General features: G+C 40.5%; 2 protein-coding genes across 2 annotated transcripts; both read right to left on the reverse strand.

The window, feature by feature from the left end:
- Window positions 1–11735: 11735 nt before the first annotated feature.
- Window positions 11736–211296, reverse strand: TRIM44 (tripartite motif containing 44). Its single transcript, XM_037838925.1, has 5 exons — window positions 210263–211296; window positions 160927–161004; window positions 119271–119510; window positions 76948–76967; window positions 11736–16893 (listed from the first exon to the last, which is right to left on the reverse strand). Exons 1-5 carry the CDS (start codon window positions 210920–210922, stop codon window positions 16866–16868), a joined length of 1026 nt encoding a protein of 341 aa, XP_037694853.1. The 5' UTR covers window positions 210923–211296; the 3' UTR covers window positions 11736–16865.
- Window positions 211297–242121: 30825 nt separating this feature from the next.
- On the reverse strand, window positions 242122–244885 carry FJX1 (four-jointed box kinase 1). The gene has a single exon (XM_037838961.1). The coding sequence runs from the start codon at window positions 244662–244664 to the stop codon at window positions 243351–243353; it is 1314 nt and encodes a 437-aa protein (XP_037694889.1). The 5' UTR covers window positions 244665–244885; the 3' UTR covers window positions 242122–243350.
- Window positions 244886–288358: the final 43473 nt, after the last annotated feature.

Below are 288358 nucleotides of genomic sequence, written 5' to 3' on the forward strand. Positions count from 1 at the left end.
AGATCGAACAGCGATTGGTGAATTATTTCAAACAGAAATCTAGATGCTCCAAGCTTCTGGATTAAGGTAGCTCTTTTTATGAATGTATTTTCTGGATAAAGATGAAAACTGGATTATACTAAGCACCTTACTGTGGTTAAGGAAAATAGATTCACTGCAGGCTGGGCTGTTTATAGTCTTACTAGAAAAGTGGAGGCAGTATTTCTACCTAGGAGTTCTGCTATCTCAAGCCATCTCTCAGCTCCTCACTTCAACTTAGTCATCAAGATGGAAAGCCGGTCATTGTAGGTCAAAAGCAACTCATGTCAGACCCCTGCTGGCCCAGTCTGGCACTGCACAGGGGAACACAAGCTCCAATTCCTATCAAAGGGGAAATTTGGCTGCAGTGATGGGGGCCCTGAAAATTCAAAGATTCCCTCTTGCCCCACTTTTTTTCTAGGTGCCAATATTCATTAAAAGGTCTCCAGAATTGAGAGCTAGAAGAAAGGTTGTACTTGCCTTACAATGGAGAAAAACAGCTCCTGAAGGGGAACTAGGGGTCATGATTTCCCAATAGGGCAGTTTAGGGCTTGGATCTGCCTGTCCCATCACTCACTCTTCAGTGCTGACAGCATGTAATGTAGCACTGGATAGTTTTTCAGTATGCTTTTATATTCATTGTTGGTTATGTACTCTTACCTCTAGGGGGTGCAGAGGCTTTCTCCACAGCTTTTCCCTTCTTCTTCTCAAAGGCAAGGTGGCGGTATATGAAGAGTCAAGTCCAAAATGGAGTGCTTAAGAATCTATCATCTATCTGTCTATCATCTATCTATCTATCTATCTATCTATCTATCTATCTATCTATCTATCTATTATCTATCAATCATAATAGAGGATGGAGTTGGGGGTATAAGGAGTGTCCAGAATTACAATTCTTTTCCTTCTTGTCATCTGTACTCTCTTTTTGCTCTCCTCTTCTTTCATGAAACTGAAATAATGTGGGGCCTTCCCCCATAAGGCAGAATAGGGCCTATAAAAAAGAAAGCACAGAGCAAATAGGAATAGCAAGAACCACCAAAACAAAACAAGAAGAGAGCTCTTGTTTTTGAGGAGTGGATTGTGATTAGTCCTCCTAGTTGGCAGAAACTGGACACAGCAAGAATGAGGAATTCATTTTGGAGGACCAAAGATTAGTGAGTGGCAAAGTGACTGAGGGGCCCAGGCTTCACTCCTAGCCTAATGTTTCCGCTACAGTGAACAGGTAGGGCCAGAGAGCAGCCCAAGGCACTGGGGGTGAGGGAGCTGCCAGGGATGGGGAAAGCCATTCATTTTCCTTGCTTGAACATGGCCTAGCCTAGAGGTTTACCTTTCCTTCTTCCTCTCATGGTAGAAAACTCTACGGAAGATACCAATGGCCTAAAAGTCATGGCTTTAACTCATTTGGTCCACCTTATGGCCCCCATGACTTGAAAGTCACAGCAGGAGGATGGGTTCTACCAGGAATCAGGTTATCTTTCATCCAAGCCCCTTCATCACTTCCTCTTTAGGATCTGTGCCTCTTCAGGATTTGGTTTGCATGACGTAAACCCACTCTTCCCAGTAAAACAAAGTCATCATCTCATTAGCATCCCAGAGAATGTTCAGTGATTGCAGGAAGAAAAGCCATGATTGTCAGTCTAAACAATGAGGCCTCAGTGATTTGCAGAACCATTGTTGGTTGGGCAGTGAGAAACCCCTTACAGATTAACTGCAGTGTTTCTTTACATGGACAGACCTAAGGTACCTGGACAGTCCCCTGTTGATGGATATTTATGTATTATCATATTTTGCCATTAGAAACAGTGCTACAACGAACATTCTTATGCAAAAGTTTTGTAGGTGTTTATTTCAGTTAGAGATTTCTACAAGTGGGATTTGATACCACCAAATTTCCTTCCAAAAAACCTGTTTTCAAACATCATCAACCATAATTTATAATAATAATGCTAATACTGATAATTAATATTTTATTTATTGAGGGCTTTCTATGTGCCAGCCACTGTATGAAGCACTTTGAGGAATTATTTCATTTGATCCCCTCCTCAATCAAAAGTTGAAGGTTCTATTATTATCTCCATTTTAGAGATGAGGAAATGGATGCATGGAGAGCTTAAGTTACTTGCTTAAAGTCACGTGATAAACATAAGACCCAGGAAGTCCATCTCCAGAGTCCACGCTGCCATTATTTCACTCACAAGAGAACACACCTCTATTTCAGGGAGAGAGAACTTGGGTAAGAAGTAGCCACTGGATCTGGTGAGTTCGGCCACCTCTACTCAGGAAAGGGAGTCAGTTGGAAGCTTATTTTTGGAAGCATCACTATCTTGGATCTCATATTAACAAATCTTTGGTTTTGGTGTTAACACAAGGACCCAAGTTCAAGGTCAGAAGAGGATTTCATTCCAGCTGTGCCTATGAAAAACTTCAGTGCATAATTCAGTCAACCTAGGAGTTATTCTACTTAAGCTCTGCCATACAACTGGTTAAAGTTATCTTCTTCCAGTTAAATTAACTAGCTATCTTGGTGTCCTGTCATGTCAGGCTAAGAGTATTATGAAGCAGGATGATGGGTTGACTGAATTCAAGCCCATACTTAGTGCCTTGCATTCCTAAAAACAGGAATTGCTCTATAGGTGTGAAACATCATTGAGGACTGGGCACCACTCAAGCAATAGCCTTTTCCAGGAATGTTTTTTATCTGTTAAGGATTGAATTATATCCCCTCAAAAGATAAGTTGCAATCCTAATTCCTAGTACCTCAGAAGGTGACCTTATTTGGAAATAGGGGCATTATAGATGGAATTGGGAAAATCAAAATGAGGTCATACTGAGTAGAGTGGACCCCTAATCCAATACAACTGGTTTCCTTATAAAAAGAGGAAATTTGGACACAGGCTGAGAGATCAAGAGACAGAGGGGAGAATGCCATGTGACAACTGAGGCAAAGAACACCATGGATTGCTGGCAAGCCGCTGCCAGAAGCCAGGAGAGAGACCTAGAACAGAGCCTTTCCTACAGGTTTAAGAGGAACCCTGCCGACACGTTGATCTTAGACCTCCAGCTTCCAGAACTGTGAGACAATAAATTTCTGTTGTTTTAAGCCACCCAGTCTGTGGTACTTTGTTGTGCAGCCCTAGGAAACGGAGACACTGTCCATGAGCTCCTTGGATGATGCTCCTCTGTCCTTGGGAGATAAAGGGCAGGAGGAGTTGAGGAAAGGGGTGAGAAGGAAGAGACAGAGGAGAGACAGCTGTTGCAGCAAGTGGGATATTTATTCCTTACCATTACTAAACGCTCTTGTTACATTCCAGTGGATCTAGTAGTCTGCTAAGAAAATACCACACTTGTGACTCTTCTTGCTTGAAAGGGCATGAACTCCTCTGTGTACCAGACAGCCCATGACCACATAGTGGGTGGGGTGGGTGGGTGTTGTGAGCTGGATGTCAGCACAGTTTCTATATAAGGAACAAGGAACAGGGTTGTAGCTAAATCACCAGCCTAAACACACACACACACATATATACACACATGCACACACAACCTGTCTGGGGATGGGGTGCCAGCCTATAATGTAGGGCTGCTAAAACTTCACTGAAATTGTAATGAGGTGGAGAAAATTGAACTTTCAAGGACCCCTTTCAGGGATATAATTGTGTGAGGTTGAAAGGAATACTTTAAAAGCCATTTGGAGATGGGTGAGGCGAGACCCCCAAAAGGGTAAGCTGGAATAACAACAGATGGTCACTGAATAGTCTTCTAAAGAAGGGATCAGGTCAGTTAAGGTCATGGCTTTTGTTTCCAAGTGTGGTATGTAGGGAGGGGCGGAGCCTCCAACAGCCTGCCCCCACACCTGCCCCCACAACTCTCCTCTAAATAAATGATCTAACATTTAAAGAATATCAGTTTGGAGGGCTGCCAAGTTACTATTCTCCTTGATGTACTCACATTTCCTCTGGTGTTGTGCTTCTCTCTCTCTCTCTCTCTCTCTCTCTCGCTGGCACCCTTCTTCCCCCTGCACTGCTCCCTGCCACAGCACTTGAACGGTACACCTGAAGCTTCCCCTGGGGCCTCAAGGCTCAAGTGCCAGGGAAGGCATCTGAACATGGTCCACGGTCAACTCTGTTAAAGAGGCCAGACACAAACTCCCTTCTTTGATGACATGACACCTCAGTTTCTTGGTTTAGACAATGAATGGAACCATTAAGCAGCCAGGGTAAAGGGGTCTGCCAGTGCACAAGACTTACTGAGCACCTTCACCCTGGTGCTTGTTATTTCAGTGTGGCAGCGCTCTTAATCAAGGAGGTCAGTACCTCTGCTTGCCACAAATACAGCAATCCCTAAATGTAGCTCAGAAAAACTGAGAGAGAGAGAGATGAAGGGGCAGGGGGCAATGATAGCTTGTCAGAGCGAGCACCCCGCTGAGTGAGCCAGGACTGTCCCCCTTCTCTTTTGCTTCTCCTCTAGAGTGGCTACAGCCACGTGGGTACAATCCCCTGTTCCAGATGGTGTCACCACGACTGGGAAGCTTCTGGCAAAGGGCCCTCCTTGCACTTGTGCTGCCTGTGGGATGCTGCCATCTAGCATCAAAGGAGGAACCCTGGGGCATCTCCCAGAATGTTCAAATGTGGGCTCAAGTCACTAAACCTTCTCTTCTGGGAGGTGGTGGCCAAATCTGGATAAGAACTTGGGTTTCCTAAAAGCCTTGAGACTTTAGGCAAATTATTAAATCTCTTTGGGCCTCAGTTTTCTCACCAGTTAAATGAGGTTAATTGAACCCATCTCTAAATCAGTGTTTCCTAAAATTGCTACGCAGAACACCAGAAAACCATACCATATTCCCTTCTTGAAGCTCCAGAATGCATAGTAACATATTAAAATTTCTGAGAAGTTCTGCAGGGAAGAACTTCGAATTTTATTTAGACCACTGTTTTTCACATTCGGCAAATGTTTTTCACATTTGGGAAATGCTGCTATCCATGAAGTCTACATGGGTCCAACTCTCCTGGTATATTCTTAACATGCACAGCTACCTCACACATGCCCCCCACATACATGTTCATCCATGGACACGCACACACACACACACCTCACATGCACACAATCTTGCACGTGTGCACACACATGGAGAGGAAAGAGAATAGTTGTGATTCTTAGAGGAAGCATCTTTACGCTCCTGCCATAACTTCTTACTTTCTTAAGAGACTAAAATGTTAGGACTGGGAGAGAATGGAGAGATCCTTCCATCTAATCACCTCTCTCCCTTGCTTTAGGAGTATTTAGAGAGGGAAAGCGACCTGCCAATTGCTTCAAAGCTTCTAAGTGGCAGAGCAGGGAGGGGAGCTGGGTTTCCAGACATTCTTGCTGGTACACCTTTCCAGCACACGTCATTGCTTCCCTCTTCTGGGAAGAGCAAGGGCCTTTTTGTGGCACCATCTGCTTGGGTAGATGTAGCTAAAGGTGTCTTGTAGTTTTCTGCCTCAAGTTGTAACATCTGGAATGACTCTGGATGTGATGCTATGAAGACATCAGTCGGGAAGTTCACAAATGTTTTTTGAACAGCTATTCTGTCAGGCAATTTTGTAATGATTGGCAATACAGCAGCAAACAAACAATACAACCTTCAAAGAGTCACTGACATTAACCACATGAACAAATAAATACGGATAATTTGAAGTACTTGTAATTGACAAGAAAAAGTGGAATTGGGCAATTGGGCAATGTGGTAGAGAGCTATGAAGTAGCCTTGGGGAGGCACTAGAGGGTAAGCAGAGAAGCTTGATGTGGGATAACTTACCGGTAGGATCCATTTGCCATGTTCCTAACAGGACTGAGTTTTGATGGGTAGTTATTGCTGCAATAGTCATAATAAGCTACTATTTACTATACGCTTGTTGTGTGTCAGGCACTATACTAAGCTATGTAGATCCATTTGCTCATTTAATTCCTCAGTGTTAGTAAAAGACAGAAAGTACTAGAACCAAGTCTGTCTGCTTCTAAAACCCAGCATCAGGAATGAGCTCATTCCATGTTCCAAAGATAGAAGAACCCACATTGCTTTTTTTTTTTTTCCTGGAGATGCACACTGGGGTTAAGTGGTTCATAATATTAACAGTTTTCCTCTAACAATTTAGTTCTAAATTTTATTTTTCATTCATTTCATTACTTTTAGGGTTAGCCTCCAGAGACTTCCCCTTCCCCAACAACACACACGAAATCAATTACATTGTATTATCTGATGCCAGTTGTGTTTATACCTCAGAAGGGAAAAAGCCATGTTGTTATGAGTGGAGATTTTGTTTTTCTGTTCTGTTCCCTCCCAGGGGAAATCAGAGTAACTTTTCTGAAGTTAGACATTGTGTGTGGTTTTTGGAGCTGAGTTGGCAGGGACTATATACCACATCTTATTTATTTTCTCTTCTATGGAAGGGTCTTAGATGTCCCCCCGCCCCAAATTTAATTCTCTTATTCTTGAAGAATGACCCAAGCAAAGAAATTTCCCAAACATCTGAAATCTGATAATTTGCCTGGAATCCACGAGGCTGCAATGATTTCCAGATGGAGAGACCGGAAGAAGCAGCCAAGGAGGAGTGGAGGAAGGAGGTTGGGAGGATACAAGCCAAGGGGGGAAGCCTGAACTTTGGATCACTTCTGACTGCCTTGTGAACTAGGCCAGGGCTCTTAGTTGCTCTGCAACTCTGTCATTTGACAATGTGCCAGGTCTGAAGATATTCAGCAGTTGTGGGTGTCCTCATGAGACAGTTCCAGTGATTATTAGGAAGTAAGTCATTGTAAAGTTGTCTTTTCTGAGGGCAGTGATTGACCTCAGTAGCACAATATAAAAGAAAGCCCCTGGCTTTGCTATCAAAAGGGGCATAAACGCTCCAGATGGATTGTCTCACCATCCCAGAAATGGCAAAAGGCCAAACACTTCTAGAAATCTTGGCTTCTCTATACCACTAACCATATGCAACTGTGGACCCTCGGGTGACCTAATTCTTCCTCCACATGTCTTGTCCTTATGCCAGGAACGGGAAAGGGGTCTTAAGCAGGCATCCTTGCTTTGAATAAATAATAGGCAAGTTTAGCTTGGTCACATGTGGGCTAGTCATGGTCTCAGAAGGAATGCCCTTGTTGATCAGACAGGCCAGTATCTTCTAAGAAAAATATAAGTTTGGGAGATTGGTTAAAGTGCTGAGAAAACACCTGTTTTTATTATCAAGGTTTTCTTTATAGTCATCACCATCTATAATCACCCTACTGATCCCCCACCTTCCCTTGCTTTCTGCCCCACCTCCACCAAGCCAAAGGGCAATGTTGTTCCTCTTTCATGGTTCTTTCCACCTGGAATAGGTTGAATCTGATACTATGTTATATCCCTCCAACTGGATCCAAAAGGTCCTGTAAACTGGAGTATGTGGAGAAAAACCAATACAGAAATGTTACTTCCAATTAACACCTCTAATCTCCAGATTCCTAATAAAAATGCTGAGGCAGCAAATGGCCACCCTCAAGACAAAGAACCACAGTTGGACTCAATGTTTCCAAGAGTCAAACAAAACATTCAACCTCTTTTTAACCTCATTTCCTGGCCTGAGACAGGTCAATGTTTAACTATGCTCTGGCCTGGGAGAGAAACCAACAGACCACATATCTCAGTTAAGGTATGAAGGGGCACTGCTTGCCCCCTCAAGCTGAGCAGTGCCCATAATTTATGAACTTCTTCCAGAGTATGAGATGAAACCTGGGTCTGAGCCAGGCATTATCAGTGAGAAAATGTGGACAATTTCCCTCTCCTTCCGCTCTTTTTCCTATTGCTGATTGTACTGTTCGGAAGTGAATTATGATTTAATCCCTTCTGCTGCTGATCACAATGCAGTCGTAAAAATATTTAAGTTAAAGAAAGAAAGAGAAATGCTGTCGTAGCAAATGATGAAACTCATCATTACTACCAGCAAAACATGGGGAGGCATAGAAAAATCCTTGCCGTGGGAAGACTGTGCTCAATATACCAAATGGAATGCAGCTGATTAGCTTAGATCGTTTCTATATATAATCAATGTAGCATGTGCTTTTACAGTCATGCAGTGTTGAAAGCACTGCATCATGGGAGCACCATGGGAGAAAAGATAGCTCTAGTCACCCGCTTCTGGATTTTTATCTCAGGGTCAACAGATCAGGGCTGGGTTACCACAAAGTGCTCAGTGATCCACAGGAAATGAATCACATCTTCATTCGAGGGCTTAATATATGCATTACATCACTATTAGAAGCAAGTGATTCTTTGGTTGATAGCTCCAGTATGGATTAAGGTCAAATGTGGCCTGGGAGACCAAATTCCCTAGTGAGTGACTGCCACACAGCTCCATGTGTCCTTTGTCTCTGAATTCTTTCTTCTCTTAGCAACAACAACTAAATACCAGCTTTGCAGGGTGGTATTATGTCTACATAAGGTTTATTCTTCTAGCAGCAAAGAGCTGGAGAAATACAAGTGAGAATCTGTTATTAAAGGTTAAATTGTGTAACACGCTAACTTGTCATGAGGATCCGGTTTCTTTTTATTATACTCCAATTCTGATGTAATGACTATTGCCTGAAATAAATGGGCAATCGACAGGGGTTTAGAGATAACAAAGATGCTTAAGTGATTTTTATAGTAGCAATATTTGTTGTAACAGAACTTGACCTGTATTCTGGTTATTATTTTTATTCATTACATTGGAAACTTGGCAATTCCATTGTTCGTGCCATTTATGCAAAGCACTGTAGCATGAAAGTCACTTATAAAGCTGTGAAAAAAACTCTAAACACAAGAGTCTTCTGGAACAATAAAACCTCAGCTAGGGGGATGTATGGTTTTGTTTACCTAAATGTTCTGGAGAGTGAAAGATTTATGCCTTTTAGGCACTAAGAGTTTATATTTTTACCCTTTGTGATATAAATATTTCTAAAATATTTGATATACACATTATTGCCTTCTGATCATAATTTAGTTTGTGTATGATGCTCAGAGTCATCATTTTGAATATAATTATATTGTTCTATGATACAGTGGGGCTCTTTGCATTGATTGAGGTGTGTCTACACCTGTTCTGATCATTAAGCATCTCCCCAAAATAGTGTGGTTTTTTGGGCTTTTCACTCTACTTAAAATTTTTGTCTTCTTCCTTGCTGTAAGCTCTTTTTCCTTCTTGACCTGTTTCATCCAGATGTCTGTTTCTCTCCTTTAAAATTAATCTGCTGTAGGCTTGGAAGCCAGGCCACAAAACATTTAAAATTGTGTGTGAAGTAAGAATGAATAGGTTATGAGTGGTGTTTGCTGGGTGAATGTACAGCCTTTCTCTTATAGGTTTGCTTGGTAGAATTTATTTAAACTGGTCAGAAGTATTGTTTGCTGACTTCCTAGTTCCCAGTTATTTTTCAACGGGTTGAGCAGAGTTTCCAGATTTTTCTAGTTCTATCTCAATTACTCACTCTCAAACCACATGACAGGATTTCAGGTTCAAGAAATGCAGATAGGTGAAGCTGTCAGATGGCTGAGCCCTAGGTAAACGAGTTGCTACTGAATTTCTAAAATGATCTCATGGTTGTGGACCCTTTTTGTAAGGCAAATGGTATCCTGTGGCCGTGATGCCTAAGCTCAGTAAATGAACTTTAAAACAGACAAGATCCTTTTACAGTTAGTTTCCAAGAGTATGCAGCTGGCCTCAAGTCAAGCTGTTGGAGGTGCCTTCAAGATGTTTAAATTAAATTATAGACTCAGGGTGGATGTTGACTGACTTTTCAGATTCTATGACCATAGCCAAAGAAGCCATGGCTTTGCCTCTCTTGGCAATTTCATAATTTGTGGCCTTGTAATAAAGGAGAGGAAGACAATGTAACAGTCCCCTCCTCCTAAAAGTTCAGTTTCAGACCCAAAGAGGTTATCACTGCTACTCTTATCCCCCTTCCTTCACTGTACACTGTACTGTCCACACTATACAAAGGTAGGTCTTGCAAAGGACAAATTCTTTTGTCTCAGGGCCGTGCTGTTGGAGGTTAGGTTATTTAACAATGCAAGGTGGAAGCAGTATAGCTTGGAGAAGGGCGATTAAGAACAGGGGTTTGGAAGTCTACTGGTTGGGCTTAAATCCTGCTTCCCACTTATTCAGGCATGACCTTGGATATAATACTTAACATCTCTAAATCTGTTTCCTGAGCAATAAAATGGGGAATGTAAGAACTGAGAGAATTAAATAACATAATGCAAAAAGCAACTAGGATAGTGGCTGGCTCAGAGAAAGAGCTCACCAAATGGTAGCTATTATTAATAAAAATGAATGCTTTAAACCTGGAGATTGCAATTTTGAACAAATGCAGACACTCGGGGCAGCCAGCTATTGACTTCCAGCAGTAATTTGTTTTGTTCTTTCCTGAGACATCTTCTTTTATCAAGACTGGCAGCCTGCCTTTCTGTTGGGTGTATCTATCTAACTCTGGTGCCTTAGTAAGGCCAGGAGATATTCCAGACAAGCTGTCATTTCACCCTTTTATGAGTGTAAAGGAAATGGGACTTACCTACAAGTGGGACCAAGTGAAGATCAATGAAACAAAAGAAAGTGTTGTAGCCTTTCACAAGGAAAGATAATAAAATGAGAAAGGGCTGGGGCTATGGGATGTGGTGTGGATACAGGCACCAGGAAGTGGGGAGGAGAACCTCCAAAAACAGTGTGGTTTTTAAAACACGGAGACTCCCAAGTGCTAGAGTGCTTGGCAATGCCATTCAAATAGGCAGAAGTTTTGTCCTCAGAAACTGGGGAGGGTGGAAGTAGGATCTAATGATTGCTACAGGAGACAGAGAGTCTGCTGTCCTGGGCTTTATTGCAGCCTGGCTCAGTGGGTGTCCTTCAGTGACTTATCTCCCTATCTTGGGAAAGTTCCCAAAAATTAACACCGTCCAGAGCTAAGGAAAGGGGGGTCTGATGAAGAGAAATGTGTTAAAAGAAAATCTAGAATACAGTTCACAAATAGGCAGCCCCTCCAGATATACTTGTTGATGGGTTTGAGCCAGATTTTTTAAAATTGAATTTTAATGCCTTTAGGTTTTGCACTTTCTAATTCACACAGTCTCTACCATTTTGGGTCTGTACAACTGGCTCCTGAAGGTCTCTGAGTACATGACCCCTGGTTTCAATGCAATTTCTGCTCCTAACATTACAAACCAGATTGGAATTGTTTTCTTTACAGGTTAATTCTCTCTCTTCACCAATTATATACAAATGTGTACTTCTAAGGATCCTCAAAGATGGTTTTGCTGGTTTAATTGTATGTCCTTGAAAGTAATTGCTTTATAAAAACATTTTCTCTAGAAAATATGGTAAAAATTAAAATGTGACCTTCCCCCTGGTTAATCCAAATTAAAAAGCTTTAATGTTACTTGAAAATATTATTCAGGACCAAGGATTTTTAGGTTATACCCTGCTCAGAAAATTTAACCTAGTAATGGATCATTTTATTTGGAGGGGAAAACATACCTTTAAACAATAATAATTTTAATTCTGTCCTTTTGTCACTTTTCTGAATCTCTTAAGGCACTCCAGGGAAGTCAGAAGGAGCAAATTAGACTTCCATATCTCATAAGCAGAACACCATCATCTCCAGCATTACTACAGTTAAGCATGCAGATCATGATGAATATTTACACCTAGCAGGGCTCTTTGTGCACAACTTTGAGAGACAAATAGTATTTCCAGTAATAGTTTATTGATTTCCAAATGCACAGGGGCACCAAATCTGAACATCCTGGGATAGTGGTAAATCTCTCTTACAGAATAATTTACAGCATGAAAATAATATACTGAAACATTAACTCAAATGTGTAATTCCGCTGAATGATTGAGTGTTCCCTTGTTTAACCTAAAGGGTAGAAGGGGAAGCTAAGGAGGGAATGTGACTGTGCACAGGAAAACAGTCAGAGGACAATGGATCCGTAGGTTTTCCCCACCCATGCAGCAGTGTGGCCTGTCACTGTAGACAGATTGGTCAGGTTTAACTCCTATTAAGTGTAAATCTACTCTCCCCTCAAGGGCATATCAAAGCCAGCATGGGCTCAGTTGTTTTTGTACCAGCGTACCTACAAGTGTCTTCATTTATTTTCATTTTCCTGCTCTGGCCCTTGTTGTGGCTTTGGTTTATTTGCTGTGCTGTTTCTGGTGTGTTCTCAGTTCCAAATGATACTGTCTTATGGGTCAGGCCCCCAGAGAGCAGAACTGCCTGGTCTTATGGATCTTGGAATGGGCTGGGGTGAGAGGCTTTGGAAACATTGCTCGGTGAAGGCAATATTAACCCGGGAGCTGAAGTATCCTCAGTGGACCTTTCTTTTCTCTTACGGCTAGGCTGGAGTCGATTTATAATGAGATTTTTTTTAAAACAGAAAAATTAGGATGTGCTTGGCAGACAGTAAACATGCAACTGACTTTCTTATAGAAAAGCATGTACTGAACAGCCACTATGTGCTAAGCACTGGGATAAGTGGAGGGATGTGTCCTTTACCTAATGGGCAAAGCTGGCACCCAAAGCTCCATCCTTGCCCTCTTACACTCGCATAATTACCCATCAGCCCCTCTGTGTCTACATGCTCAAAAACTTGAAGGTGAATATCGATGTTGCAGAAGTAAGTTTGAAGAACCAAAGGACTTTAGAGGTCACCCAGTTTACTCTCCTTTCCACATTTCACCATTTAAGAAACTGAGGCCCAGAGAGGCCAGACTGTCAAAAGGGTCTGAGTCAGCACCAAGACACAGGGCTTCTGATACCCAGTCTTTCCACTGTACTACTTTCCCCTGCATTCTTCCCATCAGTGCCTAATGTGGTGCTTTCCCAGAGGTATTGGCATTTTGCAGGGGATCAAAGTTCTTGTCTGAGTTAAGCCAAAGACATAAAACTTTGTAATTTCAGAATATTTTCTAGGTGGGAGACAGGACTCTTCCTAGGCCCTGCCCCCACTATAGGTAGTGAATTCTGGAGCTGTGCCTTCAGGCAGGACTGAGTAGTCAGACTCTCAGTTTACCAAAATGACTGGGCTTCGAAATTTCCCATGTAATTAAACATATTGGGGTAGGGCTGGAGTGCAGCTTCTTTTAGTGCTGTCATCTAGACTTAATGCTCTAGGAACTGACAACCTTTGCTAGGGAACTACTTTTCTTGTAAGCATCTTGTAAGCAAGCGTCTAAGCTCCAATTATCTGGTGACACTTGTAATCAGGCTGGCAGAAACTTTGCAATGCTATGCAAGATAATGAGAAGGATGCTTTGAATTTCCGTCAGTTCTTAAGTGGTGTATGTGTGTTTGTTCACATGTATATACATACGTACACACATGCACATATATATCATATTTATCATATATATGTGTATGTGTTTGTATGTGTGTGTGTATACATATATATATAATCAATTATCTGAGTAGAGTCTGGATTCACTGGACTTTGAATCAGCATTTTCACAGTGCACTGAACTGGCCAGGTTTACTAAGATAATGAAGATTTCCTTTTTTGCAGCAGTGCAGCAGCAGACATTTTCAAATAAAGTGAGAGTGGAGAGCAGAACACCTTTCACTTTCACAGTTTCTGAAAAGTACTATACTCTAGAAACATTTTATTTATGGGGGATTGTTACCAAAAAGGAAATGCTCCCTCAATTCCTGAAGGTGGACTCAAGTTAGCAACATGTACTTAAAGCATCTGCAAAAGTGGAGGGATAAGGCTACCTCAATGCCATTTCTGAGCCCAAACTACAGCCATCAAATATCATTTTGAAAAAATATTCATAGAGTGAGATGGTCAGGCAACAGTGAGAAATCTAAAGCCTTTTTCTCCCTTGGTTTCAAGAAAACCAGGAAAAAGGGTGCAGGGTATGTTACAAAGGGCCTGCCCACAGAATTAAAGAGAGCTATGTTCAAAATCTGACTCTGATATTTCCTAGCTGTGTAACTCAAAGCAAGTGACTCTTGCACTCTGCATATGTTTTTATCTTTGGAGGAATGGGAGCATAGTACAGGGCCTGGCTCAAAGCAGGTTCTCAATGCAGGATATTTCCCTCTCTAGGCAGTCGGAGTGGAGACTCCAAGCACTTTAGGGATTACCACCTTGGATTTAATGACAACAATGCAAAGGAAAAAACCCCTCCCAGGCTCAAGACCCCCAACATACAGAAGGCAGCCAGGGACTGTTGTGGGTACCTGATTCATTCTGAAGACATTCATTACCTGCCTCCCTTGATGGCTTCTCCTTGGGGATTTCAGAAAACCCTGAGCCTGCAGCCATTCAAGACACCATTCAGAGCACTCTAACTTTTACAGACCTGGCAGGAGGAAGGCCTTGCCACACTGGGGCTTAAGGCAGAGCCCCATGCTCCAGCTCTGGGGGAAGCTGGTGCCACTGCAGGAAGCTTCCTATTTCTTACATTGATAAATGCTGCTGGCAGGGACCTAGGAGGCTGTGCAAAAACTGCTGTGCTGTGTTTAATGCTTCCCTGGTTAAAGTTTTATCAGGTGCTGAAGACAACAGGCGCTCATAAAGCAAACCTGAAATCCTTTCTAAGTAAAAGCAAAAGTGCTTTCCTAGAGGATTACACAGATATAATTTATTGAGACAGGTTGGCACATATTTTTCTATTTCTGTTCATATCCACTGCATAAATGCTCGGATTTCCCAAATACTGATTTAAAGTAATAGCATATGATCAGGTATGTTGGAGTCAATGATCTGTCCCTTGCTAAGATAAGAGTAAAAATAGTTACTGGGGAAAGACAACACAAGCTTTCAAATTCTGAAGTCTTCTTAATCTTCTGATATTTTTTTAACTCTTTCCAAGAGTGACCTTTGGTCCTTTTAGGGTAGTTATGTTGAATATGGTTGGTGGCTGTAATTAGTGGTATGCCAATTTTCCCAGTCTTTGTAGACAGATAGGTAAAACACCAAAATTGTTTTAGCCATTTTCTGGCCACAGTTTGAGAGAAAAAAAAAAATTTTTTTTTAACAGCCCCAATTCCTCTTAGCCCCAAAATTTTCAGCATATTCAGTGAGTTGGGATAATCCACCAAAATGAATCAATGCCTGGCAGCTTCTTGGCCTCAAAGGGATAAATTATTTCATAGTATGCACAGGATTAAACAATGATATAAATAGAACTCCTACTGTAAGCAAGTACTGGTTTTGCTCAAAAACATCCTGCATACACACAAATGAGCCAGCCCTAAAGGTATGTATGGATATATAGATCACTGATAGGCAGGCTAGAAGAGGAGGATAACCCCCTATGCAGGCTCTTTTGGTTCTACCTCAGAGGCACTGAAAGTCTAGGCACTGGGTCAACAGCAACCCCAACACCAAATATGGTTCCAATGGTCCTTCTCAGAAGTGAACATCAAAATACCACTAAAGGCAGAAGAGAGTGAACATATATCCTCATTTGCAAACAAATTACCTTTGAACTCTACCATTTTATCTTAGCAGTTCATGTGTATGCATATTCTATTTCACAATACAACTGTGTGTTTTATATAAAAATAATGTCATTCCCTCACTCCAAACCATTTGTTGAATAAAACCGATGCTTCAGGAAGAGCAAGTGCTTTAGCTTATGGTTTTGTACTCCCCTAGCACATCACTGCTTACTTGGGGTCGGAAGCTTGGTTGTAAGGAAATGTGATTTGGGAATGGGGAGAGGTGAGGAAGTTCAACCTCAGAACTGTCTCTGCTCATGTCACTTACAAAGAAGACAGCCAGAGTATAGGACATGATCCAAAAGTCTGTGGGTTAGGCAGTGCCAGGGGAATAAGGGTCCAGTTCAGAGGATAAAAAGGGTATATCTGCTGGTCATCTGCTGGGAGACGAAGCTCAATTCAGCACACCATGGGGTGGCAAGAATTTTCCCCATACTGTATTTAAGCCAAATTAGGCTAAGGAGGGAAGCCAAAAACCTACACTGAAAATTCCCATCTGGTAATATACATTCCAGCCTTTCATGTTGGGATAATATCCATAAAGCCTGCAGAATTCACCCAAATAACTCAGATGTTGTCAGATCCTTTAGTGACTATTCTGGAAACTGAGGCAATTTGAGTTGAGAAATACTGAACTCGAACTTTAATCAAATCTCTTTGGTCCTCCTTTTTTATTTTAAGGGCATTTCCTTTCTACCTCATCAATCATCTTTTTCATTTCCACAGCACTGAATTATGAATCTGAAGTCATGGGAAACCTCATGTACTAAAAATATTTCCACGTCTTCCTAATTCTTAACTCTTGCCCCACCCTGTTTTCAAGCCATCCATCCTAATTCATGGCACCACATTTTTACAAATTCAGAACTGGACTTTTCAAGACTATCTACATGAGTCAATTTGGCCCCACTTTGCCCTCATTTGTTTCATGCTTCAATATGAACAAAGTGGGGTTTTTATTAGCAGGTAGGAAAAAAACTTCTCACTGCCCCTCAAGATTATCCAGATCCTTCTTATTGAAGTGACACTGTTTGGTTATACACTATTACAGGGGCTGCCTTTCCTGAGTAAGTTCAAAGCAGCCACTGAAGGGTAACCTGAAGGACCCATCCTAATTGCTCCTGGTCGACCAATGGAGCGATTTTCCTTGACCTACCACCACAAGAGAAACAGAAACTGTACACAGTCAGTAAGCATAAGAACTGGTCGTCCGCTGGAGAAAGATGTGCCTTCTGTGGATCTGGGAACATATCTGGTGGAAGTATGTTTGTTGCTGGGCAGCTTTCACAAAAATCAGAAGCCGTACATACACGCTGTCACATACACACAAGGGAAAGGGATGATATTCCACTGGGAATGGCAAGTCTTCATGTGTCCTCTTCTTCACTGGCACCGCTACAAAGGAAAAGGAGAAGTAGGTGAGTTAAGACATTACAAGGAGGGAGGCAGCATGGTACACTGGTTGAAGGCCAAGCCTTTGTTGTCAGACATATCTGGATTCAAGCTTAACTTCACCACTTTTGAGAGTGTAGCCTTGGGCAAGCTACTTAGTCTCTCTAGGTTTTGATTTCTTTGTCTGACTACAATACAAGGATAATGATAACAATAAAGCCTATTTTCTTGGGTTACTGGTGTATTCAGTAAGATAATACATGTAAAGTGCACAGTGCCTGCTATGCAGTAAGTGGGTAGCTATTTAAAGGAGCAGGTGAGGTCAATAATTTTTTTAACTTACTTGACAAAATAAACTGCTAGTCAAAATCAGGAGGTTGAGTTCTGTTAAACCTTAAGTCATCTATTGTTAGGAGAGAAAAACAAGGAAAAACTACCATTCTGCACTCCCAATGACACCTCTCTCTTGGAATAAAGCTACGAATTCAACTCATGCCACAGGGACAGTCACTGGGTTTAAGTCACCTCTTCAGAGAAGCTACTCTAAGTAGGACTCTCTAATTACTCTCTATCTCTGCACCCTTTTTATTTCTTTCATAGTCTTTATCATCTCCTATAATTGTTTGTTTGCTATTTACTCTCCCCTCTACACTCAAATTAGAGCACAAAAGAGTAGTAATCCTGTCTATTTTATTAACTACTGTATATCTAAGACTAATACTAGGCTAGGCACATAGAAATGTTCAGGAAAGTTGTTTTTAAAATGGGGGAAAAAAAACAGAAAGGAAAACAGGAAGGAAGGAAGGAAAAGAGGGAGGGAAGGAAGCAGTTGGAAGGAATGGTCAGTCATTATTGCCTTGGATAGGGTATCCCAGTTGTCAGTGATGTTCCAGTGGCCAAAAATTAGTGTAGACACTTGGGGACATGGCTAGTGCTTCAGCTGCTCAGCGTTAGAGCCTTCCTGACTTGGTCTTGGGAGAGTACACTGTCGGTACAGGGATACAGGGTATCTGAGGCAAAGAGAAGGCAGGGACAGAGAAATAGAAGGGACTGGGGAAGCACACTTAGAAGGGCAAACTTGCCTAGTTTCTCTTCATCCACTTCCAGAAATCACTGTCCTTAAAATGATAACAAGAGCTAACTTGATTCAAGGCTCACTGTGTGTCAGGAGTGCTGAGCAAGCAATCCTTACCCATTCTTTCTACTAATCATCACAACTATCCTAGGACATAGGGACTATTACTATCTATTTTCTAACTGAAGGAAGTGAAGCTATGAGAGATGTAAAATCCTAAGGTCACAAAATAAGGTCTCTGTCCTTAAAGGTCATGTGGATTCATTTTGGTGGAATAGGGTCTTTAAAATAGTCAAGATGGGATGCTTGGAAGGGAGGTAAACACTCCTTCCTCTAGTGGAGACAGGAGCTAGGGAAAAGAAGGCCTGGGATGCATCAGCTCCCAGCTATAACCCAAAAACCTTTCATCTCACAAGGGATTATCTGTGTCTATATAAAATCTATCCTCTTTTGTACCCATTTGGAAAATACTTTAAGGGAAAATATTCTAGGCAGCAAACTTCTAGTTCTCTGTTAAGGGCAAAAACATTTCAAGACATGAGGCTTGTCAATTAAGACAAATGTTCTCAAGGATCCCAAAGAACCATCTCAGCAACCCTCACCATTCAAAACTCTGCCTTAGTTCCACTCTCTTCTCCTGACTGTGGTCTGATCACAAGATAAAGGGCCCCTGTGCATGCTGGGAAGGATCAGAGAGCAGACATCATTAAGTGGCAGTGTTTGGTGGCATCTGTCCCAAAGGGAACAAAGGGTCTTTTATGAAAGTTTATTGCCAGAATCAAGACTGAGTTGGAACTGGTGCCATATTCTCCCCATTGGCATTATATCTAAAGCAAGTCCTTATTGTTCTCTTGTCATTTTCAAATATGAGAGGTCTAGCATGGTGACTGCAGCCTTTTTCCAAGCTGTAGCTCCCTTTTTTAGCATTCTTAACTTGGGATCCATGGTTTACAGGGTTCATGAACCTACTGAAATTATATATAACATTCATCCATGTGTTCCTTTATCTGAGAATAGCCATAATTTTCATCACATTCTCAAAGATGCCAACAACCTCCAAAAGATTGAGAATAATTGAATTATGAATAAAAATTCTCCCCAATTTCCAGGTTCTTTACTATAAGATTTGTTGAGTTGACTTGGGGAAAAGGTCAGAAGTCCTGAATGATAAAATCTTTTCTCATTACCCAAAAGAGACTTTTTCTTCAGCCTGAAAAATATAGTTCATCTCACAGTCTAAAAGCATGAGACCCTGGGATTCTGGCATATCATCTATTGACTCCTTCATTTGCTAAATACTATTGATTGACTGTCTACTACATGTTAGGCACAATGTTAGGCACAATAATGAATAAGAGGGACTCAGCAGTTGCCATCATGGACTTTACAGTCTAGTAGGTGAGGAGGAGAGCACATTTCTTTTTCAGAATAGCATCTTCAAAAAAAGCATACTAATTTTCAAAATTAGTTGGTAGACTGCTTTTCATAATAATGAAGAAATAGGACATTAACTGAATATATAACACAAGAGCTTTACACTCCTTGCATATGGTCTCTCCTGGAAGGTTACACAACAATATAATTAGTGTGAGGTATTATATCCTGAATGCACCTTCTTCACCTTGGAAATAAACTACTCTGTGTTCACAAGATTTTTCTCTTTAAATAGACAGTCTATAAAAGTCTTTACTTTTTGCAAGTGAAGTAGCACAGCCTTTTACCTCAGCCACTTCTTTGAAACATCTGCAAATCAGGCTTACATTTATAATTGGAGTGGGACTCAGAGGTTGTTGAAACTTTTTTTTCTTTTTTTTTTGAGAATGAACTAAGGGTATTAGGCAAACAGCCCATCCTATAGCAGACCCTTACCAATGACAGACAGCATTATATCATGGCTTCAGAATCATGCAACAGAACTGGATTCAAATCCCTGCTTGGCATTACTGAGCTATGGGACCTTGGTTGAGTTACTAAACCTCTCTGGATGTCAGTTTTCTGGTGGTAATAACATCTAATTCACAAGATTATTGTGAAGGCTTAAGTATTTTATGCAACAGAAACGATTAAAAATGTTCGCCCTTTCTCAACTCACCTTCCTTCATATCCTGAGTTAAAACCTGCCTCCTTCTAACTTTCCCTCAATGTTCCTAGCTCTGGCATCTGAAACATTACATTATAAAACAAATGTATTCTGATCCCCAAATGCCCTTCAAATATCTCTGGAGAGCAACAGTGTCCTTTTTTGCTTGCTTGGAGAGTTTGGAGGGTTTCCTATGACAACTTCAGGCTAATGAAATACAAGTATTGAATAGAAAGGCTGAGTTCCATGGCTCTGACCTATCCTTCTAATTGGCAGGTCTCTAGAAAAGTCAGTCCCTGGCAAACTCTGGTAAGGACAAATACTGAGGGAAGCCAAGTTAACTGGCCTCAGCTCAATCACCAACTAATTTAGTTTGAGAGTGGTATTATATTCTAAAGTGGTGGTCTTAAAATTGGAGTATACATACCCTTGGTGTACACATACCCTCATGGATAATGACTTTCCAGGCAGAATTTGGGCATGGGGAAATTAAAGGAAATAAATTTCTAGATCCTTAACTCCAAATGTACTCTTTCCTAAAACTGACCTGCCCAAGAACATGTCTGTGGCCTATAGGTTCTCTCTTCAGACACCCCCACTTCCATTATCACCTTACTCCCACTTGAAAAAGAAATGCATACTTCTTACCCTCTTGAAACTTATCATGAGACATTTCTAGAAAACCTTGCTTCTAAGGGGGTCATATAAGAGCAGGACAAGAAACAGTAAAGGAGACAATCCCTTATTTCATCCAGGCAATAAACTCTTGGCAAGGTTGTATCCCTTATCCATCTATCCATTGATCTAAGAATTAAAATTTAAAAGTGAGATGGTTGTCATGCTTACTTGAATTGAAAAAAAAATGACACAAGACTTAATCTGACAGAAAGCAAGTCTGATTTGGATAGATAGTTTGACCATAAGAACCAGCTTTGTGCCTTATATTATATAGTGGATCTTGCTTGTAAATTTAAGAAGCTAAATCTGTACTGCCAAAGTTTTGACAAAAACATATATAAAGCTTGAGTAAACTACATAATATGTTAGAATTTACATCCTTTGCAACTATCTAAATTATAATTTCAGAGTCAAATTTAAAAATGGGCAAGGAGGAACTTAATTTTTTCTAAATTCTTTTAGGGAGTATAAAAACAAAAATATTAGCTAAAGGAACTGGGAGCTCTGCAATCCTGAATTCTGATGTGTGTGGGGTGTGTGTGTGTGTGTGTGTGTGTGTGTGTGTGTGAGATTTAACTCTCTCTGTTAGGGGTAGGGGATGGGATGACAGAATGGGGCTAAGGAGCCCACGCCAGCTGGATACTATTTCCCCTCTCTCTGATGGGCCTATTGTCTGATGAAGAATCCTTTTTGCCTTGCTGTGGTACCTACAAAATTGAAGGAGTTGTCAGAGGCATGCTACAAGTCCTAGTCACATTCAGCCCTCAAACACCTTCGGATAAAGTGACTATAATTGAGGGGTGTTTCAATGCCTGACAATTTTTTAGATAGCCCATAGAGATAGGCATCTCAGCTTTTCGGCTTCTGTCCCCAGAGATAGAGGCTTATAAGAGAAAGTTAATAAATGAGATGGCAGACACTCTGACCTCAGCATGTTTAACAGTTTCTTTTCCTAAGTATATAATACAACTTAATTTGATTTAGCATCACTCATATCTTCTGAGTCCTTGGCTATTTATTAATTAATTATTGCTGTAAAAGGATTATGCAGTTCAAGAGGATGGAGAAATTAAGAGTTATCGGCAAGGGAAGATGACTTGATTCAGCTGAGATTCAAAAGATAGACTTAGCATGGTCCAAAAACTAAGCCACACAGGTACTATACAAAGAACTAATTGAAGAAGTCTTGAGCTCTCAGCATCTGAGGCTGTGACTGCCTAGTATTAGTAAGTATGAGGTTAGCCCTACTGGCACGGATGAGCCAAATACTCAGATCCACAGACATTCTCCTACTAGACAGAACAGAGCTGTCACTTTTTGCCCCTGTTTGCCTCACTCACCCACCCCGACAGCCTGGGCTGAAAGTGAAGGGGTTGCTATGTTGTAAGGGATAAGAACTTACATATTTAGCTGCCACCTATGGAACTAAGCGAGGTACGAATATAAAATAAAATAGAGAGGCCTTGGTTTATCCTGGGTCAACTGAGAAAAACATGATGAGATGACTTAAGAGACAATTTAAGATGCTAAAATTTAAGAGTCCTGGCCCTGCTGTGTGCCGCTGGGATCCAGTTTCCTAAACTTGAAAATTGGGGTGCCTTGTATTATAAGTGAAATTTAGGAAAATTCCAATCAGATAAAAGCTAAGCTCCTGTCTGACTTACACATTTGTGAGCTAATAAATTTGCTCTCATCTATAGCGGTTTCTCTCTTGCTTCCTGTGCCCCTCCTCTGTCTATCCCCATTTCTCTCTACTTCAATCTGAAGGCTGGCCTAAATGTTCCATGTTCGTTCCCCTCTTTTTCTGGCTGGGCCCAAACACCAGGTGGATGAATGGCACTGTTTGATCAGTACCTAATACAGACCCAAGAAGAAGCTCTACAATGAGGAGAAGCTCTGTGATTCCTTGTTCTGTTGTGGTTCTTAAAAAGTCTTACGTGGCTCCAGTCTTATGACAAGGAGCAGGGCTCTTCTCTCTCTAGGTCACATTCTATCTTTTCTATGAACCTTATCTCCTTCAATAATAGCCACTAGTCACAGAGGGCTTATTCAAGGTCCCACACACTGTGCCAAGCACTTCATATACATAATCTCACTGAAACCTAACAATAGCTTATGGTACATATTACCATCTTTATTCTACAGATGAGAAAACTGAGGCCCAGAAAGGTTAAACAACTTGCCCAAGGTACAAAGCTTGAAAATGGTAGATTCAAGTTGAGCAATCAGACTCCAGAACCCTCTGAAATGAAACTGAACTTGGGTAAGAGGCATGAACTTCTATCTTCTGATTCCTGGTTACCCAGCCAATAAGTGGCAGCCGTTTAAACTCTCTGAGGATCAATTTCTTTACCTGAAAAATGGGATAATAATACTTACCTCTAAGAGTTGTAGTGAGATGCAAGCTACGTACATGCAAGTGCATTTTTTAAGGTGAAAAAGTGCCATATAAGGGATTCTACAGGACTATTATAGAAGGAGAAGGAAGTACAGACACTGGCTGTGTCTCTCTGCCCTCTTAGCCAACTCTGCCTCCTACAAACCTATGTATGGGCCTCTGAGAGAGATTTGGGTCTCCAGCTTGGCCTCGAGTCTGTCCACACTCTCATCACAGTGCCAAGTCTGATCTTCAATCACCTTGCAGCCATCTACAGTTTTTATAGGTGGCTATCATTCTTGTACTCCACAGGGGCTATGTGGGTGGGTGGCCTGCTTCTATTGTATGGCAAATGGAAAGAAGCCAGCAGGCCTGCTAAGGCAGTGCCTCGCTATAGGGCACTTGAACGGAATTTGAACAGATGTTTCAGGTGGGGTTGTCAGCCTGCCAATGACACTTCCGCTCTCAGATGTACCTTCTATAGGACTGAGCCCTTTGCTGCTCTGCTGCTGGATTCAGAATGAGATTACTTCTAGCTGTTTTTTTTTAAATTTTTTTTAATTCACAAAGTAACTTTTTCACTGGTCTGTACTTTCTGTAACAAACAGATATTGCTTCTATAAAAAGAAAAAATTCCGTAGTGTTATCCACCAGGGATAATCACCATTAACACACTGAAATACATCCAGCCATACCCCTTCTATGCCTATGTAAAAATACATATCTTTTATAAACTTGGCTCATACTTCACAGATTCTTTCATAGTTTGCTTTTTTCATTCAATTACCAATCATTAATATATTTTCTTACTAAGAAATATATTTCTATAAGATTATGATTCAAGATTGAATCGTATGGATTTACCATACCTAATATTGAATATTTAAGCTTTTTCTCTCTTTTGTCTGATGTTTTACTCATGATAAGACTGGAGTTATATGTAATTGGGAGGAAGACCACAGAGGCAGGGTGCCAGTTTCATTACATCATATCAAGGGTATATACTATTAAAATGACTTAGCACAATTGATGTTGACCTTGATCACCCAGCTGAGGTTCTCCACTGTAAAGTTACTCTTTTTCCCCCTCTTCCTATTGTACTCTTTGTCACTATGTGCAGCCCACACACTTAAGGAGTGGGGATTTAAGTTCCTCCTCGAGGGTGGAATATCTATGTAAATTATTTGGAGTTCTTCTGCATCAGAGATTTGTCTATTCTCCCTCATTTATTTATTTATTCAATTATTTATTTACGTCAGTATGGATTCAGTGATATTTCTTTTAGACACTGGGTTATAATCCAATACTACTTGTTGGGGACTGAATTGTGTTCCACACAAAAGGCACGTGCAGGTCCCAACCCTTGGTCCCGTGGAGGTGAACCCATTTGTAAATAGGACTCCTAAAGATGTTATTAAAGTATGCCCAAACTGAATGAGGGTGGGCCTTAATCCAATATAGATAAAGACCTTATAAGCAAAGGAAACTAGACATAAGAAGGTAAAAATTTTAGGAGAAGACTGAGGAGCAGCCAGAAGCTGAAAGTCAAAGGAACTCAGAAGAGAAAGGAAAAGATACTGCCATGAGCACTGCCATGTGATGGAAAAGCCTAGGACCAATCAGTCACAGAATGCCAAAGTCTTCAGGGAGAAAGCAATGCCTTGTTGATGCCTCGATTTTGGGCTTTGCAGCTTCAAAACTGTGAGCCAATAAATTCCTGATGTTTAAGCCAACCCACTGTATGGTATTTGTTTTAGCAGCTAGGACACTACTGCATAACTTTAATTATTTTGTTCCAGCTTTAGCCACTGGGGGCCGTTTTAATTGGCTCTTATGTCCCTTTGACAATCCCTACCAGTGTGGATTTTGTTTGTTTTGAGGACTTCCTTACTTTCTGGCTCTGCAAGATGCTACAGGCTTATTTTGTTTATTTCTCACCCAGTTGTTTCTCTAAGAAATTCTCTAAGAAATCAGCCATTTCTCTAAGGCTCAAAGGGCATGTATTTTTAAAGGTTTTTAATAAATTATTGTTAAACTGCTCTCCAGAAATCATCTTTTACTGATTTCAAATCATTACTTATATAGGTATGAGAATGCCCATTTTCCCGCACCATGGCCAATACTGAGCAGTTTCAAAGTCTGGGGAGCTGACCTGGCATTAGGGCATGTGTGTGTGTCTGTTTCTGTTCCTTCTTTCTGAAATAACTTCCATGTTATTATTCAGTCTCCTGTTGAACTTCAAAAGGACAATGCCATGGGGGCAGTAAGCATTCCCTTTTCTCAGCCTTTATGTTGCCTTTCCTTAACCTCTGCCCTCCCCCAGTGCTGTTGGATTTCACAAAACTGAAGATCTCCTGTAGTGAGGGCTGAAAGGAGCCTTTCCCATACCTTTTTTTTAGGGCTAGCCAATGCCAGGAGGTGGGGGTGGAGTGTTAGAAGCAGAACATGGCCCAAGGGTTTACCTTCTCTGCTTCTTGCACCTTCAGAAAATATCTTGACCCAATTTTCTCATCCTCATTTGGCATGTGAATAATGGAAACCAAATCCCTCTCAAGAAGTTTCCTTCAGAAATCTTAAACAGAAGATTTAATAAAATGCTGGACTTCAAATTTATGATAGTTGCATCAGCTGCTCTATCATATAAGTTTCCAAAGGGAGAGGAAGAAAGAGTTAATCAATAAATACATTCTCAACACTAATCTCTAATCTCTGTTTCAACAGGCTTATATTTAGTGTCACAGAATGGTTTTCAGTAGCTTTGCATTCCATGATGACCTTGACTGAGGTCCGGAAGTTGTAGAAAGTTAGAAGGTGGACGCATAGAAAACCTGGAGACCTAATGCTACTTCCTCATATTGCAGAGGGTTATAAGTATGAATTTAGAAGTTAGAAACACCTAGGTTTGAGTCATAACTCTGCCACTTACTAGCTATGAGTTCTATGTTCCTACCTGGAAATGGAGGACAGTTTTACTACCTATATGGAAGAGTTGTGGGGAGGATTAAATGAGATTAATGTACATAAAGTATGTACGTAAAGAACTTGGCATGGTACCTGTATATAATAAGTGCCCAATACATCTTGTAGTTATTTAGTGACATCAAACAAAGGCTAAGTAAGAGAGGCCAAAAGTCATATGGTGACTTGATGAGAGAGTAAGATTAACTGGAAGTCAGAGGTTTTGACTCCTGAATGTACCACCATACCTGCAACCCACCCACCCCCTTTGTCTCTAAGACTGTCACATTATTAACAAAAGAGAAGTGCCAACACTATTGTCACTCAGGCATTCTAGGTACCACGCTGTCTTGTGAATGGATTCCAGATTCCTTCTCAAGCCTGTTCTCTTGGTTTTTGCTAATAGGCTATTTATTAATAATGACAGAAGCTATCCATTATTGAGTGCTTTCTATGTGCCAAGTATTGTGGTCAGAGCCTTAGGAGCATCATCTTCCTATCCAAGAGTCCAACATCAAGTCTTGTCAACTCACCCTGTGCAACCTATTCCACATCTGTCTATTCCTCTTTTCCACTGCCACCACCATCTCTTGCTTGAACTACTGAAGTTGTCTCTTGTCTTCCTACTTCTACCCTTACCTCACTTTTGTCTATTTTTCAAACTTCATTAGAGTGATATTTTAAAAATTTGCAATAGATTATGTCATTCCCCACATAAAAATCCTTCAATGGCTTCCTATAACCCTTAGAATAAAACCCATGGCCCATACATCCATACATGGTCCCTCTCCAGCATGGTCCCATGCCACCTTCCAGTCACATTGGCTCTCTTTTTATTCCTCAAATAAGCTAAGCTTGGTCCTGCCTTAAAGCTTTTGCATGTGCCGTTCTGTCTGTCTCTCAAAAGCCCTTTTCCGCACATCTTAGAATGATGGGCTCTTTAACATTCAGGTCTCAGCTCCAATGTCACCTTCTCAGAGGCTTTCCCTGACCAAGCAATCTAGAGTAGCTCCACCCCTCAGCTCCTACACTATTTCAATATTCTATTGTATTGTGTTCATAGCACACTGATCACTATATGAAATTATTTCGAGGTGAGGAGGGTTCTTAACTCTTTTGTTCCCAGCTATATTACTAGCACCTGGTAATGTGCCTAGCACTAGAAAAACCTCAACAAATATTTTTTGAATGAATGAATAAGTGAATGATCAAAACAACCCTATAAAGTATTACTGTTCTAGAGGCGCCCAACTTCCCAGGAAAACTGTGGGCTCTTGCTGGTCTTAGAGAAACTGCCCAGGAATCTCATGGATAGCAGCTTACTTCTGCGGGTGAACCCAGGCTACATTTGTTTTTCAATTGTCACCGCAATGATCAGGCACATATAACCACTAGGGGTACAAGGTGTGGATTAAGATGTTGTCTAATATAAATGATTTCTCTTACAAACAACTAACATTTACTGGTAAAGAATGGATGTGGCCAGTGGACTGGAAACGCTGTAAGAAATGTCACTGAAGGCAAAGGAAAAAAAAGCTTATGTCTCGTACTCCCCAAGCAAGGAAACTTAAGGAATCAATTCGCCTCCACAAGTAAGTGTTCTCCTCCTGGCTTCCCTACAAAACAGCTGCAGTCTTGGCAACTTCCAGACCTCCATAATGCAGCCATAAGCAGTGCTCAAGGCAGGCTTGGTTTCCAAGAGTTTAATCATCCAATCTTCACCCTAATGGTCTGTAGAGGGAGAGAGGTAAGTATTGTATCAAGCCTTCCAGGCAAGGGTATGGATGAAGGAGTGCTAATTCATTGCTCCCTTCTTTCCATGAGATAAAATGTCAGCTGAGGCATGGATTCCAAAGTAGGGAGAGCTGGTTAATCATTGTGATGGGTGTGACAGGTAGTAGAAAGATCTAAACCCTGAAGTCACAGATGTGGTTTCAAGACCCTGTTCCAGCACATATAAGCAAAATGAACATAGACAAGATACCCCTTTAAACTAGCTTCTACATCTGTAAAATGAAAATAATGATATACTATTAGTACTCAATAAGTGAATGCTAGTGTTACTTGCTAGGCAATGTGCTAATCAATCACATCACTATTCGGTTTGCATAATTATGTGAAACAGTATTAACACACCCATTTCACAAACGAAGAACATGAGGAACAGAGAGATGAAGTCACTTCCCCATAATCCCACAGCTAGACAGAGCTGGAATTACAACTGAGGCCTGGCCTCTCTTTTCTACACTGAACAGGGAGATTCAATGATGACGGGAGGTAGCATATAAGGGAGCTTGTGAAATCAGCGTGGCTGCATTTATCTAGCCAGATCTTTCTCAGGCCTTGGCAGACTCAAACTCCAGTTTGGGAATCAATTATGAGAAAACTTCCCTGTTACAGAGGATCCTGATAGTTCCTTAAAAAAAAAAAAAAAAAGACGAAGCTACATTTTTCAGTTTTTACAATTGCAGCCAGTCTGTGACTTTCATGTTATAACACTGCACGGTGGCCATTTCCTTCAGATTTTCATCTTGGCTCTTGAGGATTCCACCAAGCACAGTCATACAAATCTAGGGCTTATCACAAGACACCCTCCCCTGACTTAGGACAGAGTCCCTTTGGATCAGGCATCAATTGAAATAAATTCCATTTGTCCTGAGGTGAGAGGTACCAATGCCTTACCTTTTTAATTAGGTTGTACAGTAAATACCTTTCAAGGCTTCAACTGATGTTTACCCACCCCACTAGAGGATGGAGTTTGAATTAAGTTGAGATGTATCCCCTTGTCCACCTTCAAGTAACCAGGATGAAGGTTGTTTGACAATCCCTGCTTTGTTCTTGCAGACTCCAAGCCTTCAGGGATTCTGTGTACCTTAGCGTAGCTGTATTATACTGTTATTGTCAATCTTTGCCCACTTGAGCTCCTTGCAGTTTGAATCTGTATCTCATTCATCATTTTATTCCCAGTGTTTAGCAACATGCCTGGCACTTAGAACACACTTAGTGGCCAGCACATAGTATCTCTCGCAAAATGCCTTGGCCCAGAAGGTGGCATTTAGCTGGTAAAGTGAAAGGTAGGGAAAGTTGACCTTCAAGGCCAAGGCTATACCCAATAGAAAAGTAGATCTTTCTCCTAAGAGCACCAAGATCTGTCTGATTGAAGAACTCCTATAGGAGGCAGTATAATATGTTATGGTCCTCCATTCTGAGTAAGAAAAACCTTCCCATGCAAACTCTTCAGCTTCTGAGCTGAGTGACTGGCAAAGCTCTTTAACCTCTCTAAGCCTCAGTTTCCTTATCTGTGAAATAGCAAGTCATTCACTCATTCACCCTTTCAGTGAACAAATATTTATTGACCACCCACAGTAAATTAGGTACTATAATTAGTTCTGGGGTTGTAGCAGTACACAAGACAGACAAGATCCCTTTTCGCATGGAGTTTCATTTCTAGTGAAGGAGACAAATAATAAACAAATAATTTCAGATAGTGGAAAGCACTATGAGGAAAATAAAGCAGGACACTGAGATAGAGAATGATGGGTGCATGTATATGTGTTGGAGGCAACTCAGGAAGGGAAAAATAGCAATACCTATCTCTTACAAGTTGTTATTAGTATTAAATGAGATAATGAATGTATAGTATTTAGTATACTGAGTAATCAGCAATGAGCACTCAACCAAAGACAACATTTTTGTATTATTCCCAACCTGAAGTTGGTCTTTTGCCTTTCATCTCACACCAAATGAGCCCATGTTACATGCCAGTGACTGGGCTGGGTGACAGGAATACAGAAATGAATCAGAGGCTCCCTACCCTTAAGGAGCTCAGGGTCTGGCAAAGAATGCAACCTAGGGGCTATGAGAGGAGGAACTGGTAAATTCCACCTTCAGAGTCAGAAAAGACTTCATCACTCAGTGTTGATAGATGGATTGGTATTTTCCAGGCAGACTAAGGGGCCAGGAGGAGGGCATGCCAGGTACGGAGAACAGCTTGAACAAAGTCCCGGAGAAGTGAAACAGCTCATCATGTTCAGGGAGCTGTGAAGAGTTCAGAAGGTCTAGAGATAAAGTGGAAAGGGTACATTGAGAGAAGAAGTATCTCACCAGCAGTTCCTAAAGCTTACCTTCATAGGTCATGCTTAAAGCGTTTTTTAAGAAGATGGGGGGAAATGGAGGGGAAAGAACAGGATATGAGAGGGGCACCAGGCTCCATCTGGTGTCTGCCACACTGCCAGCACTCCAAAATGTGAACAAAGGCTATGTTTAAAATATTCAGGCTGTGTTCTGTGCAACACTCCCCAAGGCAGCACACACAGATGTTTCAACGAGAATAGAAAAAAAACAAAACACAACACCCAATGATAACTCAATATAAAACCTACGTGGTGGGGGGGATGGGGGGCGCAGACAGGCATTAGGCTGCTCAAATGTGATTATACCCTCAGCACAGGTCTGAGACACAGCTTGGAAGGATAATGTAGGTGCCAAACTGATGATGTGGTGGTCTGCAGTGAATGGAAACGTGCTCCCAAGCAAAGCCCAGGGCTTTCTCTTTGCCAAAGTCAGACTCAATTATCCAAGAGTCCAAAGCCCATGTGACGGGCAGTGAGAGGACTCTGTAATGGGGAAGAAGGAAACTTTGAGGAGGTTTCTTCAGCCAGTCAGTAATCACTGTGGGGAAAAACTCAGACATCTTTGCCATCATATCTTCTCTCAGACGGGTGTAAGTGGGGAGTGGATGTTTGTAGAAGGGGACCATTCAGACATAGGTTCCCTTGTCTGTTTCCTTGCCTTTTTATTATTTAATCTTATCCCTGCCCTTGCAGTAAAAGCCCTGGTTATAGGTTTCTCCAGGAAATGGAGAAGGGAAGAAAGCTACACTCTCCATTCTCAATATTCTAACAATACTATAATATTCATGATACAGCTATCAGATCTGGACTGTAGGAATATGCCCCACTGGGAGGAAAGTTGCTTGATGCAGGCAGCATGGAGATGAAAATCACAACCAATTTACCTTCAGCCAATCTTACCAGAGGTTCTTCCTGGATTCTAGTTCAGTGCTGTCAGATGAGAGGGAGCACTAGTCTGGCCAGAAGAGAGGAAGATGTCCCAAACCCATGAAAACACCAAACAGGAAAGACAAAGCAAAGAGAGGAAAGAGGAACCATATACTGAAAGTTCCCATCCTTTGTATGTGATCACCCAATATCAAGATTTAATAAAGCCCATTGCTCTGAATTCAAAGGGTTGCCCTATGTATTGGACAAAGAGACAGACATCCAACATGACATCACCCGAGAAACAGCCAGGGCCTTTGCCACATTCAAAAGACTTTCTCCCCATAGGCCATTAAGCCTAAAGTTCATATAAAGGCTTTCCTTTGACTAAAGGTAATACACCCGGTCCCTTCTGGCCAAGCTGCTAGAGTTAAAAATCAGTATACATTACAAGACAAGAGTAGGCTGTGAGACCACCATAACCCACTTGAGAACAGATGAGTTTTTGGGTGAACCAGCTGTCATCTTAGAAGCTGCTGGGATGAGGTGGTGGATGGTTACATTTTGCAGGGGGAAGAGAAATGATAATTTTTTATCATTAAGATTATCATAAGAGCCAGGACTAGGGTATAGATACAGGGTGATCAAAGAAGCATATAATGATTCTTAAAGACACAGTCTGCCTTCTTTCTACTTTTTCCTGAAGCCATCTCTGCTATGACACCTAAATAGCATAATCCTACCACTTTAGAACTGTTTTCTCTCATTCATATGCAGAAGAATCTGTTTATGGCTCAGTCTCAATATAAATCAGGTGTTATAAGACGTATTTATGATAAAAGTAATTACTCTCCATTGACCCAATATACAGGGCTCAGCCAGGGGGACAGTCCAAACCCCAAAGGGCACCCCAAAGGGAAATGTCCTCTTAGAATCAGGTAAGGCCCAGGTACCCTTCAAAACTGCCTACTTAAGAGGCATCTGTCAGTAATCTAGATGGCAGGGCTCCCTACTGTCAGAACTCTCAACCTTGGCTTTCAGACTTAGAGAACAGAAAGAGCACAGGCTCTGCAATTTGAATCTAGTCCTTCCACTTATTAACTGGGTCCCCCTGGGTAAAATGTTTTGCTGGACCTTGGTTTTCCTCATCTGTAAAATAGGACTAAGGACTCCTAGGTTCTTTATGAATGCCATAGTGCCTGGCACATGTTAAAAGTTCATTAAGTGATCATTTCTTAGGAAATGATGTGTGAGATAGTGCCCTATACAGGGTAGGCTTTCACTGCAAAATGCTCTGTTCCCTTCTTTTCTTCTGGGATTACATGATCTCTAAGACTCTCACAGTCTATGAGTCCCAACCAGAATCAGATTTTATATAGGACAATAAATATATCCGATGGCTCTTCTATATTAGTATGAGAAATTAACAAAAAGTGTATAGATCTTTTGCTTTCTCCACCCACTCACCCACTCACTACTTAAAACATCCCTCTGCAGTCTTTACTCAGCCCAGCACAGAGGAATGGGGGAAAGGAATGACAATAAAACAAATATCTCAGCCAACCACTCAGGAAAAACACAAGAGAATTCTTTGGAGGCTGTTTTTAAATTAAAAATCATCTGCTGCAAAACAATAAAGCTACTCTTCTCTAAAAAAGTATTTTTAGGGCCCTTGTGTAAGAAAGAAAAAAGAAGTTAAAGAGAGAGAGAGAGGGAGAGATAATTCTGTGTATTGGATTTTAAGAAAAGCCAATAGAACTACTTATTTTTTATGTTTGCAAGTTTTACTTCTGACAATGCTAGGAGCCATAGTGAGGCTGAAGGACTATGGTGGCTAAATATGCTTCTAAAAATGTTTCTTCTTGCCCACTGAAGAAGATGGGAAGATCAGAATTTGGAAATGGGGTTAGATTATCTTATAGGGGTCCAGAACCCAAGGCTGGAAACCACTGATCTATGTGAAAGATAAGATAATTACCCACTTAACTCTTACTCATTTAAATTGACCTGAATGGCACAGGACAAACCCCAGACTCTCAAATTAGGCCTGGCATAGGGAATGTAAAAGTTGTTTGGAGAAGGAGAGCAGAATGAATCCATGAATCTGACATAATTCCATGTTAGAGTCTTTATTTTCTTCCTATCACCTGCCCCCCTCTTAGAACAGAACAGTAATGGCATTGAAATCCACAGATAATCCTTAAATCTCTGTGGCAGCTCCAGTTCCAAACTCCTCCTTTACAGTGATGGCTTTAACAGGTGTTAACAAGTCGTAACAAGAACCTCCATTGCTCCAACCTGGAATATCCATACCCTCTCTCTTTCCCTACTCAAATCATAACCAGCCTTTAAAACCTACATCTTCCATGAAGACTGTTGACCACTCCAGCCTAGAGACCACTCATCACTCACTTCTCAGACTCACAAAGACCAGGTCCTGCTTGTAGGGCCAAGGGAAATCCAGCATGCCTACAGTTCATGAAAGAGCAGTAGAAATGTAGGATTCTGAGGGCTGGTCAGACTGGACGAGCTGGAAGCAATGCAGTTGAGGGATGTGCATGAACGGATGCCATAGAGACAAGGCTGGAGTTAGAGCTGGCAAAGCAGGGCAGACCGGCAGCCCTAAGCTGTGAGGTGTATCCCAAAACAGGAGAATTGATTACAAGCTCCAAACCCTGGAAGGTCTGGGAAGGCTAGGAAGTAGGGTTCAAGGTGAGCAGGACTGAAGAGTTCAGGAGGGAGGCTGTGAACAGTGGTGGACACTGGAGACCTCTTTTACGAAGTAGTGGCTGTGTGGTTTGGAGCTAAGCCCATAACGTTCAAGAGGGTCACACAAGATCAGGCATGTAGTTTGTAATGCATTTTCCTAGCATTGATCATCAACTACTTGGGGGTGGTATTATCAGACACTGAGACTTGGCTTTTCCTTTTCTAGACTGACAGCTGCTGCTTGAGGGCAAGTACCATGATTCATCACTTAACGGTCCTGATTAGTAGCTGTGTGTCTAAGATTTGTGGAACAAACATACAGGGTTTTGCATTTTTCCTCAATTTCCTGTACCTCGATTAGCTTCCCTTTTTTGATGACAGTCACAATTAGAAGGCAAAGAACAGTGAAGGGTGGGCCAGGTCCCCAGGTGGCATGCCCTGGCATAATGGATGGTTGATTCCACCCATATACAGGGTGCTCCTCGGGGCATTCCATTCTTTTTCAGGGGATAATGCAGAGACACTGTTGAGCCCTGTGCTCATCATCGTCAGGGTTTTTGTTGTTGTTGATGGCGGTGTTTAAGAATGTGGAATTTTACCCTTACTGTAATCCTCTACCAATTACACTTCCAGACATGCCTGACAGATGTGGCAGAAGGTCTGAACACAGTCTTTGGAGCCACTCCTCCACTTGCCTGACAGCCACTCAGGGACACATCACCTTGCTTTGCTGGAGCAGAGGCCTGCTTCTGCTTCCTCCCCTCAGTCCTTTCCCAGAGGTCACCCACAAGTTCACATCAAGCAAGGAGCAGTGATTACAAATTGGGTGCCTGCTGGGAATATCTTTCTAGTGTCAAGCAACCACTTAAGGAAATCACAAAGGGGAGGTGAGACAAAACTTTGGGGAGAGCTACACGATGGGGAGGGCAGAAAGGAAAGCATCAGCCCTTCTCCTACCTAGGGGTGGGGGAAAACAGAACATAAAAAGCAAAATTGTTTCTAAAGAATTGGCCTGCATTTGGGAAACAGAAGAGCATTTTGTCTTCCAACCACTATCCTCCTGCTGGGGGCCAAAATGTTCCAGGGTGCCTGGGAAACCTTTTGCTAACACGAACAGAGTAAACTGACATTTTAAGCAACTATGTATCATAAAAAAATTATTCAGTGAGCACCTGAGTGCCATGCATCATGATAGGTACTTATATGCAACATCTCATCCAATTTTGATTGCATCTCTGTGAAAGATGTAAAAAAAAAGGTTCAGGTTCAGAAGAGTCAATGACCTGACCACATTTGGAGCCCAAATTTGTTTACTGCAAAGCTCAAGTTCTTCCCACCATGTTGGGCTGGACTGTGAATGTCTTCCATGTCTGCATCACTTTGACTTAAGTGCCAGCAGCTGTTACTCCTGGGACAAAAATGTACTAGTGTGGGTGGGCTGCAGAGCACAGTGGCTTTTCCTGTGGCAGCCTAATTAAGGGAGGAGTCAACTGTCTTAAAAGGCTGAGGGAGTTTCTTTGTTCAACCTTCTGGTTGTCAATAACCATGTAAAACGGGATACTGGGAATTGAGATAAATAGACAATGTAACCTTAGGAAATTCACTTAATTCTCTGAGTTTTAGTGTTCCCATCTGTAAAATGGGTCCAATAAAACCTATATAAGAAAGTTATTGTGAACACCAAATAAGAACACCTTAAAGTCCTTAATATTGTTTCTGGCACAAGCTAAATACTTTAGAAATGATTGCTATTACTGTAATTTTTGTTTTATTTCCGATGAACAGTTTTGGAAAATATGTAAGTTTGACACCAACTTGTTCTCATTCAGTAGGTGCTTTTTATTGTTAAAAATGTTTTAAACATCTTGAGTTTGTTTAAACAAAAGAATGTGAGTAGAAGCACAGACAACTGTAGTTCAGCAAATAGTGCTCCATATTCTCTCTGGGACTAAACAATTTAGAGACTTGAAGCCTATTTTATATATACGTACGGTGGAACCTTGAGCATTTTAGGAGGCAGAAGACATGTGTACGATGAATTAATGCAAATGGCTTTGCTCCTAGGTATATATAGACCCCTGAAGGCACATTTGCTAGAGGAACTCCCTTAAGATGGGTAGCTCTTTGGGAGGGCAGCTCAGGCTGGTTCCCAGGTTTGCCTGCCAGCTTAATTCAGCCTACAGCAATGAAACTGGTAGAGAATCAGTCTCCTTCCTCCTCACTATGGAGGCTAACCTCTGACCCCAACAGGGCTGCCAAAATCAGAGGTTCTTTTTGGGTTTTAGTCTCCTGCAATTCTGACCCAAAGCTGCTCTGGGTAAACTGCATCCATATTCTGCTGGAAACCTGAAGCCAACACCTCATTTCTGCACAGCTTTCAAGAATGGCTAACCCTGCCCCCGGGCAAAAATAAAACGTGCTTAGAATCACTGCCCCTGAGGAAAAGATGAACTGCCCAGACATGCGGAGCTTTGCATGTTTCTGCCTCTTGCTCTTCTAGCACTTACTTTTGGATACTAAATACAGCAGGCATTTTGTTAGAATTTGCCAGACTGGAGAATATGGGATTCAGAGATGCAACTTAGGGCCAGGTTCATTTGAGTTTTAATGAATTTCCCCAAACAGTGCACTTAGTTCTACAGATTTCCTGTAAACTAGTGGACTTTACAGTATAGGGCAAGTGTTGATACCTTTTTGGAAGGAAGGTGGCAAAGAATAATAACTCCTTTATGGTTACAACACTGGTCTTATCTGTGCTTATATTTCTATACAGATTTGGGAAAACTAGTTCTCATAAGTATTTCAGATATTGACCTAAGGGTCAGGTGATGCACTGTGTAAAAGTTAAAACTCAAAAGACTCCAAAAAGGGAGTACATTGTTTACAAAACAGAAGTGAGAGAGATCGAAATTCTACAGCCAAGGTTTTTGATGGTATATTTCCAGTAATAAAAAGCTGGTAAGATCAAAAATCCCTTAGAGATATAGAAATTTTGCTTTCGCTCAAGCCAAGTTTTAGGAAAGGTCTTGCCTTTTATTTTTTGTGTTGGTTGTTAAAGGCAAAAAGAACATGTCCACACAAATACACACAGACACACAACAGTCTGACTTCAGTCTCCAACATCTAGTCCTTCTTCACTTTGTCATGCAATTACTGAGTCAGTAATCCTAAACTTGGGTAGCCAATTTTTATTGAGGGGCAACTTCTGCATAGTTAGAAGATTTAGCTGGAATCAGTATGTGTAAAAATGCAGTCTTTTAGGGAAACAGGATATTCTTATATTCTGTAAACCAAAGCCCTCCCACCCTTTTAATTACCAGAACTCCTAAATAAAGATTCATAATATTGGGTCTTATACGTAATCTTACAGGTACCCTTTAACTGCTAAGATCCCAAGCCTTGGAAAGAATAGGTTTAGCATAGGGTATATCTAAAAAAAAATATCAAGAATTCCTGTATAGACAGACTGACTGTCTGTAGCATTAAGATCTACATATTATTTCAAAAATAGGGGAGGCCATTTCCTAGATAGCTGACTACCCCATTCTCTCTCCCCAAAGGAGCCACCTCTTAACCATAACCTGGCATTTCTGAACCCTTGACTATTATCATCTTTTCTATCTTATGGAGCAAATCTTATCATAAAGACCAACTCACATAACTGATCCTAAGCCAGGCACATTCGGTTCCCCAGTGGGCCTCTGTTTCACTATTCACCCTCAACATCAAGAAGGCTGTGCCAGGATGTGACTGCCTGATGGGGTGATTCCTGGCACCAAGATCATCGTCAATCTTTACTGGCTATGCACATGAAGGCAAGAAGATCATGGGGTACACCAAAACCTGGAGTCCTTAATCAGCAGAGCTGTCCCTCTTTCCCTCCCAATGAAATCTGACTACAATTTGTGCATGTTAAGTAGGCCCACACATCCATTCATAAAGGAACCTGCTTCTGGTATGAATAGCAAATTACCTCCAAAGTGCCCTTCCAGGAAAGGGCCAGACTCTCATTTTAGGCACACAACTCATTATGACCCAAACATTATATCTGTTGCACGAATGCAAAAACATATGCACACACACAGGGCATCCCTCATTTCCTCTGGAGTAATGGGAGCCTGGGCAATACTTTATGTACTCATTTCCCAGCATAAATTAGAATGGAACATTGAAAACACTAGTGACATCTGCACGGATACAAAATATATTCATTATGGTTGCTGCTATTACAATGAAAGGGAATGCATTCATAATGGTAGGACATTTGAAATAATGTGTTGCTGGATTCCGTGTCCATAAAGGCAATAAAGGAGAAACAGGAGTGGGTCACATAAATTAAAGTGACAAGGGCATAGGGTGACTTTAAGGACTTTGGGTAAAGTCAGTGAGATGGCACAGTCACTGGAGCCACAGGAAGAAAGCTTTGATCTTTTAAACGTAGAAGAGGGGAGCAGAACATCAGGCTGTCATTCTGGAGAACTGAGATTTGAATCGTGAATCAGCTACATGCTAGTGTTGTGATCCTGGGAAAGTTAAGTCACTACTGCCTTATACCTCAGATTGTTCATATCTAAAACAAGGTGAACTTACCTCACAGGACTGCATGAGGACGAAATGAGAGAACATATGTAAAGTAATGATTGTAGAATCTGGTGCATCACAAGCATACAACCAACATTAGCATTTATTTTGTTTTTCTTGTTATCACTAAATCAATATTCAACTCTTGGACTATAGGCATTACCTCACCTTCCAAGTCTGTTTCCTCTTCAGTAAGGTGGAGCTAAATAACACCTGCTCTTCCTACCTCACAATTGGTTTTTTATGAGGATCAAAAGAAAATTATAGATGTTTGGCAGATATTATTTATTGGCTGAACTTGGAGTCATTCTCAACTCGCTCTCCTTGTTGCCGTCTATTTTGGCATGTGGAAGGGTGAAGTATTTGTTTCCCAGCCTGCTCTGCAGTGAGGGGTGGCCATATTGCCCAGTTTAGGCCCATGGTACAAAAGGTAAGTTCTGGTTTGGAGGAGTGCATGCTCTTGGTAAAGTGTTTACTTTCTGGTTAATAAAGATACGCCCTTTCTTCTGATCCCCACGTTCATGCTTGAATGTGGACGTGATACTCAAAGCTGCAACTCTGTCAATCATAAGGCATGAAAAAGAAAAGCCTAAGGAATTTGAGACACGGGGCAGCCCTGACATCATCAGCCACTGAACCAAAGCCAGCAGTTCAGTTACCTCCCTCCAAACTTATTACGGAAAACAAATAAACCTTTATTTCTTTTAAGCTACTGATACCAAATTTTTCTGTTACTCAAAGCGGAACACAAGTCTGATAAAATGCATAAGTGCTCTGGAGAATTAAAGCCCTATACTTATAGTATATGATCTTCCTCTGCCCAAAATTTCCTTTCCTTGGAACCATCTGGCTAATTTATATATGCCCTTTAAAACTTAGATTTAATAGTATCTCCTCTAGGAAGATTTCCAAGACTCCATTCCCCAGTAGGATTAGTATACTTCCCCCCTTGGACTTCTCAAACCTCTCCGTAAACACCTCTATCATAGTACATGTAATACTGTTCTGTAATAATCCATTTACTTGTCTTCTACACCCAATTAAATGGTTAAGATGTCTCAACAATAAGGAACTTCAGTTTGGTCATCTAAAAAATTCCCTAGCACTTGTCATAGCACCTGGTACACAATGGCTAACTCAGTAAATATTTGTTGAAATACGAGGAATCCAACAAAAGAATGATCTGAAATGGCATGAATTAAAAGACAGCCTGTGTAGCCTTATTATCCATCCATATTTTTGAAACACTGCAAATAGCTCTCTAATTCCTTTTTCTGCATTCATGGACTCTAGGGTGGGAAAGCCAAGGTCTAGGCAGTGGTTTTCTCCTTTTAAGTTATTCTCCTTGATTCTTTTTTGAATTCATGACATTCTCCAAATAGTCCCTAACTTATTTTATGCCATATAATTTAGTCTCTACTTACCTATGCAAAAATAATTTTATTTCCTTCTTTGTCATTTTAGAATTTACCCTTTGTGATAACCAAAGATATCCTTGGAATAATTCCATCTGGCATCAAAAATTCACATTGCCAGTGGTTCCCTTCCTGGGTTCTGAGTTCTGTCTGTGTGCCAGAGGATTCTAGAGGCCTCCTGCTGACTCTAGCTATCTTAGAGTCCTTATCATCCCTGAATACAGTGTGCAGCTCCTCTGACTGAGCCTAAATGATGTGGCTCTGCCAGGAAACATAATCCTCATGTTCTCCCTCCTTCTATAAAGCCAGGTTGTCCCCATGACTTGTATAGACCACAGCCTTCTTGAAGCAAGATCATTAGCCCCACTACCAAATGCCCAGAAAAAGAAAAATGTCAAATAATGTAATACAAACATTCAGATTATAAATCAGAAATATGCTCTCCTGTTGAGCTACACACACACACACACACACACACACACACACAACCACAACCACATGTCTAAAAGGTGAAGTGGTCTTCCTATGACAGTCATTAGTGGCCAGACTTAGGTCTGAACCCCCTGTTCCCGTTGCCTAGAATGCTTCCCATGCCCATTTTTGCTTGGCTGGCTCATTCTTTCAGTCCAGTTTCAGCTCAAAGGTGATCTCCTTAGCTGTACTTTGAATATCTTATCTATAGCGGCAGCTTCTCTCCGGTCCCTCTCTATCAAATCACCCTGTTTCATTTCCTTCCTAACACTACTATTTGAAATTATTTGTTCATTAGTGGTTTACTAGTTTTTTTTTTTAATCTATTTCCCCCAGCTAGAATTAAATTCCTCCAGAGAAGGGAACTCATCTGTCTTATTCATCCTGTATCCTCAGCAGCCAGAGCTGTTTCTGGCATAATGTGGGTACTTAATAAATACCTGTTGAAAATGAGTAAGAGGGAAGAGGAAGTATGTATTAACTCAGTAAATTCATTTTGCTGGCCTTTGCTGAAGTTTGCTTTTGTGAGACAGGATGGGGATGGAGTTGACAGGCTCTATGTATGCTTGGGGGTGGTGAAGTTGGCACTGGAAAGCAATGGGGAGTTGTGGAAACAACCAGAATCCTGGTCTGCCACTTACAAGAATTGAAACATGTCTCTTAACCTCTCTGATCTTCAGTTTCGTCACCTATTTAGTGAATTGTCTCACAGGCTCAGTATAACAATTAAATGAGATAGTAATATAAGTAAAGGGCATACAAAATATAATGATGGTACATAGTAAATAACTTAGTTCCCCTTTGCCTGTCCTTAAGGCTGTAAAAAGAAAAAACAGTCCAGAAGCCCTGGGAAAGTGATCTAATGCTTTTTCCCACTCTAGCAGTCACCTTAACAACTGCTATGATTCTTCAGAGCGATAATCTCAACTTGCTATATCAAGGAGTCTGGCCCATATGCCACTTTTGAAATCTTGAGTACATTCTCAAAACAGTGAGCACAAATCTACCTTGCAAGATTATTAGAGATTTGTTCCTTTCTTTGCAACCTTAGATCAATTTATATTAAACTGGAGCTAATGTTATCCCACAGAGAGAAACATAATTTGTTCAAAGAATTTTAGGCACTGATTCTGCCACAACATGTACTTTCTCTAGCTGCATCAAAACCAGGGCACTCAAAGGCACAAAAAGTCTGTAGTCCCCAGGCCTTCTGAGGCATTTCTGGTGATATCATCCTTGACAGCTATTTGCCCTTTAGGACACACTGACTTCCTTTGCATTCAATTTGTTCCACTTATTCCACATCTGTTCATTCAGTAAGCATCAGTTGAGGGCCAATTGCATGTCTAGCTCTACTAATAACAGTCACCATAGGGAATTATGGGAAGATGCCATGCTCATGCAGGCAGCAGTATGGTCCAGCCCCTGGCATAGCTTGCTGGTGCCACAAGCAAGCTACTTCCCCAAGAACTGGTGGGGCGGCAATGCAGTCCAATTGTTGACCACTACTTCTGATTAGCTACTTAGGTATCTGAGGGCAGTCGTTGTTCTAACCCGCCATTGACAAAGGTGGTGGAAGAGACTTAAAAACAGTACACTTTCTCAGAGCTGTGGTGGAAAGCTGAAGGCTGCACTTCCTGGCCAGGAGCCAGGTCAAGAGAGCACAGCTTTGGGGACCTGTGGAAGAAGCTCCTGGCGCCCTGCCTGGCCCTTCCCTCATCCCCTCCCCAGAGTAGTTTGGAGCTAGCTGGTGTTCCTTTTGTGGGTCTCTGGTCTTGTTTGGGCTGGGAAAGTTTGTCTTGGAATAGTCCTCTTTGGTGCTTCCCCCATCTCCTCCAAGAATTTGCCCTGTAGGCAAAAACAGTTTGTACCAATGAAAGCAGTGTAAGAAACAATTAAGGCAGTGGCATGAGGCAAAGGCTCACCTGTTTTAAGTCCTACAGTGGGAATACCCCAGAAAGGAAGAGGGTCTATTTCTTGAGAAGTAGAGAGGATATTCAAACTGCTATAAACAGGAGGACTCCTAAGACTACCAGCAAGTACAAGCCGAGGACAAGATACAGGCCCATAAAAGATAGGAAGGACGCTGCACTTTGCTTTTGCCTTGGGCTGTTATTCCTGATAGGAGGGCTGAACTCCAAAGGAGAGCATGAGCCAAAGCAAAGACAATTTTGCAAAGATGGTAAAAGAGTTTTTGGTTTGGGATTGCTTGGTTCTGTTAGCTCCTGAAACTCAAGAAAGTCCCTGTCATGTCACTATCTGGATACAAACTCAAGAAACAGACATCTTAGAATAAATCCAATGGTTAACATTTTAAAGTATTAAAATATACAGTGTGCATTTAGAGTATTAAAATGTACAGTGTGCAAAAAAGATTACAAGACAAAAAGAAAAGGAACAGGAAATGATGGCCCCTCCAAAGGAAGAAGATAAAAATCCAGAAAACATCAATAAAGAAGATGAGACTGTGGCCATACCAGGCAAAGACTTTAAGAAAATGATCTTCAATATGCTCAAGTAGATGAAGAAAAACACAGAGAAAGAACTAAAGGATTTCAGAAAAACAATCATTATGCACAAGGAAATAAAGAAAAATACAGAGATAAACTAAAAGGTATCAGGAAAACAATGAATGAACAATAAATATGAGAATTGTAATAAAGAGATAAAAATTTTAAAAAGAAACAAAACAGAGTTACTCCTCCAGGAAAGTAGGTAAAAAGCCAGGAACTGCGTGGACTGGACACCACAGAGCAATCTGTCTTTGGGCATACTTCATACAACACTCATGAAAACGTGGAACTGCTGAGATCAGCGAAATCTGTAAGTTTTTGCGGCCAGAGGACTCGCGCCCCTCCCTGCCAGGCTCAGTCCCGGTGCAGGAGGGGCTGTCAGCTCCGGGAAGGAGAAGGGAGAACTGCAGTGGCTGCTCTTATAGAAAACTCATTCTACTGATTCAAACTCCAACCATAGATAGACTGAGACCAGACACCAGAGACTCTGAGAGCAGCCAGCCCAGCAGAGAGGAGACAGGCATAGAAAAAAAACAACACGAAAACTCCAAAATAAAAGCAGAGGATTTTTGGAGTTCTGGTGAACACAGAAAGGGGAAGGGCGGAGCTCAGGCTTTGAGGCGCATATGCAAATCCCGAAGCAAAGCTGATCTCTCTGCCCTGTGGACCTTTCCTTAATGGCCCTGGTTGCTTTGTCTATTAGCATTTCAATAACCCATTAGATCTCTGAGGAGGGCCGTGTTTTTTTTTTTTTTTTTTTTTAAAACATTTTTGGTTTTTTCTAAAACAATTACTCTAAGAAGCTCAATACAGAAAGCTTCAAAGAACTGCAATTTGGGCACGTCAAGTCAAGAGCAGAACTAAGAGAGCTCTGAGACAAAAGGCAATAATCCAGTGGCTGAGAAAATTCACTAAACAACACAACTTCCCAAGAAAAGGGGGGTGTCCGCTCACAGCCACCATCCTGGTGGACAGGAAACACTCCTGCCCATCGCCAGCCCCATAGCCCAGAGCTGCCCCAGACAACCCAGTGTGACGGAAGTGCTTCAAATAACAGGCACACACCACAAAACTGGGCGTGGACATTAGCCTTCCCTGCAACCTCAGCTGAATCTCCCAGAGCTGGGAAGGTGGAGCAGTGTGAATTAACAAAGCCCCATTCAGCCATCATTTGAGCAGACTGGGAGCCTCCCTACACAGCCCAGCAGCCCAGAACTGCCCTGGGGGGACGGCACTCACCTGTGACATAGCACAGTCATCCCTCAACAGAGGACCCGGGGTGCACAGCCTGGAAGAGGGGCCCACTTGCAAGTCTCAGGAGCCATACGCCAATACCAAAGACTTGTGGGTCAGTGGCAGAGACAAACTGTGGCAGGACTGAACTGAAGGATTAGACTATTGCAACAGCTTTAAAACTCCAGGATCATCAGGGAGATTTGATTGTTAGGGCCACCCCCCCCTCCCCGACTGCCCAGAAACACGCCCCACATACAGGGCAGGCAACACCAACTACACACGCAAGCTTGGTACACCAATTGGGCCCCACAAGACTCACTCCCCCACTCACCAAAAAGGCTAAGCAGGTGAGAACTGGCTTGTGGAGAACAGGTGGCTCGTGGACGCCACCTGCTGGTTAGTTAGAGAAAGTGTACTCCACGAAGCTGTAGATCTGATAAAGTAGAGATAAGGACTTCAATAGGTCTACAAACCCTAAAAGAACCCTATCAAGTTCAACAAATGCCACGAGGCCAAAAACAACAGAAAATTATAAAGCATATGAAAAAACCAGACGATATGGATAACCCAAGCCCAAGCACCCAAATCAAAAGACCAGAAGAAACACAGCACCTAGAGCAGCAACTCAAAGAACTAAAGATGAACAATGAGACCCTAGTACGGGATATGAAGGAAATCAAGAAGACCCTAGAAGAGCATAAAGAAGACATTGCAAGACTAAATAAAAAAATGGATGATCTTATGGAAATTAAAGAAACTGTTGACCAAATTAAAAAGATTCTGGACACTCATAGTACAAGACTAGAGGAAGTTGAACAACGAATCAGTGACCTGGAAGATGACAGAATGGAAAATGAAAGCATAAAAGAAAGAATGGGGAAAAAAAACTGAAAAACTCGAAATGGACCTCAGGGATATGATAGATAATATGAAACGTCCGAATATAAGACTCATTGGTGTCCCAGAAGGGGAAGAAAAGGGTAAAGGTCTAGGAAGAGTATTCAAAGAAATTGTTGGGGAAAACTTCCCAAATCTTCTAAACAACATAAATACACAAATCATAAATGCTCAGCGAACTCCAAATAGAATAAATCCAAAAAAACCCACTCCAAGACATATACTGATCACACTGTCAAACATAGAAGAGAAGGAGCAAGTTCTGAAAGCAGCAAGAGAAAAGCAATTCACCACATACAAAGGAAACAGCATAAGACTAAGTAGTGACTACTCAGCAGCCACCATGGAGGTGAGAAGGCAGTGGCACGATATATTTAAAATTCTGAGTGAGAGGAATTTCCAGCCAAGAATACTTTATCCAGCAAAGCTCTCCTTCAAATTTGAGGGAGAGCTTAAATTTTTCACAGACAAAGAAATGCTGAGAGAATTTGCTAACAAGAGACCTGCCCTACTGGAGATACTAAAGGGAGCCCTACAGACAGACAAACAAAGACAGGACAGAGAGACTTGGAGAAAGGTTCAGTACTAAAGAGATTCGGTATGGGTACAATAAAGGATATTAATAGAGAGAGGGAAAAATATGGTAAACATAATCCAAAGGATAAGATGGCCGATTCAAGAAATGCCTTCACGGTTTTAATGTTGAATGTAAATGGATTAAACTCCCCAATTAAAAGATATAGATTCGCAGAATGGATCAAAAAAAATGAACCATCAATATGTTGCATACAAGAGACTCATCTTAGACACAGGGACACAAAGAAACTGAAAGTGAAAGGATGGAAAAAAATATTTCATGCAAGCTACAGCCAAAAAAAAGCAGGTGTAGCAATATTAATCTCAGATAAAATAGACTTCAAATGCAGGGATGTTTTGAGAGACAAAGAAGGCCACTACATACTAATAAAAGGGGCAATTCAGCAAGAAGAAATAACAATCGTAAATGTCTATGCACCCAATCAAGGTGCCACAAAATACATGAGAGAAACACTGGCAAAACTAAAGGAAGCAATTGATGTTTCCACAATAATTGTGGGAGACTTCAACACATCACTCTCTCCTATAGATAGATCAACCAGACAGAAGACCAATAAGGAAATTGAAAACCTAAACAATCTGATAAATGAATTAGATTTAACAGACATCTACAGGACATTACATCCCAAATCACCAGGATACACATACTTTTCTAATGCTCACGGAACTTTCTCCAGAATAGATCATATGCTGGGACATAAAACAAGCCTCAATAAATTTAAAAAGATTGAAATTATTCAAAGCACATTCTCTGATCACAATGGAATACAATTAGAAGTCAATAACCATCAAAGATTTAGAACATTCACAAATAACTGGAGGGTACACAAACACACTCCTAAACAATCAGTGGGTTGAAGAAGAAATAGAAAGAGAAATTTCTAAATTCTAGAGAATGAAAATGAGAGCACAACATATCAAAATTTAGGGGATGCATCCTTACTTCTTTCTCCCAGAATGTTTCTCTCTAAATGTCTGACCACAATGGAATACAATTAGAAGTCAATAACCATCAGAGACTTAGAAAATTCACAAATACCTGGAGGTTAAACAACACACTCCTAAACAATCAGTGGGTTAAAGAAGAAATAGCAAGAGAAATTGCTAAATATATAGAGACGAATGAAAATGAGAACACAACATACCAAAACCTATGGGATGCAGCAAAAGCAGTGCTAAGGGGGAAATTTATAGCACTAAACGCATATATTAAAAAGGAAGAAAGAGACAAAATCAAAGATCTAATGGATCAACTGAAGAAGCTAGAAAATGAACAGCAAACCAATCCTAAACCAAGTACAAGAAAAGAAATAACAAGGATTAAAGCAGAAATAAATGACATAGAGAACAAAAAAACAATAGAGAGGAAAAATATCACCAAAAGTTGGTTCTTTGAGAAGATCAACAAGATTGACAAGCCCCTAGCTAGACTGACAAAATCAAAAAGAGAGAAGACCCATATAAACAAAATAATGAATGAAAAAGGTGACATAACTGCAGATCCTGAAGAAATTAAAGAAATTATAAGAGGATATTATGAACAACTGTATGGCAACAAACTGGATAATGTAGAAGAAATGGACAATTTCCTGGAAACATATGAACAACCTAGACTGACCCGAGAAGAAATAGAAGACCTCAACCAACCCATCACAAGCAAAGAGATCCAATCAGTCATCAAAAATCTTCCCACAAATAAATGCCCAGGGCCAGATGGCTTCACAGGGGAATTCTACCAAACTTTCCAGAAAGAACTGACACCAATCTTACTCAAACTCTTTCAAAACATTGAAAAAAATGGAACACTACCTAACTCATTTTATGAAGCTAACATCAATCTAATACCAAAACCAGGCAAAGATGCTACAAAAAAGGAAAACTACCGGCCAATCTCCCTAATGAATATAGATGCAAAAATCCTCAACAAAATACTTGCAAATCGAATCCAAAGACACATTAAAAAAATCATACACCATGACCAAGTGGGGTTCATTCCAGGCATGCAAGGATGGTTCAACATAAGAAAAACAATCAATGTATTACAACACATTAAAAACTCGAAAGGGAAAAATCAATTGATCATCTCAATAGATGCTGAAAAAGCATTTGACAAAATCCAACATCACTTTTTGATAAAAACACTTCAAAAGGTAGGAATTGAAGGAAACTTCCTCAACATGATAAAGAGCATATATGAAAAACCCACAGCCAGCATAGTACTCAATGGTGAGAGACTGAAAGCCTTCCCTCTAAGATCAGGAACAAGACAAGGATGCCCGCTGTCACCACTGTTATTCAACATTGTGCTGGAAGTGCTAGCCAGGGCAATCCGGCAAGACAAAGAAATAAAAGGCATCCAAATTGGAAAAGAAGAAGTAAAACTGTCATTGTTTGCAGATGATATGATCTTATATCTAGAAAACCCTGAGAAATCAACGATACACCTACTAGAGCTAATAAACAAATTTAGCAAAGTAGCGGGATACAAGATTAATGCACATAAGTCAGTAATGTTTCTATATGCTAGAAATGAACAAACTGAAGAGACACTCAAGAAAAAGATACCATTTTCAATAGCAACTAAAAAAATCAAGTACCTAGGAATCAACTTAACCAAAGATGTAAAAGACCTATACAAAGAAAACTACATAACTCTACTAAAAGAAATAGAAGGGGACCTTAAAAGATGGAAAAATATTCCATGTTCATGGATAGGAAGGCTAAATGTCATTAAGATGTCAATTCTACCCAAACTCATCTACAGATTCAATGCAATCCCAATCAAAATTCCAACAACCTACTTTGCAGACTTGGAAAAGCTAGTTATCAAATTTATTTGGAAAGGGAAGATGCCTCGAATTGCCAAAGACACTCTAAAAAAAAAAACGAAGTGGGAGGACTTACACTCCCTGACTTTGAAGCTTATTATAAAGCCACAGTTGCCAAAACAGCATGGTACTGGCACAAAGATAGACATATAGATCAATGGAATCGAATTGAGAATTCAGAGATAGACCCTCAGATCTATGGCCAACTGATCTTTGATAAGGCCCCCAAAGTCACCGAACTGAGCCATAATGGTCTTTTCAACAAATGGGGCTGGGAGAGTTGGATATCCATATCCAAAAGAATGAAAGAGGACCCCTACCTCACCCCCTACACAAAAATTAACTCAAAATGGACCAAAGATCTCAATATAAAAGAAAGTACCATAAAACTCCTAGAAGATAATGTAGGAAAACATCTTCAAGACCTTGTATTAGGAGGCCACTTCCTAGACTTTACACCCAAAGCACAAGCAACAAAAGAGAAAATAGATAAATGGGAACTCCTGAAGCTTAGAAGTTTCTGCACCTCAAAGGAATTTCTCAAAAAGGTAAAGAGGCAGCCAACTCAATGGGAAAAAATTTTTGGAAACCATGTATCTGACAAAAGACTGATATCGTGCATATACAAAGAAATCCTACAACTCAATGACAATAGTACAGACAGCCCAATTATAAAATGGGCAAAAGATATGAAAAGACAGTTCTCTGAAGAGGAAATACAAATGGCCAAGAAACACATGAAAAAATGTTCAGCTTCACTAGCTATTAGAGAGATGCAAATTAAGACCACAATGAGATACCATCTAACACCGGTTAGAATGGCTGCCATTAAACAAACAGGAAACTACAAATGCTGGAGGGGATGTGGAGAAATTGGAACTCTTATTCATTGTTGGTGGGACTGTATAATGGTTCAGCCACTCTGGAAGTCAGTCTGGCAGTTCCTTAGAAAACTAGATATAGAGCTACCATTCGATCCAGCGATTGCACTTCTCGGTATATACCCGGAAGATCGGAAAGCAGTGACACGAACAGATATCTGCACGCCAATGTTCATAGCAGCATTATTCACAATTGCCAAGAGATGGAAACAACCCAAATGTCCTTCAACAGATGAGTGGATAAATAAAATGTGGTATATACACACGATGGAATACTACGCGGCAGTAAGAAGGAACGATCTGGTAAAACATGACAACATGGATGAACCTTGAAGCCATAATGCTGAGCGAAATAAGCCAGGCACAAAAAGAGAAATATTATATGCTACCACTAATGTGACTTTGAAAAATGTAAAACAAATGGTTTATAATGTAGAATGTAGGGGAACTAACAGTAGAGAGCAATTAAGGAAGGGGGAACAATAATCCAAGAAGAACAGATAAACTATTTAACGTTCTGGGGATGCCCAGAAATGACTATGGTCTGTTAATTTCTGATGGATGTAGTAGGAACAAGTTCACTGAAATGTTGCTATATTATGTAACTTTCTTGGGGTAAAGTAGGAACATGTTGGAAGTTAAGCAGTTATCTTAGGTTAGTTGTCTTTTTCTTACTCCCTTGTTATGGTCTCTTTGAAATGTTCTTTTATTGTATGTTTGTTTTCTTCTTAACTTTTTTTTCATACAGTTGATTTAAAAAAGAAGGGAAAGTTAAAAAAAAAAAAAAAAAAAGAAAAAAGACAAGGAAAAAAAAAAAAAAAAAGATGTAGTGCCCCCTTGAGGAGCCTGTGGAGAATGCAGGGGTATTCGCCTACCCCACCTCCATGGTTGCTAACATGACCACAGACACAGGGGACTGGTGGTTTGATGGGTTGAGCCCTCTACCATAAGTTTTACCCTTGGGAAGACGGTTGCTGCAAAGGAGAGGCTAGGCCTCCCTGTATTTGTGCCTAAGAGTCTCCTCCTGAATGCCTCTTTGTTGCTCAGATGTGGCCCTCTCTCTCTGGCTAAGCCAACTTGAAAGGTGAAATCACTGCCCTCCCCCCTACGTGGGATCAGACACCCAGGGAAGTGAATCTCCCTGGCAACGTGGAATATGACTCCCGGGGAGGAATGTAGACCCGGCATCGTGGGATGGAGAACATCTTCTTGACCAAAAGGGGGATGTGAAAGGAAATGAAATAAGCTTCAGTGGCAGAGAGATTCCAAAAGGAGCTGAGAGGTCACTCTGGTGGGCACTCCTACGCACACTTTAGACAACCTTTTTTAGGTTCTAAAGAATTGGGGTAGCTGGTGGTGGATACCTGAAACTATTAAACTACAACCCAGAACCCATGAATCTCGAAGACAGTTGTATAAAAATGTAGCTTATGAGGGGTGACAGTGGGATTGGGAAAGCCATAAGGACCAAACTCCACTTTGTCTAGTTTATGGATGGATGTGTAGAAAAGTAGGGGAAGGAAACAAACAGACAAAGGTACCCAGTGTTCTTTTTTACTTCAATTGCTCTTTTTCACTCTAATTATTATTCTTGTTATTTTTGTGTGTGTGCTAATGAAGGTGTCAGGGATTGATTTAGGTGATGAATGTACAACTATGTAATGGTACTGTAAACAATCGAAAGTACAATTTGTTTTGTATGACTGCGTGGTATGTGAATATATCTCAATAAAATGATGAAAAAAAAAAACAAAACAAAAAAACGTCATTCTCATGACTCCCGGGGAGGAATGCAGACCTGGCATCGTGGGACGGAGAACATCTTCTTGACCAAAAGGGGGATGTGAAAGGAAATGAAATAAGCTTCAGTGGCAGAGAGATTCCAAAAGGAGCCGAGAGGTCACTCTGGTGGGCACTCTTATGCACACTTTAGACAACCCTTTTTAGGTTCTAAAGAATTGGGGTAGCTGGTGGTGGATACCTGAAACTATCAAACTACAACCCAGAACCCATGAATCTCGAAGACAGTTGTATAAAAATGTAGCTTATGAGGGGTGACAATGGGATTGGGAAAGCCATAAGGACCACACTCCACTTTGTCTAGTTTAGGGATGGATGAGTAGAAAAATAGGGGAAGGAAACAAACAGACAAAGGTACCCAGTGTTCTTTTTTACTTCAATTGCTCTTTTTCTCTCTAATTATTATTCTTGTTATTTTTGTGTGTGTGCTAATGAAGGTGTCAGGGATTGATTTAGGTGATGAATGTACCACTATGTAATGGTACTGTAAACAATCGAAAGTACGATTTGTTTTGTATGACTGCGTGGTATGTGAATATATCTCAATAAAATGAAGATTTAAAAAAAAAAAAAAAACAAAACAAAACAAACAAACAAAAAAAGAAACAAAACAGAACTACTGCAGTTGAAGACCACAATAACTTAAATGAAAAATTCCCAGTAGGGTTTCAACAGCAGATTGGAGCTGGCAGAGGAAAGAATCAGTGAACTTGAAGACAAGACAATTGAAATGAGTCAGACTAAGGGGCAGAAAGAAAAAAGAATTATAATAAGTGAAAATACCACAAGACATCTCTGGGACACCATTAAGCATATCAATATATGCATTATGGGAGTCACAGAAGAAGAAGAAAGAGAGAAAGGGGCAGAAGGAAGAGTCAAAGAAATAATGACAGAAAACTTCCCAAACTTAACAAAAGACATGAATATGCACATCCAAGAAGCCCAGAGAACACGAAACAGCATAAACTTGAAGAGAAATATGCCCCATCACATACTGATCAAAACTGTTGAATGTCAAGGACAAGGAGAGAGTTCTGAAAGCTGCAGGAGAAAAGCAATGTGTTACGTACAAGGAGTCTCAATTAGATTAAGTACAAATTTTTCATCAGAAACCATGGAGGCAAGAAGCAGAGGGTTGAAATAGTTAAAGTGTTGAGGTAAAACAATTGCCAACCAAGAGTCTTACCGCTGGTGAAACTTCCCTTCAAAAATGAGAGAGAGATTATGACATCCTAGATAAACAAAAGATGAGGGAATTCATCACTGCTTCAACTGCCCTACAAACAATGCTAAAAGCAGCTCTTCAGACTGAAAGGAAAGGATGCTAGAAAGTGGTTCAAAGTGGTATAAAGATAAGACCTCCAGTAGAGGTAACCACATGTGTAATTATAAATGCCAATACTACTGTAGTGTATTTTTTGATATATAACTCCACTTCTTACTTTCTACAGTTGCTAAAATGCAAATGCATAAGAAGTAACAATAAAACTATGGTTTTGGGCATACAGTGTACAAAGACATAAGTGGTAACAAGTACAAAAAAAGGTGGGGGGATGGAGGAGTATAGGAGCAGTGTAGGTGTATGCTATTGAAGTCAAGTTGGTATCAAATCAAATATTTTTATATATATATTTAGGATGTTAAATTTTAACCCCATGTGTTCTGGTTTACTAATGCTGCCATTATGCAAAATACCAGAAATGGATTGGCTTTTACAAAGGGGATTTATTAAGTTACAAATTTACAGTCCTAAGGCCATAAAAGCGTTCAAAATACAGCATCAACAAGAGGCTATTCTCTGAAGAATGGCTGATGGCATCTGGAGCACCTCTTTCAGCTGGGAAGGCATGTGGCTGGCGTTTGCTGGTCCTTTGCTCCCAAATTCTGGGTTTCATCTTTTAGCTTAGCATCTCCAGATGTCCTTCTGACACTTTTATAAGGACTCCAGTAAATTAATCAAGACCCACCCTGAATGGGTACGTTCATACCTCCATGGAAATAATCTAATCATAAGCATCACCTACAGTTGGGGAGTCACATCTCCATGGAAACAACCTAATCCAAATATCCCATAAGATTGGATTAAAACATGTCTTTTAGGGGGACATAATATATCCAAACTGGCAACCATGGTAACCACAAGGAAAATATATGAAAAATATTTCCAGAAAGAAATAAGAAGGGACTCAGTATGGTACAATACAAAATATCAAATAAATATGAAAGTAGGCATTAATGGAAGAACTGATGGACAAAAATGGTATAAGACTTACGAAGACTAACTAGGAAAATGGCAGAACAAAGTCCTGCATTATCAGTAGTCACTTTAAACTTAAATGGATTAAACTCTCCAGTCAAAAGGCAGAGATTGGCAGAACAGATAAAAATGTATGACCCAACCATATGTTGTTTACAGGAAATTCACCTTAAATTCAAAGACAAAAGTAGATTGAAAGTGAAAGGATGGGGAAAAATTTTACAATGCTTGTAGCAACCAAAAGAGAGAGCCGTGGTAGCTATACTATGAGCAGATAAAACAGACTTGTTAGTTTTGGTGGACTAAAAAGAAACAAGACTAGTCTATGACCTTCCTCAGGGTAAGAGCACAATTCCAATAACGTTTTTTAAATTAATGAGAATGTGGCTCCTGTTCTCAAAGATATATTACAGCCAAATAGACAAGATTTATGTGAGGGATCTTAAAATGATAATGTACAAGGAAGTCCAAGGCACAAAACTGTCCAAGGTTCAAAAGGTGTAAGTGATCACAGCCAGAAAGTAGGTTTAACTCTATAACCATACAACAAAATGAGGAGTATGGACCAGGCCAGGTCACAAACACAAATGCTCAGAGGGGCATGGTAGGTTACGTAAACAAATAAACTGGACCAAGTAGAGACTGGTAATAAACTGGGAAGTGTATGCCCCACTTAAGGGGCCAACTGTTACCCATCTGCAACCAGTCACCATCATGTGAAAATTTGGATCCAATAAGGCCAGAACTTTTGATTTCTCAAGAGAAGTTGAAAATCTGCTTTTTGATGTGAGATCTTCTAATTTGTAAATGCTGGCCAGTGTTCTAGTTTGCTAATGCTGCCAGAATGTAAAATACCAGAAATGGATTGACTTTTATAAAGGGGGTTTATTTAGTTACACAGTTACAGTCTTAAGGCCATAAAGTGTCCATCAACAAAGGGTACCCTCACTGGAGAAAGGTCATGGGCATCCGGAAAACCTCAGTTAGCTGGGAAGGCAGGTGGCTGGCTTTTGCTTGCTCCCAGGTTGTGTTTCAAAATGGCGTTCTCCAAAATGTCTGTATCAGCTTCCAACGGCTGTCTTCAAAATGTCTGTCTCAGCTCCAGATAGCTATGAGCTCTTTCTGTCTGAGCTTATATAGTGCTCCAGTAAACTAAACAAGGCCCACACTGAATGGGCGGGGCCACGCCTCCATGGAAATTATCCAATCAGAGTTATCACCTACAGTTGGGTGGGTCACATCTCCATGGACACTGAACCAATAGGTTCCAACCCAATCCACACTAATATGTCTGCCCAAACAAGAATGCATTAAAGAATATGGCTTTTTCTGGGGGACATAAATATACAAACTGGCACAGCCAGTAATTCATAAATTGAAAAAACTTTAAGTCAAACAAAACACATCTTTAGGTCAGATTTGGCTGATGACTCGTCAGTTTGTAGTCTTTGTTTAGACTATATTCACAATCCTTTTACAACCAAGGGCCCCATTTACCCTCCATGGACCTCAGAATTTGAAACTCTTTGTCTAACAAACAGTATTTTTGAATATTTAATTTGTTTTCTTATATAAATTAAATACATCAATAATGGGCACATTTGGTTATCATGAGGGAAAACCAATTAACCTAACTCTATCCTAAGGAAAGAAACTTGGGCATTTTTGTTACCCAATCATAAACTTGTTGCAGATAAATGTAAGATTTGCCATCATAATTTTTGAAACACTGAAAATAGCATATAGACCTCTATTTCTATCTTCATGGATCTCCCTGGGATCTGAGGACTCCAATTAGAAATTACTGGACTAAGAAAGTAGGCTGTAAAGTCTGGTGGCAGTGTGGCATGGTGGAAAAAATGTAGACTTGGGAGTCAGACAGAACTGGGTTGAATCTTAACTCTCTAACTTATTAGCTGGGTGACAATTTAGTAAATTATGTAGCCTTTTTTATTCATTTGCAAAATGAGAATATTCTCACTCACCTTACAGGGTTGCCATGAGGATTAAATTAAGTATGCAAGCTTCTTTGCAATGTAGGGATATAAATAATAAGACCTCCTCAAGATCTGGTCTATAGTCTAAAATTTGGATCTATGTTAAACACTTTCTTTGGGCCACCCACAGTCAAATCATTGAGTTTTCTTTCAATTTTTCACGCCCATTTCTCACCTACATTTCCTCCCTACTTCTTATCTGCTAAGCTCTGCACAGTGTTCTCTCTCTTCAAAGCTCACTGAATATGATTTAGTGAATGTAAAACTGCAGCAGAAGGCTGTGAGCTGGCCCCAGGGGTCATGGTTCTAGAGAGAAGCCTTCCTACATTCTGAATTAAAATTTCCACTGCACCTCCCATTTAATGATCATCCTCCACCTGGAGGAACAACCTCTCAGGGCTGGGGACCACGGAAGCTTGCATAATTATATCTACAGCCACCACTTAGTGAGCATCTATGTGCTAGGACCTGTCCTGGGAGATTACATACCTGCATTACAATCTGCATTGTACAGATGGGAAATCTGAGGCTCACAGAGGTTAAGTAATTTCCCAAGGTCACATCCATTAGAAAACAGTTGATGTGAGATTTGATTTTTTAATTCAGCCCTAACTTCAAAGTCCATGGTCTTTCCACTATACCACATTGACTCTCTTCAAATAATACATCTGAGGTAGTAAACTTTTATATATTTGGATGATCTTCTTTCCCACAGAGAAAGAACATTATGAGAACAATGTTTTCTCTTCATTCCCAACAAAACTCAGATATACTATAGCACAGAAACGGCAAAGGAAAGAGCTGGCAGTATCACCTACCTCTGCACCTTAATTTCCCATCCTAGAATAGAGCAGTGGTGAGAATTACCTATTTCACACCCAAGTTGTGATTGACATAGAGGAAGAAGAATTAAAAGGGGGACCTTGTATGTTAAGTAATTTGGTCTTTTCTTTGTTCTTATCCACATCCATGAAAAGATGGCCTTCAGTTACATCACATTGGTGATACATGTTTGTCTCTCATCATCACCATCTAACTAAAAGAAGTACCCAGATAGGAAGATCCTTTTGCATCATTATAACAATTAAAGTAGATCCAAATAAAAAATAAATAAAAGAAAAGGTTCTCTATCATACAGGATGCCATGATGACATGCATGCTGAAATAGAACATGCCTGTGTTAGCTTCCATAGCACATTTCATTCAAGGAACTCCAAGTGCTGAGTTTTAGAGCTGGAGAATTGAAACTCTGCATGGCTGAGTTTTGCCTAAAGTCATGCAGCAACTTAGATGAGCAATGCCAGAGGGTTCTTTTCCTAGGAGTTCATGCTAAATGCTAAACAAAAAAAAAATCCTCTTTGTTTCCACCATTACTTGAATTCATCTGTTTTTTTTAAAAATTACTTTATTATCAAATAAAAAAAAATTTCCAAACAAAATAAAGCAAATCAATGGGAAAAACAAACATCCTGAAATAACTTCATTCCTTCCAATATACTCCTACCACACCAAAATAAAATTAATGAACCACAGTCATACCTGTGCATCTGTATAGTGCTTTACTATTCAGAAAAACATCCACCATACATTTATCATGTGCTTCTCATAGCATCCTAGGAGGCTGGTGAGGTACAAATCAACCTCATTTTTTGGATCATAGAACAGAAGTTCTAATAAGATGGAACTTCCTCATGATCCCTGTATTAATAAGAGATGGAACCAAGTCCAGTGACCCCAAGTTTATGGTTTTTCTTATATACCCTGGCTTGCAAGAGGCCACAGCAAATCAGAAACAGGGGAGTCATAGGTAGGTTGCATAATTGTTACTCTGTATCTGTGAAATGCTAGGTGTACAAGGAATGGAACTTTTATTGGGATGGACACTAGATGTGGGCACTTAGAGGCACTTGATTGTCTATTTATAAAAACTGTAAGTAGAAAGACTAAATTGTAATTTTTTTACTATGCACTGGCTTGCCTCCATGGTAGCATAGCAGAATATTATTTGTTTTGCCTGCTTTTCCCAATTTGCCCTTCTGCCCTGTCCCCACCATGGGAAGGAGAAGCCCTATAAAAAAAACCACAGGTCTCTGCCACCCTGTCCACACAGCTGAGCTGGACTAGAAATGACCATTTAACTAAAGGTAGCTAATTAACCGTCAAAAGAAGTAGGATGGGTTTTCTCTTAAGACTGCAGTAAGGCAATCGTAAACCCTAGAGCAGAAAACTCCTGTTGGTCTGTGGCCAGAGTTGATGCCAAGGCCAGCTGAAATGACAGGGGGAGAGGAGAGAAGACAAGTAAACAAAGGAGGCTACTCTGCAGGGAGGAGAGTGAAGCAGGAAGGAGAAAGAGACAAAGAGAAGGAGACTGAGAGAGCAACTCTGCTCCTAATCCCAGTTCCCACTCCAATTTCATCCAGGCACAAAGATATTTCCTTCCACTGGTGCCTGTGAAATGCACTCATATCCTTTCCATACCTGCCTGTGTTACCTGAACCAGTTGGAGTGGATTTCTATTTCTTATAATCGTCTCTGACTAATACAGTAAGAAACAGGAGACATAGTTACAACAAAGAAAAACTGAAAGGTAGGAGATTGTTACAAGGAAACTAAATCTCTTTCTTTCAGACTGCACAGAAAGAGGAGAGAATGAATGAATGAATGAATGAATGAATGAGAATAAATTCAAAATTGAAAAGGTCCCAAATTATGGCTGCCTCAAAATATGCCAAGTTTACTTCCATGATATTTATGCTTTTTTTTTAGAACCAATGGATAAATGTTTGGGAAACGCTCTTCTTACAAAATAAGGCAAAATGCTGAAAAAAGACTTAATGGTGATTTAGTACACACTTCCCACCTTGTGAGCCATGGTTCTAAATCCCCTTGTAATTATGAAGCTTACAATTATGATGTCCGTTTTCCACCTTGTAACAAATCATCTTACTGTTGTAAATTGTAAGCAACTTGAGGGCAAAGATTCCATCCTATCACGAGCATAAGCAACTCACTGAGGTTCAATGAAGACTTATTCATAGATTGATTGTGGTTGGTATAGACCAAGAATTCACCCTTCTTACTTTCAGTCCTCTGTGAGTCAGAAGTCTCACCTTGACTTGGAGCTCCAGAGGTAAAGAGTGAATTCTAAACAACTTTCAGGTCTGAAGGAGTAGAGTATTTCCTTCTTCCTAGATGTCAGCCCTATCATTCAAAGTGAGGGTGGGGGCGGACACAGGGAGAAAAAATGCCTAGAAAGATTGTTTTAAAAGAAAGTGGAAAAGGAAGACTCTAGTTGGTAAAGCAAGATTTAGCACAAAGAGTCTGTTTATTTTGAGGAATGTATCAGGAAAATACATTTGAGCCCACACCCTGCTTTTCCAGACAGCTGCATTCTAAGGCGTTCTCCAATCTCATCATGTACACAGCACACAAGTCTGAAGTTGAAAAGGCGGCCGCTGTCATGAAAGCACTTCTACAGCCTGTCACTTGCCTAGCCAAATCTCTCCAGGGGTTCTTCTGTCACAGTCCTGATAGCACAGTTTACCGTCTCCAAAGCTCTCCCTATTGCTTTCCTTCCCTTCTCAGAAGGCTCAAACAGATCACACGGTGCCAGTGAGTTTGCTTTAAATCAAAGAGATTGGTCTTGAATAGTTAGATTAAAACCCATCTTTTGAACAGACAAGCATGGAAGAATTTTATTTCAGTGCAAGCCTACCAGGGTGATTGAAGAAGGCAGCAGAGGGAGGTGGCTGAAAACACAAGCTCTGCAGCCAGAAACTTGGGTTCAAATCCTGGCTCTACCATTTACTAGCAGTGTGACCTTTGGAAAATTATTTAATGATTCTATGTTTAATTTCCCTTGTCTGATAAATGCGGTGGTAATAGTATCTACCCCTATGAAGTTATTATGAGGATTAAATGGAATTACAGCATGTAACACTCTTCTAACAGGGTCTGGTACATAGTAAGCCCTCAATTATTATTAGTTATTATGGCCATGATTCTTATTATTTAAGGAAGTGAAGGGTTCTTGTCAGCCATTTTCTATGTTCTAAGTTCTTGAGTTCTAGTCAGTCGTTTTCTAAGATTGGAACATGAAAAATATTGCTCATGTATGTACTCAACAAATATATGTTAGAGAGACAAAGAAAAATCAAGCACAGATGCTGCCAACTCAGAAGCTCACAGGCTATTGGTGTGATACAGCATGTACTTAATTATAAAACAGAGAAGAAAGTGTTAAGTCCAAAAATGAACTTTAAGGTCCAGAGGATCAAAGAAGGATTCATGGAAGAAGAGGCAATTAAGTCGGACCTTGAAAAAAAAACAGGAGGTGTACAGGTAAAAAGGAGGTAGATAGTTGAGTTTCCGTAACAGCGGAGCATTAGAGTAGATAGCAACAGAAACTGCTGCTGCAGGGGCAGCACAGACATTGACCATCAACGTTGCAGTGGATCCTGAATGATGTTTCTGAGAGGCCTAGAAGGAGTCTGAGATGTTTCCTGTCCTTTCTTATGCAACTATAAGATTACTACTAACACAAAGCCTGAAGTCCCAGGCCAGCACCCACCTGTAAACCTTAGTATTCAGTAAGTATTCAGTAGGGATTTCTATCATAATTTGGGGCACTTATTATGTGCCCAACACCTAGTAAGTATTTGATAAGTGGATTCTAGTATACTTTTATTAATTATTATTACTATCACAGGAAACCTGTTCTTTTATTTTTCTATTCACTATCGTGATATAGAATCAGCATTTGTCATCTGACATTCTGACAGAACCGAAGAACCAAAATGGAGGCAGGAAAGCATGATTGCCAACTACTGTTGGTACTGTAATCTTGCAAATCTCCAGAAGCAGGTAACAGTCCCTCCCCTGATGCACTGCCAACCTCTCCCCTCTCCTCCCAGCCTGGAGTAGAAGCAGCAGCACGAAGAAACCATCTCCCTGTCCTCCTTCAGTGTGAACATAGTACATTCACAGTTAGATTTTACTTATTTGGTAAGGAACTTCATTGCTGCAGTCTCTGTACTATAAGTGTCAACACAACTAGAACTTTTACTGCATTATCCGTCAGCTTCTACTAAGTGTTTCAGAATGACAGGTGGCTACATTGGTCAGAGGGTAGGCAAGATGACTCCTTAGATGAGGTATAGGGAGAAGGGGGTTGGGATTACTAAGACCACACAGAGCCTAAGTGGTCAGGGACAGAAGATAGCAAGGAGTATGAATCTCTGACAAGAGCCCTGTCCATATATTAGGCTTAAGACAGGAAGGCCAGTTCCCTTAAATCAGTTTGTTTGGCAATTTCAAGGCATTAGGCTTTCTCATTCCAAACACCATTAGGGTAGATCAGGTTTGAGTAATGACAAAGAGTGATATTTATTTAAACAAAAGTTGGTATGTTCTGGGGGTGGGGGTGGGGGGTAGGCAGAACAAGACTGAGAATAATCAAGAGAAGACTTCCGTATCATTGAAATAGCCCTGCTTAAGTGAACTGCCCCTAGAACTAACTAGAGATTTAATATTACTTGGTTCTTAGCAAAAATTATGATGCTTAATCACTATTTCACATTGCTATCTGGGAGCCATACAGCTCGGTCAAGTTGTACTTTGGGCCTGGATTTGAGGATGAATGAGAGGGCCTAGGCATAGGATTCTAATATTTCCAGAGTAGTCTCTCTGCCAAGGCTTTAGGGTACAGAGCTACAGAGAAACACTGAAGAAATGGATTTGTATGAAATCCCTACCAGCACTGTCCTTGAGGGGAAACAGGCTCTGAAAATCATATACAGACTTTCTCTTCCATGTGCATAACACCACAATGTTTTTAAAGGACTCATATACATTTGCTCATTTAATCCCTCCAAAATGCCATCACCTGTTATCCTCATTTTGCGGAGTACAACAGCAGACTCACAAATAACTGCCAAAGGCAACTGACGTGCAAAGTGACAGATTGAGAATGTGATCAGCTGAACCTAAGGTTTTCCTATTCCAAACCAGGGTTCTCTCCACTATATAGAAAATGGGGTTTGCATAGTTATTTATTCATTCAAAAAAGTAATTGAGTGCCTACTATGTCCTGGGCACTGAGAAAACAGTGGTGTGAAAGAGACAAAGTTTTTACCCTTGTGACACATTCTCAGCAGAAGGAAACACAAGCACAGAGTCCCTGAGGTAGTAAGGAACTTCATGCATGTTTGAAGGAGAGTGAGAAAGTAGTGTGGCTGAAGTGAGCAATGGAGTGAGTGGCAGGCAAGAGGATGGAAGGGTAGGTGGCAGCTGCATGTTACATAACTGTACAGACTCTCCTACCTACTGATGTAGATTCCAGAATCATAAAACTGATACTGGAATGTTTTGAATGGAAGAATTACATGATCCCTTTTTTCTTTCTTTTTTCTTTGTTTTTGTATCTGAGAAGATCACTCCGGCTTCTAAGTAAAAAATGGAATGGAGTGGAGGTAAAATGAGGAAGAGTAGCAGCAGCAGGGAGAAAGTAGTAGGTCTCTTGGAGAGAAATTATGTGGCTTACCCCAGGATGATGGGATGAGGTGGTGAGAAGTTCTTCGATCTGATGTATACTTGAGGGTAAATCTGACAGGATTTGCTGATTAACTGGATATGGGATGTGAAGAAAGATGTTGAGGAAGACTCCTAGGTTACTGGCCTCAGATGAGATGCCATATACTGGGAAGTCAGGGGTAGAAGCATGTTGTAGAGAGAGCAGAAAACAAGACTTATGCTTTGAACAAAAGTAGCTGTAGTATAGGCATGGTAAGAGTCTCCCTCAGAGAACCTCTTTGTTGCTCAGGTGTGGCCTCTCTCTCTAAGCCCACTGGGTAGGTGAACTCACTGCCCTCCCCTCCTGTGTGGGACATGACTCCCAGGGGTGTAAATCTCCCTGGCAATGCAGGACATGACTCCCAGGGATGAGCCTGGACCCGGCATTGTGGGATTGAGAAAATCTTCTTGACCAAAAGAGGGAAGCAAAATGAAACAAAATAGTTTCAGTGGCTGAGAGACCTCAAATGAAGTTGAGAGGTCAATCTGGAGGGCATTCTTATGTGCTGCAGATATCCCTTTTTAGGTTTTAATGTATTGGAATAGTTAGAAGGAAATACTTGAAACTGTCGAACTCCAACCCAGTAGCCTGGATTCTTGAAGACAAATGTATAACTATGCAGCTTACATGGTGTGACAGTGTAATTTCTGTGAAAACCTTGTGGCTCACATTCCCTTTATCCAGGGTATGGACGGATGATTAGAAAAATGGGGATAAAAACAAAATGAAAAATAGGGTGGGATGGGCGAGACGGAGTGATTTGGGTGTTCTTTTTTAGTTTTATTTTTAATTCTTATTTCCACTCTTTTTGGAGTAACGAAAATGTTCAAAAATAGTGGTGATGAATGCACAACTATGAGATGGTGCTGTCAACAGTTAATCGTACACCATGGATGATTGTATGGTATGTGACTATATCTAAATAAAACTGAATTTTAAACCAAAAGAGCATAGGCATGGGATGTAGAACAAAAAGGCCTTACTTAACGTACTGACTCTTGCCACTTACAGTTCTAGCTGGGTGACCTTGGACAAGTCTCTTGCGTTCATTCAATTTTCTCATCTACAATATGGGGATAACAAAAACTACCTTTCAGAATTGTTAGATTAATGAAGTGAGATGTCTGTGTAAATTGTAAAGTTGCCTTAATTTTCTTATTTTCTTTGCTATTTCTGGTAAACATTTAAATGACTCATATTTGAACCTTGGGTTGTAAATATAATGATGTCTTCAACAAACACCATTATGTCTTATAAAACACAAATACAATTATAAAATACCATTATGTCTTAACTTTATACATTCAATCCTATTTCACTTGTTTAGTGCTTTATACTTTTAAAGAGTATAGTACATCATTCACATTTCTTATTTGCATTTCTTACATACTAACATGAGCTTATATTATCTCACTTGATCCTTAATACTGACAGAGCAGATGCTACTGCCTCTAGATGACTGATGAGAAAATTGAGGAAGAGGGGGTCTTTTGAGGCCTGACGTCTTGGTCTAGTTGCATGCCTCTCTTGGTCTTTAAGTCAGAATACTGTAATACTGGTGCATAATCCATTTGGCATTAGGGCCTAGTCATATTGGGCAAATTTCTGACACATAGAATGCTGAGCCCTAACATGATCATTAGTGAAAAAATAATACAACTATTCTTTAGATGCAGTACTTAGTTTACTATATACTTATATATATACACACACATATATGTAATTTCCTTAGCTCCTCCCCACATGTGATAAGCATGTGATAACAACTAGTGTGCAGAGACACTGTAATAGACAAAAGGATAAAGCCACTATAACACTGACTTACACCTTAAAAAGTGCCATTGTTCTGCACTGCTTTGCATTCAGTATTGTGCCTAGTCATTGACTCATTCATTCATTTGAGCGATATTGGAGGGTCTAGTCTGTGCTAGGCAATGTAGTGGGTGCTGGGTCACAGTAAGCGATGTTATTGTTAAGAAATGAAAGAAAATACATTACAAAGATGAAAAGAACACAAAATCTATTTGTGATGGAGATCTTATTTTTTTAATGGAATTATGGATATCCAACTTTGATTTTTCTCATGTCAATTTAAAAAAATCTCCCAGAGGCCCCCCTTTTTTTCCTAGTTTGAATCCTGTGTTTGTGTTTTTGAATTTTTTATTAGAGAAGTTGTGGGTTTCCAGAACAATCATGCAAAAAATACAGGATTCCCATATACCTCCCCACCACCAATACTTGCATTGGTGTGGAAAATTTGTTACAATTGATAGTAACACTTTTTTGGGTAATTTTTTTAACAGTAGTTACATTTGTTACAATTGATGAAAGACTATTAAAGTAGTACTATTACTATTGTCCATAGTTTACATAGGGGTATTTCCTCCCCCATATTCCCAACCTATAATTATTATTATTTTCATGCATGTCTTTATTTTATTACTCCTCCACCCATACACTGGATAAAGGGAGTGTCAGTCACAAGGTTTTTACAATCACATGGCCACATGATAAAAGCTATACAATTATAAAATCATCATCAAAGATCAAAACTACTGGATTTCAGGTATTTCCTTCTAGCTATTCTGATACACTAGAAACTGAAGACAAATATCTCTATAATGAGTCAGTAGTCATAATCATTTGTCAAATCCTAATTTCTCAGTTACACCTCTTCCCTTGCATTTGATCATTTTCTCAATCTTCAGAGACATCTGAGCAATGACCATTTTAGGTTCTTTGTGTTGTAAAGGAGTGTCACCCTTATGGGACAGAGGAATGGAACTGGTTGATGTTCTTGGAGAGACTGGTACCTCTGGGTTTCAGGGCTTTATATGGCCTAGGAACAATCTGGAGGCTTTAAGCTTCTGAAAAAATAAAATTACCAAGTAATACATTTCAGAGTCTTAGATAGAACCCAGGGTATTCTTTAGGGTTTTCAGGAAGCTGTTGGTTGGGGCATGGCACACCGTGGCAGTCTGCAATATCTGGTTGAAGCTTCCATAAGATTAACCTCCAGAATGACTTCTCAACTCCATTTGAAATCTCTTAGCCATAGAAACTTTATTTTGTTTCATTTCTTTTCCCTCTTTTAGTAAGAGGGCATTATCAATACCACAATGCCAAGGCCAGGCACATCCTTGGGAGTCATGCCCCATGTTGCCAGGGAGACTTACACCCCTGGAAGTCATGTCTCACATAAGGAAGAGAGTAGTGAGTTTATTTGCAAAGTTGACTTAGAGAGAGACCACATCTGAGCAACAAAAGAGGTTCTCGGGGTGGGGGAGGGGGCGCTGTTAGGCATAGTTATAAGTAGGCTTAGCTTTGCCATTGCAGAAATAAGTTTCATAAGGGCAAGCCTCAAGATTGAGAGCTTGGCTTATGAAATTGAGAGTCCCTAGTGCTTGACAGAATATCAGAAATTCCCCAGGTGGGGAAGTTTAATAGTTCCATGCTTTTTTCTCCAGTCCCTCAAAGGGAGTTTGCAAATACTTTTTTATGTCTGTCCAAAATACTCAGGAATAATCTGTATAGAGTAATAAGATCTCATTTCAGAGGCCCTTTCTAAGCCTCCTTTTCCAAGTAATGTTTATCAGGTTCATTATCTGCACTCTTGATAACTACACTTCAAATTGCATTGGAAATAAATTATATAAATATAGTAGAGAAGTTGTTCGGAAGTTCCAGTTATTTTAAGCAAATTAAAATAAAGAGGAGATTTCAAACTAGGGAGATGTGGCTCTTACTTAGTTCGTTACATTTCTTATACCCTCTGTTTGAACAGCAAATCATCAGCAACAGGTCCTAACATCTAGTGGAAAATGTGCAGTATTCCACAATGTATATTTTGAGGAAGTCTGTTTCTAAAGGATAAGCATACGTTATGGGTTAAAAATGTCTTATGGTCAATAACTTCATGAATTCTGGGTTAAACAGGTTTCATCATCACAGAGCTGTTCAGAACCTTTATTATACTATGGTACTTGTGGAACTCCTAAAAGTTAGTGAAATTTGCAACATTTGCCAAACTTATTAGACCATAAAACCCTGGTTTAGAAAAGCAAGTCAACAACTAAAGTAACTAGTGTTCAGCCTAATATACCTGGGAAATCCCACATTGGGAGATTCTTGTTTATAACTGCACATGACATGCATCTGTTTAGTTGGCTGCCAATTCTTTAAATTTACAGAAAGCAGGGCAGACAGCATAGATGTATGCCCCTGAAATAAGCAGAGACTATTCACTGTAACGTAAGCACCATAAATGCAAGGACTTCGTCTGGTTTTGCTTCCTACTGTAGCTTCAATATCTAGCACTGCCTGGCACATAGTAGACATTAAATAACATTTGCTAAATAAATGGATAAGTAAGTGAATCTTGCAGAAATGACAGGAGGCTCATGGAGATTTCAGAATAAGTGGCCACACTGCTTTTCTGACTTCAATAATTTCAATTTCCATATTTAGACTTCTAGTCAGTGCTTAATTTATTTTCTTAGAACAAAAGACTGAGAATTATTCCAACAGTCTTTTGCATCATGACCCTGCACTAATTTAATGAGAGAGAGGTCACACTGCTCTTTGTTGATTAACAGCACATTAATGAGATCTCCTTGAAATAGTCCCATCTCTATTATGCAGGCAAAATTACATTATCCCATGTAATTATTGTGTCAGTAGCGCTCCCAAATTTTGATATTAATTGTTTCACTTGTAAAGGCAATATCAACTTATTAGTTTGTCAAACCTCTGAAAAATCGAGAAGAAGCTCATAGATTTAAGTAGTGATTGTCAACCTAGACAGCTCTCCTATTCTTTCTTCTGAATATCTTCCCCTCAGCTGAAGGACTGGGCAAGTTTTATTTTCTTTAATAGGTATTAAGGGAAGGACCAATGGATCACTTTAAAATGTTTCAAAATTACATATTCACCTACATTCTCCCACCTCTATTTGAGATTCTAGAATGTAAGCTCTTTGAGGGTAGAGGCCTTGAATGCTTTGTTCACCTCTATATCCCTCACACCAAGACAATGCCTGGAAGAAAGTAGGTACTCTGTAATTACTGCTGAATGAATACTATGTCTCCCATCCCACTGAGAAAAACTATTTTAAAGTAAAATCAACCTCTCTCTCTTGCACATATACCTCTGTAATATAGGGAATTTTTGCTATATAACATTTTTACTGTGAAAAAGATCTACATCATGGAAGTTCAGTCAAAATAGATCATTAGAGAAGAAAGTACTCTCTGTGTTATGTTATGTCACCAAGTCATTTCTTCTTCCAAACTTTAATCCACCTGGAGCCACAGAAACAAGTTTTGAAGGAACCATAACTCACACTTATTCACTTGATCTGATATTGGGATTTAGGCTAATCTTGAGTTATAGTCTGAGAGATATCAAAAGCACAATAGGACATTCCCCAATATTGTTCATTCAGTCATTTTTATCTTATAATTTTCATATTTTACTAGGAAAAAATTATCGTTTTCCTTTTTATTGTAAACTGTTTATAAATAATTAAGACTAATTTTATTCTAGATTAGGAACATGCCACCCCTATAGAATAGTATAGATTCTATTATATAAATATTAATCAATAGAATAATAGTATTCAATTTTGAATACTATTTTGATTTTCTACTCCAGTGACCTTAGGCAAGGTACTGAACATCTCTGAATCTGTTATGAGACTAAAAGTAGCACCTTGCTCCTAGGTTGTTGTGAGGATTAAATAATATAAATAAACTCTATGGAGTGCTTAGCTACTTTCATTATAATCTCTGAGGGGCTGATAGATTGACAGCCATGATGCTCAAATACCTAAACAACAGTTCATCACCTTTAATTTTCTTTCTGATAAGTTAATTTCCACATTGCATCCACAGAAGTAGAAACTTCACAACAGATTTGCTTTGTGAGTCTTGTTTTATTCCCAAGCATGAATTCTTCCAGCCGAGTTTAGAATGCTTCCGGCCGGCTGGTGTCATTTAAGGGGAGTCATTCATCTGGCCCCCTGCATTTCTTTTCACAGCCTATGCAACATTGCTCTTTCCTCATGTGGTTCCTTAAAGAGGCTTGGTTGGCTGGGGACTTGACTCTTCATTTTAGTTTATCAAAAATTCCTAACCAGAGGGGATGAGTGCCGAATGCTAGGGGCATGCTGGGCTGAAGCATCTGAGCCTGGCCTTTTCATCTATGCAGCTTGTCGGTAATTGCTAAGTTTTCCCTCCTGCAGCAATTATCCCCCCATTTCTCCCACCCCACCCCCATTCCACCACCCAGTTAATTATCAGTTCTGGAATTAAACTGCTTGCCTCTCCTGCCGTTGCCATGACAACGATTGGCCTGCACCTGCCACTGGGTGAACAGTGACACTTTCAGAAGAGGTAATGGCAGTTGCTGGCTTCACAAAAGCCAGGGAGTAAACTAATGTTTACCTGTCTGGGGAGAGAAGTTCCTGTTCATTCCACTGCAGGCACTTTCCTGGCAATCCCCACCTCAACTTCCTTCTCAAACTGCTTGGTTGGCATTGAGCAAAGAAAATGAAAAAAAATTTCTTATAAAATGCCAAATCCCTGTTGGCTTGTCACAATCCCATCCATCAGCTTCATTTATTTCCACCCAAGACACTGGAATGTATGAATCTTCCATCTCCTGATAAAGGCACTAGAGCATAATGGTTGAAATCACAGAATTTTAAGCCTGATAGATCAGGGTTCTAACTCTGGTTGAGTCCCTTTTTAACTGTGTACAACTGAGGCTTAGTCACCCGACCTCTTACATCATTAATTTGTTCTTCTGTAAAAAGAATATTAGAATAATTATCCCTCAGAGTGGTTTTAAAGCTTTGAGACAATATATGTAGATCTAGCTCATAAATAATGTTCAGTACACAGGTATCACTGTTACTGCTGTTTAGCTGTTAATCCTGGACAGCCTTGAAAGTCATGGCAAAGTTGGCAGCTCAGGTAATTTTAACCGGTCCTCATCTGAGTGACAATACCTGTGTAAGTGGGACAAAAATGCGCACTGCCCAACAGCATCTAGACCAAGAACAGCAGCCAGAGGCAGCTGAGAAATGTTTCTCTTCTGCCTTTGCTGCAATTCTGTCAGCTCCTCCGTCTCTGTACTGTTTTTCTCATGCTCAATCTCACTTTCCTTTAAATAGAATCGACAGAACCAGAGGGTAAGGAGACATGTACTCACCAAGGAAACAAAATGCTTTTCCATTTTACAACCACACTGCAACCTACCAGAAACTATTTGGTAGTAGAACTAAGGAGCAGGGAGTGGGGGGTGGGGTAGGGGTAGGGAATAAGGCATTTATATAAGAAAATGTTTGTCTTCCCTGAAACTACTTCTTGTTTCTTTTATGATGCTACAACCACTCAATATAGTTTGGGTACAAACAACTATGGGCACATAAACATTGGTCCTTGATCCTCACCATTTAGAGTACCCCAATTTTATCTCAGTCTTTGTCTACCTTTCTAAAATTTCTGAAGCCACCTTCTTGCCATTCTAATTTTAAGGAAAACTGCACTCTTTGACTTTAAACTTCATACCATCTTGTGAAAGAAACAAGGAAAAAACAAAACACACCAACTTGTGCTTCCAGCTTCTGTTACAGATGCTTGTTATGGGTCTCCGGATAAAGAGATGAATGCAGTTCAGCCAAGAGTGTAAAAGAAAAGGAAGAACCTTTGGAAGCTGTTGGGGGAAACAGAACTGTTGACCTCTTGCCTGCCTCTCACTGGGAAGAAGCAAGGTGATGCCTGAGATCACCAAGTTTCTCCTATAATGAAAAAGACAGCACTAATAACAATTTTGCTGTAACTGCCCACAGGTGAGCTGGGGGAGGGGAGCATAAATAAGGACATCAAATTTAGTTATTCTTAAAACACAGACTCGAGTTTTGTCATTTCCTAAAATCCATTATGCTTAATGCCAGTCCAAAATGGCAACGAAGACAAACAAGGAAGAAGAGAACTAGGCTCCAGCTAAACTCTTTAGGACTGGATTTAACTCAAGGACAAATCTTGCATTCTTTCACATTGACTTAATTCTTTGGCTAGCTTTTAAGCAAAACATCTATATCCTTAAATCTATTGGGAAATGTTGGTGCTTTAGTATTTCTTTTTTCCATTAATTTAGAAGGAACTAGATAGCTACTTTCTAAACTTGATTTTAAGTTAGAGGAAGGCAGGAGCTGTCAAAATTTCCAACTACTTTATCTCAGTTCCTGATTTTCCATGTACAAGAGGAAACCCAAAAAGAAGAATACTTTCAATATTTCATAGCATATTTGTCCTTTAAGTGTAATAGGATGTGCTATTTTGATGTGTAAACTGAGGCATAAAAAAAAGCAAACAATTTACCCACAACAAATCATGAGATGTGCCTAGAGGAAGAAACCATTAAGATTCAGAAGTCTGTCCATTTCTTCTATAGATAAGGCAATGCTGTAGTTGAGGGGTAAAGTCCAACAGAATACAGTATAAACCTTTTAATTCTCAACATGGCATACAAGACCCACTACAAGGTGGATTCAACCCATCTTTTCACCTCATCTCCTGCCACAGTCCAGACATGCAGTTACTCACTATTTCCCAGACAACACATGTGTTTTCACTCCTCTAAACTTCTGTACATCCTGATCTCTTTGTTTGGATTGCCTTCCCATCCTATTCATCTGGAAAAACCTACCCTTAACCACCCTTCAAGGTTTTAACCATTGCATTATACTGACATTCTATAATAAATATGTTGAATATAGGCAACTAACCCAGAATAGAGAATCAGAAAAACATTTGTGCTGGACTTTGAAAGAAGGGAAGTTGCATGAAGGTTACATATACACAAGGCCACACAGCTAAAAACCGCTAGAGCTGGTGAAATAGTCTCACTCTGAATGACTCTGTTTTCTCATCTCAGATGAGTCCCTTATTAGAACTGTTGTGAGAAATGAGATAATACTTGTAAATGTTGGAAGTACATTGTTGCACTGACACACAGTTGGCATTCAATAAATGCTTGTTTATAACAATATAAAATGATAATTATTATATTGCACTTAAGTATGAAATTAACATTATTTATTTAGTTATCTCTTTAGATCTAGACTTTAAGTTCTTTAAAACAGGAACAAAGTATTAATTATCTTTATATCCCTGAGAGCTAGCATAGGGCCTGGAAGACGGTAGTCACTCTAAAATGTTTGTTGTAAAAAATGAATGGAAGAAGTCCTCTGCAATGTTTGAGAGATTAACGAACAGAGCTACTAGTGGTAAATGTTATCCTGATAAGCTCTGATGTCAAAGATGTAAATAAGGTTAGTCTGTCAAGCCTCATAACTACTATATTGGATATATTGGATGGCAAAGACAAAAGTTGATTAGAATAGCAGGCAAAGTGACATCCAGGCTCCTTCCTACTGGGCCTTCTTCTAGTACTCTGAAGCAAGAAGAGACAGGCAGATATATGTTAGAATAGAAGCTGCTTCCAGCCAGCCATTTTTAGTGTTAGGCAGATAAGCCAGAAGAACCTTAGTTGAATTTTCCAACTACAAATGGATTCTCTGATTATACAACAACACGTACAAAATAAAATAAAGTTGTGACTCACACAGGCAAATATATGAAAATCAACTACTTGAGCATGGAGGCTTGTGTTAGCTATGGACAGGCAGCACAGTGAATAACATGGCTTACATCCTTCATCTGGCAGAAATAAGGGATAAACAATCCACACTGGCATGGAGAAACAAAGTACAGCTCAGGCTCCATAACAGGGAAATGTGAGTTAAGAGACTTCCTATGCTGAAGTCCAACTTAGACGTTAGAACCCCCCGCTGCACAGTAAATAGTCATGATGGTTCCATTCTATGTCACAAGTATCAGAGCCCTTTGCTTTGGCTTCCAGCTAGGCCTCCTGAAATGAAGCTAATACAACAGCCAAACCATGAATTTGCAATCAGAGGACAAAGGAACCCAATTGTATCACTGATTTAGTCTTCTCATCACTACAAACAAGATAGAAAGAGAAATGTCTTACCTAAGAATATACAGTTGTTATTTTAGAGGGAAAAAAATAGTACCTACCATAAAGCTTCAAGAAAATTTTTAAAGAAACAAAATTGAGAAGATTAAAAAAAAAATCTATCAAATTACAGAATCTATAAGCAGATTATTTCCACTCCATATTTCATATAAGACTTGTATTCCCCCTCACAACATATCCCCAAAACTAGGTTAGGGAGGGTGAGGCTAGTATTTACAGGGAAATAAAAAACAGAATACAAAGAGGTTAAATGACTTGCCCAAGGTCACAAAGTCAGTTACAGGCAGAACCGAGAACAGAAGCTAGGTCTGCTGACTCTCCTTCAGCTCCTACTCCTTCAGAACATGCTTCCTGTTTGTTCACAGTATCAGCATGGGTTAGATTCACACTGATCTCAGCAGGGTTTTTTTTTTTTTTTTTTTTTTTTTTTTTTGCTTTGTTTTGTTTTTTGTCTCAAAAGGAGCCAGCTTTTAAAATGAAAAATTTTACATAAGTCCCAAGTATGGCTGTCACTATTAAAAAGCCATTTTTCTCTCAGTTAAAAAAAACATGAAAACCTCAACAGCAAATCGAAATTTAATATTGATCTTGCTGTTTCTCCTTTGAGGAAAAGAGTTTAAGGGTCTTTCTCTCTCTGACTTCCTCCCACTACCCAATAGTTTTCAAGGCAGCAGATCTTACTGCCACCCCCTCTCCTCAAATATGTATTACTTCTCAGCAGGCTCCAGCAGAGTAGAGAAGGAGCCAATCTGTGAGGGAGCAAACACAAGATCTCCCACAATAGCACAGAAAATTGCTGCCAAAAGTGTAAATTGCTTTTTTTCCCTTGGAAAAAAAAATCATTCTGGACTTCAGAGACACCTTCTTAAAAGATGATTCCACAGTGGTTAATAGCCACCTTATACATATTTAGAAGTTTTGTTCCTCCAAGAATCCTTGCTGTCTACATGACTGTGTATCATGGATATGAGGAATAATCTGTCAGATGGAGAGGCAACAGGCAACCATGTGGGGTCAAAGGAAGGCTTGGCTGGTTGCTCCTCAGGAAGTCTAAAAGCACCTCTTTTCCTGCTGACCCTCAAGGGCACAGTGTGAGGATGAGGGATGATGAAGGCTAACGAGAGGAGAAGTACCTGGAGAAAACAAGAAGCCACAGCAATTCAAGGTCAAAGCAAGTAAGAACTCCCAGTTAGAGGAATGAGACCAAAGTGACCCTCTGAAGGCACAAATTCTCCTGGCTTTCATCCAGTTACAGAGCAGAGTGTGCTGGCCTCCTGGAGGTTGTCTGAATGGTGGTTGAGGGTGTGGGCTTTGAAGCTGAAATAGATTCAAGATCTAGCTCTGCCACTTGCTAGTTTTGTGATACAGGGCAAGTTAACGCTACTCCTAGCTCTAACATTCAGTGGGTCCAAATAGGTCACTAATTGGTTTACTCCTGGTTTTGTGGTATGCCCTTGAGTCATTATTCCTCTATTCAGTTCCTTCAATACACCTTTACTAAGCACCTACGAACTACTCTGTGTCAGGCAGTTCTCTTACAGTATTGTTCATGTAGGTGTCCCAACAATAAATAAAAACACTGAGCCACATAGCAACTGCCTGACAAGAAAAGGAAAAATCAGTAAAATAAACTCATATAGTCACTAATTAAAGCTAGCCTTTGCGGACCAATTTCATTTGACCAGCCACAGGAGGAGACAGAGGCAAGCTTTGACAAATGGGCTAATAAGGTTTGTATGAGGATAAAATGACCATATACATAAAGCACTTTGTACATAGTAAACTTTCAATAAATGGTAGTTAGTGCACAATTCAAGGCAAGGAAGAGACATGACTAAAAGCACAATATTTGGCTATCTAATGTCAAAGAGCTTGGGAAGTTATAAAGAGAGAGGAAAGAAGGTAGAGAGATTCCAGCTGATAGGAAGGGAGGAAAACAAAAGTCTATCACAGATATTTTTCCAGAGGATAGGAATTTTCCTAAGTTCCTATCACTATGGAGACTGGTTAGTATCTAATTCTCTTATGGAGTTCTGGGCTCACAGTGGGATAGTGGCTGGTAAAGGGGACAAAAATCCAAATAATCCAGGTGGAACTGGAACTCAGGGTCTCCAGATCCATTTCTCTTCCACCTTCTGTGCAGGGAGACTCATACTTTTGTTTCCCGTCTATATCAAACCCTCATTTAATACTGCTAGCATTAAAGAAGACTTTGGAACAAAATTCTGTTTGGCTTGTTGAGAAGGTAAAGTGTATATCATAAGTGAGAGAAATTTCAGATCAAAGGCGATCTACCCTGAAGTGTTAATTAGAATAACTTGAGCCAAATTGTAGTTCAACATAAACAAACTGAATGGAACCAACAAGTATGAATTTAGACATTGAAAAGAAAATTTGACTTCTCTTCCCTCTTTCTGCCAAGTTGGAACATACTTTTCAAGTGTTCATTGTATCAAAAAGGATTCTGTCAAATCCTAGTCCGACAGAATTCCTGCTGACATCCATGACAACCTTGCTCAAGGAAGGCTTGGCATCTTGGGTGCTTGCAAAGAAACTCTGTGCTTCATCTCTATCTTATCAAAATGACATGAAGGTATCTGTAATTAAATTCTAAAGCCAGTATCTCACACCCAATAGTATCTCTGAAGGGAGTTTACTTCTTCATAAGGTCCTTGTATTCTTCTATTTAACCTGACTCTGGCATGTGGTCATAAAGACGAGTGTGTTCATCCTAATCAGACTCTCTCAAAACAGAAATGTCATTTCTATCCTTTGGAGCCAACACATTATACCTGCTAAGGTATGTACTTTATCATGATCTTCTTCGAACTCTCTTTCTGGGAAAGAAGGAGGTCTGGGTGCTCTCTGGCCTGGATTTTAGGAAGCTAGAGCTAGCCTTGAGAGTAGAAGATGTGGAATGCCAAGGAGATATTTAAAGAGCTTGTCTAAACCAAAGGTCTGTGCAAAATGGCTTGATCAATAACTAGAGAAGATGATTTGGGTTCCCAGCATCACAAGCCTAGTCTAACTCGACTCCTAGGTTATATAGTCTTGACCAACTTCCAATTCATTTTCCATTCTGCTGGTAGGGGAGACTTTTAAAATAAAATCTATTCAGGTTAATTCCTATGTAAAATTCTTTAATGGCCTCCCACTGCCTTCAGGACATAGCTCAGATACCTTAAGGTGGCCTGTAAGGCCCCAAATGATCTGGGTGCTGCTTTCTTTCCTCTAGTCCTCCCTTGCCAGTCTGGGGCTTTTATACAAGCTGTTCCCTGTGCTCAGAATATCCCTACCCTTGCTTTCCCTTTGCCTCCCCTTATCCTCCAAGACTGACTTAGAAGTCCTTTCCAAAGCAACCTAAACTCCCTTATCATAGCACTTCCCCCACAGTATACTTGCCCAGTTATATACTCTTTTTTCCCACTAGATCCATGAAGGCAAATACCATGTCTGTCTTAATTAGCATTGTACATCCAGTATACAGTGCTTGACACATAGTTCAGTCATAGTGAAGATACTTTAAATGGATAAAAGCAAGGAAGGGAAGAAGGAAGCAAGGAAGAAAATGACCCACAACATAAGGGTACCTGTTCCTGAGGATGGCTGGGAGATGGAGTTTAAAGGGATTCTTGAAACTTGATAATTTAAAGCAGGGTGCCTGTGGCTTTAGCCACAGTACACAAGGAACTAGGTTGGTTCATGCAATTCTTGTGTGGAGGCAGAGAACTACAGGTCCAAGTAAGGGAAGCACCCAGAGATGCAGATGTGGAATTACAAAAGGCACTAAGAAAGGGGCTCAAAATGTGGGAAGATAGAAAGAAAAAAGGAAATGAATTTGTTGATTTGTAAGAAGGGTCAAGTCCTAGCTCCAGTAAGGGGACTTCAGACAACACATTCCGCTTCTTACAGTGAGAGGCTTAAACTAGATTAGTGATTTTCAAACTGAGTTCTGAGGAACCAAGGCTTCTGCAGAAGCCCCTCACAGTCTATTGTGAGAAAGAGGGAGGATTCACCAGCAAATGTGCTCCCCCAACTTTAACCAGAGAAAAAATTTTACACATTGGGGTTCTATTTAAAGTCCATTTGAAAAAAAAGGGTGCTTTTGCTAAAAATTAAGATTGAATAGCAGTTGCCTGATCTCTCTGATATCTCCCAGCCTTAACAGTGCTTGAGACTATGTGACAGATGGGTACCTGTTTGTATGTTGTATTTTACTTTGTACAAATGCCCCTCAATTGTGTTGATGGCCCAGCTGCAGCAGCATTTCCTAGAGCCTATTCTCACTGTCTGAGCAGAATGATGGGAAAAGCTAAGCAAACTGAAGTCCAGGACCACCGCAAGATTGAGGCCACAGTGAAATGCACTTTTAAATTCTATCCAACTATGGTAACATAGACGCACAAAGGAGATTTTTTTTTTCCCTAAACAAAGTTCTGTATACTTATGATCTAAGAGTCATTGTATAGGATCTTGAGTCAGGCAGGTAGTGCATTCTCTAAATCTGACTTTTCAGTGATCACAGCAGATTCCTTTGAGCCTCTTTCTATGACTGAATGAAATTTTTCAGATGACTCAAGTCTTTCCCAGGGGACCTTCCTCACACTTTTGTTAACAGAGCCTCTTTTACATTCTCCTTTAGATGTTATAGGTGAGAAATAAAGAATATTAGATCCAGACCCCATTTTAAAAAGCAATCCAATTCTAATCAAGAAAGAACAATGCAAAAATTTATCTTGTCAGTCCACCAGATAGCTTAATTAACATTCTAAAGCAGTACTTGCTCTTCTTAACAAGGTATTCTGAATGTGCTAAAGAATAAAGAAAAGTTACTGTCATTGCATACTTTTAAGTCTTTATCTGAAGGTACAGACTGGAAATGGAGTGACTGAGATGGGGAGGAAGATGGCAGTCTTACAACATAAGATCTTCAAAGCCCTAGCTTAAGATGGAGATCATTTTTCTGTGCTGTTCCTTGGCTGTCCACATTTCATGGGGCATTAAAAGGCCACAAATGTCACTCAACTTTAATTCTGAGAACAGAAAAGCAGCAATAATGTGCTCTTACCTAGGTCCTTCCTCGTCGCCCTGAAAGACAATAGAAAGAAACAGCATTAGAATCAGGATAAGGTAGAGAGCAGTTTAGATTTCTTTCTTTTCCCTCCCTCTTAACCTGAAAGCAAGGTTTGTACATTTATTGTATAGACAAATTAGTGGACATCTAAATGCTAAGGCAAGGGCTAATATAATCCTATGTTCAAAATGCCCAGCAGAGATGAACTGATAATTTGCCCCTGCAAGTAGAGAAGTGAATGCACAGACCTAGGAAGCCTAAATAATAGCCTTGCCTTTTTTATTTTTATGGCTGGCAGAATTTAGTTCTGAGCAAACTGAGAGCTCAAAATAGCAGCAGGTCTTAGGAAGAAGCTGACCAGCTCCAAAAGCATCAAGCTGTTTCTCTCAAAGACTCCTTTCTGCCTTGGCCTAGCATTTTTTCTCCAAACATGAATACAGCAACTCTAATATATAGCATACTGTAGTGGAAACAGCACTGAACTGGGACTCAGGAAATTGAGATTCTAGTCCAAGTTCTGTTATTTATTAGCTGTATGCCCTTGCTCAAGCTAATTAATTAATCTGGACATTGGACTTCTCTTTTGTAAAAGGATGGTTCTGGCATTTGATGATCCAGATCATTCTTTGGCCAAACAATGGCTTTTTTCTTTCGCCCATTTACTCTTTGCAAAAACAGTGTGTGTGCCGGTTTGCGTGTATTGTGTCCCCCAAATGCCATTATCTTTGTAGTCTTGTGTGGGGCAGAAGTTTTGGTGTTGGTTAGATTTGCTTGGAGTGTGCCCCACCCAGCTGTGGGAGATAATTTTGATGAGATGTTTCAATGGCGGCATGGCCCCACCCATTCGGGGTGGGCCTTGATTGGTGGAGCTACATAAATGAGCTGACTGGGGGGGGGGAGGAAACGAGTGCAGCTGGGAGTGATATTTTGAAGAGGAGCAAGCTTGCTAGAGAGGAACATCCTGGGAGAAAGCCGTTTTGAGGCCGGAGCTTTGGAGCAGATGCCAGCTGCCTTCCTAGCTAGTAGAAGTTTTCCAGACGCCATTGGCCATTCTCCGGTGAAGGTACCTGATTGCTTGGATGCTTTGTGGCCTTAAGACTGTAACTGTGTAGTGAAATAAACCCCCGTTTTATAAAAGCCTATCCATCTCTGGTGTTTTGCATTCTCCAGCATTAGCAAACTAGGATGGTTGGGTTCATGTGTCAACTTGGCTAGGTGGCCTAGCTGTCTGGTCAAGCGGGCACTGGCCTGATGATTGCTGTGAGGCTATTTGAGGCTGGTTAATAAACCAAAGGGCTGGTTTGTCGGATCATCAGTCAATTGACTGCAGCTGACTGATGACTCATCAAAGGGCATGCTTCCACAGTGAGAGAATGCAATTGGCTGGATTTGGTCCGGGTGATCAGTTGGAGGCTTATAAGCCGGATGGTTAGAGAAACCTTCACTTCTTCTTCAGCTGCTCAGTGAAGCTTTTCCTGGGAAGCTCGTCGAAGTTGCCAGTTCGTTTCCTGAGGAGTTCGTCAAAGTTGTCGGTTCGTTTCCTGAGGAGTTCGTCAAAGTTGCCGGTTCATTTCCTGAGGAGTTCGTCAAAGTTGTCGGTTCGTTTCCCGAGGAATTCGTCGGACGTCTTCCTTGGAGTTGACAGCTTGTTGACGGCTCTGCAGAATTTGGACTCGTGCACTCCTGCAGTTGCGTGAGTCACTTTTACAATTTGATAATAAGAGACATCTCTCATTGATTCTGTTTCCAAGGAGAACCCTAACTAATACAGTGTGTGTGTCATTTTTCCAGATAGTGCATTCTCTAAATCTGACTTTGTCAGTGATCACAGCAGATTTCTTTGAGCCTCTTTTTGTGACTGAATGAGACTTTCCAGATCACTCAAGTCTTTCCCAGGGGACCTCACTCATACTTTTGTTAACAGAGCCTCTTTTACATTCTCCTTTTTAACCATTCAGGGTTGGTTTTAATAGAGAATGTATCTCCTAGCTGTTGATAACTCCCCAGAGAATTAATTAATTAATTTTCAGTTCTTATTGGTATAAAGGAGGATGAGCTCTGGAGTCAGATGAGAATGGGTTCATATTTTGGCTCTCTTGCTGCATTTCCCTGGTTAAATTACTCTGCTTCTCCTAATTTCAATTTTCTAATTTGTAAAATGGGGATAGTTGAGGATGAAGATTAAATGAAATAATGTGTACAAATGATAAGCACAGTGCCTAAGAAACAGGATACACAGGTTATTTAACAATATTGGTAGCAAATCAGTATGATTTGTTGAAAATCTACTATAGCAGGGTGCTGAGGGTAAAATAATAAATAACTTATAATGATCTAACCTTCTAGGAGCTCCCAATCAGGAGCACACAGATGGGGAGATAGAAAATGAACTACGACTAAATATATTAAGTCAAAGCCATGAACAGAATGTGTTAAGAGTCAGAGATGAAGTGATGAATGCTGCCTAGAGAGAGTGGGGAAGGCTTAACAGAGAAGGTGACATTTATATTTGTACCTGAGGGATAAGTAGGACTTTTCCCAGGCCAACTACAGAGAAAAGTGAGAAGGGCACTGGACTGGCAAAAGCAAAAGCACAGAATTAAAAGAAAAAATGTATTGTACGTTCAAAGAACTTTGAGATCTGTGAAACTAGAGAATGGGGTTGTGTATATGTGTGTCTTGGGCAGGGTTTGTGGGGGAATGGTAAGGGGTCAGGGAGGTGGGAATGCAACTGGGGTAAAGGAGGATTGCCAGAGCATAAGACTATAAAGGACAGCTGTAGCCAGAAAGCTTATTTAAATCAGATTATACACTGGAGGTTGAATAAGAAGGGCATTTTTAGCAGACTCTTATGGAATCACAATAGTGCCAAGGGCACTAATCATCCGTACTCTAAGAAAGAAGTGGGATGAGTGGTGGAGAGAGGATATAGGAATGGTGGAAGCTTTCTTTGCATTTTGATTGACTGGTATGTCTTATGGGAACTATAGTAAGAAAAGTCATAAAATTTAAATTTAACATGAGTTACATAACTATCAATGACACAATTAAACCTTAACACAATTTTTCAATTATCTTTGGATGTTTAAACATAATTGCATAGGAGAACCTTATGGAAAAAGTATCCGAACTTTCTCCTATGATTTAAAGCAAGACCTCCTCACAATCACATATCTTGATACAATGGTTAAGAGATAGGAATTCTGAGTTAGAGAAATGTGGCTTCAAATTCTGGTTCATCAATTTCAATTATGAGGCTTTTAGCAATTTACCTAGCTCTTTCGAGTTTCAGTTTCCTCATCTGCAAAATGTAGATCATAATTCTTACCTCACAGGGTTGCTATGTCGATTAAAATAAGTGAGAAAATTTGTGTAAAATATTAAGCAAATGTCTGGTACATTATAAGTGTTCAACAAATGGTGGTCATTAATGTAGTTACCCTGAATCGTTGATGACATTTCTAAGGGAGTGTAGAGAAAGACAGAGAAGATGGACACAAGGTTTTGCTTTATGTTCATCCATTTCTGCTACTTAGAGAACTGTGGTTCTTTTCAGAGACTATAATCACTATTACAATGAATGGAGAGGCCAGGATGAGAGGTTCACTGTTGAAAGAATGAATAAATGAAGGAAAGAACACACACACATACAGGCCTTTTGGAAAAGTCCAGTAGACATTCAGAAGATTACTAACCTTGCTAGTAAAAGGAATGCACATGCTATTCCTGCTACCTGAAATGAACATTTCTATACTGAAAGCCTGGCAAATTCTATCCATTCTTTAGAATCAAGTTTCACCCAGAAAATTTTCCTCAATATCAACTCAAGTAGGGTAATCCTCCTCTGTCTTCTACATCTGTATGGTGCACACTTCTAGCCAATAATGCATGACAGTACTGTACAGTGTCTCCGTCTTTGGATTTCAACTTCTTGAGAACAGAAACTGTTTTGTTCATGTCTGTATTCACTATACCTAACACAGAACAAGGCACAGAGCAAATAATTATTCAAGAATAGAAAAGGAGGGCAAGTAGGATTTAAAGAGATTAATTTCTACCACTTTTACGACTGAATTTCTGATCTCAAAGAATCAGAATGTTAGAGCTGAAAGTCTTTAAATACCAATTTCATTTAAATGACTTGTTAAACAATACTCCCAAATGTCTTTGCAAAACATACTGACTAATGCTTGCCACACCCAGAATGCCCTCAGCTGATAGGCTACACACTAATATAGCTTCCCATTTCCACTTCCACCAGTGGAAATGTGTGTTCACCAAGAATCAAATATGTTTGTTCCTAAGCTTGATTATGTTAGTTGAACTCATTATAATGATGTTTTAATTAAATAACAACAAATGAGTGTGAGAGTTTTTGTTGTTTCCATGAGTTGCTGTGCCATGAAAACTAAGTCGAATATTTTGTAAGCATTCAATTAAAAAAGAGCTTAAAATTGCTGTCAATTTTGATGTAGGCAATACACGTGCAAAATATTAGGAAACATAAATGATAAAAACTAGGATTCTGAATTCAGCTTGCTTCTAATGATCTCCCACCCCACACTTTAAAAAGACTTAAATCAGCCATCATAAATGGTATGGAAACATGATGAACTCCAAACAGCAAACCCATACTCTAGATAGATAAGTAAATAAATAAATAGCCTTGACTCTGAATCAAAAGACTGTACATATGTACTTTGTGTTTAAAATAAATGTTTCAAACATACATGTACCATTTTTAATGATTTCCCAATTTGAGCCAACTTTTTGTAGTATTATCTCACCACAATTCAGTCACTCAAAACAGGACAAAAGATAGAAATGCTCATAGCATGTAAAAAAAAAAATAAAGACACGCCGTTTTTAAAATGTATGACTTTACCAAAGGGTTCTTAAAAATGATGTAACTCGGTGACATCAACAACATGGTGACATAAACAGCTACTGAAAATGCCTCTCCAGAGATTCAACGAAAAAAAAGGACAATTCTGAATGGTTTCAAACTCTGGAGGAGGATATAGAATGGAGAAGGACCCAGATGCCGAACTGAAGAAAGAGAAGAAATATCAGGCAGGAATCTTCCGTCCCAGACCAGCCAGTCCTCTCCCCTCCCACTCACTCAGGCTCAGTGTGGGAAAGGCACGGAATCAGCAGACAGGACCCCTCCCACCAGGGACACAGATTTTAAAATCTCTTACAGCCATGAGATGTATCCCCACTGTTTGAAGACCTGGGGGACAGGGGAGGACATTTCAAGGCCCAGGTCAGTAAGGGACAAAAAGACTCAGGAAACATGGACAGAGACTGTGTTTCCAGCCCTGGTTTGAAAACCTGACCCCACCCTTGAAGGAAGCAGCAGCCAGGAGTCATTTCCTTGCCTGGAGGATGGCTGGAGTACTGGGTCACCTGAGGGAAGACTCTGCCACAGATGTAGCCCCATATTGAGCCAGATTTTGGCCAGCAAAGTGAGGCCATAGGAATCCCACAGTTTCAGTTCACCTGTGTAGATGCAACCTGTGTTTGGAGGCAAAGCAGCCTGTGAGGATGATTAAGTTAACGAGCAGCACCATTTGCTGGACAATCCAGAAAGTGTAAGGGAATAGAAACACTTAAAAAGATGCTCCACACCTTTTATTAGGACCACAGGAGCTGGTCTATACACCCTGCACAGAAACCCAGCCCTGCTTTGGTTGAGAAATACGGGCAACTCAACTGTTAAAGAAGGGCTCTAAAATAAACACAGATCTTGCTGTCTGGCAAAAAACAGAGCACCACTGGAAGCAGATCTATATTACCACACACAGTGAATTTGCTGGGTTGCTCAGTGCTGATCTCCCATCCCTGTGGCAGCCATGGTGGGTGCCTGATTTTAAGGGAAAACTGTGGGACAGAGCCAATCTGACAACTAGCCAATGAGAGAAACAAACAAATATAGAGATCAAAGGAAACAAATGAGGAAACCCAAGGCAAAAGAGAGAAAACAACTTCCAAAATAAACTAATCATGAGCCACACCAGGAAACAAGAAGATATGACCCAGTTAAAGGAACTAACACCTCAAATGAGATTCAAGAATTGAAACAACAAACTGAAGATGTTCAAACAAATCTTCTAAATCAAATCAAAGAGTTGAAGGAAAATGTGACAAAAGAGATGAAGGATACAAAGAAGATACTGGGTGACCAAAAGAATAATTCATAAGCTTGATAAAACAAATGGCAGAACTTATGGAAATGAAAGGCACAACAGAAGAGATGAAACATGGAGACATACAACAGCTGACTTCAAAAGGCAGAAGAAAGAATTACTGAATTAGAGAATAGCACATCCAAAATCCTACAAACAAAAGAAAAGATAGGGAAAAGAATGGAAAAATATGAGCAAGGGCTCAGGGAACTGAATAACAACATGAAGTGCATGGATATATGTGTTATAGGTGTCCCAAAAGGAGAAGAGAAGGGAAAGGGGGCAGAAAGAATAATAGAGGAAGTAATAAATGAAAATTTACCAACTCTTATGAAAGACTTAAAATTACAGAACCAAGAAGTGCATTGTAACCCAAACAAAACTGATCCAAATATACCTACTCCAAGACACTTACTAATCAGATTGTCAAATGTCAAAGACAAAGACAGAATTCTGAAAGCAGCAACAGAAAAGCAATCCATCACCTACAAGGGAAGCTCAATAAGACTAAGTGTGGATTTCCCAGTAGAAACCACGGAGGCCAAGAAGGCAGTGGTCTGATATATTCAAGATACTGAAAGAGAAAAACTTCCAACCAAGGATCTGATATCCAGCAAAACTAGTCTTCAAAAATGAGGGAGGTGGGGGAGGGATCTAAGATGGAAGCATAGAGAGGAGTGGAAGCTAGTTAGTCCCCCTAGAACAACTAAAAAAAACCAGGACCAAATAGTAAATAATCCAGAATAACTGCAAGGGGACAAATGTGACCATCCACTCATCATACACGAACCTGAATTGGGAGGAATGCCTGAATCACAGCATAAAATCTGTAAGTAAAAACTGTGGATCCAAGCCAGGAGACACCTCCCCCCACAGCCTGAGCTGCAAAGCCTCATGGTGCTAGAGAGAAGCTCTCTCCCAGCAAGCAAATAGAGTTCAGCTGAGCTCCAACTGGGGTTTCAATTAGTGACTATGAACTGCTCACTATGAGTGATGAATCCCCAACATGCAGACAGAGGCTTTGGGTGATGACTGACCTTGGAGTGCCAGAGGGTCACCATGGACTAGCCCTGAAGGGAAGTTTCTGTTCCTTTTTCAGCTCAGTGGAGAAAGCCTCAGCCATTTTCAGTTCCCAGTGCTCTGACCCAGACAAGGGTGGTGATAGCACAAGCAGAGACAGACCATTGAAATGCTAATGACCTCTCCCTAGGGGGGCTTTATCTTCTCTAAGAGGAAAGGGTGGGTCCCAGCTCTACTACCTGTCTTCCATTCAGAACCAGACCCCAGAGCCTGGGGAAAAACAGCCAAGGGCCACACCTCCTTACACCAGTCTGGAATTACAGGCTGACAGGCACCACCTGCTGGGCAGAAAAGCACAGTGACCTGAGGCATCACAGGGTGTACCAATTTTCTAAGACACACTCTTAGGGAAACTGGATACTGAATATTTCTTCATTCTGGGACCTGAGCCCGTTCTGGTCTGGGAAAATCTGATTGGGGTAACCAAGGAAACCATGCCTAGACAACAGAAAACTACAACCTATATTAAGAAAAATGAAGTTATGGCCCAGTCAAAGGAACAAACTTGCACTTCAACTGAGATACAGGAATTGAAACAACTAATAATAAGTCAATTCAAAAGTTTAATATGGTGAAAGAGCCGAACCATATAATGAAAACACTAGGCGTACATAAGGTAGAAATTGAAAGTTTGAAAAACCAACTGGCAGAATCTATGGAAATGAAAGGCACAACACAAGAGATGAAAGACACAATGGCAACATACAACAGCAAATCTCAAGACGCAGAAGAAAACACTCAGGAACTGGAGAACAAGGCAACTGAAAGCCTACACACAAAAGAACAGATAGAGAAAAGAATGGAAAAATATAAACAATGTCTCCGGGAACTTAAGGACAAAATGAAAAGCAAGAATGTAAGTGTCATTGGTGTCCCAGAGGGAGAAGAGAAGGGAAAAGGGGCAGAAGCAATAATAAAGGAAACAATCAATGAAAATTTCCCATCTCTTATGAAAGACATAAAATTACGGATCCAAGAAGCACAGCGTACCCCAAACAGAACAGATCCAGATGGGCCTTCGCCAAGATACTTAATAATCAGATTATCAAACATCAAATACAAGGACAGAATCCTGAGCATGGCAAGAGAGCAGAGATCCATCACATACAAAGGAAGGTTGATAAGACTATGTGTGGATTTCTCAATAGAAACCATAGAGGCAAGAAGGAAGTGGGGTGATATATTTAACATGCTGAAAGAGAGGAACCACCAACCAAGAATCCTATATCCAGCAAAACTATCCTTCAAATATGAGGGAGAGTTTAAAATATTCTCTGACAAACAGACAATGACAGAGTTTGTGAACAAGATACCTGCTTTACAGGAAACACTAAAGGAAGCACTGCAGACAGAAAGGAAAAGACAGGGGTGAGAGGTTTGGAAAACGATTTTTGGAGATAGTAGCACAGCAATGTAAGTACACTTAACAAAGATAACTGAATATGGTTGAAAGAGGAAGGCTGGGACCATGTGGGATACAAGAACAAAAGGCAAAAGATAAAGACTGGGACTGTGTAACTCAGGGAAACCTAGGGTGCTCAATGATTGTAATAAAAGGTACAAATATGTTTTTACATGAGGTAGAACAAATAATTTCAACATTGCAAGGTGTTAAAAATAGGGTGGGATTGGGGGGAAATACAATCAATGCAAACTAGAGACTATAATTAACAGAAACACTGTATTAAGTTTCCTTTAATATAACAAAGGCAATATACCAAAGCTAAATGCATATGGGGGGAGCGGAATAGGGGAAGGGTATGGGACTCCTGGCATTGGTGATGTTGTCTGACTCTTTATTCTACTTTAGGTTAATGCTATCTTTCCTTTTGTCGCTTTCTAGCTATCAAGTTTTGTTTTGTTTGTTTTTTTTTCTCTTTCTCTTTTCTTTTTCTTTTGCCTCTCTGCCTTCTTTGACTCTTCCTCTGTCTTTGTGGAGGAAATGGAGATGTCCTTATATAGAGAGTGGTGATGGTGCTGAACACATAAATACGTGACTATACAGGGAACCAACGATTGTTTACTTAGGACAGAATGTATGGTGTGTGAACAAAACCATCTTAAAAGAAATTGGTTAATGAAGAAACCTTGAGGGCATACTATATTGAGTGAAATAAGACAGACACATAAAGGCAAGTATTGCAGGGTCTCACTGATATGAACTAATTATAATATGTAAACTCATAGATATGAAATATAAGTTACCTGGATGTAGAATGAGGCTAAAGAATGGGGAGCAGTTGCTTGTTATGAGCAGAATGTTCAACTAGGGTGAACTTAAATGTTTGGAAATAGACAGGGGTGCTGGTAGCATGTTGTGAGAATAACTAACAGTGCTGAAAGGTGTGTGAAGGTGGTAGAAGGGTAAGCTCAGAGTCACACATGTCACCAGAAGGAAAGTTGGAGGTGAAAAGACAGGAATGTATAAAACAGTGAATCTTGTGGTGGACAATGTCTGTGATTAACTATACAAATATTAGAAATCTCTCTCACGAACTAGAATAAAGTATGACACTATAACTAGAAGTTAATAATAGAGAGGCATATAGGGAAAAAATATACACCTATTGCAAACTATATACTATAGTTAGTAGTATTTTAGCATTCTTTCATCAACAGTAACAAATGTACTATACCAAAACTATGAATTAATAATGGAGGGGGGCATGGTTAGGGGTATGGGATGATCTGAGTTTCCTTTTTTTTTTGTCTTTATTTCTTTTCTGGAGTAATGAAAATGTTCTAAAAATTGAAAAAAAATTAATTGTGTTGATGGATGCACAGCTGTATGATGGTACCATGGGCAAACGATTGTACACTTTGGATCTTTGGAGAGTTGTATGGTATGTGAACCATTCTCAATAAAATATATATATATATATATATATTTAAAAATGAGGGAGAGTTTAAAATATTTACAGAAAAGCAGAAACTGAGAGAGTTTGTGAACAGGAGACCTCCTCTATAAGAAATACTAAAGGGACTGCTACAGAAATATAGGAAAAGACAGGAGAGAGAGGTTTGGAGAAGAGTGTAGAAATGAAGATACCAGGAGATAGAAAGAGGGTAGAGATCAGGCATTTGATGCTGAAGGAGTACAGAATATTCAATAGGAATTGACTGAATAGATCCAGAAATGGATAGCACAATACTGGGTGATGGGAGCAGAATATTATGAGTACACGGAACACAGATAACTTTGAATACAGTTGAAAGACAAAGGTTGGGGGCATGTAGGACACCAGAAGGGAAGACAGAATGTAAAGACTGGGATGATATAACTTAGTGAAACCTACAGTAGTCAATGATTATGATTAAATGTACAAATATAAGAATGTTCTTACATGAGGGAGAACAAATGAATGTCAGCTTTGCAAGGTATTGAAAATGGGATGTCACTGGGGAAAAATACAATCAATGAAAACTAGAGTCTATAGTTAATAGTAACATTGTAATATTCCTATATTAATTGTAACAAAGGCAATATACCAAAGCTAAATGTCTATAAGAGGGGGATATAAGGGAGGGGTATGGGATTCTTGGCATTGGTGCTGTTGTCTGACCTTTTTATTGTATTTTATTTTAATTTTGTTTTTCTTTTGTTTTTTTGGTCATCATTTTCTTCTCTTTCTTTTTCTTTTTACTTTTTTTTTTTTTTTTTTTTGCCTCTTCCTCTTTCTTTGTGGAAGAAATGGAAATGTTCTCATATAGATAGTGGTGATGAATGCATAACTATGTGATTATACAGGGAACCAGTGATTGTTTTCTTAGGAGGGAATATAGATATGTGAATAAAATTGTCTAAAAAATAAACAGAGGGATACAATGTGTAGAGAGGGATGTACCTAATCACTGCTAGTGGGGAAGTAGAATGGTGTAGACCATCTGGAGGGCAGTGTGGTGGTTCCACAGGAAGCTAAGCATGGCTTGCCACATGGTCCTGCTACCCTGTTACCGGGTATATACTTGGAAGACCTGAAAAAAGGGACACAAATGGACATTGGCACAGTGAGGTTTATGGTGGCAGTATTCATGATTCACAGTGGATAGTACATCGGCTCATGAATGGAATGGCAAAGTGTAATATATACTATACAATGGAATATTGAGCTGCTACAAGATGGAATGAAGTTGGGAGGTATGCAACTAGGTGAATGGACATTGAGGACAGTACATTGAGTGAAAAAATGAGAAATGAAAAAAAAAACATTATAATGCCTCACTAATATGGACTAACCATAATGTGCAAACTCTGAGAATTCAATCTGAGAGCATAGGTTATTATAAAGGTTCCTAGATTGTAAGCTCTTACCATAGTTACATCTATTCCTGAGTTATAATGGCTATTTCTAAATTCTGAGATGCTGAGCTCTTTGTATATAACCTGGGTGGTCCCTGGAACTTTGGTTATCTGTGTGACACCTGAGACTGAGAGCCAGAGTTCAGCAGCTATGAACATCAGCATTACCCCATACAGCAAATGTTAAAGAGTTTGAAAAAGAGATCAGACTTGGTTAGGACTAAGGTAAATCAGACTAAAGGATAAAGGACGATACTGATGGTGTTTTAAAACTTAACTTTCATGTGAGACCAAAGGAAAAGACATTTATTAGGTGAAAAATTTATATTTTTTGTAGCATGTTATTTAATTGAAATTGTATGGTCAGTTTATTCAAACACCATAATTACATGGAACTTTTAATAGGGAGTGAAATCTGGTTGGTTTGTATAGGTCAGTGGGAAGCCCTAATACATCCCAGAGTAATTTGGGCAGAGAAAAAAATGTATTTGCAAAGCTCCCTTGAGGGTCTGGGGGGAAATGTGGGAATATTAAACTTCCCCACCTGGGGAATTAATGATATTCTCACAAGCATTGGGGACTTCCAATTTAAAAGGCTGAGCCCTTGATCTTGGGGCTTGCCCTTATGAAGCTTGTTACTGCAAAGGAGAGGCTAAGCCTACTTATAATTGTGTCTAAGAGTCACCCCCAGAGAACCTCTTTTGTTGCTCAGATGTGGCTTCTCCGTCTAAGCCAATTTTGCAGGTAAACTTACTGCCCTCCACCCCCCTATGTGGGACATGACTCCGAGGGGTATATATCTCCCTGAAAACATGGGGCATGACTCACGGGGATGAGTTTGGCCCTGGCATTGTGGGGTTGAGAAAGTCTTCTTGGACCAAAAGGGGGAAGAGAAATGAAATAAAATAAAGTGTCAGTGGCTGAGAGATTTCAAATAGAGTTGAGAGGTCATTCTGGAAGTTATTCTTATGTATTATATGGATGTCCTTTTTTAGTTTTTAGTGTATTGGAATAGCTAGAAGGAAATATCTGAACTGTTTAACTGCAACTCATTAGCTTTAATTCTTGAAGACGATTGTATAACTATATAGCTTACATTGTGTGACCATATGGTTGTGAAAACCTTGTGGCTCCCACTCCTTTTATCCAGTGTATGGAGAGATGAGTATACAAATGAGGACAAAAAGTAGATGAATAATAGGATGAATGGAGGTATGGGATGTTTTGGGTGTTCTTTATATTTTAATTTTTATTCTTATTCTTTTTTGTGTGGTAAAAAAATGTACAAGAATTGATTGTGGTGATGAATGCACAACTATATAATGGTATTATGAACAATTAATTGTACACTGTGGATGACTATATGTTTTGTGAATATATCTCAAAAAAATTGAATTAAAATGATGTAACTCAATTCAGGCAAAAATAAAATGAGATAATCATTTTCAAAACTGGTGATGAGAATGTACACTGATAAAATAATTCTGTGGATAGTATGCAAATATGTACAAGAGTCTTAAAAAATTCCATAATTTTAATCCTCACCTTTAAAAAGGTCCATACATTTTATAAGGCTAAAAATATTTAAAAATTTGATTTATATATAAACATTCACTACAATATCATAAATAAGAATAAGAGTAGAAAACAACTTAAAATGTAACGATGAAGTAAAATTTAAACTTGTAACTTGGATTCAGGATTCAAAAGTTACGTTTATGATGTCACTAATATGAGGAAAATTTAAAATATCTTGTGAAGAACAAATGGAGCAGATATAATACCCAAAGATAACTATCAATTAAGTGTATGTGTGTATTTCCTTTCTGCTGTGTCTATAATTTTTAAGCATTCTATGTTAAACTTTATTTACTTATTTAATTATTTGAAGAAGGGAACTACCATCTTATTGGATCTGTGGGACTGATATTGAAACTACTCCCCAACCCTATATATTCAGTAAGATGGCCAAAAAATTACATTAAAAAATTTTTTTAAAAGAAATGTCACCAGTTGTTTGGTCAAGCAAGCACTGGCCTGATTGTTACTGTGAGGACATTTTGTGGATTTAAATCTTCAGTAAGTTGATTGCACCTATGGCTGATTACATCTACAACCAACTAAAGGAGCATGCCTTCAACAATGAGGGAAATCTCATCCAAGAAGTTGAAGACCTTAGATGGAAAATTTATGATTTCAGCAGTGAGAAAGAAGAATTTGTATCTCTACTTCAGCCAGCCAGCTTCTCATGGGGAATTCATCAAAAACCTCTGTCAAGTTCCCAGCTTGTGGCTTGTCCTATGGAATTCCGACTTGCCCATCCCAATTTATAATAATTCCTATAATAAATCTCATAGTATTTACATTATATTTATGCTGTCAGCTCTGTTTCCTGGAGAACCTGACTAATACACAGTTACACTGCTTTATAGGGCTTTAGAATAATCTTCAAGAATCACAGGCAAAAAGCACTTGAACAGGTAGGATACTTAGACTTTCTGTTTTTTAACAGCTTTATTGAGGTATAATTTAATCTACCCTTTTTAAGTGTATATTCAAAGCCTTTAAATAAATTTACAGAATTGCAAAGCTATTATCACAAACTAGCTTAAAAACTATATATGTATGTATAGACACAAATAAAAAATTATAACTTTCTCTTTAATTTCCTTAAATGTATATGACTCTTTAAAGCTAAAATTATAATACTCTCTTACACTGTTCTAAGTTATGCAGACTTAATACATATAATAATAGCATAAAGAGGATAAACTGACCTATAGAGTTTCAAAGTTTCTACATTTTACATTAAGTGGTATGGTATTAATGCTAAGTAGACAGAAAATGTAAGGCTATATATTGTAATCTCTATAGTGACTGCTAAAAAAAAAAAAGCAAAGAGATAGAGCTAAAAGGCCAACAGATAAATTAAAATGGAATTCAAAAAAGTTTCAAAATCCAAAAGAAAGCAGGAAAAGACAAAGAACAAAAACTAGAGGGACAAAGAGAAAACAAATCATAAAATGGGAAGCCTAAGTTCAACCATATTAACAATTACATTAAATATTAATGGACTTTAAATTTCAATTAAAAGGCAGAGATTTTTAGAATGGGCAAAAGAATAACACCCGGCTATACACTGCCTATAAGTCACACATTTTAACAACATAGATAGAGTGAACATAAATGGATGGAAAGAAATATACCATGCAAATAGCAAGCATAAGAAGACTGAATTGGCTCTACTAAAATTAGACAAAACAGACATAAAGACAAAGAGTATTACCAGAGATAAAGAGGAATAGTTCATAATGACAAAAGGGTCAATTCATCAGAAAGATGTAACAATCATAAATATATATTTGCCTGATAATAAGAGATATAAAAATATATGAAGCAAAATTTGACAGAATTAAAGGGAAAGATAGACAATTCCCCAATCATACTTGTAAATTTTAACACCCCTTTCTCAGGAGTTGATAGAACTTTTAGACAACAAAATCAGTAAGCACAAAAATGATCAGAACAACACCCAACTGATATTTAATAGGACACTTCATCCTAAACCACAGAACTCTTTTCAAGTGTGTATTATACATTTGCTGAGACAGACCACATGCTGGGCCATAACACAAGTCTTAATAAATTTTAAAAGATTGAAAACACACAAAATGTGTTCTCTGATCACAATGAAACTACACTGGAAATTAATAACAAAAAGATATCCAGGGGCAGGACAAGGAGGCAGCTTAGAGAGGTGTGGAATTTAGTTAGTCCTCTAGAGCAACTAGTAAGTAGTGACAAACAACTAGCAAATAGTTGGAACAACTGCTGGGGGGCATCCATGACTGTTCACATACCACACATCAGCCAGGAATTGGTGGAATGGCTGAGATCACAGCATAAAAACTGTGAGTAAAACTGCAGAGCCAGTGCCCCTCCCCCACAGGCATTGCAGGCTGAGTTGCAAAACTTCACTGTGGGAAAAAGAAGCAATCTCTGCTGGGAGCAAGGGAATGTAGCTCAACCAAACTCCAACTGCAGTTTTAATTTAAAAAATTTGGACATTGAATACAAGCTACGTGCACAGATAAGCCCTAAGCAAGCAAGAATCTGAGGTTCCCCCTGGCAGAGAGGGGGCAGGGCTGAAGAAAAAAAATACATAACTAAATTAAAATAGAGCCTTTTGAAGATGGCTGGGCTCAGAATACTGGAAAACGGCTCGGTCCCAAGAAAAGGGGCACAGAGAACTGGGTGCAAACATGGGTCCACCGGTGAAAGTGAAGGGCTGGGGACTGGCTCTGAAAAGGGGATTTCATCCTTTTTCCTTTTTTTTTTTTTTCCCCTCTCATTCTAAGCAGCTCATTAGAGAAAGCCTCTGGCATTTCCAATTGTCAGACTTGACCCAGGCAAGGGTGGAGGAGAGTCAGAGAGACACAGGAGGAATTCAAGTACAAGGTAACTCCCTGAGGGGTGTATCTTCCTTAAGAAAAGGGGGGCAGGACCCAGGTCAAGTGGCAGCCCACCCTCAGAGAACTCAGACCCCAGGGCCTGGGGGAGAAACAAGAACCCCGAAACAACTTAAGTTTGACTTCTGACACCCTCGGCCCCTGGCCAGGACAGGGTTCACTGTGAATTAAATGGGCCACATCTCTTTATGCTGGTGGGGAGGTGTGGGCTGACAAGTGCCACCTGCTGGGCAGGATAAGAAAAGGACAGAGTCTAGAGGTCTCAAGGGAAAGTCAGATAACCTGCTCTTCAGGGAAACTTGATACTGATTACAGCTTCCTCCTGAGACCTGGGCCCATCTGGTCTGGGAAAATCTGATTGGGGTAATCAAGGAAACCAGATGCCCAGACAACAAAAGATTTTGAGTCACCTTAGGAAAAATAAAGAAATGGCCCAGTCAGAGGAACAAACTTACACTTCAACTGAGATAAAGGAATTGAAACAACTAATTATTAATCAAACAAATCTCCTAAATCAATCAAAAAATCAAATCAATGAGTTGAGGGAAGATACGGCAAAAAAGAGAAAGGATATAAAGAAGACATTGGATGAACATAAAGAAGAACTTGAAAGTTGTGAAAAACAATTGGCAGAACTCATGGGAAGGAAATGAAAAAACACAATGGAGACATACAACAGCAGATTTGAAGAGGCAGTAGAAAAGATTCATGAACTGGAGGACAGGACATCTGAAATCTTACTTAGAGAAGAACAGATAGGGAAAAGAATGGAAAATATGAGCAGCATCTTAGGGAACTGAATGACAACATGAAGCACATGAATGTACATATCATAGGTGTCCCAGAAGGAGAAGAGAAGGGAAAGGGGGCAGAAACAATAATGGAGGAAATAATCACTGGAAATTTCCCATCTCTTATGAAAGACAAAAAATTACAGATCCAAGAAGCGCAATGTAGCCCAAACACAATAGATCCAAATACAACTATGCCAAGACACTTAATGATCAGGTTATAAAATGTCAAAGACAAAGAGAGAATTCTGAAAGTAGCAAGAGAAAAGTGATCTATCACATACAAGGGTAGCTCGATAAGACTCAGTGTGGATTTCTCAGTAGAAACCATGGAGGCGAGAAGGCAGTGGTATGATATATTTAAGGTACTGAAAGAGAAAAACTGCCAACCAAGAATTCTATATCTGGCAAAACTGTTCTTCAAAAATGAAGAAGAGTTTAAAATATTCTAAGTCAAACAGACACTGAGAGAGTCTGTGAAAAAGATACCTGCTCTACAGGAGATACTAAAGGGCACTACAGACAGATAGGAAAAGACAGAAGAGAGAGGCTTGGAGAACAATGTTGGGTGATGGTAGCACAATAATGTAAGTACACTGAACAAACTCACCTGTGAGTAAGGTTGAAAGAGGAAGGTTAGGGGCATGGAGGACACCAGAAGGAAAGACAGAAGATAAAGACTGGGACTGCATATCTTAGTGAAACTTAGAGTGGTAAACAATTGTGACTAAAGGCACAAATATGTTTTTACATGAGGGAGAACAAATGAATGTCAACTTTGCAAGGTGTTAAAAATGGGGTGGTATTAGAGAAAAAAATACAATCAATGCAAACTAGAGTTCATAGTTAACAATAACATTGTAATATCCTTCCACTAAGTATAAGAAAGGCAATATACCAAAGCTAAATGTCTGTAAGACGGGGATATAAGGGAGCGGGATGGGATTCTTGGCGTTGGTGTTGTTGGCTGACCTTTTTATTGTATTTAATTTTAATTTTATTTTTTCTTTTGTTGCTTTTTAGTTGTCATTTTTTTCTTTTTCTTTTTTCTTTTTACTTTTTTTCAGCTCTTCCTCTTTCTTTGTGGAAGAAATGGAAGTGTCCTTAAATAAATAATGACGGTGAATGCATAACTATGTGATTATACAGGGAACCATTGACTGTTTACTTAGTATGGAATGTATGCTGTGCAAATAAAACCATCTAAAAAATAAACAGAGGGATACAAGTGTTGGAGAAAATGTGGAGAAAGGGATATACCTAAGCACACTGGTGGGGAAGTAGAATGATGCAGTCCATCTGGGGGGCAGTGTGGTGGTTCCACAGCAAGCTAAGCATGGTTCTGGAACTTTGTTACTGCGTATATTCTCGGAAGAACTGAAAAGAGGGACATGAAGAGACATTCACACAGTGGGGTTTATGGTATCAGTACTCATGATTTCTAGTGGATGGAAGTGGACTAAGGGTATGTTGCCTGGTGAATGAAATGGTGAACTGTGAATGGAATATTGAGCTGCTACAAGGAGTGATGTTGTGAGGTGAATGGACATTGAGGACAGTATGCTGAGTGAAATAAACCAGAAATGAAAAGAAAAATATTATAATGCCTCATTAATATGGACTAAATATAGTGGGAAAACTCTGAGAATTGAATCTGAGAGCATAGGTTATCAGGGGAAGGCTTATTGTAAAGGTTCCTAGATTGTAAGCTTTTACAGCAGTTACATCTATTCCTGAGTTGTAATGGCCATTTCTAAATTCTGAGATGCTGAGCTCTTTTTTTTTTTAATCATCATTTTATTGAGATATATTCACATACCACACAGTCATACAAAACAAATCGTACTTTCGATTATTTACAGTACCATTACATAGTTGTACATTCATCACCTAAATCAATCCCTGACACCTTCATTAGCACACACACAAAAATAACAAGAATAATAATTAGAGTGAAAAAGAGCAATTGAAGTAAAAAAGAACACTGGGTACCTTTGTCTGTTTGTTACCTTCCCCTATTTCTCTACTCATCCATCCATAAACTAGACAAAGTGGAGTGTGGTCCTTATGGCTTTCCCAATCCCATTGTCACCCCTCATAAGCTACATTTTTATACAACTGTCTTCGAGATTCATGGGTTCTGGGTTGTAGTTTGATAGTTTCAGGTATCCACCACCAGCTACCCCAATTCTTTAGAACCTAAAAAGGGTTGTCTAAAGTGTGCGTAAGAGTGCCCTCCAGAGAGACCTCTCGGCTCGTTTTGGAATCTCTCTGCCCCTGAAGCTTATTTCATTTCCTTTCACATCCCCCTTTTGGTCAAGAAGATGTTCTCCGTCCCACGATGCCGGGTCTACATTCCTCCCCGGGAGTCATATTCCACGTTGCCAGGGAGATTCACTCCCCTGGGTGTCTGATCCCACGTAGAGGGGAGGGCAGTGATTTCACCTTTCAAGTTGGCTTAGCCAGAGAGAGAGGGCCACATCTGAGCAACAAAGAGGCATTCAGGAGGAGACTCTTAGGCACAAATATAGGGAGGCCTAGCCTCTCCCTTGCAGCAACCATCCTCCCAAGGGTAAAACCTATGGTAGAGGGCTCAACCCATCAAACCACCAGTCCCCTATGTCTGTGGTCATGTCAGCAACCATGGAGGTGGGTTAGGCGAATACCCCTGCACTCTCCACAGGCTCCTCAAGGGGGCACTACATCTTTTTTTTTTTTTTCCTTGTTTTTCTTTCTTTTTTTTTTTTTTTTTTAACTTTCCCTTCTTTTTTAAATCAACTGTATGAAAAAAAAAAGTTAAAAAGAAAACAAACATACAATAAAAGAACATTTCAAAGAGACCATAACAAGGGAGTAAGAAAAAGACAACTAACCTAAGATAACTGCTTAACTTCCAACATGTTCCTACTTTACCCCAAGAAAGTTACATAATATAGCAACATTTCTGTGAACTTGTTCCTACTATATCCATCAGAATTTAACAGACCATAGTCATTTCTGGGCATCCCCAGAACGTTAAATAGCTTATCTGTTCTTCTTGGATTATTGTTCCCCCTTCCTTAATTGCTCTCTACTGTTAGTTCCCCTACATTCTACATTATAAACCATTTGTTTTACATTTTTCAAAGTTCACATTAGTGGTAGCATATAATATTTCTCTTTTTGTGCCTGGCTTATTTCGCTCAGCATTATGTCTTCAAGGTTCATCCATGTTCTCATATGTTTCACGAGATCGTTCCTTCTTACTGCCGCGTAGTATTTCATCGTGTGTATATACCACATTTTATTTATCCACTCATCTGCTGAAGGACATTTGGGTTGTTTCTATCTCTTGGCGATTGTGAATAATGCTGCTATGAACATTGGCGTGCAGATATCTGTTCGTGTCACTGCTTTCCGATCTTCCGGGTATATACCGAGAAGTGCAATCGCTGGATCGAATGGTAGCTCTATATCTAGTTTTCTAAGGAACTGCCAGACTGACTTCCAGAGTGGCTGAACCATTATACAGTCCCACCAACAATGGATAAGAGTTCCAATTTCTCCACATCCCCTCCAGCATTTGTAGTTTCCTGTTTAATGGCAGCCATTCTAACCGGTGTTAGATGGTATCTCATTGTGGTTTTAATTTGCATCTCTCTAATAGCTAGTGAAGCTGAACATTTTTTCATGTGTTTCTTGGCCATTTGTATTTCCTCTTCAGAGAACTGTCTTTTCATATCTTTTGCCCATTTTATAATTGGGCTGTCTGTACTATTGTCATTGAGTTGTAGGATTTCTTTGTATATGCAAGATATCAGTCTTTTGTCAGATACATGGTTTCCAAAAATTTTTTCCCACTGAGTTGGCTGCCTCTTTACCTTTTTGAGAAATTCCTTTGAGGTGCAGAAACTTCTAAGCTTGAGGAGTTCCCATTTATCTATTTTCTCTTTTGTTGCTTGTGCTTTGGGTGTAAAGTCTAGGAAGTGGCCGCCTAATACAAGGTCTTGAAGATGTTTTCCTACATTATCTTCTAGGAGTTTTATGGTACTTTCTTTTATATTGAGATCTTTGGTCCATTTTGAGTTAATTTTTGTGTAGGGGGTGAGGTAGGGGTCCTCTTTCATTCTTTTGGACATGGATATCCAACTCTCCCAGCCCCATTTGTTGAAAAGACTATTATGGCTCAGTTCAGTGACTTTGGGGGCCTTATCAAAGATCAGTCGGCCATAGATCTGAGGGTCTATCTCTGAATTCTCAATTCAATTCCATTGATCTATATGTCTATCTTTGTGCCAGTACCATGCTGTTTTGGCAACTGTGGCTTTATAATAAGCTTCAAAGTCAGGGAGTGTAAGTCCTCCCACTTCGTTTTTTTTTTTTAGAGTGTCTTTGGCAATTCGAGGCATCTTTCCTTTCCAAATAAATTTGATAACTAGCTTTTCCAAGTCTGCAAAGTAGGTTGTTGGAATTTTGATTGGGATTGCATTGAATCTGTAGATGAGTTTGGGTAGAATTGACATCTTAATGACATTTAGCCTTCCTATCCATAAACATGGAATATTTTTCCATCTTTTAAGGTCCCCTTCTATTTCTTTTAGTAGAGTTATGTAGTTTTCTTTGTATAGTTCTTTTACATCTTTGGTTAAGTTTTTTCCTAGGTACTTGATTTTTTTAGTTGCTATTGAAAATGGTATCTTTTTCTTGAGTGTCTCTTCAGTTTGTTCATTTCTAGCATATAGAAACATTACTGACTTATGTGCATTAATCTTGTATCCCGCTACTTTGCTAAATTTGTTTATTAGCTCTAGTAGCTGTATCGTCGATTTCTCAGGGTTTTCTAGATATAAGATCATATCGTCTGCAAACAATGACAGTTTTACTTCTTCTTTTCCAATTTGGATGCCTTTTATTTCTTTGTCTTGCCGGATTGCCCTGGCTAGCACTTCGAGCACAATGTTGAATAACAGTGGTGACAGCGGGCATCCTTGTCTTGTTCCTGATCTTAGAGGGAAGGCTTTCAGTCTCTCACCATTGAGTACTATGCTGGCTGTGGGTTTTTCATATATGCTCTTTATCATGTTGAGGAAGTTTCCTTCAATTCCTACCTTTTGAAGTGTTTTTATCAAAAAGGGATGTTGGATTTTGTCAAATGCTTTTTCAGCATCTATTGAGATGATCAATTGATTTTTCCCTTTTGACTTGTTAATGTGTTGTAATACATTGATTGATTTTCTTATGTTGAACCATCCTTGCATGCCTGGAATGAACCCCACTTGGTCATGGTGTATGATTTTTTTAATGTATCTTTGGATTCGATTTGCAAGTATTTTGTTGAGGATTTTTGCATCTATATTCATTAGGGAGATTGGCCGGTAGTTTTCCTTTTTTGTAGCATCTTTGCCTGGTTTTGGTATTAGATTGATGTTAGCTTCATAAAATGAGTTAGGTAGTGTTCCCTTTTCTTCAATGTTTGAAAGAGTTTGAGTAAGATTGGTGTCAGTTCTTTCTGGAAAGTTTGGTAGAATTCCCCTGTGAAGCCATCTGGCCCTGGGCATTTATTTGTGGGAAGATTTTTGATGACTGATTGGATCTCTTTGCTTGTGATGGGTTGGTTGAGGTCTTCTATTTCTTCTCGGGTCAGTCTAGGTTGTTCATATGTTTCCAGGAAATTGTCCATTTCTTCTACATTGTCCAGTTTGTTGCCATACAGTTGTTCATAATATCCTCTTATAATTTTTTTAATTTCTTCAGGATCTGCAGTTATGTCACCTTTTTCATTCATTATTTTGTTTATATGGGTCTTCTCTCTTTTTGATTTTGTCAGTCTAGCTAGGGGCTTGTCAATCTTGTTGATCTTCTCAAAGAACCAACTTTTGGCGATATTTATCCTCTCTATTGTTTTTTTGTTCTCTATGTCATTTATTTCTGCTTTAATCCTTGTTATTTCTATTCTTCTACTTGGTTTAGGATTGGTTTGCTGTTCATTTTCTAGCTTCTTCAGTTGATCCATTAGTTCTTTGATTTTGGCTCTTTCTTCCTTTTTAATATATGCATTTAGTGCTATAAATTTCCCCCTCAGCACTGCTTTTGCTGCATCCCATAGATTTTTGTATGTTGTGTTCTCATTTTCATTCGTCTCTATATATTTAGCAATTTCTCTTGCTATTTCTTCTTTAACCCACTGATTGTTTAGGAGTGTGTTGTTTAACCTCCAGGTGTTTGTGAATTTTCTAAGTCTCTGATGGTTATTGACTTCTAATTGTATTCCATTGTGGTCAGAGAATGTGCTTTGAATAACTTCAATCTTTTTAAATTTATTGAGGCTTGTTTTATGTCCCAGCATATGATCTATTCTGGAGAAAGTTCTGTGAGCACTAGAAAAGTATGTGTATCCTGGTGATTTGGGATGTAATGTCCTGTATATGTCTGTTAAATCTAATTCATTTATCAGATTGTTTAGGTTTTCAATTTCCTTATTGATCTTCTGTCTGGTTGATCTATCTATAGGAGAGAGTGATGTGTTGAAGTCTCCCACAATTATTGTGGAAACATCAATTGCTTCCTTTAGTTTTGCCAGTGTTTCTCTCATGTATTTTGTGGCACCTTGATTGGGTGCATAGACATTTACGATTGTTATTTCTTCTTGCTGAATTGCCCCTTTTATTAGTATGTAGTGGCCTTCTTTGTCTCTCAAAACATCCCTGCATTTGAAGTCTATTTTATCTGAGATTAATATTGCTACACCTGCTTTCTTTTGGCTGTAGCTTGCATGAAATATTTTTTTCCATCCTTTCACTTTCAGTTTCTTTGTGTCCCTGTGTCTAAGATGAGTCTCTTGTATGCAACATATTGATGGTTCATTTTTTTTGATCCATTCTGCGAATCTATATCTTTTAATTGGGGAGTTTAATCCATTTACATTCAACGTTATAACCGTGAAGGCATTTCTTGAATCGGCCATCTTATCCTTTGGTTTATGTTTGCCATATTTTTCCCTCTCTCTATTAATATCCTTTATTGTATCCATACCGAATCTCTTTAGTACTGAACCCTTCTCCAAGTCTCTCTGTCCTGTCTTTGTTTCTCTGTTTGTAGGGCTCCCTTTAGTATCTCCAGTAGGGCAGGTCTCTTGTTCGCAAATTCTCTCAGCATTTGTTTGTCTGTGAAAAATTTAAGCTCTCCCTCAAATTTGAAGGAGAGCTTTGCTGGATAAAGTATTCTTGGCTGGAAATTTTTCTCACTCAGAATGTTAAATATATCGTGCCACTGCCTTCTTGCCTCCATGGTGGCTGCTGAGTAGTCACTACTTAGTTTTATGCTGTTTCCTTTGTATGTGGTGAATTGCTTTTCTCTTGCTGCTTTCAGAACTTGCTCCTTCTCTTCTGTGTTTGACAGTGTGATCAGTATATGTCTCGGAGTGGGTTTATTTGGATTTATTCTATTTGGAGTTCGCTGAGCATTTATGATTTGTGTATTTATGTTGTTTAGAAGATTTGGGAAGTTTTCCCCAACAATTTCTTTGAATACTCTTCCTAGACCTCTACCCTTTTCTTCCCCTTCTGGGACACCAATGAGTCTTATATTTGGACGTTTCATATCATCTATCATATCCCTGAGGTCCATTTCGATTTTTTCAATTTTTTTCCCCATTCTTTCTTTTATGCTTTCATTTTCCATTCTGTCATCTTCCAGGTCACTGATTCGTTGTTCAACTTCCTCTAGTCTTGTACTATGAGTGTCCAGAGTCTTTTTAATTTGGTCAACAGTTTCTTTAATTTCCATAAGATCATCCATTTTTTTATTTAGTCTTGCAATGTCTTCTTTATGCTCTTCTAGAGTCTTCTTGATTTCCTTTATATCCCGTACTATGGTCTCATTGTTCATCTTTAGTTCTTTGAGTAGCTGCTCTAGGTGCTGTGTCTCTTCTGGTCTTTTGATTTGGGTGCTTGGGCTTGGGTTATCCATATCATCTGGTTTTTTCATATGCTTTATAATTTTCTGTTGTTTTTGGCCTCGTGGCATTTGCTGAACTTGATAGGGTTCTTTTAGGGTTTGTAGACCTATTGAAGTCCTTATCTCTAATTTATCAGATCTACAGCTTCGTGGAGTACACTTTCTCTAAGTAACCAGCAGGTGGCGTCCACGAGCCACCTGTTCTCCACAAGCCAGTTCTCCCCTGCTTAGCCTTTTTGGTGAGTGGGGGAGTGAGTCTTGTGGGGCCTAATTGGTGTACCAAGCTTGCGTGTGTAGTTGGTGTTGCCTGCCCTGTATGTGGGGTGTGTTTCTGGGCAGTCGGGGAGGGGGGGTGGCCCTAACAATCAAATCTCCCTGGTGATCCTAGAGTTTTAAAGCTGCTGCAATAGTCTAATCCTTCACTTCAGTCCTGCCACAGTTTGTCTCTGCCACTGACCCACAAGTCCTTGGTATTGGCGTATGGCTCCTGAGACTTGCAAGTGGGCCCCTCTTCCAGGCTGTGCACCCCGGATCCTCTGTTGAGGGATGACTGTGCTATGTCACAGGTGAGTGCCATCCCCCCAGGGCAGTTCTGGGCTGCTGGGCTGTGTAGGGAGGCTCCCAGTCTGCTCAAATGATGGCTGAGTGGGGCTTTGTTAATTCACACTGCTCCACTTTCCCAACTCTGGGACAATCAGCTGAGGTTGCAGGGAAGGCTAATGTCCACGCCCAGTTTTGTGGTGTGTGCCTGTTATTTGAAGCACTTCCGTCACACTGGGTTGTCTGGGGCAGCTCTGGGCTATGGGGCTGGCGATGGGCAGGAGTGTTTCCTGTCCACCAGGATGATGGCTGTGAGCGGACACCCCCTTTTCTTGGGAAGTTGTGTTGTTTAGTGAATTTTCTCAGCCACTGGATTATTGCCTTTTGTCTCAGAGCTCTCTTAGTTCTGCTCTTGAGTTGACGTGCCCAAATTGAAAGTCTTTGAAGCTTTCTGTATTGGGCTTCTTAGAGTAATTGTTTTAGAAAAAGACAAAAGGATTAAAAAAAAAAAAAAAAAAAAAAGGGCCCTCCTCAGAGATCTAATGGGTTATTGAAATGCTAATAGACAAAGCAACCAGGGCCATTAAGGAAAGGTCCACAGGGAAGAGAGATCAGCTTTTCTTCGGGATTTGCATATGCGCCTCAAGGCCTGAGCTCCGCCCTTCCCCTTTCTGTGTTCACCAGAACTCCAAAAATCCTCTGCTTTTATTTTGGAGTTTTTCGTGTTGTTTTTTTTTTTCTATGCCTGTCTCCTCTCTGCTGGGCTGGCTGCTCTCAGATTCTCTGGTGTCTGGTCTCAGTCTATCTATGGTTGGAGTTTGGATCAGTAGAATGAGTTTCCAATAAGGGCTGCCGCTGCAGTTCTCCCTTCTCCTTCCCGGAGCTGACAGCCCCTCCTCCCACGGGACTGAGCCTGGCAGGGAGGGGCGCGGGTCCCCTGGCCGCAAAAAACTTACAGATTTCGCTGATCTCAGCAGTTCGACATTTTCATGAGTGTTGTATGAAGTATGCCCAAAGACAGATTGCTCTGTGGTGTCCAGTCCACGCAGCTCCTGGCTTTCTACCTACTTTCCTGGAGGAGTAACTAAAACATACAGCTCACCAGTCTGCCATCTTGCCCCGCCGATGCTGAGCTCTTTGTGTATAATTTGGTTGGTCCCTAGAACTTTGGGTATCTGTGTGACACCTGAGACTCAGAACCAGAGTCTGGCACTATGAATGTCAGCATTACCCATATAGAAAATGTTAAAGAGCCTGAACAAAGAGATGAGACTTCAATTAGCGATATGTAAGAAATGGAATTGGTTAGGACTAAGGTAAATCAGACTGAAGGGTAAAGGATGATATTGACAGCATTTCTGAAGCTTGAGCTCCTGTGTGGGACTAAAGGAAGAGATGTTTACTAGGTGAAAAATCTATATTTTTTGTAAAACATTATATAATTTGACTTTTATGTTCAGTTTATTCAAACAACATAATTACATGGAGCGTTGATTGGGGAGTGAGGTCTGGTTGGTTTGTGCAGGTTAGTGTGAAGCCCCAGTACATCCCAGAATAATTTGGGTGGAGAAAAAAATGTAATTGCAAAGCCCCCTTGAGGGTCTGGGGGAAAATGTGGAAATATTAAACTTCCCCACCTGGAGAATTAATGATATTCTCACTAGCATTGGGGACTACCAAATTAGAGGCCGAGCCCTCGATCTTGGGGCTTGCCCTTATTAAGTTTGTTACTGCAAGGGAGAGGCTAAGCCTACTTAAATTTGTGCCTAAGTCATCCCCAGAGAACCTCTTTTGTTGTTTAGATATGGCCCCTCTATCTAAGCCAACCATGCAGGTAAAGACACTGTCCTCCCCACTATGTGGGAAATAACTTCCAGGAGTGTGGATCTCCCTGGCAATGTGGGACATGACTTGTAGGGATGAGCTTGGCTCTGGCATTTTGGTATTGAGAAAACCTTCTTGGACCAAAAGGGGAAAGTAAAATGAAACAAAATAAAGTTTCAGTGACTGAGAGATCTTAAATAGAGTCAAGAGGTCATTCTGGAGGTTATTCTTATGCATTATATGGATATCTCTTTTTAGTTTTTAGTGTATTAGAATAGCTAGAAGGAAATAAATGAAACTGTTGAACTGTAACACAGTAGCTTTGATTCTTGAAGATGATTGTATAACTATATAGCTTACACTGTGTGACTGTGTGATTGTGAAAACTTTGTGGCTCCCACTCCCTTTATCCAGTGTATAGACAGATGAATAGAAAAATGAGGACAAAAAGTAAATGAATAATAGAGAGGGATGGGGGGATAGGATGTTCTGGGTGTTCTTTTACACTTTAACTTTCATTCTTATCCTTTTTTGTGTATAGTAAAGAAAATGTTTGAAAATTGAATGTGGTGATGAATGCATAATTATATAATGGTGCTGTGAACAACTGACTGTACACCAGGGATGACTTTATAGTATGTGAATATATCTCAATAAAATTGAATTTAAAAAAGATATCCAGGAAAATTCCTAATATTTGGAAATTAAACAACCACTTCTAAATAATCAATGAGTAAAAGAAGAAATCACATGGCAAATGAGAAAATATTTCAAAGTGAATAATGAAAATACAAAATATCAAAATTTGAGGGAATCACCGAAAGCAGTGCTTAGAGGGCAAGGCATAGCTTTAAAACCTTAGATGAAAGAAGAAAATAAATCAATAACCTATGAAGCTAGAAAAAGAAGAGCAAAGTAAACCCAAAATAAGTAGAAAGAAAATTAAGGGCAAATCAAAACAAAATAGAAAAAAAAAAAAAAAAAAACAAGAGTAAAACTAGCAAATCAAAAATTTAGTTGTTTTAAAAGCTCAACAGATTTTGTTTTAGTAGGCCAGAATAACCTTTATACCAAAACCTGATAATGACATTATAAAAACATAAAACTATAGACCAGTACTCTCATGAACACAGATACAAAAATCCTTAATAAAATGTGAGTAAATTGAATCCTGATAATACACCATGACCAAGTGTATATCAGGAATTCAAGGTTGATTGAACATTGTAAAATTATCCAGTGTAATTAACCATTATGAAAGAATAAAGGAAAACCCCATAAGAGTATTTCAACAGGTGCAGAAGAAACATCAGAGAATACTCAACATCGATTCATGATTTTTTAAAAAACCCTCATCACATTAGGGAAAGAAAGGTGCTTCCTCAATCTGATAAAAGGCATTCACAAAAAAAAACCTACAACTAACTTCATACTTAATAGTGATATACTGAATGTTTTCCCCTTAAGACTGCGAACAAGACAAGAATGTTCACTTTCACCAATTATGTTGTGCATTGTACTGGAAGCCCTGGACATGGCAAAAAAGTAAGAAAAAGAAATAAAAGGCATTAAGATTGGAAAGCCAGACATAAAACTGTCTGTATTTGCAGATGGAATAATAATTGATATAGAAACTCTTAAAGAATCTATAAAATATAAAACTACTGTAATAACCAATAAGTGAATTTATTAAGTAACAACATGAAGGTTAATATACAACAGTCAATTTTATTTTTATATACTAATATCAAAAAGTTAGAAAATAAATTAAAAAAACAATTCCAATTAAAATAGCATTGAAAATATTAAATACCTAGAAATAAAAGCTATGGAAGATCTTTACACTCAAACTACAAACCATTACTGAGAACATACAAATTCAGATTTATTAATGGAAGAAACATTTACTATGTTAATTTGAATCATTGTTCCCCATAGGTAATGTTTCATTTCTCTCAGCTGATTTCAAAATTTTTTGTCTTTAGTTTTCAGAAATTTGATTTTGATATGTCTGGGCATGGGTTTCCTGTTTAGGTTCTTAAATCTGTCTTTCAATCAAATTTGGGAAACTCAGTCATTTCTTCAAACACTTTTTCAATCCCCACATTTCCTTTTCTCTTCTTATTGGACACCAATGACCGGTATGTTAAGATCTTTTTTATATGAGGCTGAAGTTCTAAAGTTCAGTTCAATTATTGTTCAATCTTTCTTACTCTTGGTTTTTCAGATTGGATAGTATTTATTGATCTATGTTTCAGTTTCTTGGCTGCTGAAGCAAATACCAAGCAATGGGTTAGCTGAAACAATGGGAATTTATTGGCTCACGGTTTTAAGATAGATGTCCAAAATCAAGGTGTCATCAAGTCAATGCCTTTTCCCAGAAGATTGTGGTGTTCTGGGGCTGGCTCCTGGTGTCCTTGGTCCTTGGCTTTTCTGTCACATGGCAATGAGCATGACAGCCTTGCCTGGCTTTTCAGTTCCATTGACTTCCACTTCTGGCTGCTCCCCCTCTGGCTTTGTCTCTCTGTGAGCTTTCCCATAAGGCCTTCAGAAATAGGATTAAGACCTATCCTAGGTCAGTTGGACCACACCCTAACAAAAGCAACCTCATTAAAACATCCTATTTACAATGGGTTAACACCCACAGGAATGGATTAAGTTTAAGAACATGTTTTTCTGGGATACATAGCTCCAAGCCACCAAAATCTGTCTTCAAGTTCGCTGATTTTTTCCTCTGACATCTGCAATCTGCCACTGAGCTCATTTTATTCTTCTTTTATTTCATTGCTGAAAGTTTCTATTTTTTTTTTTTCCATTTGTTTCAGGAGCGTTTGCAATTGCTCATTAGAGCACTTTTATGATAGCTGCTTTAAAATCCTTGCCTGATAATTCCAACGTCTATGAAATCTTGGTGTTGGCCTCTGTTGACTGTCGTTTCTCATGAGATTTGAGATTTTATTGGTTCTTGATATGAAAAACATTGGACTACATCCTGGGCATTTTGATGATTATGTTATAAGAATCTGGTCAAATTTTCTATTTTAGCAGTTAGTCAACCCAATTATGTTCAGAATGCATGTCCTGACTCACTTTGATGAGCTGTAGTTCAAGTGTCAACATAGTTTATAAAGCCTCTGCAGCACTCTTCTGGTCTGCTTCACTCTGTGTTACCCAGATTACAGGATCTCACCCTATGGTCTCCACAACACTATTTGGGGAGGAGGAGGGAGACCAACTCATTACTACAGGGCCGGGGCAGAAGATAAGGTTCCACTCACTGACTCAGCCAAAGAGGGGGATTATCTAGCTAATGCAGGCACATGAGGGAGGTATTACAGTGTCCATCCAGTGTCTCCTCAGGGGAGGGAAACTATTTCCTTACCATTACTATGGGACAGGAATTGAAGTCATAGTTTTGCTCTCAGGCTTCATGGGAGACAGACACCACTCATTACTCTGAAGCGGAAGGGGTAATGTGAGGGTGAAGGTCAGAGTTTCACCTACAGGCGCCATTAGGGGGAAATGATACCTTGCTACTGAAGGTAAGGGTGTAAAACAAGTTTCTACCACTGGTCCCATTGCTGCAGTGCACACTGAGGTGGGAGAGGGATGCAGCTGTTTTCATGGTGTTCATCTCCAGAATAGACAGATATGGTCCAAAGGTTTCTCCCCTGCTAGGATGCCTTTTATGGTCTTTTAGGGGCTTTTATTTTTGTCTGTTTCCATTAGATGCTCATTAGCATTTCCTGTTTGTAGGCTTCTCTAGCACCCAGGCCAGGATATACAGGAAGCATTAAAAAAACCACAGGGAACTAACTGTTGTGTACTCCCTCAAATCCCAAGATCCCTGGCCAGTCTGCTGTCTTTTATCCACTTTCTGTAGTCTTCTGGTAGGTGACTTATGTATATTCTCCTGGGATTTTTGGTGTGATTAGTAAGAGTAAAATTGAAGGTGTTTACTCCACCTCGTTTAGAACTAGAATTATTACAATTTGCTTTTCTCTTTTCCCCACATACCTAACTTTAAAAAAAACAAACGCATTTTGAAATAATAAGAAACTTACATGACAGATGCAAAAATAATACAAAATCCATACAAAGAACTCCAACATATCCCTGCCCAAATACCCATATCTATCAACTTTTAACATTTTGCCACATTTGCCATATCATTCCATCTATCTATTCATCTGTCTATCTACTTTTGCCCACTTTTAAATTGGGTTGTTTATCCTTTTTTTGCTGAGTTGTAGTTCTTTATTTATTCTGTATATTAAACCCTTATCAGATATAAGATTTCCAAATATATTCTCCCATTCTGTAGTTGTCTTTTCACCTTTTGTCACTTGAGGCACAAAAGTTTTAAATTTTGATGAGGTCCCATTTATCTATTTTTTCTTTTGTTGCTTGTGCTTTGGGTGTAAAGTCTAAGAAAGCATTGCCTAACACAAGGTTTTGAAGATATTTCCCTATGTTTTCTTCTGAGAGTTTTATAGTATTAGCTCTTATATTGCAGTTGTTGATCCATTTTGAACTGCTTTTTATGTATGGTGAGAGGTAGAAGTCTGAATTCATTCTTTTGCATGTAGATTTCCAGTTGTCCCAGCATCATTTGTTTAAGACACTATTCTTTCCCCATTGAATGGACTTGGCATGCAATTTGCTTTTAAACGCATCAAAAAATAAGATGGATTGATGGATGTGGAAGGTTAAAAAGAGGGCTAGATACATAGTGAAGCAAATATAATAAAATTTAATGGTAGAATCTTGGTGGTGGGTATATGAGTATAATCTGTAAAATTCTCTCAACTTTGCTGTATGTATGAAACTTTTCACAATAAAATGTTTGAAGGAAAATCTTTGGCTTGAATTCGAAATGCAGGTGAGTTTTTAAAAATTCTGTATTATGCAAAGAGAAAAAAAGGAGGACTACAGAAAGACCCTGTTAGAAGAATGGAATTAATAACCATAAAAATTCCCATGTTTACTGAATTCCTGTGTAGTACAAGATACGTACTGGAAATTTGCTTTGACCAATAAGTTACCATTTAGCTGGAATGAGAGGCTATTAGATGTTAACAGCTCTTTGTATGAGCTCTCACTAGCTGAATGCTAGTTCCTGTTTTTGATAGCTTATTTTGTCTACAACCTGGTCCTTAGGCCTTGTCAGCTCTTGCATCCTGTGATGGTTTGAAGCTGTATTACCCCAAAAAAGAACATGTTCTTAAAGCTAATCTGTTCCTGTGGGTGTGGACTCATTGTAAGAATCTTTTGATGAGCAGGATCTTAACTTGAGATGTGACCCACCTCATTCAGGGTGGGTCTTAATCCTTTTACTGGAGTCCTTTATAGGAAGACAAAAGACAGAAAAAAGCCCCAGAGAAGCTGAGAGAAAAGCAGCCCAAAGCTAGAGGTAAGGAAACCCAGGAGAGAGGGAGAGACCAGCAGATGTTGCCATGAGCCTGGCCATAAGACAGAGGAGCTGAGGATATCCAGTAGCCAGTCTTTAGGGAGAAAGCATCACCTATTGATACCTTGAGTTGACATTTCATGCCTAAGAACTCTAAGCTTATAAGTTAATAAATCCCCATTATAAAAGCCAACCCATTTCTGGTATACTGCATTCTGTCAGCTTTAGCAAACTAAAACAGAATTCCATCAGAATTAATGAGCATAAGACAGTTCAGGTGCTTAAAGGATTTTTAATGTTGGGGACAGACTAAATCCATTATTTAAAAGGAAAATAAAAAGAGGGGGATTTGTCTCAAAATTAAGCATTTATTTTAGGAAGAACAACCTAATCAAGATTAATGAATATAATGGTCTAACTAGAGGGGAACTGGAGACAGAGTTATGCCACTGATTCTGAGTTAACTCTGATTGATCTTTTTGTTTATTAAGGCAAGAAGTGACCATTGTAAAAGGTCTCAAGGAGAGGCGGGGCAAGATGGCAGACTGGTGAGCTGTATGTTTTAGTTACTCCTCCAGGAAAGTAGGTAAAAAGCCAGGAACTGCGTGGACTGGACACCACAGAGCAATCTGTCTTTGGGCATACTTCATACAACACTCATGAAAACGTGGAACTGCTGAGATCAGCGAAATCTGTAAGTTTTTGCGGCCAGGGGACCCGCGCCCCTCCCTGCCAGGCTCAGTCCCGGGGGAGGAGGGGCTGTCAGCTCCGGGAAGGAGAAGGGAGAATTGCAGTGGCTGCTCTTATCGGAAACTCATTCTACTGATTCAAACTCCAACCATAGATAGACTGAGACCAGACACCAGAGACTCTGAGAGCAGCCAGCCCAGCAGAGAGGAGACAGACATAGAAAAAAAACAACACGAAAAACTCCAAAATAAAAGCAGAGGATTTTTCGAGTTCTGGTGAACACAGAAAGGGGAAGGGCGGAGATCAGGCCTTGAGGCGCATATGCAAATCCCGAAGCAAAGCTGATCTCTCTGCCCTGTGCACCTTTCCTTAATGGCCCTGGTTGCTTGGTCTATTAGCATTTCAATAACCCATTAGATCTCTGAGGAGGGCCGTTTTTTTTTTTTTTTTTTTAAATCCTTTTTGCTTTTTCTAAAACAATTACTCTAAGAAGCTCAATACAGAAAGCTTCAAAGAATTGAAATTTGGGCACGTCAAGTCAAGAGCAGAACTAAGAGAGCTCTGAGACAAAAGGCAATATTCCAGTGGCTGAGAAAATTCACTAAACAACACAACTTCCCAAGAAAAGGGGGGTGTCCGCTCACAGCCACCATCCTGGTGGACAGGAAACACTCCTGCCCATCGCCAGCCCCATAGCCCACAGCTGCCCCAGACACCCAGTGTGACGGAAGTGCTTCAAATAACAGGCACACACCACAAAACTGGGCGTGGACATTAGCATTCCCTGCAACCTCAGCTGAATGTCCCAGAGCTGGGAAGGGGGAGCAGTGTGAATTAACAGAGCCCCATTCAGCCATCATTTGAGCAGACTGGGAGCCTCCCAACACAGCCCAGCAGCCCAGAACTGCCCTGGGGGGACGGCACTCACCTGTGACATAGCACAGTCATCCCTCAACAGAGGACCCGGGGTGCACAGCCTGGAAGAGGGGCCCACTTGCAAGTCTCAGGAGCCATACGCCAATACCAAAGACTTGTGGGTCAGTGGCAGAGACAAACTGTGGCAGGACTGAACTGAAGGATTAGACTATTGCAGCAGCTTTAAAACTCTAGGATCATCAGGGAGATTTGATTGTTAGGGCCACCCCCCTTCCCCGACTGCCCAGAAACACGCCCCACATACAGGGCAGGCAACACCAACTACACACCCAAGCTTGGTACACCAATTGGGCCCCACAAGACTCACTCCCCCACTCACCAAAAAGGCTAAGCAGGGGAGATCTGGCTTGTGGAGAACAGGTGGCTCGTGGACGCCACCTGCTGGTTAGTTAGAGAAAGTGTACTCCACGAAGCTGTAGATCTGATAAATTAGAGATAAGGACTTCAACTGGTCTACAAACCCTAAAAGAACCCTATCAAGTTCAGCAAATGCCACGAGGCCAAAAACAACAGAAAATTATAAAGCATATGAAAAAACCAGACGATATGGATAACCCAAGCCCAAGCACCCAAATCAAAAGACCAGAAGAGACACACCACCTAGAGCAGCTACTCAAAGAACTAAAGATGAACAATGAGACCCTAGTACGGGATATGAAGGAAATCAAGAAGACCCTAGAAGAGCATAAAGAAGACATTGCAAGACTAAATAAAAAAATGGATGATCTTATGGAAATTAAAGAAACTGTTGACCAAATTAAAAAGATTCTGGACACTCATAGTACAAGACTAGAGGAAGTTGAACAACGAATCAGTGACCTGGAAGATGACAGAATGGAAAATGAAAGCATAAAAGAAAGAATGGGGAAAAAAATTGAAAAACTCGAAATGGACCTCAGGGATATGATAGATAATATGAAACGTCCGAATATAAGACTCATTGGTGTCCCAGAAGGGGAAGAAAAGGGTAAAGGTCTAGGAAGAGTATTCAAAGAAATTGTTGGGGAAAACTTCCCAAATCTTCTAAACAACATAAATACACAAATCATAAATGCTCAGCGAACTCCAAATAGAATAAATCCAAAAAAACCCACTCCGAGACATATACTGATCACACTGTCAAACATAGAAGAGAAGGAGCAAGTTCTGAAAGCAGCAAGAGAAAAGCAATTCACCACATACAAAGGAAACAGCATAAGACTAAGTAGTGACTACTCAGCAGCCACCATGGAGGCGAGAAGGCAGTGGCACGATATATTTAAAATTCTGAGTGAGAGGAATTTCCAGCCAAGAATACTTTATCCAGCAAAGCTCTCCTTCAAATTTGAGGGAGAGCTTAAATTTTTCACAGACAAAGAAATGCTGAGAGAATTTGCTAACAAGAGACCTGCCCTACTGGAGATACTAAAGGGAGCCCTACAGACAGAGAAACAAAGACAGGACAGAGAGACCTGGAGAAAGGTTCAGTACTAAAGAGATTCGGTATGGGTACAATAAAGGATATTAATAGAGAGAGGGAAAAATATGGCAAACATAATCCAAAGGATAAGATGGCCGATACAAGAAATGCCTTCACGGTTTTAACGTTGAATGTAAATGGATTAAACTCCCCAATTAAAAGATATAGATTCGCAGAATGGATCAAAAAAAAATGAACCATCAATATGTTGCATACAAGAGACTCATCTTAGACACAGGGACACAAAGAAACTGAAAGTGAAAGGATGGAAAAAAATATTTCATGCAAGCTACAGCCAAAAGAAAGCAGGTGTAGCAATATTAATCTCAGATAAAATAGACTTCAAATGCAGGGATGTTTTGAGAGACAAAGAAGGCCACTACATACTAATAAAAGGGGCAATTCAGCAAGAAGAAATAACAATCGTAAATGTCTATGCACCCAATCAAGGTGCCACAAAATACATGAGAGAAACATTGGCAAAACTAAAGGAAGCAATTGATGTTTCCACAATAATTGTGGGAGACTTCAACACATCACTCTCTCCTATAGATAGATCAACCAGACAGAAGACCAATAAGGAAATTGAAAACCTAAACAATCTGATAAATGAATTAGATTTAGCAGACATCTACAGGACATTACATCCCAAATCACCAGGATACACATACTTTTCTAGTGCTCACGGAACTTTCTCCAGAATAGATCATATGCTGGGACATAAAACAAGCCTCAATAAATTTAAAAAGATTGAAATTATTCAAAGCACATTCTCTGACCACAATGGAATACAATTAGAAGTCAATAACCATCAGAGACTTAGAAAATTCACAAATACCTGGAGGTTAAACAACACACTCCTAAACAATCAGTGGGTTAAAGAAGAAATAGCAAGAGAAATTGCTAAATATATAGAGACGAATGAAAATGAGAACACAACATACCAAAACCTATGGGATGCAGCAAAAGCAGTGCTAAGGGGGAAATTTATAGCACTAAATGCATATATTAAAAAGGAAGAAAGAGCCAAAATCAAAGAACTAATGGATCAACTGAAGAAGCTAGAAAATGAACAGCAAACCAATCCTAAACCAAGTACAAGAAAAGAAATAACAAGGATTAAAGCAGAAATAAATGACATAGAGAACAAAAAGACAATAGAGAGGATAAATATCACCAAAAGTTGGTTCTTTGAGAAGATCAACAAGATTGACAAGCCCCTAGCTAGACTGACAAAATCAAAAAGAGAGAAGACCCATATAAACAAAATAATGAATGAAAAAGGTAACATAACTGCAGATCCTGAAGAAATTAAAAAAATTATAAGAGGATATTATGAACAACTGTATGGCAACAAACTGGATAATGTAGAAGAAATGGACAATTTCCTGGAAACATATGAACAACCTAGACTGACCAGAGAAGAAATAGAAGACCTCAACCAACCCATCACAAGCAAAGAGATCCAATCAGTCATCAAAAATCTTCCCACAAATAAATGCCCAGGGCCAGATGGCTTCACAGGGGAATTCTACCAAACTTTCCAGAAAGAACTGACACCAATCTTACTCAAACTCTTTCAAAACATTGAAAAAAATGGAACACTACCTAACTCATTTTATGAAGCTAACATCAATCTAATACCAAAACCAGGCAAAGATGCTACAAAAAAGGAAAACTACCGGCCAATCTCCCTAATGAATATAGATGCAAAAATCCTCAACAAAATACTTGCAAATCGAATCCAAAGACACATTAAAAAAATCATACACCATGACCAAGTGGGGTTCATTCCAGGCATGCAAGGATGGTTCAACATAAGAAAAACAATCAATGTATTACAACACATTAAAAACTCGAAAGGGAAAAATCAATTGATCATCTCAATAGATGCTGAAAAAGCATTTGACAAAATCCAACATCCCTTTTTGATAAAAACACTTCAAAAGGTAGGAATTGAAGGAAACTTCCTCAACATGATAAAGAGCATATATGAAAAACCCACAGCCAGCATAGTACTCAATGGTGAGAGACTGAAAGCCTTCCCTCTAAGATCAGGAACAAGACAAGGATGCCCGCTGTCACCACTGTTATTCAACATTGTGCTGGAAGTGCTAGCCAGGGCAATCCGGCAAGACAAAGAAATAAAAGGCATCCAAATTGGAAAAGAAGAAGTAAAACTGTCATTGTTTGCAGATGATATGATCTTATATCTAGAAAACCCTGAGAAATCGACGATACACCTACTAGAGCTAATAAACAAATTTAGCAAAGTAGCAGGATACAAGATTAGTGCACATAAGTCAGTAATGTTTCTATATGCTAGAAATGAACAAACTGAAGAGACACTCAAGAAAAAGATACCATTTTCAATAGCAACTAAAAAAATCAAGTACCTAGGAATAAACTTAACCAAAGATGTAAAAGACCTATACAAAGAAAACTACATAACTCTACTAAAAGAAATAGAAGGGGACCTTAAAAGATGGAAAAATATTCCATGTTCATGGATAGGAAGGCTAAATGTCATTAAGATGTCAATTCTACCCAAACTCATCTACAGATTCAATGCAATCCCAATCAAAATTCCAACAACCTACTTTGCAGACTTGGAAAAGCTAGTTATCAAATTTATTTGGAAAGGGAAGATGCCTCGAATTGCTAAAGACACTCTAAAAAAGAAAAACGAAGTGGGAGGACTTACACTCCCTGACTTTGAAGCTTATTATAAAGCCACAGTTGCCAAAACAGCATGGTACTGGCACAAAGATAGACATATAGATCAATGGAATCGAATTGAGAATTCAGAGATAGACCCTCAGATCTATGGCCGACTGATCTTTGATAAGGCCCCCAAAGTCACCGAACTGAGCCATAATGGTCTTTTCAACAAATGGGGCTGGGAGAGTTGGATATCCATATCCAAAAGAATGAAAGAGGACCCCTACCTCACCCCCTACACAAAAATTAACTCAAAATGGACCAAAGATCTCAATATAAAAGAAAGTACCATAAAACTCCTAGAAGATAATGTAGGAAAACATCTTCAAGACCTTGTATTAAGAGGCCACTTCCTAGACTTTACACCCAAAGCACAAGCAACAAAAGAGAAAATAGATAAATGGGAACTCCTCAAGCTTAGAAGTTTCTGCACCTCAAAGGAATTTCTCAAAAAGGTAAAGAGGCAGCCAACTCAATGGGAAAAAATTTTTGGAAACCATGTATCTGACAAAAGACTGATATCTTGCATATACAAAGAAATCCTACAACTCAATGACAATAGTACAGACAGCCCAATTATAAAATGGGCAAAAGATATGAAAAGACAGTTCTCTGAAGAGGAAATACAAATGGCCAAGAAACACATGAAAAAATGTTCAGCTTCACTAGCTATTAGAGAGATGCAAATTAAGACCACAATGAGATACCATCTAACACCGGTTAGAATGGCTGCCATTAAACAAACAGGAAACTACAAATGCTGGAGGGGATGTGGAGAAATTGGAACTCTTATCCATTGTTGGTGGGACTGTATAATGGTTCAGCCACTCTGGAAGTCAGTCTGGCAGTTCCTTAGAAAACTAGATATAGAGCTACCATTCGATCCAGCGATTGCACTTCTCGGTATATACCTGGAAGATCGGAAAGCAGTGACACGAACAGATATCTGCACGCCAATGTTCATAGCAGCATTATTCACAATTGGCAAGAGATGGAAACAACCCAAATGTCCTTCAACAGATGAGTGGATAAATAAAATGTGGTGTATACGCACGATGGAATACTACGCGGCAGTAAGAAGGAACGATCTGGTGAAATATATGACAACATGGATGAACCTTGAAGACATAATGCTGAGCGAAATAAGCCAGGCACAAAAAGAGAAATATTATATGCTACCACTAATGTGAACTTTGAAAAATGTAAAACAAATGGTTTATAATGTAGAATGTAGGGGAACTAGCAGTAGAGAGCAATTAAGGAAGGGGGAACAATAATCCAAGAAGAACAGATAAGCTATTTAACGTTCTGGGGATGCCCAGAAATGACTATGGTCTGTTAATTTCTGATGGATGTAGTAGGAACAAGGTCACTGAAATGTTGCTATATTATGTAACTTTCTTGGGGTAAAGTAGGAACATGTTGGAAGTTAAGCAGTTATCTTAGGTTAGTTGTCTTTTTCTTTCTCCCTTGTTATGGTCTCTTTGAAATGTTCTTTTATTGTATGTTTGTTTTCTTTTTAACTTTTTTTTTCATACAGTTGATTTAAAAAAGAAGGGAAAGTTAAAAAAAAAAAAAAAAGAAAAAAGACAAACAAGGAAAAAAAAAAAAAAGATGTAGTGCCCCCTTGAGGAGCCTGTGGAGAATGCAGGGGTATTTGCCTACCCCACCTCCATGGTTGCTAACATGACCACAGACATAGGGGACTGGTGGTTTGATGGGTTGAGCCCTCTACCATAAGTTTTACCCTTGGGAAGATGGTTGCTGCAAAGGAGAGGCTAGGCCTCCCTGTAGTTGTGCCTAAGAGTCTCCTCCTGAATGCCTCTTTGTTGCTCAGATGTGGCCCTCTCTCTCTGGCTAAGCCAACTTGAAAGGTGAAATCACTGCCCTCCCCCCTACGTGGGATCAGACACCCAGGGAAGTGAATCTCCCTGGCAACGTGGAATATGACTCCCGGGGAGGAATGTAGACCCGGCATCGTGGGATGGAGAACATCTTCTTGACCAAAAGGGGGATGTGAAAGGAAATGAAATAAGCTTCAGTGGCAGAGAGATTCCAAAACGAGCCGAGAGATCACTCTGGTGGGCACTCTTACGCACACTTTAGACAACCTTTTTTAGGTTCTAAAGAATTGGGGTAGCTGGTGGTGGATACCTGAAACTATTAAACTACAACCCAGAACCCATGAATCTCGAAGACAGTTGTATAAAAATGTAGCTTATGAGGGGTGACAGTGGGATTGGGAATGCCATAAGGACCAAACTCCACTTTGTCTAGTTTATGGATGGATGTGTAGAAAAGTAGGGGAAGCAAACAAACAGACAAAGGTACCCAGTGTTCTTTTTTACTTCAATTGCTCTTTTTCACTCTAATTATTATTCTTGTTATTTTTGTGTGTGTGCTAATGAAGGTGTCAGGGATTGATTTAGGTGATGAATGTACAACTATGTAATGGTACTGTAAACAATCGAAAGTACAATTTGTTTTGTATGACTGCGTGGTATGTGAATATATCTCAATAAAATGATGATTAAAAAAAAAAAAAAAAAAAAAAAAGGTCTCAAGAATGCAAAATTGTCTAGGACACTGATCCCTTGATTCTTCCCACAGACACAACTTGGATGCTTGGCATACGGCACATAATAGGGGAAAAGTACAGGCATTGGAATAGGACAGATTTGAATTTGAATTCTGGTTCTATCTTCTACTAACTAAATGGCACTGGGTCAATGTCTCTGCAGTTCTCTGCATCTCAATATCTCCTCTTTAAAATGGAGATATTGAATGCTGATAAGGATTAAATGAAATGATGAATATAAATTGCACTCTTGCCTGCTTAAAAACTTGCCTAGAAACATATTTTTTTAATTCTGGGAAAGATGAAATGAAAAGAACAAAAGCTATTCTTTTCACACATACAGTAATCAAGAACCCTGGATGGATGCAGCAGATAATTTGTCCAATGGTCTCATATTTCCTGACAGGATGGCTTGGACAATACCTGCATCCTGGATTATACCTTGGCTCTTCTGTTGACTGGTTTATTCTTGGCCAGGCTCTCCTGGGCCAATGCAAGACTGCCAGTTAAGGCTGAGTTCACTGAGTCAGCAGCAGTCCTGGAAAGTCCACCGGACTCTTGCAGGTTTTCTTCTAGAAGGGCCCACCTTAAACCTATTTGGCATAAGCTTCACCAGAATTTTCAACATAATGCCATGATATCTAATGAAAAGCAGTCTTCTCCTCAGTGGCTAAAATATGCTATTAGTTTCGTATCTTTTTAAAATGGTTGCCTTAAATTCATTTTTAGAAATAGATTCTAAATGCTTGAGTATGTTTCTTGGTAAAACACCAAAGACTCTTTTATTCCTGATACAATATAATAATGACTATAGTGACTAATATTTGTACAATGATTTAACATTTACCTTGCATGTCTCATTCACACTGTTTTTGATCCTCACAATGCCATATCACACATGCCTCTCAATCTAGCAATTATCCCCCAATTTATGCAGTTGGCTCCATATAAAAACAAGGGTGAGGCACTCTTTCACTACTCACAGAATCAGTCCAAAACTTCATTATGGCCTGTTCTTTGCTCCATTTCCTGACCAGTTCTCATTCAGCCCAGTTCTAATCCCTATGACCCATTTCACTCCTCCAGACCTGTCAATTGCCCTCTTCTCTGGTTTTGATGTCTGGCTTTCCTCCTTAACTGTGATTAATATCTGTCTCACTGACAATATTACTTTAAGTTATGGTGGATAAACACCTTGCCAGGCCCAGATGATGATTTCAGGTCCTAGCGGCCAATACTTTTGTACTAGTCTACATACCAGACTAGACACTTAACTGTAACTAAGCTTTCAATTCATGTTCAGGGTCCACAAGGGGGCATTTCGGATCTCACAAATATGGCAGTCCATTGCCTCCTATTTCTCCTGCTACTAATAATTATAGGCATTCTCCTTTACCTCTGCCTTTGGCTCAGCTGCTTCATTAGAGGTATCAAGTTGTTCCTTGGCTTGGGCCATCTGAGTCATCAACCTATCCATGTGAGATTGGATGTCTGCCAGTATCTCAGTCACATGGGCCGTGGCCATTGCTTCCTGGATATCCACTAGATGAAGGGCCTTCTGCTCCTCAGCAGCAATCACTTTCTGAACTTTCTTAAATTCCTGCTGTATGAACACTTTCATCTGGTCCCGAGTTACCTGCAGAACACAGACAAGAAAGAAGAATAAGTTGGACACATAAAGAAATAGAAGTGTAGAGATTACTATCAGTGCTAGACAGCCCTAGCCAAAATACAAACCACGGCTCCTATCTGATCCTGAAGGTTTGGGGATATTCCCTAAACAATGTTCCCCTAATAGCTTTGATGAATTTCCTCCTACTCTTTTTGCCTTTTTCATTTTTCAGGAAGTAATTCCTTATACTTCCATGGTAAATTAAAGTGTATAACCCAGTTTGGACACATTCCTGGTCTTGGTCCACATTCTGGTAAATGTGGACCCATTGTAATTAGGATCGCTTGAAGATGTTACTTCAGTTGGTCCTCACTTAGCTGAGTGTTGGGTTTTAATTTAGATAATTGGAGTCCTTTATAAACAGAATGAAATTCCAACGTAGAAAGAGAAAGCCAAAGGGAGAAGCAGGAAGTCAACAGAACCTGGAGGAGAAAGGAGAAAACTCTGCCATGCGATGTACATTATCAGGTGACAGAAAAGCTACAGGCCAAGGATCACTGGCAGTCAGCCCCAGAATGTTACAGTCTTCAAGGAAAAAGCATCTCCTTGCTGTTGCCTTGATTTTGGACATTCCCTAGCCTCAAAACCATGAGTCAATAAAATCCTATTGCTTAGGTGACCCATTGAATGGCATTTGTTTTAGCAGCTGGGAAATTAACACACCTTTCTTTTTACTTTTAGTTTTGTTCATTTTTATTCCAATAATATATAATTACTTTAAAATTTTTAAATAGATGACTATATACAGGCAAAAAAGGACATTCCTCTTCTCTCCCCAACCCAACACCACTTTTGTCATCAGAGGGTAACTGCTGTTAATTACCGTTAACAATCTGGTATGTATACTTCCAGCCATTTCTCTATGTAATTATATATAGAAAGAAAGAGACAGTTTTATGAAATTTTTATATAAATGGATTATATTGAACATATGGTTCTGTATATTGATTTTCTACTTAAAATATGTTAGTGCATATAGATCAACTTTGTTCTTTGTATTATTTTTAATATTTGTTCTGATATACATGCACTTGTGTGTGTGTGTATATATATAACTTATTTAACCATTCTTCTCTTGATGGAAAATAGGACTTAGCAATGAATGCCCTTGGATATACCTCTTAATATTTGGAATCATTGAGTCAATTTATGTATACTCTAAATATATTGGTTGATACTGACAAACTGCCCTCCAAAAAAAAGATGTACAAATTATACTCCCATGTGTCAAAGTAAACATTTCCCTGTACCTCACAAATACTCACTGATATTAAGCATTTTACCTTTTTTTTTTTTTTTTTTAACATCTGATAGGTGAAAATACATTATGTTTTGTTTTGCATTTCCTTAATGGTAAGGGTTGGTAGAAAGCCTGGACATTTTCTTATTATTATTTATTTTTTTCTGTGAATTACTTGTCCAAAGCCTTTGGCAATATTTAATTGGGTTATAACTTTATTTATTGATCTGTATGAGTTTTATTTATCCTACTCTGCATGCTATGTTCTGCATGCTAAGTGTTACAAAGATTCTTCTGGTCAGCACTTATCTTCTCAATCTCTTTATAATATCTATTTTTGCACAAATATCCTACATAGTTGAATATGTCAATTATTTCATTTATGGTTTCTGGATTGTTTCTTTAATATAAGAATATTTAATATTAATAACATTGTCCAAAATTCACCCAGAAGAAAAGAATTTACAATATCTCAGAAATTTGTGAAAAGAAAAATGAGTGTGGATCTGTCCTATTACATATTAAAAAATAAACTAAGATTTAATAATTAAAAGTGTGGTATTTGTAGAGGAATATACTAGCAAGTCTAGAAACAAATCCGTGTACATATGGGGTTTTTAGTATACAATGCAACTGGCACAAAAAATGGTATTGGGAAGAGTGATTATCCATTTGGAAAAATGTCCTACTCATACTCTATACAAAATGAAAATTTATTAGAAACAAAGGAACTAAGAGTCAAAATACAAAACTCAGCATATTTGAAGAAGATGTTAGAAATATTTTTGGATTGTATTGAATCTTTGATCAAATTAAAAATATTGGGTCTTCTGACACATCAACATGGTATTTCTATTTAGGTCTTGTTAAAATTTTTTCAGAAATGGTATGCAGTTTTCAGTGTATAAATCTTGCACAACTTTTGTCAAATTTATCCCTATGTGTTTCATATTTTTGTTGCTATTGTAAATAAGTCAATTTCTGATTCTTTGTTGATTTTATATAGAAAAAAATGATTTTTTGCATATTTACTTGTATCCTGTAAGTTCACTAAATTTTCTTTTAGTTCTTGTTGCTTTTTTTTCGTCCTTGACAACCCATATTCTTTATTTATTTATTCATTTTGCCTTTTGCACTGGCGAGAACATCTACCATAATGTTGAACAAAAGTACGGAAAACTACACACTTGCTTTGTTTCCAATCTTAAAGGAAGAAAGCATTATTTCTCCATTAAGAATAAGGTTAGCTGTAAGTTATTCATAGGTTCCTTTTATCAGGTTGAGAAGTTCCCTTTTATTCCTAGTTTGTAAGAATTTTTATCAAGAATAAAGAGTAAATGTTTGATTTTGTCTAATGTTTTTTCAGCATCTACTGAGATCATTGTATGGTTTTTCTTTATTAACCTGTTAATTTAGTGAATTACACTGATTTTCAAATATTAATCCAACCTTGCATTCCTAGGATAAACCCAAATGGGCAGGCTGCATTATCATTTTTATATATTACTGGATTCAATTCATTAAAAATTTTGTTAAGATTTTATGTGTCCATGTTCATGAATAATATTGGCTTGTAGTTTTCTTTACCTGTGATGCATTTTTCTAGTTTTGGTATCAGGATAATGCTCACTTAACAGAATGATTTGGGAAGGGTTCCAACCTCTTTAATTTTTTGGAAGAATTTGTGGCAAAGTGGTATTTCTTCCTTAAATGTCTGGTAGAGTTCACCAACAAAGCCATCTGGTCATAGAGTTTCCTTTATAGGAAGGTTTTTAACTACAATTTCAATTTCTTTAATAGACATAGGGATCTGCATATTATCTATTTCTTCTTGAGTGTCCTTCTAGGAAATTGTCCATTTCATCTAAAGTTGCATAATTTATTGGCAAAGCAATAAATAATAATTTATAATTAATAAATGAGATGCCAAGCATCTTTTCTTTTCCTATCTTTTTAATATCCATAGGATCTGCAGTGGTGTCCTCTTTTCTATTTCTAATATTGGAATTTGTGTTTTTCACTGTTTTACCTAATTAGTCTGGCTACAGGTTTATTGATCTTCCCAAAGCATCAGCTTATGACTTCAAAGATTTACTCCATTGTTTTCCTGTTTTCTATTTCATTTATTTCTGTTCTTATTTTTATTCTTTCCTTTTGTTCTGCTTATATAGAGTTTCATCTGCTTGTCTACTTCTAGCTTTTACAGTGGAAGCTTAAGCTGTTGATTTGAGACCTTTCTTTTCCAATACAAGCATTCAGTGCTATAAATCTCTCTCTAAGCACTGCCTCTCATCTAAGCTGCATCCCATAAATTGTTACAAGCAGTGCTTTCACTATCATTCAATTTTAAATAATGTCTAATTTCCCTTTTGTTTCTTCTTTCACCAATATGTTTAGACATATGTTAACTTTACAATTATTTGGGGTTGTCCAGATATTCTTAATTGGTTTATAATTTAATTCTATTGTGGCCAGAGAACACACTTTGTATGATTAATTCTGTTAACTGTAATGATATTTGTTTATGGTCCAGAATTTCACTTATCTTGATAAATATTCCACATAAACTTGGGAAGAATGTGTATTCTGGGCTTTTTTAGGGGGTGGAGTGTTCAACAAATGTCTATTAGATCAAGTTAGTTTGTTAAGTCTCCTACAGCCTTTTCTGTGTACCTATGCTAATAATGATGAGAGAGAGGTGAAGAAATCTCTGAATAAAATTGTGGATTTCTCTATTTCTTCTTTCAGTCATTTATTTTATTTTTTTATTATGACCTTTAACATATATACATAATAGAGATAACTTTCAAAGTACGAGTCAAGAATTAGTTACAGAGCAACTTTCAAAGAATGTCATGGGTCACAGTTCCACAACTTCAGATATTTCCATTATTGTAAAATATATCACATATTTAATAGGTGTTAAATTTGATGTACAGCTCAACAAGCAGTTATACAGGTAATTTAAAAAATTGTTACGGGTTACAGTTCCACAGTCTCAGTTCTTTCACCATTATGCAACATAAGGTATCTACAGAAAGGTGAAGACTTTCAAGGCACAATTTAACAAGTAGCAATAAAGCAAATTTTAAAGGATATTTTCTAGTTTGCTAATGCTGCCAGGATGCAAAACACCTGAAATGGATTAGCTTTTATAAAGGGGGTTTATTTGGTTACAAAGTTACAGCCTTAAGGCCATAAAGTGTCCAAGGTAAGTCATAACGAATCAGGTACCTTCACTGGAGGATGGCCAATGGTGTCCAGAAAAACTCTGTTAGCTGGGAAGGCACGTGACTGGCATCTGCTCCAAAGTTCTGGTTTCAAAATGGCTTTCTCCCAGGATGTTCCTCTCTAGGCTGCATTTCCTCAAAAATGTCACTCTCAGTTGCTCTTGGGGTGTTTGTCCTCTCTTAGCTTCTCTGGAGCAAGAGTCTGCTTTCAATGGCCATCTTCAAACTGTCTCTCATCTGCAGCTACTCTCTCCATTTCTGTGCATTCTTCAAAGTGTCCCTCTTGGCTGTAGCAAATTCATTCCTTCTGTCTGAGCTTATATAGTGCCCTAGTAAACTAATCAAGGCCAATGCTGAATGGGCGGGGCCATACCTCCATGGAAATTATCCAATGAAAGCTCTCGCCCACAGCTGAGTGATCTTATCTCCACAGAAACATCCAATCAAAAGTCTCCAACCCAATCAACACTAATACGTTTCCTGCCCACACAAGACTGCTGTTCTAGTTTGCTAATGCTGCTGGAATGCAAAACACCAGAGATGGATTGGCTTTTGAAAAAGGGGGTTTATCTGGTTACACAGTTACAGTCTTAAGACCATAAAGTGTCCAAGGTAACACATCAGCAATTGGGTGCCTTCACTGGAGGATGGCCAATGGTGTCCGGAAAACCTGTTAGCTGGGAAGGCACATGGCTGGTGTCTGCTCCAAAGCTCTGGTTTCAAAATGGCTTTCTCCCAGGATGTTCTTCTCTAGGCTGCAGTTCCTCAAAAATGTCACTCTTAGTTGCACTTGGGATATTTGTCCTCTCTCAGCTTCTCTGGAGCAAGAGTCTGCTTCCAACAGCCGTCTTCAAACTGTCTCTCATCTGCAGCTCCTGTGCTTTCTTCAAAAGTGTCCGTCTCGGCTGTAGCTCCTCTTCAAAATGTTACTCACAGCTGCACTGAGTTCCCTCTGTCCGTCAGCTCATTTATATGGCTCCAGTGACTCAACTTAGAGCCAACCCGAATGGGCGGAGCAACACCTCCCTGGAAATTATCCAATCAGAGTCATCACCCAGAGCTGGGTGGGGTGCATTCCAAAGAAACACTCAAAGAATTACATTCTAATCAACACTGATAATGTCTGCCCACAAGACTGCATCAAAGAATATGACTTTTTCTGCAGGACATAATACATTCAAAGTGGCACAACTGCATCAAAGATAATGGCATTTTGGGGGACATAATACATCCAAACCAGCACAGATGTTATAGGTTTCAGTTCCACCACATGATTCACCTCTGTGCTGGTTTGTATATATTATGGTCCCCAGAAAAATCCATATTCTTTAATGCAATTGTGTAGGGGCAGATGTATTAGTGTTGATTAGGTTGGAATCTTCTGATAGAGTGTTTCCATGGAGATGTGACCCACCCAACTGTGAGTGACACCTTTGATTAGGGTATGACCTCTTGACTGGATGTTTCCATGGAAATGTGGGCCCACCCATTCAGGGTGGGTCTTGATTAGTTCACTGGAGTCCTATAAAACGAGCTCACAGAGGGACCTCACAGCAACTGAGAATGACATTTTGAAGAGGAGCTGCAGCTAAGAGAGGACAAAATGCCCCAAGAGCAACATTTTGGGAACGCCATTTTGAAATGAAGTTTGGGAGCAGGTGGGCACCAGCCATGTGCCTTCCCAGCTGGCAGAGGTTTTTAGATGCTATCGGCCATCCTTCAGTGAAGGTAACCTATTGTTGATGCCTTACTTCGAACACTGTGTGGCCTTGGGACTGTAACTTTGTGGCCAAATGGACCCCCTTTATGGAAGCCAATTCATTTCTGGTGTTTTGCAAAATGGCAGCATTAGCAAACTGGTACAACCTCCTTCCAGCTATTCCAACACCCCAGCATCTAAATATATATATATAAAGTTTCACTATTCACAGACCTCTGTTAAATCTTATCTTGTTTGCTGCTACCCCTTCCTCTCACTTCATCTCTTTCTCCATCTTCAGGGGTGTCTAGGCAGTGAGCACCCTAACTTGTTCATATTGAAAGGTAGTGTCGACAGTATGGGGAAGGGGGCTACATCTGACTGTTGATCTTAAAGAGGCGGTTGTCTCTGAGTTTTAGGACTTGTCTGACATAGGAACACTCTGGTGGATTTAAGTTTCTAAGAGATAAAACTTAGTGAGTGAATCTTTTATAGAATCTCAGGTAGAGACCTAGGTATCTGGGAACTACTTTTGGTAAGGGCATGGCATAATGTGGCCATTTGGAACGTCTAGCTGCAGCTTATATAAGAGAAACATCCAGGATAGCCTCTCAACTCTATTTGGGATCTCTCAGCCACTGTGATCTCAGCCCTTAACCTTTCTTTTTTCCCCCTTTTGGTCAAGTAGGCATTTTCAATCCCTTGCTGCCAGGGCCAGGCTCATTCCTGGGAGTCATGTCCCACATTGCCAGGGAGAGTCATTCCCCTGGGAATCATGTGCCTCATGGGGGGGAAGTTAATGAATTTATTTGCTGAGTTGGGCTTAGAGAGAGAAAGGCCACATCTGAGCAACAAAAGAGTTTCCTTGGAAGTGCCCCTTAGGCATAATTATAGGAGAGCTCAGCCTCCCATTTACAAATCTAAATTTCATAACAGCAAGCCTCAAGTTGAGGGCTTGATTTTTTAAGTAGTGGGTTTCTAATTTCGCTTAATACATATTCTATCCCAAATTAAACAGTTTCTTACATTATCTTCACTTAGTTGTACAATCATCACTCTAAACTTTAAACAATTATCATAACATAATACATCCCAGAGCTCTTATCAGCTGCTAATTATTCATCCCTAGTATTACTGTAGTGTTGGTAAGATATTCCTATTAAATATAGTCTTTAATATGTAATGGGTAGTTTTTCCATACCACTTTGTTGTTAACCCTCTGCACAAGTGTCATACCTTTTATCTTACTAACACTTATTTAGGTTTGTGTTGCTATTCCGTGGGTTACATACCTTTAAACAACTATTTATTAACACATTTGCCTTCAACACATCAATGACACTTATAATCCCATTAACAAACCATAGTTACATCTGACCATTCCCATACCATTAAGTTCACCCTCATTATCATATCTGTATGTATCAGATTATTATTCCCCGTTCACTGGCTTCTGACCATCTCTAGGATCTCTATATTCTACATTATAAGACATTTATTTTACATTTTTCACAGAGTTCACATTAGTGGTAACATACAATATCTCTCCTTTTGTGTTTGGCTTATTTCATTCAGCATTATGTCTTCAAGGTTAATCCATGTTGTCATATGTTTCACGACTTCATTCCTTCTTACTGCTGCGTAGTATGCCATCGTGTGTATCTATGACATATTGTTTATCCACATATTGTTTATCTGTTGAAGGACAACTGGATTGTTTCCATCTCTTGGCAACTGTGAACAATGCCATTATGAATACTGGTGTGCAAATATCTGTTCATATTACTGCTTTCAGATCTTCTGAGTATATACTGAGAAGTGAAATTGCTGGATCGTAGGGTAATTCAATATCTAGTTTTCTGAGGAATCGCCAAATTATCTTCTAGAGTGACTGTAACATTATACAGTCCCACCAAAAAGTTCCACTTTCTCCACATCCTCTCCAGCATTTGTGGTTTCCTGTTTGTTTAATGGCAGCCATTCTTTTTGGTGTAAGATGATATCTCATTGTGGTCTTGATTTGCATCTCCCTAATAGCTGGTGAAAATGAACATTTTATTCATATTTTTTTTAGCCATTTGTATTTCTTCTTCAAAGAAATGTCTTTTCATATCTTTTGCCCATTTTATAATTAGGCTGTTTGTACTATTGTTGTTGAATTGTAGGATTTCTTTATATATGCAAGATAATAGTCTCTTGTCAGATACATGGCTTCCAAATAGATTTTTCCCATTGAGCTGGTTGTCCCTTAACCTTTTTGACAAATCCCTTTGAGGTACAGAAGCATTTATGTTTCAGGAGTTCCCATTTATCTATTTTTTATGTCATTGCTTGTCCTTTGGGTTTTAAGGTCTAAGAAGTGACCACCTAATACAAGGTCTGGACGATGTTTCCCTACATTATCGTCTAGGAGTTTTATGGTACTGTCTCTTATATTGAGGTATTTGATCCATCTTGAGTTAATTTTTGAATGGGGTGTGAGGTAGGGGTCCTCTTTCATTCTTTTGGATATGGATATCCTGTTCTCCCAGCCCCATGTGTTGAAGAGACAGAACTCTCCCATCAAGAATTGGGGGCCTCATCAAAATCAACTGACCATAGACTTGGAAATCTATTTCTAAATTCTCAATTCGATTCCATGGATCAATATGTCTATTTTTGTGCCTACCGTGCTGTTTTGACTACTGTGGTTTTATAGTAGGCTTCAAAGTCGGGAAGTTTAAGTCCTGCCACTTTGTTTTTCTTTTTTAGAATGTATTTAGCAATTCGAGGCCCATTTCCCTTCCAAAAAAATTGATAACTAGCTTTTCCAAGTCTGCAAAGTAGGTTGTTGGAATTTTGATTGGAATTGCATTGAATCAGTAGATTAGTTTGGGGAGGATTGACATCTTAATGATGTTTAGCCTTCCTATCCATGAACACAGAGCATCTTTCCTTTTCTTTAGGTCCCCTTTCTTTCTTTTGGTAAAGTTATTTAATTTTCTGTGTAGAGATCTTTTACATCCTTGGTTAATTTTATTCCTAGGTACTTGATTTTTTTAGTTGCTATTGTGAATGAAATCTTTTTCTTGAGTGTCTCTTCAGTTAGGTCATTTCTAGTGTATAGGAACATTACTGACTTATGTGTATTAATCTTGTATCCTGCCATTTTGCTGAATTTGTTCATTAGCTCAAGTAGCTGTGTCATCAATTTCTCAGGGTTTTCCAAATATAAGATCATATCATCTGCAAATAATGACAGTTTTACTTTTTCCTTTCCAATTTGGATGCCTTTTATTTCTTTGTTCTGCCAGATTGCTCTGGCTAGAACTTCTAGAACAATGTTGAATAATAGTGGTGAAAGTGGGCATACTTGTCTCATTCCCCATCTTACAGGGAAGGCTTTCAGTTTCTTACCATTGAGTGCTATGCTGGCTGTGGGTTTTTCACATATGCCCTTTATTATACTGAGGCAGTTTCCTTCAATTCCTACCTTTCTTAGTGCTTTTATCAAAAAAGGATGCCGAATTTTTTCAAATACTTTTTCAGCATCTATTGAAATGATCATTTGATTTTTCAGTTTTGAGTTGTCAATGTATTGTATTACAGTGATTGATTTTCTTATGTTTACCTACCCTTGCATGCCTAGGATGAACCCCACTTGGTCATGGTGTATGATTTTTTTAATGTGTCTTTGGATTTGATTTGCAAGTATTTTGTTGAGAATTTCTGCATTTATATTCATTAGTAAGATTGGCCTGTAGTTTTATTTTCTTATAGCATCTTTATCTGGTTTTGGTATTAGAGTGATGTTGGCTTCATAAAATGAGTTAGGTACTGTTCCATTTTCTTCAATTTTTTGAATGAGTTTGAGCAAGAATGGTGTCAGTTCTTTTCGGAAAGTCTGGTAGAATTCTACCAGAAGCTATCTGGCCCGGGGCTCTTGTTTGAATGAAGCTTTTTGATGACTGATCGGATCTCTTTCCTTGTGATTGGTTTGTTGAGGTCTTCTATTCTTCTCTGGTCAGTCTAGGTTGTTCATATATTGCCAGGAAATTAGTCATTTCCTCTAGTTTGTTGGCGTACAGTATCCTTTTATGATTTTTTAAAATTTCTTCAGGATCTGCAGTAATGCCCCCGCTCATTTATTCTTTTGTTTATTTTGGGGCTTCTGTTTTTAACTTTGTCAGTCTAGCTAAGGGTTTGTCAATCTTGTTGATCTTCTCAAGCACCCAACTTTTGGTTTTATTTATTCTATTGTTTTTTTGTTCTCGATATCATTTTTTTCTGCTTTAATCTTTGATATTTCTTTCCTTCTACTTGCTTTAGGATTAGTTTGCTGATCATTTTCTAGCTTCTTCAGTTATTCCATTAGTTCTTTGATTTTAGCTCTTTCTTCCTTTTTAATGTCTGCATTAGAGCTATAAATTTCCCCCAGTACTGCCTTTGTTGCATCCTATAAGTTTTGATATGTTGTGTTCTCATTTTCATTCATCTCTAGATATTTAGCAATTCCTCTTGCAATTTCTTCTTTGACCCACTGATTGTTTAGGAGTGTGTTGTTTAACCTCCAGATATTTGTGAATGTTCTAGATCTTTGATGGTTATTGACTTCTAGTTGCATTCCATTGTCATCAGAGAATGTGCTTTGAAAAATTTCAATCTTTTTAAATTTATAAAGGCTTGTTTTATGCCCCAGCATATGATCTATTCTGGAGAAAGTTCCATGAGTACTAGAGAAGAATGTATATCCTGGCAATTTGGGATGTAATGCTCTACATATGTCTGTTAAGTCTAATTCATTTATCACATTGTTTAGGTTTTCAGTTTCTTTATTCGTCCTCTGTCTGGTTGATCTATTTATAGGAGAGAGTGGTGTATTGAAGTCTCCCACAATTATTGTGGAAATATCTTTGCTTCCTTCAATTTTGCCAATGTTTGCCCCATGTACTTTGGAGCACCTTGGTTGGGTGCATAAACATTTATGATTGTTATTTCTTCTTGGGGATTTGTTCCTTTTATTAATATATAGTGTCCTTCTTTGTCTCTTATGACATCCTTGCAATTAAAGTTTATTTTATCTGAAATTAGTATTGCTGCCCCTGTTTTCTTTTGGCTGTAGCTTGCCTGGAATATTTTTCTCCATCCTTTCACTTTCAATTTCTTTGTGTCGCTGGGTCTAAGATGAGCCTTTTGTAAACAGCATATTGATCGTTCATATTTTTTTAATCCATTCTGCCAATCCATATCTTTTAATTGGAGAGTTTAATCCATTCACATTCACTGTTCTTACTGTGAAGGCAGTTCTTGAGTCAGCCATCTTATCTTTGGTTTTTATTTGCCAGATCTATTTTTTCCCTTCTCTATTTAAGTTATCCTTACTAAAACTCTTCAGTTCTGTGCCCTTCTCCAGACCTCTCTCTTGTCTATTTTTTTTCCCAGCCAGTAGAGCTCCCTTTAGTATTTCTTGTAAGGCAGATTTCTTGTTAACAAATTCTCTCAGCATTTGTTTGTCCATGAAAATTTTAACCTCTTCCTCAATTTTGAAAGAGAGCTTTGCTGGATAAAGAATTCTTGTCTGCCAACTTTTCTCTTTCAGAATTTTAAATATGTTATACCACTGCCCTCTTGCCTCCACTGAGTAGTCAGTACTTAGTCTTATTTTGTTTCCCTTGTATGTGGTGAATTGATTCTCCTTTGCTGCTTTCAGAACTTTCTCCTTCTCTTAAGCATTTGACAATCTGATCAGAATATGTCTCAGAGTGGGTTTATTTGGTGTTCATTGGGCATCTTTAATTTGCATATTTATGTCATTTAGAAGGGTTGGGAAATTTTCCCCAATAATGTCTTCGAATACTCTTCCTAGCCCTTTACTCTTCTCTTCCCTTTCTGCATCACCAGTGCTTTTCATATTTGTGCACTTCTTGTTGTCCATCATTTCCCTGTGATCCACTTCAAATTTTTTTTTTTCACCATTCATTCTTTTATGCTTTCACTTTCCATCACCCTATCCTCAAGGTTGCTAATTCATTCTTCTACCTCTTCAATCTGGTGTTGTGTGTCCCAAGAATATTTTTAATTTGATCAAAAATATCTTTCATTTCCCTAAGATCTGCTATTTTTAAATTTACTCTTGCAAATTCTTCTTTATGCTCTTCTAGTGTCTTCTTCGTGTCTTTTATATCCTGGGACATAATATTGATGTTTTTGTGTACTTCTTTGATTAATTGCTCCAAGTTCTGTCTCTCCTCTGTTTTTTTAATTTGGACATTTGGGTTATTCATATCTTCTGGTTTCTTCATATGCTTTACAATTTTCTATTGTTTGTGGCCTCTTGGCATTTGCTTATCTTGATAGAGTTCTTTTAGGATATGCAGGATTATTTGAACATTTATCTATAATGTGGCAAAGCTACAGCTTGGTGGAGTGAACTTTCCCTGACCTACCAGCAGATGACACTCCTGAGCCACCTTTTACCCTCAAGCCAGTTCTGCCCCACCTCATCTATGCACTGAGTGTGGATCCAAACCACATGGAAGTCCAATCGGTGCACCAATTTTCTGTGTGCACGGGGGACTGCCAGCCTTTTGGGTGTGGGGCACACCCTGAGAAGTTTGGCAGGAAGTCCACTCTAGGACACAATGGTTTCGGCTGTTCACAGGGCTGTGGATAGAGTACTCTGGGGCTGCAGAGCTGTGCATCTCGCCTTCCAGCTCAGGTGCCCCACAGTCCCTGTTTGCTATGCACCCGTGAGTCCCTCAGATTGGGGGAGGGCTCCTGGCACTTCCATGCAGCAGCCTTGCCTCTGGGCTGTGCACACCATGGCTTCTGTGGAGGAAGACTGGATGCCATCACAAGCTCGCTGAATCCCAAATTCCTTCAAGCAAGCTCTCAGCTGCAGGGTTGTGAGGGGTTATCTCCTAGCTAACGGCAAGGATGGCTGCACAGGGCATGGAAAGCTGCCTCCTTTTGTGCTTATCTGCCTGTTCCAACAAAAATCCCTGGCACAGGGGCTCTTGGCCATGGGTTTGTGAAGGGTTATCACCCAAGCCATGTGCTGAGGAGGGTGCCTGGGGCATGGAAGGCTGCTCCCCTCTGCATTGTGCGCTAGCTCTAACTGACCATTCCCAGGTGGTCTCCCAGGCTGAACACTCACCCTTCTTAAACAGTCTCTTGGTTTTTCCAAGTACACACTCATGGGTGTAGAAGTCCCTCCCCAGCTGGTGGAACCCTGGAACTGCTGTTCTGGAGCACTTTCTTTTATCTAGTGTTTTTCACAGAGGAGAATTTTGCTCTGTGTCTCCTAATCTGTCATCTTCCAAGAATCCTTCAGTCATTTTTTTATGTCATTGTGCTGGTTTGGATGTATTATGTCCCCCCAAATGCCATTATTTTTGGTGCAGTCTTGTATGGGCAGGAAATGTATTGGTGTTGATTGGGTTGGAGACTTTGGATTGGATATTTCCATGGAGATGAGTTCACTCAACTGTGGGCGAGATCTTTCATTGGATGATTTCCATGGAGGTGTGGCCCTGCCCATTCAGCACGGTCCTTGATTAGTTCACTAGAGCACTATATAAGCTCAGACAGGAGCGAGCTTGCTACAGCCAAGAGGGACACTTTGAAGAATGCAGAGGAGCTGAGAGAGGAGCTGCAGATGAGAGACAGTTTGAAGATGGCCACTGAAAGCAGACACTTGCTCCAGAGAAGCTGAGAGAGGACAAATGCCCCAAGAGCAACTGAGAATGACATTTTGAAGAGGATCTCTGGCCTAGAGAGGAAAGTACTGGGAGAAAGCCATTTTGAAACCAGAACTTGGAGCAGACACCAGCCACGTGCCTTCCCAGCTAACAGAGGTTTTCCAGAGACCAGTCCTCCAGTGAAGGTGCCTGATTGTTGATGCGTTACCTTGGACACTTCATGGCCTAAAGATGGCAACTTTGTAACCAAATAAACTCCCTTTATAAAAGCCAATCCATTTCTGGTATTTTGCATTCTGGCAGCATTAACAAACTAGAACATTCACGTATCTTGAAACTCTGTTTTTGGGTGCATAATGTTTAGGACTTTAGGGTGCATCACAGTTTATTACTGTTAGGTCCTCTTGATTAATTAACCACTTTATCATGATGAAATGAGCCTCTTTATATTGATAATATTCTTTGCTTTGAAATCTACTTTGATATTAATATAGCACCTCCACCTGTCTTTGAATTAGTAGCATGTCATAATTTTCTCCATCCTTTTACTTTTCACCTGCTTATATCTTCATATTTGAAGTGGGTTTCTTATATACAATATATAGTCGAGTCTTGCTTTTTATTCAAGCTGACAATCCCTGCCTTGTAAATGAGATGTTCAGACTGTTTACATTTTTATATGGCTAGGAGTTAAATCTACCTTCTTGCTATTTGTTTTCTATTTGTTCCATATACTCTTTGTTCTCCTTTTCCTTTTTTTCCCTTCTTTTTGAGTGAGTATTTTTAAATATTTCATTTTATCTCCCTTGCTGGCTTAGCAGTGATAGAACTCTTTTTGGGGGGGAAGCAGGGGGTATGTTTTAGAGTTTTAATTATACATGTCTAACATCACAGTTTACCTAAAGCAAATAATACTCTCTTTTTCCTCACAGACTTTGCATATTGTTTTGTGCACATTCCATGAAACAATAAAACATTGCTATTTTTACTTTAAACAGTCAATTACTACTAATGAGATTTTAAAATTAAGGAAAAAAGTCTTTTATTTTACCACATATTTACCATTACTGGTGCTCTTCATTCTTTTGCATAGATCCAAATTTCCACCTGATGGCATTTTCCTTCTATCTCATGGATTTCTTTTAACATTTCTAATGGGTCTGCTGCTAATAAATTGTCTCAGTTTTTGTATGTCTGAAAAAGGCTTTATTTTTACATTTGTTTTTGAAAGATATTTTGACTGAAGATAGTATTCTAGTTGAGAATGTTTATCCTTTTAAGATTTTAAAGGTTTTGGTCCACCATCTCTTGGCTTGCATCTTTTCCAAAGATAGTCTGGGATCATTTTATGTTTGTTGCTCCTATGTACTTTGTTTCCTCTCTGGATACTTTTAAGAGTTTTCTCTTTACTACAGGTGTTAAGAAATTTGATTATGGTGTGCTTTCATGCAGTTTTCTTCTTGTTTCTTCTACTTGGGTTTATTGAACTTCTTAAAATCTGTAAGTTTATAGTTTTCATCATACTTAGAAAATGATCAGCCATTATTTCTTAAAAGATTTTTTTCTGTCCTCCACAGGCCCCCTCCCCTTTGTTTCAGGGACTCCTATTACCATGAATTAGGCAACTTGAAGTCTCTCTACAGTTCATGTTTCTTTGTGTTTTATTTTATATAATTTCTATTGCTGTGTCTTCAGGTTCACTAATCTTTTTTTCTGTGGTGTATAATATATATAACAAGCAAGCTTAGGGAGGTTACAGGACACAATATACAGTGTTTAACAACTAGTGTCTAATCTGCTGTTGTTCCCATTCAGTTTATTTTTCATCTCAGATACTGTATTTTTCATATCTAGATGTTTCTCCTTAATATGTCCATGCTTTCCTCTACCTTCTTGAATATAAGGAATATAGTTACAACTGTTTTAATGTCCTTGTCTAATAATTCAATAAATCTGTATCATTTCTAGGTTTGTTTCTATCAACTGATTTTTTATCCTCCTTATTATGGATCACATTTTTTTTTCTGCTTTGTTGCATGCCTGGCAATTTTTGATTGGATGGCAGACTGAAATTTTACCTTGTTGGATAATGAATATTTTTGTATTCCTTAAAATATTCTTGAACTTTGTTCTGGGATGCAGTTAAGTTCTTGGAAAGTGTTACATCCTTTTTTGATTTGCTTGTAAGCTTTGCTAGGCAGGACCAGAGCTGCCTTGAGTCTAAGGCTAGGTTTTCCCCAACAAGTCCATACTCTTCCAATTACTCTACTCAATGTCCATATATTACAATATTTTCCCATTCTGGCTAGTGGGAACACAAATTATTCTCAGTTTTCTGTGAGCTCTGGAGATTATTCTGCCTGCTTCTTTCCGTGTTCCTTCCCCAGCCTCATCACATGCATGTACTGATCCAGTAATTATCTGAAGACTTGAGGGCAATCCTTTGCAGATCTCTGGAGCCCTCCCTTTATGCTGTTCTGGTACTCTGCCCTACAAATTCTAGCCTCCTTGGCCTCGTCTAATTTTCAATTATGTCTCCTCAACTCAGGGAGAATGCTTATCTGTGTTTGGGTACTCTTCCCTGAATTGCAATCTGGAAGTTCTATCCAGGTCACAAACTAAGGCTCACCTTATTAGTTTCCCCTCTCTGTGATCACTGTTCTGCTCTGCTCATTGCCCATATATTTTGTCAGTATGTCCCTAGTCCCTTCTGTATTACCCAATGTCACAATGCTATTCTGATGTCACTGAATATCAATTTCAGAAAATCATGGTCAGACACTATAGAGGTATGAAAAAAGACAAATAAATGGACTCTGCCTCCAAGAGAAGATCAAAATCTACTGGGGGAGACAGATATGTAAGCAATTACTACATTAGTGATGCAGTGTGAAATGCTCTGATGAAAGTGTGAAACCCCCCCCCCACACACACACACACAAGCCTTTTATTTTTAGGTTTAGTCACCATAAATACACAGTTGTCAGGTTGGTTAATTTAGTTTGGAAAACATTATGAGAACAAAGAGAAGAGTGACTTTGTCTACAAATAGAAGGTTTCCCAGAAAAAGTAACATATGACTTAGGTCTTAAAAGATGAGAATTTAAGCAGAGAATAAAGAAAGGTATTATAGTCAGAAGGAACAGAATGAGCAAAAGCAAAGAAATAAAATAGGGTTGTTTGGGGGTTGTAGGAAGCTTTGGTGTGAATGGAGCACGTATTTTTCATCTGTGCATTGTGACACTTCAGGGCATATGGGGCTCCTTGCAGTTAAAAGTTAGAAAGCAATGGCACACAGGGTACTTGAGGAGGTGGTCGGAAACTAGACTAGAAAGGACATGTAGAGGCAGATTTGAAGGATGTCATATGTTCTGCTAAGGCATTTAGATTATACTCTATAGGCTACAAGGACCCATGAAAGGATTTTGAGCAGGGGAACAGCAGGATTTATTATCTATGTTTTAGGATATTAACATGTACTAACCTTTAATGATATTGCTAGGATTTACTATTTTAGTGATTATATTTTCTATATTACATTTATTTAAAATTCTAATTCGTCTGCAGTCATGGGATCTTTTAAATTCTACCTCATTCTTTCTAGGCCTTGAATTCCTGTGAGTTGCATACATCTGAGTTATTACGGGTGATTTTCTACTTATGGAGAAAACCAAATCTTACTACAAATATATCTATCATTTATTATGCAAAAATACCTTGCCAAGTATTTTACAAATATTGTCATATTTATTCTCAAACCAACCTTATGAGATATGTATTATTACTCTTCCATCTTAAAAATGAATACGCTAAGCTGACAGAGATGTTAAAAATTTGCCCAAGGTTCCAGAGATCAGATACGTCTGACTCTATCATGCTAAACTGCCTCTCTGTAGGGTGAAAATGTCATATGACTACAACATATTATAAAGCAACAGTATTTAAAATAGTGTAGTACCAACATAAGAGTAGACAGAAAACAGCATAGATTTTGGCATCAAACTGATCTAAGTTCTGCCATTCAGCAGCATGGCTTCAGGAAATTACTTAAGGTCTCAGAATCTGTGTTCTCACCTGTAGAATGAGGACAGTCATACAGTATTGTAAGAACTCATAATGTCAGAATTTTAAAAATAATCATGCAAATAAACTCTTAGCTGGACGTCAGGCTTGAAGTAATTTCTCAAAGTCTCCTTTAGTATTGCTGTTGTTATTGCTATTATTGCTACTTAATTGATCATAAATCAATTGAGAAAAGTGAGATAATACAGATAATGGTGTTAGACTATAAAGTAAGCAGACCAGTCTTTTCAAGCTGTGCTTTTCAACTTAACATGCACATGACTGACAAAGAGTTCTTGTTAAATAACACAGACCCTGATTCAGTAGATCTAGGACGGGGCCCAAGATTCTGCACTTCTAATAAGTTTCCAGTTGATGCAGATGCTTCTGTACATGGGTCATACTTAGAATAGTAAGGTTTTAAACATCACCAAAATTTAATACAGTCAAATGAGAATGGTCCCCTTCAAAACAGTCACCTTGAGATGCTATGTACTTATTCTAAACAAATGGCCACTGTTATAAACATTTTTGGCATTCTTTCAAGGATGCCTCTAGAACTTATGTCATCACTATAGGATCACAATTATTTGTATTCTGGATTTCTAGACAAAGGCCTTTGAATCTTCTTGCCATTCTGGTCCTGGAGATTCAGAATTGTGCTCTTATAAAAGATGATCAACAGTCCCAAATATCACCATACTGATGACATATCATTTGGAACATACATGAAGAGTCAACAAATCTGTTCTATCACCTTGGAAGTCCAGAAATCTTTCAGGTTATTTTGAACATGCCATCCAGAAAGTCCTATTAATCCTGAAGACTATCCAGCCTCTTCTGAGTAGGAGTTGCATAGCTGATGCAAAAAATTTTCCCTCTCTACATAGGCTACAGCTTGTATGAACCACAATATATCATCTCTAAATACTTTCAGTTGGCTCTAATTATATATGAGGATGAGGGAGTGCATTGATAGAATTTATGATTAGGACACTTAATTTTATCATTTATCATTGTTTATCGTTTGCATTTGAATATTGTTTGTTCTCCCCAAGTAATGAGACTCTAGAAAAGGGTAAAAAAAAAATATCAAAGTGTACCACCTATAAGCAGTACATTTAATTCAGGAAGATACAGTATGGATTAAGAAAAAAGAAAAAAAAAGCAGAATTAATCCAGTTAAACAATTGAGCTTAAGTATGAAGATGAAAATATGCAGATTTTCATAGACGAGTTCCTGGGCTGGAAGAGCTCTCTTAGCTGAGATCCTAACTACTTGATTAGTACCACCAAAGCTGGGGCCTATTCTTCCTTGTTCTCCAAACATTAGCTGGAGTTATGCTTTAACCTGCAAGGAGTAACCATCTAATAATGGGTACGGGCTCTACCAGGAAGTTCTTATTGCCGTACCAGTCTGGACTTTTGAATGCAGGCACTGGATCTAGGTTCACCAGGCCCTACTGCAATGTCTTTTGGAGCTTTACCTACTTAAGCACCTACTGAGTAAAGCAGGCTAGTTCTGTTGGGGGCAAAGTTAAGGGACGGTGCCTATATCTAAAGGGGGCAACCGATGCTCTGTTCCAGCCAACTGAAAAGTTGAACATCTTGATTTGTACATGAACTTTCCTGACTTTTATATTTTAGCAATTAATTCAAATTAAAACCACCATCAATGACAACAAAAACTGTGCAGATCAAATAAAATACAACTGTAGCCTATAATTGGCTAGGACATAAGAAAAGCAAAGTGAGAAACTACCAAAATAAGAACTTCTAAACTCCAAATCGTGCCATCACCTGCATTTATTGATGTTTTCTCACAACTGCATTCATTTTATGAATATTTTAAAGCAGCTATGCATACTGAGTAGCTGAGGTAGGGAATAGTAAATAAAAGGGGAAAGACAGGAAAGAGGCTAATAGAGAGTTCAGAGCTGGAAGAGAAAGTAGTTGTCATCTAAGAAAACCCCCTCCTTTTACAGATGAGGAAACAGATACAGCTAAGAAGTTGTCAAGAGAGGCAGAGTATTCTAGTCTTCTTCTTTCTGTTAACTATAACAGTCTGTCATAAGGGAAATCAAACTAGGAAAATCTAAGAAAGGTGATTGAGGAAGAGAAAGACTAAAAAATGGAGGAAGGAGATGAGGCCACTTTTAATTATCCTCTTAAAAGAGGCTTGATTTCTTAAGGAGCTTTCATAACACTGCCTAAGAACATCCATGTAAAATAGAGCCTACATGACATGTGTCAGCTACATATTAAGTGATTACAAAAGTCCTCAGGAATTCATACACTTTTTGCAGGTACCCTCCCTGGGGCCAGAACAAAGGGGAGAGGGAGTGTTATCAACATCCCTGCAAATTATGTATTAGATGGAGAACCGTGATTTGTATTTATGAAATTCCTTTTACTTTTTAGTGTGTATATTTCAGGGCTGTTATGCTTTATGGTGATCATTTTTTGATGGATCACTACTCTTAGAAATAAATTAGGTCATTTCTTATAAGATCAAAAATCTCTCAGAGACCAAACCTGGTAAATTTTAGCTAAGAGGAGAACTTTCTGAATGCTGTGAGAAACTCTAATTGTTCCAAGTGACTAAAAATGGAGATCATAATAAAAACTGACTTGCAACCTATGTTACTAGGCCTCACATGCACATGTGGTTCAAAGTTAGGAAAGTTGACATCACAATCAAGGAAAAGTATGGCCCAGACTGCAGTAGGTGAATAAATGGCAGTTTTTAAGAAGTAAATTCTTTATTTCTCATTCCTTTAAATAGATTTTTTGCAACATCACAGTTTATTTTATACAGATCAGGCCATGAACAAGAATTGAAGGCAAACTGAAGAATGCAAACTGAAGCAAAGCAAGCTGCTCTATAAAACCTTTATGCCAGTCAAGCCAAAGGGTAAAGGACAATATTGACTGTGTTTTAAAACTTCAATTTCCATGTGAGACCAAGGAAGAGATATTTAGTTGGTGCAAGATCTATATTTCCTAAATGGTTTATCTTGCACAGTTCGTTCAAATACCATAATTACATAGAACTTTTAATAGGAAGTAAGACCTGGTAGGTTTGCATAGGTTAGTGTGAAATAGTGACATATCCCACAGCAATTTGGACAGAGAATAAAAACATATATTCAGGGCCTCCCTGAGGAGCTGGGGGAAAATGCAGAGGTGAAGAGCTTCCTCACTTGGATTGTTGCTGATGTTCTCACAAACATTGAGGACTGGCGGTTTGATGTGCCGAGCCCTCTATCTCAGGACTTGCCCGCATGAAGCTTGTCACTGCAAAGGAGAGGCTAAACCTGATTATAATTGTGCCTAACAGTCTCCCCCTGAGTACTTCTTTGTTGCTCAGATGTGGCCCTCTCTCTCTAGCTAAGCCAACTCAGCAGGTGAACTCACTGCCCTCCCTTCTACGTGGGATCTGACTCCCAGGGGTGTAAATCTCCCTGGCAATGCAGGATATAACTCCAGGGGAAGAATCTGGACCCAAACTCGTGGGATTGAGAACATCTTCTTGACCAAAAAGGGGATGCGAAATTAAATGAAATAAAGTTTCAGTGGCTGAGAGATTCCAAAATGGAGTCGAGAGGTCACTCTGGTAGGCATTCTTATGCACTATATAGATAACCCTTTTTAGGTTTTAATGCATTAGAATAGCTAGAAGTAAATACCTGAAACTATCAAACTGCAACCCAGGAGCCTTGACTCTTGAAGACAATTGTATAGCAATGTAGCTTACAAGAGGTGACAGTGTGACTGTGAAAGCCTTATGGATCACACTCCCTTTATCCAGTGTATGGATGGATGAGTAGAATAATAGGGACAAAAAACTAAATGAAAAATAGGGTAGGAGGGGGGGATGTTTTGGGTGTTCTTTACTTTTATTTTTTATTATTTTTACTTTTTCTGGTACAAGGAAGGTGTTCAAGAGATAGACTGGGGTGATGAATGCATAACTATATGATGGTACTGTGAACAGCTGATTATGCACTTTGGATGACTGTATGGTATGTGAATATATCTCAATAAAATTGAATTAAAAAAAAAACAAAAACTTTATTCCTTTTCATTCCCATTATCTAATAGGAGTACCCACTAACAAATAGGTGTTATCCAACCTAGTCCAAAACTGTAAGAACAAACTTCTGGGTTATGGCATCCATTCAAAATTGAGTCCAAAGGAGAGAGACTCTCTGGGACACTGGTTGTATATACTGTAGAAAAGACACGTGAACGATAGGCATGAAACAGCTTTTAAAGCTCCCTTTCAGGTTTCGTTTTACCTTCTTGCCGTCAGAATTCCATCCTCCTAAACACTTTGCAGTTCCCCAAAAGTGGTAGGTTCTTGATGCCAGGGCCTGCTGCCTGGGACTGCTGCCATGATTTCCCAGTGAGTTTCTTGGGACTTCTTCAGCCTCTGTCCTCTAGCTTCCCAAAGATAAGAGTGATAGCCTCATATTCTTGACTACTACTACTACAAATGATATCACATAAAAAGACAATTTTACATACTCAGAGAAACAGAAGGCTGGGTGGATCAGAGAATGATGAAATTGGTGATGTAAAAGGTTCCTTTCATATAGCATCTACTAGTAGTTTTCAAACCTTTTTAAAACTGTAGAACTTCTGTTCCAGTTTGCTAGAGGTGCCATTATGCAAAATACCAGAAATGGATTGGCTTTTATAAAGGGGATTTATTAGGTTACAACTTTACAGTTCTAAGGCCATAAAAGGGTCCATACTAAGGCATCAACAAGGGGATACCTTCACTGAAGAAAGGCCAATGGTGCCCAGAAACCAGTCAGCGGGGAAGGCACATGGCTGGCATTGTCAGTCCTTTGTTCCCGGGTTGTGTTTCAAAATGGCTTTCTTGGAAATGTTTCTGGGCCTCTGTCTTTGCTCCTCTGTCTCAGCTCTTGCCTGTCCTGGCTTCTTTCTCCCAAGGTGTTTCTCTCTAAGCATGTGGGGGTCCTCTCTTAGTATCTCCGGGGCAAACACTAGGCTTCATCTCTTAGCCTAGCATCTCCAAGCGTCCTTCTGTCTCCATCTCCAAACGTCTCCAAGCATCAACGTCTGTGCTGGCAATTGAGCTCTCTTAAGTATTCCAGTGAACTAATCAAGACCCACCTTGAATGGACAGGGTCCACACCTCCAGAGAAATAGTTTAATTAAAGGTCTCACCCACAGTTGGGTGAGTCACATCTCCATGGAAACATTCAATCATAAGGTTCCATCCAACAAGATTGGATTAAAAGATCATAGCCTGCTGGGGTCCATAACAGTTTCAAATCAGCACAACTTCCAATGCACCAAACAAAATATAAATGAGGATCACAAAACGAAGACTGGAACTACTCTGGTTAAAATAAAAATCTCCCCCTCCTTCTTGAAGTACTATCTTGGGTACTGTTAGTGATCTCCAGGAAAATTTTGCCTGAGGGACCGACCTACATCCTTTATGCAAGTGCAACCTTACAAAGATCTTTCTCCTTTTGGTCAACTGACTGGCCCCTAAGTTGTTGAAACCTTCAGACCCTACGTTATAAGCAAGATGATATATCATTGTTATAGTAGTATTAAGGTGAAATGCTATGTTTTATTAGTAAGATTATGACTAGTGTTCAGTGATGCAATTTGAAAGAATTGCTGGTTTATTTGTGAATGGTCAGAACTAACTAGTGAACATCTGATTGTTCTCTTATTAGCGCTGATTTCAATTGCCTCATTAAAAAAAAAAAGCCCAGAGAAGCATAGTGATAAAATCAAATTTAGAAAGCAACTCTCCTCTGGTCTTGTTCCTACAACAATTTCCTCTAATGATCCCTTTCTTCCTGCTTCAGGTTCTTCAGATTCATTTCTTCTTAACTGAGATGTTTCCTTGGTTAACAGGCTGCTTCAGCTGTTATCCACGTTACCTCTTGCTCTTCAAGAGAATCTTGGGGCAAAGGTTTTACATCTGAGAGTTAAATCTCATTACACAGCATTTTCTATATACTCTTGTAGTGAATATTTCCAAGCTAGGCCAGAACCAAGGGGCTTGCTGACTGTCACTTTACACACACATAATTAAACACATAAAACCTTGAACTAAGAGCTTGCACCTAAAAACATCACTCATCAGGGTGCTTGAAATGAGTGGGATGCCATTAACTCTTAACTATCTGGCCTGTAGGAAATTAAAGTTTCATTTACTTTTCTATTACACACATATTGTAAAAACAACAAACATACTAGCTAGAAAGCATCATGGCTTAAGAAAGATTTTGATCCAGAAAAGTGTTACTTCACAAGAGAAAAGCATTCAAGTCTACACTGATTAGACTTCAGAAATACTTGTTCAATTAGCCAAATTTTCTATAAGATTTAAAGGAGCCTGCTCCAAAAATGACTTAAAAAAAATTCTGGATTATATGAAACTAGTATGAAGATTCTACATATCTCCCCCCAAAAGGTCAACAAGTTTATTACAACTACTCATCCTCATCTGAATGGCAAATATTTTTAAACAGAAAAGTAAAAAAGCAGGAAATGGGAACTTTTTCATTTGCTGTAAGCTGTTTCCACTACTACAACAGTGCCTTCGATCCTGCCAGCATCCATAGAAACTTCCAGGTTGGGAAGCTCAAAGCTAAAACTTCTGTAGAGTCTCCAGTATTTATTCTGGCATTATACTCCGAGAGAGCTTCTTCCAAACTTTTGCCAGACTCCAGTGAGGGCAAAACTTCATCAACAAGTTGGACAGAGGCCTTCTGCAGTGGATGGCTAGATCTCCTATTTCTAGTGTCTTTTGTGTATGGGTGAAACAGCCACTATCTGTGAATAAAACAACTGCCCACTCCTCAGGCCTGGAAAATTATCCAGCAGCCTAGAAACACAGCAGACATGAACTATGAACTTCATCCCATTACTAACACTCTGGATAGCAAACATATTCAATTTGGTTAGAATATATTACAATCTGGTTAGAAGCCTGACTTGCTGGGGTTTTACAACAGATGCTGAGAAGGGTAGAGGAAATGTTTATTAAACATTTAGTCTCTTCTTTAAATCGCCTTTCTCATCTTCATCAGAAGCCTCCAAAAAGGCAGTCATTTATATTCTCTTCATTTTGTTTCATCAGCCCCACTTTTGTTATCAGAGCATCATGGGATCTCTCCCTCAGTTATCCACTTAGTGACTTCAAGTACCCACTCGATGGACTAGTATGTTTATTATTGCTGTGATTATTATTATTATTTGTATTATAAGAGACTATAATAAATACACCCAAAGTGGTTATCTCTGAGTAGTGGGATTTACAAGTACTTTTTCACTTTTCAGTCCAAATTTTCTATAATAATGTATAAAACATTATTTCTTGAATGATGAGTTTTAAAAATAAGTAAAAAGAAATGTGACTCAAATAAAAATTTAATACAATCAAACAGAAAACTAAGTTGTCACTGAAATGGAACCTAGAGATGGTCTGGGGGTGGGGTGAGCATCCAAAGGGGCAGACAGGATAATTCTTCTCCTTGAACCTTAGTCCCAAATATGTCAACATTTTCATTCTCTGCCACCCTATTTACTACTAGACCCTTCCCTCGCAATCTGACTCCCCTTTTCCATAACAAATCAAAGTTTTTAAAGCCATTTTCAATTTAAGCCCAATAAAATAATGGCTTCCACAACATCTAAGCACTTAGCACATGTGTCCTCTGTCTTCTGAAGGTTCCTCTATGGGAACCTAAGTCATACTGGTGCCCCACAGAACAGATTTAGTGTCTGGAAAAAATCTGAAAAAAGTTTAACTAGCTGATCCAGTGACTGGCCTAAAGTGTGAAATCACTTACTTTTGAGAAATATCAGGCTCATCAGTGAGAAACGGACATCAACACAAGAGATCAGAAGAATCTGATTTTGTTTAGCACTAAACTGCATGGTCCTGCTGATATTATAAAGTTGGAGTTGGAGTTGGAGTTAGAAGCAATGCTGGGGGAAACCAAAAGCATGCCTAACTTCAGCTTCATTTTTGGTCACTGGACATTCTCTTGTCTTTTAATCCATGACACAGACAGGGTCATATGAATAATGACAATGAAAACAATATTAACAGCTAGTATATAATGAAAATGTTCAAAAATTGATTGTGGTGATGAATGCACAACTATATAATGGTACTGTGAACAACTGACTGTACACTTTGGATGACTGCATGGTATGTGAATATTTCTGAATTAAAAAAAAATAAAAAAAAGAGCTAGTATGTGTCAGGCACTGTTCCAACTTGCCATCATATCCATTTTTCCCATTTAATCCTCAGGTAAGTGATAATATTTCCATTTTATGTTTGGGGAAACCGAAGCCCAGAGAAGTCTTGCCCTATTTTATGCAGTTGGTAAGTGGTAGAGCAAAGATTCACTCTTCATTTCGGCCCTTTTCCAAAGACAGTACTCCATTTCACATCTGCCACTGAAAAGGAAACTGAACCTCTGATTTTTTCCAGCATTAGACCATTAGGAACCAACTCAGTACAGAGGAATGCATTCAGGATGGGTAGTCAGAGGCCCTGAATGCTGGTCATCCCTGTCTTTTAGAATTAACCAGCTGTGTGACTTTGGGCAAGCCATCTCATCTCTCAGGGCCTCAGACTCCTGAGCTATGAACAATGAAAAGCCAAACTCAAGTTTCCTCTTATCTCTAAAATGATATACCTGCATAAATTTTAGACTCTTGGGACAATAATCTAACAATCCACATTTGTCTCTAATCACTTTTGTTGTCAAAACAAGAGGGGAGACCCAGGGAAATAGGAATCTAACTTAGCAGTTGTTAGGGTGACAGAGCCAAAATAATTGAAGAGTGCAGAATAGCCCTTTTCCTTTGACACTGCTGCTCTATCAAGCAATTATCCTCTCTTCTACCTTTAGCCACAAAGTTTTTTTTGAAAATCACATAGTATTTGCTGCCCTATCTCCTCCATCACTAAGCAGTATACTAGTCACCTACTCCATTTGGCCTTACCATGGACCTGTCTATAGCATTTAATACTACTGATCCTCCCCAGTCCCTTAAATTCTCTTTTCTGGCTCTCTGGTTACTGGCTTCATTCCTGCAATTTCATACATTCTCTCTCCAGATGATTGGAGAAACTCCTCTATGCCAAGGTTTCTCAACCTTGGCACTACTGATATTTTTCGGCTGTGGGGGGCTGTCCTGTGCTTTGCAAGATGTTTTGTGGCATCCCTGACCAAATGTCTCCAGGCATTGCCAAATGTCCTCAAGGGGCAAAATCACTCTCCCTTGAGAAGAAAAGCACTACTCTATAACTTCTTTTTGAGCGATTTCATCCCGTCTTTGGAATTCAGCTATTACCGCCAAGGAGATGGCTCCTAAGCCTGGATTTTCCCTCCAGATCTCTAGTCTCACAGTTCCTCGTGGCTAATGCATATCTTCACCTGGATACTTTTCTATACCCAAATCATCAAGCCTCAAACTGAATCCTCATCCTTATCACCATCATTGCTACCTTTTTTGAGTGCCCCACATATCAGGCACTAGTCTAAGCACTTTACAGGTATTACTTCAATTTATCACCAAGATGAAATAATGAGTTGACTATTATTATATACCCATCTTACAGATGAAAAAAACAAGGTACAGAGGGGTTCAAAATCTGCCAAAAGTCAAACACACCCACACACAGCAAGTGACAAAGTTTGAGTATGAACGCACATAATTTGACTACATAATTTTCCTCCTAACCACAACATTATTCTCCCTTATCATTCCTTCAAACCTTGATCTCTTTCATCTATTTCCCTTAAAGATACATGTTTAGGCAGTCGCTCAGGTTCCAAACTCTGGAGTCAAGTTTCTATTTTCTCTGCCAGATATAGGTCTCTTTCTTGACTTAATATATGGAGGAAAAATCACGGTATTAGTTTAGGGCCTTGCACATAATGGTGGGCAATACATATATGTCATACTGACTCACTGTCAGAAGTTTTCCCAAATCTACCCCTCTACCATAGTCTGGCTAAAGAAGAGATGTTTCCCTATAACTAAATAAAACTCCTCCTTTGCATTCCCTTCCCATCTCTATCCACTAAACAGCTGGACCTATGCTTCAAATCTCCATTTTAGCCCCATCTCTCTCGGGGCTTTAACATAGTCCCACTCCCCACCTGCACTACCAGCTGAACCAAAATTCTAAGTCACAAAGAGTTTCTGGGTGATTTGGAGAAATTGCTTAGGATCCTCATTCTACCTCCAGCTTGTTCTTAGCAAGCTTTCTCTCCCTTCTCATCTCCTCTTGGCCCTGAGTTCTTGGCTTACCGATCTTGACCTCAAATCCCACCTGTAGGCCCTTCAGGCTTAGTGACTATATGTGTCCCTCACCCCTCCTCCTTGGTGTTTAGATCTTAGCTTTGTCTTATATAGCCTTTGGCTTGGCTTGTATCTTTAACTCCCAGAATTACATTCTTTTGAATAGGGATCCCATACCTCAGTCAGATTACGCCAGCTCTTCTCTGTTTGTACCCAGGGTACTTCTTCCTGAGACTATGCATTTTAGTACTTGAGCCTAAGTACTATATTGTTCTTCACCAGTTTCATGCACATGACTCTGTAATATGCTCCTTATGAATCTCTTCCCTTTCATGGTTCTCCTTCCCCCATATACAAACATAAATATACATGTCCCTGTACACACACACACACACACACACACATACACACACCTCATATCTAATTACTAAAGCATTAGAGGCCCAGGACGGTGTTTCCTAGTGGCTTTGTGTTTGAAAGCACCTAATAAACACTTGACTCGAATCTGCTAATCAGCTTTGAAGTGGATAACAACTGTCTCCCCAGTCACCTGAGACAGACATAATCACAGCAGCCCATAGTGAGAGAGGTAGTTTTAACCACTCTGGTTGTAGCATCACTGCCAAGCATCCTCTCCTCCCAGGGCTCCTCAGTTGCTATGACTTCATTGCCATGACAACTTGATGTGTAACCCAGTGACACAGCACTGAACTGGATGCACCAGACAGTAGTTCACTGGGGATGCTGGACTCACTTTGAATCAATACTAGTGCTTGCTCTTAAGATGCATCTCTCTTTGCCTGACCCCAGGGTGGCAATAAAGACAGCAATCACAAAACTGAGCACCACTTTTCTTGAGCAAACAGAAAACCATTCTGGTTGACCCCCCTATAGGAATGTAAAAGTAGAATAATGAGTTCCCAGAGATACCCAGGATCTCTAACAACCAAGAAGAAGAGTGGGAGCTTCTATTTCATCTTGTTTTCCTGCCTTCTTTCCACCTTAACCTGCATATAAACTAGAAAGACAACTTCTGCATCAGGAGTTATTGTGTAGGAAGTGAGAGGTGGAAAGTGACACTAAATTTTGAGGCGGCCCCTATTTTCAGAACTTGTTCTATCTTTAAGCCTGTTAGACTTGAATATACAAAGAAAGCGTATTTTATCTGTTGAAGAGTAAAGCAATTTTAAAACAAGACTTACTCCTCAACTTCCATTCCAGTTCCCTACCCAAACACCTCCCCTGCAAAGCCATAGTTATTTGTATACTGTAGATACCACAAAATCAAAATAACCACATAGCAGCAGAAATACGCAAAAAAGGTCAATGAAATATAGGTATCACGTTTTCTGAGGCTTCTTTGCTATAGAGGGTCATAATGGTGAAGTACACATGATACGTTATAGAAAAAAGGATTTGAGTCCTAGTCCCACTAACTGAATGTTTCTGAAGTTCAGAAGGGTAGAAGTTTCTTCATTTGTAAAATGGGTGTAACAAAATAGACCTAATAGATATTTTTGTGAGATTAACACAAAATGATACATGGAAATAATTGAGTATTCTCTAGGCACCTGGCAATACCAGCAACACTGTTCTGCCAGTCTAGATTACAGTAAGTGTGAACATTTATTATGGGCTGCCTATATGGTACCCACTGAGCTCTCATAAATGAAGAGCCCCCAACGCTCTTTCTTAGAAGAAAAGCGAGAGCCTGTACCCTTGGGAATTCAGATTCTAATCTCCCAAGGGAACACAGGAAGGACTTTCTTACACATCCGAGGCATTGAGGAGGGAGGCTGTCAATACTGTGGCTCCCTGCATCAGTTTCAGTAAATGGCCATAGGCTGACGGTGAGCAATGGCTGCCTTTTTCAGTTTGATAAGATCTGAATGGGCTTCAACTCCGATATAGTCTACTTCAGTGATGCAGGAGCAAAGCACAGAGTATGCAGGAAGGATGGGACAAATTCTGCTCCTCAGCATCTACAGTCTGTGGGTATAGTCAGCTTCTCAAACATGGAACTTGCCTCTATCCTATTTTTTCTCCTTTGCAGACTGAAACCCCATTCCACCCCACCTTGGGCAGCTAACAATCTGCATATCTATTAATCACAGGGCTCCTTAATTAACTACAGTTGTTAAAATAATTTTTGGGTCACCCGTGATACCAAATAATCCTCCATTATTTCTCAATTCCTCCTCAAAAGTTTCCATTTTCAGGGCACTCACTAATAAAAACATGATATGATTAGTACCACTTTATAGATGAAAATAAAGGCTCAGAAACATTAAGTGATAGAGGTAATAAGGGCAAGTATGTGGACTTAGATCATCTGACTCCAATGTCTATGCTCTTTTCATCATAAAAGGAAAGCATGTCAAACTCAATATGGATTTATTTTCTCCTGAAATCTAAACAAACTTCACACTGGTATACCACTCCCAATCCCTCTTCTATCTGTAAAGAGTTATTAACTTCCTATAACTACTAATCATTCTATATAGCAATCATAGAAAGGTAATCTATTAGCACAATTAGCCCTGTGACCTTGGACAAGTCATGTATGAGCTAAATTTTATTTCTTCATTTGTAAATGGGGTTATAATAATATCTCACCAATCAGGTTGAGTTAGCAATTAATGAGATATTCTAGAATCTATTTCACCTGTTGCTAAAGCCATTCAAAAAAGGGATGGTGACCAAAGTGGATCACTGGGTTGAATGCAATTTCTCTTAGCAGTTGCAGAGAGGGGATGAATTTTGCCCTTTGGCTAAATGCAGAATCAACCAGAGGATAATACATACAAGCATTTACATACAGACCTGAAGTAGATAGAGCTGTAATCTATATACCTTTTTCCTTGAGAAAACCTAAATTCCATTTCCTAACTGAATGAGAGGTAAAACTAACAGGAAAAGGGGAGGGGGGATAGGAGAGGAGGAGGCCCTTAAGTAAAAGTATGGTGGTTTTATCACTATTATCACAGTAAAGTTTTATATCTAGGTATCTGGTCTCCTAAATTAAATGTCAAGTACAATCCTGCACTGGAAACATGAAGCGTGGCTGCCTATGGGGTAGCCCTGACAGCTCTATTCCCCTCTCTGCCTAGGCTGCGTAATCAGCCCCTCAAGCTTCTGACAGAGAGTATATTATCAAGTCTCCTCTGCCAATGCAGCGAGGAGCTGCAGAAGGGGGAGGAGGACATTGCAATGTGTTAATTTTATTAAGCCATTTAAAGCTCAATTGCTTTACTTTCTAACAACTCTCCAGTCCACCCTAGTCTTAAAATACCTACTATCAATTTGTAGGGTGGATCAATGAGGAAATCTGGGGCCTCAACAAGAAAGAGAACAGAGAAGGGTAAAGCTGCATACGGGAGGTAAGGTAGGAAGGGAGAGAAGAATCTCAGTGGTGTTTGGTTTAAAGTAGGGATCTATCTCCTAATATGCCTCTTAAATATGACTCTTATTTTTCCTTTAATTTGACACCAGGCAGTTTTGCTAACTAGAGAGTTGGCTCCATAACAATAAACACAATTGCTCCTACACATTGATTTCTTGTTTCTTTGGGGAATATACAGACATAAAGCTGCATAGTACAAAGGCAAATACATTGTCCTTTACTTGAACAGGCAGTAGAGCTACAAAGAACTAACTCCAGTGATTCTGCATCCAGGCAAGGCTCAGAGAGTCAGCCAAACCAGCCAAGCAGCAACAGCAAAGGATCCCAATTGTGGAGTTTTAACTCAATCATTCATTCCCTCTCCCTCTTCCTCCCCCTCCCCCTCTCAACAGCTTTATTGAGAAATAATTTTCAATCCATACAACTTGCCCATTTAAAGCATATAATACAGGGATCATTATTTCACAAGAGTTGCACAACCATCACCACAATTAATTTTAAGGACATTTTTATCACCCCCCCCCAAAAAAAACCCATACTTTTTAGCAGTCATCCTTGATGTCCCATCCCCTTAAGCCCTAGGCAACCACTAATCCACTTTCTTTACAAATTCACCAATTCTATACATTTCATTTCTTCACAATATCTGGTCTTTTTGACTGGTTTCTTTCATTTAGCATAATGTTTTTCAAGGTGCATCCATGTTGTAGCATGTTATCAGTACTTCAGCTTTCTTTATTGCCAAATAATATTCCATTGCATGAATATATCATATTATATTTATCCAGTCATCAACTGATTGATATTTGGGTTGTTTCCACTTTCTGGATATTATGAATAATGTTGCCTTGAACTATCATGTGCAAGTTTTTGTGTGGACATAGGTTTTCTTTTCCCTTGGGTATGTACTTAAGAGTAGAATTGTTGGGTCATATGGTAACTATGTTTAACCTTTTGAGTAACCTTCAGACTGCTTTCCAAAGCAGATCACAATTTTACATTCCCACCAGCAATGTATGAGATTTCCAATTTCTCCACATCCTCACTCAGTAAATTTCTCTTTACTGAGAAAACTGTAGAACTGTATCCCTGAGAGCTGTCAACCTGTTCTGGTTCTGCTATGACTACCTTGGTGGCATCAGGAAAGGACCCTTAACCTCTTGGCACCTCAGTTTCCTCATCCATAAAGTGGGGAAATTAAGCAGATGGCCTCAGATTTCTCATTCAGTCCTATATTTATTCACTCACATCATGTAAGACCCCCTGATCAGTGGGAAGGTAGACGCTGTGAACTGGATAGCTGGGAGCTGGCTTTGGCATTACACAACTGATTTTGGATTAACTCAGTGTCCATTCTGTCCAAACAACCTTGGATTGTGACTGTCATGCCTGCCCCCACCACCCCCCTGAAAGAGAGAGAGAGAGAGAGAGAGAGAGAGAGAGAGAAAGAAAGAGAAAGGAAAGAAAGAAAGAAAAGTGCTTATAGAATCTGTTTACGCCATTAGGAAAAAAAGAGAAATTTTGCTTGGCAATAGTGGCAGATTGGCTTTCAGGATTTTAGTTTTCTAAAATGGGTTCAGAGATGGAAGTGGATTCAAATGATAAAAATGTATGCACTTACAAGGGATAATGTTAGATGAAAAAGGAGGATATGAAACTACAAATAACAGAATAATACCAATATTCTATCAGAAAGACAAAGCATCTTTAATATTAACCAGCTTTTTTCACAGATATCTTTCAAAATCAACCATGTGCAGCAGAATCACCCAGACTGCACATTTAAAAAGCAGATGCCAAAACTACTGAATTAGATGCTCTGGGTGACGCCTAAGACCCTGCACTTTAAAAAAAAAAGTAACCAAAGTTTACAAACCACTTCAGGTAGCAGAAGGAGTGATTTTTTTCTTTCTTCTTTATACTTGTCTGCATTTTCTACATTTTTCTACAGAAAACATGTATTACTTTTATAACTGGGCTGGAGAGAGAAGGAGGAATTGTTTTGTTTTGTTTTCATGAGGCAAAAGGAGGGTAAAGTAGGGAAAGAGTTTATTTCTCTTCTTTCTGTTGACCAAGTGACTAGGAAGGATGGAAGAGGGTCCATATTTACTTCTGAGTCATTTCCATGCCTCAGAGCCTAGGCTGGGCCATAGAAAACACAGGAATTTTTCTCATTTGTTGTCCTCCATCAAGAAGGTTTGAAACTGTTGAAGCACTTTTCTAAGTTCCTCATTTAGCCAGGGCTGAGCTTCAAGGACAGTAGTCCAGGTGTAGTACCTAACCAGGAAAGACATCCATCCCCGGCTCTGAAGCTATCATGGCTCCTTTGCTATCTACCCACATTTTCTGTTGCAAAAGGCCACTGTCTAGCCTGGGGCTCTGGAATTGCAGGGAGCTGCAGGATCCCAGAAAAGGGAGATAAAAGAAGAGTGTGAGGGAAACACAGTCAGTGAAGAATCATGTTGCTAGGGATGACAGGTTCTATTATATACGCCTATTCATCTCAGATTCAGCAATAGTGTGGGTATGAAGAACATGGGTTTTTGGAGAAAGAACCAATGTGAAGTTTAGGTTCCATCACTTACCAGAAAGCTACCTAACTCCTCTAAGTCTCAGTTTTCTCACCCACAAAACAGAGCAAATAATCATACTTATTTTCAAAGGGTTGTTGAAAAAGATAATGCATATCTATTACTATGTGCCAGATATGCTAATAGGGGCTCAGGATACAGAGATAAAAATAAACACAATTAATACCTCTAAGATTTCCTACTTAAAACCTATTTTTAATGAAAAATGAAGAAATAGATCAATAATTCTACTACTCCCTCATCCAAAGGAACACTTAAGTTGGTTTAATAAACACTGCTCCAAAAACACTGGGACCAGCACAGACCACTATGAGGTCTGGTTTAATGTTTATGTATAACAAGAACACTAAGAACAAGAATTAAAATTAGATTTTGCTTACATTAATTACTCATTTGTGCATGCAAAAAAAAATAATTTTGGCAACAGTCTGATTAGCACAGGAAAGTGAAAAACTGGACAATGTTCCATGCCAGTGATATCAACTATTAAAAATGATTATAAAGCTCTCATGCAATTATAAAATGCAATATAAATGATAAATAAAAATAAGAAAAATAATAAAACCACCTTCAGATCTATTTAATGTTGCTAGGGATGACAGGCTATATGCATATATGTCTACTGATCCACAGATTGATGATTAGCTTGACAATTCTTTGATTTCATAGTTCTAGAGACGTTGGTGAAAACAAGAAAGGAAAAAAAACCTGCAATGTTTTAGGCAGTTTTGGTATGACCAGATCTCATGTTTAATCCCACTCCAGGCAGACTGAATAATGTCAGCCACTTGGTTCTAGTTTTAAAAAGTTTATTTTATGAGAATAACTTCTTATAAGATTAATATGAATTAGAGATACAAAACTGTTATTTTAACTGCTTGCTTCAAGTATACCAGTTACAGAAAACAATGAACAGCACATCTCAGAGGGAAACAAAAGCAACACACAATAGAAAAAGTAGCTGTTATTAGCCACATAATAAGAGGTTAGTTTGGTTGAACTTAGCATGTTATGCTTTTGGTTCAATGTTTCTGAGGGACTGGAGGGGGGTGGGGCAGAGAGAAGGGAATCAGTGTGTTTTCTAAGCCTCACTTTCCTCTGGGTAAACTGTGGAAACTAACTACATAGTCACTACAAAGGAAAGCTGTGAAGATAAACACCTGAGAGTGCTTCAAATCTCCTAAAATTCTAGGTAAGCATGTATACATACACTGACACACACATATCCCTGATTGACTACATCTCTTAATTTCCCAGAAACCTAGCACAAACATAAGAAATCTAGAGATGAAAGTCCTGCTTTGTATAATAAATATTTCTGAAAAATTTGGCTGAAAAAAAATTGCAAGTGAATCACTTCAAACAGATTCAGATGGCTTACTATTTAAAAGACCACTTCCTATTTATCCTTTTTGCGAATTAAAGACTGCTATTACAAATAATTTTTTCCACTATATTCCTCATTCTGGATCTCTGGAGGTATGCACTCTTTAAAACAGGGCTCACCAGAGACATGAATGGACACTTGCACACTGGTGTTTATGGAGGCAGTATTCAAGATTTGCAATGGGTGGAGGTGGCCTAAGGGTACACTGACTGAGGAAAAGAATGGTGAACTGTGGTGTATACGTACAATGGAATATTGAGGAACTACGAGAAGGAGTGAAGCTGTGAGACATGCAACAAGGTGAATGGAAACCGTAGATAGCATGTTGAGTGAAGTATGCCAGAAACCAATGCCTCACCAATATGGACTAACTGCAAGGTGTAAACTCAGAATTAAATCTTAGAGCACAGCCTAACAGGGAAATGATTATTGTAATGGTCCCTAGATTGTAAGCTCTTACAGCAGTCAAATCTATTTCTGAATTGTAATGGCTATCTCCATACTCTGAGATGCTGATCCCTTAATGTATAACCTGATTGGTGTCTGGAACATTGGGTATCTGTGTTACACCTGAAACTCAGAGCTAGAGCTCGGCAGATATGAATATCAGTATTAACGCATACAGCAACTGTTTAAAAAAAAAAAAGCTGAAATAGAGCCCAGACTTCAATTAGATATGAATAAAGCAGATCTGGTTAAGACTAGAGCAAATCAGGCCAAAGGGTAAAGGTTGAAACTGACTGTGTTCAAAATTCAACTTCCATGTGAGACCAAGGGAAGAGATGTTTATTTGGTGTAGGATCTATATTTTCTAAACAATATAACTTCTACAGTCAGTTTGTTCAAACACTACAATTACATGGAACTTTGAATAGGAAGTAAACTATGGTAGGTCTGTATAGATTACAATGAAATAGCAACACATCCTAAAGTAATTTGGGTGGAGAATAAAAATATACATTCGGGGTCCACCTGAAGAGCTAGGGGAGAATGCAAAGGTTTTGGACTTCCTCACCTGGGTTGTTCCTGATATTTCCACAAACATTGGGGACTGATGGCTTGATGTGCTGAGCCCTCTGTCTTGGGGCTGGCCCCTATGAAGCTTGTTGCTGCAAGGAGAGGCTAACCCTGCTTATAATTGTGCCTAAGAGTCTCCCTGCTGAGTGCCTCTCTGTTGCTCAGATGTGGCCCTCTCTCTCTAACTAAGCCACCTTGGTGGGTGATCTCACTACCCTACCCCCTAAGTGGGACCTGACTCCCAGGGGTGTAAATCTCCCTGGCAACACAGGATATGTCTCCAGGGGATGAATCTGGACCCGACATCGTGGGATTGAGAACATCTTGACCAAAAGCGGGGTGCAAAATGAAATGAAATAAAGCTTCAGTGCCTAGAGATTTCAAATGGAGTTGAGAGGTCACTGTGGTGGACATTCTTAGGCACTATACAGATAACACTTTTTAGGTTTTAATATACTGGAATAGCTAGAAGTAAATACCTGAAACTACCAAATTCCAACCCAGTAGCCTTGACTCTTGAAGACGATTGTATAACAAGGTAGCTTACAAGGGTTGACAATGTGATTGTGAAAACCCTGTGGATTGCACTCCCTTTATCCAGTATATGGACGGATGAGTAGAAAAATGGGGACAAAACCTAAATGAAAAATAGGGTGGGATGGAGGGGTAATTTGGGTGTTGTTTTTTAATTTTAATTTTTTATTCTGATTCTTTCTTTCTAGTGTAAGGAAAATGTTCAAAAATAGATTGGGGTGATGAATGCACAACTTAAGATGGTACTGTGAACAGTTGATTGTACACCATGGATGACTGTATGGTATGTGACTATATCTCAATAAAACTGAATTTAAAAAAAAAACAAAAACAAAAACAGTAGGAGAAATAGACCAGGTGTTTGAATTGGCAGAGGCCATCTGTGCTGATACCACCACTATGGGCTCTTTGGACTCAGAAGAGTAAGAACCCTGGCCTTGATAAGGAAGAAGTATCTGAAGAAAGCAAGATCTCAGGGCTACCATGGAGGTAGGAGGGGCGTTCTGGAAAGAGCTGAGATTTACTTTAGTTTCAGAGATGCTGAGAAAAAAAAACTATCAAGTAGTGAGAGGATGGGTCAGGGAAAGAAGCACTGAGCAGTACCAAGTTGACAGTGAAAGAGAAAATCTACACATGGGCAGTAGCCAAGGATGACTTAAACATGAGGTAGGAAGGAGTTAGTTGGCCTCACTGTTCCAAGAGGGATGCTGCCATAAAATTTCTTTTTTTATTTTTAAATTTTCATTACAGAAAATTTCAAATTGACACAAAATAGTATAGTAAATTCCCTTGAATCCTTCACCAAGTTTCAACAATTACCAATACTTTACCAATCTTCTTCAGCAACCCTTTATTTCTTGAGTACTTTAAAACAAATCCAGACGTAATATCATTTGACTTTGTCAGCATGTATCCCTTAATTGGTAAGAACTTTTTCTTCCTTTTTAACATAACCATAAAGCTACTATAACTAATAAAATTTAAAATAATTTTATTAAAAAAAACAAAAAACAAAGAACAGGGCTCACTATAAAAATATGCATGCACGCAACTTTGTCTGGTCCTGTGCCTTATTTACCAACCATCAGTGGCTCAGATTCCTGTCCTCAGGCTCACCCCTTACGGCTCAGATTTGATGTTTCCTGTGTTCCTCAGGTTTTACACCTGATCTTAGCCAAAAGGCCAAGAAGCGATGTTCCTCTGGTTTTTAGAAATCAGCCCACAGCTGAACCTTGGTATGAGCTTTGATCGTGCTCCTAAATCCTTTCCCTCTTTTTGGCTCTGCTATTTCTCTGTGAGAAATGACAGTTAAAAGTAATCCCGTCCTCTTAACACAGCCAGAGCTGACTCCCTAATCCACCTCCTTTTCCCTTCCCCTACATGTTTGCTACCTATGCTCCATTTTATCTGTTTTGTATACCTGGATTTTCATGTATTTCACTTGTTTTTTGACAGCTGAAATTACTTGGACTTATTTCCAGGTGCTCTTCTGGCTATTTGCTAAAAGACATGAAAAAAAAAAAAAAAATCAAAACAAGAGCTAAGGTCCAGATATGGTTTTCAAAGTTGGGACCAACAGCATCAGCATCACTTGGTAACTTGTTAGAAATGAAAAGTCTCTAGTTACCCCAGACCTACTGAATCTGAAACTCTGGTGGTAGGCCTAGCACTGTGTTTTAACAAATCCTTCAGATGATTTTGATGCACACTAAACTATAAGGGCCACTGGTCTAAAAGAAAAGAGGATCCTAAACTATGGTTTTAACAAAATGAGGCATCTCATTAAGAAGAATTAAGTCTTATAGTGACAAAGAAGAATGTCTAGAATATTGTGTGATAAAAGCAATTGCAAAATCACAGATATAGTATAATTTGTGCAAAAAAAAAATGTTTAATATATTTCTGCATGGAAAATGACCAGAAGATTACACCAAATTGTTAACAGTAGTTAGCTCAGGGGAAATACATTTTTCTTTTCCTTTATGAAAATCTGCATTTTTAATCTGCAAGCATATATTATTTTATACTTTTTAAAAAACAGTTAATCTAGGCCTCTTCCACTCCTCTCTGGCAAAACTCAGAGGTGAAAATTAACTAAGTCCTCAGTAGACTTGTCTGGACTAATCAAACTTTATGATGCTTTAGGGAATTCTAGAGGAAACAAGGAAGAGATAGTGCTCAGTCCTCCATGAATCAATGTAAACCACTGTTCTGGGAAATGACAGGTCATAGAGCCTGAGAGATTCTGCCTTTCTTAAAGAAGCCAACTTTAAAATGGCGGGATGCTGGGGTTCTGAATAGAAATTTAAGAGTTCTCTTGGAAGACATCAATTTATTTTTGGGAAAATTTTCTTTGTTGAGTAAATTGTGTACTTAATTGGTCCATTTTTCACCTCCCTTCCTGACCTGGCCATCATTCTGCAATTACCTTACCCTTAATCAAGCTGATTCTGAATACACACAGCATATACATACAGCAAACTAGGAAAGTGAAACAGATTGGAGGTGAATGATCCAGGGCAAGATAAAGACAGGGTAGAAGAGAGGTGAGCATGTACTCATTTATCCAAGATCAAGTCAGTTCCTCATAAACATGCTTTAGCTTATGATGTATCCTGGGAAATACTGAGGCTTCCATGGGTTGCTCTTGTGGAATCACTCAATTCTTTCACCCCTGACAAGTTTTACATCAGAAGCGCTAAGTGCATTCACAAAGGATCCCAAAGTATTCAACCTGTATTATCATGATTCACAGAGGCTATTCAGCATGATTTGAACACATCTTCACGCTCTTCACTGCCCTGCTGCTTGCAGTCTTGTGGCTATGGCAGAAACAGAAAATATATGTTGTCTGCCTTAGTATAGTTGATGCCCCCAAAACCAGAGACATTTGGTAAGAAAAGCTTTCAGTAACCTTTAATAATTAACTGGTTCATCCTCACTAAAGGAAAAACTACTTATACTAGTGGCCCTCCTACCTTGCACATAGAAAGTTGATAAAAGCTACCCCATTTTTTTCTATTAAGATACTCTCTACCTTTGGAACCCCAACTACACCAGAAGACAAGGGAAATTACCAATGCCCCAGTACTTTCAATGCTATACGAAGAGAAAATTATTTTGTAGATTGGTGGCTGTTTTTGAAAAACACATCACTTTCTGTAACTCTACCTCATATAGCATTTCAGCTTAGAAAACTGAGGCACAATGTGATTATATCACAGAAAGGAGATCAAACCCAGTGCTTGGTCCCCAACAATATAAAAGAAAGAGCACAGGTCCTGGAGTCAGAGTTTGAATCCCAGCGCTAATATACACCAGATTTGGGGCCAAATGACTCCCCCTTTTTAAACCTCAATGTCCTTATCAATAAAATGGCAAAAACAAACTCTAGTTTACAGGTTAGTATAGTGATCAGAAGTATGTCAGGATCCTAGAACAGTGTCTGGCTCTCATAAGGTGCTAGTTCCAGTCCCCTTAAAAAGATCTTTAAAAAATAAAGAGAGAGAGAAAAAGTAAACCAAAATCATACTCCTTTCCCTACTTAATTGTGAAAGGCTTTGATAGTCAGGGAGAGCCAGCTGGCACCAGTAAGTGTCTGGGTAGGAGAAAGGAGGCTGAGTTAGTCATAATCCCTCCGGCATGTTCAGTTCCCAGTCCACCCCCACCCTGGTATGGTGTCTCCCAGAATATCAACCCTCCAGCCCCCAACATCTTGCAGAAAAATTCTAACAGGCTTAAACCACTTCTCAGACCAGACTCCAAGTCATGAGGTCAAAGGCATTCTCAGTGGCAGCTGGCTCCTGTAAGTGCAGGAGAGATGAGATACTAGTGCTGAACACCAACTAGATGTGACTGGATCCTGTTCCAGTCACCAGCGTTAAACTGATCCATGTCTCAGATAACTTTGGCTGGATATAATGGACACAGAAGACAGAAGCCTCAAAGGCTGGTAAAGGAAGACTGAAAATGCACTTGTCTACAGTTCAGGGAAAATAATTGATTATGTGTTGTATGTCTTAAAATAGAAAAGGGGAAAAACAGATGACATCTCTAGGCATATTAGAACTGTACCTTGTTTTTGATGGGCAGGCTTAGTTAGGTCTTAATGCAATGTTCAGATAGATGACCATTAACGTCTCTCCAACTCAGCTCAAGGAGAATCAAATGTTTGGGGTACCAACACCCAATCAATTCCAAAACAATACTTACTTTAGGGTCTGAGCTCTTGAACTTTAACCTTTCCACCAACTCTATCATAGCTGCCTTCAGTCCGCCTGAGTCTTTGCTCTAGAAGAAAGAAAAGTCAGGGGTCACTAGGCAGCATTTAGCTACTCTCTCAAACACAAACAGCATTTCTGAGGACAATGAAAAGGAAAACAGAAAGCAGTTTTTTCCTTCTTATCAGCCAAGAGTACTGAACTACTAAAGAGAGCTGGGTTTCCCCTCCTCCCTTTCTCTATAGACAAAGAGGGTTGGAACATAAATTGACCAGTGACCTGAGAGAACTATTGGAACGAAAATTAAATGCTATTTCTAAAGGCTGACTCACTGCTTCATCTTAGGGCTCAACTGAGCCAGTGTTCACTGAGGGCTGAGGCTCTCTACAAAAGAGATTTCCATTCAGGGATGTCTATTTTGTGACCTAGTAATCTTTATTTTAAAACTCTGCATGTCAACACAGAAGTGTGTAATATTAAATATTCTTATAAAAATAAAAACAAAGACCAACCCCTGGGCTTTAATTGGAAGTGGTATTATAATATACTGGTTAAGAGCACAAGTTTTGACAATAAGGTTTCAAATTTGGGGCCTGTCAATAGTGACTAATTTCAGGTAAATTACTGAATTTCTCAAAACCTTCTTCCCCTCCTATAAAATGGATAAGTAATAGGGTTATTTTTAGGCTTAATTGAAATAGTGTTTATAAAGCTATTAGCAAACTATGTGACACAATAAATAATAGATAAATGTTACTTATTATTGTTGTTGTTACTGCAGTGAAATAATTTAGGGCAGCATGTAGAAATGTAATATGAGTCCCAAATGTAAGCCACATATGTAATTTGAAATTTTCTAGTACACACAACAAAAAAGTAAAAATAGGTAGAATTAATTTTAATAATATATTTTACTTATTAACTTACTATATCCAAAATATTATCATGGCAATGTGTAATTTCAACACAAGATATTTTTTATTCTTTTTTTTCTGTACTGTCTTTGAAACCCAGCATGTATTTAATATACAACTCAATTTGAACTTCTCACATTTCAAGTACTCCAGAGCCACACGTGGCTAGTGGCTACTATATTGGTCCACACAAATTTAGAGCACAGAAAATGGTTGGATTCAAATTCCAGCTCCACAAATAGCTGTGATCTTAGGCAAATCACTTAGCCTTTCTGTGCCTTGGTTTCTTTATCTGTAAATGGGGCTAAGAACAGTATCTATTTCAGAGGCTTACAGTAAAATTAAATGAATTAATACATGTCAGGTTTGGTTAAAAAAACATAAATATGAGACATTTTTATTTTATTGACTGTCTCACTCATGACAGTTGTAAGTTCCTTAAGGGAAAGAATACATATTTCATCTCTGTATCTCTTTCATCTCTGTACCCAGCATCAAGCAGGTGTTTTAAAAAGTATGCTGAATGAAAGAATAAAAGAATGGATGAACATACAACATTAAGACATGACTATCTTAATAATAACACATTACATGTATGTAGTACAATCTAGAGTCACATAAATTAGTTTCTTTTCTTATTTCAACAACTCTGTAGGATAGGGTAAGATCATCACCCTCAATTTCCTAGTGAGGAAAAGGAAGCATGAAGAGGTAAAAATGACTCTCTTTCTTATAGGGGAAGGGATGATAAAGAAGCACACATATAAACAACTATTACAGATATCTCTTACTCACAACTGGGTTCAGAATTAGTGATAGTTTCCAAATTTTCAGAATCAATTTCATTTCATCCAAAACAAGAAATACTAGTTATGAACCTACTATTATGAATCAAAATATATATACTAAAGCCCAAATCTTTCCTCCCCAACCTCCCTTCCCCCCCAAATCGATACAGTTTTTAAATCTGATGTAATATGAGAAGCTGATTTCTGCTTTAGATTTGCTCTCTGAACACAGCTTAGATCACTTTTCCAAACTGTGGTTCTAAACTAATTAATTTGTATTTAAAAAAAATTATGATTTACAACTCCCCTAATTTCTTTACCAATTTCAAGTCTTTAATCTCAGTGGTCTTCCACTAATTACACAATTGGGAAAAGGAATTTGGAGGTCACATACCAGGGAGTGGATAAGACCCAACATACAAAAAAAAGGGTTAGGAGGCGGGGCAAGATGGCGGACTGGTGAGCTGTATGTTTTAGTTACTCCTCCAGGAAAGTAGGTAGAAAGCCAGGAACTGCGTGGACTGGACACCACAGAGCAATCTGACTTTGGGCATACTTCATACAACACTCATGAAAATGTGGAACTGCTGAGATCAGCGAAATCTGTAAGTTTTTGCAGCCAGGGGACCCGTGCCCCTCCCTGCCAGGCTCAGTCCCGTGGGAGGAGGGGCTGTCAGCTCCGGGAAGGAGAAGGGAGAACTGCAGTGGAAGCCCTTATCGGAAACTCATTCTACTGATCCAAACTCCAACCATAGATATACTGAAACCAGACACCAGAGAATCTGAGAGCAGCCAGCCAAGCAGAGAGGAGACAGGCATAGAAAAAAAAAACACGAAAAACTCCAAAATAAAAGCGGAGGATTTTTGGAGTTCTGGTGAACATAGAAAGGGGAAGGGCAGAGCTCAGGCCCTGAGGCGCATATGCAAATCCCGAAGAAAAGCTGATCTCTCTGCCCTGTGGACCTTTCCTTAATGGCCCTAAGTGCTTTGTCTCTTAGCATTTCAATAACCCATTAGATCTCTGAGGAGGGCCCTTTTTTTTAATCCTTTTTTCTTTTTCTAAAACAATTACTCTCAGAAGCCCAATACAGAAAGCTTCAAAGATTTGCAATTTGGGCAGGTCAAGACAAGAGCAGAACTAAGAGAGCTCTGAGAAAAAAGGCAATAATCCAGTGGCTGAGAAAATTCACTAAACACCACAACTTCCCAAGAAAAGGGGGGTGTCTGCTCACAGCCATCATCCTGGTGGACAGGAAACACTCCTGCCTGTCGCCAGCCCCATAGCCCAGAGCTGCCCCACACAACCCAGTGTGACGGAAGCGCTTCAAATAACAGGCACACACCACAAAACTGGGTGTGGACATTAGCCTTCCCTGCAACCTCAGCTGATTGTCCCAGAGTTGGGAAGGTGGAGCAGTGTGAATTAACAAAGCCCCATTCAGCTATCATTTCAGCAGACTGGGAGCCTCCCTACACAGCCCAGCAGCCCAGAAATGCCCTGGGGGTCGGCACTCACCTGTGACATAGCACAGTCATCCCTCAACAGAGGACCCGGGGTGCACAGCCTGCAAGAGGGGCCCATTTGCAAGTCTCAGGAGCCAAACGCCAATACTAAGGACTTGTGGGTCACTGGCAGAGACAAACTGTGGCAGGACTGAACTGAAGGATTAGACTATTGCAGCAGCTTTAAAACTCTAGGATCACCAGGGAGATTTGATTGTTAGAGCCACCCTCCCTCCCTGACTGCCCAGAAACACGCCCCATATACAGGGCAGGCAACACCAACTACACACGCAAGCTTGGTACACCAATTGGACCCCACAAGACTCACTCCCCCACTCACCAAAAAGGTTAAGCAGGGGAGAACTGGCTTGTGGAGAACAGGTGGCTCGTGGACGCCACCTGCTGGTTAGTTAGAGAAAGTGTACTCCACGAAGCTGTAGATCTGCTAAATTAGAGATAAGAACTTCAATTGGTCTACAAATCCTAAAAGAACCCTATCAAGTTCAGCAAATGCCACGAGGCCAAAAACAACAGAAAATTATAAAGCATATGAAAAAACCAGACGATATGGATAACCCAAGCCCAAGCACCAAAATCAAAATATCAGAAGAGACACAGCACCTAGAGCAGTTACTCAAAGAACTAAAGATGAACAATGAGACCATAGTACGGGATACAAAGGAAATCAAGAAGACCCTAGAAGAGCATAAAGAAGACATTGCAAGACTAAATAAAAAAACAGATGATCTTATGGAAATTAAAGAAACTGTTGACCAAATTAAAAAGATTCTGGACACTCATAGTACAAGACTAGAGGAAGTTGAACAACGAATCAGTGACCTGGAAGAAGACAGAATGGAAAATGAAAGCATAAAAGAAAGAATGGGGAAAAAAATTGAAAAAATCGAAATGGACCTCAGGGATATGATAGATAATATGAAACGTCCAAATATAAGACTCATTGGTGTTCCAGAAGGGGAAGAAAAGGGTAAAAGTCTAGGAAGAGTATTCAAAGAAATTGTTGGGGAAAACTTCCCAAATCTTCTAAACAACATAAATACACAAATCATAAATGCTCAGCGAACCCCAAATAGAATAATCCAAATAAACCCACTCCGAGACATATTCTGATCACACTGCCAAACACAGAAGAGAAGGAGCAAGTTCTGAAAGCAGCAAGAGAAAAGCAATTCACCACATACAAAGGAAACAGCATAAGACTAAGTAGTGACTACTCAGCAGCCACCATGGAGGCAAGAAGGCAGTGGCACGATATATTTAAAATTCTGAGTGAGAAAAATTTCCAACCAAGAATACTTTATTCAGGAAAGCTCTCCTTCAAATTTGAGGGAGAGCTTAAATTTTTCACAGACAAACAAATGCTGTGAGAATTTGCTAACAAGAGACCTGCCCTACTGGAGATACTAAAGGGAGCCCTACAGACAGAGAAACAAAGAAAGGACAGAGAGACTTGGAGAAAGGTTCAGTACTAAAGAGATTTGGTATGGGTACAATAAAGGATATTAATAGAGACGGGAAAAATATGACAAACATAAACCAAAGGATAAGATGGCTGATTCAAGAAATGCCTTCACGGTTATAACGTTGAATGTAAATGGATTAAACTCCCCAATTAAAAGATATAGATTCGCAGAATGGATCAAAAAAAATGAACCATCAATATGTTGCATACAAGAGACTCATCTTAGTCACAGGGACACAAAGAAACTGAAAGTGAAAGGATGGAAAAAAATATTTCATGCAAGCTACAGCCAAAAGAAAGCAGGTGTAGCAATATTAATCTCAGATAAAATAGACTTCAAATGCAGGGATGTTTTGAGAGACAAAGAAGGCCACTACATACTAATAAAAGGGGCAATTCAACAAGAAGAAATAACAATCGTAAATGTCTATGCACCCAATCCAGGTGCCAGAAAATACATGAGAGAAACACTGGCAAAACTAAAGGAAGCAATTGATGTTTCCACAATAATTGTGGGAGACTTCAACACATCACTCTCTCCTATAGATAGATCAACCAGACAGAAGACCAATAAGGAAATTGAAAACCTAAACAATCTGATACATGAATTAGATTTAACAGACATATACAGGACATTACATCCCAAATCACCAGGATACACATACTTTTCTAGTGCTCACGGAACTTTCTCCAGAATAGATCATATGCTGGGACATAAAACAAGCCTCAATAAATTTAAAAAGATTGAAATCATTCAAAGCACATTCTCTGACCACAATGGAATACAATTAGAAGTCACTAACCATCAGAGACTTAGAAAATTCACAAATACCTGGAGGTTAAACACCACACTCCTAAACAATCAGTGGGTTAATGAAGAAATAGCAAGAGAAATTGCTAAATATATAGAGACGAATGAAAATGAGAACACAACATACCAAAACCTATGGGGTGCAGCAAAAGCAGTGCTAAGGGGGAAATTTATAGCACTAAACGCATATATTAAAAAGGAAGAAAGAGCCAAAATCAAAGAACTAATGGATCAACTCAAGAAGCTAGAAAATGAACAGCAAACCAATCCTAAACCAAGTAGAAGAAAAGAAATAACAAGGATTAAAACCGAAATAAATGACATAGAGGACAAAAAAACAATAGAGAGGATAAATATTACCAAAAGTTAGTTCTTTGAGAAGATCAACAAGATTGACAAGCCCCTAGCTAGACTGACAAAATCAAAAAGAGAGAAGACCCATATAAACAAAATAATGAATGAAAAAGGTGACATAACTGTAGATCCTGAAGAAATTAAAAAAATTATAAGAGGATACTATGAACAACTGTATGCCAACAAACTGGATAATGTAGAGGAAATGGACAATTTCCTGGAAACATATGAACAACCTAGACTGACCAGAGAAGAAATAGAAGACCTCAACCAACCCATCACAAGCAAAGAGATCCAATCAGTCATCAAAAATCTTCCCACAAATAAATGCCCAGGGCCAGATGGCTTCACAGGGGAATTCTACCAAACTTTCCAGAAAGAACTGACCCCAATCTTACTCAAACTCTTTCAAAACATTGAAGAAAATGGAACACTACCTAACTCATTTTATGAAGCTAACATCAAGCTAATACCAAAACCAGGCAAAGATGCTACAAAAAAGGAAAACTACCAGCCAATCTCCCTCATGAATATAGATGCAAAAATCCTCAACAAAATACTTGCAAATCGAATCCAAAGACACATTAAAAAAATCATACACCATGACCAAGTGGGGTTCATTCCAGGCATGCAAGGATGGTTCAACATAAGAAAATCAATCAATGTATTACAACACATTAACAAGTCAAAAGGGAAAAATCAATTGATCATCTCAATAGATGCTGAAAAAGCATTTGATAAAATCCAACATCCCTTTTTGATAAAAACACTTCAAAAGGTAGGAATTGAAGGAAACTTCCTCAACATGATAAAGAGCATATATGAAAAACCCACAGCCAGCATAGTACTCAATGGTGAGAGACTGAAAGCCTTCCCTCTAAGATCAGGAACAAGACAAGGATGCCCGCTGTCACCACTGTTATTCAACATTGTGCTGGAAGTGCTAGTCATGGCAATCCGGCAAGACAAAGAAATAAAAGGCATCCAAATTGGAAAAGAAGAAGTAAAACTGTCATTGTTTGCAGATGATATGATCTTATATCTAGAAAACCCTGAGAAATCGACGATACAGCTACTAGAGCTAATAAACAAATTTAGCAAAGTAGCGGGATACAAGGTTAATGCACATACGTCAGTAATGTTTCTATATGCTAGAAATGAACAAACTGAAGAGACACTCAAGAAAAAGATACCATTTTCAATAGCAACTAAAAAAATCAAGTACCTAGGAATAAACTTAACCAAAGATGTAAAAGACCTATACAAAGAAAACTACATAACTCTACTAAAGAAATAGAAGGGGACCTTAAAAGATGGAAAAATATTCCATGTTCATGGATAGGAAGACTAAATGTCATTAAGATGTCAATTCTACCCAAACTCATCTACAGATTCAATGCAATCCCAATCAAAATTCCAACAACCTACTTGCAGACTTGGAAAAGCTAGTTATCAAATTTATTTGGAAAGGGAAGATGCCTCGAATTGCTAAAGACACTCTAAAAAGAAAAACGAAGTGGGAGGACTTACACTCCCTGACTTTGAAGCTTATTATAAAGCCACAGTTGCCAAAACAGCATGGTACTGGCACAAAGATAGACATATAGATCAATGGAATCGAATTGAGAATTCAGAGATAGACCCTCAGATCTATGGCCGACTGATCTTTGATAAGGCCCCCAAAGTCACTGAACTGAGTCATAATGGTCTTTTCAACAAATGGGGCTGGGAGAGTTGGATATCCATATCCAAAAGAATGAAAGAGGACCCCTACCTCACCCCCTACACAAAAATTAACTCAAAATGGACCAAAGATCTCAATATAAAAGAAAGTACCATAAAACTCCTAGAAGATAATGTAGGAAAACATTCAAGACCTTGTATCAGGCGGCCACTTCCTAGACTTTACACCCAAAGCACAAGCAACAAAAGAGAAAATAGATAAATGGGAACTCCTCAAGCTTAGAAGTTTCTGCACCTCAAAGGAATTTCTCAAAAAGGTAAAGAGGCAGCCAACTCAATGGGGAAAAATTTTTGGAAACCATGTATCCGACAAAAGACTGATATCTTGCATATATAAAGAAATCCTACAACTCAATGACAATAGTAAAGACAGCCCCATTATAAAATGGGCAAAGGATATGAAAAGACAGTTCTCTGAAGAGGAAATACAAATGGCCAAGAAACACATGAAAAAATGTTCAGCTTCACTAGCTATTAGAGAGATGCAAATTAAGACCACAATGAGATACCATCTAACACCGATTAGAATGGCTGCCATTAAACAAACAGGAAACTACAAATGCTGGATGGGATGTGGAGAAATTGGAACTCTTATTCATTGTTGGTGGGACTGTATAATGGTTCAGCCACTCTGGAAGTCAGTCTGGCAGTTCCTTAGAAAACTAGATATAGAGTTACCATTCGATCCAGCGATTGCACTTCTCGGTATATACCCGGAAGGTCGGAAAGCAGTGACACGAACAGATACCTGCACGCCCATGTTCATAGCAGCATTATTCACAATTGCCAAGAGATGGAAACAACCCAAATGTCCTTCAACAGATGAGTGGATAAATAAAATGTGGTATATACACACGATGGAATACTACACGGCAGTAAGAAGGAACGATCTCATGAAACATATGACAACATGGATGAACCTTGAAGACATAATGCTGAGCGAAATAAGCCAGGCAGAGAAAGAGAAATATTATATGCTACCACTAATGTGAACTTTGAAAAATGTAAAACAAATGGTTTATAATGTAGAATGTAGGGGAACTAGCAATAGAGAGCAATTAAGGAAGGGGGAACAATAATCCAAGAAGAAAAGATAAGCTATTTAACGTCCTGGGGATGCCCAGGAATGAATATGGTCTGTTAATTTCTTATGGATATAGTAGGAACAAGTTCACAGAAATGTTGCTATATTAGCTAACTTTCTTGGGGTAAAGTAGGAACATGTTGGAAGTTAAGCAGTTATCTTAGGTTAGTTGTCTTTTTCTTACTCCCTTGTTATGGTCTCTTTGAAATGTTCTTTTATTGTATGTTTGTTTTCTTTTTAACTTTTTTTTTCATACAGTTGATTTAAAAAAGAAGGGAAAGTGAAAAAAAAAAAAAAGAAAAACAAGGAAAAAAAATGTAGTGCCCCCTTGAGGAGCCTGTGGAGAATGCAGGGGTACTTGCCTACCCCACCTCGATGGTTGCTAACATGACCACAGATATAGGGGACTGGTGGTTTGATGGGTTGAGCCCTCTACCACAGGTTTTACCCTTGGGAAGACGGTTGCTGCAAAGGAGAGGCTAGGCCTCCGTATAACTGTGCCTAAGAGCCTCCTCCCGAATGCCTCTTTGTTGCTCAGATGTGGCCCTCTCTCTCTGGCTAAGCCAACTTGAAAGGTGAAATCACTGCCCTCCCCCCTACGTGGGATCAAACACCCAGGGGAGTGAATCTCCCTGGCAACGTGGAATATGACTCCCGGGGAGGAATGTAGACCTGGCATCGTGGGACGGAGAACATCTTCTTGACCAAAAGGGGGATGTCAAAGGAAATGAAATAAGCTTCAGTAGCAGAGAGATTCCAAAAGGAGCCGAGAGGTCACTCTGGTGGGCACTCTTACGCACACTTTAGACAACCCTTTTTAGGTTCTAAAGAATTCGGGTAGCTGGTGGTGGATACCTGAAACCATCAAACTACAACCCAGAACCCATGAATCTTGAAGACAGTTGTATAAAAATGTAGCTTATGAGGGGTGACAATGGGATTGGGAAAGCCATAAGGACCACACTCCACTTTGTCTAGTTTATGGATGGATGAGCAGAAAAATAGGGGCAGGAAACAAACATACAAAGGTACCCAGTGTTCTTTTTTACTTCAATTGCTCTTTTTCACTCTAATTATTATTCTTGTTATTTTTGTGTGTGTGCTAATGAAGGTGTCAGGGATTGATTTAGGTGATGAATGTACAAGTATGTAATGGTACTGTGAACAATCGAAAGTGCGATTTGTTTTGTATGACTGCGTGGTATGTCAATATATCTCAATAAAATGAAGAAAAAAAAAAAAAAGGGTTAAGCTGCCAGACACAATCTTGCTTTTTTGAGATGATCAGTCAATGAAGCCTGTCTGGTGATATCAGTCCTCCAACCTGCTTCTCATTGGCTGAAGAAGCAGGACGCTTGTCCCTGGAAAGCTCTCTTCCCCTACATTCCAGCTGCCATCGCCGATTTTAAGCTCTTCAGCAAGAACTCTGAAGTATTATAACATTCCCTGTCTCTAGAGAACAAAAGGATGCACCAAACTGTACCTTAAAACCTTCATAAAAGAAACAGAATGACAAAGAAATCCCTAAAAAGCAGTCAGCCTGTTCGCAGGCAGATGTGCCTCGTACAGAGAGATCAGGAAACCCTTAGCCTTCTTCCATAAAAAGGCAATGTGTCAGCAGAATCCTTCCTCCTTTTCATAAAGCATCAGCAGCACTGCCTACCCAAGGGAGACAGGAGGGGCACAGAGAGTCTTCCATCAGGAAATTCACCCATTCCACCACCCCAACCCACTCTCTTTGAGTATTGTCAAAGATTAATTGGACTCTATGTTGAGCTTGCTATACTCAGCCTCTAAATGGGTGGTGAAGAAAAGCATTCCCAATGGTTTTATTCCCCCATAAAGTAAGTAGATGGTCAGAAGGGAGAAGCTCATCTGGAAAGACCTGACCCTGCTAGTTGCAGGGCAAGGACAAGAGTACAAATGGAGGAAGTGAGCCCCAAACCCACCCCCCTTCTTTTCCCACACCTCCTTTATTTTCCCACATTCTGGTCCCACTCTTCACCCCAAGGGGCTTTTTGCACAGGTTTTGAGTTCTGTCAATACCCATTACAAACAGTCACCTCTTGGCTATACCTGGGACCTAGGGATGTCAAGGATGAGGTTCAATGGCTTAATCCATCCTTGGGAGGATGGACTCAAGAAGAGGCTCTGCAGGCTCTGGAAGAAGGCTCAGGACATTTGGCCAGGTAATTCTTGGGTTGTGAGTATTTGAATTGTGTATAAGGGGACAGACATGGCCAGAAAAGGACTAGAGGGGGAGACCTCTAAAGCAAAGAATTTAAGGTAGGGGCATAGAGTAGTCTGGGTCTAAGGGTAGTATCTGGGTATGGGTATCTCAAAGTCATAGGGTGCTATTATATTTTAGTTAATTATTTGTTTGCATGATTGTTCTGTAAACCTACAACTTCTCTAATAAAAAATATGTTTAAAATATATATTATGTATAAATAAGCTTTGAGTTTTTAATAAATAGAATACTGAAAAAGAGTTAAAAAAAAAAAAAATAGCCAGAATGGGAGATTGTACTCTCATACTTCCCCTAAAGAACAGCTGCCTCTGAAACCTTTGTTCTAATTAGAAGTGTACCATGATAGTTACAAAAGGCAGGCTCTGTATTAGAAAGTGTGCCAGGAAACACCCAACATAAAAAGAAAATATCCACTTACCAAAACAAACTCTTTCCCCAATTCTGATCTTACAGACATTTGGTTCCATAAATGACCAAAATCTACTATGTCAATCCTTGGGGCAAGCACTGAGACTAGACAACGCATTCCAAGAACACAGGAGTTCAACGTGGGTATATCTTGTTTACGCAACTCGTCCCTCCCCCAAGACGGTACAGAATAAAAGAAAAGTGCTATGTTTGTGACACCCAGCCCCTCAGAGTTCTGATCAATCTGTGGAGGAGTGGGTTGCTTCACAAAAGCCAGCTCCTCAGTATGAGTCATAATAAAACCAAAGAAAGGACAAAATACCTTACATTTAAAGTTATTCTCTACTTTCCAAAATACTTTCATATGCTCTTTCATTGGCATTTCACAGTAACTCAATAAGTAGTACATTCTCACTTTACAATAAAGAAAACAGGTTTTGTGCAAGTCAAATGATGTGCCTAAAATCATAGAGCAAGTCCAGTGGCAAAACCAGGATAAGAAAGATCTAAATGAAAAAAGAATTTGTAACATACTTAACAGAAGAGAATTAGTATCAAGAATTATACAGAAAAAATGCATGAGGAATTCCTAAAAGTCAATGAGAGAGCTAAATAAGCACCAAAGAAATCCCAAGAAAGGGTCTGAATATGACAGAAATGTGAAATGGCTAATAAACATTAAAAGATACAAAAGATGCCTCAAACTTACTCATAATTAAGATATAATTGTTTACCCACCAAATTGAAAAAAATATTCAAATCTGATAATATCGAGTGTTGAGGGGCTTTGGTGAAATTGAGGACTTTCATATGTTGCTGATGGAAGTATAAAAAGATACAGCTACTTGACATCACATGCCTAGAAAGTCCACTTTTCTCCTCCACTTGAAGAAACAGCAGCACATGTTGTCCAAGGAGGCATGCACAGAAATACTTTTGCAGCATCGTTTGTAATATTGAAAAACTATGGAATTAACAAACTATGACAAATAAAAATAATGCAGTAGATCCATTTGTAACTGGATACAAGGCAAGACATACTGGTGAATAAAAAAATTTACAAAACAGTAATATAATAAATACCATTTATTTTTTAAAGGCAAAACTTCATTATTTTTATAGATGATATATGTATGTAAAGACCAGAAAAGCCAATTATTAGAGGGCCTGGTATTGGGGACAATAGTAGGAAGAATTTTAGACTTACCTAAATATATTTCTATTACTTGTATAATTAAGATTTAGAATATAAATAGAAAAAATGAACAAACCCAGGGCTACTGCTTTTAGTACCTCACTTCATTACTTTGTCTAAATGTCAACACTGGGGAAACCTTTTCCATTGCCAACATATGAGCCAGCAGGTACAGGAGAGGGTACTTTATCTGGTGTTCATTTATTGATTTCAGGGGAAGTCTGAAATCCTCAAAATTGTATGCAAATTTGGATGTACATGAACTTTCTAGGGAAAGGAAAATCAGCTTTCCTAAGTTTCCCAAAAAAGTTTTAAACAGTTCCTAGTGTAAAGAGCATTGCCACAAGAGAATGGATGCCCAGATTCTATTCGTAGCTCTGCTACTAACTGCTCTGTGAGCTTGAGGAAGGTCATTTTACATCTCTGGCTTCTGTTTCTCAACCTTTAAATGAGGAAGATGAAACAAATCAGAAGGTCCAAATTCCACAGGCTGCACACTGTCCTATACAGTGTATTGAGAAATTTAAATAGTTGCCATCATTTAAAATTGGAAATATGACATAAAAATAAAGATTTTTTGGTTTCTTTTGAAAAATCTGAAGGGTATGATTGCACTGGGCTCCCATTCCTACATAGCAGCAACTAGGTGAACCTGAGAAGCAGCTATTCACTTTAGCAAGGCAAGCTCACTCCAATTTGCCATACTTGCCTTGGCTTGCCTCTCTCATTTATATTACCGTACTGGTGCCTTTGGACATTTGACAATTGTTTACCCCAGGAAGTAACTGTCTATGAGAGTTTCCTACCTCTAAAGTTTCTTGTTTTTGGACACAAGAAAGTAGGGATACTTTTCTTCATAGGTGCTCAGAATACCACACACACACACACACACACATCCATCTACCCCAAAACAAGGAAGTAATATAACTCATTCTAATGTAAATATCCTTTGAAAAATGGGCAAGAGGAAGAATAAAATGGTGGAATATGATACGTAAAAGCAACATCAGAACAGGAAGATGTATTTCTTGCAATCAGTCCTTTGTATTTTATGGGAGTCAGTCTAGTCTAAGGCCAATAATCAAAGAAAGTCATGTATCAGCAGAAAATGTAAATATAAATCACATAAATACCCGAACTGGCTCTAAATACTGAATTCTTTATTACAAAGAATCAGAAGACGCTAAGTCAGAAAAATATTGTCTCCATGTTTGTTTTTTTTCCATCCCTCTATCCCACTAGCCTTGGTGTTGGCACCATGTTTTTTTCTTTTAAAAACCATCATCAAACTTTCTATCATTTTACAAAAAGGTCTTGTTTGGGAAAAACAGTGGAAAAAGATCATCAACAAGTCTTTTTAAAATCTAACTCTAATTCACTCTCTCAACTACTTCCAGCCTAGTCCAAGCACCAACACTGTTCCCACACTCGCCACCCTGTAGTCCATTCCTCACACAGGAAACAGAGGGAACTTCTAAGAACACAAATCAGATCACTCATTCCCTTGCTTAAATAGTCTATGGCTTCCCATTATACTAAGAATAAAATCCAAAATCCAAAATCCTTATCATGGCCTAATTAGTAATCTGACCTCGTCTACTACTCCTCTCACCCCTTTACTCAGTCTTCAGCCATTCTTTTTATGCCTCGGCAAGCTTGTTCTCACCTCAGGGCCTTTACATTCACTGTTCCCTCCACTGTGTCCTCAAATTTTTCATGCCTGGCTCTAACCTAAAAAAAGTCCTTCCTAGATCATAAAAGAGCCTCCCTCTCATTCTCCCTACCCTAGTCACTCTCTTTTCTCCTTCCCTAGTTTTTTTTTTTTTTAATTCATAGCACTTATTACTATTTGAAATACTGCTTACTGTTTAACTTGCTTACTGCATATTTTACCCATGGAGTATAAGCTCCATGAGACCATGGACTTAGAATATTCACTGTTTGGTTTCCTCCTGCCTAAAATACTCCACCTGGCAAATTTTAAGCCTTCAGTAAATATATGGTGACGAATTACCTATCTATATAGATCAAAAGAAAAAAAACATGCTACCAACTACAAAAAATATTATAAATATATCTTAATAAATACATCAAAGAAATGTAGTAAAAATTAAATGAGAATGTATAGAAATTATATAGTAAAGACCCTGGCACATTTTAAGTGCTCAACAGATTTTAGTTATTGTTACTGTTATTATTATTCATTGAGTAACTATATATTGAGTGACTACTAAGTATAAGACATTGTGCTAGAGAAATGCTGAGCAGGAAAAATCTGTTACTAATCAAAATACTTCAGAAAGACAGGAAAGAATAGTTTTAGAGTGTTTGGAAAATCCTTATTAAATACCTTCATACAGATAGGCAACATCAGGAGAATGTGTCAGTATACCTTAGAAAGCTTAAATGTGAATGGGAATAATTAAATGAGAGGAATGGTGGGATGATGGAAAGAGCATGTAATTTGATGTCAGATCTGGACAAATCTAAGTTCTTCCACTTACTAGCTGGATGACCTTCACCAAAACTCAACCTCTCTGAGTATGTTTCCTCATCTGTAAAATGGGAATCACAATAACACAGCTTATCGTGGCGCTATATCGAGGATCAAATGAAATTATGTATTAAAAGCACCAATCAATAAAAGATAGTGATTATTATCCTCATCTCTAGAAAGGGCCTCAATATTCAATAAAAGACAAGAGCTTCTAGACTCGTCTTAGTTTTATAACTTCAGCCACAAGTTAGCACTTTCATTCTTCAGGCACACAAAGTCAAAGGGTTATAACACAGGTTATACCCTGCCAGGGTCTGTATACACCCAAATTAGAGAAGAAAAGTGGAGGTATCCATATAACTTAAGCCTACACTACTACCCATGATTGCCTACTTGAAAGAAACTGGAAGCTATTTTCTAAGCAAAACGTAACGCATATATTGCCCCTGCCTCCCTTCTGCTTCTATAAAAATTTCCCACAGTTCAGAATGTAAAACAGAATTAAAGAGGACAACCAGCAAGACTTGTGAACCTAAAATTAGACCCACCAGCTGTGTTTTGGTTAGCTAATGCATACGGCACAAGCAGGACACTGAAATATACAGAAGCCTCATCTCTGAAGACAAGTTTTTTACTAGCCTGTCTATCCACCAGAATAGAGCAGGCAGAAGGAGCAGAAGGAGAGGAGGCTGCACAGTTTTTATCAGAAGAAACTCGGTGTCCAGAACTTCTACCTGCTGCCAGTCTAACATGTCTGGAATTGAACTCAGAATAGAACCTTAGATGGCTTTTAACGGCAAAAATAATACAAGACACCAATTACTGAGAGCTAATTATAATCCAGAGGCTGCCCTAAGCTCTTATCTGTATGATCTTGTTTGTTCCCTCACCATAACCGCATGAGGAGAAACCATCCATCCATTCATCCATCCCACCCATCCAACAAAATGACTCAGCTAGTAGGTAGTAGTCAAGACTCAAATTCACAGATTGCAAAGCCAATGGGCAAAGACTGCTTGATCCTTAAATGTACATTCTCTGATTTTTCCTTAGTAAAAGAAACCTCAGCTTTTAGCTGGACACTGTGGCCTGAAGAAAAGACTATTTCCCAACTTCCCTTGCAGTTAGATAAGGCCACAGGGTTGAGTTCTGGCCAACAAAACATAACTAGCAATGTCTGCAACTTCTGGAGAGTTCCCTTAAAATGGAAGAGTGTGCCCTTCTTTACTTTCCTACATATGCCGTCCCGGAACTCAGATGTACTGGCTGAACCTCCAGTGGTCATCTTGGTCCATGACAAGGACTCCACCCCAAGGATGTCCAACTGGAACTGAAAAGAACCTGGATTCCTGGTTCCTCCACACAAGCCTTACACTGCCTAAACACAGACTTCTTTTTCATTAGAGATAAATAAATATCTATCTCATTTGGGTTTACTGTTATTTTGGGTTTTCCCAAATATTTCATTTGAACTTAACAAATCATTATGCAATACTGCCCTCTTCAATTCTTCAAAAGTCTCTGGGACTAGATGAGATTATTATACTTCATATTACTTATATACCAAATAGTTCATCCACATCTACTATCCAACAGGTAATGTGCTAAATGCTGGGAAAGGAAAGCCTTTGCCCTAGAAGAATTTATAGTCCATGGGGTCACAGACATAGAAAGATAACATTGACAGAGTATACTGTATTTTGTGCTACAACAAATGTGTGCAGATTGTTGCTATGGGAACACAGAGGAGTGGTACCTAACAGCCTGTATTTTCACCTACTAAAATCCTATCCATTCTCAAATATCAATTCCTCCAAGAAACTTTCCCTAGTTCCTCATCTCCAGTTGACACTAACTTTTCTTTTCTCTGGTTCCCTGTATCATACTGTTTGTACTTCTACTTTAATACTTACACACAAATAAGCACGTGGAAAGACTATTCTGACATCAGGAAGCTATTAGACCACAGCTTCCTCAAATCAGGAATCTCACCTCATTCTTCTCAATATCCACCATCCAGCCTAAAATTATTCAGGTAAAATAAACTTATACAAAATAAAATGCCAGTCTCTGAAACTGAAACTAAGTATACATCATAGATTGTACATATTATAACCAATGTTTTCTCTAATATTCTATTGATCAAAATCTAGCTCAACAACAAGAATAATCTAGCATATAATATAAATCAAAATCATTGCCCATATGGTTATTTGCCATAAATTATGGACTTAGCCTTTAGTATATTTTCGGTTTATAATTTGTTTTTGTTTGTTTCATTCTTTGTTAGTTTTCTGACTTCTAAAAAGGGTCTCAATATTCTCTTTTTTGCCCTAATGACATGTTGGCTTGATCTCTATCACAGTTATGCACATGCATATTCCCGGCTTCTCCCTACCTCTTCTCTTTCCCCCTCCCTCTCCCTCTTTCCCTCTTTCCCTCTCTCTCTCTCTCTCTCACACACACACACATGCAAAGGATGCAGACATTTCACTAGAGAAGAAATACAGATGACAAATAAGCATATGAAAAGATGCACAACATAATGAGTTATTCAGGAAACACAAATTTAAGAAAATGAGATACTTCTGCACAACCATTAAAATAGCTAAAATCCAAAAAACCAACAATAGCAACTGGTGGAGAGGATATGGAGAAACAGGAACTCTCATCCACTGCTGGCAGAAATACAAAATCATACAGCAACTTTGGAAGGCTTATCATACATCTGGCAATTGTGCTCCTAGGTGTCTACCCATTTGATTTAAAAACAGGTCCACATAGAAACCAGCATGAGAAGGTTTATATAGCAGCTTTGATCATAATCACCAAAAACTGGAAGTAACCAAGATATCCTTCAATAGATAAATGGATAAGCAAACTGTGGTACATTTATACAATGGAATATTATTCAGTACTAAAAAGAAAAGAGTTTCAATCACAAAAATACACAGATGAACCTTAAATGCAAATGGCTAAGTGAAAGACGTCAGTCTGAAAAGTCTACATTCTACATGATTCCAATTATATGACATTCTGATAAAGGCAAAACTATAGAAACAGTAAAAAGATCAGTGGTTGCTCGGGGCTCATAAGAAAAGACTGAGGGTTGAAGAGGTGAAGAACAGGGGATATTTCTTAGGGTGGTAAAACTATTCTACATGATACTGTAATGGCAGACATGACATTATATATTTGTCAAAATTCATATAATTCTACAGCACAAAGAGTGAATCTTAATGAATGCAAATTTTAAAAATCATTCAGGAAGTGAGGGGATCACAGGATGGAAGGCAGAATGTGACAAGACAATCTACTTATATTACAAAAGTATGAAACAACTTCACTGAAGTGGGGGAAAGATGCTGACTTATGTAACTTTGGAAATGACTTGAGTCTATAAAACTAAAGGCAAAAGGAACTTTACATAAGAACTGCACTCTAGTTGATAAAATTGTTTCACACAGGGTTAAAGTTTAACAATTCTGACATCACCATACATGCATGCTGGAAATGATCAATTAAGAAAATGGACAGCAAATGGAGGGAGCTAAGTTTCTCAATGTTGGAGTGGGAGGTTACAGATAAGCAAAAGGAGGAGGTTAGAATGATCCAATGTGGTAATGGATTAGAATATGAGGCATCAGTATGACTTATATTTAGCTTAATAGAGATACAGATGGTTATACTCTAGTAGCAGTGAGCACACCTAGCACCAAGATCTTGGTTTCTACTACCTTTTCCAATAAAAGGACACAGTGTTCCTTGGAGAAATGGCTAATTCCAGGACTGGGACAGAAAATACACAAAATGAGCCTGGAGCATCTTATAGTGCCAGAAAATAAGGAAATGCTCAAAAAAGCCCACAATGGAGGAACTTCCAGGGAAGATGGTGGAGTAGGGTGCTCTAGGACTCAGTCCATCCAGCAAACCAACTATTAAACAAGCAGGAACTCTCTGAAACAACTATTTCAAAACTCCAGAGGCCAGAAAACACTGTACAGCACCCAGGGAAAAGCAGGAGGAAGAGACTGATATATTATGGTAAACAACTATAAATTATTCCTTCCACACAGCAGCTACCAATGCCCACCCACCACTCTCATGGCAGGCTGCCGCAGGGTCCAGTAATTAGCTAGTTGCTGGTGACAGAAAGGGACATAAAAATCCTCTTCCCTAAGAACAATGGTGTTCACAGCCATTCCCTGATCACAGGTTTTGATTAGTGAATTCAGATTGCTAGGTCTTGGCTCTGAGGGCAGCTATGGTTTCAACTTGACCCAGACAAAAGTGGCAGCAGCCATTGCTTCAACCCTCCCCCAGACAGGGGTGGAGGTGGTAGAGATATAAAGATGCAGCACTTCCTCAGGGCTATGGGGGATGGTTACCTGAAAGGTTGCATTCTCTGGGCAGTCCAGGACAACTTTTAGAGATGGCTTTGAGGAGCCAATGAAGAAGCTTTTGTCACCCTTCCTGACTCTCTCCACAGGGCACTTTGGAGACAGTTTGCACCCCCTTTGTGGGTCACTGGACCTGTTGTGGCTGGGAAAGACTGAATTGGAAAAGTCCTCCCCAGGTTGATGACCCTCGTCCCAGAACTTCCCTCCAGGCAAAAGCAGCATAAGACAACAAAAGGAAGGTAAAAACTACAAAGGCAGATAGTTTGGGACAAAAACCTGCCAGCTTCGGATACCCAGAAGAGGAAGGTTTGCCCCCTATAAAACAAAGGGGACAAAAAACTCCTGAAAAAGAGAGGAATTCCAAAACAACTAACAGGCAAAAGCCCAGGACGAGACAGAGGCCCAGTAAGACAGGGAAAACCCTGCACAGTATATCAGCCTCGGGCAGACCTTCCTGATACAGGAGGCTGAAGGTCAAGAAAATCTCTGTCTTAATCACCAGCTGCTTACGAAACCAAGAAACAGACATCTCAGGGAGTAATTCCCAGAATTAATATTTTGAAATATTAAAATGTACAGTATACAACAAAAGACTACAAAAACGAAGAAACAAGAAATGATGGCCCATCCAAAGGAAGAGGATAAAAATATAGAAAACATCAATGAAGAAGATGAGAACGTGGACATACCACACAAAGCCTTTAAAAAAAAGATCTTAAAAATGCTTAAGTAGATGAAGGAAAGAACAGAGAAAGAGCATCAGAATAACAGGAAAACAATGAATAAACAATATTAGAGTCTAAATAGAGAAAGTTTTAAAAGGAACCAAACAGAACTACTGGAGTTGAAAACGCCACAATAACTGAAATGAAATATGCACAGGAGGGAACTTCCAGGGAAGATGATAGAGTAGGGAGATATAGGACACACTCATCTTCCAAAACCAGCTAGTGGACAGGCAGAAACTACCTGGAACAATAGATATGGTGCTCTGGAGGCCAAGGGAGCACTACGGAGTATTCAGGAAAGAGTGGGATGTGGAGACTGAGAAGCAGCAGCAAATAAACTGTGAATAAATCACTCCACAGTAGTGAATGGTACCCATACCCTACTCTTGAGGCAAGCAGCCTTGGGTACCATCTGTGGCTAGTTATGGCAGACGGAGAGGGGCATCAAAGTCATCCTCCCAGGAAAAAGGTGGAACATGGCCGATGGCTGAGCATGGCTTCTGACTGATGAGTCTTGAACACTGGGTCCTGACTCTGAATTGCAGTTCTAGCCTGCCCTGACAGGGTTCCCCACGGACACTGTTTCAATACCTTCCCAGCCAGGGGAGCAGCCTATGGAGGTTGAGAAAACATACTCCCTCCTTAGGGCTACGGGGAATGGCTTGCCAAACAGCATCATCTGCTGGGCAAGCCAGGAAAGCGGAGTTTCAGGAAACCAACAAAAAGGCTTTTTGGCATCTTTCCTGAGCCTCGCCCCAGGTTCCTTTGGAACTGGTCTGCACCCCATTCAGGAGCCCCTGGACCCTTTTTGACCACAGACAATTCTAGAACAAGTTGAACTGGGTGTAAAAAAAAAGAGACTAACACAAAGCCGATCAACAATAAAACCCTAGGCAAGAGAGAGAAACTGACCATCAGAGTAAGCTCACAAGAATATCAGATGCCTACACATCAGCAAAAGTGATAATAATAAACAGAAAGATATGGCCCAGTCAAAGAAACAAATTAAAAAGTTGGAGGAGACACAAAATTTGGAACACTCAAAGATGTTCAAACAAATCTCCTAAATCAATTCAAGGAGATGAAGGAAAGTATAGCTAAAGAAATAAAAGATATTAAGAAGACACTAAGTGAGCATAAAGAAGAATTTGAAAGCATGCAAAGAAAAATAACAGAACTTATGGCAATGAAAGGCACAAAAGATGAGATTAAAAATACACTAGAGGCATAAAAACAGCAGATTTAAACAGGGAGAAGAAAGGATCAGCAAAACAGAAGGTAGTATATCTGAAACTGAACAGACAAAAGAAAAGATAGAAAAAAGAATAGAAAAAAATTGCACAGGTCTCAGGACATTGAATGATAGCATGAAACACACAAATTTATGCATCATGGGTGTCCCTAAAGGAAAACAGAAGAGAAAAGACAAAAAGAATATTTGAGGAAATAATGACCAAAAATTCCCCAACTCTTAAGAAAGACTAGAATATACATGTCTAAGAACCAAAATGTAATCCAAACAGAATAAATACTAATAGACTTACTCCAAGACACATACTAATAAAAAACTTAAATGCCAAAGATAAAGACAGAATTCTGAAAGCAGGAAGAAAAACTGATTCCTCACATACAAGGCATCTCAATAAGACTAACTTGTGATTTCTCATCAGAAACCACGGAAGTGAGAATGCAGCGGTATGATACATTTAAGGTACTGAAAAAGAAGAAGTGCCAGCTAAGAATTCTTTATCTGGCAAAACTGTCCTTCACAAATGAGGTAGAGTTTTAAATATTAACAGATAAAACAGAAATTGAGAGAGTCTGTCAACAAGACCTACCCTACAAGAAAACTAAATGGAGTTCTTCAGGCTGAAAGTAAAAGGAGAGAGAGCCTTGGGGAAGAGTGTAGAAACACAGATTATCAGTAAGGGTAACTAAAAGGGTAAAAAGACAGATAAAAATATGATATGAAATATAAAAGCCTAAGGATAAAATGGCTGAAGTAAGTATCATCTTTACATTAATAACACTGAAAATTAATGGATTAAATTCCCCAATCAAAAGACACAGATTCACAGAATGGATAAAAAATATCATCTATCTATATGCAGTCTAAAAGAAAATAACCTTAGACCCAAATACACAAACACGTTCAAAGTAAAAGGTTGGAAAAAGATATTCTATGCAAACAGTAACCAAAAAAGAGCTAGGATAGCTATACTAGTATTAGACAAAATAGACTTTAAATGCAAAACTGTTACAAGAGAACTGTAATATATAAAAGAATACTATATATTAGTAAAAGGGGCACTCTAACAAGAAGAAATAACAATCATTAATATTTTTGCATCTAACCAAGGTGTCCCAAAATATATGAGGCAAAACTGGCAAAACTGAAGGGAAAAATACATGTCTCTACATAACAGTTGGAGACTTCAATACACCACTCTAATCATTAGATAGAACATCTAGAATGAAAGTTCCCAGCGTCTCAAGCTGGACCAATTTTAGCAACAAAATTAATAAAGTAGTATTGGATTATGACTCAAATTATACAATAAATATCTATGAGTCCATATTGATATAAATAAACAATTGAATAAATAGATAAATGGGGAATAATAACCAAATATCTCATGTACAAGAATTCCAAATAATTTATGTGGACACTCAATCCTCAAGAAGGTATATCAAAAAAGTATAACGATATATTTCCAAAGAATACACTATGGAAAGGTGAAAAACTGAGTAACTTTACAATGGAAAAACCTGACAGATGATCAAGGTCAGGTGATCAAGGTCAACATCAATGGTGGTAAGTCATGTCGATATCATGTACCTCTGATATATGATTGAAAATGGCACCTTACATCTGTGGTCTTCCTCCCAAAAATTCATAACCCCAGTCTAACTATGAGATAAACATAAAATGAATCCCAATAGAAGGGCATTCTACAATATACCTGACCAGCACTCTTCCAAACTGTCAAGATTATCAAAATAAGGAAATAAGGAAAGTCAAGAGCCGCATAAGTAGACATCGCAACTAAATGTAATGTGGTATCCTGAGGGAAATTCTGGAATGGCAAAAAAGACATTGGAGAAAAACTAAGGAAATCTGAATAAAATAAGGGCAAGGGGTGTGACTTCTAAATCTATTTTGGGGGGAAGGGGGTTGGATCTGTCCATAGCAAAGCCATGTTAAGAACGCCAGAGATGCTCAATAAATACTTGTTGAATTCTGCCAATGACTTCTCCCTTTGCCACTATATAAGACTCCACCTCTTCTTCAAGTGACGTTAAGGTGAGCTACCACACAGATTTCTTAGACCAGTGCTTTACAAACCACAAGATGTGACCCCTTAGTCTGCCATGCAATCAATTTGGTGGGAGCATCCTGAATTTTGTTTCATTTTTTTTTTTTTGGAAGAGCATAAAATAGAAAAGAACATATCATGTGCAGTGAAGTAAATAGTATAGTGTTCTACTGAGTTATTTCAAGGTATATTTGTGTGTGTGTAAACTAGATCACAATGTAGAATAATCTGAAAGGTGCTTGTCTAGACTTCTGAATATACATAATTGCACTTTTATTGTTTGACAAAAATACCTCACTAAATGTAGCTCTGAATCCAGATTCACAGAGCAACATAAGAACTTTCGTATGAATAAATTCATAAGCCAGACCAAACTTTTTTTGTCAGACCTAATGTCTCACTTTCTATGCCAGAAATTATGGTCACAGTAAGAGAAATTTGCATATATGAGAAGACAAGTCATAATTCAGATGAGAGGTCATAATTTCGGCTATGTGTTTCTATGATAAAACTGGAGTGCAGGCTTAGTTCCAGTTTGGACCTCCAATTTGCACAAAATCTGTGGAGACCAAGTGTGCCAGTTTGGATGTATTGTGTCCCCCAAACGCCATTATCTTTGATGTAATCTTGTGTGGGCAGACATTATCAGTGTTGATTAGACTGTAATTCTTTGAGTGTTTCTGTGGAGATGCGCCCCCCCCCAACTGTGGATGATGATTCTAATTGGATAATTTCCATGGAGTGTCGGCCCACCCATTGGGTGGGCCTTGATCAGTGGAGCCGTATAAATGAGCTGACAGGCAGAGGGAACTCAGTGCAGCTGTGAGTAACATTTTGAAGAGGAGCTACAGCCAAGATGGACACTTTGAAGAAAGCACAGGAGCTGAAGATGAAAGATATTTTGAAGACAGCTGTTGAAAGCAGACTCTTGCTCCAGAGAACCTAAGAGAGGGCAAATACCCCAAGTGCAACTAAGAGTGACATTTTTGAGGAACTGCAGCCTAAAGAGGAACATCCTGGGAGAAAGCCATTTTGAAACCAGAACTTTGGAGAAGACGCCAGCCACGTGCCTTCCCAGCTAACAGAGGTTTTCCGGACACCAGTGGCCATCCTCCAGTGAAGGTACCCAACTGCTGATGTGTTACCTTGTACACTTTATGGCCTTAAGACTGTAACTGTGTAACCAAATAAACACCCTTTTATAAAAGCCAATCCATCTCTGGTGTTTTGCATTCTGGCAGCATTAGCAAACTAGGACAGATTTTGGTACCAGAAGTGGGGTGCTTTTGCTGCTGTGTTTGCAAATACCAAACATGTTGGAATGGCTTTTTAAATGGATACGGGGAAGATTTTGGAAGAATTGTGAGGAGCTTGATAGAAAAGGCCTAAACTGCTTTGAAGAGACTGTTTGTGGAAATATGGACTCTAAAGATACTTCTGACAAGGACTTGAACAGAAATGATGAATGTGTTGTTGCAAACTGGAAGAAAGGCAATCCTTGTTTTAAAGTTGCAGAGAATTCGGCAAAATTGAGTCCTGGTATCAGATGGAAGGAAGAATTTGAAAGCGACAACCTGGAATACTTAGCTGAGGAGATCTCCAGACTATGTGTGGAGGATGTACCCTGGCTTCTCCTTGCAGCATACAGTAAAATGTGAGCAGAGAGAGATAAGCTTAGAACTGATCTCTTGGGTTCAAAGGAACCAGAAGCTGATGGCTTGGAAAATTACAGAGTTCCAGGGGGTGGAATCCCAGAAGCTACAGCCCAACGTGAGGATGTTACCAAACAGGGAACCCAGCCACCATTTCAGTACAAGCCAAGATTGGAGATGGAATTATCCAGAAAGGATTTGTGAAAAGTCCTATTGTCTGATGGCTTTGACCCCTGTGTGCTTCATGCAAAGCCAACAGAATTTCTGCAAGATCTTGATAGATGGAGCCGCTGCCGGTCTGGACTGGAGGGGACAGACAAGGAACAAATTGAAGGAAAAATTTCTTCAAAGATAGAGCCATGGAGGTTGAGGTCTGGAGTCAAGAGGCCTTGGGCTGGGAGAGTGGAGTGGCCCACACACATGGAAAGGGTGAGTTTACCCCGGAGGTTGAGGGTGGGCCTTCCACCTCGATGCTCCTGAAGAGCTTTGCCACCCCAGGCCCCAAAGAGGGTGGAGCACATTCCCAGGGAATTGGGGAGAGCCTTGCCGCCACCACACTGTTCTGAAGGGGTTGAGCATGCGCCCCGGAGATGGAAGGTAATCTGGGAGCTGCCCTGATATTTGAGGAGGGTGGGGCCGAGAAGGTGGTCTCCCCAATGTGTGAATATGTTGGAGCACTCAACCCAGCATTTAGAGAGAAAAGGGCTGCCGCAAAGGCCCTTAGGAAGGATTAGACTCCCACTCTCTCAAGCCCTAAGGATGCAACGTCGTTCTGTTAATGACTCTCAGACTTTGAAATCTAATGGAGTATGTCCTGCAGGTTTTAGGAACTGTTTTGGTCCTGTTAACCCTGTTTTCCTTACTGTTTCCCTTATGGCAATGGGTATGTTTATCCTATGAATGTCCCTCTTTTGTATATTGGAAGCACATAACTGGCTCCAAGTTCACAGATCCACAGCTAAAGGAAAATTATGCCTTAGGACTGACCACACCTATAATTGATTTTGATGGAATTTTGTACTTAACTATTGTTACTGAAATGATTTAAGTTTCTGTGATATTGTTGTGGGATGAACGTATTTTATATTTGGAAAGATAATGTCATTTTGGGGTCCAGGGGGTGGAATGTGCCAGTTTGGATGTATTGTGTCCCCCAAATGCCATTATCTTTGATGTAATCTTGTGTAGGCAGACATTATCAGTGTTGAATAGATTGTAATTCTTTGAGTGTTTCTGTGGAGATGTGCCCCACCCAACTGTGGGTGATGACTCTAATTGGATAATTTCCATGGAGTGTCGGCCCACCCATTGGGTGGGCCTTGATCAGTGGAGCCATATAAATGAGCTGATGGGCAGAGGGAACTCAGTGCAGCTGTGAGTAACATTTTGAAGAGGAGCTACAGCCAAGACGGACACTTTGAAGAAAGCACAGGAGCTGCAGATGAGAGATATTTTGAAGATGGCTGTTGAAAGCAGACTCTTGCTCTGGAGAAGCTAAGAGAGGGCAAATACCCCAAGTGCAACTAAGAGTGACATTTTTGAGGAACTGCAGCCTAGAGAGGAATGTCCTGGGAGAAAGCCATTTTGAAACCAGAGCTTTGGAGAAGACGCCAGCCATGTGCCTTCCCAGGTAACAGAGGTTTTCCGGACACCATTGGCCATCCTCCAGTGAAGGTACCCGATTGCTGATGTGTTACCTTGTACACTTTATGGCCTTAAGACTGTAACTGTGTAACCAAATAAACCCCCTTTTATAAAAGCCAATCCATCTCTGGTGTTTTGCATTCCGGCAGCATTAGCAAACTAGAACACCAAGTATCCTGAAATTAAACTGGAAACACAGCAATAACCAGAAGAGAAGGCAGAACTCTGTTTCAGTGACTAAGTGTTAACCTTGTCTCTTCAAGGAGTTCATTCGCCTCAGGCCATTTGATCCAGCCTTCATGTTGCCTCTGCCCCTCAGTTCCCTCCTGCTATAGTCACCCTGGTGTTCTGCCCATTTTGGTCTACCATGAGGTTTGCTTTTCTCTAAGTGTCAGCAGCTCTTGGCAACAATTTGGCCTTCTACCACAAATACCAGTCACCCACAGCCTGGTTCGGCACCGTGGTATCAAAACATAAATTGTACAAACTCTCAAGTCTAAACTTGTATGTTTAACTAGCCTCCTAATATTAGTAGTAATAAAAAAAACCAGCTAACAGTTATTGAGCACTTACAATCTGTTAAGCATTGTTAAAATATGCTTTCACACACAAAGTCATTTAATTCTCACAAAAACCATCTTTTATTTCTATTATTAAACCCATTTTACAGATATGGGAATGAGACCAAATTGTTAGGTAAGTTGCCAAAGGTTAAAAAGCAAGTGGCAGAGCCAGGATACTTCCTGTCACTCACTACTCCCATATTATGTTTTATTTTTTTCTTTATAATACCTACTACATGTTTATTTGCTTCTTCTCTATTTCCCTCTAATACAATGTAATCTCCAGTAGAAGCAGGGCCTCATAAATATTTAATGAATACTTCAGATTATAATTCAATACTTCTTTATAAATTTTGTTCACTTCTATATTTCCAATCTTTAAAAAGTACTTGTACCCAGCCAATTCTCAATACATGCTGAATGAATAAATGCAGTATAACAAAGATCCTCTTCTCCGGCCCATCATCACTCATCTACTTTTGCTATTCCAAGGGACTGTCTTGTCAATTTTATTGCAAATGTGCATTTCTCTCAAAATATTTGAAACTACAGGTGAACTGACATTAATTAAAGCTGCAACCAAGCTCTAACCAAGCTCAAATCTTCATGAGATCAAAATGATCAGGCCCTCACCCTAACTGCCTAACAGAGTACATGGTATGCCCTTTCTAAGGAAAAAGATAATATTTCTCCAGTCTCTATAGTTATTGTCTGGCATTGAACGAAAAATTATGAGACATGAGAAGAATCATGAAAAAGTGACACATAATCAAGATAGAATCAGACCCCCCAAAAACCTATAAAAATAGATCTCTAAAAAGTAATTCAATGGACATTCTAAAGTTGAAAAATACAATATATTAAATTAAGAATTTAACAAAGGACATGCATTGGAGTATTTTCAGGTGTAAAAATATAAACAAAAAAGAATTAATTGTATCTATGGAATGATCTCCAAGACATACACTTACGTGAAAAAAAAAGGAAATATAAAGCTTATCTCCCAAAAAATAACTCCAGTTTCACCATGAGAAAAACATCAGACGAATCCAAACTGAAAGACATTCTAAAAAACCCTGACCAGCACTCTTCCAAATTGTCAAGGTCATCAAAAACAAGAAAAGTATAAGAAAATGTCAGACCACATTAGGCCAAGGATACATGGCAACTAACTCTTATAGTGGTATCTTTGATGGGATTCTGGAAGAGAAAAAGGAAAATAGGGGGAAAATAGTGAAATTCAAACAAACTGTGAAGTTTAGTTAATAGAAATATACCAATTGGTTCCTTAATTGTGACAAATATTCCACAGTAATGTAAGATATAAACAATAGGGGAAACTGGGTGAAGGATAGGAATTCTCTCTACTTTCCAACTTTTCTGTAAATCTAAAGCTATTCTAAAATAAAAGCTTATTAATAAGGAAAGAAATTAAGATGGCGGCTAGATGAGACAGGGCAAAAAAAAAACCTTCGTGAAAAACACTAGATAAAAACCAAAAAGTGACCCAGAATACCGGTTACGGCGATGCGCCAACTGGATGAGGTCTGCTAGCTCCACAGGGGCCGTATACTTGGTGAAACAGGGAGTCTGCATTCTGAAACGAGTGAGTAAGCTGGCTGGAAGACCCGCAGCTGCGCGGCGGTCTGGGGAAGCCAGGGCTTGGTGTTTGGAGACCTACTGGCTCTTTAAAAAAAAAAAGGGGTGGGGGTGAAAAACCCAGGAGCGGCTGCAGTTGCGATAGTGGGAACCACGCAGTAAAACACAGTAAAAGGGGGCTGAGCTGGCCTCTTGGTGTCTGGCCTGGAAGACAGTCCACTACAGATACCCTCAGGGCTGACGTAACGGAGGGGAGAGCTGGAAACAGAAAGAAACCCCGCGGCTAGCAGCTGGCTCTCCGGAGGGCTGGATAAACTCCTGCCCGGGGCCGTGCACACAGCCCAGAGCCCCGCCAGTTGTCCCAGAGCTGGGAAGGAGGAACTGTGCGAGGAGGGCGGGGTTGAAATGCCCCATTCGGCCATCTTTGCATCAGGCTGAGAGCGCCCCTGCACGGCCCAACGGCCCGGGGCTTCCCTTGAGGGACGGCACACACTGGTGACGTAGCAGGCATTCCCTCGGCAGAGGTCCTGCAGGATCGTGGCTGGGCGGGGGGACCCGCTCGGAGAACCCAGGGATGCTACGCCAAGCCCGGTGGTTTGTAGGACAGCGAGAGAGAGGGTCTGGGGCTGAAATGAAATGAAGGCTTAGACTCTTGCAGTGGCCTTGAATCTCCGGGAACCTGGGGGATTTGAATATTAAAGCTGCCCTTCCTCCCTGACCACCCGGACACATGCCCGACATTCAGGGCAGACGGCTCCAGCAACACACCCAAACTGAATTCACCAACTGAACCCCACAAGAATCATTTACCCACACACTGCGGGGACAAGGTGGAGAACTGACTTGAGGGGTATAGGTGACTCACAGACACCATCTGCTGGTTAGAGAAAGTGTATGCCACCAAACTGTGTTTCTGAAAAATTAGATTGATATCTTTTTTTTTTACAATTTGAAAGAACCCTATCAAGCAAAGCAAATGCCAAGAGGCCAAAAACAACAGAAAATCTTAATGCATATGATAAAACCAGACGATATGGAAAATCCAACTCCAAACACACAAATCAAGATTTCAGAAGAGACACAGTACCTGGCACAATTAATCAAAGAACTACAATCGAGGAACAAAAACATGGCAAAGGATTTAAAGGACATCAAGAAGACCATGGCCCAGGATATAAGCGACATAAAGAAGACCCTAGAAGAGCATAAAGAAGACATTGCAAGAGTAAATAAAAAAAATAGAAGATCTTATGGAAATAAAAGAAACTGTTGGCAAAATTAAAAAGACTTTGGATATTCACAATACAAGATTAGAGGAAGATGAATAACATCTCAGTGTCCTAGAAGTCTACAGAACAGAAAATGAAAGAACAAAAGAAAGAATGGAGAAAAAAATTGAAAAAATCAAAATGGATCTCAGGGATACGACAGATAAAATAAAACGTCCAAACCTAAGACTCATTGGTGTTCCAGAAGGAGAAGAGAAGGGTAAAGGTCTAGAAAGAGTATTCCAAGAAATTGTTGGGGAAAACTTCCCCAACCTTCTACACAATATAAATACACAAAGCATAAATGCCCAGCGAACTCCAAATAGAATAAATCCAAATAAACACACTCCAAGACATATTCTGATGAGACTCTCAAATACTGAAGAGAAGGAGCAAGTTCTGAAAGCAGCAAGAGAAAAGCAACTCACCACATACAAAGGAAACAACATAAGACTAAGTTGTGACTACTCACCGGCCACCATGGAGGCGAAAAGGCAGTGGCATGACATATTTAAAATTCCGAGAGAAAAATTTCCAACCAAGAATACTTTATCCAGCAAAACTCTCCTTCGAATTTGAGGGAGAGCTTAAATTTTTCACAGACAAACAAATGCTGAGAGAGTTTGCCAATAAAAGACCTGCCCTACTTCAGATACTAAAGGGAGCCCTACCGACAGAGAAACAAAGAAAGGAGAAAGAGATATAGAGGATTTTAACAGACATATATGTACCTTACATCCCAAATCACCAGGACACTCATTTTTCTCTAGTGATCACGGATCTTTCTCCAGAAGGGACCATAAGCTGGGACATAAAACAAGCCTCATTAAAAAAAAAAAAAAAAAAAATCTGAATATACTCAAAGCACATTCTCCAACCAGAATGAAATACAAATAGAAGTCAATAATTTTTAAACTGTAACTCCACTATTTACTTCCTACATGATATAAAATACACAAACTCTAATGACAAATCAGTGGGTTTGAACCCAATGTAAAATATGTAATTTTAGACAACTATATAAAGGTGGGGGAATGGAGGAGCATAGGAACATAGTTTATGTGTCCTATTGAAGTGAAGGTGGTATCAAAGAAAAACAAGATTGTTACGGATTTAAAAGGTTAATTTTAAGCCCTACAGTAAACACAAAGAAATTACCAGAGAATACAACCATAGAGATGAAAAGTACAGTATGGGTAAAGAGAAATGGGGGAAGGAGCAATGGGGAGTTAAGAAATGAGTGTATGGTTGCTGTTTGAGGTGAAGGGAAATTTCTAGTAATGGATGGTGGGAAAGAGCATTACAACATTCTAAATGTGATTAATCCCACTAATGGAGGGCTAGGGAGGGGGTGGAATGGGAAGATTTAGGCTGTATACATGTTTCCACAACTGAAAAAAAAAAAAAAAGACAGTCTAAATAGATGACAATTGAATGCTATGGATGAACTTCAATAGGATTGGAGGATGGAGGACAGGAGGCTCAAAGGGAAACAGTTGAGACATAAGGAAAAGGAAATATAGAATGTAAGCTTTGTATCATTGTAGAATCTCTTGTACTTCTTAGCTGTGCTTAATGGGATTGCATAAAAGAATGTTCTTGTTCATGGGAAGTGTATACATGAATTACAGTGTGTGATGGTTGGGTTCATGTGTCAACTTGGCTACGTGACCCAGCTGTCTGGTCAAGCGGGCACTGGCCTGACGATTGTTGTGAGGATATTTGAGGCTGGTTAATAAACCAACGGGCTGGTTTGTTAGATCATCAGTCAATTGACTGCGGCTGACTGATGACTCATCAAGGGGCATGCCTTCCACAATGAGAGAATGCAATTGGCTGGATTTGGTCCAGGTGATCAGTTGAAGGCTTATAAGCAGGACGGTTAGAGAACCTTTACTTCTTCTTCGGCTGCCCAGTGAAGCATTTCCTGGGGAGCTCGTCGAAGTTGCTGGTTCGTTTCCTAAGGAGTTCACGGAGCACATTCATCGAAGATACCAGTTCGTTTCCTGAGGAGTTCACTGAAGTTGTCGGTTTGTTTCCCGAGGAGTTCATCGGACATCTTCCTTGGAGTTGACAGTTTGTTGACGGCTCTGCAGAATTTGGACTCGTGCATACCCACAGTTGCGTGAGTCTCTTTTACAATTTGATAATCAGAGACATCTCTCATTAATTCTGTTTCCCAAGAGAACCCTAACTAATACACAGTGTATGTTCAAGGATGTGTGCAGCTAACTCTCGTATGTTCAGAAGACAGAGCAATAGATGATGGATGATAGGGAGGGAGGGAGGGAAAGAAATAGCGATGTGACAGCATGTTAAAGTTGATGGATTGGGCTATCAGGGGAAGGGGGTCAGGGTATGACGAGATTCTGTGTATAGGATTAGTATTGTTTTTTCAACTGTTACTATAATTTTGAATTTATTTCAAAATAAAAAAAAAGCTTATTAATAAGAAGGCCCTCAAAATGAGTATCTATAATATGCTACTCATCTTGTAAAAAAAAGGGGGGGGGAATACAAGGAGCAAAACAAATATTAAACAGATAAACCACAAACTAAAAATTGGGAAAAAGTTGGAAAGAAAAGAGAAATGAGAACAGGGTAGAAATGAGGAGGGAATGACACTTCGCTGAGTATATCTTCTTATTCATCTCTGACCCATAGTAACTCTTCATAAACCCAAAACAGAATATACACATGTTCTGGTTTGCAAATGCGGCCATCGTGCAAAATACCAGAAATGGATATTTTATAAAAGGGGTTTATTTGGTTACAAAGTTAGTCTTAAGGCCATAAAGCATCCAAGGTAAGGCCTCAACAATTGGGTACCTTCACTGGAGAAAGGCCATTGGCATCCAGAAAACCTCTGTTAGCTGGGAAGGCACGTGGTTGACGTCTGCTTGCTCCTAGGTTGTGTTTCAAAATGGCATTCTCCAAAGTGTCATATTCAAAATGTCTATCTCAGCTGCAGCTTCTCTAAAATGTCACTCTCAGTTGCTCTGCTCTTTCTGTTTGTCAGCTCATTTTTATGGCTCCAGTGATTCAATTCAGACTCACCCTGAACCAGTGGGGTAACACCTCCATGGAAATTATTCAATCCAAGTTACCACCCAGTTGGGTGGGTCATATCTCCATGGAAACATCCAATCAAAAGGTTCCAACCCAATCAACAATAATACATCAGCCCCCACGGGATTGCATCAAAGATAATGGCATTTTGGGGGACATAATACATCCAAACTGGCACACAAATAAATCTAACTGCACTACAAATGAACAACATAACTACTCCAAGGGAGTGGGGAAAAAAAGAACAAACCTAAGTTAGACTGAAAAATATCTTCACTGAATATTGTAAGACAATAAAAAAAGACAGTTCATAAACGCTGTAATCTAGTTAGTAAACATGTTTCTCACAGGAATATGCATAGGCTAGCAATTCTGAAACTACTTTATGTGTGTACTAGAATTGAATAAGTAAATATATTGTGGCTAATAAGAGCCAGGTGCCTCACTGTTAGAGAAAGGAGTTATAAATAAAGGGAGAAGTCTAAAATGAACCCTGTGGTGTTGGATTGAAATCAGAAGTATTGTGGTTATATATATATATATATATACATGTATATATATATATACACACACACATACACATATATACACACACACACACATACACACACAGATACAGAAATATAGATTCTTTGTATGCATGAGTTTGTATGAATACGAACATGTATATGTTTGTATGCATACATTTCCTAGCTCTGCCTGCTGACAGGGCTTAGTAGTAAAGACAACCAGGAGCAGGCACACACCTATTGCCCAGATCTTGGTTTCTAAATACCATCCTATCATAAAAGGAACTAGAGCTCTTTGGAGAAGTGGTTTGTCCCAGGGCTTGGACAGGGAAAATATAGGATGAACTTGGAAAATCTTGTGGTGCCAGGAAGTAAGGAAGTGTTCAAAAAAAGATGGGTTTGTGGAGAGAACACAGGGACCAAACTGAAGGAATTCCTAATGGCCTAAGCTAAAATAATTTGAGCAACAAATTAAATAATGATAGCATTGGATTTTAACCCATGGAATAGAATAAATATCCATGAATCCGTAATGATCTGAATAATAAATATGTAGATAAACTACAGAGAAAAGATAGCTCTTACAATAGAATTCCAAATAATACATGTAGAAGGAAAGAGTGAAATGGAGAACTGCCAGTAATAACTGCTGCAGACAAGATCCACTAAGAAATTCTAAAATTAATCAGCAAAAGTTTGAGGATAAACAGGATACTATGAGACTTTGCATAGTCTTATAGTATCTCCCCCAACATGTTAATTAACAACAAAAAAGAGTAACTTTACAGTGGAGAACCCCAACAGACACTAACTTAACCAAATGATCAAGGTAAACATCACCAGTAATAAGACATATTAACAAAATAAAATCACTTGATATAAAGCACTAACAAAGACACATTGTTATTTTTGTGGTATTCTTGCCAAAAAACAAACAAACAAACAAAAAAAAGCATAACACCATTTTGATCTTAAGAAAAGAAAAACCTAATTTTCCACTAAAGGAAAGCAAGGACAAAGAACTAAAGGAAATCAGGGAAAACAACAGATGAACACAAAGAGAATATCAATAGAGAAATGGAAATTATGAAAAGGAACCATACAGAGCTGAGGACCAGAGTAACAGAAATTAAAAATTCCCTGAAGGAGTTCAACGGTAGATTGGAGCTGGTAGAAGAAAGAATCCAAGAACTTGAAGATGCAAAAATTGAAATCATTCAGTCTGAGGAGCAGAAAGAAGAAAGAATGAAGAAAAGCGAACAGAGCTGAGGAACCTGTGGGAAACCATCAAGCATGCCAATGTACGTACTGTAGAAGTCCTGGAGGCAGGAAAAGAGAAAGGAGCAGAAAGAATGTTCAAAGAAATAATGTCTAAAAACTTCCCAAATTTAACAAAAGACATGAATATACATATCCAAGACACTCAACAAACTCCAAACAGGATAAACCCAAATAGACCAACACTGTGGCATAGTGTAGTTAAACTATCAAATGTCAAGGATAAAAAGAGAACTATGAAAGCTGTAAAAGAGAAGCAATGTGTCATGTATGAGGGAGCCTCAATAAGATTAAGCACTAATTTCTCATCAGAAACCATGGAGGAAAGAAGGCAGTGGGATGAAAGTTCTGAAAGCAAAAAACTGCTAACCATCTGATTTGCTAATGCCGCCATTATGCAAAATGCCAGAAATGAATTGGCTTTTACAAAGAGTATTTATTAAGTTACAAATTTACCATTCCACAGCCATAAATGTGTCCAAACTGAGGCATCGACTGAAGAGTGGACGATGACATCCGGAACACCTGTCAGCTGGGAAGGCATGTGGCTGGTGTCTGCTGTTCCTTTGCTCCCAGACTGTGTTTCAAAATGGTGTTCTCCAAAATGTCTCTGGGCTTGTCTCTCTTAACTTTTCCAGAGAAAACTCTGGGCTAGCATCTCCAAATGTCCCTAAGCATCTCTAAGCATCAGCTCCCAAGCATCTCTCCAAAACTCTTTCTCAGCTGCTCTTAAAGCATTTTTCCTCTCTTAGCTTCTCCAGAGCAAACTCTGAGCCAGCATCTCAAAGCATCAGCAACGTCTGGATTTCATGGATTAGCATATCCTGGAGTATTTTTGTCCTCCTGTTCTCTGTGTTAGCTCCCTTTAAAGGACTCCAGTAAACTAATCAAGACCTACCCTGAATGGACGGGGTCAAACCTCCATGGAAACACTCAATCAAGAGGTCATACCCTATTCAGAAACATTAATAAATCTGCCCCCACAAGACTGCACTAAAGAATATGGCTTTTAGGGGGATATGATATATCCAAACTGGCACACCAAGATTTCCATATCCAGCAAAACCGCCTTTCAAAAATGAGGAAGAAATTAAGATACTCCCAGATAAACAAAAGCTGAAAGAATTCATCACTATTAGTCTGTCCCTATAGGATATGCGTTGAAGAGAATTTTGCAGGTTGAAAGGACAGAACAAGAGATAATAAACTGAAGTCACATAAAGAAAGATCTCTGGTGAATGTAATGACATGAGTAAATATAAATGTCAGTAGTATTGCATTTTTGGTTTGTAATCCTACTTTTTTACTTTCTATAGGCTCTAAAGGGCAAATGCATAAAATGTAATGATAACTCAGTCAGTAGTTTTGGACTTAAAGCATATAAACATAATTTTTGACAAGAACTACATAAAGCTGGGAGCGCAACTGGGTATAGGAACACATTTGTGTATACTATCATAGGTAAGTTAGTATCAAAGCAAATGAGATCATAATAGCTTTAGAATGTCAAATTAAAGCCCCATGGTAACTACCACGAAAATGTCAGAGAATATGCAATCTCATAGAGACAGGTTTTAGAGTGCAGGTTGCCAATGGTAGGGAGTTGGGGGAATGGGAAGTTAATGCATAAAGGGTATAGGGTTTCTGTTTGAGGAGATGGGAAAATCTTAGTAACTGGAAGGTGTTCCACAATATCATGAATGTGATTTATCCCACTGAATGGTTTGCTTGGGAGTGGCTGAGATGGGAAAATTTATGTTGTATGTTAAGTTCCCACAATTTAAAAAAGAGAGAGAGCAACTGAAGACACAATAACAATTAAATGCAACACATGATCCTAGATGGGATCTGGTAAGGAAAGAGAAAAGGTTCAAAGGGACATTGTTGGGACACATGAAAAAATGGGAAAACAGATGCAAACTTATTGTTCTGGTTTGCTAATGCTGCCTGTGCAAAACACCAGAAATGGCTTGGCTTTTATAAAGTGGGTTTATTTGGTTACAAAGTTACAGTCTTAAGGCCATAAGTGTCCAAGGTAATGCATCAACAATCAGGTACCTTCACTGCAGGATGGCCAATGGTGTCTGGAAAACCTCTGTTAGCTAGGAAGGCACGTGGCTTGCATCTGCTCCAAGTTCTGGTTTCAAAATGGCTTTCTTCCAGGATGTTCCTCTCTAGGCCACAACACCTCTTTAAAATGTCACTCTCAGGTGCTCTTGGGGCATTTGTCCTCTCTTAAGCTTCTTTGGAGCAAGAGTCTGCTTGCAATGGCAGTCTTCAAACTGTCTCTGATCTGCAACTCCTCTCTCAGCTCCTGTGCATTCTTTAAATGTCCCTCTTGGCTGTAGCTCCTCTTCAAAATGTCACTCTCAGCTGCACTGAGTTCCTTCTGTTTGTCAGCTCATTTATATGGCTCTAGTGACTTAATTTAGACCCACCGTGAATGGGTGTGATAACACCTCCATGGAAATTATCCAATCAAAGTCATCACCCACAGCTGGGTGGGGCGCATCTCCACGGAAACACTCAAAGAATTACAATCTAATCAACACTGATACGTCTGCCCACACAAGATTACATCAAAGATAATGGTGTTTTGGGGGACATAATACATTCAAACCTGCACAATCATATTGACGTTAAATTTCTTCAACTTGATAACTGCACTTGAAGTGGATACATAAGTGAATATCCTTGTTCTTAGGAAATGTATGGGGCAAAGTTAAGTGTTCAAGGAACATGATGTCTACTACCCACACTGATGTTCAGAAAATGGAATGAGCAATGATAGCTAGCTAGCTAGACAGACAATGGATACACAAATAAAATGATATAAGCAAATGTAGCAAAATGCTAAAATTGGTGATCTGGGTATCTGGAGGGGTAGGGGTATGTTGGAGTTTTTCTGGCTGTCCTGCAAGTTTCAAAGTATTTCAAAATAAAAGTTAAAAAAAAAAAAAAAACAGCAAAAAGAGATCCACATCTTCACATATTGGAATTATCATAGGCAGATTATAAATCAGTATGTTTACTATTCTTAAAGCAATAAAGAGGACAGCTACAATATTAAAAAGATTATTTTTAAAAGTATATGACTCAGTTTTTTATTAGTACATTTGAACACAGACAAACTGGACAAACTTCTAGAAAACTGTCACTTATTAAAACTGACTTATGGGACAACAATCTCAATAAACCCATCACCATTAAAGAAACGGAATCTGTAAAAAAAATTAAAAAAAAAACAAGAAAAATAGACACATACAGACACACACAATCCAGATGCAGAAGGCTTCAATGGTCAGTTCTACTAACCATTTTAGGAAAAAAACATTCCAATCTTACACAAACACTTTAGCACATTAAAAGAAAGAGAAAGAGTGAGGAGCAACACACCCTGATCCATAGAGTAAAGCCAGCATAACCTTGATAGCAAAATCTCATGAGGACAGTAAAAGAAAAGAAAATTACAGGCCAATTTCTCCAATATGTAAATGAAAAAAAATCCTCCATAAGTTTTTAATATACCGAATCCAAAAACATAAGAATACTTGGACATATCAAGATGGGTTTATCCCAGGATGCAAGGTGCCTTTAATTGTAAATTACAACAACAACATGAAAGGATGGAAATAAAACCATATGTATGCACATGCCTTTAACTTGCAAAAAGAAACACTTGAAGAATAAGCAAAAAACTAATGAAAGTAGTTACCAATAGTTGTTGGGGAAACCAGGTGAAAGAGGCAGGATTCAGTGAGAGAGAGATTTTTTAGACGTTAACATATTACTGGTTTTTAAATTTAATTTTAAAAAGTAAATCAATTAATGTAATTTACCACATTAATATAGAAAAAGAGTAAGATCACACACTCTAGAGGCAATAAAAAAAGACCCAAATAAATGTATCAGAAGATGTCATGCTGTAATGGTATCAATTCCCCTTATATTGAATATATAGATTAAACAAACAAACAAACAAAAAGTCCTCCAGGCTTTTTTTTATAGATCTTGATAATATGATTCTAAGGAATATAAAGGGTCAAGACTGGTCAAGTCACTCTTGTAGAAGAACAAGATGGAAGAACTACCTCTACCAGATATTAAGACATGCTATAAAGCTATGGTAACTAAGAAAATATGTTCTTGGCACAAGGACATACTAACACATCAATAGAACAGAACAGAAAAGCCAAGAAACAGATTTGCAAAATATATGCACTTTGTATATGATAGGTGGCATCACAGATCAGTGCAGAAAGGGTGGGCTTTTCAGTCAATTCCTCTGCAAAGATTGACTATGGTACTGGGAGGCAGGGGAATGAAGTTGAACCCCTACCTCCACCACTCAATATTAAGACATAAAAAGCACTAACCATAAATGAAAGTATTGATAAATTTTAGCATATTAAAATTAAGAACTTCCACAATTAAAAAAGAAAAAAACACAAAGTGGGAGAAGATATTTGCTACCCCTTAACTCAGAAAGAAGTCAGAACCAAACATCTAAAAACTCCTATAAATTAATGTGAAAAATAGACAATACAAAAAAAAAAAATAAGCAAAGGATCTGAATGGGCACTTCACAAAAATACAAATAACAGTTAAAGTCATCAGCAACCAGAGAAATGCAAATTCAAACCAAAAGAAGACACCATTATCTACCCACAAGATTGATAAAAATTAAATATTTTGCAATAGCAAGTGCTAATGAAGATACAGAATAACAGGAACTCTCATGCACTCTTGATGGCAATGCAAATTGGTACAACCACTTTGGAAAACAGTCGGCAGCAGTCTGTGACATAACAATTGTACTCCTAAGTTTATATTCCCTTTAAAAGTAAATGTGCGAAAAATGGTAGAGATTGGGGAGACTGGTGAGCTGTATGTTTTAGTTACTCCTCCAGGAAAGTAGGTAAAAAGCCAGGAACTGCGTGGACTGGACACCACAGAGCAATCTGTCTTTGGGCATACTTCATACAACACCCATGAAAACGTGGAACTGCTGAGATCAGCGAAATCTGTAAGTTTTTGCGGCCAGGGGACCCGCGCCCCTCCCTGCCAGGCTCAGTCCCGGGGGAGGAGGGGCTGTCAGCTCCAGGAAGGAAAAGGGAGAATTGCAGTGGCTGCTCTTATCGGAAACTCATTCTACTGATTCAAACTCCAACCATAGATAGACTGAGACCAGACACCAGAGACTCTGAGAGCAGCCAGCCCAGCAGAGAGGAGACAGGCATAGAAAAAAAACAACACGAAAAACTCCAAAATAAAAGCAGAGGATTTTTGGAGTTCTGGTGAACACAGAAAGGGGAAGGGCGGAGATCAGGCCTTGAGGCGCATATGCAAATCCCGAAGCAAGGCTGATCTCTCTGCCCTGTGCACCTTTCCTTAATGGCCCTGGTTGCTTTGTCTATTAGCATTTCAATAACCCATTAGATCTCTGAGGAGGGCCGTTTTTTTTTTTTTTTTTTTAAATCCTTTTTGCTTTTTCTAAAACAATTACTCTAAGAAGCTCAATACAGAAAGCTTCAAAGAATTGAAATTTGGGCACGTCAAGTCAAGAGCAGAACTAAGAGAGCTCTGAAACAAAAGGCAGTAATCCAGTGGCTGAGAAAATTCACTAAACAACACAACTTCCCAAGAAAAGGGGGGTGTCCGCTCACAGCCACCATCCTGGTGGACAGGAAACACTCCTGCCCATCGCCAGCCCCATAGCCCAGAGCTGCCCCAGACAACCCAGTGTGACGGAAGTGCTTCAAATAACAGGCACACACCACAAAACTGGGCGTGGACATTAGCCTTCCCTGCAACCTCAGCTGAATGTCCCAGAGCTGGGAAGGGGGAGCAGAGTGAATTAACAGAGCCCCATTCAGCCATCATTTGAGCAGACTGGGAGCCTCCCAACACAGCCCAGCAGCCCAGAACTGCCCTGGGGGGACGGCACTCACCTGTGACATAGCACAGTCATCCCTCAACAGAGGACCCGGGGTGCACAGCCTGGAAGAGGGGCCCACTTGCAAGTCTCAGGAGCCATACGCCAATACCAAAGACTTGTGGGTCAGTGGCAGAGACAAACTGTGGCAGGACTGAACTGAAGGATTAGACTATTGCAGTAGCTTTAAAACTCTAGGATCATCAGGGAGATTTGATTGTTAGGGCCAACCCCCTCCCCGACTGCCCAGAAACACGCCCCACATACAGGGCAGGCAACACCAACTACACACGCAAGCTTGGTACACCAATTGGGCCCCACAAGACTCACTCCCCCACTCACCAAAAAGGCTAAGCAGGGGAGATCTGGCTTGTGGAGAACAGGTGGCTCGTGGACGCCACCTGCTGGTTAGTTAGAGAAAGTCTACTCCACGAAGCTGTAGATCTGATAAATTAGAGATAAGGACTTCAACTAGTCTACAAACCCTAAAAGAACCCTATCAACTTCAGCAAATGCCACGAGGCCAAAAACAACAGAAAATTATAAAGCATATGAAAAAACCAGACGATATGGATAACCCAAGCCCAAGCACCCAAATCAAAAGACCAGAAGAGACACACCTAGAGCAGCTACTCAAAGAACTAAAGATGAACAATGAGACCCTAGTACGGGATATGAAGGAAATCAAGAAGACCCTAGAAGAGCATAAAGAAGACATTGCAAGACTAAATAAAAAAATGGATGATCTTATGGAAATTAAAGAAACTGTTGACCAAATTAAAAAGATTCTGGACACTCATAGTACAAGACTAGAGGAAGTTGAACAACGAATCAGTGACCTGGAAGATGACAGAATGGAAAATGAAAGCATAAAAGAAAGAATGGGGAAAAAAATTGAAAAACTCGAAATGGACCTCAGGGATATGATAGATAATATGAAACGTCCGAATATAAGACTCATTGGTGTCCCAGAAGGGGAAGAAAAGGGTAAAGGTCTAGGAAGAGTATTCAAAGAAATTGTTGGGGAAAACTTCCCAAATCTTCTAAACAACATAAATACACAAATCATAAATGCTCAGCGAACTCCAAATAGAATAAATCCAAAAAAACCCACTCCGAGACATATACTGATCACACTGTCAAACATAGAAGAGAAGGAGCAAGTTCTGAAAGCAGCAAGAGAAAAGCAATTCACCACATACAAAGGAAACAGCATAAGACTAAGTAGTGACTACTCAGCAGCCACCATGGAGGCAAGAAGGCAGTGACACGATATATTTAAAATTCTGAGTGAGAGGAATTTCCAGCCAAGAATACTTTATCCAGCAAAGCTCTCCTTCAAATTTGAGGGAGAGCTTAAATTTTTCACAGACAAAGAAATGCTGAGAGAATTTGCTAACAAGAGACCTGCCCTACTGGAGATACTAAAGGGAGCCCTACAGACAGAGAAACAAAGACAGGACAGAGAGACTTGGAGAAAGGTTCAGTACTAAAGAGATTCGGTATGGGTACAATAAAGGATATTAATAGAGAGAGGGAAAAATATGGTAAACATAATCCAAAGGATAAGATGGCCGATTCAAGAAATGCCTTCACGGTTTTAATGTTGAATGTAAATGGATTAAACTCCCCAATTAAAAGATATAGATTCGCAGAATGGATCAAAAAAAATGAACCATCAATATGTTGCATACAAGAGACTCATCTTAGACACAGGGACACAAAGAAACTGAAAGTGAAAGGATGGAAAAAAATATTTCATGCAAGCTACAGCCAAAAAAAAGCAGGTGTAGCAATATTAATCTCAGATAAAATAGACTTCAAATGCAGGGATGTTTTGAGAGACAAAGAAGGCCACTACATACTAATAAAAGGGGCAATTCAGCAAGAAGAAATAACAATCGTAAATGTCTATGCACCCAATCAAGGTGCCACAAAATACATGAGAGAAACATTGGCAAAACTAAAGGAAGCAATTGATGTTTCCACAATAATTGTGGGAGACTTCAACACATCACTCTCTCCTATAGATAGATCAACCAGACAGAAGACCAATAAGGAAATTGAAAACCTAAACAATCTGATAAATGAATTAGATTTAACAGACATCTACAGGATATTACATCCCAAATCACCAGGATACACATACTTTTCTAGTGCTCACGGAACTTTCTCCAGAATAGATCATATGCTGGGACATAAAACAAGCCTCAATAAATTTAAAAAGATTGAAATTATTCAAAGCACATTCTCTGACCACAATGGAATACAATTAGAAGTCAATAACCATCAGAGACTTAGAAAATTCACAAATACCTGGAGGTTAAACAACACACTCCTAAACAATCAGTGGGTTAAAGAAGAAATAGCAAGAGAAATTGCTAAATATATAGAGACGAATGAAAATGAGAACACAACATACCAAAACCTATGGGATGCAGCAAAAGCAGTGCTAAGGGGGAAATTTATAGCACTAAACGCATATATTAAAAAGGAAGAAAGAGCCAAAATCAAAGAACTAATGGATCAACTGAAGAAGCTAGAAAATGAACAGCAAACCAATCCTAAACCAAGTACAAGAAAAGAAATAACAAGGATTAAAGCAGAAATAAATGACATAGAGAACAAAAAAACAATAGAAAGGATAAATATCACCAAAAGTTGGTTCTTTGAGAAGATCAACAAGATTGACAAGCCCCTAGCTAGACTGACAAAATCAAAAAGAGAGAAGACCCATATAAACAAAATAATGAATGAAAAAGGTGACATAACTGCAGATCCTGAAGAAATTAAAAAAATTATAAGAGGATATTATGAACAACTGTATGGCAACAAACTGGATAATGTAGAAGAAATGGACAATTTCCTGGAAACATATGAACAACCTAGACTGACCAGAGAAGAAATAGAAGACCTCAACCAACCCATCACAAGCAAAGAGATCCAATCAGTCATCAAAAATCTTCCCACAAATAAATGCCCAGGGCCAGATGGCTTCACAGGGGAATTCTACCAAACTTTCCAGAAAGAACTGACACCAATCTTACTCAAACTCTTTCAAAACATTGAAAAAAATGGAACACTACCTAACTCATTTTATGAAGCTAACATCAATCTAATACCAAAACCAGGCAAAGATGCTACAAAAAAGGAAAACTACCGGCCAATCTCCCTAATGAATATAGATGCAAAAATCCTCAACAAAATACTTGCAAATCGAATCCAAAGACACATTAAAAAAATCATACACCATGACCAAGTGGGGTTCATTCCAGGCATGCAAGGATGGTTCAACATAAGAAAAACAATCAATGTATTACAACACATTAAAAACTCGAAAGGGAAAAATCAATTGATCATCTCAATAGATGCTGAAAAAGCATTTGACAAAATCCAACATCCCTTTTTGATAAAAACACTTCAAAAGGTAGGAATTGAAGGAAACTTCCTCAACATGATAAAGAGCATATATGAAAAACCCACAGCCAGCATAGTACTCAATGGTGAGAGACTGAAAGCCTTCCCTCTAAGATCAGGAACAAGACAAGGATGCCCGCTGTCACCACTGTTATTCAACATTGTGCTGGAAGTGCTAGCCAGGGCAATCCGGCAAGACAAAGAAATAAAAGGCATCCAAATTGGAAAAGAAGAAGTAAAACTGTCATTGTTTGCAGATGATATGATCTTATATCTAGAAAACCCTGAGAAATCAACGATACACCTACTAGAGCTAATAAACAAATTTAGCAAAGTAGCGGGATACAAGATTAATGCACATAAGTCAGTAATGTTTCTATATGCTAGAAATGAACAAACTGAAGAGACACTCAAGAAAAAGATACCATTTTCAATAGCAACTAAAAAAATCAAGTACCTAGGAATAAACTTAACCAAAGATGTAAAAGACCTATACAAAGAAAACTACATAACTCTACTAAAAGAAATAGAAGGGGACCTTAAAAGATGGAAAAATATTCCATGTTCATGGATAGGAAGGCTAAATGTCATTAAGATGTCAATTCTACCCAAACTCATCTACATATTCAATGCAATCCCAATCAAAATTCCAACAACCTACTTTGCAGACTTGGAAAAGCTAGTTATCAAATTTATTTGGAAAGGGAAGATGCCTCGAATTGCTAAAGACACTCTAAAAAAGAAAAACGAAGTGGGAGGACTTACACTCCCTGACTTTGAAGCTTATTATAAAGCCACAGTTGCCAAAACAGCATGGTACTGGCACAAAGATAGACATATAGATCAATGGAATCGAATTGAGAATTCAGAGATAGACCCTCAGATCTATGGCCGACTGATCTTTGATAAGGCCCCCAAAGTCACCGAACTGAGCCATAATGGTCTTTTCAACAAATGGGGCTGGGAGAGTTGGATATCCATATCCAAAAGAATGAAAGAGGACCCCTACCTCACCCCCTACACAAAAATTAACTCAAAATGGACCAAAGATCTCAATATAAAAGAAAGTACCATAAAACTCCTAGAAGATAATGTAGGAAAACATCTTCAAGACCTTGTATTAAGAGGCCACTTCCTAGACTTTACACCCAAAGCACAAGCAACAAAAGAGAAAATAGATAAATGGGAACTCCTCAAGCTTAGAAGTTTCTGCACCTCAAAGGAATTTCTCAAAAAGGTAAAGAGGCAGCCAACTCAATGGGAAAAAATTTTTGGAAACCATGTATCTGACAAAAGACTGATATCTTGCATATACAAAGAAATCCTACAACTCAATGACAATAGTACAGACAGCCCAATTATAAAATGGGCAAAAGATATGAAAAGACAGTTCTCTGAAGAGGAAATACAAATGGCCAAGAAACACATGAAAAAATGTTCAGCTTCACTAGCTATTAGAGAGATGCAAATTAAGACCACAATGAGATACCATCTAACACCGGTTAGAATGGCTGCCATTAAACAAACAGGAAACTACAAATGCTGGAGGGGATGTGGAGAAATTGGAACTCTTATTCATTGTTGGTGGGACTGTATAATGGTTCAGCCACTCTGGAAGTCAGTCTGGCAGTTCCTTAGAAAACTAGATATAGAGCTACCATTCGATCCAGCGATTGCACTTCTCGGTATATACCCGGAAGATCGGAAAGCAGTGACACGAACAGATATCTGCACGCCAATGTTCATAGCAGCATTATTCACAATTGCCAAGAGATGGAAACAACCCAAATGTCCTTCAACAGATGAGTGGATAAATAAAATGTGGTATATACACACGATGGAATACTACGCGGCAGTAAGAAGGAACGATCTGGTGAAACATATGACAACATGGATGAACCTTGAAGACATAATGCTGAGCGAAATAAGCCAGGCACAAAAAGAGAAATATTATATGCTACCACTAATGTGAACTTTGAAAAATGTAAAACAAATGGTTTATAATGTAGAATGTAGGGGAACTAGCAGTAGAGAGCAATTAAGGAAGGGGGAACAATAATCCAAGAAGAACAGATAAGCTATTTAACGTTCTGGGGATGCCCAGAAATGACTATGGTCTGTTAATTTCTGATGGATGTAGTAGGAACAAGTTCACTGAAATGTTGCTATATTATGTAACTTTCTTGGGGTAAATAGGAACATGTTGGAAGTTAAGCAGTTATCTTAGGTTAATTGTCTTTTTCTTACTCCCTTGCTATGGTCTCTTTGAAATGTTCTTTTATTGTATGTTTGTTTTCTTTTTAACTTTTTTTTTCATACAGTTGATTTGAAAAAAGAAGGGAAAGTTAAAAAAAAAAAAAAAAAGAAAAAAGACAAACAAGGAAAAAAAAAAAAAAGATGTAGTGCCCCCTTGAGGAGCCTGTGGAGAATGCAGCGGTATTCGCCTCCCCCACCTCCATGGTTGCTAACATGACCACAGACATAGGGGACTGGTGGTTTGATGGGTTGAGCCCTCTACCATAAGTTTTACCCTTGGGAAGACGGTTGCTGCAAAGGAGAGGCTAGGCCTCCCTGTATTTGTGCCTAAGAGTCTCCTCCTGAATGCCTCTTTGTTGCTCAGATGTGGCCCTCTCTCTCTGGCTAAGCCAACTTGAAAGGTGAAATCACTGCCCTCCCCCCTACGTGGGATCAGACACCCAGGGAAGTGAATCTTGCTGGCAACGTGGAATATGACTCCCGGGGAGGAATGTAGACCCGGCATCGTGGGATGGAGAACATCTTCTTGACCAAAAGGGGGATGTGAAAGGAAATGAAATAAGCTTCAGTGGCAGAGAGATTCAAAAACGAGCCGAGAGATCACTCTGGTGGGCACTCTTACGCACACTTTAGACAACCTTTTTTAGGTTCTAAAGAATTGGGGTAGCTGGTGGTGGATACCTGAAACTATTAAACTACAACCCAGAACCCATGAATCTCGAAGACAGTTGTATAAAAATGTAGCTTATGAGGGGTGACAGTGGGATTGGGAATGCCATAAGGACCAAACTCCACTTTGTCTAGTTTATGGATGGATGTGTAGAAAAGTAGGGGAAGCAAACAAACAGACAAAGGTACCTAGTGTTCTTTTTTACTTCAATTGCTCTTTTTCACTCTAATTATTATTCTTGTTATTTTTGTGTGTGTGCTAATGAAGGTGTCAGGGATTGATTTAGGTGATGAATGTACAACTATGTAACGGTACTGTAAACAATCGAAAGTACAATTAGTTTTGTATGACTGCGTGGTATGTGAATATATCTCAATAAAATGATGATTAAAAAAAAAAAAAAAAAAAAAACCAGATTGGGGTGATGAATGCACAAATACATGATGGTACTGTGAACAGCTGATTGTACAGCATGGATGATTATATGGTATGTGAATGTATCTCAATAAAACTGAATTTAAAAAAAAAAAAAAAAAAAAAAAAAAGTAAATGTGCACCAGGAGACACGAACAAGAATATTTAAACCAATACCGTTTGTTATAGCCAGAAGCTGCAGAACCTGGAAACAAGCCAAATGTTCATCCACAAGAGAATAGGTAAATTGTGGCATAGTCATAAAATGTAATTCTATACAGCAATGAAAATGAAAAACCAGATCCACCCACTGGATGAATCTTATAAACACAACGTTGAGAAAATGAAGAAAAACTCCAAAAGAATGCATCAATATGACATTAATCATGTCAATTTCAAAAAAGTTTAGGAATGCCTACATACATGGTAAAAATATAAAAATAAGCAAGGAAATTATCACCACAAAAGTCAAGATATGGGGAAGGGAAATGGTTATAACTGAAGAGGGGCATAAGGCAGCAAGCTTCAATATTGCTAGCAATGTTCCATTTCTTTATATGGGTAGAGGTTACATCAATATTTGCTTTATATTTGGTAGACTGTGCATATGTTTGCACACACTTTCTGAATGTACATTTTACAATTAAAAAATAAAGGGAAAAAAAAGAAGAAAATCTGTAAAACAGGCGATTTTCATTATCAACGTATTTGTCATCCCAATCCCAGCAATTATAAGGTTGCTTAGGGACACAAAAGTCATCATAGTATGACAATGTTCACTGATGAACTGATCACTTAATGAAGTGCTCACCCCACTCAAACTTTCCTCCCTGATTAACTCCAGAAGTTTCTCTCACTGATTTTAAATACCCACAATATAAATAAAAGGCAAGTGATTTGCAAATTCATTCTTTCAACACATATTTATTGAGTGTGTACTACTTGTCAAAAACTGTTTTAGGGGACCGGCAAGAGCCAAGATAGATAAAGGTCCTGCCATCTTGCAAAGCATGGAGGACATGGGAACACCCATGCCCACTCCAATTTGGCCTCCACTTTCTCAGCTATCTTTCCCTTTAAGTTTCAAACATGAAGAACCTAAAAGGAACTCAAGGTACACAGAAGTTATTATCAAAACCACTATTTTAGGGAGCCTTTTTACTACAGAGGAATGACCTGCTTGGATTCATTTAGCAGCATAGTGGATTCCCATATTTTCAAGTAGGCAAAGAAGCTGCCTTATCAAAAGCCCTAAGTCAAGGTACTAGTCTCAGTAATAGTAACACTGTGGGAATTGACTTAAGTGGGGTCAAAGCTCCCAAGGAATGCTTTACCTGGGATCCACAGACCACTGGATTTTGTGTGTACTTGTATTTTTCTCCAGTGAAAATCCAGAGCTTTCATCTGATTCTCACAGGTGCTCAAACCAAAAAGGGTGAATAAGCACTACTCCCCAACAAGTTGAACAGACAAGCTTTTTTGGAACACTGAAAATGAACATGGACACAGCTTGGCCACCTAGGTTGAAACCCAGTTGTTGTGACCCCCAGGCCCATGCTCTGAAAGCCCAATACTTACTCTTAGTTCTTCGAAGGCTTCATCTAGGGTGGAGAGCTGGTGGCCCTGGTGAGCCCCAATGACCGGGCACAGGACACAGATGAGCTGCCTATCTTCCTGACAATAGGTGCTCAGATCTAGCCCATGGTCCGGACACTTCCTCTTGGCCACTCTCTCTGCTTCCATTTCTATTTCTGGGTCAAATTCGCTCTCTGCCTCAGTTTCTTCCTCAGCCTCAGATTCTCCTTCTTCCTGGTTGTCATCCTCAGCCTCACTTTCTTGCTCATCCTCCATTTCTTCTTCACTGTCTTCTTCACTCTCTTCATCGCTATCATCCTCACTCTCTTCCTCCGTCTCGCTCTCTTCTGACTCACTCTCTTCCTCGGACTCGCTCTCTTCTCCCACCTCGCTTTCTATCTCCGTCTCATTCTCCATCTTGGCCTCAACTTCTTCCTTCCCCTCCCCCTTGGCTCCCGATGTCCAGGCCTCGATTCCATGGAAGTATTCCGCCAGGTGGTGACTGAGGAATTTCTGCCTGTGCGCCTCTGCATGGCGGTGGCAGTAGCAGAAGCCGCATTCTTGGCACACTTCCTCGGCCCCCGGAGCCTCGTCGGGCTCACACTCGTCACACGTGCCGTCGTGAGGCAGCTCCTCGAAGGCCGCACCCACTCCGGAGGCCATGTGGTTCCCTGACGCGGCCAAGACTTAAGGGCCTCCGAGCTCGCCGCCTTTGGGCGGCCTCCTCACTTCCTCCTCCCCTCTGTGGTCCCTTTCTGGGGATTTGTCGCCCGTGTCTCAGAGCAAGACCTGGGGCCGCGGCCGCCACTGCACACAGCAGGAGCAAACGGCCTTCCCGCCGGCTCTGCCTACTCTGCACAACTACTGCGCTTCCTCTGCTGCCCCGGGTACTTCCGGCGCGGTGGCCTGGCAGCCCCGCGTCCGCCCGGCCCCGGTCGGCCCCCGCGTTCCCAGGCGCTCGCGCTGTTGGGCCACCTCGGCCTCTCGCCGCCCGGGGCAGGATCGCGGCGGCGGCTGGCCCTCACGCCGCCCCGGTTCCAATTTCCCTTTCACTGTCAGGCGGACTCCTTTCACTTCCTGAGTCATTTAAAGTGGCAATGGCCCTTTTCTGCTTTTCCCGCGGGCCTCAGCATCCCGGGGAGAAGGAGGAGAACGGATTAAGTTCCGGCTCACTCCTTTGGCGGGAATTGGTACCTCCCCCCACAGCCTCCGCTGAGGTGCCAGCCTGACTTTTTTAATGCCCCTGTCCATGTGTATTTCAGTATCTCTCATTCTAATCTGTCGCTACCCGTCATAGTCTCTGCTGCTGCGTGTTCTGCAAAGATCTAGGGGTGAAGTGTTGTTTACCACACCGAACCTGGCCGCCTGGGATTTCCAGGGGGTCCGGCAAGGGCTGTATTTGTTCTTCCGTGCTCAGGGAATCTCACAGTCAGGCTGAGCAAATTCTCTCTGTCCAAAGCCACACTGTGCTTTGTCTGTTTGTAAAGTCTATTTGCACTTCTGTCTCCTAGGGACTCTAGGGTGGTAACCTCTGCATCTTTTTCTGAGAGCCTGCCTTGAGATTGCTCTGAAATGTCAGGTGAAGTGAAGTGAGAAAGACACAGTGTATGTTGAGTAAGACTTCCATTTTGCATGTCATTTTTCTTTATGTGAGGAACCCCTCTGGATTCAGATTGGATTTCAAGAAAAAAGGAAGGGGACTGTTATTTATTGAGCAATACTAAAATCCCAAGAATTGAGCCAGATTTTTATGTGGCTCTTCAAAAGCCGACTATGGAAGATCCACTGTATGGGATTCCCAAATCCTGATGCACTACTTGCTAACTTTGTGGTCACAGATAAGTTATTTCATCACTCTGTTTTCACTTTATTTTTAATTGGTAAAGTGAAGGTAATGATAATTAATACCTACTTCATGGGGTTGTTTTGCAGATTAAAAGTAAAGGTGCCTGCCCTGTAGAGGTGTTCATTAAATTTTAGCAATTATTATTGCCACAAATTATATTTTATGCTCACAATGACCCTTAGAAGGAGGTTTAAAACATATGTTAAACTTATAGGGCATTTTTGGCTGGCTGCTGGTGGTGCAGGCAGACCCACCCCATGCCCAGGCCCCTCCATTCCTAGAGGAGCTTTTGTTTTATATTTTGGAGAGGAAAAAGGACCTTTTGATATAGTCAGGGGGAAGCTGAGGTGTGGTTGGGAAGAAAGAAGGAGGATGGAATGAGGAATCCATTGATTTTGAGCAAGGATTGCCAGGTGATCTCCACAAAAATACCAGGGCATGAGATAAATATAAATATATATAGATATATAGATATATAGAGAGATATATAGATACAATAAATTTAATTGTCTCCATGGATAATGTGTTTAATCTTTGTGCAGCTTTTGTTATATCCATATTTTTTTCTTTTTTAACCTCAGAACAACTTTACACAATGTTGAAAAAAAATCAGAAGGTTGGTTTTGTTCCAGTTCCACACACTTTTCTGTTTTTTCCAGTTCATTTCCCTAGAAATTATTTCCATGTCTGCATTTGAAGCAAGGATTGATGCAGCATACTGGAAAAAAAAAAAAAAATTTCAACAAATGTTAACTCAAGCATCAACATTAGTATACCTACTGAATGGTGTTCCTTGCTTGGTTATTTCCACCTCCCCAGGCTGAGAAGGAAACAACTTAGCTTTCACAAACACAGTGTTATAGGATTTAGAAAACCTTTCTTTGATGAAAACATTTTGATATTTTAAAGGGACATTTTTGTTTCCAGAGTCGTGGAGGAGCAGGGGTTCTCTTGTTATTGCCATTATTGTTGTTACTTTTTTGTTCTTAATTTTACCTAAAAGGAATTAGAATATCATACTGTGCAATTCAGTATTTGACAGTTTACAATCTTTTGAGCCCTCTGTAGAGAGAGAGGCTTAGAGGCAGAAGGTGATAGAACTGTTAAAAAGGAACTTTATAAAACTCTAGTGACAAAGTGTAGCAGACTCAGTGAGTCAGATCTTCTGTACACCTCTGCATGGAAATCAGAACTGTCTGATTCCCCAGGAATTGAAATCTTTGGGAGCATCCAGAGACAGTATCCTTGATCTATTAATCTATTACTGCATAGCAAATTACCCCAAAATTTAGCAGCTTAAAACAATAAGCATTTATTATTTCATATAGTTTCTGTGAATCAAGCATCTGAGAGTAGCTTAGCTAGGTGGTTCTTAAACAGGGTCTCTTAACAGATTTCGTGAAGATAACTGGGGCTGTAGTCACCTGAAAGCTTATTTAGAAAGGTAGGATTCATTTCCAAAATGGCTCACACACACACATAGCTGTTGGCAGGAGGCCTTCGTTCCTTAGTTCCTTACCACTTTCAATAGGGCTACTTGAGTATACTTATGACATGGTTGTTGAATTCCCCCCTAATCAAGTAATCCAAGAGAGGGCAAGGTGGAAGATGCAATAACTTTTATGACCTAACTTCAGAACTCATACACCATCATTTCTAACATAGCATATGGATTACTTTAGATGCCTTAACTAATGATATTACAGCCACGCCCTCAGCTTCATCCTTAGATGATACTTTTTGGGCAGTTTCCTGTCCCGGCCCACGGGACGATCAACGGAGGCTCTGACTCCTGCGAGGGAAGAATGGTATGGGACAAGAGACACAAGGAATGACAGCAAGACAGGTTTCTGATCAAGCTGCAAAATTTTATTGAAGAGGCAGGGTATATATACTCTAAGGGTGGAGGGAGTGGCTAGTAACAACAAGTGGTGGTCTGGGATTGGTGGCTGCTGTTGCTGGGGTGGATGGCCAATGGGCGGCTACTGTTTAGGCGCGAACTAGCTACTGCTTAGGCGGGAACTACTGTTACTTCCTTGAAGAAGGCTAATTATAGCTTAGGCTGTTCTTGCATCAGCCCTGGCAGCCATGTTGCATGTTACCGGTATCGCTGAAGGTGAATATTATATATGCTACCTTAATTGTCCCCAACAGTTTCCCAGACTATATCTTTGCCTAGAAGCCACTTCTTCATTTTAGTATCATTTGCCAGTTGGAGAGGCTAGGAATTTTCAAAACTAGAAAATCCCATTTCCTTTTTATTTTTTAAAAGTCATTCCTTTAGAGTATCTCTTCTCACCCTTTGCTATACTCAACAAGAAGTCATCAGTCAGTATTTTCAACGCTCTACTGGAAATGCACTTAGATCAGCCAATTGATTAAGTGTATTGTCTACTTTCCACATTACTGCAAGTAACAGTGTTGCTAAACTTCCTTCTACTACATAACGAGGACCCCTTTTCCCCCACTTTCCAAACACAGTTTCCTTATTTCCCTTTAAACCCTCACTTAAATCCTCCTCAAAGGCCATCAAGATTCTACAAACGATTTCTTCAAGACTTTTCAGGTTTTCACTAACACTCTTCTCAAAGTCCTTCCAGCTTCTGCCCACTGCCTAGTTCCAAAGTCATCCCATCCTTGATAACAAAATCTGCAACAGTTATCTATTTCTGCATAACAAATTACCCCCAAACGTGAAGTCATTTGGAGTGCTGAACCACATTTGGCATTGGCATTGTCTTCTCATTAAGGTTAGCAACAGCTGTAAGACATCTTCAAGATGCTTGGCAGACAGTAGATGTAGAAGAGAGGGCAGTTATCAAATGGGCTTTGCTGCTGAGACTGTTTTGTGTTTGTAAATGGAATTTCCAGAAATAAATGGTGTACCCCCAAGATAAACAGGTATCTGCTATTATGTGGGCGATAGCTCTTAAGTCATTAGAAATTTGAACGCTATACAAGCGAGGAAACTTAGATTCAGAAAAGTAAAGAAACTTGTTAAAGATTACTCACCTAGAATGTGCCTGAGTTAGGATTCAAACTCAGAGATATTTAACTCTGTCTTACTGTATTTGCCTGTAATATGAATGGGCAATACCTCCAAATTGCTTAACTGCTACCCAGCAACTTTCCAGCTTCTGAAACCCATTTCTATCCCTCTACAAGTTCCAAATAGAAGAGGTGAGTTTGGTAAGATTCATAACATACTGAATTTAATTTCCAAAAAAGCCTCTGGAGGCTGAAAAGAGAACAGGGTAGAATTTCTAAGCCCACTGCTTTAGGTACATGCACCCCCTCAGCTGGTCCTATTCTTATGTAATTAGCTGTCACTTTAGAGACTGATTTCATTTTCTCCAACAAGCCCCTAAGATGATCTAAATCTCATTTCATGCTGTTATCATATTAGCCAATATCTTATCCTATTAAAATCAGTGTAGTGAAATAAGATATTCCCCCAGCCCATCCCAGCTCTGCCAAAATATAAGATTGAATCCTTTACAGTTATATCTGACTCTTTCTGTTCCTCAGAAGCCTGTTGGAGAGGGACATACAAAATAATTCCCAGTACCTTTTAGAACATTTTCATTTCATTCAGTACTTACAAGCAAATGGTTCATTGCTTGGCAATATTATGATGCTCTAAATACTCCTGCCACTTAAAAGTAAGTACATGCAAAGATAACCCCAGATAAATTCTGATCCAGATATTTTAATTACATCATCTTCAAAATGTTACTTATTAAATAGTTCTGAATAACCTTTTTTTACTAATAACAACAACAAAAAAAACCTCTTTTCCATAACCCCATATCTTTCACCCCAAGAATTCTAAAGATTCCATTGATGCTTGTTTCAATTTTTTCAGCCACTTTCTACAAGGTCCCTGCTAATGGATGCCTCCATTCTACAGTGTAGAAACTAAAGGCCAAACTAAAATTTTAAAGAGCATCCTGACAATTGTGAGTTAATCTCTTACTTCCTCCGTGGTCTTCAAGCCAGCAACATAGCCTCTGGGTGACACTAACTCACTAACTGGCAAAATGATGTTTCTCAAAGTTTTCTCTTTGAAAATATTTTCTTAGGGGTGGTTTTGGCTTTTATCTGAGTGGGTTGCAGGAAATGAATGCAGGCACTTAATCATCTGTGTTTGGGAGTGAGAAAAATCCGTAAATTGGCCTTCCATTACTCCAGTTGGGAAAGCAGTCATCTTTGGCCTGGAACCAATTGAAGGCTTTCTATTTCAGTGGTTAGTGTACTACCCTTGTAACTCAGGGATTATGAGGGAAAATCTCCCTGAAATTTGTTTTATCCATGTATTTATTTATTTGGTAACTCCAAAATAGATAATCAACTAATCATAATACTCAGCTTATAGCATATCTTTAGCCCATGCAACACATCTTTCTTATTTCATTTCATTTTAATTTAATTTGGCTTGATTTCCTTATCTCCAAATCCACTCCCATTCTCCCAACTTTTTCCTCCAGAAACTCTCTCTAATGTATTTGATAAAAGTCCTTGGTTCTCCACTCCTTGCCAATATTTAGTAGTATCTGACTTTCCAGTTTTTGTCAATCTAGTGGCTATAAAGTGGTAACTCATTGTGATGTCATTTTTTTCATCTTGGGTTCCTAATAAAGTTGCATTGTCTCTTTGTACACTTGTTTTATGAATAGCCTATGCTTAGCCTTAGTCATCTTTTCATTGAACTCTCTGCCATTTTCCTGTTGTTTTGCAGGAATTTCTTGTATACCTTCTAGATATTAATCCTGGTCAGTTTTAGACATTGCAAAAACCTTTTCCCAATCTGTCACTTGTGCATTAACATTATCTATAGTGGCATCCTTTTTGAATAGAGATCTTATATTTTGATGTAGTTGAATCCATCCTGTTTAAGAAGTCCTTCTCCAGCTCAAGCTCATAAAGATATACTCTAACATCTTATGCTTTTATTTTTATGGATTTACTTTTCACACTAAGGTCTATCTGGAGGTCACCTTTGTATATGATTTGAAGTAGGAATCCATCTTTATTTTTCTATATTGTAAGACAGTTTTCTCAATATCCTGACTCAATTTATAAATCCTAAACATGAACGAAGAATTTTGTATTGTGGATGGTACCATGACAAAGTGACTAAGAGTAGAAGGTGAGGGCCAAGTAACACGTGACTTATTCCCCCTAAGCATGCTCTCTAAAAGTGGTGCCTTTTCAGTATTAAGGTAATATGTTGGCATGATGTTCTTTAGACTATAATAGCAAGGCATCAAAAGAATGGAATTAGAGGAAGAAAAGGCTCCAGTTCAAGAAGATAGAAAAAAACAGAGGGGCCACAGACACAATAAAAAGGGGAAAAACCATTCTGAAAACTCTTGAGGCAGCCTCTTCTGATGAGAGTTATACTCACATTACTAGCAAAACTTGATATTCTTCCATTTCCATTTTCCCCTTTATACTGCCACCAGTATAATTTTCTTAAAATATAAATTTAATTAATATACACTCCTCTTCTGAGCATCCAAAGTCCTCTATGTTCTGCCCACCTGCCTACCTCTCTAATTTCATCTCTTACTACTCCACCAAATCTACACCCTATTTCCCAATAGACCAAAACATTGTATGTGCTAAAAAGTAGGTGACCCCAATATAAAGCAATTCCCCCAATGTTTCATGGGAGAATCCCCCAATAAAAGCTTTTATGGCCAACTTGAATGTATAAATGTTTGGGTATATAGCTGAAAACTTTAAATGTCTACTTGAAATATTTAATATATTAATTTAGTTAAACATTTTAAATTAAATATTCCACAAAACATTAATTTAGAAATAACTTTATGTCTCTCAAATTTTATGAAATAATTTTATTCCAACTATTCATGGGCAGTACTGATAACAGTGTCTGTCTTCGTAACCAGTAGAGCCACTCTTTTGAGTCATTGAACACAGTTTTTCAGAGCATATCATCTTCACGGCATTCTGTTTGTCATACAGAACTTTTTGAAACTGTGAATGATACTGCCCCTGAAATTTTTATCACAAGCCATACATACTCCCTCATAGAATATCTGGAATTAAGATGTGTTTATATGTATTCTCCACAATGTAATTGCATACTGTGGTTTTTTGTTTTTTGTTTTTTACAAAGTGGTCTTTAAAAGGCCTGTTTATGATGACATGTACCACTCCCAGTTGTGAGGACACACCCCAGGCCAGGGGTAATACTAAATGTGTGTCAAATCACCCTCCCCGCCCCCTTTTCTCTCTCTTTTCTTTCTCTCTCTCTGCCTCAGCTAATTTCATCCATACACAATCCAAACTAACTTTAATTAGTTTATTTGAAGCTAATGTTTCTTCTTCAAATGGTAATTTTTTTTTTTCCAAAATAAAGTAACTGGGACATCACCTAATAAAATGAAAGAGTTTGGAAGAAATCACCTATAAGGTGGCCCTTCTCTGAAAGATAATTTTGGGTAATAATCTTGTCTTACCTTTGGCTGTCAGGGGCAATTAGTTACTATGGCTGTCTGAACATTCCATGCCATTTCATGTCTCCATGCTTTGCACTTTCTGTTCTCTCTGCCTGGAACGCCCTCCCTCATATCCTCGCTCAACTGTTGCCTACCACCCGTGCCTGGCAAGACCTCTGCTGTTGTGCATCATAAAGCAGAAAGCAGTTGGTTGTCTCCTTTCCTGTGCAGTGAACTCCTTGAGAGCAGGGGCTATGCCTCTTGATCCTGGTGTCCTCAGCATCTATGGCAGCATCAAATACCTCTTCCTTGAAACTTGAAGTGGTGGGCTGAGAGTATACATTATCAAAGGAGTTACCTTGTAATTCACCATCCAAACTCAGATACCACTGAGAGTGAAACGGAACCTACTGACAGTTATGCCAGGACAAATGCCAGGCCAAGACCAAAACTGTGCTGGGGAAACTGAGATGTATTGTCATCTTAAAGGTGACCAGAGGAGACAGCCTTAGATTTCTTGTCCCCAAATCATCCTTTCAATCAAAATTTTACTTTTCATGGGTCCATCTTCTCTCCTGTTTATCCTCTTTTTCCCACTCCCCTTCCCTTCCTTCTTTTCCCTCTCTTTTCTTAGCAAGACTTGAAAAAACTTGTTAAATCACAACACTATAATTCTCATCCTTCACAAGGTAATTTAGGGGTGAGAAGAGTACATGAATCCTGATATGGGAGTAGGGTGGGAAATGTCTTGAAGCCTCTTGTGAAGGAGAAAGATCCAAGACTTTTTTATTTCCCTCCTCAGAATGAACCCTGGTGACTTAGAACAAATGTTCAATAAGAAAAAACTCTTAGAATGACCCAAACATTCTTACTCTGGCTTCGTTCAGAAATCCATTTTGCCCTGAGGGCAGATTTAAGAGATGACAAGATGCAGAGTTGGGCTGAATGGAATCACAGCAACATGCAGGAAAGAAAAACACGATTTGTTGTGGAAGTACTCTTGTAAGTCAGAGGAAGCTGTGTAACATGACTGGTAAAGAACAAGACTTTCAGAACCTGACAGATGTATATTTCAGTCCTGGCTCCACCACCCACATAGCTGCGGTGACTCTGAACATTTTATTTCACCTCTTTAACCATTTATCTATAAAATGGGAGTTGTATCAGACCTGTTTCATTGGCTTGTTGTAAGGGTTGTGAGATAATGATTTTGCACTGTGCCAAACATATAGCAAGCACTTACTCAATGCATGCCATTACAATAAACACAAAAAGCAAAAAGTTGCAAATGTACCCATTTTGTCTGGATGAGGATAGTTAAGCCAGCACCAGCATGGTGCAATGATCAGAACAGTGTATTGAGAATGCAGAGATCTGAGTTCCAGTCATGCCTCTCCACCATTTAACTTCTCTGGTTCTTCAGTCTTCTCTGTGAAATGAATGAGCTGGAGTAGACAATCCCTGTTTGACTTATCTATTGCTGCATCACACACCACCCCACAAAGTAATGGCTGAAAACAACAAGGATGCACTGTTTCTCAGGATCTTGGTGGCTGTCTAGGCTGAGCTGGATGTTTCTTCAGCTCGGTGTGGTATTGTTAGCTGGGGTTATGCAGGCAGCTGCTTTCAACTGGGTGCTCATCTGGAGCTGGGACATCCAAGATCATCTCATTCACACCCAGCTGTCAGCTGGATGGTCTCAGTTCTCCTTTGTATAAATTCTTATAGTCTAGGGCCTCTCACTCCAGGTGGGCTCTCCAGCAAAGTAGCCTGGACTTCTTCACATGGCAGCTGGCTTCCAAGAGGGCAAAAATGGATGCTTCAAAGCTTCTTAAGGCCTAGACCAAGATGTCACACAGTTGCTTCCACTATAGAATATTGGTCAAAGCCAGTCAGAGGCCATCCCAGATTCATGGGGAGGGGGAAAGGCTCCATCTTTTGAAGGGAGAGGGATGGCAAAATCACATTGCAAAAGCACACTCAGGATCTTTCAAAGCAACCTACCACAATCCCTATGGTGCCTGCTGGCTTTGACGGTCCCTGTTTTATGGTCCCTGTTTGACTCCTCTGTTTGGTTTGTGGACTCTATGTATACTCAAGTGAGTGCCTAGAATTTTCCAGGCATTGAAATGCTCTCCGTTCTCAGTTTAGCTCCAATAGACATCATTCTTTTTGACACCCAGTGTCCCCTCAGCCTCCTTCTGGTAAACTAACTCCACAATTAACATCCAGGGAACCAGCACAGACACAGCTACTTAAAACTCAGCTGCCATTCCCTATTCTTTCTTACTAACAGAACACTGATTTTCACCCCCAGATATTTAGATGTCAGCATCCTCAGTCCTGGGACATGAATCTTCATAGAGGTAAACCAATCATGATAACCCCATCACCTTTTTTGCCAGTAATCATTTACAAGGTGCATACGTAACCCAGCTCTGGCCGAGAGAAATCAAGGCAAATCTGGCGTGGGGGCATAGAGGGGAGTGGGAAGATAATTTAATCTTGCCAAAAGAGAATCTGGGTTTTACCATCAGCTTCTGGGAGATTATCTCTAAACCCTTGGAATATCATACCTGATAGGAATGACTTTGTTTGCCTGGGGGCCTAGGGCCAGCCAATGATAATAACAATGTGATTTAAGGTGAATATTTTGAGCCACACTAACAGTGTGGTTTAGGGTGAGGCTTTAGGTCACATGGAATCAACTCAAACTCCTGAGGAACTAGAAACTGAGATCAGCCACATAGGTGGGAGCCCCAGTAAAGACTCATAGCTTGTCTCCATCTTGTATAAGAGTTATTCATTCACACCACATGTATCTAGGAACTCTAAGTGCAAGCCTTGTGATTGCTGCCATGAACTTGGCAATAAATGAAACAGTCATGACCCTGCCCTCAAGAAGTTGATGAGGCATGTGCTCTGTGGCAAATGGGATTTTATGAAAGTCTATTTGGTAATGGGCATGGAATTTACCAATGAGAATTAAAAGATGTAAATCGGGACAGCTATTGGGAAGAGATGGGCAGAGACCTAGGAAGAAAGTAGCAGGAGACTATGGGTAGAAAAGTAGCAGGGGGGTATGTTAATTGGAGCAAGAGATGGGAGAGTAGCTGTTTGGAACTCCATATGAGATGCAAGTCTTGAGGTTAGGTTGGTCCTGCTCTTCTGGATGAGGGCTCAGGGAGGAGAGAGACATCAGTTTGGGTAGCAGGGGCTGTGAGAAGGTGACAGATGTGTACACATCCTATGTATCAAGTACTGGGCCCTCCCCTTTATATAGTGATGCTTCAGTCTTCTCCACAACCTTTTAAGAGATGTTCAAGTTTAATGAACTTGAATACATTTACACAATAAGTAAATGGTGAAATATAATTTGATTTATTTATTTAATTAAATTAATTTATTTCTTTGCCAACAAGGAACCACAAATCCTCCCTGTCTCTGTGCTGTGTCAGCTTAGTTGTTTTGATGTCTTTCCTACATTGTCCACCTCACATTATAAATTAGTTGGGGGACAGAACTGTTTGGGCTGATTTACACAGAACAGTGCATCAGGAAGCTTAATATTTAATGCCATATTTCATCAAATCTTAGATGCCATAAATTGTAATATGCACCGTTATTTTACATAACACTAAGAAAGAAAAAATGCTAGAGATTGTAAGGCACACCCTAACTTAAGAGATGTCAAAATATGCATCTTCGTGTCCATAAAAAAAAGAGTACATTTTTTTTGATGATGCTGAGAAAGTTGTCAAATCCCAGTTTGCTGGTCCACTCACAGGATTATCCAAGATTTAGGCTTCTTATACTTTAGCCCAGACAGTTTATAAATGTCTCAAGTAAATTCACTTTGAACAATTCCTTTGGGGGTTTACATTGTCCAAAACACAGTACTACAAGAAATGTCTGCACAAACATCAGTAAAGATACATACCATTTGTTATGTGCTGAGCACTGTGCTAAATGCATAAAATACACTATCTCTCTTGATTTCTCATGACAATCTTATGAATAATTAGGTTTTTACTGTTGACATTGACAGAAGAGAATATTGAGGTCACAGAAGCTTAGTTACTTGTCCAAGGCCACCCAGCTAGCAAATGGCAGAGATAAGACTTGAATCCCCAATTAAGACTTCCATGCTTGTGCCCTTACCCACTCTTTCTCATATAAGCAAAAACAGGGAAAAACAAAAGCCTCTATTTTCCTTTTAAAGATATTCTCTGATCTTTGAATCATATAATTAATATCTGCTTTTTCTCAGTGTTTCTGAGCTACTTACCCAGTTATCCCCCCAGTAAGTGCTTTTACCTCCCAGTACTTATTTGTTCTTGTTCTCTTACAATTCAGTCTTCAGAATTCTAATCATTCCTGGCTTGCTTCTCTGACAACCTAACCAAAGACACACACTGGAATTGCAGTCAGAAAAGTGCCCCGAAAACTTAGCATAATAATAATAAAAGCCTTTTACAGTCCATCTGATCTACACAGGAAATTAGAAAACACCACATACTTAACTGGAAAAATACTTGAAATGAAATGAAAAGTGAGGTTTACTGTTCTTAGATTTTGATTAAAAAATATTTATCCCTTATCTAAGGCCCGAGGACACTGGAAATGAAGGAGCTTTATGGAACCTCAATGATCTTCTCTTATTATGTTATATTACTGTTTCCTAAGCCTGTGGTCAAATACAATAGCTTTATAAAAGCAGTGATTCAGTTAGAAAGAGGAGTGAATTTTTCTACCACAGGAGCACTGGTGAGAGATGAGAGAAGACGATAGTGCTACCAGGGGGAAGAAAACCCAAAAAGAGACAGTGGACTGTGGAAACCAGGGCCTCACCCCACCAGGAACCATCCTAACCTCTAGGAGCCAAGCTGTCTTGAATTCACTGCTTAAGAGCCCAGGGTTACTTAGCTGCTAGGCCATTTGGAGAAGGAAAACAAACCATACAGAAAGGGAGGTCTAGGGGCTGCAGTTTGTACAGGGGATAAAGCTGCTTATATTCTGTCTTCACTTCCTATGGAGCACCCATAATAAAAAGGCTCACATTTATCACGCATTTACTATGGGCCTGGCATTGCTCTAAACACTGTCCATTTGTTGTATCATTTAATCTGCTTAACAACCCTGGGAGGTAGATACTATCATCCTTTTCACTGTACAGGTGAAGAAACTGAGAAGAGAAAGCAACTTGCCTAAGTTTACACAATAAGTGGAGGAGCCTGACAAAAATGTTGGAGTTTGAACAGACATTTTTTCTCCAGAGCCCAAGAACTTGGCCATGATACTACACTCCTAAACACCCACCACTTTTGCCAGCAAGCCATACATGCACCATGGAGGCTAGTTAGGGGTGGGCGTGAGAGAACCTCACAGAGAACCAATAACCTCAATACAGCCTGAGAAAAGAGGAATATGGAAGGAAATTGTTATGGGGGCCTCCTGACTGAAGCAGTACTGGCTTCCTTTGAAGGGAGAGAAAATGAAGCAATTTCAAAGAGTTGAGGGAGGTTAGGGGTCAAGACAAAGCTACTGTAGCTAAGCGATGTAGAAATGCAAGCCTGTCATTGCTAAAGTGACAAAATAGAATATCAGGACACATTCAAAACAACCCCACACAATTAATATGGAAATTAACTGTTGCTATTTCTGAGGCATTTTTGCCAGCTGTGTGAGGACCATGACATCATGAACAATTTCTGATGAAATAAGAGGACAGGGAATAGAGACTTGGGGCAACAATATGACCTTGGCCCAGTTACTTAACCTCTCTGAGCATCAGTTCCTTCATTTGTAAAATGGAGATATTAATAGTGTTTACCTCTTAGTGTTCTTGCAAGAATTAGCTGATGATGATGTAGGTAAAATGCTTGGCACAATGCACAGTGCACAGAAAGTACCTAACGTACGTTAATTCTCCCTTTGGCTCTCCTGTCAATTCCACCTGCTATAAAACTGGGTCCCATCTGTCTTAAGGGAAATAACAATTTACCCAGGAAGAGAGGGTTTTGAATACCAATCATCCAACAAATATTTATTGAGCACCTCGTGTCCCAGCAGGGTGCTGGGTGCTAGAGATTCGGTGGTACTCCCTTTGGACATGGTTTCTGCCCTCATGGCACTTATAGTCTGGTGGGAGTTGGGCCTTGAAAACACCAAGAAAGGGGCAGTAGAGAGTGCAATGGGAGTACATAGCAGAAGGTCTAATGCATTCTGGGGGATCAGAAAATGCCTCCCTAGGGAAGTAACTGGTTATTTAATACCTTAAGGATGAATGTTAGATGATTGAGGGGGAGGGCGCCGAGGAGCAAAAGGGTCCCAGGTAAGAGGAAGAGCTAGTGTGAAGTCTCAGAGTCAATGCAGAAGGAGGCGCATCACAGAACTGAAAGCAAAAATGGTCCAGTTTGGCTGGAGCTCAGAGAGTGGGAGGTAGTTGGTGTCAGAGAAAGTCAGAGGAAGAATCAGAGGTGAGAATATGGAGGTCTTACAGCCATGTTCTGGAAGCTGGCTTCTCAGGTGAGGTCCAGAGTTTTGCAGCAGCCTCAGAACACTTCAAAATGGTCCAGAGTTAAGTCCCAGAATGGTAGAATCTTGTGTATGTGTATTTCTTTGTTATTATATCCAGCCAGTTTCAAATGGGAAAACAAATGCAACGTATTCCAAAACTGAAGGGTTGTAATACAGGGAATTCAAGTTTTATAAAACTGGGGTGGGAGGAGTGGGGCTGGAGCAGCTAAGGTCAGGGAAGCAGCCTCTGACCATCTGGTCTGGCTGCCCCAAAGCAGGGGATTCTCGAGGGTCTGCCAGGTAGCTGCTGCCGACCTGTTTGCCCACGTGTCTGCCTGCAACCACTTCAGTAGAAAAACGGCCTCTCCTATCCCTCCTTCCAAACACCACGCAACAACTTCTCATCAGTCAACTTGAACCTGAAACCACGCAGGCAAGGGGGTTCCAGGGAAATCTTTGCAAGGCAGACAGAGCATAAGCAAACCATCTCACACTACCAGAGACATATTATGTTTTTCTCAAATCTAGGACACACTATTATATTAGTACACAAAGAAAGAAAAACAATGCAGTGATTAAATAGACACAATGCTGTCTTATCATCAACAGATATGCACATCCCATTTCACAGATGTAAACATGTAGGCAAAAAAGGTGCCTCTTATAATTGAAAAATGATAAAAGGAGAAGTTAACCACTGACCTTTTGATCCGAAGTCTTATCTTCCAAAAGAATACTTGCCTCAGGGAAACTGAGGCAGCCCTACAACCTCACTCCTTGTCAGAACTGAGGAACCTATATGTTCCTATTGGGTGTAGACGTAGGAGTAGAATCAAATACGTATTCAGCTTTACAAGATACTGCTGACCCTTAAGTATTAGATATAGAAGAAGCTTCTTTGGCTTCATCCCTACAAGAGATCACAAGAACATTGCTCAGGAACTCTTTTCAAAGAAGCTTCCAGACAAGGACTTGAACCCTGGGCACATTCTGGAGAGAAGAAAATGGCTTTCATGTAAGCAGATGAGCAAAGAACCAGGCAGCAGGCAGAGTTAGGTGCTGGGTGTACTAGTTAGTCGCACTGGGGCTCCACTGCAATTGAAGAAACTTTCCACTGGAAGTGTCCTTTGGGAGGGTCAGTTCTTCCTTTGCATTATTCAGAACCTTGTTACCTGGGCAAATCCAAAGTTAGGGGCTTCAGGGGTCTCTATATGTGTTGTTGGATTTTGCATCCATGGAAACACAGGCTTTATATACCATTTCATTCCAAATAATGGGAGATTAACCACTTGACTTGAAGCAAACGTCAGGTTTCAGGCTGGAGTGTGGGAGAGGGGGTCAAAACTCTGTCTCCAAGTGGCAACGTGTCAGACAAAATGCCTAATGAATGCACTTAAGGAAAAGTGTTGAAAGAAGGTCTACTTGCTCATTGGCCTGCATAAAAAGAGTCTCTTACTGCTTGCTTCCCTCAGCCTTCCCTGCCCTTGCTTGCTGATTGCATCTCGGAATGTAAGATACACACACATACACACACACACACAGTCAAACAGAATTCTAAGGATGAAGCAGAAGAATAATAAGTCAAACTGCCGTCTTTAGAAGGGAAGACATTTTGGGTGCTTACTAGCAGGATCAGGATGGTAGGCACTCAATAAATGTTTGGTGAATGAATGAATAAATGAATAAATGAATGCATGCATGCACTCCTCAAGAAGACAAAGGATGACATTGGGGATTGCATTTGTTTTGTGCAACAGTTTCCTTATTATGACCCTTAATGACTTAATTCTGTGATTATTTTTATACCTTAATAAAAGCTCTTAACAATTAGGGGTTGTCTTTCTGAAGTTGTATTTTAAATTAATTAGATAGTGTAGTTAACAGCTCCCACTGTCTATTAATGCCAACACATATAAATGGCAAGTGAAGAGGTGCAGTCCTGTTAACAGTGATAATCTTGCCTATCTCTTTGGAGTTCTGCATTTTATTATTTTTTTCCTTGCCCCTCCCTCACCCGCCATCACCATCAAAAGAGAAAGGAAGACAGGCTGGTGGAATCAGCAGGACAAGAAATCAACTTCAATGGTGAAAAGCAAACAAATTTAAGGTTCTCTCCTTTTTGTCTCCTTTCGTGTTGAAGTCATTGACATTCAAGTTTTGGGTATACAGAAGCTTCACTGGCTCAACAGAGGAGAAGCCAGGCTGTTCTCACTGCAATATTTGGTTTAGGAGTAAAAGGTCTCAACTTCTTGTCACTTTCAGGGAGTGTTACATTTGGGAACAGGTTTTCTTTTTTCTAATCAATGCATAAAACAACACTCATACTCACAAATATTTGAATGCTTAATATTTAGAAAGACAAGTCTGGCAGGTAGAAATGAACCCTTTTGACAAATCTCTATTTATTGTTGTTATTTTACCAACAAAGGCTCAAATGCTAACTAGCTTTGTGAATAATTTGTGGATGGGAATGTGGATATTTTCTAAGTCAGCTGGTGGGCTCAGTTCGTCGCACTCCCCATCTAAAAATAAATTCTCTGGCTGACTGTGAACATACCGATACTTGCTGCAAGTGAAGCAAACTTATGGGGACCATTAAAGTGCCAGGGCATTGGAAAATAACAGTGAAGTGACTGCTGATTTGCATTTACATCATAAAATAACTTGCCACCTTCAATTTATCACAGTAATTGGTACCAGAGGAGAATGTTTGATGCTTATACTTGGTTCAAAGCCACCTTTTTTCACCTCCCAGTCCCTGCCTCTCCCTCCCCTGAAAGAATAAGGGGTGCACTCCTAAAGATGAGCAATCCTAGGTCTTTTGCATATCACTGGAGCTTGAGAAATGAGAGGCATCAATACATTCAAAGAAATTAATAATAACGACTAATACACGTTGTATGTTTGTTTTAAGCCAGATACCATGTTGCACAATTTCTTTCACAGAGCAGTTAAATCTCTCAATAATCCAGTAAGATAGGAGCTATTATCCCCATATCACAGATGAGGAAACTGAGGCACAGAGAAGTGAAGTAATTTGCCCAAGTTCATATAACCAGTAAGTGGTAAAGCCAGGATTTCTTACTGTCCATGCAGTAAGAGCCCAGAGCCCATGATCTTAAGCTATACTTAATGGTATACTGCCTGGCTTAGATGATAATGTAAATCCTAATGATAAATATTGGGGGTGGCATCATTCCTGGGGAAAGATCTTCAGGCCTATAAGAAAAACAGTGAGAATGGCACATCATTACTATTTTCAAACCCAAAGAAAGACCTGGCTAGGGATAAATAAGTCATTCCAACCAGGTTTGGAAAAATAAACAGTAGTTTGTGGTTATTGCCAGTGTAGTTTGGGCACACCTTTCTTGATCACAATGGAATCCTTTGAATCTTGCTTTGAATCCTGTGACCTATTTCTATAAGTTGATTAAAGTCACATATGACAGATAGTTGCATCTTTATTGGGGAAATTGTCCAGATCTTTCTCCATTTAGCTATTATTGGAGCAGACTGTATATTTTAGTTCTGTGCATTATAAGTTGAAGTCTTCTATTGATGAATTCTAAAGTGCTTCTGAGCTTGGGTCTCCCATGTTTCAGAGAGCGGGCAAATTGCTCTCCATCTAACTCTGGCTTATGAATGCCCTGAGAGGGTTGCGCTTTTTTTCAGGCATTTTTGTGGTGTATCAATTGCACTGCATTTGACAACAGGCAAACCAAGGCCTAAGTCCTTCCTCTATCACTGCAGTGGAACTCGGGCAACTTACTTGAACTCTCTGATCTTCAGTTTCCTCCTCTGTCCATAGAAGCTGATATGTCCCTGGAGATTTAGTAAGGTAAGGCAAGTGTGCACATTTAGCTAATGTTTTGTAAGACACTTTACAGATTATGGCAATGAATATGCAAACTCTCTTTCATTTGCCTCATTTTGTAAGCACTTTGATTACATGCACTGTGCTGGATGTCTTTTGTACGTATTATTTGGAGTTAGAAGAGGTGTTGAGAGGTATCATGGGGGAGTCTCAGGTGTTATTGCAGGAATGCCCCACCATCAACCCCCCAAATTAGTCCAAGGACCTACAAACTAGCTCCATAAAAACAAGGGTACACTACTCACTCAGTCACTTAGGTCCTCTGATGCCTGCCTTTCCTACCTGTACAGGTGACAGATTGCCATAGTAGGGGAAAGTAATCCCAAAGATATTGGTATGCAAATCAGAACTGGGAACAATATGGATTGAAACTGCTTTTCTCTACTGTTTTGCTATGGATATGTGTCTGAATGTGACACATATCCCACACCCACCTCCTCTTCTTTCTGCCAAGAGCAGAAAGAGCTTAAGGCAGGCACATTGGGGGGTGGGGGTGGGGGTGGGTGGGTGTTAACCCTTCCTGAACCAGCATCGATGACGTCCTTGAAGCATTCAATGTTTCAGCAGCCCTGCCTCTGAGCAGTAAGTTAGCTGAGAAGCTGCCAGTCACTTGATGACATCAATTGTACCATAACTGACAGACACTGAAAAGTCTCATTATCACCAATAACGGGAGCACCTTATCCATATCATACCTGTCAAGGCAGTCAGGTTGGGTCGTGTATGTATCTGGCAAAAACCATCTCTAGCATCACACATAAGGAGAATCCTGCACTCCAGTGACGCACCTCACCCACTCAACTCAGCCCCCATAGAGAAGTTGCAGGAGAAGATTGGATAGTGATTACTATTCCAAAAATCAAACTCATTACTACGTTGTCATAGCTTTTAACCTGTTGCTGATCTTAGCAGAAAGGTGAGCTTTGGTGAGAAAAGTGTTGACTCAGTGGATCATGAGAAAATGACGGGGGGGCGGGTAGGAGGGAGCTCTCTGAGCTGTGGAATTACAGTCGGACCTTCAATGGGCGCTTTGCAACATTATCTTCGTGAATTGTCCAGACACGGTTTTCTAGGAAAATCACTTCTGACTACATTATCAAGGGGCCTGCTTAAAAGGAGAAGTCATGGGCTTTGGTAGCAGACAGATAGGTTTGCTTATTAATTATGGACTTACTATGTCACAGAGGACAAGGTACTTAACCTCTCTGTGCCTGTTTCCTCATCAATCACATGAAGAGCATTAGAAAAAATCTACCTTGTTTTGGTCATTTATTATCTATATGGGCTTTGGGAGATCAACTTTTAATGAGTCTTAGTTTCCTTCTCTGCAAAATGTGTATAATAACTCCTATCTCTAAAAGGTTATTGTAAAGATGAGATAATATATAGGGCAAGTAAATGGTACGTAGTACACAGTACTAACATAACATAAATATTTCAAGCTACCTCCCATCGTTTTTTATGGTAGGTAGGGCATGCATAATCAAAATGTACATACAGAAAATAAACTTTAAATTCAAATAGAAAACATTTGATTGAGTTTACCTGGAAAAGTTGTCAATAGCATTTCCGCCTGGATGTTTGAGTCTGATATGACCTCTCACACTCTAGAGGGAAGAAGACTTTCATAACCTGATTCTCTCCAACAGCCCAGTGTCATAATTATATGAGATGCCTCTGGAGTCACCTCACAGCATCTCCACTTTCTAACCTTATGATTTTAAGAAGTTCTTAATCTCTTTGCACTTCAGTTTCCTTACCTGTAAAATGGGGACAAAAATTTCTCCTGCTTCAGAAGGCATGATTAAGTTAAATAAGATAATACTTGTAAAGGGCCTAGACTTGTGCCTGGCACATTCAAGGTGACGTGTTCAGTAAATGTCAGCCATTATTATTACCTAGAAGCTTTCCTATGTAACTGTCATAGCCAGAGGGGTCAAGGCAGAGGTGTTTTGGAGCTGGCTAACACTGGCTTTGGAGAGCCGATAGTGTGTGTCTCTTCCAAACTCTGCATTCAGTAATGTCACACTCGCAGCTTGAAATTGGTCACTCAGTGAGTATTTACACCATGGAAGTTGGCAAACACTACACATCAGCACCTCTGCCTTATCACTACCCAAAGTCAGCTGTCAAACATTTATCAGCAACGCGGAGTACAAAACAACCAGCCATGCCACTAAGCCAGTTTTTACATGGCTCCAGGGTCAGATGAGAGCTGGGCTCCTAGCTGGGTCAAAGGACCAGGCAGATGGGAAGAGTAAAGTGCTTTTCCTCTCCCAACCCTGTAGTCTTCACTCCTATGTACCCCTGTGACAATGCATTAGGGAAATATCTGTTTCACAGGACAGTCTTTCCATATATCATTTCTACCCCTCCTACCTTTTGAATGCTCTTGGTATCTTTACAGAGCTTTAATTGTGAGCAATAGAAACCAGTTCTGGCAAACATAAGCAAAAGGGGAATTTATTGGCCAGAAATGGGGGCACTCATAGGCTTGTGAGTTTGAAGGAAGTTGAAATAAGTGGCTTGGAATAGACAGGCTCCAAGCAGCTGCAGAAGACTTTGGTAGCAGAAACCCCATAACTTTCTCATGAGCTAAAATAAATAGACTTAAAGCTTTTTATTTCTTTTTTGCTTAAGAAGCAGTCTTAGGAGAGAGAATCCAACTGGCTGAGTTTGGATCTCATACCCACTCCTTCACAGTATGGGAGCATCTAAATTTAGGACTCAACAAAATTACCCACAAAATGGGTAATTTCCCAAAGCAAAACAGGATGTTCTTGGGAAGAAGAAATGGATGGCGAATATTTACCCTACCTTCTCAGTCCACCTGGTTGGAAATGTTTTCTGGTTCCTTTCTCTAAAAGAGACCAAAAGGGTCTGTGATGGTGAAGTTCATGTGTCAACTTGGTTAGGTTATGGTGTCCATTTGTTTGGTCAGGCAAGCACTTGCCTGATTTTCACTCTGAGGGTATTTTACGGATTTAAATCATTAGTCAGTTGATTGTATCTATGCCTCATTATATCTACAATGAACAAAGGAGATTGCCTTCAGCAAGGAGAGAAGTCTCATCCTATTAGTTGAAGGCCTTAAAGGGAGAACTGATTATTTCAGCAGTAAGAAGGAAGAATTCCTACCTCTGTTTCAGCCTGCTTCTTCTGGAGAATTCATTGAAACATTCATCAGAGTTCCCAACTTGCAACCTGCCCTATGGAATCTAGACTTACCAATTCCCACAATTGTCTGAACCAATAAATAATAAATATTTCCATATATATCCTATCGGTTCTGTTTCTCTGGAGAACCTGATTAATACAGAGGTGTCATACCAACTAAACCTCATGTGCATGGTCTTGCACAGAACGTGGCAGCAGCACATATCAGTGGAAAACCCTCAAGGCTCAGCAGACTGCAGAAAATAATGTTCTCAAGGGAAGAGCTCTCTGTCTTTAGCTTGAATAATACCAAAGTATATTGAGTTCATGAGAGTGCACTTCACAGAGTGATTCCCATGTGGCATTCTCTGGGGAAAGACTTAAGAACTTAATTGGTCCTTTTCACCTCCAATTTCTCCTGTTCTTGCCCAGGGTGATTAATGCCATGAGGGCTTTGACGACAACTCCGTGGAATCCTCGTGGAACTATAATCTTGGGATGGCATCAAAGGATGATTTGTTTCCTCCCAGGCAGGCCCTCATAAGGGAGGAACTAAGCACTTAGTTCTACGAGCTTAGTTCTACTATTTCTACGGGCAGCATCTAAGCACTTGGGAATCTTTTGTAAACCTGTCAGAAGTATTGCTGGGCCTTAGTGTGCCTTTTCTAATTTGAATTTCTTTCTCCTTCTATTTCTCATTGTGATCGATCTCAGGAAGGTGATTTCATCTTTGACACTGTCTGGATGATCTCCTTTTAACCGCAGGTTTCTCTGACTTTTCTTTTAAAGACTCTGTAAGATTTGTTCAAGAAGAAATCAGTAGCAAACCCCAAAGGCTCGTGGAGCCTCCTTTTATAGAATGGGTCATGAGATGGGGATCAGCAAGTGAGTTTCTCGTGACCTATTGATGAGACAACAGCACAGACAGCACTGGGTACCTTTAAATAGGATTATTAAACTTCAAATATTTTACTATAACCACTGTTGAATTCAGTGGAAATGGGTAAAGAAGCAGCCACTTGATCTAGCTTTGCCTCCATTTCTTTCTTGTGTCTTAGTGATCAATTCCTGATATTTTTCAGGTCTTAACTATGTGCTAGGCAATGTTCTAAGGGCTTCACATGTGTTAACTCATAAAAAGGTTGGTGCTATTATTATCCGTCTTTTCAGAGGAGGAAACTGAGGGTCAGAGAGCATACGTAACTTGCCCAAGGTCACAGAGCCAGAAAACAGAAGGGCCAGGATTTGAACCCAGTCTCCCTTTAGAATTCAGCCCTTTACCACTATGTTACTGTGCCTCCCTAAGGGGTAAAGGCCATGGCATAGCCCATCTCCTGCCCTCTGTATCTAGTACTTAGTAGGTGCCTGCTTACCTCTGTCTCTGTCTGCCTCTGAGACTATACTCTCCAATCACACTTGACTTCTTCCATTTCTGAACAGCAAGCTCTTTCTCTCAGGGACTTTAATATGTAATTTCCTCTGATTGAAATGCTCTCCACACCCTCTCTTCCCCTCTACGCTGGCTGATTCCTGCTCATTGCTCTGGTTTCTGTTTAAATGCCACATTTCTCAATCTCCAATGTGAGGTTGTCCCCCATTAACACTCTCATAGGGCCATGTATTTTCCTGTCATCTCATTTATTACAGTGATGATTTGCTTAATGTCTGTCTCCTCTATCAGACTCTGCACTCCAGAAGATCAGAAACCAGGTCTTTTTATTTTACTGACCTGTCCCCAACATCGAGTTCCATGCCCGATCCCAAAGTAAGCAGCCAGGAAATATTTGTGGGATGAAGAGATGCTCAGTGCATGCTTGCAAAATAAATGAAGACTTTGTATAAAGCAGGGGAACCAAAGATAGGGCTTAAGATGACAACTCCACTGTTCTGGGGAGTTGTACCATCATACCATGTACCCAGGGGATGTTTTTCAAATTACGTAGCTGAGAAATCAGAACTCATTGCTAGTCTCAGTGTTGGGGTCCTTCCTAGAGAGGCCCTGTTCTGCCAAGTGCTAACCCATTGGTTACTGGATCCTGGGAAGGTGGGGGTGCAGGGTGTACAGGAAAGGGGCTGGGGTACTTGGGAAAGTGAGAGGGGCACTCTGGGGACTCATAGAAGTAGACATTAATCAACCAAGCTGGAAATATTTCAGTAGTTTAACAACCAATGTAACTGTACTGATACATACTGCACAAACCTGGGCCATGGGTAACGATATGAAAACATCCCAACAGGGATGTCACATGAAGTGCCAGCTTCTGAGGTTAAGTCCAGAGGCATTTCAGTATTTTTGTATGACATGAGCCAAGCATCTAGGATCAGAGCATCACAAAAGAAACACACTTTATTTGGAGCTGGGTCATGAAGGTTATAGTACAGGGAGATATTGGATGGGTTCTAACTACAAACAGGTGGAGAAGGGAGCCACTCAGCCACTTTTTTTTTTTTTTTTTAACATCTTTTATTAATTTGAGGTCCTGAGAAGTCAAAGATGCTCAACCTCTGCCTTCATTAGCATTTTCAAATTTGCTAATGGGTCACTAGAGATGGGCTCACAGAAGGAAGCCAAATGTGTTGCCTCTGGAAATACAAGGTTGAGATTCAAGTGTGATGGCAAAGGCTTTGTTTTCTTCACAAGGTTGGCAGAGTCAGGTCTTTAGTGTCAAGGAGCTAAAGATCAATTGGGGATGGCTGGACTTTGCATAGTTGGGAGCTGTGGCAGAGGCAGGAAGCTGACTGCGGAAGGAAAGTAATTTTCCCTGAAGCTACTTGACCTTTCTTTAATCCTAAATGCAACCTGCAGAGGCACTAGTTGTTTTGCCTGCAATGTGGCCTCACTTTTGCTGGCTCTGATACTGATTAAAATTCAATCTGAGGGCTAGATGTACCAGACGCAAAGGCTATCCCTTTGCCACTCTGCCCCATGTGCTTGTTATCAATCTCTCCCCATTTCCCTTTCCTCTTGTTCCCACTTCTTTCCTCTCTTCTTCCCTTTTAATCATCTTCCTGGCTTATATCTAAAACTCGCTAGTAGAAAACAGAAGAGGATTTGTTATTGACTCCTGGGTCACTTGTTTCCTGGATTATTTCAATTCAAATCCTATTAAAGTAAATGTCTCTACTGTGGGGAAATCTCTCTGAATAATCAAATAGGTCATGTACTCCTCATGTAAGGATTGTTAGCAGGATTTGATAGCAGGGTTTAGAAAGAACTCAGGTGGACTTTGTTTCCAGCAATAAGGCAAACTACGTGACCCAAAAACCTCCCCTTTACCAAATGCCTATAAATGTTTTATAAAATATAACAAACATCTTTTTAAATGCATAGCTGAGCTCATAAAAATGTAAGGGAAATCCCCAGGGACCCTAAACAAAGAGCGAGCCAAAATCAGAGTGATAGGTTTGAATTGAAACTGAGGCTGTCCTGATTTTTTTTTTTGGGGGGGGGGGCGGAGTGGTGGTGGTAGTGGTGAAGGTGGTGGTGTTGATGATCTTTGTAACAAGGACATTTCCCCAGCTGGGGAAAGTTGGCCCTAAGACCTTCCAAAAGCCAGGAGCCTCAAAAAAAAACAACTCTGTCCTTCTAGCAAAGGGAGATGTGAGAGGAGATTTGCTTGTCTTAGCCTGAAAACTCTGGTTTGGGAAAAAGACAAGCTTCTGGAACACACCTCCTATCATCACACATGTTTGGTTTAAATATACACTACCTATTAGGACCTCAGCTTCCAGGCAATACAATTAATATAAAAGTGAGCCACCTCTGGCATTAACCCTGGGGTGCCCAATACAGGATATGAAAACTTCAAACAAAATGAAAGTCTTACAGATAAAACCTGGCTGAACTTTAGATTACAATCCAAAATTACAAAGATCCATAGTCATGTTGCCAGATTTGGGGGGGGCGGGCAGAATTAGAAGAAGGAGGAGGAGGAGGAGAAGAAATCAGAACACCCAGTTAAATCAGGACATCCAGTTAATTTTGAATCTCAGGTAAATAACAAGCACTTTTTAAATATAAGCATGTACCAAATGTGGCATGCAACATATTTATTCTAAAATATTATTATTTATCTGAAATTTAAAGTTAACTGGGTGTTCTGTATTTTATCTGGCAACTCTACATGTGCAAAATTCAGAAGCCAAAACAAACAGCATTAAACCACCCCAGAACTTCAGATACTAGAATAATCAGATGTATACTTACAAGTGACTGAATACCTTAAGGTAGTAAAGTCTTGCAAACACGAGGAAACAAGAAAACAATACAAAAATGACTGGGAAGTTTTGAAAAAGAACTAAACAGAACTTTTGGAAAGAAAAATTAGGTCATTGAATTTAAAAAGAGAAACAACATGAAACAAAACCTCAGCAATGGATTAAACAAAGCTTAGACAAAATTGAAGAGAGAATTAGTGAACTAGAGGACAGATATGAGGAAATTACCAAGGGGGCAGCACAGAAAAATAAAGAGGTAGAATCTATAGAGGTTAGGCCATGGGGGACAGACAAAGGTGACCTAAAATATGCCCAATGATATTTCTAAAAGGAGAAAATAGAAAAATAAGAGAATAAATACTTGCAGAGATAATGATTGAGGATTTTTCTAGACTTAAAAAAAAAATCTTTAGATTTAAGAAAAGCAACAAGTTCCTATCAGGAAAAAGCAAATATAAACCCATATCTAAACACAGTATAATGAAATTACAGGACACAAAAGACAAAGAGAAGATTTCAAAAGAAACCAATGAGAAAAGACTAATGATTTTAAAAGTGAGAAAAAATTGAAAGGAAGACAAGAAAAGGGGCAAAAAGTATGATACAACTTTGGCATTAGACAGATCCTTCTTCAAACCACAGCTCCACATGTAATAGCCATGTGGGCAGTTTACAAAGTCTCTTTGAACCTTACTTTCAACATCTGTAGAGTAAATATTCAATAGCTCAGTAGCTATCATTCCTAATCCTCACAACAACCCTGTAAAATGTCCAAGACAAAGTCTTGTTCAGTAGAATGTGTTCAGCAAAAAGTAGTGTTAATATTATTGACAGAACTAATTTCCCCATGATATTAATCCCTGAAGCATATGCACCCCATGTATCCAAACTCAGGAGGATTAATATTTAAGTGACGGCATCCCTGCTGGAAAAGTTTAAACCCATTATCATTGGGCCCCCTCAATCCTGTAAGGCAAGCTGTTGAGATCATGTCTTGTAAAACTTCCTTGACCTCCTCCCAGGCCAGATTACATATTCCTGCTACATGGTCCATATATATTCCTCTACCATAGCACTTTTCACATTTTCTGTTAGAAAATTTTTCATCTGTCCTACTAGATTCTAAGCTCCATGAAGGCAAGTTCCTTACTATCTTGCTCACTATTAAATCTGCAATGCCTAGCATTTGGCCTGGGATGTAGAAGGTACCTAAAAAGTTACTGAATCTGCAGGTAGAAACAAGAAAGTTAGAAATGGAATTCATTTGGGGAGTTGCTGTACATAAAAGCACAGCATTTTTCTAGATTTGAAAGGGACTCCAGAGTCCACCTATTCTTTCCATTGCTTTTCCAGATGAAGAAAACAAGGAGTTCATTAATTTGCCTGAAGGTCCAGGGCTACTAAATAGTGGAAATCAGGCCCAGTCTGCCAGTTCCCAAATGACACTGCTTTCACCCAAACATGTTGCCTCCATGATCAAGATCATGGCTGTGCTTATTTTCCCCACTCAACTTGCCTCTGCAAGCCATTTGTAGGATGAACATAAAAAAAAGTCTTCAATGACTGTGAAAACAAAAAAAAAAAAAAAAATGATTGTGAGGAAGGTGTGAACAGGCAGAGACAAATGTAAGGTTTAGGACCATCAAATTAAAAGTGACACTTTTCTATTATTAACCTACAGTTTCTCACCAAAGTAAAATCTGTGAGCTGTTATTGGAAAAATGCCACTTCCATAGGTTATTTAATTTTTTTGGATAGGGTATAAAGTAACTGTTAAAACCATAAAAGACACCATATGGCACTGAAGAAAGGGAAAAAAGGAGTTATTTTTTGTTGTTGTAGTTGCTTCAATGAACAATTAGTTCTCTATTCTCCTAAAAAAAAATTAAGGTGCCATTAAGAGAAAAATTTCAAAAGTGTCAGGAAGACATATCCAAAATGGAAAGAAAGTTGTAAAGATAAATAAAATGAGCATTCCTTTAGCTATATTTGGTGGAGTCCTGCAGAGAGAAAAATTCCAGCTCGGCAGCATTGAGACACAGCTTATTATTGCAGTTTTCCCCACAGCAGGACACAGAAAGAGAAACTGGTAAAACAGTCACATTAAAAAATTATGACTCCTACATCTGATCTTTATGAATATACAGAAAATAAACTGTCCTCCTGAGTCGTCCTTGGGCCAAGATGTAAAGGATTATTTTTTTTTTCCTCCAAAGCCCCACAACAGCACTATTTGCTCACACATGGTTGGAAAAGGCTGAAAGTTCCTTCCCATTTTTAGGACATTTTAGAAGTTATTTATAAAAAGACCTTATGTAAGATTGTGATCAGTTCTCCCAACTACATTTTGAAATAAAACACCTCAGTCTCTTGTTTTTAAAGAGCGCACAAAATTGAAATGTCTTTGTATTCCCTTTTTGGAAAAATTGCATCTGGTGGTAAACTGGTTAAATCTGGGATTTTCCTAGAATCTTAGACCTGTAAGGGAGATTATCACCCATCTACTCCCATGTTTTTCATACTGTAGACTGTGGCCCACTGATAAATTATGAAGTTAGTTTAGAGGGTCATGACCAACATTAGGAAGTAGAAGGAGGAATAGAACAGAACTGAATAGAAAAGTGTGGTATGTACTGTTTCGTGAAAATTTTGTTTCAATTGTATGAATATTTGGGGATCACAATGTAGTGTGTGTTTCTTACTGTGAGTTATGGTTAAAAATTTTTGAAAGTTACCAATCCAATCAAACACTCTGCTATTCCAGATAAGACAACTGGAGCCCATCACTCAGTAAGTCTGGAATAACACAGGTCTCCTGACTCCCAGTGTCCTTTCCATTAGACTCTAATGATGAAAGCATGCTTGGGGGTAGGTGTCAACCTTGCATTGCGGTTTCCACACCACCTTGGTGGCTGACATTTTATTTCCTTCTGGAGTTTTTCCTGTGGTTCTGGATCAATTGGACTTCCCTCTCTCCTTTTTCTGCATTCCCACCACTCTTACACCATAGGGGATCAATGATTCTGTGGGATGGGGCAGGTGTGCGGGGTGGCAAATAATCAGTGCCCAGGCTTGGATGATCATGACTATTGGGTAGCTCAGAAGGTGCAAAATCTCACAGCTAAAATTAAAAAAAAAAAAAAAAAAAAAGAACATAAAGAAGATAAAATCCCATAGCTCACATTGCTCCCTGGAGCTGATGAACCATGTGAGAAGTAATTTCATAGCCGCCCTGTAAAAAAGAGAGCTACATATAACAACTCACATAGAGGGCATTCTCAGAAACATGTCAGACTCATGCACTCTAACCGGTCTCCCTGGGCCAAAACAGAAGCATGTGGAGCACGTTATAACCCCAGAGAAAATGCAGGATTACGAAAGAGGGCCCTGCCTGGTAATCCTCTGGTTTTGACTTCACAGTTGAAAATTATCTCGCCTGCCAATAAACAAATACATATATTGCACCATGTGCCAGGCACTGTTCTTAGAATATTACAAATATTTACTCATCGAATCCACATAATCACCCTCTAGGCCTTAGAGGACTCTCCTAGCTACAGTCTTAGGCAGAAGGTTGAGAAGTATTGAGATGTTAAAACAATTTGTGTCTCTTCCTGATTTGAAGACAGGAGGGTGAGTACTCTTTTAATAGAGTTTAGACTTATGTTATTGACAAAATGAATTAACAGTCAAATCCAGTGAGAAAAGGTCACCTGCCTACTTTCTCTTGGCAAAAGGAATTGGGAGTATTGTTCTTCTTGCCAAGATTCATTACTTTTTGATGCTTTCCAGAAGTGGTGATGGATTTGCAGTGGGCCATCTATTTTTTCTCTTAATCGCCCTCATATATTTGTAGTATAGCTGCCGGGTTGCAGGCGGCCCTGCTTGGACCCTGCAACTACCACTCAAAGCCATGTGACTGAAGCCTGTGCCCTTGGCTTTATGATCCAGGACTTTACATAATGCCTGAAGAGGGATCTCAATAAATTGTTGAATTGCTTTGTTACTGCATGTCAAGATCTGTACCTGACCTTGGGAACAGCTAGATTTGACTTTGATGATGAAAATTAATAGTTTACTGAAGTGTAAGAAGGGGAAGAATTTTTTTCCTTTGGAAGTACCTATTCTGTGCCTATATATTTTATATGTTAACACTTAAACCCCACAGTACTCTGACTGAATCTCCATTTCACAAATGAGAGAACTAAGTTTAATGAGTTGCTGAGAGTAAATAGGTGGAGGACAGAACTCAGAATAAAGTCTGCCTGCACACCCCATTACTCTTTCCACCACATCATGCTGCAGCTGGAAGAAGTTTTGTTTTTTTTTTTCTTCAAAATGATTTGGTCTCTCAGCATTCACTTTCCATGCCACAGCCTACTGATTATCCATGAGGAATAGCAATAGTTAAATCTGTTCTCTGTAATTAAGTCTTGGTTCCCTTAACAACTCCACCAGGTAATTAAACTTATTTCTCGAACAGGCAGATATGGTTCACTAAAGAATCTGAGAAGAGTCATTTAAATTATGCTCAGTTTCTCGCCCTAGGTTAACTACGGTCAAGTTTGGGCTTGGAACTGAAGTTTAGTTGGAATGCAGAGAATGCTGTTGGCCCAGAACTCAGAAGTGCTAAAGATAAATGGAAGTCAGGGGGGATTTCTTGTGCAATCTGGGAAACTTCTGATTTATCTCCACAGATTGTTCTCCTCCATGAACATGTTGGGTAAAAACGCAGTTTGCTGGATATTTGTCCTTTTCTTGGAGCAGCCTCCATTGATTTAGGCAGCATATCTCCTATAGTTATTATCCATCAGAAATGGAAAATGTTTATGAAAGGTGTAATTATCAGAGATGCCATACTAACATGCCTTCAGAAAAGATATATTTGCCATTATCAGTACATTCTGTGGCTGTACTATGAAAAAATTTGGTTTATGCCACAGCTAGTTTGTGGGTTGCATTTCTTTTAACAGAGATAAGACTTGGCTCCCCATAAGGCACTGAAAACATAAAGATGGAATAAAACAGCTACATTAGACACAATGCTGTTAATGTAGAGTGAGACAGATAGGATGCTGTAATGTCAAGTGAGAAAGAGACCCCTCAGAGATTTAATATCTTCACGAGCCTGTAAAACCCTAGCTCTATAAATGCAAGTCAAATACAAAACTATTAAAGTTATAACCAAAAGTTGCTTTGAGTTCAAGTTCATGAAATAATAAGATAACAGGCAAGATCGCTTGGACCCAGATACCAAATAAAATTGCAAGATAAACAATGGGCTATGAAACAAACAGCAAAAATCATCTCCTCCGTATTTCCACCAATGGGTCGAAAAGAAGCTTAAGAAAATCCAAAAATACTTTCTAAGTTTGAAATCCCCAAGAATTTAGGATCCAAGCATCACATACAAAGTACTGTACACTTTTCTAGTCTCACAACAGCTGCTCTGAGAAGACCATTCAGTAAGTACTGGGAAAACACAGTACAACCTCCTTAGAGACCCGGACGAGTCCAGATGTCGGAGATTATGATCTTCTGAATGCAATGGAACTTATGCCAGGAGATTAAAGAGAAGAATTAATTTATGACTTTCTCTACCTGTTTGCAATATGTGCTCAGCTTATTATCTGCACACATTGTGATGCACGGTAATTACAATGCTGAAAATAATGTGCAACATGTGACCACTCCACTTAAGTTTAAAAAGGGGCATTTGTTATTTTTTAAGCCTGCACATCTGGTTCTATCATATTTGCCAAATGATTAATGTAGAAGTATATTACAGTGAAATCCTTTTATATCAAAGTTTTATTTGCCAGGAAATAGAACACTTGCCCCACATGTCTCTCCACACCTCCCCCCACATTCTATACTGAACTCTGAAATTTCTAGCAGTAGGGTGCTTTTGAGTGAGCAGGACAAGGAATCTGTTCTTGCCTTTGTTCAATCCTGTAAGTTCTGTAGTCACAACTAGGACAGATATGCTTCCTTTATTTTAAAAAGCACACCCACAAGGGAGAAAGCCATAAGCTTATTCTGTAAGCAGGTGGTGCATCAGATACCTCAAAGAGTTAAAACCACAGAAATTAAATTCTAAATTTTAAACTCCCTTTTACTGAAATATAAGTTTTAGTATATTTACACCACACCTTATGCACATATATACACAGAAGGCAAATTCTGTCAAATAAAAAAGTTTTTCTTAATAAAAAATTAAAATAAAGTGCATGAATGATTTTTTTTTCCATCTGGTGAACAGCCTATCTTCATTGTCAAAATTTGGGTGGGTTGGGAGGGGAAGGAAGAAGAAATTCATTATTTGACTCGTGCATACTGCCGGTCTTGCCTTCAGACCAAAATGACAAGCGGTAAGGAATGAGTGAGACAAACTGTCAGGGTCTGCAGGGCTCTCCAGTGTCTGGAGGTCCTGCTCTCTTTGTCCGATCGGGAACCGTTCCCCTGCTCTTAACAGTGATCTCACCGTCACAGCGCTGGAACAAAGGGAGAACACAGGAAGTGGGCTCCACCAGCGAATGTCACAGCCTTGTTCTGGGGCCACCAGCGTTGCCTTTGGTAGAAAATTACAGAATTAGCCCAACGGCTCAAACGCAAGTTTTCCTTTTTCGGAAAGAAAACGAAGGGGCCCAGGAATGGGGTGCATTTCCCACAGAGACGGCCACCCGGGAGCAAAAACCGGGAGCCAGTTACTTCGGAACCCAAATTCCTTGTTAGCACAGAGAACAATTCTTTTAAACGCTGGGTGGAGGGAATGTTACACTTCTGGCCTCAGTGAGTTCGTCCCCCAGAACTTTGAAAGGAAACAGCGTGGGACTGAGAGAAAGAGGCAGGTGGATGAAGCTGAGGTTTTTTTTTTAGACGCCTCCGCGCTCGGGCCACTAGCTGGGCGTTGGCCCGCTAGTCCCAGGCGGTGGCAGAGGCGACGGCGTCGGCCCTTCCCCCATTGTCCAGGCCTGAGACCGGGGTCTTTCTCTCCCACTCCGGATGATGCTAAGTCCCCGGCCAGAACCCGTACTTGGCCTTACAGTGCAGAATGTGCTTGGCGAGAAAGTCGATGCGGCGCTGCAGCAGCTGAGCGTGGGGCTCAGAGAGCGCGGCCAGCTCGGGGAAGCGAGGCTCGTGGCGCCGGTAGAGGCGCAGCAACCGGGCCGACGCGTCCTGGCCGCGGTGCAGCTCCAGAACACGACGCGCCGTCCGCTCGCGGAACACGCACACCGACTGCAGCAAGGGCTCGTTGTACTTGTCCCACATGCCCGCCACCCGGTACCCATGCACCAAGCCCGCCTCGTTGTCCAGAAAGACCAGCGCCCCGCCGGGGCCGCGGTGCAGGTTGCTCGTGGCGCGCTCCATGACGCGCGGGTCCCACTGCAGGCTGAAAAGATTGCTGACGAGCCGGTCGAAGTTGGCCGTCAGATAGTCGAAGAGGATCAAGTCGGTCCACTGCACGAGGTCCACCAGCTCCGCCCGGCTACGGTTGGCCAGCTCGCCCCCGGCGGCTCGCAAGGGCCGCAGACGTCCATCCTCGGAGCGCCAGGGCGCCGGCACCACCACGTCGGTGAGGTTGGGCAGCCAGCGCGTTAGGCTCACCACGCTGCCCTCGGTCCAGTGCGCAGCGCGCAGCTCCTCCTGCACCTGTGCCCACTGAGCGCCCCGCGCCTCCACCCGGGCCAGTGCCAGCGGCGGCACGTGGCGCTGGAGGCCCAGCAGGCGAGCCAGGTAGTAGGAAAGGACCTCGCCTTGGATCTGCTCGGGGTTAATGCCGTAGCGCACGCAGGCGCGGGTGCCGTCGGCGAAGCGGGCCAGCCGGTTGGAGCTGCGCCCGCAGCCGCCGCGTTCCAGGGCCACTACCCGGGCGCCGTGTGCCGCCTCCAGCCACACCGCTGCCTGGGCCTCCGAGAAGCCCCGGGGCACCTGCTCCTCCAGACCGCGGCTCCAGAAGACGCCCCCTTGCACCGCGGCGCGCTCCTCGGGCTGGGGCTGCCCGCCTGACACGTGCCGCTTGCGCTCGCTCGTGGGCCGCGGAGGAGGGCCGTCCGCGCCCGCCGCCAGAGTGAGCAACGCCCGGAAAGTTTTGAGGGAGCCGCTGCGGGCGTCCCGCGGCAGGGGCGGAGGCAGCGGGAAGCGAGGCGCTGGCGCGGGGTTGCCGCTCCGGGCCGGGCGCCGCGGGAGTCGGTTTTCGGGCGGCCGGGAGGCGGGCAGCTCCATTCGCGGTGGCAGGAGTCCGCCCCAAAGCGCCAGCAATGAGCCCAGCGCCAGCAGCCAGAGTCCCGCGGTGGCGGCGGCGCCCCGCATCCTCCTGCCCATGCTCCCGCGGCGGCGCCGGTGCCGCCGCTTCAAGACGAGTCCCGGCGTCCGGGTCCCGGCGGCGAGGAGGGCCCGGGAGCTCGCTGGCTTGGGGGCTCCGGGCTTCTCAGCCCCATCGCGGCCGTAGGGCGCCGCAGGGCTCTGCCCGGCGCTGGGAACTCGCCTCGCCGCCGCTTCCCAGCTGCTTTTGTATTTCGCTGTGAGACCCTCCGGCGGGCGCGATTCACAGGCGTCGGGACCACGTGGGAGCGGGGGGGATCCCCCTCCCCCTCCTCCGCCGCCGCTCCCGCCCCCCGCTCCCCCGCCCCCTTTTCCTCCTCTTCCAGTTAAAGCGGCAATGGCTCCTTCCGACCCGTAGAGCGGCCCCACACCCTGTCCCGGACTTAGGGCCCGGGAGGAAGCCGGTTGGCTGTGCCCGCGCGGGGGCGTCAGAGGGGGCGGTGCCGAGCTGGAGTCCTGGTCCCCGCGTGAGGGAGTTGGGGTATCGCCCGGTCCCTTGGCCTTCTACAAACTTCAGACAGACCCCGGCAGCACTCCAGGCCCGGACAGGAGAGGATTAGGGCGGGTCCGTTCGCCTTCTCGGTTTCTGACCTGTGTGATTCACCCTGCGTTATGTAAGTCCCCGGGAATCTCTTGGAGCCGCAGAGGATGTGACTCTAGGCGGATAGAGCAACCACCTGTAGCAAACAACTTCGAACAAGCCCCCGAGCCCCCCTTCCCGAGGCGCTCACCACCGCGGGTTACTGCTGGCTTGAGACTTTTGAGGGGCCGCTCACTCCGGAATATAAACACAGGAATATAAACCTCGCTGTGCACGTAGAACACCTAGGCCAGCTCCCATTCATTCGTTCCTTCGTTCAACAAAGCAGCTGTCTTCGCTCTAGTACCAGAGCAGTGAAATCCAGAGATCTCGTGCCAGTCCTCACGGAGCTTACAGTCTAATAAGAGCGTATAACCGGGGATCCTACCATGTGCCGGGGGACGGGGTTGCCAGGGACACTTCTCTAAAGAAATGATACTGTTTTGTCCATGAGGAAACTGAGGCACAGGAAAGGGATGGGACTTGCTCAAGATCCCAAAGCTATCAAGTAGAGAAGCTAAAATCCAAACTCGGGTCTTCTAGCACACAAGCCGCTTGATTTTTCTCTCCAACAAAAAGTTCAATAATTGTATGAAGTTGCCAGCATCCTCAGTATTTAAATTCATGGTCATTAGCCAGTCGCTTTATTGCCAAAATGTGATTTTCAGTTAAACAAGCAAACAAACATCCCCATATAGCATTTGAGTCACTGGCTTAATGGAAAAAGAAACACATCTTCTTCCAACCACCTTTGGGTTCACCAGAAAAGCCTTGGATAAGAATCAGCCCCTTCTCCTTCCCTCTGCACCAAAAGCATGTCCCAGATTTGAGCCTGGATTCCCTTTATCCAGGTTCAACATGTTAAGGAAGGTGGGGGAGGGGAGAAAGGATCCGTCCTGAAAGCTGGAGTTTGACATCTGTTTCCTTACAAGTGTTCCTTTTCTACCCCCCTCCCGCCCCGGATCAGGTGCTTATGAGGGTTTTCAACTGTACTAGCCATCATCTGGCACTGATTATATTTTTTCCCCAAAGAATGAATTTTCCGGAGGTAAAGGGCAGACATCCTAACGCTTGTGGTTGAGCAGATGCCAAAAAAACCACATTTAGGGCCTTGCAGCGCTCATCCAGGATACCCCCAAATGTTTTCACTGGTATAAGTGCATATTGGCTGCAGTGTGGGTTCTCGGTAGAGTCTGTTTGGCACCACAGTGTGGCTGGATTACACCTCTCGTAGTCTTACCTGATGATGAGATTGCTGTGGCTCCCATATGGATAGTTCAAGACATAATAATTTTTTTAAAATGTATTTTTTTCCAGCCCTACATACACTTTCCCTCCCCCTACCTTTCCCTAGAGGAAACGGACTATGTCTTATCAATGTTTAGTTTTCCCTACGCATCTAACATATCACACTAAATAGGCGCTCAATTAATTGAATTTAATTTTTTTGCCTTTTGGTTTAACTTCTATCGGGAAATTTCTGTTTTAAATGTAACAATTTTAGTTTGAGCAAACTGTAAGCAAGTGCTCCACCTTGTGGGCATAAGTAGAATATCACCTAATTAGGGGAACGTGTATACATTTTTAACGGGAAGGTTAATTTTTAAGTCTATTAAATTTTGAGAATATTAAGTAGCTACTACAGCCCAAGCCGTATCATAGGGGCTATGGGGAAACCTCAAGTAGTTGATGTCTCTGTCATTTTGGCTAGTAATAAAATCCATAAATAACTGCAAGTGATGGAGCCCTAAACTCCGTGAGGAAGCTGCCTTATCCATTGTTTTATGGCTGCCTGGCCACAATGCCTGACCCTTAGTAGGTGTTCAATAAAAAGGTACTGAATAAATCATTGGCATGTTAATGAGTATCAAGTTTTATTATTTTTTTAAAAAAAACCTTACTACTGAAGGACACAAAATACAAACTTGCATAAATTTTGAAAAAAAACAAATAATCCATGAAGGCTCTGCATAGTGTAGAGGAAGGAAGTACATGATTTTCACTTCACTGGTTTTACTAATAAGGAAACAGGCTTAAAGAGGTTGGCTGATCTCTTGGATTTCTGAAGGTGGGGCTGATTTATCTGAGTAGCCCTTTGCCTGTAGCCACGGGACTGAATGTACCAGGAGGCACTAGCATGCGGGATACTGATTACGTACTTCAACTTGGCGGGCCTGGGCCAGGGGACCGGATCCGCCCCTGGGGAGGGTGGTGGGCACGGGCGACAGCGCCCTCCACAGCCCCCCAGGCCTGGGAAAGTGAGGCCGGAGGCAGGCCCCATTTCCTCACCCAAAATACCACCGTTAGGGGAGGCTTGCTGGAGGGAACCGCCTTTTCCCCACCCCCTTATCTTGCCCGGACACTCCCTGTTGCCAGTGCAACTCCCATCACCAACATTGTTGCCAGACACCGTTGCCAGAGCAACTCCCGCCCCTTTTCAAACAACCTCCGTGCTCTCTTAGAACCAATCCTAACCTCCGCACCCTCTCAGAACCAATCCTAGCCTTTATCCCCTCAGCATTGACTTGTAACAACCCCTGCCCTCTATGCCAGCCTATATAACCTGTGCTCACCCCTAATAAACTCTCTTGGCTTCTTCACCCTCAAAGAACCGTGCCCTGCCTGTTCCTTCTCGCCGCCCTCCACACCTTGCACGCCTCCGCCGGGGACCGGGCCCAGTCCCCCGCCTCGCCCTCGCCTCCGGGAAAGAGCCCCCGCCGCCGGTACCCTCTGAGCAACGCCGAGAGCCGAGGGTTCAGCAACCGGCCGCCCCCCCCCCCCCCCAGACAAATCAACTGCGACCGCAACTGGCGCCCAACGTGGGGCAGGTCCTCTCCACGCAGCGGTCCAGTAAACCACCTGCTCGCCCGGACGCCTCTCCAACTCCCCTTCTCCTCGCCTGCAAGGTAAGGGCCGCTTCTCCCTCGCCGCCCCGCGGAGCCGCCTCTCCCTCGCCGCTCCACGTCCGGAGCCGCCTCTCCCTCGCCGCTCCGCGCCCGGGCCGCTCCTCCTTTCCCGTATTAACCCGGCTATTGCCCCCGACTACCTTTCGTCCTCTCTTCCTATGTCCCTCATTCCTCCTGACACTCTTCCTCCAGACACTCTCCCTCTTCCCCTCCATTACCTTGCTGTAGTCCTTTGTGTCTTTGTTTCTTTGTTTGGCGCCGTGTGCCTCTTTGCAACCGCCCCCCCCAGACTGCTCCAAAATGGCAAACTTCCTCCTTCTTCTTCTACTGAGGGGAGGAAGTGCTCTAGTGATGACGTCAGCCCTAAGCCAGACCGGAGACCGCATGCGCTTTACCCCGCCCTTTCACAGGGCGGAGCTAGTCCGCCATCGTATGCCTTCGGCCCCGCCCTTTCACAGGGCGGAGCTAGTCCGCCATCTTATGCCTTCGGCCCCGCCCTTTCACAGGGCGGAGCTAGTCCGCCATCTTATGCCTTCGGCCCCGCCCTTTCACAGGGCGGAGCTAGTCCGCCATCTTATGCCTTCGGCCCCGCCCTTTCACAGGGCGGAGCTAGTCCACCATCTTATGCCTTAAGCCCCGCCCTTTCACAGGGCGGAGCTAGTCCGCCATCTTGTGTCTTAGCCACGCCCACCACGCCGCCATCTTGCGACGCTTGGGGCCTCCCACTTCCGCCTCCCCCTTCGACAAGCTCCCCCTCGGAGCCGCTACCGGCATTTGCCGCTACTCCTCCCACCCTGCCGACTAACAACCCCTGGCTGCCTTCTACACCTCAAGGCAACCCTTAGGACAGCGCTGCCCCTACCCCCACTCCCGTGCCAGGCCCTCTACTTTGAGTGCACCCTGCTAAAAGCCGGCTTAGGAAAATTTGCCCCGCAGTGTGGCTCTGAATCAGCCTAGCTTCAGATCTAGTCACCCTGGCTGTTCATGTATTTGGAGCGCCGCCGGAAAAAATTGTTTGGCCCCTGGACGCAGGCCAAACCCGCCTGCTTATACGTGATAACCCGGACATGCAAATCCTCTTAGAAGGATTTCAGAGGGAATTCAGCTGCCACTATCCTAGCCATCGACTGTTACAGGGGCTCGCCAAGCTTCCCTTCCGCAGCCCCTTCCATCCTTTCCCCTCCTCTGCACCCATCCCGGGTGCCACTACCGCCTTCCTCTCTTATTCTCAGGACCACCCAAGACCCCGCCTATTCAGCTATGTCAACCTTCATTCAGTCCAAGTGGGGGAAATTCTGGCGGTATCATACGCGTTAAACGCCCACTGCAACCACCCAGTAAACCTTTTCACAGACAGCCTCTACACGTATCAGGTCTGCCGAGTCCTCGCGTTTTCCACCTTTTTCCCGGGAGACTCGGCCATTGATAAAGCACTTTCTACATTCGTAGTCACTCAGGCCTTCCAGGGCCCCTGGCTAATGGCAATAGTATAGTAAACCAAGCGGTCTCAGCTCAGAATACCCAAGCTATGCTAACCCACACAGCAGCCCCTCCGGGGGATGCTGTTAACCAGGCCAAGTTATTGCATTCCAGGTTTCACTTTTCGGCTACGTCATTGCATCATTTATGTGGCCTCCCCCTAGACACCTGTAAACATCTTGTCCGCAATTGTGCAACTTGTGCGCCCTTTGCGCCGCTTGGCCCCCTGCAACCTCAGGGAGTTAACCCACGAGGCCTAAAACCCAATTCTAGATGGCAAATGGACGTAACTCACGTTCCGTCCTTTGGGCGCCTCAAGTATGTACATGTAATAATTGACACCTTCTCAACTATGTGTTATGCAGTCCCCCTTGCCGGGGAAACAGCCAAACACTGTATCAAGGCCCTGAGACAAGGAATTCTCTTCATGGGAGTCCCCTGGGACATAAAAACGGACAATGGGCCTGCCTATCGCAGTGCCTCCTTTGCAGCCTTTCTTCAGTTATATAACATCACCCATCATTTCGGCATCCCCTATAATCCACAGGAGCAAGCCATTGTGAAAGCAGTCCATCGCCACTTAAAAACACAAATTGAAAAAAAAAGGGCAATGCTCCCCCAGGCAACTCCAGGGGACCTTATCATAGCAGCCCTTATTCACCTTAATCTACTCACATTCAATAAGGATGGGCTTTCGCCCCTACATAAACATTGGGGGCCCTCGTATAGGCCCACCCAGGCCCCGATGGTTTACTGGAAGGACCCAGAGACTAATGCCTGGAAGGGTCCCTCCCCACTCCTCGCCCAGGGGCGCGGGTTTGCTTGTGTTTTCCCAGATGATGCAGCACAACCAATCTGGATCCCAGGAAGGGCAATCCGGCCCGCCACCAGCAACCACGCGTCTAACGAGACGAGAACGCCGTCGTCTCCGCAACCTAGTGCACCAGATGACAACAGTACACCTGGGCCTGGACCCCAGTCCGAGTGAACCCCCTTTTTCCACAGCCCTCCAGCCGCACCTCAGCTCCAACCAGCCGCACCTCAGCTACAAACAGCGCATCGCCAACACCACAACCCCAACCGTTTCTGCCCCCCTCTCGTTACTCCTCTCCCCTCCTCGACCTTATCCAAGTGGCCTTCACCTCAGTGAATTCCTCCAACCCCAATCTTACCTCCTCTTGTTGGCTTTGCCTCTCCACCTCCTTCCCCCTGTATGAGCCAGTTGCCTCCAACCTCTCCTTTTCAGAAAATACAGAGGACAGCCCCTCGGAATGCAATTGGAATACCTCTGCCGTCCCCCTAACCTTTCATTCAGTCTCCTTTACAGGAAAGTGCATCCGCCCTCGCTCAAGTAACTCTCCCAACCTCACAGCGCCAACTACTCATCTCCCAGCAGCCCTGCCAAATTTCTTATTCCTCACAACTCCTCCCAATGGCTCTGCTCCTCTACAGGACTTACCCCCTGCCTTAACGTGCAAACCATCAATATAACTAAAGAAACTTGCCTCCTAATTGTCCTTATCCCTAGGGTCCTGTACCACAGCGAGGAAGACTTTTTCCTCCGCCTGGAAAAAAACTGCAGCTCCTGCCCCTCTGCAAAAGCGAGAGCCCATCACCGTCCTCACGATCGCCACCCTCCTAGGTCTTGCAGACGCTGGCACTGGAATTGCCGCGCTAGCCCGACAAAACTCTGCCCTAACTCACCTCAGGGCAGCCGTGGACGAAGATATTAGTCACCTACAAAACGCTATTTCCCATCTTAAAAATTCTGTTAACTCCCTCTCTGAGGTCGTGCTCCAAAACCGCTGAGGTCTCGACCTTCTTCTCCTCAAAGAAGGAGGCCTTTGCGCCGCCCTAGGAGAAGAATGCTGTGTTTATGCCAATTCCACAGGTCTCGCCGAAGACAGCCTAAAGAAAGTCCGAGAAGGACTAGAACAGCGCAAAAGGGACCGTGAAGCTGCCAACTATTGGTCCCACATCTTTACCTCCCTCCTCCCTTACCTCCTCCCCCTCATAGGCCCCCTACTAATAATTATTCTAGCTCTCACCCTAGGACCCTGGGTTATCCGCAGACTTCGCCAACTTGCTAAAAGCCAGGCCAATACCAATGCTGTCCTCTCATCATTTGTGCAAGTCCAGTATCAACAACTTGCCTCCACTGAAGAAGCTGACCCTCCGCAGCGTCGCCACCCTCGTCCATCCCGCAAGCAGCGAGGCCCTTGTCGAGCGCCCGGGCGCCACACCAACGCCGAGCTCCAGCCTTGCTGAGCCACCGTCAACCCCTTTTCCCCTCCCCGGCCTCCCCCTTCCCTCATCCCTTAGCGGACCTCTCCGGTAAGCTTCTTCCTTTAATTAGAAAAGAAGGGGGAAATGTGGGATACTGATTACGTACTTCAACTTGGCGGGCCTGGGCCAGGGGACCGGATCCGCCCCTGGGGAGGGTGGTGGGCACGGGCGACAGCGCCCTCCACAGCCCCCCAGGCCTGGGAAAGTGAGGCCGGAGGCAGGCCCCATTTCCTCACCCAAAATACCACCGTTAGGGGAGGCTTGCCGGAGGGAACCGCCTTTTCCCCACCCCCTTATCTTGCCCGGACACTCCCCGTTGCCAGTGCAACTCCCATCACCAACATTGTTGCCAGACACCGTTGCCAGAGCAACTCCCGCCCCTTTTCAAACAACCTCCGTGCTCTCTTAGAACCAATCCTAACCTCCGCACCCTCTCAGAACCAATCCTAGCCTTTATCCCCTCAGCATTGACTTGTAACAACCCCCGCCCTCTATGCCAGCCTATATAACCTGTGCTCACCCCTAATAAACTCTCTTGGCTTCTTCACCCTCAAAGAACCGTGCCCTGCCTGTTCCTTCTCGCCGCCCTCCACACCTTGCACGCCTCCGCCGGGGACCGGGCCCAGTCCCCCGCCTCGCCCTCGCCTCCGGGAAAGAGCCCCCGCCGCCGGTACCCTCTGAGCAACGCCGAGAGCCGAGGGTTCAGCAACCGGCCGCCCCCCCCCCCCAGACAAATCAACTGCGACCGCACTAGCAGAAAACTTTAACAAGTTCATCGAAGTGCAGAATTTCAGAAAACCAAGTGGAATCCAGTTTTAAAGTGACACTTGATTATTTTAGTGTTTAAAAACTCTCCTCTGTTTACCTGTTGGATGAAAACACTCTTACTACTTTTACTTCTGGGCCTGGAGACTGCCTCCCTGTTCCCCCAGTCCCAGACCCCTCCCACTCAAGCCCCTGTGACTCTAGTTGGTATATCTTAGTTCACTGTAATGTGCAACCCCCATTCCTTCTGCTCTTCTGGCTGTTGCTTGGGGACAAGGAAAGATTTTACATCTCTGTGCCTAGACAGGAACCTATTTTCACCTTGAAAACTTTCTTTATTCTACTCTGAGCCTTCTCCCTGAGCCTGGCATTTGAATTTTTTTTCAAACTTTTGCACAGTGCCTCCTGGGAAAGAGAGGATGTGGAGTTGAGGGGAGGAGGCTGGAATCGGAAGATTTTCCAAAGCCGACCTTTCTGGCTGTTTTCTTGGACTACTTATTTACCTTCTATGAGCTTTTGTTTCCACATCTGAGAAATAAGGATGATAAATCCTATCAACCTCACAGGGTTGTTATGAAGCTCAAGTGAAATATTGATAATAACCACGACAACACTAGCAGCAAACATTCGTTGAGTGGTCATTAGGGGCTAAGCCTTGGACTTGTTTTATCTTATTTAATCCTCCCAACAAGTGCTATTCTTGACTCCACTTCACAGATGGGAATACTGAAGCTCAGCCAGTAACTGGCCAGGAATTGTACAGCAAGTATGTGGCAGGGCTGAGATTCCAGAATGAAGGATGGAAAGTCCTTTGCAAGCTATAAAGTGCTGGGGAAATGTCAGATGTGAAAATTATTGCCATAAATCAGCATAGACTCAACTCAGATACAGTTTTGCTCTGAAATGTTCTCTGGGGCTAGCTACTAAGTGAAATGGTTAAGAACATCAACTCTGAAGACAGATTGTCTGTTTAAAACCCAGCTCCGCCACTGTGGCCTTTAATAAGTTACTTAACCTTAAGTGCCTCAGTTTACTCATCTGTAAAATACAGTAATGACGGTAATATTTTTAGTATTATTAATAACTGGAACAATTATATACTATTTAATAATTAAAAGTAATAACAAGCCCTATAGATTATTGCAATGTTTAACTTAATTCCTACATGTACAGTGCATAAAAGACCATCTAAGTGTTCACTATTGTTGTTTTTGTGGTTGTCATTTTTCCTTCTGATTTCACCATCTAACTGGGGATTTTCTTTGTTTCCTGCTGCTGCCCTCCACCAAACTTCACTCAGGTCTTGAGAGACCTAAAGGAGGTGGTGTTCTAGCCCAGTGAACCCTCTTTAGTCCCCAGATGGGTGTCTTTCCTGACATTTTTGCTGTTTTCCTTCCTCATGGAGCTGGACCAGTTGGACCCCACCAAGATTTCCAGTGCAACCCTTGCTAAAAGCCCACGACCTCTGCCTGGCCTCGGGCAGTCAGCTCCTGGCTTCTACTTCTCTGCCTCTGTCAGTCCTGACTTTTCCTGAGTCTCCTGACTTACAAGCCCCTCTGAAAGATAGAGCTCTCCAAATATAGCCTTGTAGATGCCTCAACAAAAAGGAAGAGAGGGAAAGAGGATGTCAGATAGGAGTATAATATTCCTCAAAACTGGGTGTGACTCTTGCTGCTTCAGCCATTATTAGCTGTGTGACTCTGTACAGCTTTCTTAACTCTCTGGGCTACAGTTTCATTTTTGTCTCCTCCATTCCCATTCTTTATTCCTGTTTTGGTTTGCTAAAGCTTCCAGAATGCAATATACCAGAAATGGATTGGCTTTCAGAATGGGAGTTTATTAGTTCACAAATTCACAGCTCTAAGGCCATGAAAATGTCCCAATTAATGCATCAACAGGATGCTACCTTCTGTGAAGAAAGGCTGATGGCATCCAGGGTTTCTCTGTCACATGGAAAGGCACTTGGCTAGCTCTGCTGATCCTTCTCTCCCGGGTTTAGCTTCTGGTTTCAGTGGCTTTCTCCAGAATGTCTCTGGGCTTCTGTCTCAGCTTCTCTCAGCTCTCCAAAATGTCTCTGTCTTTTATCCTCTCATAGAGGACCCCAGCAAGGGGATTAAGGCCCACCTTGAATGGGTGGGGTCACATCTCCATGGAAACAACCTAATCAAAAGGCCCCCACAAGAATGGATTAAAAGGACATGGCTTTTCTGGGGCACATAACAGATTCAAACCAGCACATTTCCCTTAGGGTAAGCTATTATTTTTCTGTTTGGAGATCATTTTCCTTTTCCTGTTATCTCTCCATTTCACTGATCTGGGTCTTCCAAGAATTGCTTAACCAATCTTAACCTCACATACCTGTCTGTTGAGGGCAGGTAGATACTTACCTGGTTCTAGGTAAGTCATACTCATCAGCTAGAAAGAGGTCCAGAAATAGAATAGACATTGAATGCAATTAACCTGTCTGCCTGAACCAGTCCCACTTTGAAGAACACATTGTGTTTCTGGTGAGAAAGTCAAGGTTGACACGGACCCTTTAAATTATGGTGGGACTAACATCTTTATGATTCTCTTTATTCCATGTGGCTGTCTTTTGGACTTGCTTTTGAAAAGGGTTCCTTCTAGCCATAAGTGTTATAGACTAGAATCTAAAGGTTGGGACATGGGTGAATTAGTTTCATGAATGCTGGTTTGGTTGCCCGCACACATCTCACATCTCAGTCCTACTCTTAGAGGATGATGGTGAGAACTCGGGACTGGGGATTGGGGACCAAGGATTTCTTTCACTATTATAATTTAATTCAACTAACTTTTATTGTTCACATGCTGGAGGCCAAAGAAGGGGGTGATAAGTGATAGGGCATCAGATTTCCTCTTGTCCTTAATGCCTGCATCAGGGAACCTTGGTTTTCTTCTCTCCATCTTCCACCTCCCCTTCCCCCTTCTCAGCAGGTCTCCCCTTTGCCTGTTGCCAAAGGGGAGGCTGAATCCTGAGTTGTCTGAACCAGTGTTGGTGGCTCATTTCCCTTGCTAGTGATGGGTTTTGGTATAGGCATGTGACACGATTCTGGCCAGTGAGACCTGAAGGGAAGTCTCCTGGGGGTTTTCTGCAAAAGATTTCCGTAACTATTACAAAGAAACACAGGAAGTCAAGGAAACTTTTTTTACTTTGGATGGTTCAGTTCTGAATGGGAGGCCTGGAATGGGGCAGCCATAGCAGGACTGCAAGTGAAGCTAGGTCCACATGTTGAGGACAGCTGAGCAGAAAGAGGGAAGGAACTTGGGCCGTTAGTGATGTCTGTCACCCAGTCCCCACATTTATCAACTCTGGAGCAACCCTTCCTCTGGACCTTCCTTATGGCATAACTTTGAGTTGGGATTTCTGTTGTTTGAAGACAAAAGTTTCCTAAATGACGTATATCCCCATACATGGGAGCTCACAAACCAGAAGGGGAGGCAAACACGCAAACAGACCTCTTACATCACACCTGTGTTGCCGAGGAGGCAGCATAGTTTAGTCCTTTGGAACATGTCCTCTGCAGCCAGGCTGAGTCTTCTTCTTACTAGCTGTGCCATCTTGGGAAAGTCACTTAACCTCTCTGGGCCCATTAACTCATCTGTAAAATAGAGATAACTGCAGCTGCCTCATAATATTATTGTGAGGATTAGATGACACATTGCATGTAAAACACTTAGTAAGCACCCAATAAATATTATCAATTGTTATAAATAATTGGCTATTATGGAAATAGAAACTATATGGGAGCATAGAAGAGGGAGCATCTTATTCTGCCTGGAAAGTCCAGGAAGGCTTCACTGTGGAGGCAGAAGTTGAGCTGCGTCTTGAAAGGTGGGTGAGAGTGTGTAGGTCAGGGTTTGGGGAGGAAGGGCATTCAAGGTGGGCAGAGGGGACAGCATGTATGCTCAGTGGCCATGTGTCCAAGAGCAGATTGCCACATCTTTCAGAGGCTCAGTGTCCTTATCTTAAAGTACACTAAAGTGTTTTGAATTGGCTTACTCCTCTTGTGATAAAAGAAAAAACAAATCTCAGGCTCCCTTCCCCAGATTGAGAGGCACTGGATTTGAGCATTTCCAAGGCCCCTTCGAGCACTAACCTATGACAATTTCAACCCACCCTGGAGAAATTCACTCAACAAACATTTCTCACTAAAGGAGATGACTCTCATCAGCTTTGCTGATTTTGTTTCTTCATCGCCACCCAGAGTCTTATACAGCATGCAATTAGCAATGCTGTGCCTCCTCAGCTTCCCGAGGCCACATCTCATCAGTCAGATAGATGCTGAAGCTTAATTAAGCTTGTAAAGCTTTCTGATTTCCTCCAATGAAAGGGGGCCCGTACGTACCAGGTTTTATTTTGGTGGCTCCTGCCAAGGATTATTATAAATAGGACTTTAGTATGACATGGCTGAGCTCTTAGGGTGATAATGTGTCAAGACCAATCGAGACTGCTGAGAGCTGAGATATTATAACGATTCCATCATATGTGGTGGGTGTTAATGGAAGTGGCTGTGAAAAAAAAAAAGTACTATAGGCAGCGAAGCTGGGATAGAGGTGACTGCGAGTGAAATATTGGCTGCTTGTGGAATCTCCATCATAATCATTAGCTATATTAGCCTCAGAGCCATTCTTCTGCCATCTCTTCTAGACCAGGCCCAAATGCAAATAAAAAATGGATGCTTTAACTCCAAATGAAAATATATTCTCTTGCTGCTTTTTAAAATCCATTTACATTAAAATGATGGCCAGCAGGTAAGTAATTTATAACTCAGGGCTTACTGCAGAGCAGACAAGTGTCCTCAGAATGGCGAGCAGAGTAAGTGGGAGACCCGGGGACCTCCAGGCTGGGGAAAGCCGTCACTGCTGACTGAAAAAGGGCTGGAGAGGATACACAAAGGCCAAGGGCACCTGTGGACACTCGCTGGTGGGGAATAGTGAACTCAGTGGTAGCTTCATATTTCAACAGTGAGGTGGATGAAAAACCAACTGGAAGGTCTTCAGTAATGCAGCCCTGGCTAAGAAAGCCCTGCCTAGCTTCCCGGGCACCAGTTTTCATTGCCAGAAACCACTACTTTGTATCCTGTAGAGAGATGATCAATAATGTTTAACGATGACGGAGATGATGATAAATGGTCTACCCTTGTTGGCCAAGGCCTCTCTGCTCCTTGGAGACCCAGATAAACTTGACCTGAATTCCTATTCCCGGGAGTGGAAGGTCTCTGGACCTTCTCCTGATTTCTGAGGGTCCCTGGGCCTTTCTTCCGCAAGCATGCCTCTCTGCATTCATCTCCTTCCCTACTTGCTACTTTGGCTCCAGCACACATTAACATGGCATGAAGTCCAATTCCTTAACCAGCCCTTTCCCCTGCACCAAGTCTGTCTGCACCAAAGATATCATGAGTTTAGTAAGTTTACTGAAGGTTTGGGGGTTCCCCAGGGAGAGTTCCAGCACTGTACAAGGCCTTGGTCCGTCTAGCTGTTCTCTCCCTCCTGTCTCTGCCCATTTCTCCTTTGTGGAGGAATGGGCAAAATTTCTTTCCTCATGTAAAATAGAGCTATGCCTGTTCAGGCTACTTCAAGACCTTGGCTTCTACTTCGAGCCAACAGACCTGTTGAGATTTGTTTTCTGATCAAATTGGGGAGACCCTGAAAGGAATTTGGTGGACACAGTTTATTCTACCTCATTAAGAGAAGGAACATTTCTGGAGCATTTTCTACATGCCGGGTAGTGTGCAAAGAGCTTTCCATGCACTGACTCTTTAAGATCTCCCTGGGGGGTGTAATCCCTCACTTGAGTGATGGGAAAACTGGAGCATCATGAGAATAATCACGAGACCAAGGAGAATTCCGCTAATTAATGGATGAGGGTCTCCAACTCTGGTCTACCAGGAGACTGAGGTCGTGTTAACCAGAATTCCACGTGGCCTCCTAGTGGTGAGAAACGCCCTGATGAATTAGCCAAGGGGCCTCTTACAAGGAAGTAGACTCTTTCCTTAGCACGGGCACATCGTCTTTCTCCAAGCATGTTTGAAACAGGCACCACTTGCATCTCTCCATTTCTCTACTGCATGATTGAGCCCAGGCCCATTTATGCAGGGATAAGTTGCAGCCCAGAAATCTCCACGTGGCTGTCGGGTGAGCAAGTGTGGTTGGAAAAGAGGTGGCCCTGGCCAGACAGGGAGACCAGAATAGCCTGGGGGAGGATGACAGCATGGGAATGCCCGACATAATGTCTCCTCCAGGGAGCCAGGTCTGAGATTGCGCCAGAGAAGTCGCCTTTGTCCTGGACGCAGGGTGCGTTGTTTACGTACCTTGTTCTGAAAGTCACTCTGGAATCTCTGGTTCCTTTTCATTTCACCTGAGGAAAAAAGGAAGAAAGAAACCTCGGAGGCTGTTTCTTGCCTGCCTGAATTTAAACAATAGTTGCATTTTAGGAATAGCATGGGCCTGAGAAGAGCAGTAGAAAGGCTGAGGAATGATGATGGTGATTTACTTACATAACCCCTTGCAGTTTTCATGTACCAATCCCATTGGATTTTCACAACAACCTGCTAGGGATGGGTAGCAAGGCAGGTGTTATGTACCATTCCTATTTGATGACGGAGAAAGCTGAGCTTCAGAGAAGTTGTGGGATGAGCCCAAGGCACACAGCTAGTTCATGATATGCCTGGAATTTGAAAGCATTTTTCCTGATGTCTGCATCAGAGCTTCTATATGAGATTCCTTCTTCTCTCAGTTCTCTTCAGATCTGCAGACTCTGCCACTGCCTCATGTCTCCCACCTGGATACATGTATGTGTTACATGCATTTTCCTCTTCCCAACTAAAATTCTAGTAATAAGGGCATAAAAAGGAATCAAGGGATAGTTCCTAATAACCTGGAATGTTTAAAAGCCCCTTTCCGATTTAAGGGGTGCTTTCCTACCTCTCCTGTTAGCACCTCTGATAGAAAGGAGGAAGAAAAGAAAAATGAGAAAGGGGGCTAGGGAAAAGAGAGAGAATATTTTGAAAACATTTTCTTTATCTGCCCATTTCTGTTAGTTAACAAGCAGAAGATCTATTCAAAGGGAGTCAGAGAAAGAGGGGGTGGTGGTGGTAAGTGATAAATAAGTCACCAATCATTGACTTTTTTCGGAGAAAAAGACCAAAATAACAACAACCATAACAAAACCCATCGTAAAACAATTCTGAGATGGCTAAGAGGAAATGGTAATAAACAAAAGCTACCTCTTGTTTTTCTGCTCCTGAATACTTTGCTCAAATAGGGTAAAACCAAGCCAACAGACCAAAGCATAGTGCTTGACTTTGTCTTCATCTTCCCCCATTGACAGGGTCGTTTATTAGGGATATAGACAGATCTGCACAGCTATTAGGATCAATGAGGATAGCTGGATTATATACGAGTCTTCCAGTCTTGGTTTTCTCATTTGTAAAATGGAATATTGTTGTCTGCCTCTTAGGAGTATTATGAGAAATAAGGTTATGGGATTAGATAAAATATAGTAGATGAAAAGTTGCAATACAATTTCTGACATATAGTAGGCACTCAAGAAATATTTAAAGCTACACACACAGCTGCATAAAATATGTCTGGGAGGATACATACTGATCTGTTCCATATGATTATTCCTGCAAAAGGTGTTTGAATGTGGGACACACTTTTACTTTATATTTTAGAGAGCATTGTGGGAATGCTATGTAAGTATTAATGGGTGTGTGTGGAGGCTCAAGTTAAAAGTTATCATCAGATATAAGGTGATAAAGAATGTAACATTTTTGAACCCTTGTCTTTGTGTGATTGTAAAATTTGTACTCACTACATTGAATCAGTTCAGGCTCCTTTGGTGGCAAACAACAGAAAATGACTTGCTAAGTTAAGCAAAAATGACATTTCTTAGAAGGATCCTGGAATAGTTCCCACCATTAATGGAAGAACTGAAAATTGGGCATTGGGAAGCAGTCCTAAATGTCAGCAGGAGGGTCTTCTCTTGAGGGTGTGGGTATAAAGTGTCTCAACTACAGTCACCTTCCATTCAAGCTTTTACATTCCAAGTAGAGGAAATCTAATTGGTCCATTTTGGGCCAAAAGTTTATACCATTGGCTCAACCAGCTTTTGCCAAATGAGAGGGTGGGTGATATATAAGGCAACAGTTCTTTGCACATTCATGTATTTCATTAAATTTCTTAAGTTTTCTGCCATGATTTATTTTAATATTCCTTCTGCCCCTTTCTCTTTTTCTTCTCCTTCTGGGACTCCTGTAATGTGTGTATTGGTTTACTTGATGGTGTCCCACAGGCCTCTAAAGCTGTGTTCACTTTTCTCTATTCTTGTTTTCTATGTGCTCCTCAACCTGAATAATTTTGATTATCTTGTCTTTGAGTTTACTGATCCTTTCTTCTGCCAGCTCCAATCAGCTGATGAAACCCTCTAGGGAACTTTTCATTTCAGTTATTGTGGCCTTCAACTTCACTATTTCTGCTTGGTTCCTTTTTAAAACTTCTTTTTTTATTGAGATTCTCGTATTGCTCATTCATTGTTTTCCTGATATCCTTTATTTCTTTTTGTGCATTTTCCTTTATCTCCTTGAGCATACTGAGGATCATTTTAAAAAAATCTTTTCTAGTATGTCCAAAGTCTGGTCTTCTTTGTTTATGGTTTCTGGACTTTTATCTTGTTTCTTTGGATGTGCCATCATTTCTTATATCTTTGTTTTATAATCTTTTGTTGCACACTATATATTTTAAAGTGTTAACTCTGGGATTTAGTCCCTGATCTGTCTGTTCCTTAGGTTTATATACAGATAATGATATTATAGAGATTTCCTTGAGTGCCTAGAACTATCAAAACCAAACAAATTAATGGAAAAAACACATTTCTCAGTCTTTGCAAATTGGCTCTGCATTGGCTGGTGCTCTCCTTCAGGGTTTAGCCCTCCTATCAAGAAGATCAGCCTGAGGTGACTGTGAAGTGCAGGCTCTTCTTGGTCTTCTCTGAACATGCATCTTGTTCTGGGCTTGAGCTTGCTTGTGGCCTTAGAAATTTCCCCATTTACAGGAATTCAAAGTCCCCCTCTACTCCCTATGAAACAGACTTTCTCCCCTTCCTGGATGCCTTATTGTATGACTGGAAACTAGTAATCCTTTGTTCCAGCCTGCTTGGATTTAATTGTTTCTTATACTGCTTTAGCTGTCCGTAAGCAGGTCCTGCCTGCAGGGCACGTCTGGGCAGGTGAGCCAGAGATGAGTTTCCTGTGCATGGGGATTACTCTGTTCCCTCTGGAGCAGGGCCAGGGACCCACAATGGGAGCACAGGCTGGCTCCACACTGCATCGGGGAGGATGTGGGGAACAGGCCGGCAAGGGTGCCACGAGCTTCCCCTACCATTTTAAAAACTATGTTTTCTTGATTTGGCCCTCAGTTACTGCAGCCCTTTAATTGTTTTCCACAGTTTTAAGGAAATAGCTCTCTCTCTTTTTTTTTTTTTTTTTTTTTTGCTAATTGTTCAAAGATTCTGTGGGAGAATGACACCTGGTGTGTCTTATGCCGCCATCTTGGTTGACCAAGCCAATCTTGTGTTACTTTTTAAATAATAACAAAAATCCAAAACAATTAATAAGACAACTAGATCCTAACAAAGCATGTTCTTTGCATCTTTTACAAGCAGCTAATAAAAATCGACACAAAGCAGCATGATTTGTCATTCACATGCCTAGTGATACTTCACTGACACATCTGCCTTGGGGCTGGAGAAATGTGGATTATGATAGGAAACACACTCACACAATGATAATAGTACTTGTCTTTTTGTCTCCAACAGTTAGCAGAGACAGAATTCCCAAAATTTGTTTAGTGCTGACTCCCAGATTAGGAAGGGAGTTCAAAACCTTTATTCAGGTAAAGAAAAGTAATAAGGCATCTCCTGATTCTTCTATCACTTGCTTTTACTCTATAGTGATTAGGAAGCAGAGACTATGAATCACAAGTCAGGTATATGGAGTATAGTGTGTGAGAGTGTGTGTGTGTATGTGTGTGTGAGTGAAAGAGAGTGACAGGGAGCGAGAGGGGAAGAGGGAGAGAATGAACCTCATTGCTTTTGGGAAGAATGATTTAGTCAGTCCCCTCTGAGGTGAGGTTGAGTCCAGACCACATTTTCTGTGATGACCATCTGTGTTTCCAAGGAAAGAAGAGCCCAGCCAAAGCCCAAGAAGAAGCAGGGAGCTTGTCCAGTCTGGGAGGGGCTCAGGGGATGCTTGGTGTCCTTAGTAATGCTTCCTGGCAACATCTACAGAGGCCTTGTTTGGCTGCCTGGCCTCCTGTCAGCCCCATGAGCATCCTTCCCAGTGTCAACAAATAATTCCCATGGCCACCCACCCCTTCCTTTTGATTTTATTTGGAGAGGAGGTACTGAGGAAGATGACTAGAAACTACTAATTTGAAGGCAAAAACCATATCTCTAAAAATAAGAGGGAGACTAACAGAGGATGCCATTTGCTGAGTCTTATTATGCTCTCACACTCTTTTAGGTGGTTTTTATAACCCCACTTACAGAAGAGGGAACCAATATTTCAAAAGCTTAAGTACATTGTGCATGCTTGCGCAGCTCATAAATGGTGGGAGCAAACTTGGGCCCCTGTGCCTCCAGGCCACCTGCTCCTAACCCTTTGTCCGTGTTGGAAAGCCAGCTCAGAAGGACCCAAGTCCCGGCACCTTAGCCGCTGACCACCGGCTGCTCTGGGACCAGTTACAAAACTGTTGAGGTCTCAGTATTAACTACAACAAATTGGGAATTATGATACATTTTCTCCCCAAACCAGCACTGTAATAACATAATTTTAAGCCAAGCCACGTGTATGGTTGGGAGGTCACTGTGCCGTGAACTCTCAGGAGTTCTTACCCATTGTGAAAGCTTCCTCTGGAATGTTCTTTCTAAGACACCTTGTCCGCAGCTGTGGATTCTAGGTGTTCTAACCTTCGAAGTTGCTGGAACAGGATGATTGGGCTGACTAGTTTTACTGGAATTTAAAATATTGTGAAATTTTTGATAACTGCCTCTGGCCATAGCTGGAATAAAAAATGACATTGTTCCAGACAATGCCATGCACTAATTAAACCAGTGGAGAATGTGACAGAAATACAACAGCAACAAAAAAATGTAGTCGTAGTCTTCCAAATACTCCCCAACAGGGCAGTGGAATTTAAATTTCTATTATTTTGAGTGAATGTGGCCCTAAGGAATCATGTAGGAATTTTTTTTAATGTGATTTCAGGACAGATCTTCTCTTGCAGTATAGTAACTTTATAAAGCTACAACATGCTTTGTTTAAAAAAAAAAGAGACATAAAATATGTGTGTGCCTAGGAAAAGTCCAAGAGGACACACATCTAACTTTAACAAGGGTTACCCTAGGGAAGGGAAATTTGAAGAGAAAGGACTTCATAATCTTTTTCTCTTTTTAAAAAATTTATATATCCCCAGAGTGTTTAAATTCATTATACTGAGCATGTATTTTTGAGCAGACTGGGATTTTAAAGGGGATGTTTTAGAATGAATGATCCATGCTCATGGCACCAGATAATCAAAAGGCAGATTAGATAGGTGACCATTAAGAAGATGCACCTTCCTCCCCTGCAAAATAGACAAAGGACGTAAATAGGTATTTCTCCAAAGAAGAGTCACAAATGGCCAGTAAGGGCCCAAAAAGATATTCAGCATCATTTGTCATCAGGGAAATGCAAATCAAAGCTATAACAAGATACCACTTCATATGCACTAGGATGGCTAGTATTATAAAAACAGAAAATAATAATAGTTGGCAAGGATGTAGAAAAATAAGAATGTTTATACATTGGTGATGGCATTATAAAATGGTGCAGCTACCGTGGAAATCAGTTTGGTAATTCCTCAGAAAGTTAAAAATAGAATGGCAATCCCACTTCTTGGTATATATCCAAAAGAATTGAAAGCAGGGACTTGAAAAGATATTTATATACAACAATTTGTCTATCCATTGATGGACTCTTGGGTTGCTGCTACCTTTTCACAATTGTAAATAATGCCACTATGAACATTGGTGTGCGAATACTCTCTGTATGTTGTTACTATGAGAAACCCAAATCCAAATGCCTTAAACAATAAAGGAGATTGATCTGAGGCACAAATAACTAGGTCTTCATGGTTGGTTTAATTTGGTTAGTATCAATGTCACCAAATCTTGGTTTCTTTCAAGCTTTCTGCTCTGCTCTTCATGCAACAGCCTGGCTTCCCTGTGGTGGCAAAGTGGATGCAGCAGCTCCAGACTTTATGTCCCCTTATCTCCTTTTAGGATAGAAACTTCTCCCCACCCCCCAGAAGTTCCCTGAAAAATCTCCCCTCAAGTCTCACTGACTCAAATTTGGTCTCATGTCCATTCTTGACTGAATCCCTTTGGGCAGGGAATGCTGATTGGCTTATTGGCTGATTGGCTTAGGATACGTGAGCCAGTTACAGTTATTAGGAGGGTGGGAATGATGTCAACTCACCCCCCACTCCCCCAACACATATGGTGGCTGCACAGTGGGGAAGGGGTGGAAGGGATATGAACCACCAACCTCTAGTTTAGGATAAAGAAGTGGGAATGGCTTGTGTTTTTAGGTGTGTGGGGAATGGATGGAGTTGAAAGAGGAAAGCGTGGGACAGGAGTGTTGGATTTTCCAAACTGAGAAGCAGACTGTGAGTTTGGATGTTAGTCAGGGTTGATGACGGAGTCGACTCTAAAACAGCACCACTAAGCCGATGGGTGTGGAGCTGGAGAGAAAAATGGTTATGAGGGTGCTGAAAGTGCTGGGTATGAAGAACCAGAGTCCTGGTGTCCTAGATAAGGGGCCTCCAGGGCTAAGTTTGGCTCTGAGGGGAAGTGTGTCCCTTGAGGAGATGCCCTCTTGCAAAGGCTCTGTTGGTGGGAGCGGGAGCCAGGAAAGTGGCACCCCATGCCAACCTGAAGCAGCAGCACCAGGCAGTGTGTGGACGGCTACAAACCGGGGGGCTTGGGACACTCGGGGGGCATTGAATGAGTTCATTTATGTAGAGTGCTGAAGTGCGTGTCAGGGGGACATGCCCAATCACTGTTATAGTAATAAATATTTATTACTTTAAATTATTAAGAAGTAATGAGAAGTAGTAAATAGCAGTAATGGAATAGACAAGGAGATCCAGGACTCCTCCCTGCTTGAAAGCTGCAGTCTAGTGAACCTCCTTTTTGGACTATATGAGCCCCAGCAAAGGAAGCCTCAAAAGTTGGATGACTGGAGTATGGGAGCTTAAGCAGGTTCTAAGTTGTTTGAGAAATAAAGACCTATGATGTTAATAAGAGCACAGAGTAGCTGGTGTATTACAGACTGTAAAATTACATACACACATACTTTAAATACCTTATCTTAGTCAATCCTCCCAACACCCTACAATATAGTATTATTGTCACTATTTGACAGAGGAAGAAAGCCCAATTGGAGATATTAAGTCTATGGCCCAAGGTCTAGAGCTAGAATATAGTAGAGCTGGTACTTTAGTCCAGTATCCATCCCCCTCAATTCTTCTACCACCTTAATAGAATGTAAATTTGTGCACTTATCCCACCATCCCCCATCAAGCCATGTGCCTCAGGGAATATGAGCCTACCCTCAGCACCAGGGAAGAGACTGTTGATCTAAAAATAATTTCTTTCCTCTCGACCTAATTCTAACCATTGGAGGTCTATTGATGGGATTCTGGGAGAAGTTTTCTCACTTCCAAGAGAGAGCTATAGGAGTAGTTTCTCTCCTCTTCCTCTGTATATTATCACATCTGGATAATGTGAAACTGCTGCAGCCACTTGGTACCAACCTGCAAATGAGGCCAACACCCGGGGATGGCTGAGCAGAGATAGAAATAACCTGGGCCCCTGATGGTGTGGGTGAGTCACAAAATAACTCACCCTGGAAGCCTCCAGCAGCAGAAACTTCTAGTTGCCTGCCCAGTGTTCAGTCTTCTCGTCTTTAGAAACAGAAAATCTATACTGATGGGTGTAGCAATGTGCCTAGATATAAAACCACATTTGCCAGCCTACCTTGTCAATGCGGATGGTCAGTGTTAATTGGCCCTTTTTTTCTTGCTCATCTTTACTTCCTGCTTCCTAGAATGTGGACATGATAGTTAAAACTGTGGTAGCCATTATGTGACCATGTTCCGGTTTGCTAATGCTGCTGTTCTACAAAACACCAGAAATGGATTGGCTTTTATAAAGAGGTTTATTTGGTTACAAAGTTATAGTCTTAAGGCCACAAAGTGTCCAAGGTAAGGCATCAACAATCGGGTACCTTCACTGAAGTATGGCCAATGCTGTCCAGAAAACCTCTGTTAGTTCGGAAGACACGTGGCTGGTGTCTGCTTGCTCCCAGGTTGCGTTTCAAAATGATGTTCTCCAAAATGTTGCTCTTGGGACATTTTGTCCTCTCTTAGTTGCAGCTTCTCTTCAACATGTCACTCTCAGTTGCTCTGAGGTCCTTCCATCTGTGAACTCTTTTATACAACTCCAGTAATCCATTTAACATCCACCCTGAAAAGGGCGGGGTAACACCTCCATGGAAATTATCCAGTCAAATGTTTCACCCACAGTTGATAGAGTCACATCTCCATGGAAACACTCAATCAAAAGATTCCAATCTAATCAACACTAATACATCCGCCCCCAAAAGACTGATCAAGGAGAATGGCATTTTGGGGGACATAATACATCCAAACTGGCACAGACCATATAGCTAACTTAAGGATGGAAGCCATGTGCTAAAAAAGATGGCAGTGCAGAAAGTGTGGGTTCTTAATGACTGTGGAGTGGCCATGCCAGCTTTTGACATTTATTTCTGGACTTCTTTTATGTGAAAGAAATTATCACTGTTATTTGGGTTTTCTATTATATGCAACTACGTCTAATCCCAACTGAGAAACCTATATATTTCTGAATTTCCTGTTGGGTGAGAATTAATTTCCTTAATGTGAAAATGTTTGGAGTTAGATTTCCTTATTGTGCAGTCAACAGTCTTCTAGCGTTTTCCTCTTCAAAACCCATGTTGTTAATGTCTGTACGATGTAGTCACAGACATTAATTGTATTCTTCAGTTCTCTGTTATTCTTGGTGTGAGAGGTTCTAAGGTTTGGATTCCCACCACTTTCCATGTATCTTTTCAGCCTCTAAGCCCCATTTTGGGGCAATAAAGAACTTCCAGAAAGCCCATACAGAACGCTCATGCTCTGGCTAGCTGCTACAGGGGTGGCACAGTGTTGGCAGGGAATCCAAGTGGTTTCTTAAGCACCTACCCCAGGCCATCATAGTGATACTCTCCCACCTGAGCAAGTAGGGCCCAGACTTTGAGCAGTCTACAGCATGCTCTTCTACTTCCCCACTGCCTGCTTCTCAGTTCCTCTGCCCCGACTGTGTGGTCTGCCTCCCACCCAAATCCTCAGGGAAAGGAACTTTTAAAAACTCGCAAGGCAAATATTGACTCAGGTTCCATTTGGTTGCCACTAAGTTAGCATTTAATAAATGCAGGATTCTTGGCTTAATAGACTGGTTATTGGGTATTATTGAAATGACAAATTAATTATTAAAAGCTGTGCTTGAGTTACACCAGAGATATAACCAAGGTGGGCTCTCTTGTTCCTAATTTGCATTAATGTTGCATTTCTGGCCAGTCACTATTTATTTCAAGTATAAACCCAAGTCTATTAAAGCTAAATGAAAGTCAGGAATTAGTACTGGAAGTTGGGGGAAGGGCTTAGTCGGCCTTTGTTGAGAGTGGCCCAAACTATCAGTTTCATTACTCCCAGCTCCCCATGAGGAGGCCTAAGCCAGCTTGTAAAGCATGGCTGGATTGTCCAGGCACAGAACCACCTATGATACTTAAACTAAGTAGCTTTCCTTTAGAAATAAACTTATGATATAGTTATGATAATGACAGCCATGATTTACCAGTGCGTATTATATGCCAAGGGCTTTAAATCCATGATCTCCCAATTTCACAGCCATCCTAATTTACAGATCAGGAAACTGAGGCTTACAGGGGTTAAATAATCTGCCCAAGATCATACATATGTTAATGTGCAGAGCTAGGATTCAAACTGAGGTCATTTGGGTTCTAAAGCCCATATTCTCACTTGCTGCAGAAACTCTGGTTACTTGGACATGTATTTCTGTGTTGTATACAGGAGAGTTCTGTCTTGCCTTTTGGCTCAGAACCTTGTTACCAGAGTAGTCTATTTTAAGCCCCAGCCCCAACTGAGACCCAGATTGCTCCGCATTTGCCCAGGCAGGCACACTTGCCTTTTCCCACTCTAATGTGAGAGGAGGCCATTCTGATCTACCTTTGTGCATTCACTCTTTTTTTCCATCCCTTTGTCCAGGATTGCAGGGCTTATCATCAAAGTCTAAGGGAGTTTGGAAACACTCTTAAGAAGGAGGCAAAATGTTCCCCATGAAGAAAAAAATTTCCAATGTATCCAAGCTAGTTTCCTGGATTCTCTGATGTTTCTGCTGATCCTGCTTTGTGAGCCTGTTGGAGACCTTTCAATGTAGGCCTTTGGCTTACAGCTGAGACCCAGCAGCCAGATGGTGGAGAAAACATAAGGCATGAATAGCCAACTGCCAGGGACTTTATTATGGCTCACAAGTTAGGGCGTCAGGATGACAGTTTGATCCAAGAATGATGTTGCTACGCAGCCAGGTTATGCGGTTCAAATCAATAAGCTAGTATAGGAGGATTCTACTTGGGCTTCTGTGTAGGGGAGACAAGTCATCCATTCATTCATTTATTCTTTCACTCAACACATATTTGTTATTTGCCTGCATTGTGTCAGGTACTGTTGTAAGGCGCTAGGTCTTTGACTTCACATAAAATGTCATGAAATTCCGGGGGCAGTGCAGATGAAGGAGCACTAGAAAGAGAATTAGGAGACCTAAGTTTGAGTTAGATTGACCAACTGCCCTGGTTTGCCTGGGACATTCCTGGTTTTAGCAATGAAAGTCTTGCATCCCAGAAAACCCCCAGCTTCCTTAGCATGGTTGGTTATCCTAGTTTGAGTGCCAGCTTTGCTATCTACTGGTCTGTCAGACAATAAATATTTCTTGAGTGCCTATTACGTGCCAGGCAGTGTCTTTGCACTGGGAGAGCAGCAGTAAATAAAGCAAAGTTCCTGTGCTCAAGGTGCCACTTTCTGTAGTGATAGATGACACACACACAAACAAACCAAATAATTTAAGGTATGTCTAAATAGCATTAAAGATAAAAGAGGTCCTGTGAAGAGGAGTGACTGCCTGATTTGGAGGGGCTATTTTATCTAGGATGGTCAGAGAACACCTCAGCGGGAGATGACAATGATCAGAGACCTCAGTGATGAGAAGGAGGCAACCATGTAAAGATATGGGGGTTAGCCATACAAGCAGAAGGATCATCAAGAGCAAAAAGTCCTGAGATGAGAATGTATCTGTCAGGTTTAAGGGTCAGAAGGTGGGTTAGTGTGGATGGGTACAGGCAAAGAGGGAGAGAGAGTGACAGAAAGAAGAGGGAGTTAGAGAGGCTGGCAGGGGCCAGAAGATGGAGGGCAGTGGGCTCTGCACAAGATATATGACCTGGAAGAAAGTACTTTTAGATGAGGAAGCAGAGGTTCAGAGAGGTCAAGTGGGGCTAGACACCCTATGCCATAGGGCTGAGGTGAGTTCTCATAGCTTCCTCCCCAAACCTGCTGTGTATCTTGGGTTTTTCATCTTAGTAAGAGTGTCGTCACTCACAGAGCTGTCTGAGCTCAGAACCTCAGTGTCATCTGGGTTCCTCTTTTCCGCTTTACCTCTGCTGTCCTCACTCAATTGGTCTCCAAGTCTTGTCAATTCTACCTCCACAGAGCCTCAAATCTGCCCCCTTTGTCCATCCTCACTGTGCTGGTTTGAGTCTGTTATGTACCCCAGAAAAGCCATGTTCTTCTTCTTTTTTTTAAATTAAATTCAGTTTCATTGAGATATCTTCGCATACCATACAATCATCCACGGTATACAATCACCCATGGTATACAATCACCTCTTCACAGTACCATCATATAGCTGTGCATCCATCACCCCAATCTGTTTTTTTTTTTCAGTGTGATGCTTTTTTTTTTTTTTCATTTTTATTGAGATTGTGCAGATACCATACAATTATCCAAAGATCCAAAGTGTACAATCACTTGCCCCTGGGTACCCTCATACAGCTGTGCATCCATCACACTTAATTTTTGTTCAATTTTTAGAAACTTTTCATTACTCCAGACAAGAAATAAAATGAAAGATGAGAAAAGAAAAAAGAAAAGGAAACTCTAATCCTCCCCTATCCCTAACCAACCCCCCTCAATTGTTGACTCATAGTATTGTTATAGTACATTTGTTACTGTTTATGAAAAAATGTTGAAATACTACTAACTGTAGTATGTAGTTTGTAATAGGTATATGGTTCTTCCCTATATGCCCCTCTGTTATTAACTTCTAATTGTATTGTCATACATTTGTTCTGGTTCATGGAAGCGATTTCTAGTATTTGTACAGTTAATCATGGATATTGCCCACCATAGGATTCAGTTTTATACATTCCCATCTTTTGACCTCCAGCTTTCCTTCTGGTGACATATATGACTCTGAGCTTCCCCTTTCCGCCTCATTCACACACCATTCGGCGCGTTAGTTATTCTCACATCTTGCTACCAACACCCCTGTTCATTTCCAAACATTTAAGTTCATCCTAATTGAACATTCTGCTCATACTAAGCAACCACTCCCCATTCTTAAGCCTCGTCCTATATCTTAGTACCTTATATTTCATGTCTATGAGTTTACATATTATAATTAGTTCCTATCAGTGAGACCCTGCAATAATTGCCCTTATGTGTCTGGCTTATTTCACTCAGTATATTGCCCTCGAGGTTTTGTCATCAACCCATTTTTTTTTTTAATATGGTTTTTTTCACTCACCATACATTCCATCCCAAGTAAATAATTGATGGTTCTCTGCATGGTCATACATTTATGAGTTCACCACCTTCACCACTATCTATATAAGGGCATCCACATTTCTTCCACAAGGCAGAAGGGAGAGTCAAAGAAGGTAGAGAGGCAAAAGAAAGAGGAAAAAAAAAAAAAACAGCTAGGAAGCAGCAAAAGGAAAAATAACCTTAAATCAGAGTAGAATAAAGAATCAGACAATACCACCAATGCCAAGTGTCTAATATGCCTCCCCTATCCCCCCCTCTTATCTGCATTCACCTTGGTATATCACCTTTGTTACATTAAAGGAAGCATAATACAATGATTTTATTAGTTACAGTCTCTAGTTTATGCTGATTGCATCCCTCCCCCAATGCCTCCCCATTTTTAACACCTTGCAAGGTTGACATTTGTTTGTTCTCCCTCGTAAAAGAACATATTTGTACATTTTATCACAATTGTTGAATACTCTAGATTTCACCAAGTTACACAGTCCCAGTCTTTATCTTTCCTCCTTTCTTCTGGTGTCTCACATGCTCCCCACCTTCCTCTCTCAACCGTATTCATAGTTACCTTTGTTCAGTGTACTTACGTTGTTGTGCTACCATCTCCCAAAATTGTGTTCCAAACCACGCACTCCTGTCTTCTATCACCCTGTAATGCTCCCTTTAGTATTTCCTGTAGGGCAGGTGTCTTGTTCACAAAGTCTCTCATTGTCTGTCTGTCAGAAAATATTTTGAGCTCTCCCTCACATTTGATGGACAGCTTTGCTGTATATAGGATTCTTGGTTGGAGGTTTTTCTCTTTCAGTATCTTAAATATATCACACCACTTCCTTCTTGCCTCCATGGTTTCTGCTGAGAGATCCGCACATAGTCTTATTAAGCTTCCTTTGTATGTAATGGATTGCTTTTCTCTTGCTGCTTTCAGGATTCTCTCTTTGTCTTTGACATTTGATAATCTGATTATTAAGTGTCTTGGCGTAGGGCTATTCATATCTCTTCTGTTTGGAGTACGCTGTGCTTCTTGGATCTGTAATTTTATGTCTTTCATAAGAGATGGGAAATTTTCATTAATTATTTCCTCTATTATTGCTTCTGCCCCCTTTCCCTTCTCTTCTTCTGGGACACCAATGATACGTACATTATTGTAACTTTGTTTCATCCTTGAGTTCCTGGAGACGTTGCTCATATTTTTTCATTCTTTTCTCCATCTGCTCCTTTGCATGTAGGCTTTCAGGTGCCTTATTCTCTAGTTCCTGAGTGTTTTCTTCTGCCTCTTGAGATCTGCTGTTGTATGTTTCCATTGTGTCTTTCATCTCTTGTGTGGGCCTTTCATTTCCATAGATTCTACTAGTTGTTTTTTTTTTTGAACTTTTGATTTCTGCCATATATATGCCCAGTAATTCCTTTACAGCCTCTATCTCTTTTGCAATATCTTCTCTAAGCTTTTTGATTTGATTTAGCATTAGTTGTTTAAATTCCTGTATCTCAGTTGAAGTGTATGTTTGTTCCTTTGATTGGGCCTTAACTTTGTTTTTCTTAGTGTAGGTTGTAATTTTCTGTTGTCTAGGCATGGTTTCCTTGGTTATCCAAATCAGGTTTTCCCAGACCAGAACGGGCTCAGGTCCCAGAGGGAAGAAATATTCAGTATCTGGTTTCCCTGCCGGTGTGTCTTAGAAAATTGCTCCACCCTTTGATGCCTCAGGTGACTGTGCTTTTCTGCCCAGCAGGTGATGCCTGTTAGCCTATAATTCTTGACTGGTGTGAGGAGGTATGGCCATGTTCCCCCAGGCTCTGGGGTCTGGTTCTGAATCCCCAATCTGTTTTTGAACATTTTCCTTACATTGGAAAGAATCAGAATAAGAATAAAAAATAAAAGTAAAAAAGAACACCCATCCAAAACGAGCCGAGAGGTCACTCTGGTGGGCACTCTTACGCACACTTTAGACAACCCTTTTTAGGTTCTAAAGAATTGGGGTAGCTGGTGGTGGATACCTGAAACTATCAAACTACAACCCAGAACCCATGAATCTCGAAGACAGTTGTATAAAAATGTAGCGTATGAGGGGTGACAATGGGATTGGGAAAGCCATAAGGACCACACTCCACTTTGTCTAGTTTATGGATGGATGAGTAGAAAAATAGGGGAAGGAACCAAACAGACAAATGTACCCAGTGTTCTTTTTTACTTCAATTGCTCTTTTTCACTCTAATTATTATTCTTGTTATTTTTGTGTGTGTGCTAATGAAGGTGTCAGGGATTGATTTAGGTGATGAATGTACAACTATGTAATGGTACTGTAAACAATCGAAAGTACGATTTGTTTTGTATGACTGCATGGTATGTGAATATATCTCAATAAAATGATGATTAAAAAAAAAAAAAAAAAAAAGAACACCCAAACCATCCCCCCCATCCCACCCTATTTTTCATTTAGTTTTTGTCCCTATTGTTCTACTCATCCATCCATACACTAGATAAAGGGAGTGTGATCCACAAGGTTTTCACAATCACACTGTCACCCCTTGTAAGCTACCTTGTTATACAATCATCTTCAAGAGTCCAGACTACTGGGATGGAGTTTGATAGTTTCAGGTATTTACTTCTAGCTATTCCAATACATTAAAATCTAAAAGGTGTTATCTGTATAGTGCATAAGAATGTCCAACAGAGTGACCTCTCGACTCCACTTGAAATCTCTCAGCCACTGAAACTTTATTTCATTTCATTTCGCATCCCCCTTTTGGTCAAGAAGATATTCTCAACCCCCAAAGCCGGGTCCAGATTCATCCCCAGGAGTCATATCCTGCATTGCCAGGGAGATTTACACCCCTGAGAGTCAGGTCCCACGTAGGGGGAGGGCGGTGAGTTCACTTGCCAAGGTGACTTAGTTAGAGAGAGAGGGCCACATCTGAGCAACAAAGAGGTACTCAGGGGGAGACTCTTGGGCACGATTATAAGCAGGTTTAGCCTCTCCTTTGCAGTGATGAGCTTCATAAGGGCAAGTCCCAAGACAGAGGGCTCAAGCCATGTTCTTTTAATCCAATCTTGTGGGTGCAGACTCAAGGTGGGTGAGATCTTTCGATTAGGTTGTTTCCATGCAGATATGACCCCCACCCATTCAAGGTTTGTCTTAATTAGTTTACAGCATCCTCTATGAGAGGATGAAAGGCAAAGACATTTTGAAGAGAGCACAGAGATGCTTAGAGAGAAGCTGAGAGAGACATTCTGGAGACAGCTGTTGAAACCAGAACCAGGAGAGAAGCTAAGAGATGATATCCAGAGTTTGTCCCAGAGAAGCTAAGAGAGCACCCCCAGATGTTTAGAGAAATGCCCTGGAAGAACAAACAAAGGATGCACGGAAGCTAAGAGAGACACTTTGGAGAGAAGGGCCAACAGCCAGAATGCAATACATCAGAAATGGGCTGGCTTTTGACAATGAGGATTTATTAAGTTACAAGTTACAATTCTAAGTCCGTGAATGTGTCCCAATTAAGGCATCAACAGGACGATACCTTCTCTGAAGAAAGGCTGGTGGCATCTGGGGTTCCTCTGTCACATGGGAAGGCACATGGCTGGTGTCTGCTGGTCCTTCACTCCTGGGATCTGGTTTCAGTATGGCTCTCTCTTTCCAAAATGTCTCTGGGCATTTCTCTCTTAGCTTCTCTTCTGGTTCTGGTTTCAATGGCTGCCTCCAAACTGTCTCTCCAAAATATCTCTCTCTCAGCTTCTCTGAGCTCTCTGAGTTCCATCTGTCTTTTACCCTTTCATAGAGGACTTCAGCAAGGGGATTAAGACCCACCTAGAATGGGCTGGGTTACATTTCCATGGAAAGAACCTAATCAAAATGTTCCCCCCCAACAATAGATCTGCCCCTAGAAGAATGGATTGAAAGAACATAGTGTTTTCTGGGGTACATAACAGGTCCAAACTAGCACAGGTACTATGCTGATTTAATTTTGACAAGAGCTTGTATTAGTTAACTATTTTGCATTACAAATCACCCCCAAACTTAGTGGTTTAAAACAACTATTTGTGTGTGTTCATGATTTTGCAATTCAGGCTGGGCTCAGCTAGATAGTTTTTCTCCGGTCTTGCTTGGCATCACTTATATGTCTGCAGTCATCTGGTGGTTCATTTGGGGCAGAGCGATTCAAGATGGTGACCAACTGGTGATCACTTGTCTGGTGATTAGCTGGGGCTATCAGTTGTGATACCTAGATTCTCTTCCATGTGACTTCTCTAGTGAGATATCCTGGGTTTCTTATATGGTGGTAGCAGTACTCCAAGAGGGAAAACTCCAAAGTGCAAGCCCTTATCAACTTCTGGCAGTGTCACATTGGATGGGGTCCCATTGGCCAAAGCAAAGCATATGACCAAGCCTAGAGTCAGTGTTGGAGGGGTATATTCAAAGGTGTGGCTACTGGGAGATGAGATTCATTGGTGATAAGCAATGCAACAATCAGAATACTATGAAGCAGGTATTTAGTATTATTCTCATACTATAGATGAGGAAATAGCTTCCCCAGGGTGCTCACTGATGTCTGGCAAGGCATGGTAGAGTTAGGTTTCACACTCTGTCCTCTGTCTGACTCCAAAGCACAAACCATACCACTATGCTGTAGTGTCTCTGGTGCTCTGCCTTGGTACAGTTTTTTTTGCAGAATCCGTTGTCAGTTATCCTGATTAACATGATGATGAATCACCTATTCTTAGGTCTGCTGCTGGTCTCTTGGGTGTCTGATTTCCAACTTCCTCCACACACACACACACACACACACATTCATATTCAAAAGAGCATTGACCCATCTTTCTCTCTTTGCATGTATTCCCCTAGAGGTATTACATGGTAATTTTCACTCTCACTTCTTTATTTATGGGGCCTAGGGTTGAATGAATGCCCATCATATTTATAGGGATGACCCTTTGTATCTTGTACCATTCAAGGGTTGAGGTAAGTCCATGTACCTAATTGTTACAAACTGTCATAGCATTCACTTACAAGAAGGAAATGGCCAAGGAGGCAGAAAAGTTCTGTATTCTTTAAACCATCTTTGATTCATCCAAATCCTTCCAAAACTAGGGAGCTTGCTAGATTACTTCTTTCCCTCCCCTCAGTAGACTGATGGAAACAGGAGAAGTCGAGTGCGCTCCTCATCTTTGCCATCGGAAATCCTGTGGCATTTGACAGACTAAGACAGATGGCCTCTTCCTCAGTGAGACCTGAATTGGTGACAGGGTCCGGCCCGAAGGCCCCAAGCACCATTTTGATGTTGTTATTGGCAACATGATTGAGAGGGAAGCTTGGCGGTTTGTCAACTTGGCCTTCACAGGACTACTCGAGTGAAGCAAGAGATAAAATGTATTTTGTTTTCAGCAAGGTTCCATTTTATGTCCTATGTGATAAACTCCAAAACACTCCATAAAAATATGGCTTCTTATTGTCCCTGCTTTTAGGGCACTTTGAAACTGTTAGGAGAAGTGCAAGCAAAGAATTGAGTGTTAATCCTTACTGAGTGGTATGAAGCTACTCTTTCTAATTTCTTTCATCACTACTTGTGATAGGAAAAATAATGCCCCTCCCCAAGGGAAAAAAAAAGATGTCCATGTCCTGGTATCGTTCAGTCTGTGGATATATTATGTTATATGGAAAAGGGCAATGATGTTGCAGATGGAATTGAAATTGCTAATCAGCTGACCTTAAAATAGAGATTTTTGAGTAGAGATTATCCTGGATTATCCAGGTTGGGTCCAATATAATCATAAGGGTCATTAAATGTGGAAGACATTGACAGAGGGTCAGAGTGACAAAATGTGAGAAGACTTGACCTGCCTTTGCTGCCTTTGGAGATGGAGGGGAGCCATGAACCAAGGAAGGCTGGCAGCCTCTAGAAGCTTCTGGAGCCTCCTGAAGGAACATAGTCCTGTCAACACCTTGATTTTACCCCAGAGAAACACATTGCAGACTTCTGACCTCCAGAATTGTAAGGTAATCAATTTTTGTTGTTTTAACCCATCCAATGTGTTATTTGGTGGTAATTTGTTAGAGCAGCAATAGGGAAAAAATACACTATTTTTTATTATTCCTTGAATAATGGTCCGTGTTTAAAGAGTACCCTCATAGCATTTATGGAGGACTTCAGCATGTAGGATAGGAGCAGAATTCATAACTCTTGCATGGGGATACTTATTACCCCATTCCTCATGCTTCCATAGCAAACCATATTAGAACCACACTTCCTGTCTGCCCCTATACTGGTGAGACTAACATACTGATGAGATTGAATAGCAACTGCTGATCATGTTCTGCTCATGTGTTCCTTTATTTGCTCAAGATTTTGTGGGCTGGCAATTTGTGCAGGGCTCAGCTGAGATCGTTCGTCTCTGTTCCATCTGGTGTCAGTTGGGCTCACTGTTGTGTTTGTTGTCAACTGGCAGTTGACTGGGTGTTGGCTGATCCTAGATGATGTCACTCACAGATCTGGTCATTGGCTGGGATTTGAGCTGAGACACTTTGGTTTTTGTCCTAGTGGCCTCTACACAAGGTAAGCTAGCTTGGGCTTCCTCAGTTTACATCTGGTTTCCAATGGGAGAACGCAGAGGTCTCTTGAGGCCTTGGCTCAAAAATTGTGTGACATCAATCTGTGCTTTCTATTGGCCAAGGCAAGTCATAAAGGAAGCCAGGTTTAAGACAGTAGAGAAATAGATGACTTCTTGATGGAAGAAGTGGCAGCACCACGCAGCAAAGGGGCATGCATGTAGGGATGGGAGGAATTTGTGGCTGTATCTTTGAACCTTCCACACTCTCTTTGTCTCTCTTTTTTGGGATAGATGGCCTGAAGCTGCATACATTCTTCCTTCTACTCCTGCCTCTTCCACATGGTAAGCCCAGCTGGGCATACTCTGCCCATAAGGAGAGAGGTGTGCATTTGTCCTGCTGCTGTGACTGAGGCAGGTGATGAAGGGCAATTCAGAGGGGAAGGAAGGGAAAGTTCATTTAGGACACAGGTCAGCTTCCATTCACCAGTCCAGGTAGTCAGCAGTACTATATTCAGACCACTGTCTGACTCTTCTATATATTTCTCAATATGTTCAGAAGTTGGATGGGAGAAAGGCATGATTAATACCTGTAAATTCTAGTGATATCCACCCACAGGAGATAGAGAAATAACCAGTGACAAGCAGGGGAAGGTTCCAGAAGCACAAAACAAGGGCATTGTTCTAAAAGAGAAGGTACAAACTCTACCCATATAAATGAGGAACTGGGTTGCAGAATGGAAGAGGAAAAGTGCTGGAAAGCATTTGCTGGTTTTGCATTTATATTCTGGTTCAGCCACTTTTGCACTGTAGTTGATATTGGGACGGGTCTCCTCATCCAGCACTGGATTGTAATATAAACTGGAATGTAAGTATTCACACATTTCAGTTCTTCCTAGTTCATCCTTTTCGTAGACAACCCAAAGGAGTATATAGTGAGCATACACACGCAGATGTGCTTTCACTGTTATTGTTGATGCATTTGATAATGGGATACAGGAAATGAAGGGCCTCTGGGAAACGGACGAGACTTTTTCAGTTAGCACTTAATCTAGAAGTTGTTCTCTTCTCACAAAAATGACAGTGAAAAATCAGAGAGTTACATGGAAGTCTTCATTCTGTTGCAGCAGCAGCAGCAGCTGCAGCATGGAGAGAAGGCATTGGAGGTGGCCACAGCAGCTGTGATTACAGCAAGCATGAGGAAGCTGCACACCTTAGTGGAATGAGCACAGGCTTTGGTTAAATTTATGCCTGACTTTTTAAAATCTTGGCTTTGCAAATTCCTTGCTTTGGAACCTTGGGACAGTTATTTAACTTTTCTCCACTTCTATATCTCTATAAAATGGGGCTCTTAGTGCTCATCTCATAGGGCTGTTGTAAGGATTAAATGAGATATATTGAAAACTTATATTACTGTGCCTAGTACATTGTAAGTGCTCAGCAGTGATGGCCACATGAAAACCAAATTTGCCGAATTGTTATTCAAGTCCTTGCATGGATCTGTGCCATTCTAGTAAGAACAGGGATAGCTAGGGTGGTAGAGATGTGGTTGAAGAAAGCTCCATGTTTTAAGGAATGCATTTTGAGCAATTACACAGCAAGAGACAGTGTTAGAACCAACATATCACTTCCAGAGAATTCTCAAAGAAGTAACTGGTCTGGTCTGAAAAGCCATGGGCCAGTGTGACAGGCCTCAGGGGGTAAGAGGAGGATGCAGAATAAGAGGACAACAGAATGAGCGGAGCGAGACCATGCTTGGAAAGACAGATCTCTGGGCTGAGACTGGGCTGTACCATTCCTCTTTAATGGGTGCAATTTAGGTTCCCACTGGCTACCCTTCAGTCTTTCCTCTAATTTGCTTGGCCAGGCTGGGTTCCTCTTCTGAAAACTCTGCTCTAACTGTTCTTGGTTCTGGTCAACAGGTAACGAAGCTGACAAAAACAGTCGCATGAGCACACTCTCCTGGTTGAGCCCCTTAGCCATTCCATCAGCAGCTGGGAAAGACCACTTCCTGGCTCAGCCCTTTCACCCATCAGCTAGGGTTCCTGGAGCCTCTTCCAACCCTTCTTTTCTGCTACCTGTCATGGTATGGGAAGGAAAGGGGCAAAATGAAATCATCTTTCTAAAAATCAACCCTCATGTTTCTGGCTGCCTTGTTATTGTAGTGATGGCTAAGGAGGAAAGCATCTAAAAGTAATGAGACCTTCCATTGACTTTATCCCTCCCACCCAGGCAGTAATAGGAACATCTCCTTCCCAGGCATGGAGGCAAAAGAGTCTTCTCCTCTGCTGGGCAAAACCAGAAGGGAACTTCCTTTATTTTAATAACAGATCTTTTTCTGCTCTGAAGTCCCTATAAGAGGAGGGGACAAAACATACGCACACAAAAAAAAACCCTTAGACTTGCTAATTAAAGAGAACTCAATTTCTTCCAGCTCAAAATGGTCCACTCTAGGTAAATATTATGAAATTCTGTTTCTTTTCAGGTCTGTTTTTCTCTTTTCAAGAAGTTGTTCTCTACTTCTTTCCCAAGATGGCATCTGGGATGGAGGTCACAGGGAGCCATAGGTATCCTCATGGGAGAAGGGCGGGGCGCCTTGTCTGCATGGGGTCCTCTAATTGAGGTATCTTGTCCCACTCGTCTCTGGATCTCAGCTTCTGCCCTCAAGCCTTGAACCTGTGGATGTTCCCTCAGCTGACCGAGCTCAGCCACCTTCCCCTGCTGACTCCGGCCCATCTGGGATCTCACTGGTGCACCTGGTTCTCTAAGTCTCGGTCACACCGTCAGGACCCCAGACTTGGGCAGATCTCCCTGTGGCCTCTGCTACAGGGGCTCCTCATCCTGTGTCTCAGGGTCTCCTTGCAGCAGGCTTCTTTGTTGTTGCTACTCCTTTCACAAGCCCTTGAGAACTTTCTTTGTGCTCTCCTGAAGCCAAGAGAAACTTGAGGTGCTCTCTCTGTAGGTTCCCACTTCTGCCCATGCTGCCTGATGGGACCCACCTTGAGTCACATGGTACCATTTGGAAATGTGACCTTCTCTCATAGGCTTGTAGCTCTCCCGGGCTGCACCTGGGGAAGTGGAGCACCAACCATGACATTTCTAGATCTCACCAAACCTGTCCTGATGTCCTGTGCATGCTTTCACCCACCCCAGTCTGGAGGTTTTGATCTGGAGGGGTGGGGAATCAGGACACCATGTCTCACTTGCCCATCCTTCTCTCTTTGCTCCTCTTCTCAGCAACAGCTTCCACTGGAAGTGCTTTCTGCTCTGCATTTCTGTCTGACAAGAACTATCCCCATGTCATTTTTCTTCCCTATTCTTTGGCCTTCACCCTCCCTTCCTTAGGTCCAAAGTGACAGAAGGACTACAAGGAAAGAAACAAGATTTCCAATGAGGGGCAATACAGAGAAGAAGGGGTCTACTGCCTAAAGCTTTATATCCCCAAGGCTTGGTGAAGGACAGCAGAACAGGTAGTGACTCACCCTTCATTGAGATGTGACAGTACCTTTTGTGCAGTTTGAAACTGGGAGCACCCTTAGATTTCTTCTACTGTAATCTAGTAGAAGGCCCAGGAAGTGAAGCGACTTGCTCAAGATTATACTGCTAATTACTTGAATTGAGTTCAGCATTCATTCTGTTTTGCCATGCTACCTCTCTATTGCTAGTTAAATATCAATACTAAAACATTGCAAATAAATACAAGGAGGAAATAGTAGTAACAGAGTGGTAAACAGAGACCCACTGCTATGGCTCAGGAGGGAGTTAATGGGTTTATGATGAACTGGGAAGATACTGCCGAAAAGGATCCACTTCTTCATCTCCATGGGCATAGGGAGTTAGAGATCACATGTGGATTTCTGTTTTAAATGGCCACGTTGTCCCTTGGACACCACATTAAGAAAGGAGGGAAGGTTAGCGATGTTGATGTGGGAAATGAGAAAGGGATGTTTCCTCACCTTCATTGATTAGGTCATGTTTATAAGAGGCAAAAACCAGTTCAAACTCTTTTTGGTTGAAAGGGGAGTTTGTTATAAAGACCCAGAGCTGTCTTTTAGAAGCTAACAATGGGAACAAAATGGGGCCTTGGAGAAGGACTAGGATCAGGGAACAGAACAGGGGTCAGACTCATTCTGGGTCTCTTGTCTCTGATCCCCTCAGCTTCAATTTTCTCATTCTCTGGAGACTTGCTTTCTCCTCTTCTTGATTCCTGTGGACTGAATGTGTCCATTGTACAAGTCCGGTTATCCAAACAACGTCTTACTCTCTCTTTCTTGATTCCATTTGCAGCTCTTGTGGAAAGGGAATTTTGTCAACACAGCTTGGGTGACTTGCCCATTTCTGGTCCAATCAATTATGGCAGAGGATAGAGGTGGTTGTGTCCGGCGCTCTCTCCGCCCCGCCTCGAGTCCTCGGTCGGCCGGCGATGGGGACCAGAGAGATAAGGGGAGAGAGGGTGCGGACAACGTCTTACCCGGAGCACTTGTGATCACTCAGGACTCGCGGTGGTAAAGCAGATAAACTTTTAATGGGACTAGGCAATCATCATCTTTACAGGTTCCACCCGGGGCGAGACACCTCGGGGGAGAACAACCTCGATGCGGCCGTCAGGTACGGCTCCTTGTGGGCTGTCTCCCCGAGCTTTGCCCGGGAACTTTCTTATAAACCTTGCGTGTATCCAATGGGCTAACGCCACGCACACAAGCATGATTGGTGAATACAGCGGGTGGTTACATACATCAGAAGCCGGAAGCAGGATGTGGGCGCCATCTTGGCACCACTCGATGGGCGGGGGGACTTTGGAGCAGGTTTACAGCGCATGCGCTATGCCCGTCCCGGGAGACGGCTCTCCACATGGTTGTTTACAAATGGCTGCCCCAAGTTCACTGCTGCGGATGAGTTGGGAGTTGAGAGTTTCAAAGTGGATTGGGCAGATGTTGCCCAAAATGAGCCACTCCCCCATCTCGGTGGGTGAGGATTGCAGGGAGTTGAAGATCATACCCTTGAGCTTTGGAGTGGGGCTCCTGCCTCTCCCTGGCACCCTGTCCATCCTCTCTTTGGAGGATGCCAGCCTCTGTGACATTTCTTAGTAGCTGACAGTAGCAAAGAGAGCCGATGGGAAATGCCAGCCTCCCTCTTGCCTTCAGCAGAGGGCAGATGTGGCTTGTAGCTGCTGGGAACTGAAGGTCATGCCATTGCATTGCCTGAAAATGAATCTCATTCACAATTCAGTTCATGGTCCAAGAAACAAAAATAATATTTAATGAGCAAAATCTTCTTTATTTAATTATGGTAAATGTCAAGGTTGAATCCAAGTGCTTTGCTTAAGATCAAATGCTCAGTGCTATCAAAAAGCCTTTAAACCAAAGCTGATGGGCTATTAAAGCCCAGGCTAGTTAAAATCAGGCACAGTTCTTTTGTGATTTATTTTCCCCTATTGGAAGCAGTAATGTTCGAGCTGGAACAATCCACCAGCAGCTTGTGTTTTGCAATTCCCTGCTGTTCTCTTTTTAGACTGGCAAGGGATTCCCTTATGGACTCAATGCCCCAAGTCTCCCAAAGAGTTACCTCCAAGACTTAGGAATTCAGGTTCCATCAGATAAGTGTTTCTAACTGGACTGCATGTCAGTTAGAAGGTACTGATGCCTGGATTTCGCTCCCAGAGCTTCTGATTTAATTGATCTGGGATGTGACCTGGACATTGGTATTTTTTTAAAGCTCCCAAGTTTTTCTAATATGTAGTGGGCCGAGAACAACTGTGTTAAGTGCTTGGCTCAGTTAGTTAAAACAAAACACTGGAAGCCCTTGTGCCCTGAACTTTCCTCCATATTGTTCTGTCCTTTCTCATAGTTTGCATTCAATCCGAATTTATATTCCTTCCTGCTGCCTCTTATTATTCGAGCCCAGAGCTGCCTCCTAGGAGAGAACTTTTGTTGCCGAGCTCCATAAAGGGCAAAGTTGCAGTGCCATGCTCCCCCTGTACTTGGTAGAGAATGGAATGGGAACTGTCCCCCAAACTTCCCTAACAATGGATTAGGTAAGATCAGTTCTGAAGGCTCAGGAGACAAATGAAGATTTAGACTCTGGTCCAGGCCCCCTCAGGTAGTCCCAAAAGAATGGGACAGCAGGGCTTCCCTGAACTGCAAGGAAACCTTTCTTCTTTTATTTATGCACACTGCTTCACGGTTCCTTCTTTCATTGTCATACTATAGAAATAATGATCTTGGTACAGGACCCGTGCTGTGCTAGGACAATTAATCACCCACCAAGTCATTTATTTCCTTATACTCTTGTCCACCAGGACCATTATCCTGTAGGTAAACAGAGGTGCCAGTAAATCATGGACAGAACAGAAGGCGGTGGGAGAATAGTTGATTTAAGCATCTCCATAACTTACAGTTATATAGCACCCCTCATCCCAAAGGATCTCTGAGCACCAGATGGACTGATGTATATTCCTCTACCCAGCCCCTAAATATTTGTCATTTTCCACACCATTGCCTCAGGGGGGTGGAATGTTTATTGCCCTTGTCATGTAGTTAACCTCGAAAAACTGCAGTCTTGGGTTGGATGGGAGGCAAAGAAAGGAACTTTTTCACTCCCTTGTTCTTCCAGGCAACAGAAATCAACTGCCAAGCAGGAATTCAACAGGAATCAGAGAGTAACTGTTCTACTTTGCTAATGCTGCTGGAATGCAAAACACCAGAGATGGATTGGCTTTTATAAAAGGGTGTTTATTTGGTTACACAGTTACAGTCTTAAGGCCATAAAGTGTCCAAGGTAATGCATCAAAAATCGGGCACCTTCACTGGAGAATGGCCAATGCAATCCAGAAAACCTCTGTTAGCTGGGAAGGCACGTGGCTGGCATCTGCTCCAAGTTCTGGTTTCAAATGACTTTCTCCCAGGACATTCCTCTCTAGGCTTCAGCTACTCAAAAATGTCACTCTTAGTTGCTCTTGGGGTGTTTGTCCTCTCTTAGCCTCTCCAGAGCAAAATTCTGCTTTCCAAGGCCGTCTCCAAAATGTCTCTGTAAGCTGAAGCTCCTCTCTTAGTTCTAGAGCATTCTTCAAAGTGTCCCTCTTGGCTGTAGCTCCTCTTCAAAATGTCACTCACAGCTGCACTGAGTTCCTTCTGTTTGTCAGCTCATTTATATGGCTCCACTGAACAAGGCCCACCCTGAATGGGTGGGGCCACACCTCCATGGAAATTATCTCATCAGAGTTATCACCTACAGTTGGGTGGGGCACATTTCCATGCAAACAGCCTAATCCAAATGTTCCAACTTAATCCCCACTAATAGGTCTGCCCCAAAAGATTGCATCAAAGAATATGGCTTTTTTGGGGGGACATAATACATTCAAACCGGCACAATAACCTACTGCCCTCTTGGGTAAAATTTCTTTGGTTAATGGAAGGATGCAAGTTTTAGAGAATTCCATGTTTATTCTTCTAAGTTTGGCAACAGCAGAGCAGGCATTGAGGTTGAGTGGTAATCTAAAATAAGTGTAACCAGGGCAAAAATATTTTAGGATCTGCTAGAATCATAGTCCAAGGGGGAGCCCTTGTAAGGAAGAATCACATACACACAAGACTAAAAATATTCATAATTCTGCTCCTTATACCGAAGTAGCATTTTAACCCCTTTTAAAGAAAAAATCAATTTCTATTTCCTTCCTAGTGTTTACTTCAATTGTTTAATTATAATGCTACCTTCAAACTTATGCTTGTAGCTCTAATATAAGCATAAAACCAAAACCAGTTTACAAACTAAATTCAAACAAAACTACAAAGTCAATGTGATTCAATTTAGCAATGGTAGTTTAATGGAAAGGATGATGTTGTTTTGCTGAAAATAAATTACTTCTCAAATGAGAACATGATACTAACTGCTAATTCTTTTGGCATGCCTTTGCTACTGGGTGCCATGTGGTGACCCAAATTTTCCACCATTTCTCTCTATTTGAACTGCCATGGAACCTCCCTTTGTGAAGTTCACTGTTAATTTATTTGGACTTAATTTGGGGTGAGCCCAGCATTTCTGTGCTAAATCTACATCTGTACTATTGGAACACACAAGGCCATAGGACTCCCATCGCAGGATTTGATTATGGCGAGTCATTAGAATGATGCAGAAGATGGTAATATTCAATTTTAAGATGATGATCAAAATAAAACCTCCCAATTAAAAAAATCCTCATAAAAAACTTTTAGAATCCACTGAGGGCTTGTGGGATCCATGGAGCCTAAAATAAAACACATATATCCGAAGCCATTAGGTTTAGGCTAACAGTGGCTTTAAAGCTAGAATCAATGATGAATTCTATAAAAAAAGTAAAGGAATATTAAAAGGTAGCATGACAATAAAACTCATTCCTTTTTGGAATTGTGGGCTTGGCTATGGAGTCTTGTTATAGGCATGGCAGAGACTGCTAAATGTCCACCTGTGTCTGTTCTTTCTTTTTTCCTTTTACTAAGAGAACCCCACTCCCCACCCCCACCCCCACCTCATAGGTACTATCAAGGAACATGGCTAATCAACTAGAGACCACATTTCCCAGCCTCCCTTGAAGCTAACTGTGGCCATCTGATCAGATTCTTGCTGATGGAATGGGCACAGAAGTGTACAACTTCTACATCACTCCCTTAAAAGGAAATCGCTTACTTTCCACTCTCTTTCCTTCTTCCCTCTGGCTGGTTCTTCCCTATGATACTGCTGAACCAGCATCAACCATGCAGATGAGGACAATGTCCTAAGGGGGTCTGAGCAAGAAAATAGAAAGAACTTAAGTCCCTGGAATACCCTCGGGAGCAGAGCTGTCAGTCTTTCCTGCTTACCACTAATCTGTTATGTGGGAGAGATATAAACCTTTCTGCTTTTTAAACCACTGTAGTTTTGGGTCTCTTTGTTACAGCCCTTTAATTTATACCCTAACTGATACAGAAAGTGAAAGGTTAAAGTCCTTATCCCATTCATTCAGCAATACATGTTATATACTTATTACGTATCATTCACTGGAGAGGAAGGATTTGTTTGAGACTGCATGTTCAGTTAGTGGTTGTGCTGGAGCAAAATACAAGTCTTCTGACTTCCAGCCCAGCACTCTTACCACTTCATTATATGTCCTCCTCATCTAGCTGTGTGGCTAATGCTCCAATTATTGCAGCATTAATTAGGGGAGGGCCCAGCGTTTCCAGAACTGTGTGACCTACTAAGCTTTACTCTCACATGGTTTGTGTCTTTGTTTGTTTTGGGTTTTACTTTTTAAAGGGAAACATGATGATAGTCCAAGACAAATTAGAGAGAGTTACTAACCCAAAAGAAATGTTTCTTCATCACTGCAGGACCAACCCTGTCCCCTGTGTATTGAGGGATGTACAGGGACGCTCTCCCACGGTATCTCAGGGATCTGGCTGCCAGCAATAGCTTGTTGGGGGAAGGCAGAGGCTGGAGTGTATAGTCTAAGCCAATGTTTATGCCAGAGAAGAAAATGAGCTGGAGTCAGGTCATAGGGTCACTGAAATGATCCAAAATAAAGCCAGAGGGATGAGAAAAGAAAGTAGCAGAAAACATGATTGAACATGATAAGTTCCCTTCCCTCTCCCCCAAGAAGTCAGTCTTAATTGCATCATGATTTTTATTTTCCTTAAGGTATTATCATGATTAGATATTTTATTCATTTTTTTTTTTTGTTCATACTTTTGGTGTCCATCTCCCCTAAAACGAGATATTTACATGGCTGTCTTGATTTATCATTGATTCTCTAGTGACCATAACAAGTATGTTGAAACTCTTAAAGAGGGGCTATTATTCTGTGGTGGCAGAGAGAAAGCTCCTTGTGGACTTCCAACCACACAGAGCTTCAATGACCAAGGGCCCCAGCTGCTGTGCTCCAAAATCCATCCCTGTGCCTGTGCCAAGGCTGAGCTTCCAACAGGGCTACTCCCAACCACTGCCTGGAGAGCAGAGATGCTAAGGCAGGCCTGTTCCTGGGAGATGCAGGACTCCTCTGACAGCCAACTTTGGCTCAAGTGCTCCCCTAAAGCTTTACCAAACCCATCTTAGACTGCAAGACAGTCTAGGATTCTTCCACCTGACCTCCTTTTCCTGT

Source organism: Choloepus didactylus, chromosome 6 (assembly GCF_015220235.1).
Source record: "Choloepus didactylus isolate mChoDid1 chromosome 6, mChoDid1.pri, whole genome shotgun sequence".
In the NCBI taxonomy this organism is placed as follows: domain Eukaryota; kingdom Metazoa; phylum Chordata; class Mammalia; order Pilosa; family Megalonychidae; genus Choloepus; species Choloepus didactylus.

Excerpts from the sequence above, each read along its gene's own strand:
- TRIM44 (XM_037838925.1), bottom strand. The coding sequence starts at position 210,922 with ATGGCCTCCGGAGTGGGTGCGGCCTTCGAGGAGCTGCCTCACGACGGC. Across the intron at positions 119,511-160,926 it reads TCAAGAGCTCAGACCCTAAA|GTAACTCGGGACCAGATGAA; the intron begins GTAAGTATTGTT and ends TGTGTTCTGCAG. Across the intron at positions 16,894-76,947 it reads GGCGACGAGGAAGGACCTAG|CGGTGCCAGTGAAGAAGAGG; the intron begins GTAAGAGCACAT and ends TTTCCTTTGTAG.
- FJX1 (XM_037838961.1), bottom strand. The coding sequence starts at position 244,664 with ATGGGCAGGAGGATGCGGGGCGCCGCCGCCACCGCGGGACTCTGGCTG.